Source organism: Balaenoptera ricei, chromosome 8 (genome assembly GCF_028023285.1).
Source record: "Balaenoptera ricei isolate mBalRic1 chromosome 8, mBalRic1.hap2, whole genome shotgun sequence".
Taxonomy (NCBI): Eukaryota; Metazoa; Chordata; class Mammalia; order Artiodactyla; family Balaenopteridae; genus Balaenoptera; species Balaenoptera ricei.
In genome coordinates, this window is record NC_082646.1 from 97,444,427 (window position 1) to 97,706,790 (window position 262,364).

At 44.8% G+C, this 262,364-nt stretch overlaps 4 protein-coding genes across 7 annotated transcripts; 3 read left to right on the forward strand and 1 right to left on the reverse strand.

The window, feature by feature from the left end:
- Positions 1-48,200: 48,200 nt before the first annotated feature.
- LOC132369946 (geranylgeranyl transferase type-2 subunit beta) lies at positions 48,201-49,355 on the reverse strand. Its single transcript, XM_059929661.1, has one exon. It carries the CDS (start codon positions 49,338-49,340, stop codon positions 48,345-48,347), a length of 996 nt encoding a protein of 331 aa, XP_059785644.1. The 5' UTR covers positions 49,341-49,355; the 3' UTR covers positions 48,201-48,344.
- Positions 49,356-70,121: 20,766 nt separating this feature from the next.
- Positions 70,122-77,659, forward strand: LOC132370208 (probable inactive 1-aminocyclopropane-1-carboxylate synthase-like protein 2). Its single transcript, XM_059929942.1, is given in 11 exon segments — positions 70,122-70,449; positions 72,359-72,429; positions 72,821-72,890; positions 73,110-73,176; positions 74,157-74,254; positions 74,511-74,588; positions 74,926-75,026; positions 76,089-76,178; positions 76,932-76,977; positions 77,078-77,219; positions 77,619-77,659. Coding segments are annotated over 11 exon segments (1,089 nt in total). The 5' UTR covers positions 70,122-70,164.
- A 5,808-nt stretch (positions 77,660-83,467) lies between these two features.
- Positions 83,468-100,390, forward strand: ACCS (1-aminocyclopropane-1-carboxylate synthase homolog (inactive)). Its single transcript, XM_059931424.1, has 15 exons — positions 83,468-83,827; positions 85,037-85,327; positions 87,355-87,414; positions 89,602-89,672; positions 90,888-90,957; positions 91,380-91,446; positions 93,418-93,515; positions 94,048-94,125; positions 94,876-94,976; positions 95,611-95,700; positions 97,442-97,487; positions 97,602-97,743; positions 99,371-99,513; positions 99,620-99,773; positions 99,913-100,390. Exons 2-15 carry the CDS (start codon positions 85,037-85,039, stop codon positions 99,978-99,980), a joined length of 1,479 nt encoding a protein of 492 aa, XP_059787407.1. The 5' UTR covers positions 83,468-83,827; the 3' UTR covers positions 99,981-100,390.
- An 8,427-nt stretch (positions 100,391-108,817) lies between these two features.
- Positions 108,818-243,130, forward strand: EXT2 (exostosin glycosyltransferase 2). 4 transcript variants are annotated; one of them, XM_059931425.1, is made up of 16 exons: positions 108,925-109,013; positions 111,300-111,395; positions 114,040-114,158; positions 118,423-118,988; positions 119,939-120,028; positions 124,821-124,937; positions 134,783-134,978; positions 136,800-136,939; positions 139,741-139,834; positions 174,086-174,217; positions 197,593-197,782; positions 205,339-205,505; positions 230,774-230,917; positions 232,525-232,653; positions 235,975-236,057; positions 242,404-243,130. In XM_059931425.1, the coding sequence occupies exons 3-16, from the start codon at positions 114,153-114,155 to the stop codon at positions 242,540-242,542; spliced, it is 2,193 nt and encodes a 730-aa protein (XP_059787408.1). In that variant the 5' UTR covers positions 108,925-109,013; positions 111,300-111,395; positions 114,040-114,152; the 3' UTR covers positions 242,543-243,130. The 4 variants fall into 4 exon arrangements, with proteins under 4 accessions (XP_059787411.1, XP_059787408.1, XP_059787410.1 ...); XM_059931427.1 differs by lacking the exon at positions 174,086-174,217; XM_059931426.1 differs by lacking the exon at positions 114,040-114,158.
- The last annotated feature ends 19,234 nt before the right edge of the window (positions 243,131-262,364 follow it).

Below are 262,364 nucleotides of genomic sequence, written 5' to 3' on the forward strand. Positions count from 1 at the left end.
ACTCATGAGGGGCTTTAAGGCATGCCGAGAGAAATAAGCTACCATTTCTTACCTAACACACTGGCAGAAATGAAACAGTTGGTGGCACATAGTACTGGCAAGGGTTTGGGAAAACAGGCACTTGCATTCACTATTCATTAGAGTTGAAATTGGTACAAACTTAGGGGAAGGCGATTTGATGATAATCCTTCAAAACGGGGATATGAGTGAGCCTTTGGCCCCAGCAGTTCTCCTGGTGGGAGCACAGCCTTCAGAAATCTACACTAGGCTGTGCAAAGGTGGAAGTGCAGGAACATCCATGGTGCGTGTTATTCATAATATCAAAAAACTAGAATCATTTGAAATATCCATGAAAGGGGGACTAGCCAGGTAAATTACAGGACAACCTTACACCAAGAAATTTGATAGCATTAAAAAAACTAAGTAGCTATTACACTTAATCTTAGCCAAAAGTCTGAGAAGCAATAGTGTCCGTAGTTAACAATATGGTATTGTGGACTTCAAAATTTGTTAAGAGGGTAGATCTCGTGTCAAGGAAACACACACACACATACACACACACAGACACAGGAGACTCTGGGAGGTGTTGGATATGTCTATTATCTTGATAGTTTTCATATGTCCAAACTCATCAAATTGTACACATTAAACATGTGCAGTTATTTACATATCAATTTTTCCTCAATAAAGCAATTTTTTAAAAAACAACTAAGTAGATCTACATGTACTGAAAGGTGCCCTTGGTCTACTGCTGAGTGAAAAAACAAGTTGCAAAAACAGCATTCATATCAAGATACAATTTCTATATTTGTCTTATAAGTATATGCTTTTTATTTGCTTGGTAGAAATAATTCTGAAAAATTTAACGAACTGAAGTGTCTAAGTATTTGTTAAGGTAATGATAGCTGGTGTAACTAAGTGCCAAAGCTGCCTGACATACACAGTGGAAGTTTATTTCTGGCTCATAAGGTCAGATACAGGTGTCCCAACCAGTGCACCTCTTTCCTCCAAGTGGTGATCCAGTTCTATCCCGAGGTCTGCCATTTTCCATACTTGGTGTCCCAGGAGGATGGCTATAGGAGGATTCCTGGGGCCAGGCTTGGAGGTGGTGGACTTCACTTCTGCTTGTTCCCATTGGCCAGAACATGTCATGTGGCAACACTGGACTGCAGGGGAGGCTGGGAAAAGAGGGCCAGCTGTGTGCCCAGTGAGAGCCAGGTTCTGGTGGACACATCATAGGGCCCCACAGTCACACACTTCTGTGACGCTTGCATATTTTCTGTGAGCAGATATCACTTTTATAATGGTAACCATAAGTAAGAATGGGTGAATAATCCTCATGCTGGGTCTTTCTGACCCCATCAGGACCAGGACAGGGGCCCTTCCCACTGTGATAAATCACTGATGTTCCTAGCCTACGAACTGGTTTCTTGGACATTTTGCTCAGGGTGAATCAGTTTCTCAAACCCCATGTGAAGGTGAGAACTAGACCCTGTGTTAGGCATATTAACTCCCTGCAGCTTCTGACTTGCCCCAAACACTGTTTTCCTTGCATCTGGAGGGAAGCCGCAGCCAGAGAAGCACAGATACTTGTATGAAGCTGCAAGTCAGGGTGTATGGGATGCGGGCAGGAGAAGAGTGGTCTGCCACAGTAGCCAAGTTTATCTTTTTCTTTTAAAAAAACAAGGTCATTTCTGATTATGTTTATACAATAAAGGCAAGTTCTTTTCTCCCAGTGTAACATTATATATGCCCTTCCCAATAGGAAGGAGCCAACAACTCCTTCCCATCAGCCCTCGTCCACGGCATTCCATGGGAAGGAATTCATCTTTCTTGCTCTTACTCCGGGTACGTTGCCTTCTGAGGTCCAGGAGGCCAGCCCAGCAGTTAAGCTCTAGGGACCCTTTGCTCACGATTCTCTCCTGGGATGTCTTGGCCAAATGCCCAGGCGGGGGCGGGTGCAGCCTTGGTGCCTGTGGCCGCCATCAGTTTGGGTCAAGATTTTGAGGGAGAGAAGCTGGCTTCCCTCTGCCCTAACCCCTCTCCCTGCGAGGACACCGTCACCATCTCCTCTTCTCTTTTCACCTCCAGTCAAAACATTCTCCCTGCAAAGGAGCTGAAAGAAGAGGGCCAGTCGCTGGGTCTTAGGTCTGTCTGTGTCTTTGAAGGTGTGGAGCAGCCAGAATCCATTTGCTGAGAAAGCTTTGGTTAACACTGGTGACATAGGCAGCTCACTGGAGCAGACGGGGTACCATCGGTGGGCCTGAGGGGCGCTCCAATACCCCCCCTTCCTAATTCACAGGGTGACAGAGCCTGAGCTCCGCCCATCGTGACGGAAGCCAGGGAGCTGTGGACGGGGGGGCGGCACGCTCGGCTGCCCCATCCTGTCCCTTCATCTCCCTCAGAGCGGCCTTCTCAGGACCACCCATCTCACCTGCCTCTCCCACCCCAACACCCTCTTGACCAGTTCCCCCGTTTCTAAACTTTTCTTTATACGACATATCACCACTGTATATTACTGGCTTGCTTTATTGGTGTGTGTGTGTGTGTGTGTGTGTGTGTGTGTGTGTGACTCTGGCATGGCAGAGGGAGTAGAGGTGCATCTTCGGAGCACACGTGTCCCCCACGCTCAGGCCTGGGCCTGGCGCGCAGTAGCCTGAACTCTGTAATGGGGGCCTGGGCGCTAGGGGTCCCGGGCTCTGGTCTGGACTCGGCCATGGGGTTGTCGGTGGACCTGGAAGTCTATCCTGTCGTGGTCAGGTCCCCCCGGTGCCAACTCTGAGAAGGAGATTTGTGTGCAGGGCCACAGTCAGGGACTGATTCAGGATCCACACTGCGGGACGGGAGGGAAGAAAGCAGGGAGTGGGCAGCAGAGCTGTGGGTACCACCCGCCCAGGTCACCCTGAAGATGGGTGGCCTTGTGGACTGAGGAGCAGGACTTTACCCCCTTGTGAGTCAGACTGTGGGTGCATCACCCAGGAAGGGGCAGGACGCTGGGAGGAGGCCCTCTTCAGCTGGGGCGCTCCCCAAAGAGGGCTGACCGTGAGGTTGGGGGGATCAGTCCCCCAGCCTGAAGGGGGATCTGGGGGGCAGTTTCCACCCACAACCCTCGTGCCCGGTTTGGCCCATCCTTCAATGGCGATGATTGTATCTCCTCTTCCCAAGCGCTCCAGGGACTCGAGAAGGCAACGAGGAGAAGAGCGTAGGTTAAAAGGTTTAGAAAAAAGGTGCTCCAGGGAAAATGCACTTACTGCTTGGAATTAATTAGAAATGGGAGCCCAAGTTTGAATTAGAGACAATTCTTTAAAAAAAAAAAAAAAAGGATTTCATTGCTTTCATTTAATTCATTCATCTAGAAATATCTATCGCACACCTTCTATGTCCCTGGAGCAGGAGGTATGGTCCTTGCCTGTGTGAATGTACATTTTAGTGGGGGAGACAGACAATCACCAAATCAGTGTACAAGATCCGTTTGGGTGTTGGTCACCGCTGTGAAGAACAGAGAAGGGAGTGACAGGGCTGGGGAGCTACTTCAGATGCTGGGGAGAGAGGCCTCTCTGAGGAGATCCGAGCAGAGGGCGGGAGGGAGGAGCCAGCAGTCGTGTGGGGAAGGGGCAGGTGCAGGAACAGGACGGAGCTCAGGGTCACCGGGCGGGAGGGCAGGCACAGGGAATGCTTTGCACTGAGATCACGAGGGGACACGAAGAGACACGAGTAACTTTTTAAGGAACACACGGAGCAGATAGAGGTGTTATGCCAGGGTCACTTGTAAATCACCCGTTAAATGTTGTTCTGAGAGATAATCATAAGGGGCCTGGTGGAGGGCAGGGAGAATCAGACCTGGCTTGGATACCAGCTTCTTAACCCACTAACTATGGCTCAAGGGATTCTGTAATCTGATGCAGCCTCAGTTTCCTCATCTGTGAAACTAAGAAGAAGAAAGAACACAAATGACCAGTATAAGGAATGAAAGGGTGGACATAACTAGAGACGCTACAGACATCAAACGGGGAAGGGAATATTATGAACAGCTTTATGCCAGTACACTGAAAGTGCAGATACAAAAAGTTCTGTGAAAGGCATAAATTGCAAAAAGGTATCCAAGAAGAAAAAGAAAATTTCAATGCCTTTAATGAATGAAAGAAATTTTTTAAAAAATCTGATTCCGAGCCCTGTTTCTGGCACATGGTAGTTGTCTAATACACACAGCCATTATCATGCACTTATTCCAAAGAATGATGCAAATATTTCATCATCGTCAGAAACACCTTACAGTATAAGAAAAAAATACTCTATATAGTTTCACCATTAAACTCTCTCCTATACCTACTTCTGCCCCTACTAGCCTCCAAAGACATTATCTGCTTTATTTATTATACTTGATACAAAAGACTTTCACTTGTTACTAAAAATATGCTATATACTTGCTTGTCTTGGGAGAGGATGCCCAGATAAATGTACTGCAGGCTTAGACCACCTCTCAGTACAAACAAGAGGTTCGGGTGTGCAGAAGCCAGAAAGGTAGGTTATGCGCTGCCCCTGCAACTCCACATGTACTCCGCAATGACCTAGCAAGGCTCTGTATTCAGGGATGCTGCCAGGACATGACGCTGTAGCCAGGGTCTGAATAAATTAGCAGTGACCCGGAGCTAGTGGCGCCCAAAGGACATGTGTCTGTCGACCTTGCCAAGATATTCACTTCAAAGAAGGCCCTGGCTCCTTCAGGCGGCCGTTCCCGTCGGTCACGTGCCTCCCCTCGCAGGACTGTGTTGCACAATTGGCTTTCCAAGCAGAGGTCAGGTCTTGTCCCTTTCCTGTCACAGCCTTGCCCAACTGAGGGAAATTGTTCCAAGCCTGGGCCATGGGACTTAGATGTGGAGAGCAGGTGGTGTGTGTCTGCTGGACTGAGCAGAGGTTGCTGGGAAATGGCAGGGGCTCCTGTGGTAGACTCAAAGAACTGCAGGGTTGCCAGGGACCTGCCCAGTTTCATCCACCTTCCCGTTTATCAGACGGGGAAACTGAGGCCCAGGGAGATGAAGAAGTCGGCCAAGGCAGCACAGTGGGTTCTTTCCAGCCTCCTCCCACAGATGGGGACAGATACTGCATGGGGCCTGGGCCACCTCCATGGTCTGCGAGGAAGCTCGGCTAAGAGGAAGGCAGAGCGAGCCTGGGAACGTGGGTGGCTCTATGGAAGAGGCTGGAAAGAACCTGCTGGTGGGAGCTGTCGTCAGGTAGAGTGTGAGCCTGGGTTGTGGAACACGGAACAACATAGAGGGAGGCTGGCTGTCCCACAGAGTCCGATTCAACGCGGGGAGGGGCTACGTGGAGAGGGTCCCTGTGCATGTCCCCAAGGGTGCTTTCCCCAGCCCTGCACTCCTTTTTGGCCAGATGTCACAAAGCCTGCCATACCACCACCCACACTCCTCTTTAGGGCCTTCTCTGCCTTTCTGTTTTAAATGCAACGTCCCAGGGGAACAGAACACTCCAGACTCTTTGAGAATTCTTGTTATGCCAACAACGCCCTAAATGCTTCTTCCCTCGTTTCCTGTGCGTAGCAGCGATCAGGTGGGCCCTGCCTCTGCCCACCTCCCAGGGTAGTTTGAAGGACCACTCAAGATAATGGCAGGCAAAGTGTTTTGAGGACCGAAGTGCAGTGCCTGCGCCGGCATAAGAGGTGGTTCTAGTGAATGATTTATGCCTGGGGGCTGTGTTTCCCGGCAGGAAGCTGGCAGAAGAGGAGACCAAAGTGAGAGACGGGAAAGCTGGAAGCCAGCGGCGGGTTTCCCAGGGGACCAACCTGGACAGTTTCCTCAACCAGTGTCTGTCACGGAGGCCTCGATTTCCAGCTCCATCTACACACCCAGCAGCCTCTCCCCGTTCAGTTTATTTCACAGAGATTTACTGAGCACTTCCCTACCTCCCTGCCCACCAGGCTCCAGCCCAGCACTGGCCTCAGTGCTGAGAACAGGGTTAAGAGCCAAGCCAGGCTCAGCTCCTGCCCTCGAGGGGCAAAGGGAACAGGAAACAGAAACACAAGTCATCATATATGAGCATCACAATTATTGTCACTGCTGTGACTATCCAACTGCCTCCTTCACATCTCCCCTTGGATGTCTAAAGGCATCTCTAACTTAGTCTGAAACCAAGCATTTCATTTCACTGTCCCCCAGTCTTATTAAATGCCATCCATCAGGTTACTAAAGCCAGAAGCCATTCTTGTTTCTCCCCCTCTCACAGTCATCAACTCCTCAGCAAGCCCTGTCACTTCTGTCACCCAAAGCTCTCTTCAGGCAGTCCGCTTCTTTTACCATCAACACTGCCACCCTTCAGGTGACAGCATCGTTCATCCTGATCATTGCACAGTCTCTTAACCAGCCTCCCTGCTGCTTCTCCCTCTCTCCCATCTCACCCCCATCGCCCTTTATTCAGAGTAAAATATGCTCTTAAAACTTAAATTGAATCCCATCAACCCTCCTGCTTATAACCTTTCCCTGGACCGCTGGTGCTTTCAGAATAAGACTCAAGCTTTACACCCTGGTCATGAAGCCCTGTGTGACCTGGCTCCAGCCACCCATTGTGGGCTTTTTTAATTTTGTGACAGTGCTGAGATCTTGCTGACCCCAGGGCAGTTGCACCTGCTATTTTCGCTGCCTGGAAAAGCCCTTTCTCTAGAGCTTCACCAGGCTGGTTCCTTCTCTTTCTGTGGGCTCAGCCTAAATGCTACCTCTTCAGAGAGGCGATGCAAACCCCTCCATACCCTCCTTTCCACCAAGTGCATCCCAACCCTGTTTACTTCCTCATTCCTTTGCTTGCTTGTTGGTTGGTTTTCTCTCCCACAAGTGCAGGGACCTTGTCTGGATGGTTTGCTGGGCAAATTCCCCAAATTAACTTTTGTTAACTGGATAAAGGAATGTGTTCCCTCACCACTCTCATCCCAGAAGAGGTGAGTAAATTCTAGCGATGCCCCCACTCCAAGAACTGGCATGGTGTGGGCACTGCAGGACCCCAGAGCCTCTTCCCTCTCTCTAGTGTCCTGATCCCCTAGATTCTTCTTTAAGAAGAGCAGTTTAATGGATTCTTGATTCCCCTGTCACTGTGGTAGGGGCACATGCATCAGGGTTTTCACACATTTATTCAGTCACGCATGCATTTCTTCTGAACTTCCTGAGAACCTGGAGTCAGAAGACCTGGGCCTAGATGTGGCCTCTGCCACCAACTCACTGTGTGTAGCTTTGGTCAGGTCTCTGCCGCATCCTGTGCTCAGTTTGTTTCTGTGACAAAAGGGAGACGATGGAGGCTGGACCTGATGGACAAACTCTTCAACTCCATCAGAAAGGGCGGCCCAGGTGGGACCAGGTGGGCTGCATGATCCCCGACTCCTAGCTGGAGAAAAACCTGAGTCTCAAGGCCTCACAGCAAGGAGACGACTGTTGGCTTCCTGCTGGCCTGTGGTCTGTGTCCAGCCCCAGCTGGTGTCTGGGAATGGAGGGAAGCGGGACCGGAAGTGCAATGTGGGTCACCAGCCCACCCAGCCTCCCCATTCCACCACCCACGTTCCCAGGCTCGCTCTGCCTCCCTCTGAGCCAAGCTTCCTCGCAGACCATGGAAGTGGCCCAGGCCCCGTGCAGCATCTGTCCCCATCTGTGGGAGGAGGGGGGAACACAGGGCAGGAGGCCTAGCCGACTTTCCCAGATAGGCCCACATCTCTTCCCAAGTGAACAGAATCCAGATAATCCAGCATTCTGAAGTTCAAGGCCAAGGCAGGGCGGAGGTCCCAGCAGAAGGGGGCCTGAGGCTGGGATATGGCAGGAACAATGATGTGCACTTGGCAGGCAGAGAAGATTTTTCCTTTCAGGCACTTTAGGCGGGTGCCTCTTCCCCTGCCCCCCACCCCAAAGCTCCTGCAGGGAATTTCCTTGGGCCAAGGACCAGCAGACCCTGGAAGAATCTGCGTGGAAACTGGTCTCCCTGGTTTCTGTCCCAGAGGTCAGATCTGCATCCTCGCTCAGATCCCAACAAAACAAAACAGGATGGATGAATTCCCCTGACGTTCTAGGCTCAGGCAAGAGTTTTCCATGGTGTGAACCTCTTTCTCCTACAGACTTGATCTCGCTAGAAACTTCCCTTCCCCCTTTCAAAGACAAGTGGTTTATGAAACTAATTCATACTAAGGTGTGAACAGCACCCTGCTGGCTTTCCCCCGCCCTGTGTATTTGACTATGAACTCCTAGAACACAGGGGCTGTTTTACTTCTCTTCGTAGCTCCAGTGCCAAGTACAAAGTTGGTGTTGCGTGGATAACCATAAAGATGACAGCAATGGCGATAATAAATAATAACAGCTAACAATTACTGAGTGTTTTCTAAATGCCACACAATCTGGTATGGGCTTTATGTGTGTTACCTTTTCTTCACCCCAAGTGGTAGGTACTATTCTTATTCCCATTATACAGAGGAGGAAACCGAGGCTCAGAGAGGTTAAATAACTTATCCAGAATCTAAAGCAATGGAAGTAGGGTTTAAATCAAGGGAATCTGACTCCCAAATGCACACTATTACCTAACAAGCTAAGTTCTAACCAAGGTTAATTAGGCTCGCTCTAAAGTTCTTCTTTTATAGCACTTAACACGCCCTCCCCCGCCCCCCCAGATGTGTCTCTAATGATGAATTTTAGGCTTCCATGAGTGTGGGGGAGTGTAGTTTCTTCCAGGAAGTCCCCAGATCCCCATCAGAGCGATTCGGGAAAGGACCGGAAAACGTCCCCGGATATGCTATCCTCTCTACCCTACCTCCTGCTCCCACCTGCCTGGTGAAAATACAGGAGCCCTTGGGATGCCCAGCTTCACGGCGGGCCTGGAAGAGGCTCAGGGAAGCCAAGCCTTTGCTGGAGGGCGGGGAGCCTCACTTTGGGTTTGCTCTAAGCCCCCGTTTTCCAGAGGTCCCCTGTTTTCGCTTCTCATGGCTCCGTGGTTTCTCTAGGCTCGCTCAGCACAGGCGTTCAATCAATCATGCCTTTACTAGTTCGTCTCCCTCACCAGACGTTGTGCCCCACAGTACCAGGCTCTGTCTGGTTCGCCAGAGGATCCCCAGGCAGGGGCACAGGGTCTGGTGCACAGTAGATCCTCAGAAAGTGGCAGCTATTTTGAGAACTAACCCTGGAGCCCAGCCTTCTCTCCCAATTCCAGCCCTCTCTGAGGCCCCAAAGCCGGGAAGAAGGTCATAACCCAAACAGTCTTCACCGAGACCTTTCATTGAAAGGGAAGCCCGCAGACACGCAGCCGCAGGGTGCGCGTACCTGCAGAGGCTGCCACCGGCCCCGAGCCACGGTCTCCATGTCCATCTCCATCACCTGGGTCCTGGTTCCCCTCCTCCAGGAACCCCTCCCTGATGAGCCCCACCCACATGCCCTGCTTTTGCAGCTCAGGTTCCAGGAATCTCGGGGCGGCCACACACACCCCATGGGGAGAAGACTGGAGAGAAAGACTCAGACTTCTTTAAGGTTCAGAAGTGGGCTTTCAGTTCAAGATCTCAGTTTCTGGCCTCCTCTCTCCTCTTTTTCTCACACAGAGGCTCTCCCATTCATCCTTCCTTTCCCCTCTCTTTTTCTTCCTTCTTTTCTCTTCTTGCCTCTTTCCCTTCTCCTTCCACCTCCCCCTCATTTCCTTCCTTTACTCCAGCTATGTTTCAGGGAAGGCCTGAAGCCACTGTTACCTTCAGCCCACCTCCAGACCGCTGGCTGTTCAGACTGGCCCGAAGTCTGCTCACAGGTATGCCAAGAGCAACGCCAGCCTTAGGTGCTGCTGGTACTTCCTCTGGGCTGAGGGTCGCGACAGGGCGACCTTGGGGGTAACACTCAGCCCCAGCGGCCCACACCCTACCACCCACCCTGCTGGGCCAGCACTGGAACCAAGGCGCCCCTCCTCCCACCCCCGGCAGGAGCGTGAAGGAATCCTGGGGCTGAGGAAAGAGCACTGGAGTAGGCGTCCCGAGACTGAATTCCCTGCACGCGTGGCCCCCATTTATATCCCTGGGCACAGCACGCAGCCAACAGATATTTGTGGAGTGACTGCGTGAAAGCCAGAGACTGAAGTCCCAGCTGGCTGCCTCATTTCAGATGCATCCCTTCACCTCTCTGAGCCTCAGGACCCTCGGTTAAAATGGGGAAGAATGGCCTGGCCCTTGTCCAGCAGGTGTGACGGTGCCTCCAGTTGTAAAGCCCAGGCCAGCAGGTTGTGTGGGTGACAGTGGGAGCAGGTGGGAGAGGGCTGGGCTGGGGCCCGGCTTTGGGGATGGAAGAGGATCAAACACTCTGTGCTGAATGATCCCAAGGAAACTACCGAGCGTGGAAGAAATGCAAGTTTCACGTTAGGGATCCCTCCTTCCACCCCAGCAGAACCCTTGCGGGGCCTGCCAGCAGCGCCCCAATCGCTCTTCCCTACCAAGCCTCCCATTGCCCCGGCCCTCCCAGGGCAGGCGGGCCAGTGCCACCGGGCTGGTCCTCGCTGGGCTATCCCTGGTGAGTCACGAACTCGACTTTCAGGGGGAGCTGGTCTAAGGTTAGATTTAGCCAGAAGGCAAAAGACTCCTAGCGGGTTCCGGGGTGGGCAGGCTGCAGACCCATCAGGCCTCGTGTCTCAGCCTGGGACTCAGGCCTACTCAGCTCTGCTGCTTGCCAGCTGTGTGGCCTCGGACAAGTCACTTTACCTCTCTGAGCCTCAGCTTCCTCATTTGCCACATGACAAGAATCCTTGCCTTGACAGCCATGCCGTGAGTGTCCACAGAAGATGAACAGAAAACCTGGCAGGGAGAGGCAACTGGGCGATGGTGGGTGTCTGCTTGGCTCGGGGGAGCCTATCCACACTCCGCTCTCCCCTCCCCCGCCTCTCTTCCGGCCCAGGCTCGGCCAGATGGTGGGAGCAGGGAAATGCAGGCGAGCTGCATGCTTCTGGTCTATTTTGAGACGCCTCCTGTTTCCTTTACTGCCTGGGGCCATGTGGTGGCTGCGGGTCTCTGCTCCCAGGATGGGCTCAGAGCTGGACCTTGTCCTTCCTCTGCCCTTGACCCCCCAGCCCTTCCCTTCCACGTGGCCTGGGCCCTCTGAGCCTCCACATCCTGGCTCCCAGCTCAGGCACCACAGCCTCAGCCAGTAGGTGCAAAGGTCAGGTGCCCAAAGGGGCTTTGGGGTGGCGGCTGCTCCTTGTCAGCAATATGGAGAAAGTGGGGAGCTGGAGCTGGCCCCTCATTGCGCTGGCAGCTCAGCCCCCGCTTCTGCAAGCCTGGGCCTCCACGGCTGTCAGCATTCTCGGTTGCCCGGTAGCAGTTATCACTGCTGGGGTTGAGCGTTGGGTGGAGTCATCTGTATTCCACACACAGCTCCCTTCAGAGCCACCTGGGGGGCCCACAGAGAAACACAGCACCCGGAACGCTGGCCCGGCCAGGAGGTCGGGCAGTCCCCTGGCTTGTGGCCTGGCTCGTCTGAATTCCAGGCCAGCGGGGAAGCCGAGGACCTACATCCCTCAGTCACCTTGCCAGAAACCTGGGAGCCACCCTTACCTCCTCTCCCACCCTTCCTCCTCCCTGCACAGAGCTCTGACCTCGGTGTGCCTGGCTTTGAGTCCCACATCCCTCACCTATTAGATCCATGACCTTTCACCTCTCTGTGCCTCAATTTACTCATCTGTGAAATGGAGCTAAGGGGAGTCCCTATTTCATGGGCCTGCAGGGAAAAGATATTGAGTTAATACTGGTAAAGTGCTTAGGACAGGGCCTGGCACATAGTAATTGCTCAGTAAATTGTAGCTCCTATTATCTGATTGATCAACAAAGTCTTCCCACTCCAGTTCTTTTACATCACTTCCGTCTTCTCTACTGCTATCCTAGTCCAACCTCTCCCGGGATGTTGAGAAACCTTCTGGCTGGCTTCGCCACCTCTGTTCTCCATCCCGCTAAAGCCAAGGGCATCTTTCGAAATAAAAAGTCTGATTAGCTCTGCAGGGTTTTGAAATTAGATTCATTCATTCACCCCCAAAATATTTGAGGGCCTACTATGTGCTACTGCAGTAACCTAAACAAAGTAGGACTCATATTCTACTGAGGTCAAGTCCCAGCTCTACAGCTGGGTGGTGTTGGGCAAGTTGCTAAACTCTTGGAGCCTCAATTTTGTCATCTGCAAAATGGGATCATAGAGAACCTGCCCCATGGGCTTGCTGTGAGGATTAAGTGTTAGCAGAGTACGCAGCTCTACAAACGTAGCATATGAAATATTTTCAAAGTGGTAGCTCTGGGATGAGGATGGTAAGGATGGTGTCATTCCATTCCTCATAACCTTCCAAGGTTCATGCTGGACTCAGGCATGGCATTCAAGGCTCTCCATGATCTGATCCCAATAGATGCCTCCCCCGTCCCCCACCAACCCTTTCTCTAACATGGTGCTCATGATACTGCTCCCATGATACTCGGATGCTTGGGCCACCCCAGCCTTCTCACCACTCCCGCAACAACTGGGCCCTTTCGCACCCCCTTGCCTTTTCATGAATCCTTCTCCTTTCTTGGAATTTCTCCCTCCCTCCCCTTGTTTTCTTTTCCACTCCCTCCTCTTTTCAAGGCAGCCCCAGTTACCTGCCACTGCTAGGTAACATCTTTCCAGCCTCTCAGACAGGACGAATCTGCCAAGATACCTCTGAGTATCAACCTCAGTTTAGCCAAGTGGAAGGTGGGATCAGTGTTAGAGATTCACACTCTACTGGAAGGGAAAGACCTTGACAAATGCCATCCCCACCGCCATCTGCAGCAGAGGTGACCTGAGAGTCTCTACATGCTGGTATAATGGGACGTGTTAGCGAGCATAGACCACAAAATGTCTGGTGGTGCACACACAATGGAAGTTTACCTCTCACTCACGTAAGGCTGAGAGGCATGTGGTCTGCATGTGGCTTCCTCCACACAGTCATCTGGGGATCCTGGCTCCCTCCACCTTGAGGCCCCACCATTATTTATGTCCTTGCTGTCATCTGCATCCAATGGGCAGAAGGAGAAAGTGAGAATGTGGAGGAGGTATACAGCTACTCTTAAAAGCCTCAGCTCAGAATTGGTACAGGTTGCTTCTACTCCTGTCCCATTGCCTAAAACCCCATCACGTGGCCACCCTGAGAGCAAGGGAGGTGGGAAACGGAGGCTAGTGTGTGCCCTGGAAGACGGGGAGGATGCGGATTTGGGTGAGCACTGACCATCTCTGCCAATGCAGCCACCAATCTAACTTCACTTTTCTAGGTCCTGTGTTTGTGTGGAGACCACAGGGCAAACCCTCAGGCCACAGTGGAGGGGGCCGGGCTACTAGCCTGCCGCACGTGCCAGACCGCGCTGGACTGGAATAGCTTGAGCAGTTCATGGGTCACAGCCCCTCCTGGTCCGTTGGGCAGTCGGAGACAGAGGCTGCGCATCAGTCAGGACGGGGCAGGGGGGCGGGGGTGGTGGTGCAGGGGTGGGTAGCTCAGGGAAGCCTGTCAGGGGCTGGAGGGTGTCTCTAGGTCCAGCACCCTTCCTGGGGCCCTGAGGGCTCTCTCGGGGGTTCTGGGACAGGGTTTTGCAGCTGCAGGAGTCCAGACCCCGGCAGCCTGCAGCTCTCCTTCCTCTGTGCAGTGGGCTGGGCTGAGTCCTGAGTAATGTCCCGGCCTCTCAGAGGGTCACAGCTGCTTAGAGGGCAAATCTCTGCGGCCCCAGCCACCAGCCAGTGAGCTGAGACCAGGCATGTTTCCACAACCAAGTGCACTCAGCTGCAGTTTGAAAGGCCCTTTGGAAGCTGAGCCTCCCTTTCCCACAACACTCGTAAGCCACGGGAAGCAGAAGGAGCCCCTGGCCAGCCCCTGCCGGGGCGAGCAGCATCGCTCGGCCAGGACATCCGGCGCCCGGCCGGCTCCGTGGCTTCCTGCCCTGCCTCCTGCTCCACTCCAACGCCTGTCCCCTTCTCAGCAGGTCCCACGCCAAGGTCGAGGATCTCAGGAAACCTGGGAAGAGAGGATTCCTATTGACCACCTAGCCCAGTGGTCTTTAGCAGGGATGTTCGGAACTTAGTGGGTACATTTTGGATGGCTACGGCGACGGTGTGGCGGGGGGGGCGGGGCACTGGCCAAGGACGCTCCGGATTCTGGGCTGGGTAAGAACTGTCCTGCGTCCCACACAGCCTCTCTGCACCCAGCTGCATGCTCCTGTAGGGCAGGGCTTCCCAAACTTGAACACGCAGGGCCTGAAAACACAGATCCCTGAGCTCCACCCCAGATTCCTGATTCATCAGTCTGCAGTGAACGTGTGTGTCTAACAGTTCCCAGGGGATGTTGACACTGCTAGCCCAGGGGCCACACTTTGAGAACCACTGTTGTCGCGGGAAATCTGTTTTTAAGCATCTGAACCTGGAAGGTAATTCTGTTTAACATCTAAATGCACTTTTTGCAAAGTACTTTTTGCATTTTTATATTCACTTAATTTTTCTGGATTGCAGCTACCATGTATATTAATCTTTTTTGTTCTGTTTACCAGAAAATGGAGTCCTCCCTGGCAATGCCACTGGAGGTATCTGAGTCGCTGATTTAACTCTCTGTGGTGGTCTGCAGTTGCAGCTGGGATGTTCGCAGTCATCTCTCAAATGTATGCCTTCATCATACCTTCAGTGTAGTCATACCATTGCTGAAATAGTTTTGAAATGGCCATGATTTTAGTATAAAATATTTTCCTTTTATTCTCCCTTATATTAGCGTTAGAGCAGTGTGTGTGTGTGTGTGTGTGTGTGTGTGTGTGTATTTCAGTTTAGTGAGTGGATAGTTTTTTGTTTCCAAGAATTTCATCTTGGGAGGTAAAGGGGATGTTACTAAATATTTACTATAAAAAGGGGGTATTGCGTCCATATGTCAGAATTGAGACCACTGCTTTAGTCCAACTCCCACACTGGACAGAGTAAAATACACCCCAGACAGAGGGAGAGATGTGGGCACGGTGGCACCGGAGCCCCCGCCCCTACCCTGACCCCTAGTGCTGTAGTCTTTCCAGGCAGAGGAGAATGAACCCCCTTGAGAGCTTGCCGGGCATAGCGCCGGGTGTTAGTGGGGAAGGGAGTGGGTGTCATTAAGCCCATTGTTCAGTGAGGACTCGTGCTCAGGAAGGTTAGGTGACCTGCCATGTCTGTTCTGTTGCGGCATTGGGATGCCAACCTGAGACTCTGATTCCACAGCCGCTAAGAAGGCTGCTGTGCCTCCCTATTGGAGGATAACATCTTCATGTCATATATGTGATACTCAACACACATTGAGGACATGCATGAGACCCTAGACAGTTCAACAGAACTGATTTCGTGCCTGTCCTCAGGGAGCTTACCTTCTAGTAGAGAAAACAGAGCATAAAGAGCTCGTTGCCATGTAGATGTCCTAAGAAGGTATAGAGGACAAGGAGAGCGTGTCCCAGGGAACATGACCTGACCTGGGAGTGAAGGCGTTGGGGCTGGGAGGGGATTGAGAGGGCCAGAAGCAGCTGGTAGGTGAGGAGGCGGGAAAGAGAGAGTTCTGCTCCCAAGGAGACAGTGGTAGGTGAGCTGAATTTAAGAGGGAGGAGGCCAGGGAGTTTGGAGCCCAGAGAGCAAGAGAGAGAATAAAGCAGGAGAGGTGGCTGGGCCAGACCTCAAAGGAACAGGACGGCCATGGGAAGAGGTTGGTCTTTATTCTAAAAACAATGAGAAGCTTGTTTAGGGTTGAATTGTGTCTCCACCTCCCCCCGCAAAAGATGCCAAAACCCTAACCCCTAGTACATGTGAATGTGATTTTATCGGAAGTAGGGTCTTTGCAGATGATTCAAGTTAAGATGAGGTCATTAGGGAGGGCCCTCATCCGATATGACTGATGTCCTTATAAAAAGGGGAAATTTGGGCATGGAGACAGACACAAGCATGGGAAAGACCTTGTAGAGACATGGGGAGAGCCATCTGCAAACCAACAGATGCCCAAGGCTCCCAGAAGCCTGAGGAGAGGAGAGGCGTGGAACAGATTCTCCCTCACAGCTCTCGGAGGGAACCAACCCTGCCCACACCTGGTCCCAACCATATGGCCAACAGAATGGTGAGACAATAGATATCTGTTGTGTAGGCCTCCCGGCTGTGGTTCTTTGTAATAGCAGCCTCAGGAAATGATACACCATGGGTGGCTTTTAGCAGAGGAACAGCATGACTAGCTTTGGTGTTTTGAGATGATCTTGCTTGGTGTGGACCATTCTCCATAGAGAATGGACCCGAGGGACGTAAGTGGCTGCAGGGAGACCTGTCAGGAGGAGACTGTCACATTCTACTGACAGTTGATGGTAGGTCGGCGTGACTGGGGCAGATGGAAATGACAGAGTGGACAGATGTGGCAGGCAGATGCTCAGAGATAGAGTTTATAGGGTACGTCAGGGATGAGTCCTAGGTTGCTAGCTTCTGCTAAGGAGTAGACAGCGGTGCCAGTCCCTGAGATGAGGGATAACAGGGCCAGCTTTGAGGGTAAGCATCATGAGTTCGTGTCGGATTTGAGGTGCTTTTTTTTTTTTTTTAATTAATTTATTTATTTATTTATTTTTGGCTGTGTTGGGTCTTCGTTTCTGTGCAAGGACTTTCTCCAGTTGCGGCGAACGGGGGCCACTCTTCATCGCGGTGCACGGGCCTCTCACTGTTGCGGCCTCTCGTTGCAGAGCACGGGCTCCAGACGCGCAGGCTCAGTAGTTGTGGCTCACGGGCTTAGTTGCTCTGCGGCATGTGGGATCTTCCCAGACCAGGGCTCGAACCCGTGTCCCCTGCATCGGCAGGCAGACTCTCAACGACTGCGCCACCAGGGAAGCCTTTGAGGTGCTTTTAAGGCATCCAGTGGAGCTACAGGTTCTGTCCCTCAGGAAAGTTTGGACTGGAGATAAAGTCTGGGCCCTCATTTCAGATGTTTCCAGAAGCCTCTGGCTTGGGGACTCAGCTAAGGCAGCTTTGATGGATCTCATTGGGGAGACTCATGTGCTCAATAGAAGTTCTCTGCCTTGGCTTCACAGTATACTCATGTGGGGAGATTTTAAAATCCCAGTGTCCAGGCCATATCCTGGACCATTAAACCGGAAGGAATCTCTGGGGGTGGGACCCAGGTGTCACGGTTTTGTTTTTTGTTTGTTTTACTTTTTAAGCTAAACAAAGGGTGTCACATTGCTGTTTCACTGTGGGCTGGTCTGGTTGAACTGTTTCTGGGAACCCCTGGTGTCAGTTTCTTTGGGTCTGTGGGAGTTCCAGAGAAGATTCTTCCAGGTTCCCTGCATCTTCTGCTAGGGTGGGGTCAGGTGGGAGGGGCAGGGTCGAAGGGAGGTTGCCCAACTGCTAGGAATGCGAAAGGGATCAAGGACTCCACCTGCTTTTCTACAAACTGTCAACAAATCCCTTTATTTCAGTCCACCTCTATCCTCAGCCCCACTCCCACTTCCAGAGACCCTGGGGGCTGGCAATTCCCCATCCTCTAGGGGATTCTGCAGTGCCAATCAGGTTAACTCTCTGCTTTTCCCCAAGTGCTGCCTTAGGATGCAGCTTTCTGGGGGGTCTGCTAAGTCAGCTGCAACCTGTTTGACTGCCTATCAGCTGCAGCCTTTTTCATGCCGTTTTTCCCTCTCCTATTCGCCCTATCCTTGTAGTTTTATGGCTAAAAAACATCCCTTGACTATCATTTCAGTGTGGTTTGGGGAAGAATGAAAAGTAGAGCGATGTGTTTAAACTTCACCCAGCCAAGAAACATGGGCGAACACCTTGAGGTACAGATCACCTGTTGCCAGTGGAGCATCAGGAAGCCTTCTGGCTGCGTGTACTCGGAACCCCAAGGAGCAATGGCTAAAACAAATGTGTTATCTCACACAAGAGGCTAGACTTTAGCAGCTGAAGACTTTGGTTCAGGGGCTCAGCTGTGCTGGTGGCTGCCGCTCTTGGCCTTGCCTTGTGCGGGGAGAATGTTTCCCTTCTCCATCACCTCTGGAGGAACAGGCAAGGGAGGAGGGGCCGGGATGTGCTGGGTTAGCCATCCAATGGCGTCTCTCTCTTGCTCACCAAATCGCCATCAGCATTGCATGGTGGTTAAAAGCATGGCATTTGGAGTTAGGCAAACCTTGGTTCGAATCCAGTTCTGCAGTTTCTTAACTGTTTTGAGCCTCAAATCCCGCACCTGTGAACTGGGGGTGACAGCAGGCCTCACTGAACAGGGGGTTGTGATGGTTGAATGAGACGAGGTATGTGAACAGTTCAGCCAGGAACTGTCCCATGGCAGGGGCTAAATAAATGCAGGTGCTCCACGTCCTCCTCACCAGCGTGTACAAACGTGAGCCTAGTTACAGTTGGATTGCCACAGCCATTTAATCCTCTACTCGACCCTGTGAAGGAAGTGCAGTCAGCCCTCCATATCCACGGATTCTGCATCCACAGATACGGGGGCCCACTGTACTACACCATTTTATATAAGGGACTTGAGCATCCTCGGATTTTGATATCTGCAGGGGCGGGGGTGGGGGAGACTGGACCCAGTTTCCCACGGATACCAAGGGATGATTGTACTATCAGCCCATTTCATAGATGAAGAGGCTGGGTCACAGGGAGTTTAAGAAAATCAAGCCTGGATTCAAACCCAGGCAAATGTGGTCCTGGAGCTTGTCCTTATAACCTTTACTTAAGCTGCCCCTTCAAGATATAGTTGTCATTATTATTGTTATTTAAACATTAACTAATCACCTGTTTTGTGCCAGGTCCTGTCCTGGTCATGGTGGTCACAGAGACATATGTATAAGATACAATCCCTACCGTCAAGGAGCTCCCAGTCTTGTAGGGGAGACAGAAACAGAAACAAACATAATACTGAGCCATGTGGAAACCAGGAACCATTTTACCAAGCAGAAAAATTGGTGAATAATACTCATTATTTGTATGCAAAATGAAATCACAACCAAGAATTGTACTTGCATCCAGGAACAAAGGAAGCTGCCCAGCCCTGGGTGGTGATTTGTTTCCAAGCTTCCCCATAGGTTTTTTCCAGCTGTTCAGTCTTGTGCTACCAACAGCAACAAGCATCCAAAGTTTAAAAAAAAAAATGGAGGAGAAATATCAAAATTATTAAAACTGGGAAATGTTATAAGATTCTGGGGTGAGGCTGTATGGAAAAGAATGGAAGTGGGAGCTTCGTCTGCTGTGACTTGCTGGTGGCAGAGTCTAGCCTCAGTTTGCTCGTCTGTTCAATGGGATTCATTCATGCATTCCTGTATTCATTCAAGAAAATAGGCGATCCTGCTCACCCAGCTCAGAACTGATTTATAAATCTAAACTGTAAGAGGACAGACAGGAGGAATTATAGAAATGGAGGCTTGGCCTCTGCCTTAGAATCATGGCTGGGGTGGGAAGGAGAGGGGTGGAGGTGAAGGGGTGAGCATGAGAGAGTGTATGTGTGTGTGTGTGTGTGTGTGTGTGTGTGTGTGTGTGTGTGTGTGTGTGTGTGTGTGTGTGTAAGGAGGCCAAGCCCTGCTTCCCCACAGTCTCCCTCCCCGAACCCCTGGGTGAAAGGGCCTAGGAGGCACCAAATCCCTTTTTCCCCAGCATCTCCTCACCCCACTACAACCTGGTGACAGATCCTCTCAGAGCCAGAATGGCTCTTCCCAATATTAATGGCTCAGGAAGGGGGCCTTGGTGGCAGCTGATCAGGGAGAAGGAAATGGGTTTGCAATTATAGGCTTTGTTTTTCTTTTATCTGCAGGCAAAGGAGGTGGGGAAAGTGTTTGTTCCTGCTTCTTTGTCCCTGCTCCTTGGTCCCTGCTCTTGGGCCAAGGTGACACAGACTCTCCTCCCTCCTGTGTCCTGTGGCCCCACACCACTTGGGGTACATTCCGGTGGGGGCAGAGATGGGGGCAGGGTGTGGGACTGAGCCTCCCCACACTGCTCTGGGTTGTGTTTGAACCTGGCCTTGAAGACTCATCCCTTCAGATTCCTCCCCAGACTATCCCCCACCCCCTCCACCCTTTGTCCTGCTTGCACCCAAGTAGAGTACATAGGACCCCTGGCAATGACTCACTCATAGGAAGAATTTGCATCCCCAGATGGTTTTCAAGCAAAGCTGATGGCATGAGGGTCTCTCTGGCTTCTGTTTATAACTAGTCCTGACACAGGAGGGCCAAAAGTCATCCCTGGGGCCAGTCCATGGTTTTACCACTCACTTCCCAAGAGACTGGGCCTTGGGAACTTCCAGTGACTTCGGAGGCTATAGTCAGGCGATCACTCCCCAAGGGCCACTGCCCCCTTACTCGGGTGGGAGGGGCTCTCCTAGGCCCTAACTGGCACCTGGAAAAGGGCGGTTTGGGAATCTACCTTCCATGAGTCTGAATGCTGTGTGACATCAGGCAGGCTATTCAACCTCTCTGAGCCTCAGAATCCTCACTGGTAAAAAGGGGATAGTCACCTTACCTGGAGTGATTTTTGTTGTGGAGACTAAATGAGGTAATATGCAAAAAACCCTGGCAAGGCCCCTGGTGGAGAAGCTACCCAATAAAAGGGAGTGGCTGCTATGGCCTTGCTGGGGGCTGGAGGGGTCCGCGTGGGGCACTGTGATGGTGGCCCGTCACCGTGTGGGATATAGCATGACGTTCCGGGTCTCAGCAGAGAAAGGCCCTGGAAAGAACTTCTCAGGCCTTTTCAGCCATTGCCAGCTTCTGCCCTCTGACTTTCCACCTGCCTTTCAAGTTCACGGCCTGGAGAGGCAGCCTGGGAAGTTTCCAGGGGCTCTGATCCTGCTGCTGCCCGTGGGCTGTGGGTCTGGGTTCTGCCGGGGGGCACCTGTCACCCACCAGGTGGTGAGTGTCTCACTCCGGAAGACTCTCACCCTGTAGGCAGCAGCCGCAGCAGGGAGCTCCTCCCTCCTGGAGAGACGAAGGTGAGGGCTCCTGGGAGAGGCTGGGGTCAGGGTCACCAGAACCAGACATCTGGGACCCTGAGCAGAGACTGCCTAGCTCCCTGCAACCTTTAGTTCTGACTGGTGCTGAGGACCAGGGATAGAGCTGAGCCTGCATGTAGGAGGGGGAAACTGAGGCGGGGGGCTCCCAGGAGTGAGTCAAGCGCAGGAGGGAAAGTGTCCCAGGCAGCTGGAAGCACGTGCACAGAGGCTTGGAGCCAAGAGAACTAAGCAGGTCAGTCAGGGGACGGGCATCGATCGGGCTGTCCTGGGCCAAACTCTTTTTCTTGGTGTCTGCCCATCCATGTGCCTCCCTTGGGGACCCCCAAACCACCCACAGACCCCAAGATTAAGAGGTGGGAGAAGTGGTTTCACCAGCCTGTTCTAAAATTTGAGCTCTGGCTGATCCCTACCCCCATCCAGGGCTTTCTGGGCCAAGCTGAGGTCCGGCCCCCTCCCCATAAATGTGGTTTTGCAGCTCCCAAGGGTGTGTTCACAGCTGTTTCCCATTCGTTCTCAGACCAGCCCTGGATGCAGGCATGATGTCCCTCTTTTCTGCGTTAGGATAATGAGGCTCTGGGAATTGAGGGGGCTTGCCCAGTGTCACAGAGCAGGAAAATGACCCCAGGGTCTTCCCCTCCCTTCGCCCACCACATCCCCAGAGATGTATTGAAACCTCTCTCCTCAAAGTGTGGTCCAAGTCAAGGGCACCGGCAGCATGTGGGAGCTGGTTAGAAATGCAGAATTTCAGGCCCCTCCCTGGACCCCCAAATCAGAATCTGCATTTTAGCAAGAACTCTGATAATTTGCAAGCACTTTACAGTTGGAGAAACACTGCTTTAGGGAAGTTCTTTCCCCTTAGGGTGATGCAGTTTCCTGTAGGCAGGAGAGGATACCTACCTACTTCAGCAGGGTCGACCCCTAACGCAGGACATTCGGACACTCGCAGGAGATCTATTTTACAGGAACACACTGGGGTGACGAGGGTGGCCTTGTCTTCAAAGACCCTTCCCTGCTCGCCCACCACTTCTCCCCTGTGCCAGCCTGCAAGTGCACCCCCAGCCCTTCATTGTACAGGACAACTGGAGAGGGGGTGAGAGGAGCCGTTTCAATAGTTGCCTCCCCAGGACTCCCAGTCTTTCCCTGCCCCCAGCTCCCTGCCTGGTGAGGCTGATTGTCCCATTCAGCACCCCTCCTCGCATTGGCTGATGGGCTTTCAAACCCCCTCGCTGCCTAATTACCGCTGATCAGGGGCTGCACGTGCAGGCTTCTGTGAATAAGTGATTCTGTGATTACTGCTTGCACCCACTCTGCCTCAGGCGGGGGTGGAGGGGAGGGTTCTGAGGACAAAGGGATTTCACTGCAGGGAGGGGGGACCTGAGGGCAGCACCGGGCTTTGTTCAGCTCCTGGGCTTGGGGGCTCGGGAGGCAGATCCCCTGTGATGAGGCCGGGCTGATGGAGGGAGCCACAGCTGAGGAGGGGCCGCTAATGCAAAAACAGCTTTTGTGCATTGAGTGTGTTCTCAGCCAGGGTCTGTGCTCCGTGATTTGCATACCAGATTTCACGCATGACCAACTCATCCCGATTGCCCGGGGACGTTCACAATATTAACGCATCCCCAGAACCCATCCACCTCTACCAGTTCCAGCAAACCTGGACAGATGCTCACACTACATCTAATTCTCTCAACAACTACAAGAGACAGCAGGCCTGTTAACCCCATTTTACAGATGGAGAAACCAAAGCTCAGAGAGGTTGAGGATTTTGATCAGGGCCAAACAGCTGCTAAGTGCCAGAAGCTGGACTTGGACCCAGGCTTATCTGATTCCAAAGATCCAGAGTGCAAGGAATCCGACCAAATGCCAAAGTGCAGAGGAGGGCGGGTCCTCGGGCCCAAGTTTGCAGTGTGTTGCAACTGCCCCATCTTTTCTCTGAACCCTGGCCTAGGCCTGTGGCCCCCACCCACCCTCCCCTGGCTGCCCATTAGAATTTCCAGCCTTTCTCTGTACAGACTGTCTGTCCTGGACCTAGGACTGGGCCAGACTCAGAAGGGGTGTACTGTGCAGAGCCAGGACCTGACTAGACCCTCGGGGACAAGGTGCTCAGGGCAAGGGGCAGAGCTCTGGCCTCAGAGTCTGGGTGACCTAGGCCTGCACCTACCACCAAAGTGCAGCACCAGAGGCCCAGGCTACTTTATGGGGAGGAGGGGTGGGCTTGAAGGCAGGCAGGCAGAGGCCCCTTCTAGGGCTGCGTGCCAGCTGGATGCAGCTCATCCGAGGGGCTGAGAGTCAGTGTGCCTGGCTTTGCAGCCCTAGCTGACTGTGTGACCTTGGGCAAGTTACCTAACTCCTACGTGCTCCCCAAAGAGGGGATAATGATGTCGCCTGCCTCTTTAAGGTCTGAAAGAGACAATGCATGGAAAATTCTTACTATGATGCCTGGCGGAAATAATAGCTAGTTGTTGCTATTATTGTTGTTATTATTTTTAGTGATCTCCTTCTCCCTGGGGTTGGGGACTCAAGCTAACATCTCCGCATCCCCACCCCCGAGCTGCAGCAGGGTCCTGGCAGGCCTGGCTGCTGTTTGAGCCAATGAGAGCTGAGGGGAGAGACCAACACTGCCCCAGGGACTAAAATAGAGACAAAGCCGTCTCCAAAGCCAGGCTTTCCGGGACAGTTTTGCCCATACAAGGCCAGACTCGGTGCCACCTGGCAGCCCCTTGGGGCAGGGAGCTGCAGGGCAGACTGCCTCAGGCCTGCTCTGGGTTTTGCCAGATCTGCCTGGGGCCACCCCAGTCACATGCTCCTTCTCCCTCAGATTGATGGCTCTCTGGGGGCTGAGTTTTATTGGAAGTCAGTTTGAGAGAAGCAGCCCCCGGCTCCAGGCCCCGCTCCCGGCCAGATATGCCAGAGCCTGGATGAGAAAGAGGCCCTAAGGCCCAAGATGCCCCTCTTGGATGTGGAATTTGCAGCCATTGCTTCTGGGAGTGTCTGGGCAAAAGCCGGGGCTTCAAAATCTCCCCTAGAAACAGACTTTCAGGCGGCTGTGCAATCATGGGCCGCCTAGGTCCTCTTAACCGCCTCCTTGATTTTTTAGAGACAAGGTCCTGGATTCAGTTCAAGAAGAGGCACTTGAGTGTAGTGGGAAAGACAGCATTTGAAACTTGCCTCTGCCATGCAGAAGCTGTGTGACCTTGGCCTAGGCACTCAACCTCTCTGAGCCTCAGGCTTGATTTCTGGCAAATGGGGATAATAATGCGTGCCTTGACAATTTGTGGTGAGGATTAAATGAGACAATGACAGGATGGAATGAACAAGCCCAGGGCTGGCATACAGTAGGACTTCTGCACATGCTCACCTTTCGTCACAAGACGGTATGGGCAGGAGTTTGGATGGTGTAGTGAGATTGGTCTCAATTCCTTGAAATAGTGCATAGGGTTCACCTCTCCCTCAAGGTAGGTCAGGCACTTGAGTGTAGGAAGAAGGTTCTCGCACAGACAGCATCCACCCAGCACTGTGTACGTACGTGGGACACTGGTCCAGCCTGGAGGGGGATATGGCAGCGGATTCTCCAGCCAGTTTCCAGGCTACTGTCTCACTGTCCCATCGAGCTGGACATGCCAATACTTCAGTGCCCAAAAGGCATCTCCCAGATGCTTCTCACACCCCAGGATGAGTCATCCTCTGTGGCTGCCACTTACTCCAGACCATAAGCAGATGCTCGGTGATTGCTCTTGGCCGTGGTAGTGGGGACCCTGAACACTGCAGGGATGAGACCCTTCTTCCCTGCAGAAAGCTAAGAGGTGGCACAGCAGCCATGGACAGCATGGCCGAGGAGCAGGGCCTGGAATGCTCTGGTCGGTGGGCAGCTTACCTCTCGGGGACCTCCTTCAGCTGTCAGGGCAGAGAGCAGTATCAGGGGACCTGATTAGCACCATGGGGACCATCCTTATTCTGTCACTGGGATGAGCAGGGCTCATCTGAGCCTTGTTTTTCTTATCTGTAAAAGGGGAGTTTGTCCAGACAGTGAGTGCAGGGGTTTAGAAGGTGGGCTTGGGGCCAGCCGCATGCGTTTTAAGTGTAGACCTCCCACATGTGACTTGTGTCCACCTGGGCGAGGTATTTAGCCTCTTTGGGCCACTGGGTGCGGCAGTGGTTAACACCTGTCTCCTAGATTTGCTGCTTTAAATGGTCTGAGGCACCTGGTAACACTGCTGACTACCCACCCTGGTGCCAGGCACTGCCCGAGCGAGTTACCTGTATCAGCAAGTTCCATCTTCCCAACAACCCCAGAAGTAGGTGCTAGTATCAGCCCCCATTTACAGATGAGGAAACTGCGGTCCAAGTTCACATAGCTAAAAAGTATCAGGACCAGGATTCAAAGCCAAAGAGTTTGGCTCCAGAGCCCACAGGCTTAACGAATAAATGTCAGCTTTCATTGTCATCGCTGTTGTGTTATTAAAATTAAGCACGATGCCTGCTGCTTCATAAATGCAAACTTCTGTTGTTAATGAACAAGACAAGCGTGACATGGTCTCAGTGGCCCCAGGCCTTTGCTTCCCCAGCTGCTGGAGAGGATTCCGACGTTTCTCCCCTTCCCCAAACACACAGGAGGGTCTACGAGTGCCTGGCCTGTTCCTTGGGTCTAGGCTAGGACTTGGATGGAGGAGAAGGATTAGGAGAGCCAGGAGAGGAATGTCAGAGAATATAGGTGTGAAACAAAATTGGGGGAAGACAAAACTGTACATGAAAAGTGACATGCAGAGCTTATGAGTTGGTTCCTCTGAAGCACCCTTTAAGAAATGTGAGTTTTAGGGACTTCCCTGGTGGTCCAGTGGTAAAGAAGCTGCCTTCCAACGCAGGAGACGTGGGTTCCACCCCTGGTGGGGGAACTAAGATCCCACATGCCGCAGTGCAACTAAGCCCGCACGCCACAACTACTGAGCTCGCGTGCCTCAACTAGAGAGCCTGTGTGCCGCAAACTACAGCACCCACGTGCTCTGGAGCCTACATGCCACAACTAAAGAAGAGAAAACCTGCACACCACAACTAGAGAGAAGCCCGCACACCACAACGAAGAGCCCACGCGCTGCAATGAAAGGTCCCACATGCCTCAACGAAGGTCCCACGTGTCGCAACTAACACCCAAAGCAGCCAAAAATGAAAAATAAAATAAATAAATAAATAATAAATCTTTTTTAAAAAATGTGAGTTTAAAAAAAAATCTATTAAATGAATTGTGAACCACTGAATTGTGCCATTTGAATCCAATACCACTTAGAGACTGACCATGTGGTCCCGCCATCAGCAGGGTCATACTTGATGTTGCGTGAAAATGTGTGCCCAGGCTTCAGGGGAAGCTTTGGATGCACAGGGAGATAGATGAAGGAAGAGGGCTGACCTTTGGTGCCTCCAAACCACCCTTGAGTCTTGACACTCTCATGAATACCTTCCCCCTTAGTGAGACTACACACTCCACCTTCCCTTGCTTTACAGCCTTCTGAGGTCTACGGGAGCTCAGGCCCCTCCTGGGGCCGGTACACATGAAGGGGTCTCAGCTGCATCCCAGTGAGTTCTGAAGCAGAGGCCCTCTCCAAGCAGCCTGTGGTGGGCAATGAGGGCTGGAGTCCAGGGCCGCTGGGGGGAGTGCAGCCCCATCAATGTCTGGGTCGAAGGCCCAAGGAGCCCTTGTTCTTAACACTCTGGTGCAATCAAGAGGGGACTGTGAAAGACAAGAGTCACTGGGCAAGTGCAGAGCCTAGGAGTGGTCAGGGGAGCAGACAACAGAGCTGACCACTAAGGCCAGCGTGCCTGCATCCCCAGTGGAGGGCCATGATGTCTTGTAGGGGTTGATGTGCTGAAATGGGGTGACTGGTGGCATAGTGTTTTAAAAGTGAATCTAGGGGCTTCCCTGGTGACGCAGTGGTTAAGAATCCGCCTGCCAATGCAGGAGACATGGGTTCGAGCCCTGGTCCTGGAAGATCCCACATGCCGCGGAGCAACTAAGCCCCTACGCCACAACTGCTGAGCCTGCGCTCTAGAGCCCACGAGCCACAGCTACTGAGGCCCGCGTGCCACAACTACTGAAGCCCGCATGCCTAGAGCCCGTGCTCCGCAACAAGAGAAGCCACCGCAGTGAGAAACCCACGCACCGCAACAAAGAGTAGCCCCCGCTCGCCGCAACTAGAGAAAGCCTGTGCGTAGCAACAGAGACCCAACACAGCCAAAAACAAACAAATAAATAAATTTATTTAAAAAAAAAAGTGAATCTACTATCTATTTCCATCAATTGTAAGATAAACCATTGACTTTATCCTAGTTCTTTGGGGGACTAAAAAAAAAATGCTGCCTTTTATATGTGCATATCAATTGGAAGGCCCAGTCAGATATCCAGACTATTAAAATGTGAACAAATCATGCATCTTGGAATCTGGGGACTCAGGCATCCCTGTTACTCTGAATAATCAGACCACTCTCACCGGTCCTCAGCTGTCTCCTCTCTCTGTCTTTCCTGGTCATAAAGGTCTTCTCTCAGTAAGTGATGCTAAGTGTGAGACCAGAGCTGCCTGCTCCCAACAACTGTTTGGTGATGGAAGAACCAGACCAAGGAAACTGGACCATCACCTCCTCACAGGAGCCCACAGGTCACCCAGAAGAAGACCTTGGCAAGATGCAGAGAGAAAAGGCTGTAAGGGAGACTCTTTCTCCTGCACCCTCACATAGCATCAGCACCAGGGGAGCGATTCCCTCACATCTGCACTCATTGCACAAATATTTAGTAGGTTTCTACTTAGTATAAGGCTCCAGGATTCTTGGTTGGATGTATTTGTATCTTAATAGGTAATGAGATAGAATCTTCGCTGTCTTCCTCTTGAATGAATGTTCATTCATTCAACAAATGTTTACTGAACACTTAACATGTGCAGGCACTGCTCTGGGAGCTAGAGATACAGGGATGGATGCCCCTGAAATAGGGTGGACCTATGGTCCAAGTTATCTTGAGTTTTCAGAGGGGACTTATTATATGACTGGCAAAGTTTAAATCACCCACTCTCATGTCTAAGTGGATAATGTGAGGGGAAGGATCTCCCTTCTCTCTCGAGCTCTCTTTGCTGAGTGGTTCTGCTGTGTTCACGTGTCACTCGCTGGCACGTTGCAGGCCACACAACTGATAGTGCCCTGAAGTCGTCAATTTCAGGGAGCTGAAACCGAAACAGAATCATACCAGGTATGGTGCTGAAAGCTAGGAGTGACGGATTTAATTTGTTATCTAAACCCAGAACCCTTTCCATGTCTTCTGAGAAGTTATCTGGTCTGGAAAATGGCAAGAGAAAACCGGAATATAGAAGAGGGAACAAGAGGTACGAACAAGAGGGAGGTTTTGCTGACATGAAAGCCCAGATTGAGGAGTTTGCACTATATTTTTAACAAGAATCTGTACACATATCCATGTATGTTACCTCTATCCTTAGTCTGTGAAATGGTGACTCAGGAGAATTGCGTGATGGAAAAGTTGGGAAATAAAAGTCCAAATAAGTTGAAATATCGTGTTGCCCTCAGGGCCTGTAATCTGGGGCTCTTCCAATCTCTCCACCCTTTGGAGAAAGAAACACAGGAATCCCCTACGCCTCCCTTGCCTGTGATTTGACTTCTTAAGTATCTCTCAGAGGGTTTCCCATCTCCCCATCTGCGCTGCGACCTATTTAGTCCCTGCTGCCTTCACCTCTTGCCTGGACATTTGTTCAACTGGCATCTTTGCCCTGACCTCCCCCTCGCAACCCCCGCATCAATTAGGCTAAATCCCCCGTTGCTGGCTCTGACACTGACACTTCTTCATAGCACTTATCGTGGTCCTAACTGTGGATTTATTGCTGAGCTTGTTTAAGTAATGGCTGCCTCCCTCCACTTCATCAGTGTCCTTGAGAGCAGGGACTACACCTGTTTTTGCTCATGATTCTGTCCCCTGCACTTAGCACAAAGCTAGGAAGGGGTTTGAAACGTGTTTTGACCAAGACTTTATAAACATGCCCATATAAGTTAGCTCTGTCCTTACACCTAGCCTCTATCTCTCCTTATCCGTAGCCATGGAAAGTGCTCAATAAATATTTGTGGAATGAATGGATAAATGAATAAACAAGCTTTAAGCATAAAAAAAGAGGTAAATAATTTTTTACATGTATAAAATCAGTTTTTCTCCTCCCCACAAAACAAATGCTGCAGAAATATTTCAAGACCGTCCATTTGGAAGACCTATTGGCCTGTTCAGAGCTCACATGTGGGTGGTGGAGACCCTCACAGACCGTGTGTGTGTGTGTGTGTGTGTGTGTGTGTGTGGTTGAGAGGCTAAAAGAGTATTCCCTGGGGAGTGTAAAAAAGAGGAAGACAGCGAAGATTCTATCTCATTACCTATTAAGATACAAATACACCCAACCAAGAATCCTGGAGCCTTATACTAAGTAGAAACCTACTAAATATTTGTGCAATGAGTGCAGATGTGAGGGAATCGCTCCCCTGGTGCTGATGCTATGTGAGGGTGCAGGAGAAAAGAGTCTCCCTTACAGCCTTTTCTCTCTCCATCTTGCCAAGGTCTTCTCCTGGGTGACCTGTGGGCTCCTGTGAGGAGGTGACGGCCCAGGCAGTGGTCAGTGGGACTGGTGTTTGGCTCTAGACATATCCCCTCTTTATACCCACTTTGTGCTCAGTCCTCCATAAAGACCTGGTGCTGGCTAAATGTGGCAAACAGGGTCTCCTATATACTCTTTTTGGGAGTATAAATTCGATCAACTTTTTTGTGGGACAATTTAACAATATCTGTCAAAAATTTAAAGACATATCCTTGATGGGGGCAAATTCCCTTCCAGGAATCTATTCCATAGTTATACTTGAACTTGTGTGCAGAGATGGATATATAAAGATGTCCATTGCAGTGTAAATTATGCTAGCAAAAAATCAGAACAATTAAATGTCTAACAATTGGGAAATGGCCTAATACATTGTGGTCCAGCCATACCGTGGAATATTATAAAGCTGCAAGATGGCTTTCTCCATGTCACACTCTCTTGGTTCTTCCCAACTTAAGAATGTTGCTTCTTAGTGTCTTCTTTTTGAGTTCACCTCCTTCCAAATGTCAATAGTGCTGAGGTTGAGAAACTTTAGGCTAGAACAGTGCCTGGAACAGAGGAAACAGTCACTACATATGTGATGAATGAACAGAGCCTGATATGTAGTAGGTGCTCAATAAATAATTGTTAAATGATTGAAGGAAAGAGAATGAGGTAGATCCATATGTGCCAATAAGAAAACGAGTTTAAGACACATTGTAAAAAAGCAAAGTTAAAAACAGTATGCATATTACTATCACTTTGGTGTTAAAAATAGACATAAACAAATGGATATGCTTGTCTATGCATAGGAAATTCATGTAAAAGAACATAAGTAAGTCTTCATAATGGTTATCTCTATGAGTGGGACAGTTTGGAGTGGAGAATAAGGGAAAACATTGGCTTTTCATTTCATAGTTTTTGAGCTGTTTAAATTTTCTATTATGAGCATATAGTGATTCTAGAACAACCACCACCACCACCAAACCCAGTTTAATTAAAAAAGCAAAAACAATACCACAGGACTGCTTGGTACACCTTGGTTGCAACAAGACCTAGATGTAAAAAGTGGCATTTGAGGCCTTGCGGAATGAGCCCTCTAGGTCAGTAACAGCTGGATGCGAGTTTTTGATAACCTGCAGCTGTTCAGAGCCTGTGACCCACCTCCGGCTCTGAACTCATCTCTGTAGGTCTTCATATCAACTCTAAGAAGAAAGCATCTCTGTCACCATTTTTACTGCTAAGGAAGCTGAGGTCCAAAGAATTTAGTACCTTGCTGAGGGGGAAACAGCAGAAAAGCACCCTTTTTGCTTTGACCCCATGGGTGCTGGTTGGGGAGGAGGCATGTATTAGTTAGCTAGTGCTGTGAAACAAAATATCCCCAAACTGTATCTTAAGATAACAAACATTTAATATCTCACAGTTTCTGAAGGTCAGGGTTTCAGGAGTAGCTTAGCAGGTGATTCTGTTTCAGGGTTTCTCAGGAGGCTGCCATCAAGCTGTGGGTAGGGGCTGCCATCATCTGAAGGCTAGACTGTTGTGGGGGGGGGGGCGGAAATCTACTTCCAGACTCACTGTACGGTCATGGGAGGCCTCGAATTCTCAATCGCTCTTAGCCAGAGACCCCAATTCCTTTCCACATGGGCCATAGGCTTCCTGAATGTCATTATGACATGTCACCTGGCTTCCCCCAAGGGGATGAGCTGAGAGAGAGCGAGAGAGAGAGAGAGAGAAAGAGAAACCCAAGACAAAAGCCACAGCCTTTCATAACCTAATCTCAGAAGTGACATGCCATCATTTCTGCCATATTCTACTGGTCACACGTACAGTGTGGGAGGGCACCACACAGGGCTGTGATTCCCAAGAAGTGGGATCATTGGGGGACATCTCGGAGGCTGGTGACCACAGGGCAGCTCCTGGCAGAGCCTTATGCTGAAAGTCTGGATTCCATCCTTAGGTGGCCCCTGGGGCAGGAGCCTAGGAGGACCCACCTGGATGAGTCCTCTGGTACAGTGGGAGGCACCATGGAGAGACACCTGGGAGGAAGGAAAGGTATGGGCCTAGGCCTCCAGAGCCCTTCCCCTACGTGGGCTCCTGCTCCAACCCCAAGAAATCACAGGCAAGTCATTGTACTTCTTGGGTCTCAGCACCCCCCACCCAGAGTCAGTGATGACTCAACTGCCTACTGCCTTCCCTCCTCTCGGGGATGTGGTGATACAAATGCAGGGGCACCCTGGAGCCAGTGGGCACTGTCAGTGCCATAATCACAGGCATGAGCGAACTGCTCTAGACACACAGTCTCACCACGCTGGCCGTGTGATAGGTGCTTGATAAGCACTTGGTAATGGACTAATGGCTCCTTTTGTAAACACATGTATTGAATGCTTACTGCATACCAGGTCCTTTCATAGGGCACAATGCATGCACTATATCAGTGTTTGTCCCCAACACACCCAATAAGGTTGGTAACCACAGTAGTCCCATTTTGTAGACAGGAAACTGAGGCTGGGAAGGTTAAGCACGTTGCCTGTACACAGGACTTGCACCCAGATCAGCCTGGCTCCAAAACCTCTGCTCTTGCCTCTGATGTGGCCCTTCCTCCCACCTACTCTCCTCTCATGGGAATCAGGGACTTCTGATAGAAAACATGAGCCTGGGACCTGTAAGGCACTTTATATAGGGCTCCAAGTCCTCTATTCCTCACTAAAGAGGAGGAGAAGGTGCAGTCCCCAGACAAGAAGCACCTTCCCTCCTTGAGTGGGGAGGAGAGCCCAGACCCAGAGCCTCCTAAGAGCCAGGCCAGTGGTCTTTCACTTCTGTCTGCAAGCCCAGACCTGATAGCAGATCATGCCTGGGTTCACTTTCAAGGTTGGAACTAATTCCCAGAAGGGCAGCATGCTAGAATGAGCCTGGGCTATGGCAAGAGGCAGACATTTGTTAAAATCCCACTCCTTTGTCCTTGGGCAAGTAGTTAATCTTTCTGAGCCTCAGTTTTCTTATCTGTACAATGGGGAAGTCACACTCATTTCTGAGTTCATTGTGAGGATTAAATGAAACATAAACAGTAAAAATACCTGGCATGTTGTAAGTACCAAATCATATTCATTTCTTTGTTTACTTTGGTCTTTTTTTGGCCATATTGTAGAAGCTCCAACTCTCCTTGCAATAAAAATGTTCTTTTTTTGGGTTGAAACAGGGGCCCTCAGTCTAGCCTGCTGTTTTTTTTCTGTGGGGTCCTAACATCCCCAAACACCTCTTCCAACTAGTGAAGACCTGTACAGCATTGATGGGAACTTTGTATTCTGTGCCTTGATTAAAGCCAGGCCTGAAGCCCCCAGGAAAATGGGGCCTTGATACAGCTGGCTTAGTTTCAGCCAACTGCCCCTCTGGTGGACCGGGTCAGGGGAGGTTCCTGCAGTATTTCTGGAGTGGAAAAACCCCAGGTTGCAGGCTGGTGCCTGTGACAGCACTGCTGGCCAGCTTAGTCACTGGGGGCAGGCCTGGGAGGTGGTTGGATTCCAGCAACAGAGGTCCCTTGGGGAGTCTCTGCTTCTGTCCTAGCAGAGCTGGGAGAGGGGCCACGGGAGAGCAGACATTCTAGAGGCACTCAGCTAGTCCCCAACGGCATTGGAAAGGATCCTAAATCCTCTCCTAGCGACTTTGACCTGAGGTTTTAGGGAAAATCAGGGTCCTGTACCGCTTGCTCGCTCACAGATGGTTGAGTTAATAGAACCAGAAAAGGATAGTTTCCATTCCTGTGGGAAGGCTGGCTCTGGGCAAAGGGCAGGGGGCAGCCCTCAGTAACCGAAGAGTGGCTGCACCAGGCCTTGAAGGTCCTTTCCAACCCTGAAAATACAAGGATTCGTGACGCGGGGCTTTCCTAGGGTGAAGCAGGCAAGCGTGGGCGTTCAGAGACAGACCTGCTGCAGCATTTCTGGGAGAGAAGCAGGGCCGAGAACCAAGACCCAGGGTGGTCAGTGGAAAAAGCACTGGACGGGGAGTCCGAGCTCTGACTGCCCTTGTGACTCAGGGCAAACCACTTCCCTCTCTGAACCTCAGTTTCCCCACTTATAAGATGGGGAGGGCGTGCTCTTTCAGAGAACCCCTCCAGCTCTGAAATCTCTGATTTGTTTCTGGGGTTTTTGCTTCATCCTTGGTAACCTGGAGACCTGCCAAGGCACAAATATTTATAGAACCCTTGGCATCTTGTCAGGTGAGGTGGGAGAAACAAGTAATTTCAAAGCCAGCCTCTGCCCTCCTGGAGCACTTCAAGGGCACTCAGATATATTCAGGCTCATCCACAGAAGTGGCTACCCAGTACCCAATGGACAGTACCTATCTTCTATAGGGGACCAGAGGAAAAGAGATCAAGGTGGCCTGGGCTGGTCCAGGAAGGCTGCTTGGAGGAGGGAGAATTTGAGCCAGGCCTTGTAAGATGGACAGAATTCACTGGGTTAAAAGAAGGAAGCAGGGTGTCCCATGCAAGGCTTGGTCAAAAGTCAGGGCTCACATATACATACAATTGTGTGGTATGTGCACTGCTCAACTCCTGGAGTCACCAGTCACATGTGGGCCACGTGACTAGCACTGCCTGTGTACAACCTATATGGCCTCACGAAGTCCCTGGAAAAATTGCTGGGATAGATGTCTTCCAGGGCCACAGGAGTGGGGAAGAGTCGCTGCCCATTTGCCCCTTGGCGTGTGAGGTGGTACTATTCTCCCAGCCTCGGGGATCAGCTCTGCTCACTCACTGAACAAGGCTCCAAGTGTCATGCAAAGAGTATATATAGAATGGATACACAACAAGGTCCTACTGTATAGCACAGGAAGCTATATTCAATATCCTGGGGTAAACCATAATGGAAAAGAATATAAAAAAGAACGTCTATATGTGTATAACTGAGTCACTTTTCTGTACAGCAGAAATGGACCCAACACTATAAATCAACTATACTTCAATGAAAAAACAAATTAAAAAAAAAAAAAGAGTACAGTCAAAGAGACCAGGTTCAGATATTTCCTCCGCTGCTTTGTGGGATCCTCAGTAAGTGACTACCTCTCCAGGACTCAGTTTCCTCCTTGAAAGCAGGCATCATAAGAGTCCTTCCTTACTGGGTTGTGGAGGAGATGAAAGCAGATCGTGTATGTGAAGTGTCCAGCCCTGGGCTTGATAAATGGTACACATTATGATGACTGACTTGGGGGACAGAGTGAGGGAGGATGGGTGGAGTGGTTTCTGGAAGCTGCTGGGTGCCTGGGAGGGACAGGGTGGGAGTGAGCAGCTCACGATTAGGCCGGGCATGAGCTATTGCCAAATAGCGATGATTTTGCCAGAACGTTTTAGATGGTTTCCAGGGCAGCATTAGGGTCTCCTGGGAGAAGGAAAAATGTTATGTGAAGAACCTTGGAGCCAGGGACCCAGGGGACCAGAATTCTTTTCCTCGCCCACCAGGGACCTTGGGCCACTCCCTGCATCTAGGCCCCTGTCTGTCCCCCACCCCTACTAGGGGAAGGACCCTCACAGTGGCTGGGCCCATTGGATTCCCTGAGCACTGCCCAACCCAGGTTTGGTTAAGGAGACTGAAGATGCAGGTACCTGGGAGAGGTGAGCTTCCCAGGGGTATCACGACTCCAGGCAGGCAGCTCCGCCAGCCTGGGGTGTGAACTCACAGCAGCGGGGTCTATAACAGGAGTGCTAGCTTCACCCCTGCTCACACCAGCTCTGAAGACACAGGGCTGAGGAGCGGGAGGCCCCAGCTCGCCCCAGCCCCACTCAGGTTTGCCGTCCTGATGCAGGAGACTATGGCAGTCAGCACAGAAGCTTCTCCCACGGGCTTGGATTCAGCCCAGGCTACACTTCCTCTTTCCTGGCCTGTGCAACCAGAGATTGAGGGCACTTCGCCTGGTGGGGGCCACCAGCACACTCGGTCCTTTGAGGCCCATTATAGAAGGGTTTCCAGGCTTGGGGACAGGATAATAATAGTAACTAATCATCTTTTAATAAAGCAGCTTTATTGAGATATAATACAGATCGCAAAATTTACCCTTTAAAAATATACAGGTCAGTGGTTTTAAGTATACCCACAAAGTTGTGCAACTGTCACCATGATTTAGTTACAGAACATTCTCTTCACTCTAAAAAGAAATTTGTAACTATTTTTAAATTAAAAAAAAATTTTTTTTTATTTTTTGGCTGCATCACGTGGCATGGGGGATCTTAGTTCCCCAACCAGGGATCGAACCCACGCCCCTTGCAGTGGAAGTGCGAGTCTTAGCCACTGAACCACCAGGGAAGTTCCAGAAATTTGTAACCATTCCTGCCTCCCTACTGCCCCTGGCAACCACTAATTTACTTTCTGTCTCTATGAATTTGATTATTCTGGGCATTTCACATGAATGGAATAATACAATATGTGGTATTTTATGACTGGTGTCTTTCACTCAGCATAGTGTTTTTAAGGTTCATCCACATTGTTGCATGTATCAGTACTTCATTCCTTTTTATTGTTGAGCAATATTCCATTGCATGGATATACCACATTTGTTTATCCATTCATCAGTTGAAGAATTGGATTGTTTACTCTTTTTGGCTATTATAAATAATACTGTTATGAACGTTTGTGTATAAGTTTTTGTCTTCACATATGTTTTAAATTCTCTAGGGCATATACCTAGAAGTGGAATTGTTGGGTCATATGATGACTCTAAGTAAACTTTTTGAGGAACTACCAAACTGTTTTCCAAAGTGGCTGCACCATTTTACAATCCAATCAGCAATGTATCAGGGTTCTAGTTTGTCCACATCCTCACCAACACTTGTTATTGTCTGTCTTTTTCATTCTATCCATCCTAGTGAGTATAAATTGGTATCTTGTGGTTTTGATTTGCATTTCCCTAATGACTAATGATGCTGAGCATTTTTTATGTGTTTATTGGTCATTTTTATATCTTCTTTGGAGAAATGTCTATTCAAGTCATTTGCCCACTTAAAAAACTGGGTTATTTTCCTTTTATGATTGAATTGTAAAAGTCTTTACATATTCTAAATACTAGAGTCTTATCAGGTGTATGATTTGCAAGTATTTTCTCCCATTCGGAAGATTGTTTTTCACTTTCTTGATAGTGTCCTTTGGTAGCACAGTTTTTAATTTTGACGAAGTCCAATAAAATTTTTTTCTTTTGTTACTTCTGTTTTTGGTGCTGTATATAAGATATTGTTACCTAACCCATGCCCATAAAGATTTATGTCTAAGTTTCCTTCTAAGAGTTTTATAGTTTTACCTCTTAGATTTTGGTCTCTGACCCATTTTAGGTTAATTTTTGCATATGGTATATAAGGTAGGGGTCCATTTTCACCCTTTTGCATGTATATATCCAGCTGTTCTGTATCATTTGTTGAAAAGACTATTCTTGTCTCATTGAAAAAAATCAATTGACCATAAATGCAAGGGTTTATTTTTGGACTCTGAATTCTACTCCATTGATCCATGTCTACCTTTATTCCAGTACCACACTGCCTTGATTACTGCAGCTTTCAGTAAATTTTGAAATTGGGAAGTATGAGTCCTCCATCTTTGTTTTCTTTTTAAAGATTGTTTTGGCTACGTGAGGTTCCTTGCATTCCCAAATGAGTTTTAGGATCAGCTTGTTAATTTCTGCCCAAAAAAGCGGGTGGGGGACAGCTGGGATTTTGATAAGGATTATGTTGAACCTGTAGTTCAGTTTGGGGCTTGTTGCCATCTTAACAATTTGTCTTCCAATCTGTGAACATGAAATGTCTTTTCATTTATTTAGGTCTTTTTACATTTCTTTCAGTGAGGTTTTGTAGCTTTCAGTGTATGAGTCTTATACTTCTTCTGTTAAATTTATTCCTAAGTATTTTATTCTTTTGTATTGCAAAAACAGTTGTGAATTTATTTTCTTAATGTCATTTTTGAATTGCTTATTGCTGGAGTGTAGAAATATAATTGATTTTTGTATGTTGATCTTGTAGCCTGCAACTTTGCTGAATTCATTTGTTAGTTTTAATAGTGTGTGCACATGTGCACACGCACGTGCATTTTCCTTAGATTTTCTATATATAAGATTATATCATCTGCAAATAGAGATAGTTTTGCTTCTTCTTCTTTTTTTAAATAATATAGGTGTCTTTTATTTCTTTTTCTTACTTAATTGTCCCGGCTAGAACCTCCAGTACAATGTTAACAAGAGATGGTGAGAACAGACATCCATTTCTTGTTCTTGATCTTAGGGGGAAAGCTTTCAGTCTTCACTATTAAGAATGATGTTTACTGTGGATTTTTCATAGATGCCCTTTATCAGGTTTAAAAAGTTCCCTTCTATTCCTAGTTTACTGAGTGTTTTTACCATGAAAGCGTTCTGTCAAATGCTTTTTCTGTTTCTATAAGACTATCATGTGGGCTTTGTCCTTTGTTCTATTAATATGGTGTATTACACGGATTGATTTTTCGATGTTAACACAAACCTGCATTTCTGGCATAAGTCCCACTTGGTCATGGTGCATAATTCTTTTTATATGTTGCTGGACTGAGTTTGCTAATATTTTGTTTAGGATTTTTCCATCGATATTCATAAAGCATATTGGTTTGTAGTTTTTTTTCTTGCACTGTGTCTGGTCTTGGTGTCATGGTAATACTGGACCCTTGGGATGAGTTAAGAAGTATTCCTACTCTTCTGTTTTTTGGGAGAGTTTGTGTTGATTCTTCTCTAAACGTTTAGTATAATTTATCAGTGAAGCCATCTGGGCCTGGGCTTTTTTCTTTGTGGGAAGTTTTTTGATTACTAATTCAATCTCTACTTATTATAGGTCTATTCAGATTTTCTATTTATTTCTGAGTCAATTTTAGTAGTTTGTGTCTTTCTAGGTATTTGTCCTTTTAGTTTAAGTTATCTAGCTTGTTGGCATACAATGTTCACAGTATTCTCTTATAATTTTGTTATCTTTTCAAAGAATCACCTTTTGGTTTTGTTGATTTTCTCCAGTGTTTTGCTATTCTCTGTTTCATTTATTTCTGCTCTATTTTTTATTATTGCTTTCCCCCTTCTGTGTTGGGTTTAGTTTGTTCTTCTTTTTCTAATTTCTTAAGGTGGAAAGTTAGGTTATTTATTTGACATCTTCTTTTTTAATATATGTGTTTACAGTGGTAAATTTCCCTCTAAACACTGCTTTAGCTGCATCTCATAAGTTTATGTATGTTGTGTATTCATTTTTATTTCTTTCAAAGCATTTCTAATTTTCCTTGTGATTTCTTCTTTAATCCATTGATTATTTAGAAGTGTGTTGTTTAATTTCCACATATTTGTGGATTTCCCAAATTTTCTTTTGTTATTGATTTCTATTGATTTTCATTGTGTTTAGAGAACATACCTTGTATGATTTCGATAATTCTAAATTTACTGAGACTTGTTTTATGGCCTAAAGTATGGTTTATCCTGGAGAATGTTCCGTGTGGGCTTGAGAAAAATGTGTGTTCTATTATTGTTGGGTGGAGAGTTCTGCAGATGTCTGTTAGACCTGGTTGGTTTATCGTGCTGTTCAAGTCTTCTATTCCATTGCTTATCATGTGCCTACTTGTTATATCCATCATTCAAAGCGGGTATCAAAATCTCCAACTATTATTGTTGAATTGTGTGTTTCTCCTTTCATTTCTCTCATTTTTTTGCTTCATGTAATTTGGGACTCTGCCGATAGGTACATATATGTGTGTAATCATTATGTCTTCATGATGGATTTATCCTTTTAATCATTATAAAATGCCCTTCTTTGTCTCCCATAACAATTTTGTGTTAAATTCTATTTTGTCTTATTTTAGTATAGCCACTCCAGCTTTCTTTTAGGTACTCCTTCTATCTTATATCTTCTTCCACGCTTTTACTTTCAACCTATTTATGTCTTTGAATCTAAAGTGTGTCTCTTATAGACAGCATAGAGTTGGATTATGTTTTTTTTATCCTTTTGAGTGTTTAGTTCATTTACATTATTTTAATTACCAATAAGATAGGGTTTATATCTGCCATTTTGCTATTTGTTCTCTATGTGTCTTATGTCTTTTTCTTTCTATATTCCTCCATTACTGCCTTCTTTTGTGTTAAATAAATGTTTTCTGGCATACAATTTTAATTTTCTTCTTGTTTCTTTTACTGTATATCTTAGTTACTTTCTTAGTGGTTGCACTGTGGATTATAATTAACACCTTAACCAATTTTAAAACAATCTAGTTTGGATTAATACCAACTTAATTTCAATAGTATATGAAACTTTGCACCAATATAGCTTCATTACCTTCCCCCTCCTTTCTACTATTATTGTCACATGACTTACATCTTTATACATAAGATCTTCAATAGTTTTGTAATTATTGCTTTATGCAGTGTCCTTTAAATCAGGTAGTTAAAGATAAGTTATAAATTAAAAGCAACCTTTATGTTGCTTTTATATTTACCTATGTAGTTGCTGGTGCCCTATATCTTCATGTGGATTTGAGTTACTGGCTAGTGCCCTTCCATTTCAGCCTAAAGTGTTCCCCTTAGTATTTCTTGTAGGGCAGGTCTGTTGGCAATGAATTCTGTTTTGTTTTCAATCTAGGGATGTATTAATTTCTCCTTCATTTATGAAGGAGGGTTTAGCTGGGTATAGAATTCATGTTCAACAGTCTTTTTCTTTTTTAAAAAAAATTTTATTTATTTATTTATTTATTTATGGCTGTGTTGGGTCTTTGTTTCTGTGCGAGGACTTTCTCTAGTTGTGGCAAGTGGGGGCCACTCTTCATCGTGGTGCGCAGGCCTCTCACTATCGCGGCCTCTCTTGTTGCGGAGCACAGACTCCAGACGCGCAGGCTCAGTAGTTGTGGCTCACGGGCCTAGTTGCTCTGCGGCATGTGGGATCTTCCCAGACCAGGGCTCGAACCCGTGTCCCCTGCATTGGCAGGCAGATTCTCAACCACTGCGCCAACAGGGAAGCCCAACAGTCTTTTTCTTTCAGCACTTTGAATATGTCATTCCCTTGCCTTCTGATCTCCATGGTTTTTGATGAGAAGTTAACTGTTAAATCTTATTGAGGACGCTTCGTATGTGAGGAGTTACTTTTCTCTTGTTTTTAAGATTCTTCCTTTATCTTTTGACCATTTGACTATGATGTGTCTAGGTGTGGAACTCTTTGAGTTTATCTTACTTTGAACTTGTTGAGCTTCTTGAATGTACAGATTAATGTTTTTCATCAAATCTGGGTATCTTTCAACTCTTATTTCTTCAAATATTCTTTTTGTCTCTTTCTCTTCTCTCCTCTTGGACACTCATTATGCATATATATTGGCATACTTTATGATGTTCCACAGGTCTCAGAGGCTCAGTTCAGTTGTCCTCATTCTTTTTTCTTTCTGCTAATCAGACTGGATAATCTCAATTGATCTGTTCTCAAGTTTGCTGATTATTTTGTCAGATCAAATCTACTGTTGAGCCCTTCTCATTTCAGTTATTGTGCTCTCTACTTCAGAATTCCTATTTGGTATATACACAATTTCTATCTCTTTATTGATAGTCTCTATTTGGTGAGACATTGTTCGTATACTTTCTTTTAATTCTTTATAGTTGGCCTCCTTTAGTTCTTTGACCATATTTATAATAGCTGATTTAAAGTCTTTTATCTAGTGCTATGGTCTGAATGTTTGCATCTTCCCAAAATTCATATGTTGAAATCCTAATGCCCACTTTGATGGTATTAGGAGGTGGAGCTGTTGGAAGGTGCTTAGGTCATGAGGTAGAGCCTTCATGAATGGGATTAGCACTCTTATAAAAGAGGCTTGACAGAATGCCCTAGCCACTTCTGCCATTTAAAGATACAGCAAAAAGTCTGCAACCTGGTAGAGGGCCACACCCAACCATGCTGGCACCCTGATCATGGACTTCCAGCCTCCAGAACTATGAGAAATAAATGTGTATTGTTTATAAGCCAGCCAATTTATGGTATTTTGTTATAGCAGTCTAAACAGACTAAGACATCTAATCCAACATCTGGGCTTCCTTAGGGATAGTTTTCGTTGACTGCCTTTTGTTCCTCTGTATAGGCCATACTTTCCTGTTTCCTAGTGTCTTATGATTTTTGTTGTTGTTGTTGAAATGTAAACATTTAAAATAATATAATATGACAACTCTGCAAATCAGATTCTGTCCCCTCACTAGGGTTTGTTATTGTTGCTGTTTGTTTCCTTAGTGACTTCCCTGGATCAATTCTTTAAAGTCTGTATTCTTTATCATGTGTGGGCCCTGAAGCTTCTGCTTTTTAGCCTACTGGTCAGCTAATAATTGGACAGAGATTTCCTTAAATGCTAGATCCAGTAAGTCTCTCAGCGTTTGCCATGGGGCTCTGCAAATTTGTACTGGAGCATGTGTTCAGTGCTCTGGCAGAGAGTTTACAGCTTGGCCTTAGCCTTCACTTCCTTCTTGTGCAGAGGCTCAAAGTCAGCTAAAGGAAAGAGGTTAGGGCCTCTTAGATCTTCCCTGGGTGAGCTAACAGCCCTATGCATGTGTGTGGATTTCTAGATTCCCAGGGATACATTGGCACTTTTCACAGTCCCCTATGGACACGCCATTCCTGTTTTTACTTTTAAGCTTCTGGCTCTGAGCGGGACTGGGGGAGGGGGAAAAAAGGGGGGAGGGAAAAGGAACTACATTTGATAAACACTTACTGTGTGCCGGGCTCACCTTTCATTATAAACCTCTTTACCTGATTTTTATACGGATTCAGTTGGTTCTTTATTGGAACATTTACTTTACAGATAAAAAACTAGGATTCAGAAAGGTGAAGAAATGTGCTTAAGGGCACATAGCTGGTTAAATGGTGAAGTCTTTTTCTGCTTCCAAAGCCCATGTCTCTCTACTAGTGTTTCTCAATCATGAGATGATTTGAGGTAACATATAGACAAGCATTCAACAACTGTAATTGCATGTTTGTGTGTATGTATAATTTGTACACCCAACCCATAACTTTGTGCTTAGGACGAGGCATAAATCAATATCTAACTTTTAAAAGTTAGTCATTCTAAAAACAATTATTAAGTAAGATATGGCTCATGTGGTATGTTGTCGGGGCAAAAGTTGGGAATGATGGAAATTGGCATGACGCCACATACTACCCATAAGCCCTCCACTCTGACATTGGGAGTTATGTTGGGGAGGGCAAGAAGGGTCGTCAGAATAGCACTGTCTGATAGAATTTTCTGTGATAATGGAAATGTTCTACTATCTGTGCTGTCCATTATGGCAGCCACCAACCACATCAAGCACTTGAAATGTGGCTAGTAAGACTGAAAAATTAAAATTTTTAAATTTATTGTATTTAAAAAATATTTTTGCAGTGTATTTTTTAATTAATTGTATTAATTTTAATTATTTTAATTTGAATTTAAACAGCCATGCATGGTTAGTTGCTACTGTACTGGCCAGTTCAGCCATAGACCAAATTCATCACAGCTGCTCCAAAAGTCATCCTTAATTGAACAGAGAGTGTGGCTCAAGGGGGTCTTGCCGGGGGGTGGGGGGCAGCGGACATGGCTTCTACCTCGAACTCCTGGATTGTGTGGTTGTACAGCCTTGCCTGAAGCACTTAGCCTTCCTGTGCCTCAGTTTCCTCATCTGTAAAAATTGGAATAATAATGCCTGCCCCACATATCTCATAGGCTTGTGATGAGGGCCATGTGGAATAATACAGGGAAGAATGTTTCATACTCTGTAAAGTAGTAGAGAAATGAAAGAATTTGTTTCAAGAATATTTTCAGAACGGATGAGTCCATTGGGACAAGTGTGTTCAGGCTGGGCCAGGGTGTGGAGATGTGGTATGAGTGAATTTGAGGTAGTGGAATGTAACATAGCCTTGACTTAGGCTGTTCCTGCCTGCCACACAGCCTGGGGCTGAACTCGGATGTGGGCTGTTCCAGACTAAATGCACCAGATGAGCAGGGAAGGCCTCAGGGAACCGATTCTGATCTGAGGCTGGATCCACACACACAGTCCTGATCTTCCCCTCAGATTTACTCCTTCCGTGGTTTCCTGGCTTCAATAAATGGCAAGCCTGTCTTGCCAGTTGCTCAGGCCAAGGCCCTGCGTCATCCTTGATGCCTTTCTTCCCCTCCCACCCCATGTCTGATCAAGCAGCAAATCCCGTGACCTTGACTTCTACCCAGCATCCAACCACTTCTCACCATCCTCACACCCTTAGCCATGTATCACCACCTCACCCTAGGGTTATTGCAGTGTCCTCCTATCTGGTCCCACCCTTGACCCTCTACAGCAGCATTTTTCCCACATGATAGAGGGATCCTTTTATATGCTAAATCAGATCAAGTCTTGCTCAAAACCCTGCAAAGGCTTCCTGCCACACTGGGGGGAAGTCAAGCTTCTTCCAGTGGCCTACAGAGCCCACCTGTTCCATCTCTGACCTCATCCCCAAATACTCCACTCCAGCCATCCAGCCTCTTGCTGGTCCTTGGACACACTAAGCCCCAGGGCCTTTGCACTCACTGTTCCCTCTGCCTGGAATGCTCTACTGGATATCCTCACGGCTCCCCCTTCACTGCCTCCAAGTCTCTGCTCAAATGTCACATTATCAGAGGGGTTTTCTGTGGTACACCCGGCATAAAGCAGTCATCTCCTACCTTGCGCACCCACTTACCCATGACAGTGCTTGGTGCATAACTGGTGCTCAGTCATACTTGTTGGACGAATGACATTCTGGGCAGAAGGGGTCACTGGCAGCTCTGCAGCACAGCAGTGTCAGGAGACTTGCTGTGTGACTTGGACAAGCTGCTTGTCTTCTTTGGACTTCAGATGCCTCAGCTGCACAATGAGGCCTAAATAAGGGACTTGACAATCTTGAAGATTCCTCTTACTTTCAAAGAGCCCATGATCCTAAGCTCCTTAGGCCCCCGCGATTCTACCTGCATGCTTGCCCTCTGGCTTGGCTAGCTGGCCCTCCAGAGGAGCGTTAGATCTTGGGCTCACCAAGGGACCACTTAGGAAGGAGGATGGAGTCTAAGCTGGGGCCACTGGGGCAGGGACGGAAAGGGCAAGGGGACAACTTCTGCGGAATGCGGGCCTCTTGGAAGTGGTTCCATTGGCCTGGATTCATTTCAGACACTCAAACCAGGGTCCCCTGGGCCTTGTTTCTGTTTCTGTTCTTTTCATTACTAAGGGGCTCCTCCCAGTCTTTCTTGCTTGGTGGCGGGCGCAGTGGCCTCTCTCCTCCTGGGCTAGCAAAGTCTAGCCCCGCCACTTCGTTTTCTTGCTCCCCAAGCAGTATTTCCTTAGGATTCTCTGGCTCCATGAATCTGGGGAGGCCTGACCCGACCATTTCTTCCTCCTCTTCACCAGGAAGCTCTTCTTCCCACCTCCCCTCGGACCCCAAATTGCACAGCCCCCCTCCTCCTCCTGTTTCTCAAGGACACAGGCGTTGGGGAGCCAAGGCCCCCTCTTTCCATCCCTCCCCTCCTCTTCTCCAAGCCCCAGAAGGGGCTGCCTGATGCTTAGCTATTTTTATCCCAGGAGCTTTCTCAGGGAGAAAGCAGCGTGGTCCCCGAGCCAAAGCACGCGGCTGTGTCCCTATGGAAAACCTCCCCTCATGGGGAAAGAATCCAGGGGATTTTTTTGGGTCCTGGCTGGAAGCCTTTGATTTTTGTTTGTCCCTCGCTCATTTATCAAGGTTTCAGTTTGTTGATGTGTTGTTTTATTATAGGAATGAAGTCAACACCACATCATGAATCAGGTCTGGATATCGACCCTTGTGCAACTGTGATCAGCCTGGGGTTTGGGTTTTTCAAAAAAGTGCTCATCTCATTTGTGTCAATAGCAGAATGGAAATAGCGTGGTGTAATGGAAAACTGGCTGGCCTAGAGGCAGGGGTGTGGGCGTAGGGGCAGAACTAATATGTATTGAACACCCACTAGCTCCAGATTCCATTCGTTATGCTTACAAGGTCTCTAGGAAAAAGGGATAATTAGTGTCCAAGTTTGGGGAAACTGTGACTCAGAGAGGTTAGGTAACTTGCTCAAGGTCTTCCTGGAACACATGAAGGAGCAGGGATTCGCACCCAGGATTTGGGAAGCACCTGACCACTCAGCTTCCCTCCACCTGGATTTAAGTCTCAGCCCTGCCACGTGGTAGCTGTGTGACTTGAGGCAAGTGGCTTCACCTCTCTGGGCCTCGTGTCTTCACTTGTAAAGTTAGGGTTGTAATACTGGCTTTATGGGCATTGGGGAGGGTGCAGTGAGATGCTGTGTGTAAAGGGCTTGGACAGAGACGAGAATAAATGCTACCTTGTCACCCCATCCCCCCTCCCTGTCGCCATCATTCCTTCTGTGGAGGCTCCCGGGTCACGTCAGTTCCTGAAGAGCCAGGTGTCTGTCTGCCTCCCCCAGGCATGTCTGTGGCGGTTCCTGCACCTTGTTTTCCTTGTCCTTGGAGTTTCCCTCTTCTGTGGCCTTAGAGCTTCTGAGGTCTGGAGGGTGGTGATCTTTGAAGATGCCTTTTCTTCCTGAGAGGAAAAGCGTCTGGACAGAAACAAAAGGAAGCATCGGACCGAGGTTCCATGCGTTCGAATCTCAACTTTCCAACGTGTTAGTTCACGTCCTCTGAGAAGCAGACGTCAAAATGGGATTCAAAACGCAATGTATTAATTGGAGGAAACACCTGTGAAGGATAAACGGAAGGGAGCAGGAGGAGGTGGGAGAGCCTTGAGACCGTGGTCCTGGTAGAGAAGAAAGAAGGAAGGGGGCCCGAGGAAGGAAGAGTCTTAGATCGCAACATGGTTCCCAGAAAAGCTCAGCCCCGCGATGGGGAGTCCTGGAGCCAAAGTAGGCTGAGGGGGGAATTCCACACCTCCTAGGACCAGGCCTGTGCCAGTCCGCCTGCCACGGCCCATCACAGGCTGGGCGCGGCCTGCGGGGAGCAGGAAGCCTGCCTCAGTGAGGATGCGATGGTGGGCCCGGGGGCACAGAGCTGGGCTGTGGTCCACTCGGCTCCCTCAGCGGGAGATCCAAGTGGTTCACATTTGCTTACTCAGTAGGCAAGCTTGGGAAACATACTCATGCTCTCCGAAGGTGAGATTCAGCATCTGTAAAATGCGGATGATAATAGTAGTATCTGGGCCTCGGGGTTTGTTTCAGTTTTCTACTCCTGTGTGACACATCATCCCCTGAACTTTGGGGCTTAAAACAACACTGATTTATTCTCTCTCACAATTCTGTGGGTCAGTGGGGCTCAGTCGGGGGGCTGGAACGTGCAAGATGGCATCTCACCCTCCAGGCGCTCTCTCCACAAGGCTCCTCATCACTCCACAGCCTGGCCTGAACTTCTGTGCAGCATGGCGGCTGGCTTCCAAGGGCAAGCGGTCCAAGAGGACAAGCCCCAGGGGCCAAGCACTTGTCAAGCCTCTGTTTGCATCATGTGGGCTAATGTCCCATTGGCTGACTCGTGACACATGGCCAAGCCCAGAGTCGGCACGGGGGGGCACTACACAAGGGCATTCATTGTGGTCACCGGTGTTACAGGCTGCCACAGGGCTACAGGGGTGGGGTTGGGGTGTGTGTGACAGGATAATGTTGCTAAGCGCTCAGCACAGTGTCTGGCAGGATGAAACCGCCCTCTGAAAGGCTCTGGGGTGAAGGTGTCCGCTCTGGCTCTGAGGAGAACTTAGCAGAGTGGGCTGATGAGAGAGGGGACACTTGGGTCTTGTCCCTGCCCAAGAATTCCTAGGAAGAAGGGAAGTGCTGGAGCCCAACTTTGTAGATTCTGGGTCTGGGGGAAGATGCAGGTCAACAGAAGCCCAATAAGTCAGAGCAGGCCTCCCAGGGGATGAGGAGAAGACTTCCTGCCAAGAAGATTCCCAGTGGGAAGGAACTCACAACTGTGGAGTAACTGGGAGAAAATGTCCTGTGAAAACTCTCAACCCATCATCTCTAGGTCTCCCAGGGGAGAGTGAGAGGAGTCAGCTCCTTCCAGAACATTCCGTGTAATGACTTCAGTCTTGGGAGACTGGAGGGCGCACAGTAGGCCTCAATAAACATGGACTGAAAGAATGAAAGTTGAGATGATCGGGGGAGGAATGGTGTGGTGGATGGCTGGGCAGAATTTGGCAGGGGGAGGCTCAAATTTATATTCATTATTTCACATAATGCTCTCCATCCCTCTTCCCTCACCTCTCTTCACAGATGAGAAATTGCTGCCCAGAGATGCTTAATAACTTACTTACAGCCACACAGTTTCTAAGTGGCTGAGCTGGGATTCGAACTTGTGACTTGACACCCAGACTCTTTTTTTTTTTTTTTTTTATTCCCAAATTTCAGCCATTTATTTTCATCTTTTAATTCCTATGGGGTTCATCAATTCTTTATCAGTTAACATTCTCATTGACAAAGACCAATTTATATTAACTATAGTTATATATAACATATCAAGGGAGTACATGGGAAAATCAGAACATAAGACTTCATCAGCTAAATAGAGTTCAACTCAGTTTGCTGTGATGGAGACAAACAAGATAAATACATTGAAGCATAAACAAAATATTACGCTCAGAATAACAGCATTCCAGAAGAAAACGGAAAGCTGAAGATACAATAAAGGTCTCTAATTTACAGTATGTATAATTATATAATTTATTAAAATCAACACAATTCATGTACAAAATATTAACATGGCAGCCATTACGTTTGTTAAGCACTTCAAATACTGAAATGTTAAAACAGTAAAACTACACTAAGCAACTTCTGCATCAAGGGATCTAATCTAGCTCACTAGTTCAGGCTGAACATTCACTCTCCGAAGTATTTCTTCAGGCATGCAAAAAACAGGGCTAACAGGTTTAATCTGTTCTTCTCCCAAAAGTGACAATCCAGCAATTCCAAATAGAGTATGAAAAGGATCTACCATATCTCCTGGCCTGTCCGCAAATCCTCCCGTTTCTTCATCTTGACATGCTAAAATGAAACTGCGCAGTTTCTCTCTGTCAATCCAATGAAGCCTTCCAATTATCTTTAGGGAAGCCAACACCCACCAAGAATAGCATACATCTGGTAACTTCTCGGGCCTTCCATTGAGTCCACCTGATGGAAGCTGTCGTTCACAAAGCCACCAACCAAGTAAATCAGAATTTACTCGATGCAACTGACTAGTAATAGCCAGGAATCCTGTGCAACAATAGATCTGCCCAGCATGGGATTCAGAACCTGGCCTGCAACCAAATCCACCATCAAAGTTCATACATGATAAAACAAATTCGATTGCCTTTTCCACATTAATAGCATCCAGCTTCCCCAATAGAGCCAAAGTTGCCACCGCACAAAAAGAGAATCTTGTATCAATTTCTCCCCAAATATCTCCAGCAAAAGAACCGTCTTCTTTCTGTAGACTCTGAACATATTCCACAACTTTATTTACATCAATAACATTAATACTATCATAGAGAGTAAGAATCTGGACAGCACTAAGAGTGTACAAAAGATGAGGATCATGTCCAATACTAGCACTTATTCCACCACACTCGTGTTGACAAGACTTAATAAATGTCAGAATTTCTTCTCTATTCATGCGATGTAGCTGTCCCATGAGATCCATAACAGTCAGACCCCAATAGATGCCACTCATTCTCAAATATTCAGACATACAGTATTCATAATCATCTTTCTTTGAGCCATAGGATGCTATATAATCTGCATGCTTCTCCACTAATAGGGTGTCGGGTGCATCTGACTTGATAATAACATCCTTCTGCGGTGTGCCCATGTCTGAGAGCGAAAAGAGCGACACCCAGACTCTTGACAACAGCTCCATATAGATCACACCACACTGCACCATACCTCACTCAGAGAAAGGGACATTTCAGGGGATCACAGCAAACAGCAAGGTCCAGACAACAAGCGGATGAGTTCAGAGCCTGCCAAAGCCAGACAGCACCTTCCCCCCGGGAAGCCAGGCCACCCAGTCACCCCACGGTTGCCATCTCCCGCCTGCTCTCCCCCAGCACCCCCAGGGCCGAGGACACTCAGTCTCCCTCCCAGGACCAGGGCTCCTGAAGGGGGCCCCTTGGCTTTGAAGTGTGGGTGACAGGAGTAGATAGTGGCCATGGATAATGTAACAAAACCCTTTTCTCTGTGCCCCGAGCGAGCAGTATCCTGGGTCTTGGGCAGAGGGAGAAGGGGGTGGCTGGGACAAACTCCTCTTTGACAGCTGAAGCAGAAAGACGCTGGGGAAAAGCAAACAGAAAGAGCCCAGAAAAGACAGACTTAACTGAGCCACAGCTCTGGTAAGGAGAACAGCTTATTCGTATTTGAAGAGGTATTGAATGCTGGCAGCATACTAAGTACTGGAAGGAAGGGAGACGCTGCCATCGAAATAGATCAAGGCAAAGTAATGAGATGGAGAAGCCAGAGGAAAAGGCATTGGCGGGAGGGGTAGCGGGGGCAGGAGGCTGGGGAGGGAAGGAACGGGAGGGTGAAGGGGGCAGTGGGCTGTAATCGTGCTTTCCCTCACAGACCTACTTTGTTTGCCTTAGAATATGATTCTTCATCTTTGGGGGATTCTGATGAAAGCCTGGTCCTTATCATTCCTTTAACACCAAATGTACTTGCAGAGAAAATTCGGTGTGGGATGAGAGGTCCCCTGGGGCCCATCCACAGCCCCTCTAAGACAGTGTTGTTGTTTTTCTCGGCCACGGCACACACGCGGGGTCTTAGTTCCCAGACCAGGGATCGAACCCGCGCCCTCTGCAGTGGAAGCATGGAGTCTTAACCACTGGACCGCCAGGGAAGTCCCAGACAGTGGGTTCTTTTTTTATTTTTTCAATATACCAAAATCGATTGTATTTCTATACATTTACAATGAACAATCTGAAAATGAAATTAAGAAAACAATTCCTTGGGCTTCCCTGGTGGCGCAGTGGTTGAGAATCTGCCTGCCAATGCGGGGGACACGGGTTCAAGCGCTGGTCTGGGAAGATCCCACATGCCGCGGAGCAGCTGGGCCCATAAGCCACAATTACTGAGCTTGCGCATCTGGAGCCTGTGCTCCGCAACAAGAGAGGCCGCGATAGTGAGAGGCCCGCGCACTGCAATGAAGAGTGGCCCCCGCTTGCCACAACTAGATAAAGTCCTCGCACAGAAACGAAGACCCAACACAGCCATAAATAAATAAATGAATAAATAAAAATTTTAAAAAAAGAAAACAATTCCACTCACAATAGCATCCAAAAGAATAAAATACATAAGAACAAAGTCAACAAAAGAAATGCAAAGTTTATCTCTGAAAGCTATAAAACATTGCTGAAGTAAACTAAAGATCTCAATAAGTGGAAAAACATCATGTATTCACGGGTAGACAATGGGTTCTTAACGAGTGGCATTCATGCCCATGGTCCACCCCAGAGTCTCTGGGTCGGTGAGGCAGAGGTGGAACTTGGCATTGGTTTGGGGAAAAGCTTCCCAGGGGACTCCGACGTGGACCCTGGTTGATAATATTGTCCTGGGGCTCCAGGAATCCCAGATGAAGACCTCAGGCTTTCAGGAAGCAAAGGTGTTCTATTCTAGCATTGAGAACAAGTGAATCCAAGCCAGGAATGTACCTCACACAGCCCCAGGTGTCCTGACGGGTTTGGGAGCCCCCAGCCAGCCCCACAAGGCAGCTAGTCACTCAGATACGAGCTCAAGAAGATCTGTACTGTCTTCCCATCGTGCTCAGAATAAACACCTAAGTCCTTATCAAGGTGCACAAAACCTTGTGAGATCCTTTCCTCAAATTCAGCAAATACAAGTTCTCACCTCAGGGCCTCTGCACTTGCTGTTCCCTTTGCCTGGAGCTATTCCCCCAGAGATCCATGTGGACTCTCAGTTCCTGAGGGTCTTTGCCTAACTACCCTGTCCAAATAGCATTCCCTCTTGCTCTTAATCCCCTGCCCAACTTGGATTTTCTTTATAGCACTTATCCAACTCTGTTGGTTTATATACGTTGTTCATTTTCTGTCACCTGCTTTAGAAGGTAAATTACAAGAGGGCTGCCCCTTTTTGTTGCCTTCTGTGACACCAGTGCCTAGAACAGTGTCTAGCACATGGCAGTGGCTCGTTAAGTATTTGTTGAATGAATGGTGATAATTCTTTCCTCTCTGTTGTCCCACAGGACACATGCCATTTTCGAATTCGGTTAAAAACTCCCCGGAAACATAGAGCTGCTTTTTAGAGCCATTTTCCCATGCAATCAGTAAATAAGAAAACAAAAAGCAGCTCCTTGACACCTACTGTATGCTCAGCCCCCATAGGCTAAAGGGAGGTACAAGCAAAGAGTTAGTCTCTCTCTTCAAGGTCTTTACAATCCAGTTGGGGATGAGTGCTCAGGTTGTAGAATGCCTAAGCGGACAACTGCTCAGAAACTTGAAGGATAGTCGTTGGAGCTCTGAGGGGCTGGAGTGGTCAGAGAGGCTTTCTGGAGGAGGGAACACCTGCAGTGCCCTTTGAAGAACAGGGCCTGCTGGGTAACTGGTTGGAAGAAGAATGTTCCCCAGAGGGCAACCAAGTGGCAACCTTCTTCAGGTCCTGATGGAGGAAGATGGGTTGAGCGGGTCACAGCCACCATATCCTGACATTATGGCATTCCTGCTCCTCAGGCTCTCCACTCCAGGTCACCTCATACGACCTGGAGACCAGGCCAGACCTTAATGGAATCAGGGTACTATTGCTGTGGCCCAGGGATCCAGGAAGAGAACACATTAGATGTAGATTCAGACACACCTGGAGTCAGGCCAACGCAAGCAGCGTGAACTTGCACAAGGCTGAGGAAAACTTGCTGGGCCTCAGTTTCCCCATCTATAAAATGGAACCAAGGACACTTTCCTCATTGGATTGTTGGGAGGCCCAGTATGTGGAACTCTGGATCCATGTCCTCAAAGAGAGCCCATCACTATAGACTCCCAGGTTCTGGCCACAAGTGTGCATGGGCCAGGGTTTTCTCAGGTCACCTCCTCTCTGGGCCTCAGTTTCACTGCTGTCTATCTCTGAGATGGCTCAGGGGACCCTTTGCAGTTTCCTCCCCTCTTGTCTTTACCTCTGTGCTTGCCAGGCTCCTCTTTCCCAAGTGAATTTGCATGTGGCCAGGTGGCTTTTAAAAGTCCAGGGAACTGACAGGCACTCTTGAGTCAACACTTGATGGAACTCAGGCTCTATGCTGCTTACATGTATAAATTACACGGTCAGCATTTAGGAGAATGTTTACTTCCTTTTGAGTAGTTTGTCTGCAAATAAGATAGGCTGCTACTGGCTCTAGAGAGAGACCTGACAAGATGTCCATCAGAAAAAAGAATAAGGACACTTATCGGGATTAACCAAGATGGCGGAGTAGAAGGACGTGCTCTCACTCCCTCTTGCGAGAGCACCAGAATCACAACTGGCTGCTGGACAATCATTGACAGGAAGACCCTGGACTTCACCAAGGAGGATACCCCACGTCCAAGGACAGAGGAGAAGCCACAGTGAGACGGTAGGAGGGGCGCAATCAGAGTAAAATCAAATCCCATAACTGCTGGGTGGGTGGCTCACAGACTGGCGAACACTTATACCACAGAAGTCCACCCACTGGAGTGAAGGTTCTGAGCCCCACGTCAGGCTTCCCAACCTGGGGGTCCGGCTACGGGAGGAGGAATTCCTAGAGAATCAGACTTTGAAGCCTAGTGGGAATTGATTGCAGGACTTTGACAGGACTGGGGGAAACAGAGACCCCACTCTTGGAGGGCACACACAAAGTAATGTGTGCATCGGGACCCAGGGGAAGGAGCAGTGACCCTGGGGGAGACTGAACCAGACCTACCTGCTGGTGTTGGGGGGTGCCCTGCAGAGGCGAGTGGTGGCTCTGTTTCACCGTGGGGATAAGGACACTGGCAGCGGAGGTTCTGGGAAGTTCTCCTTGGCGTGAGCCCTCCCAGAGTCTGCCATTAACCCCACCAAAGAGCACGGGTAGGCTCCAGTGTTGGGTTGCCTCCGGCAAAACAACCAACAGGGAGGGAACCCAGCCCCACCCATCAACAGTCAAGTGGATTAAGGTTCTACTGAGCTCTGACCGCCACAGCAACAGTCAGCTCTACCCACCACCAGAGCCTCCCATCAAGCCTCTTAGATAGCCTCAACCACCAGAGGGCAGACAACAGAAGCAAGAAAAACTACAATCCTGCAGCCTGTGGACCAAAAACCACAGTTACAGAAAGATAGAGAAGATGACAAGGCAGAGGGCTATGTACCAGATGAAGGAACAAGAAAAAACCCCAGAAAAACAACTAAATGAAGTGGAGATAGGCAATCTTCCAGAAAAAGAATTCAGAATAATGATAGTGAAGATGATCCAGGACCTCGGAATAAGAATGGAGGCAAAGATTGAGAAGATGCAAGAAATGATTAACAAAGACCTAGAAGAATTAAAGAACAAACAAACAGAGATGACCAATACAATAACTGAAATGAAAACTACACTAGAAGGAATCAATAGCAGAATAACTGAGGCAGAAGAACGGATAAGTGACCTGGAAGACAGAATGGTGGAATTCACTGCCACGGAACAGAATAAAGAAAAAAGAATGAAAAGAAATGAAGACAGCCTAAGAGACCTCTGGGACAACATTAAACGCAACAACATTCGCATTATAGGGGTCCCAGAAGGAGAAGAGAGAGAGAAAGGACCAGAGAAAATATTTGAAGAGATTATAGTCGAAAACTTCCCTAACATGGGAAAGGAAATAGCCACCCAAGTCCAGGAAGCGCAGAGAGTCCCATACAGAATAAACCAAAGGAGAAACACGCCGAGACACATAGTAATCAAAGTGGCAAAAATTAAAGACAAAGAAAAATTATTGAAAGCAGCAAGGGAAAAATGACAAATAACATACAAGGGAACTCCCATAAGGTTAACAGCTGATTTCTCAGCAGAAACTCTGCAAGCCAGAAGGGAGTGGCATGATATACTTAAAGTGATGAAAGGGAAGAACCTACAACCAAGATTACTCTACCTGGCAAGGATCTCATTTAGATTTGATGGAGAAATCAAAAGCTTTACAGACAAGCAAAAGCTAAGAGAATTCAGCACCACCAAACCAGCTCTACAACAAATGCTAAAGGAACTTCTCTAAGTGGGAAACACAAAAGAAGAAAAGGACCTACAAAAACAAACCCAAAACAATTAAGAAAATGGTCATAGGAACATACATATCGATAATTACCTTAAACGTGAATGGATTAAATGCCCCAACCAAAAGACATAGACTGGCTGAATGGATACAAAAACAAGACCCATATATATGCTGTCTACAAGAGACCCACTTTAGACCTAGGGACACATACAGACTGAAAGTGAGGGGATGGAAAAAGATATTCCATGCAAATGGAAATCAAAAGAAAGCTGGAGTAGCTATACTCATATCAGATAAAATAGACTTTAAAATAAAGAATGTTACAAGAGACAAGGAAGGACACTACATAATGATCCAGGGATCAATCCAAGAAGAAGATATAACAATTATAAATATATAAGCACCCAACATAGGAGCACCTCAATACATAAGGCAACTGCTAACAGCTATAAAAGAGGAAATCGACAGTAACACAGTAATAGTGGGGGACTTTAACACCTCACTTACACCAATGGACAGATCATCCAAAATGAAAATAAATAAGGAAACAGAAGCTTCAAATGACACAATAGACCAGATAGATTTAATTGATATTTATAGGACATTCCATCCAAAAACAGCAGATTACACGTTCTTCTCAAGTGCGCATGGAACATTCTCCAGGATAGATCACATCTTGGGTCACAAATCAAGCCTCAGTAAATTTAAGAAAATTGAAATCATATCAAGCATCTTTTCTGACCACAACGCTATGAGATTAGAAATGAATTACAGGGAAAAAAACGTAAAAAAGACAAACACATGGATGCTAAACAATACGTTACTAAATAACCAAGAGATCACTGAAGAAATCAAAGAGGAAATCAAAAAATACCTAGAGACAAATGACAATGAAAACACGACGACCCAAAACCTATGGGATGCAGCAAAAGCGGTTCTAAGAGGGAAGTTTATAGCTATACAAGCCTACCTAAAGAAACAAGAAAAATCTCAAGTAAACAATCTAACCTTACACCTAAAGAAACTAGAGAAAGAACAAACAAAACCCAAAGTTAGCAGAAGGAAAGAAATCATAAAGATCAGAGCAGAAATAAATGAAATAGAAACAAAGAAAACAATAGCAAAGATCAATAAAACTAAAAGTTGGTTCTTTGAGAAGATAAACAAAATTGATAAGCCATTAGCCAGACTCATCAAGAAAAAGAGGGAGAGGACTCAAATCAATAAAATCAGAAATGAAAAAGGAGAAGTTACAACAGACACTGCAGAAATACAAAGCATCCTAAGAGACTACTACAAGCAACTTTATGCCAATAAAATGGACAACCTGGAAGAAATGGACAAATTCTTAGAAAGGTATAAACTTCCAAGACTGAATCAGGAAGAAACAGAAAATATGAACAGACCAATCACAAGTAATGAAATTGAAACTGTGATTAAAAATCTTCCAACAAACAAAAGTCCAGGACCAGATGGCTTCACAGGTGAATTCTATCAAACATTTAGAGACGAGCTAACACCCATCCTTCTCAAACTCTTCCAAAAAATTGCAGAGGAAGGAACACTCCCAAACTCATTCTATGAGGCCACCATCACCCTGATACCAAAACCAGACAAAGACACTACAAAAAAAAGAAAATTACAGACCAATATCACTGATGAATATAGATGCAAAAATCCTCAACAAAATACTAGCAAACAGAATCCAACAATACATTAAAAGGATCATACACCACGATCAAGTGGGATTTATCCCAGGGATGCAAGGATTCTTCAATATATGCAAATCAATCAATGTGATACACCATATTAACAAATTGAAGAATAAAAACCATATGATCATCTCAATAGATGCAGAAAAAGCTTTTGACAAAATTCAACACCCATTTCTGATAAAAACTCTCCAGAAAGTGGGCATAGAGGGAACCTACCTCAACATAATAAAGGCCATATATGACAAACCCACAGCAAACATCATTCTCAATGGTGAAAAACTGAAAGCATTTCCTCTAAGATCAGGAACGAGACAAAGATGTCCACTCTCACCACTATTATTCAACATAGTTCTGGAAGTCCTAGCCACGGCAATCAGAGAAGAAAAAGAAATAAAAGGAATACAAATTGGAAAAGAAGAAGTAAAACTGTCACTGTTTGCGGATGACATGATACTATACGTAGAGAATCCTAAAACTGCCACCAGAAAACTGCTAGAGCTAATGAATGAATATGGTAAAGTTGCAGGATACAAAATTAATGCACAGAAATCTCTTGCATTCCTATACACTAATGATGAAAAATCTGAAAGAGAAATTATGGAAACACTCCCATTTACCATTGCAACAAAAAGAATAAAATACCTAGGAATAAACCTACCTAGGGAGACAAAAGACCTGTATGCAAAAAACTATAAGACACTGATGAAAGAAATTAAAGATGATACCAACAGATGGAGAGATATACCATGTTCTTGGATTGGAAGAATCAACATTGTGAAAATGAGTATACTACCCAAAGCAATCTACAGATTCAATGCAATCCCTATCAAATTACCAATGGCATTTTTTACGGAGCTAGAACAAATCATCTTAAAATTTGTATGGAGACACAAAAGACCCCGAATAGCCAAAGCAGTCTTGAGGCAAAAAAATGGAGCTGGAGGAATCAGACTCCCTGACTTCAGACTATACTACAAAGCTACAGTAATCAAGACAATATGGTACTGGCACAAAAACAGAAACATAGATCAATGGAACAAGATAGAAAGCCCAGAGATTAACCCATGCACCTATGGTCAACTAATCTATGACAAAGGAGGCAAAGATATACAATGGAGAAAAGACAGTCTCTTCAATAAGTGGTGCTGGGAAAACTGGACAGCTACATGTAAAAGAATGAAATTAGAATACTCCCTAACACCATACACAAAAATAAACTCAAAATGGATTAGAGACCTAAATATAAGACTGGACACTATAAAACTCTTAGAGGAAAACATAGGAAGAACACTCTTTGACATAAATCACAGCAAGATCTTTTTTGATCCACCTCCTAGAGTAATGGAAATAAAAACAAAAATAAACAAGTGGGACCTAATGAAACTTCAAAGCTTTTGCACAGCAAAGGAAACCATAAACAAGACGAAAAGACAACCCTCAGAATGGGAGAAAATATTTGCAAACGAATCAACGGACAAAGGATTAATCTCCAAAATATATAAACAGCTCATTCAGCTCAATATCAAAGAAACAAACACCCCAATCCAAAAATGGGCAGAAGACCTAAATAGACATTTCTCCAAAGAAGACATACAGACGGCCACGAAGCACATGAAAAGATGCTCAACATCACTAATTATTAGAGAAATGCAAATCAAAACTACAATGAGGTATCACCTCACTCCTGTTAGAATGGGCATCATCAGAAAATCTACAAACAACAAATGCTGGAGAGGGTGTGGAGAAAAGGGAAACCTCTTGCACTGTTGGTGGGAATGTAAATTGATACAGCCACTATGGAGAACAATAGGGAGGTTACTTAAAAAACTAAAAATAGAATTACCATATGACCCAGCAATCCCACTACTGGGCATATACCCAGAGAAAACCGTAATTCAAAAAGACACATGCACCCGAATGTTCATTGCAGCACTATTTACAGTAGCCAGGTCATGGAAGCAACCTAAATGCCCATCAACAGACGAATGGATAAAGAAGTTGTGGTACATATATACAATGGAATATTACTCAGCCATAAAAAGGAACGAAATTGAGTCATTTGTTGAGACGTGGATGGACCTAGAGAGTGTCATACAGAGTGAAGTAAGTCAGAAAGAGAAAAACAAATATCGTATATTAATGCATGTATGTGGAACCTAGAAAAATGGTACAGATGAGCCAGTTTGCAGGGCAGAAGTTGAGACACAGATGTAGAGAATGGACATATGGACACCAAGGGGGGAAAACTGCGGTGAGGTTGGGATGAGGGTGTGCTGAATTGGGCGATTGGGATCGACATGTATACACTGATGTGTATAAAATTGATGCCTAATAAGAACCTGCAGTATAAAAAAACAAACAAAACAACTAATACTAAACTTTCATTGGGTTATTTGTATGGAAATATGTTAATATAAATGTTTCAGACATTACATGAAATTTCTAAAAATCTTATATGTTCTGGTATAATGTTATAAGTAATAATCCTAGTTATTACTTTAAAATGTATATCTCAGAAATAACTAATTTTCTTGTCAACTGCATTATTATGAACTTTCATCAAATCTTTAACCGTGGTCATTTTTAAGTCTTTTGTCATTTACAGACAGTTCTGGGTGTACTCTGATGATTTTGCAAATATGTTCCTATAAAAGGGTTTCATCTTCAAGAAATTCATGGAAAAGAGTCTGACAAGTACAGGTTTCTGGTAACTGACTGTACTGCTGAACTGAATGAATAAGCATTTTCAGAACTCTAATGAAAAACTGATGAACTCATAAAAGTGCTAACAAAATATCAAGATGAAAAAAAAATGAATTACATGGGACTGAGGGAACTGATGAGGATGAGTATAATTTTTGTGACTTTCTGTCTGAATTAAAAAAAAAAAAATCCCACAAGGACTCAGAGGCAAAGAATATACAAATCAATTTTCACTGCAAGGTAAAGGAGCTGTTACAGTGGAGGATTACTGGACTGAATGTCAATATTATGACATAGTATGAGTGTGTTTCATGTTTGGTAATTGCAATCATTGTTGCTTTTGTTGTGGTCATCCATGTACAATGCTTGGTGTCAGTCTATTTATCTTTTGTAAAAATAAAATACAGTGTGTGTGTGTGAAAAAAAAAAAAAAAAAGAATAAAGAAAAAAAAAAAAAAAAAAAGAATAAAGAAAAAAAAAAAAAAAAAAAGTCCAGGGAACTGAAATCAAGGGAGCAAGGGTGATACAAACCAGAGTGGGAGTGAGGGAGGGCAGGAGCTGAGGGCAGCTGGGTCCACGTCCTTGGGGGGAGGAACTAAGTCTTTTCCCCACCTCCCAATGCCTACCTCCGTGCTTTCCCCACCAGGAAAGAGGACTCAAGGGCCTTCTAAATGAGGCCAAGCCAGACACTGGACTTGGAATCTTGCTCTGTTTTAGCCCGAAAGAGCTGGGGAGGAGTGGGGAGTGGAGAGAGGGAACAACAGCGTTCAGCAAGTCTGGATTCTAATCCTACCCCTGAGGTTTTCTAGTTGTGCGACATTGGCGAAGGCACCCAGCCTCTTTGAGCCTGGGGTCCTATCTGAAAAACAGATCCTAGGAGACCCTAAGAGCGCAGGGATCGCGCTGAGTTAGGTTGGGATTGTACTGCCGGGGCCCGCAGTCGGCGCGAGCTCGGTCCCAGCCTTCCGTGGGCGCGCGCCACGCTGCCGGGGCGCTGGCTGCTCTCGGAGGGGGTCGGGGCCTCCGCCCACCTTTCCTCCCATCCGCGCTTCCCCTGCGTTTGCAGAGGCCCCTGCCCTGAGTTTTCCGCGCCAGGAAGGAAAATAGGGGTTTAGCGACCCCTCTTGGCGAATGCATGTTACAGCTGTTGTGGCCGCAGGCGTCCCGCAGGCAGGTGGTGGGAAACGCAGGAGGTTGGGGGAAATGAGGGTTTTCCCTCTGGGCAAGTCTTCATTCCACCGTCAGCAGTCACCTGGTGACTGCAGTCCATTGGTTCCTTCATTCCCGCCCTCAGTCACTCATCGAATAGCTACCAATAGTAGTCAACAAACACTAACCGAGAACCACCTCTGTGCCTTGGAACCTAAGAAGGTAGTGCCCAGAATGGACCCAGACCTTAGATAATTGCATTATGGTACCCATTCGTTCTTTCATTCATTCGTTCCTTCCTTCATTAATTCACCCACTCGCTCATTCATTCATAAATGTGGTTGAACTCCCCTATGGGCCAAGCACCGTTCTTTACGTTTGAGAAGAAGTAAACAAAGCAAGCAAAGACCCTTGCTCTCATGAGCTTTATGTTTTAGAAGGGGGCACTGAAAATAGTGCACATAATAAATAAGTATCGAGTACATTTGAAGGAGAAAAGTGCTATAAAACATGAAAAGGGGAACGGGGGGCACTGCAGTGCGGCAGGGGTGGAAGCAGGTTGCAGAATGAGGTAGGTGGTCATAAGAAGCCTCCGAGAGAAGGTGATATTTATGCAAAGAGTCGTAGGAGATGAGGGAGTGAGCCGAGCAGGTGTCTGGGGGCAGAGCAGTCCAGGCATTGGAACCCAGCCAGAGCAAAGGCTTTGAGGCACCGCTGTGCTTTATACCATAGGCATGAGCAAAGAGCCTGGGGACATAGGCTGGGGCCCCTAAACCTGCCTAAGGAGTCAGGGAGGAAGTTTCCTTGGAGGAGGTGACATGCAGGCATAGACCTGAAGGAGAAGCAGGAGTCTGCCAAGTGGGTAGGTTTGTGAAAGGGCTCTCTGAGCGGAGGCAACGGCACATGCCAAGGCCTGGAGGAATGAGAGATGATGGTGTGCTGGGAGCGTTACAGGGGGTTCAGTGTTTTGGGGGTGTTGGTGGTGGGGGAAGAGATGTGCAAAGAATGAGACTAGGCAGAAACTTGTGATTGATTATTCTAGAGGTCTGGTGTGCCACATGAAAGAATTTGGATTCGGAGGTTGCAAGTTGATGGCTGAGGGCTGAAATCAACTGGTAAAACCATTTTGTTTGGCAGTGCTTGCCTTTTTTTTTTTTTTTTTTTAACTTGAAGGCATAGAGGAGGGATATGCAGGCTTCTGTTTGTGTCCTTGAAGGTATTTGGGTTTATAACCCCTGTAAGATGAAGGGGAGCCACTGAAGGATCTTGAGCAAAGATCAGACTTTTCCATTGGAAAATGTATTCTGGGACTCCTTGAAATCGGGGAAGTTTTCCTTCATTTTGATAGTCTCACGGTCTAACACAGTGCTTGGTACATAATAGGTGCCCAGTGAATTGTTTTTTTGAGTGGGGAATGAACAAGTAAATGACAGAAGAGATGGGTCGTCAGTGCAGGCCAGGCTGTGGAATATGTGAGGTCCTAACGCTCTCGGTAAAGTGCCTGCCCACTGCTCATGCGTCCTCTCAGTGTGGAGTCCACGAGGGCAGCGTCTCTCCAAGAGGAATCCAGAATCACCCACCATGTTTGTTTTAAAATGCAGACTCCTGAGCCCAATTATAGACCTACTGGATCGAAGTCCCTTAGTGGAGCCCAGGCACCTGCATTTTAAACAAGCACCCACTGAAGTTGGAGGACAGTCACAAGACAGGGTATTCTTGAACCACAAGCTGCTTTTGGCCTTGCTTCTGTTTGTCGACCCTCAGGGAAGGCAGACCAGGAGCTCCAAATGTGTGGAGCTCATTCACCTACGCCATTCCCATCACCCTTTGTGAGGTAGGTTTCATGACCTCCCCCTTTAACAAAGAGAAACTGAAGACCCGAAAGGCTGAGTGGGTTTGCCAAGGACACACAGTCAGGTAGGGCTAGGGGGATTGGGACCAGCCCTCCTGGCAATCACTCCAGTGCTTCCTCATCAAGATGCCCTTCCTGCCTGAGGTTAACCCACTGCAACCTGCTCTCAACTGTGACCCCCCCAGAAATGGGAAAGGTTAGTAGCTCATTTGTGCTTTAATTGAGATTCGCTTGCTCCAGTGGTTCTCAGACATTGCTAAGTATCCGAATCACCTGGTGGTCTCAAGATACTACTCAGGCCCAGGCCCTCGCCCACTTCCAAGAGCCTCCTGCTTTTTATGAGCCCTCCAGGTGATGCCAAGACCTTCAAAGTTTGAGAACCACGGCTCCAAAATGTGGTTCTCCCAGGTGTGGGCATTGCTGAGCCTCTCTCTGTAATGGTGCAAAGAAAAGTCCATTTTATTCTTAATTTTTTAATCTCCATACTGTTTTCCGTAATGGCTGCACTAATTTACATTTCCACTTCTGGGTATTTATCTAAAGAATACCAAGGCACTAATTTGAAAAGATACATGCACCCTTACGTTCATCACAGGATTATTTACAATAGTCAAGATATGGAAACAACCTAAGTCCCATCAATGGATGAATGGATAAAGAAGATGTGGTATATGTATACTATGCAATACTACTCAGCCAAAAAAAATGAAATCTTGCCATTTGTGATAACATGGATGGACCTTGAGGGTATGATGCAAAGTGAGGTAAGTCAGATAGAGAAAGACAAATACCGTATGATTTCACTCATAGGTGGAATATAAAAACAAACAAACAAAAAACGAAAATAAATGAACAAACCAAACTAAACAAACACAGAGAACAGAGTAATGGTTATTAGAGAGGAAGGGTGGAGGTGGGGTATGAGTAAAGGGGATCAGCTGTGTGATGACAGATGGAAACTAAACTTTTGGTGGTGAGCACACTGGAGTGTATACAGAGTTGAAATATAATGTTGTACACATGAAACATATAATGTTATAAACCAATGTTACCTCAGTTAAAAGTAAAGCAATAAATGAAAGAAATTTTTTTTAAAAAAGAAAGGCCGTTTTAGGTAATTGAGAGCAGCTGGGGGAGATCCCCTTGGAAAGGGCAAGGTGGATCTTGTTGCCCTTGAAATCATCTGTGCTTAAAAGCAGAGCATGCAGGCCCAAAGCAGTAAAAGCAAGCCTAGTGAGAGGAGGAGGTGGTGGAGAGGTCTCTGGGCCCCAAAGATTAAGAACAATTTCATCAGACATAAGGATTTTAGACCAGAGAAGAAATGAGTAAAAACAGGGACAGAGGTAAGTGCAGGGTGGCTGGGTCAGGAGCCGCGGCTGTGGAGTGAGAGGGGGCTTTAGGCCAAACATCGCCTGGGCTTTACCTGGGCCCCTGGACCCCCAGTGGGGTGGGGCAACGATGGGCTTAGGGGGCTTCTGGATCCCTGAAAGTGAAAGCCAAGCTTTGAGGGGATATGCACCCTTCCAGCAAAAGCCTCAGGGAGGGATAGTTAAGAGGGCAGTGGGGCCTGGGGTTCAAGCCTCCCTTTCCCATCCTATTTGTGTGAGCTTGTGTGATTCACCTCCTGCTTTTGAGCCTCTGTTTTCTCATCTGTAAAGTGAGGCTAATGGTGGTACCCTCCTAATAGAGTCACTGTGAGGATTAAATCAGGTGGTGCATACAAAGAATCCGGACCAGAGCCCGGCTCAAGGCAGTACCCAATCAGTATAAGTTGTTGTTGATAATGTTGGGGTTTCAGAGGGTCTGTGACCCCCAAAATAGCTTACACTGTTCATACTCATTCTGGGTATGTTGGGGGGCTGCATTAAATTCAACAGACTATTATTATGTCCTCATTCACCCCATCTGAAAGTTGGGGAGAGCACCTCTAGGATTAAAGGAAAATGAAGCTGCATGTGGTTGGGGGTTCCGGGCAGTGCTAGGCTCACTCATTAGGTGAGTGACCCCGGTTGAAAGTGCTGGTCTAGTGTTCGCTACCAAAGTCTGGTCAGCACATATATGCAACATGGGTGTAGCTGCATCCCAATAAAACTGTATTTACCAAAAGATGAATTGGGGCCCTAGCCTATAACTATACTAAATTCTCTTGTAGGGCATCTGTTAATTCTTTTGTGTCTTCCAGGTAGACAGTAGGAATCTGTAGATAGCAATAATCCAAATTCCCTATTTTTAACTCTAATTTCTTTCCTTGCTTAATATTTTTGGCTGAGACCTCTGGTACAATGTTAGATATTTCACAGTGATTATGGGCAGCCTTATCTCTTGTTCATGAATTCAAACCCTTCAGTTTCTAGATTGAGTAGGAGGCTGGCTTTTTGGCTGAGAGATGTCTTAGTTAAAGAGGTAGCCATTCATGGCATCAAGTTGTCTAACTCAAGAGTGGGTGTCTAATTCTGTCAGATGGCTCTATAGTATCTATAGATCAAGTGACTTTTATCCCCTTAGGATCTATTAATGAAAAGTTAATATAAATCATAGAATTGAACTGTTCTTCCATTCTCAGTATGACCCCACTTGGTGGTAAGGTTATTTTGTTATGCTGATGGATTCTGCTTGTTAAGTGCTATTTGGCTTTTAAGTATTAATAACCTAATCATAGGTGAGATTTGTCCATAGTTTTTCATATAAACATCATCAAATCTACATATCACTGTTTATTTGATTATGAAATGTGGATGCTTTTCCTTTTTTCTAGAACAGTTTAATAGCCCTGGAATAATATTCTCCTTTAAGTACATGGTAGAATTTCCTTATGAGACCCTCTGGGCCAGATACTTTTAAAGGGAGCTAGGCCTTTGATAACTTCTATGGAAACTGATTTGTTTAGATTTTATTTCTTATCTGGAATTAGGAATAATAAACTATAATACATTTTAAACTGAATTATCCATTTCTTCCAGACTTAGGCATATCCATTAGAATAGTTCAAAATACTCTTTAGTTCATCTTATTTCCATGCATGTGCTTTCTCCTATTTTTCTTGACTAAGTTAGCTTCTGCTTGCATCTCTCTCTCTCTCTCAAGAACTGTCTCTTCATTTTTTTCTACTGTAAATTAATTATGCAAATATCCCTCTGTATACTTGGGGCCTGTTCCCATACTGGTCTTTACACTTGAAGGGCTAGCATTGGAAATAAACTCATTTAGCTATTTATAGTCTGATAGAGCCTTAAATTAGCTACAGCTGCATTTTAAAAACCTACTTAAATATAGCAAAATTCATAAGTGTACACTTTGAGCTTTGACAAATGGCTATAGCCATGTAACCATCACCCTATCAAGATATAGGTCATGTCATCTCCCCAGAAAGTTCTCTGCACCCCATTACAGTCAGTTTCCCAATCTCCTGTCCAGGGAGCCACTGTTCTGATTTCTGTCACTACCGATTACTTTTGCCTGTTCTATGAGTAGAACTGTACCGTATGTACCTTGTCTGGTCTCTTTCACTCAGTTGGTTTTAGCTTTTAAAGGCAAACCTACTTGCTCTGATTAATAGTGTCCTCTGCAGTAAATCCAGCCCCTCTAGGGGGAGAAATTGGTACTACCTATTGAAATGTTGATCTTGTGATGGCTACAAGATTCTAGTTTGGTAGTTATTTCCTTTCAGTATACTGAAAATAGCATTTCACTATCTTCAGGTATCTGCTGTTGCTAACATCAGCTTTTGATCTATTATTCCTTTTAAGATAACTTTTTCTTTTTTTGCTTGGCTGCTTTTGAAGTGTTTGTCTTGTTTTTTTGTAGCTTCACCATGATTTTTTTTTTTTTTTTGTAGCTTCACCGTGATATATATATAGGTATAGATTTATTTATCCTAATTTGCATTTGTTGGGCTTCTTGAAGCCATGCTTTGGTGTCTGGTTATTTGGCACTGATAAAACATCTTATTCAAATTGCTTCTCTTCTGCCCCATTTTCTCTTCCTTTGGGACTCCAAGTGAATGTGTATATGTGTATGTATATTTTAGACTTTATATCTTTCGTCTTTCTTTTGTGTCTTCATGCCACGCTCTAGAAAGTTTCCTCAGCCTCTTTTTCCAGGTCACTAATTTTCTCTTTAGTTGTATCTAATATGCCATTAAAACCCTTCCACTGAGGTTTAAATTTTTTGATCATTGTATTTTAATAACAGGAGATCTAGAATCTCCTGTTTCCTTTAAATCTGTCATTTAAGTAACTTCTAATTTTTGTCAACTTTCAAGCTTGGGTTTTACCTCCTTGAACAGAAAAGCAATTATTTTACAATCTACTCCTAGTACCTCAAGTCCAGTTGCTCTTTGTTGTCTGTGCTGGTTTTCGCTCTTGCTGTTTATTCATGTGTCTGGATCTTCTGTGTGCTAGACGCTGTATTTGAAGAATTATCCTTTTTGAGAAATCTAAAATCTAAGGTATACTGCTTCCAGAGTATTTGTTTGCTTCTGCCCAGGGCCTTTGAGTCACCAACAGTACAGGATGACAGTATTGTTGGATGAAGTTAATCCAATGTCAAAACTCGAGACTTCTGGGGCATCATGTGATGTGAAGCCAGGCTGTAGTCTGTGTAAGTGCTGGTTTTCTGCCAGTTCACTCTTCTTCTAGGAGTTCTGGGCTTAAGTCAGAGGGCTTAGGTTTAAATCCTGGTTCTACTATGGGACACTAGAAGTTCCTTGTCTTCACTGAGCTTCAATTTTACCTCCAGTTGAGGTAAGTACCTTCTCATCTTGCATGAGTAACTGATGCCCAGACAGGGGAGATAATTCTTCCAACATCCTACAGTTGGTGAGTTGCAACTACAGAATAGAATCTGGGCTTCTCCAGGCTGCTTTTACCTGAGTTTTCAGTTTTGCAACTTGTATTTAGACATCTGTATCCCCAAACACCTTGCTTCCCATGCACATAAAGAAGACTCGACAATCTTTATCATAATTACTACATTGAAAAGGAAGAATCTTAATTAGGTTAGAGGACTGAGACACCAGGGGAGGCTGGTGCATGGCAAGGGGAAGGAAGGCCAAAGGGCAAGATAGAGCTAGAAGGGCTTGTAGGGCACTAAAAAAAGAGACAGAAGTATCCTGGTATAAATGGTATACCCGTGTACTGGCATCCCAAATGAACAGGAGACAAGCTTGTTCCTAGTTCACTTCCCATGTTCTTTCCCCATTCCCAGTTTCTACTGTTTAAGATCTTTCAGCTCTTATCAGAGGGCACCAGCTGGGCTGGTTCTGAGATGCTGCTTCTATAGACGGGCCCTGAGTGTGGTTTGGGAGGTAGATGGTTTAAGGATGAGAAATACTGAAACCAAGGATGTAGCCAAAAAGGCTTAGCCAGACAACTCAGGGCTGAGATTTAAGAACATTATGGCCTTTGTGGAACAACATCATTACAATAGACTTTTCCTGTGGAAAAGACAAGTTTTGGCAGAGGTCCATCTTCTAGGTTTTCCCCCTGGCCTTGCAGCATACTCACTTCCTTATCAGAAAAAACATTTACCAGGAAAATACACTTTTTGAAGTTCCTTGCCTTGGCCCCATTTTCTGCTCCATAAGCCTGCCTGGAGAGGTTCTCATTCCACCTTCTTTAAACAGCCTCCCTCCTCTAATGGCTTGTTGGGCCACCTGGCCTCCAGCTTCCCTGCCCCAACCTGATCCCTGTTTCCTGTGAACCTGGGGTCCCTGGCTGAGGGCTGGGTGGATGGGACAGAGTAGTGGGACCTTGGTAACAGCAAGGACTTCCAGGATAAGAAGTCCAAGAGACTCCCTAACCCAATTTGAACTGGAATAACTTAAATCCTGGGCCCATGTGCTGCTCTATGGAGCTGTCACATCTTTGATTTTGTTATTAAGGTAAAACAGAACAAACACACTCCATATGTGACAGCCCAGACCTGGGAGAAAGCAGAAGTGCCCTGGTGACAGCTTCTTGCCCATAGAAGGGAGGTCATCTCCACCATCTTGGCCCTTCCCACAGGCACTCATCAAGACCGATAAGGATAATGGGTACCACCTTTTGGAAGGCAAAAACAAAGGAACCTACTCACCCCCAGAGTTGAGAGCCCCATTGAAATGACCCTCCTACTTCTAGGGGATGGAGCTTGGGCCAGAGCAAAGCTTTTGCTTGTGAAACAAAGGGTGAGTCTGGGAATAAGAGCTTGTATTTATTCAATTTCTTTCTAAGCAGTATGTTTCTAAAGTGGTAAGTAAAGTTCTTTGTATCACTGTTGATAAAAGGTTGACATCCTAAGTCAAAACTTGGTACCCCTTTGTCCTATGGCTTCATCTGGCTGTTGCTCTGTCTTCCATAGCTTAAAGTCTTCAGTCATGGTTCATCTCTTCACTGACTCGGCCACATCCTTGTGGTTGTGCCTCTCCCACTAGTTACCTATGTGCCAGGCACTGTGCTAAGGATATGATGACAAAGTCTGACCTGGGCAGATACTGAACAAGTAACAAAATTAAGTGTCATTACAAAGAAATATAGGTTGCGATGGGAACATCACAGGCAGACCAAGGATGGTTTGGAGAGTTTGGGCAGGGTGTCCAGTACTTTGAAGTGCTGGTGCCACAAACCTGTAAAAGAAGTAACAAGGTTTTGTATATGTGGGGGGAATGTAAGGGATGTAACATAGAAAAAGAACTTAGAAGATGGCATTTGGTGGGAGATGTGTAAGTCTAGATTCTTAGAAAAAGAGGTCTCAGTGACTGGGGATATGAGGATTGTCTTATAATGAATTAGAGGCAGCTGTCAGCCTCAAGTTTTCTTACCTCCTGGCTTCTGAATACTTTCAGACAGAAGGTTGGTCTGAATAGTTAGAGGTTCGGAAAGTATAGTCCTAGGAACTTCGTTAGAACTGCAAATTCTCAGGCCTCACCCCAGACCTCCTGAAACAAAGTCCAGTGATGAGGACTAGCCATTTGTGTCCTCACAAACCTTCTAAGTGATTCTGGTGGACTTTAAAGTTCGAGAACCATGTATCTCGACCATGGTTACTGGTGATGGAAGTCCAAGGCAGCTGTCACCGTGAGCAGGTTGAAGGCATTTACAGGAAGTAACGCAAAGTAGGAGCTTTGAACATCTGGTATGGCCAACTTGGGAAAAATGGCAAAAAGAAGGGCTGACGTTCTAGAACAAGAGCTGGCAAATGTTTTCTGTAACAGACCAGATAGTAAATATATTAGTCCTTGTGAGCCATGTGGTCTGTGTCACAACTATTCAACTCTGCCATTAAAGTACAAAAGCAGCTATAGATAATATATAAACAAGCAAACACAACTGTGTTCCAATAAAACTTTATTTACAAAAACAAATGGAAGACTGGTTTGGCCCTTGGGTAGTAGTTTACTTACCCCTATTCCAGCAGAATGACTTATTCAGCGTTTTGGTTTGGTGTTTTTGTTTTTAGCAGCAGAATCCCTTTTCTTACTTAGAACTCTACAGAGCAGGAATTGCTCTGGTTGAAAAATCCACAGCCTACCTGTTCAGTTTCCCCTTTTTCTCGAAGTGGGCCCTAAGGCTCTTCCCCAGAACATATGTTAATGACATTTGAGTACAGTGCTCCAATATATGGGCTTGGGTCCACTTAGGCATTGCCCTTGAATGAGTAGGTGACTCTTCCTGAATTCATTTGGGCCTACAACCAAGGTGTGGAGGTAGGAGGAACTAGTGACCAGCCTGAGATCAGGCCCAGACCTTTGCTGCAGTGCATGGACTCTCTTTCTCTGCAGGTTCCAGCCAGCCTGCTGAGGCCAATAGGAATACCCAGAGTATGAGTGGTCCATCAGACATGCCCTCCGTGCCCTATGGCCAGATGAGGGACCAGGCCCTCAGAAACCGTAGCATCCACACCCAGCTGATGGAGATGGTGCTGTCCTTGCGGCAGACTGTGGAGGATCACATCGCACAGCTGATGACCAGGCACCAGCAGCAGGACCTGGCGCTGGAGAAGCAGAGGCACAATCAGGCCGTCAGGGACCAGGAGGCCTTCCTGGGTCACTTAATGTTCCAGATGCTCCACTACCTGCAGTCTGGGGCCCCAGGTGACTGGAGCTTCCAACCGCCTAACGCCTCCATGGACTCTAGGGTCGATGTCGGAGGTGGGCAGCAGGCCCAATCATCCAGGCAGACTCGCCAGACGTTTTACCAACGGAGTGATTTTGAAGATACATTTATCAGCTATGACCTGTCCAACCGTGGGATTGACATCTCTGCCTTATACCACTCCAGCTTCCAGGACTACAACACCTACCAAGGAAACAAATACCACAAGGACAAGAACACCCTGGTGAGGATGGGGGGACATACTCGAGGGCCCCCATCACTAGGATTTACTGAGTCCCGTGCCAAGTACTGTGCACTCTCACTGACTCTTCCAGCCCCATGAAGTAGGCACTATTGTCTTCTATAGGTAAGGGGATGGGCACAGAAGTAAGGTGATGTGGCCAAGAAAGTTTACAAGCTGGGTCTGGTTTTTCCCCTCCTGTCCCAGCTCGTACCCACTAGGAGTCACTCTGGTCACTGTGGTAAGTGAACCTACCCTCATGGAACTCAGTCTGATGATGGATATCGTCGGCCATTGGGGAAATGAATGTGAATAATGTCTGCAAGAGCGCTAAGGGAAGGCCTGCTTTGGGTGGTCAGGGAGGATGTTTTAAAGGTTGAATCAGCCAGCCATGTGGTGGGAGGCGGGGTGGGGGTCCTCCAGGCAAGAGGAACAGCATGTGTGAAAGCTTTAAGGTGGGAAGGGCTTGGGGTGATTGGACAAGGAGGCCCATGTGGCTTGAGTAGAGACAGTGAGCGCTGTGACAGAGGTATGGATGGGATCAGGCCATTGTGAGATGTCAGGATGTTATCCTAATGGTGGTGGGAGCAGGAAGAGGCTTCCAGCAAGGGAGGTTCACAACAGCTCTCCAGCCAGAGGGCGGAGGACCACACTAGCCACACCTTTCCTTCTGTTCCCATCTAAGTGACGTGTGGCTGATGGCCGTCTGCTTTGCTGGGGGCCAAGTGAGTCAGGTATCCCCACTGGCCCCTGAGGGGTCATACCTCTTCCAGTAAGTTGAAGGGCCCTTCCAAGGAAATAGCAGAGATGGATACACGCAGGGCCTGTGCTGGCTAAGGATCCAGGCTCTGGGGCCAGTCAGGTGGAATTCTGCCCATCACCAACGTCACATGGCTAGTAGTTTATTCAACCTTTCTGGGCTTCACGCTCTTTAAGCAGAGATCAGAATAGAACTTTTTTCTCAGGAGTTGTGAGAATTAAGGCAATTCACAGGAAGCACTTAGTCTAGTGTCTAGAACATAGGAGCTCAATGAATGATAGCTGGTACATAATATAACTATTATTATCTATTGGGCTGGCCAAAAAGTTCATTTGGTTTTAAGTAAAAATAAAAGACATTTTTCATTTTCACCAAGAATTTTACTGAACAACGTATTCATTAACCAAACAAACTTTTTGGCCAACCCAATAAATGGCTCGAAAGAGGGAAACTTGCACTGTGAGATTTTTAGGGTTTGTAGAAATTTATCTAATATTAAAGTTGTCAAACATGGATTGCATTGCCTCATGGAGCAGGGAGACCCCCATCTGGGCTCGTCCAGGATAAGTACTTGTGACCTGGTTAAAGGCGTCCATGTAGGGCAGGGCAAGGGGACTGACCTTAGATTCCTTCCATCTCCAGGGTTACATCAACCTTGGTACCAGTGAGAACAAGATCTGTATTGATCTGCTGGCTGAAAGGGTAAGCCACGTTCCGGCCTGTGCTGGGACCCACCTTCAGGCCCAGGCCCCCTAGAATGTTCTTTAGCATGTTGTAGATACAGGACAAGACTTAGAAGTTTGGGGAAGGGAGTGGGGAAATATCTTCTAGAATAGCACATCCAACTTCCTGGCTGGGCTGTGTTGGGAAGTGTTCTCTGGATGGGTATATGATGGGTAAGCTGCTAAGGGAGCCTCTGGATCAAATGTAGGGTTGGGGAAGTTGTCAGACACTTCCCAGTGGATAGCTATTTGTATAATCTTTGACAAGAAGATTGAAGCCTCCGTTCACCAGGGAACATGAAGCATATATGCCCATTTCCCTCTGGGAGGCCCTGTGTTGCAGGGCAAACACCCATATGCGTCCTAGGAGCAGGCTGAAACTTCTTGGGCATCCCTGGTCTGGCTGGGCTCATGCTGTATTTGTCAACAGTTGACTCGGACTGACATGCTGTACATTGATGAAGACCTACTGCAGTATCCTGATTGGAGAGGGCAACCATTGTAAGTAGCCCCTTACAGAGCTGGGGTCTCCTGGTCCACAGGCACCTGTCCTCATCCAGGGAAGGACTCAAGGTGCCAGATTCTCTGCTGGGTGCCTACCTATTTTGGGGGATAATGACTTCTAGAAAATGCCTAGCCCAGGATATCATAGGAGGCAGGCTGGTATCATAGAGATAGCACTGCCCTATAATTCAAAAGGCCCAAGTTCTTGTCCAGACTCTTGCAGTTAATATCTTTGTTGCCTGGGGAGTTGAGAGCCTCAGTCCCCTGTTACCCCTGTAAGGACCCTGAGGTTGGATGCTCTGCTCTTTCAAAAAGACCCAAGTCTAGACTGTGGGGAAAGCCCACGGGCAGGCCTGGGAACCACAGGTCTTTCTGGGTCTGTCCACAGCCTGTGGAAAGAAGTAGCCTGGTTCCTGACCTCCTACTGTAAGGCACCTGCCCGCCTTGACCCAGAAAATGTGCGTCTCTTTCCAGCCTTCCTGCCACCCTGGGGGAAGACCGTATTCTTGGGGGCTTCTCTGCCTTTCCAGCAGAGCCCCTCAGAGTCGGGGCAGAGTGAGGAGTCCTAGCTGAGGAGACTCCTCATGTCTGTCCTCCCAGGGGGAGGGAGACGAGGGAACTATCCCTCTTACGTGAGGATTGGTTTTCAACTCCTGCCTTCTGTGTATCTTCTTCAGGTGGTTGTTCTAAATGGCTGCTCCTCTGTCTTCTCCGCACTAGCCATGGTTCTGTGTGATCCAGGTGGTAAGTCAGTGGGCTCTGCGTTCCCTCGGGGAAATAGCAGCATGTGGGCATGAGTGCATGGGCACTGGGTCTTGGGGGAGAAGAGCAGCTTGACTGAAGGCCTTTCCCCTAAAGTACTGGGGTGCTTCCTGCACTGGTTAGAACGTCTTCCTACTATTTCTGCAGGAGCGAGGGATTTGGGTTCCCATTTAATATGGACATGTGACAGTCCTCAAGGAGGTCTGCCCCAGGGATGGTGACAATGGGAGCCAAGTCATTATTAGTTGGACTTTTGGTCTCAACTCCAATCCAGACAGCCCTAGTAAACTAGACAATATAGATGCTCTAGCTCCTCGAAAAACAAAAAAAAAACACCAAAATCAAAAACTGAGTTCTAGACCAAATAAAGCTTGAGAGATTTGTTCTCAGTCTCCTTCTTAACAATGCCTCTTAACAATCTGAAATAAGAATCTCAGATTTCTTGATGAACCTACTGCATGGGAGACTCTTTACCAAGACGGCCATTTCACTTGAAGGAGTGGGTCCTTGATTAGCCCATCAATGAGGCGGAAGGGATGGGAAGAAAAGAACACATGAGATCACCAGGGTCACATGACCTGAGCCATGTAGAGCGATGAGAGCCCTCCCTGTGGGTGGACCTCAGCCTCCAGTGTCGGTCCGGAGCTGCCAAGACTTGCTGATGACCCGTGTTCTACCTGCTAGCAAGCCTGGCTTGAGTCCCTGGATTGCAAGTCACTTATAGCAGTATTCTTTCCTTTCTCCTCTAGTGTACCCGCAAAGAGACTTGAGTTTTGTTTCCCCAAATAATGTTTAGAAGAGTGGATTACTTTTATAGAGGCTGTGCCCCAAAGCATTCATCCCTAAGTAGGAGGGTTTACCCAACGAACATTCTCTGAGGGTGGCGTTGCTGCTGGTCTGAGGGTCCTGGCACGTTCTGACTGGGAGACGCTGGGCTAACAGCTCTGTCTCTCTGCTTCCAGAGGCCTTTCTGGTCCCCACCCCATCCTATGGTGGCTTTATCTTTCGTACCCACCTGTATGCGAAAGTTGAGCTGGTTCCTGGCCACCTGGAGAGCCAGGTCAGTGTGGGGCCCCTTCCCCTGCTCAGCCTACCCAGGCAACGGAATGATCTTGGGGCATTTCCAAGGTGTAGGGGGATTCTTGCTTTTCTCCCATATAAGTTATGGGAGAAGGATGGAGAAATCGGGCAAAAAGGGTGTGTGGGACTAGTGCCCTGGGTACGAAGGTAAAGGATTGCTCATGGTTTATAGGAATGAGGAATCAAGGCTTGGAAGCTTCCAAATAGGTGGTTCTCAGGCCGTGTTTGTCTTCCAGGTCACTGAGGCGAACGCCTATCCATTCCAGCTCACTTTGGACAAGCTGGAGCAAGCCCTGCTCGGGGCTAAGATTGAGGTCAGGAGGGAACCAGGTCTTCAGGGTGGGCACTGCCACCCCGGAAAGGGACTGAGTATGGACACTCTGGTATAACTTGTTCACCGAGATGCTGTGGGCACCTTCTTCAAAACAGATAGTGTCCCAGGGCACGTCCCCCGAGGAGCCCTGGCTATGGCGGCCCCCAGAGCTCCTTCCTGATCCCCTCTGTGGGCAAAAATATGATAGTTGCTCCTCCGAGAGCCCACTGAGGTCTTGATTAGGTGCTCGATACTCGGTGCCCTGACCTGATCTTTGGCTGAACTTGATGTAGATGCGAAGGACTTGTGTTCACTTGGTTATGTTTGGTTCTTTTTAGGGGAAAAAGGTCAGAGGCCTTGTGCTAATCAACCCTCAGAATCCTCTGGGAGACGTCTACTCCTGAGACTCAGTGATGGAATATCTGGAATTTGCCAAGAAGTATGAGTTCTACCCCCTTGAGACTAGATGAAGTCCATAAGAAGGGTTCCAATCACTCATAGTCAAGGAGTCAGAACCAGAAATAATATACCCTAAATATTCTTACTGCGTGGTATAATTTGTGAAGTTATGGACAACTAACTGAGATTGAAATGAAGGAAAATGCACCCACCTGCTCACTACTTCAAACTGTGCCATTTCCTTTCTAGCCTTTGTCCATGTACACATACCTACATAACAGTCATCATATAGTTCTGTTGCTTTTCCACCTCTTGTAGCATAAGCACTTTCTTCCCGCATCCATTTCCCAAACTACTTGGCTTGAGGTGCCAAGGAAGACAGCCTCTCAGACCTTGTGGGGTGAAGATGAGTTCCTATAGAATTTTCATGTCTCATTTATAAGAACATGTTAACATCAGTTATCTCTGAAGTCTGGAAATAGCCCTCTCAGGGTAGATAATCTTCTTCTATCTAGAAGAAACCCTCATTCAGACTTCATAACGTATCCAGACCAATTAATGGCAGAGCAAGGGACAAGAGGAAGAATGCTGGGGGAGGTCTACATTCCAGCTCTAGCATCGGCTAACTGAGGGAATTAACTTTCTGTCTCAGAAACTTAGTTTCTTTCTGTGAAATAGAGGTAACAGTACTGCTTCAAAGGGCTGTTGGGAGAATAAAGGAGATGAAGCACATGAGCACTTAGCCTATAAACCTATTCGATTCAGATCTTGGGTGGCAGCTCCTGACTGTACCAGAAGAGACCTGTCTGGGGTGCCCAGTCCCTTCCCACTAGTCTCTGCTTGATGGTTGAAGCGTGAGGTCGAATGTTCTCATGCATGTCTTTTGGGTCCTCTTCCTTCCTAGTACCTGCAAGTCGGGTGAAAGGTCCTCTCAGGTGAAGGAGAGACCCTCTTCTACCTTGCCACACCTCTTGGAAGGGTTGCATGGGCTGCTAGGGCAGTAGGAGTGTCTGATCTGTGTCTAGAGAGGACCATCAAACGAAGCGAGCTAACAATTAGAGAGAACCTGGATATCATCCTCCCTCTTTCACCCAACCTGCAGGTACAACCTACATGTGATTATAGATGAGATTTACATGCTGTCTGTGTTTGATGAAGCCATCCCATTCCATAGTGTTCTGAACCTGGAGAGGTGAGTTGGTCTTGGCTGGAATTGGGAATGAGAACCATGAAGTTCCTACTTTGCAGGGTGAGTCCATGGGCCATCAACTTAATTGGCTGCATGCCAGGAACTGAGCTCAGAGCCACTGGGAGTGTGAAAGTGAGCAAAGCATCACCTTTCCTCCCAAGTGTCTTCTCTAAACGCCATTTTGTACATGAGATAACTTGAGGGAAAGGTAGCATATGCATTGTCAAAAGTCAAGTTGAAGCCCTCCAGAAGGTCAGGGTAGGAACTTCTTGAGAAGTAGGGCACAGGGAAAGAATAGAAATAGAGCAGAACTTTCTTAAGGGTAGTATTCGGGCCTAGGATAGGATCCAGCAGGCAAAGCAAGAGAAGAGCATGCCTGGAGGAAGGAAGAGCTTCACCAAACGTGGGGCAGTAAGAAATAGGTGAACACATATTAGAAATGGGGGGTGGCCTACTTGTGTGAGGAGCCAACTGCCAAGAAGGTGGCTTTGGACCAGCTGTAGGAAGACCATGAGCCAGGCTGAGGGCCCTGGACTTCATTCAGTGGGCACTTGAGAGCTGTCCCATCTGGTTCCATGAGGATACCTTTTGTTGACTTCCTGGCTTAACCGGGGCAGCTGTTTCTTGACTTTGGGTCCCATAGGCTCTTCTGTCTAGGAAGGCCCTCAAGGCCGCTTTCATCTTCCCTTCATAGACCCCAAGTCTTCATCCTTCAAATATTTCTCCATAATCTTGACTGTACTCTCTCCTCTCCAGTTTGCCTGACCCCAACAAGACCCATGTGATCTGGGGCACCAGTAAGGTGAGTCCCAGCTGCCTGTCCTTTGGGTAGGGAAGGAAGTGGAGCCAGGAACAGAAGGCAGACCAACTGGGTATTTCCTTCCCTACTTCTCTTCCTCTAGGATCTCGGCATCTCTGGCTTCCGCTTTGGCACCCTGTACACCTGCAACAGGGAGGTGGCCTCTGCCGTGAGCTCCTTTGGCTCCCTCCACAGCATCTCTGGCGTCACCCAGTACAAGCTGTGTCACCTGCTCCAGGACGGAGGTACTGAGCCCTGTTCAGGGCCAGACCTCGTGGCCACGGGGAATTCCTGGGTCTGCTTGGGCTTCTGACATGCCTTCAATACAGCGAGACCCTGTTCACTGTCTTGGGTTTAACAGTGGCAGGACAGGAAGCTTACAGGAGGGCAGGCTGTAGCTCAGACGATGCAGCCGGGTGTAGACAGAAGATGGAGGTGCTGGTCTAAAACACTGGCCATCTGGTAGCTCGTGCTCTGCTTGGAAAGGGGATCATCAACTGTACTCTAGGACTTAAAGGTGGGAACTTCAGAAATGAGTCTTTATGTGAAGGTCAATTTTCCCTCCCCCAAAGCTGGCTTGCTTCAGGCAAAGATTACAAAGGAACACCCTGATTCCTCGAATATGATTTAACTTCATCTTCCAGTGTGGCCAAAGGAGAGCTGCCGTTTGGGCAAGTTGGTGTAGCTACATCTATGGCACATGAATTCACCTTCCCCTTGGATCTTAAGTGAATGCTGGCTTCAGAGGGAATTTCTCCCCTTTTATGCCATGGCCCAAACTTAGATAAGGGCTCCTTTTTAAAATTCTCTGTAATAGAGCAGATGCCAGGCCCAAGGATTTAAATTAAAAGTGGGGATATAATGAAACAAACTAATGTAATCAGATAATCTGGTTTAGAAAATAATTTGCTTTCAGCTTTGGGTGGGGAAAGGGGTGGCTTTGGTCAGTCAATTGGGTTTGGGACCATTCTCCCTCTCTTGGGTAGGTTTGTAGCCTGATTCTTCAAGATTTTTTACACCAGAGAAGTTTTTTTAGAAATCGACTTGACTAGCAGACACAGAAAGGGAATTCATTGGATGCATGAGGGAGCTCATGGGACCAGAAGAGAGGGGGAAGATAGGAACCAGAGATGTTCTTGGCATCTCTGCTATGGGAGCTCATAGCCAGTCTCATCAGGGCGCTGTCCTGGGAGGAAGATATGATGCCTTCCATGGAGGCGATAGGCCATTGCTGTCTTCTCTTCCACTCAAGATTCAAATGGTTGACTGGGAAGAATTTAATTTTTTCCTATCCAGGAACACAGAATATCCCTCCATTTATTTAGGTCTTTAATTTCTCTCGGCAAGGTCTTTGTAGCTTTCAGTGTACAGGTCTTAGGCACATCTTATAAATTTATCACTGTATTATGCCTTTCATGTTATTTTCAATGTATAGATTATTAATTTCATTTTTAGTTGTTTGTTGCTAGTATATTGAGACAATTGATTTTGTATCTATCAAGAACTTTGAAGACTCTGAGGTTTTACCTTACTTGCAAAATAACAGGTTTCATGGATGCTGGCGGAAGGCATGAGAATCTTGGGTCAGAGACAAAGGACAACTTATTAACTCACAGCAATAGCGGTAATCAGTATTGGCTTTTGGTTCCCCAAACCCTGATTCCTATAGGGCAAAGTGAAGGGGACCAAGTGATGCCTGTACACGCAATGGGGTGTGTTGCAGGAGAGGATAACCCAAGCTTAAGGAACCTAATTCTTTTGTAATGAGCAGTAAACCTGCCTGAACTTTGGCCCTGAGGGAGAAATTATCTTTATTATACTTAGTAGTAAACAAACCTACCCTTTGCTCTGGAGGCAGACACTATCACTACCATCCAAGGTTGGTCACTGTACATATATGTACACATATACACACACACACACGTATGCACGTACATGTATGCATGTACATATATGCGTGTCCTTACACACACATATATATAATCCTATACAGCCCAGAACAAAGGCAGTCAGTGTCTCCGCTTGCAAGACAGGCAGAAACATGAGAGACCTGGGAAGAACCATCTCCTGACGGTATCTTGAGACCTTGCTAAATTCATTTATTAGTCCTAGTTGTTTTGGAGGGGGATTTCATTGAATTTTCAACGTACACAATCATGTTGCCTGCGAATAAAGATGATTTTCCTTCTTTCTTTTCAATATTTATGTCCCTTATTTTTCTGTTCGAATTGCATGGCCTAGAACCTCAAGTATAATATTGAATAAAAGAAGTAAGAGAGGACATTCTTGCCTTGTTCTCAATCTTAGCAGGATTGAGTTCTGTCTCTCATTCTTAAGTACTGGACGTATTTTTCACACTGCCTTTACCAGATAGAAGAATTTCCTTCAATTCCTAGTTTGCTGAGAGATTTACCATGAATGAGGTTCAATTTTTGTCAGATGTTTTTATCTGCACCTCTAGAGGCAATATAATTCTCTTTTAATTATTGTGATAAAATTACATTGATTAAACAAAATGTTAAACCAACAACATACTCCTGCAATAAGCCCCATATAGTCATGATGCATCATCCTTTTATATATTGTTGGATTTGGTTTGATATTAAGAATTTTACACCTATTTTCATGAAGGATATTGTGCTATAATTTTCCTTTTTATAATGCATTGTTGGTTTTGGCATCAAGGGTAATACTGACCTCATAAATGTTTCAGGAAGTGCTCCTTTCTCAATTTTCTGAAAGTTTATGTCAAATTGCTTTTTAAAAATTTTTAAATGTTTGGTAAAATTCACTAGTAAAGCCATCTGTACCTGGAGTTTTTCTTTGTCAGAAGGTTTTTACCTATGTTTCAATCTCTGTAACAGATATTGGGTTATTCACATTTTCTATTTCTTGTGTCACTTTTGGCTGTTTGTGTCTTTCAAGAAAATTTGTCCATTTCATCTAAGTTTAATTATTGACATAAAATTTTTTATAACATTCCTATATTATCCCTTTAATATCTGTAGGATCTATAGTGTTACCTCCGTTTTCTTTCCTGATACTGAAATGAATTTTTTGATCAGTTAATCTAAATGTTTATCGATTGCATTAATATTTTCAAAGACCCAACTTTTAGTTTCATTGATTTTTCCTTGTTTCTCTTCTGTTTCATTTCTACTTTTATCTTTATTTCCTTTTATTAACTTTGGGTTTAATTTGTTCTTTTTCTAGCTTTTTAATGTGGAAGATTAGACCAATGGTTTTTAAGCTTTTTTTTTTTTCAAATATAAGCATTTAAAGTTATTGATTTCTCTCCAAACATTGCTTTAGCTACATCCCATCAATTTTGATAAGTTGGTTTTTTTATGATCATTCAATTTTCTACTTTCCCTTGTGATTTCTTTTTTAGCTATAATTTATTTAGCAAATATTTAGTTTCCAAATATTTGGGGTTGTTCAGCTGTCTTTATTAATGACTTCTACTTTAGTTCCATTGTGACTAGAGAACATAAACTACAGTTTCAATCCTTTGAAATTGAGACCTTTTTAGGGCCAAGTACATGGTCTATTTTGGTCAATGTTTCATGTGCACTTGAAGTGTATTCTGCAGTTATTGGGTGTGGTGTTCTATACATGTGAATTAGGTTAAATTGTTTTATAATGTTTAAATGTTCTGACCCTTACTGTCACTTGATCTATCTATTACTAGAAGAGGGGTGCTAAATATTCTAACTATAATTATTGATTTGTCTGTTTCTCCCTTTCGTTCTGTCAGTTTCTGCTTCATGTATTTTGAAGTTTTGTTACTAGGCATATAATTTTAAATTGTTTGTCATTCTGAGGAATTGATCATTTTATCATTATGAAATGTCCTTTTAAATTACCGGTAATTCTTTTTGTTTTGAAGTCTGTGTCAGATATTATTATGAATGCTTCAGCTTTTTTATGATTCTTTTTTTGGGTGTTATGTGTCAAAATACACATAACATAAAATTTACCATCTTAACTATTGTTGAGTGTACAGTTAAGCAGCATTAAATACATTCACATTGTTGTGCAGCCATCACCACCATCCATCCCCATTACTCTTTTCATCTTGTAAAACTGAAAATCTATGCCTATTAAATAATGACTCCCCATTATCCCCTTCCCTAGCCCATGGCAGCAACCATTATACTGCCTGTCTCTATGATTTTGACTACTCTGAGAACCTCATATAAGTGGAATCAAACAGTATTTGTCTTTTTGTGACTGGCTTATTTCACTTAGCATAATGTCCTCAAGGTTCATCCATGTTGTAGCCTATGTCAGAATTCCTTCCTTTTTAAGGCTGAATAATATTTCATTATATGTATATGCAATGTTTTGCTTATCCATTCATATGTTGGATACTTGGGTTGCTTCCACATTTTAGCTAGAGTGAATAATGCTGCTCTGGACATGGGTGTACAAGTATCTCTTCAAGACCCTGCTTTCAATTCTTTTGGGAATATACCCAGAATTGCTGGTCATGTGGTAATTCTATTTTTAACTTTTTGAGGAACCTCCATATTGTTTTCCACAGTGGCTATACCATTTATATTCCCACCAACAGTACACAAGGGTTCCAATTTCTCCACATCCTGGCCAACACTTGTTTTCTGGTTTTTGGATATTAGCCATCCTCTTATGATTATTTGCATGGTATATTTTTCCCAGTTTTAGCAGTTTGTTTTTTCATTTAACATGTCTCTTGCAAACACCATATTCTTTTTTTTTTTTTTTTTTTTTAAATAGTAAGTGGTTGGTGGGTGATGGGAGCCAGGTTTCTCACTATTGTAGAGGGAAGTTACAGATAAGAAAGGAAGGTTAGAATGAACTCTGTGGTTCTTTCTTTTTTTTTTTTAATTTAATTTTATTTATTTATGGCTGTGTTGGGTCTTCGTTTCTGCGCGAGGGCTTTCTCCAGTTGCGGCAAGTGGGGGCCACTCTTCATCGCAGTGCGCGGGCCTCTCACCATCGCAGCGTCTCCTGTTGCAGAGCACAGGCTCCAGACGTGCAGGCTCAGCAATTGTGGCTCATGGGCCCAGCCGCTCCGTGGCACGTGGGATCCTCCCAGACCAGGGCCCGAACCCGTGTCCCCTGCATTGGCAGGCAGACTCTCAACCACTGCGCCACCAGGGAAGCCCGCAAACACCATATTCTTAATCTTACCATTTTATCCAGTCTGATGATCTTTTAACTGGTCTTTGGTCATTAATTTAAAGTAATCATTGATATGGTTGTATTTAAGTCAATTATCTTGCTATTTGTCTTCTATTTGTGCCATATGCTCTTTGTTCATTTTTTCCTTCCTGCATGCCTTTTGAATTAATCAGGCATTATTTAGTATCCCATTTATTCTTAGTTATACCTTTTGATTTTTTTTAAAAAAAGTGTTTGCTCTAGAGATTACAGTATATATCCATTGTCCTTAGTGAGAAGTTCACAGTCCTTATCAGGGTTTATTAAGATTCATGACCTGATCCCTGATCGTATCTCCAACCTTTCTCCTGAACCCTGCAAGCTCCGGTGGTCGGTATTAGGATTGTTGCAGTTCATCAATGTTCCACACTGAGTCTAACCTTCAAGGCTCTATCAAAGGCTTTCTTCTGCTTCCAACACCCCACACTCCAGCTAGCTAACTAGGACTCAAGCATCACTTCCTAAGTGTTCAGGGTGAATGAATGTGTATGTAAGGCTTCCTGTATGGGGCCAATGCGTGTGTGTGGGTGTGTCAGGGAAGGGGGCGGTGGTGTTAAATCTCCCTGCCGCATGCTTCCAAGGCACCCAGTAATCTTTCTTATTAGTTAGCACATTTGTATGTCTGCCTTCCCAGTCAACCATGCAGGCCCGCTGTTTGTTTTGCCATCACTGTATCCCAGCACTTTGCAGAGATCTTGCACAACACAGGCATTCAATAAGACTACTTACCTGAATTAAACAGAAAGATATGACTTAAATGGAGAGAACTGGCTTATTTTACATAACACGGAGGACCAAAAAGTCTTGAGAGCTGCTCAAGGTCACAATTTTAGTGGCAAGGCCAAAGCGAAGACAAGAAGTGGAGTGATCCGAAAACAGTCAAGTCTTCCCAGCCATATCTGTACTGATGGATCCTGCTTATTGCTTTTCATGGAGAAAAGGAAACTTTTCCTACCCAAAGGCTCGGCGCGGGCCTGGGACCTTGGTGGTCTAACTCATTGCCAAAGTCCCGGAATGTGCAGGGTCCCAGGCAGAGTCCACCAGATGTTCTGTAGAACGAAAGGAGGAGAAATTACAAACTCAGGTCAAAAGCTTTCATAGGGGAAGGATGTTTTCAGGATGCCCTTAATCGGAATTAATGGAACTCCGGAAAGCCTTTTCCATGGCCCGCAACCAGGCACACATTTGTCCAGTAACCTCGGTGATTCTGCCTTAAAATGGGGATACTAAGGCCGGGAGGCAGAGGGAGGCGCCCCCATGTGCCAGGGGCGGGGAGACCGGAGCGGGAAGGCGGCCAGGGCGCTGAGGCCGCAGAGCGCGGAGGTGGCAGCGGGCGGCCCTTCCCTTCCTGGCGGAGCTCTGGCCCTGGGCCCCCTCCCCTTCCGCGGCTTCCCCTCCCCGCCCCACGGCGCTGCAGCGTGTGCGCTCCCTGCGCGCAGGCCACACCCGGGCGTCCTGCGGCCTCGGGCGCGAGTTGACGAACTGCGCCCGGAACCTTCCGGGAAGCCCGACCCGGCGCGGACGGTCCCGAGTGCGAGTGCCTGGGCCCGGGAGCCCTGCGCACAGCGGCGGAGAGCGAGTCCGGGCGAGGATTCGGACACAGACTGCGCGTCCCTGAGTGCCGGCGCCGGCTCCTCCAGCTCCGCAAGTAGGTGCAATGCACGCTTTGCAGAACAGGGGGCCCGCGGGGTCTCCCTTGCCCGGGCTCGAGGCCTCGCTGCAGAAGCCCCGGCCCTTCCGTCTCGAAGCCCTCGGCCAGACTTAAACTTCCTCCTCCCGGAGACCGGGAGCCGGCGCCCGCGAGGCGCTCGCCGCTCGGCAGGGGTCTTGCGCTCTGCCTTCCGCCCTGTCCACCCTCTCGTGGATTTCCGTGGCCCTGCCGCGCGGGTTTCGGGCTCTGGACTCGCCGCCGTCCTGCTGGGCCCCCCGAGCCCGCGCTTCGCTCCCGCACGGCGCACGCGGAGCCGGGGCCCGGCCGGACCCCACCTCCACCCCGCCTCTGGGCCGCTGGTTGGTCTCCCATCATTTGGTGTTTGGGGCTTGTGCATCAGGACTGGGGAAAGCGGCGAGGAGTTATAATAACATATTTTACTGAAGTCTGGCCATGAGCCAGGATTTGTTCTAAGCCATTTACACTAACTCATATATTTATGTCCTCACTGCTACCCTATGAGGTAGTTAGGGCTACACCCACTGTGCCCACGAGGACACTGGCTTAGAAAGTGGAGGAGTTCACATCTGAGCGCAGGATCAGACCAGCCCCTCCCAGGGGCCACGCCTCCCCCACTTCGGGAGCGAGGGTGGGGCCTTGGGCTCTGCTCAGGGTCCGTGCACGTGCACTTGTGGGAACCCCACTTCCTTCTTCTCAGGCCCCACCCATCATCGCCTCCAAACAACCAGATAATCTCATTTTATCCTTTACTCCTATTCGCAACAGTCACCACAAGACCCCTGGACACCAGGCTCTTTCTGCTTTAAGTCAGAAAATTTTAACTTGGCTTTTTTTTTTTTGAAATTGACATTGGCAAGAATGGAAAAAGAAGCTGGTGACTCTTTAGGCTGCAGAATGAAAAACTTCCACAAAAGTAAAACAAGCTGAAGCAGCCATTTATTAAAGTTGTAGAAAAGTAGCAAGTACAGCCCCTGTCTGTAGATCCTTAGCAGAGTTGATGCCTTGAAGCGATTGTGCACATGGTTACAACTAGTAAGGGACACAGGAAGTGATGAGTATATAAACTTGAAGGAAGGGGCAGACAGAGAAGGGGGAGGGCCCCGTGACTCCCAGTTCATTTGTGTTGCTTGGTGCTATGAAAGCCCTTCATCAGATCAGGCACTGAGTGCTTTTGTCTTTCTGCAGATGTTCACACTCCCTCAGAAGGACTCCGGGACACCTACCACCTCTCTGGGTTCAGTCTCCCAACAGGGCCTGCACAGTAACCATGGGGATGGTCTGGAAGGAGAATGCTCCAGAAAACCAGACCAGAAGCCGCTGAAGCTCTATGGAGTGGGTGATCCCACCGCCATGTTCTCCTCCGACAGCCCCTACCTGTCCTCTAGAGGAAGCGTCATTAAATGGTTCTGGGATTCAGCAGAGGAGGGCTACAGGACCTACCACATGGATGAGTATGATGAGGATAAGAACCCCAGTGTGAGTGAAGCCCTCCTCCCCACTGGGATGCAAGAGAGCATGGGGGGGTGGGGGGCGGGTACCCCGGGGGGCGGGTACCCCACCTTGACCAACAGGGCAGCACCCAGCTTGCTATTGTCATGTTGGAGTTATGCCCCTCTGACTCCCAACGGGGTGTCTGATGTTGCTCAGAGAGGCCCCTGTATATTACCTGAATCAGAAAATGGCCCATTTATAATTAAGGGAACCTTGATTTGTGAGGGAGGAATTCAAGAACCATGGAGTGCAATTATATGGATTCTGATCCACAGCCCATCGACTATCCAACTTTAGATCTGGGACAGAACTAGGGTTCAGGTTGCCACTGTTTCACTTTCGGGTCGTGTATTCTTGAGCTAATTACTTAATGTCTTTGAACCTCAGTTCACCTCTATAATGGGATAGTAATACCTCCTCTATAGAACTGTCACAATTAAATGAGATCAGGTACGTAAGTTATTAGCACAGTGCTTCCACATAGAGCATTCAATAAATGGTAGTTGCTATTATTATTAATGTTACCTGCCCCAATTATTATAACTTATTACTAGTAATACCTTCAGAGGGTAGAGAGCTGTCATGAATAACCCTTTAATAATCTTTATTTGTTGAGCATGTACCAGGTGCTGGCACTGTTCTATATACCAGGGTTACAGCCGTGAACAAAAATAAATTCCTGCCCTCATGGAGTTTATCGTCTAGAATGGGAGACAGACATAAATATATATAATACGTTGGGATAAGTCTTGTAGGGGAAAATAAAGCAGGGTAATAGGATAGAGACTGGTGGGGTGGGCTGCGGATATTACTATTTTATGTGAGGTGGTCATAGAAGGTCACTTTAATATGGTGACATTGAAGCAGAGACCTTAAAAAAGTGAGGGATTGTATTAGTTATCTCTTGCTGTGTAACAAAGGATTTCAGGTCTTAGCAGCGTAAAACAAACAGTTCACAGTTTCTGGAATTCAGGAATCCAGGGTGGAATTCAGGGTGGTGCTTCAGGCTAAAGATCTCCTGGGAAGTTGCAGTGAAGCTGGGGCTGTGGTCTCATTTGAAAGCTTGGTGGGGTGGGGGGATGATCCACTTCCAAGCTCACTCACATGGTTGTTGGCAGGCCTTGGTTCCTCACCACGTGGTCTTCTCCATGGGGCTGACAGGGCCTCTTCTTGCGGTACATTCACCCTTGTTCCTGTTCCTGCCAGAGCACCAGTTTACTGTGTACATTCTTTCATCGTGTAAACTGAGGCTCTTGAGAGATACAGCGGTGTCTTGGGCATGTATCCAGCCTTCAGGGACTTCCCATCTAGTGGGGGAGATAAAGCCTGTACATCAGTCCCTGTGACCTGGGACAGAAACTGACCAGTGCTGTAAAGGGGGACAGATAAAGTGCTTTGGGATCCAGAAGAAGAAAAGATCCCTTGCAGGTGGGATTTTTTTTTTTTTAAAAGGGCGTGGGGTCAGGAGAGGCCTTTTTTTAAAAATTTTTATTTATTTATTTATTTATTCATGGCTGTGTTGGGTCTTCGTTTCTGTGCGAGGGCTCTCTCCAGTTGCGGCAAGCGGGAACCACTCTTCATCGCGGTGCGCGGGCCTCTCACTATCGCGGCCTCTCTTGTTGCGGAGCACAGGCTCCAGACGCGCAGGCTCAGTAATTGTGGCTCACGGGCCCAGCTGCTCTGCGGCATGTGGGATCTTCCCAGACCAGGGCTCGAACCCGTGTCCCCAGCATTGGCAGGCGGATTCTCAACCACTGCGCCACCAGGGAAGCCCCTGCAGGTGGGATTTTGAGGAAGGCTTCCTGGAGGAGATGGCATTTGCACAGAGCTTTCGAAATGGGAAGATAGGATCAGGGAGCCGTGTGGAGGGCATGGCTTGAACAAAAGCCAGGAGGGGTGGTGGGAAGGGTGGGATTGCAGAGAGCTTTGCTTTGCTGCCTTGGTGCGCCCCCCGGGGCCTTCTGATGGCACGCTCTGCTGTGCTCACATGGCTCTGTACCTCTCACCTCCAGGGCATCATTAACTTGGGCACCAGTGAGAACAAACTCTGCTTTGACCTGCTGTCCAGGCGGGTAAGTCCCGGTGCACCTCTGGGTGGCATCCCCAGCTCCAGGGGGCTGTCTTCTCTGGGATTCCTTGGAATGCTTCCCCCAGAGAGCCTGCTGCTTGCTTCAGCGGCCTCGGGGACCACTTTTTCTGCCATCTTGGGAGAGTCACTTCCCCACTGTGATCCTCCTTCTTCACTTCTTCTGGCTCTTTCCCTCCTCAGTTCCTCCTGCTGGCTGGGTCCCTGCTCTCAGGGGGAGATACTCGGTGATGTGTGGTCAGTATTTAACAACTGGCCCTGGGAGAAAGGGGACCCTGATCGGTAGCTTTTCTGATTCCCATAGTGTAAATGCCCCCACTGTGGCCGATATCAAGCGATTGCTGTGACATCACTGCACGCAGAGCTGGGAAGAGAGGTGCTGGGGCACCATCACGTGGTAGTCCCACCATGCAGACACCTGGATGGAAAGAACCTCCAGAGCACAGATGAGAGCAAAATGGAGTAACATAGACAGGAGCAATATTGTTTGAGTACTTTTTACCTTTGTTTTTACTGTAACTGACTTACATAATTTATATGTATAGTTTCTACAATTTAATTTTTGAAAATGGTACAGTTTGTAAAATTTCTGAAATCAGATTTCTCTTATTTTTTTAAATTGAAGTATAATTGCTGTACAGTATTATACAAGTTACAGGTATACAGTAGAGTGATTCGCAGTTTTTAAAGGTTATACTCCATTTATAGTTATTATAAAATATTGACTATATTCCCCATGTTGTACAGTATATCCTTGTAGCTTATTTTATACCTAATAGTTTGGACCTCTTAATCCCCTACCCTTATATTGCCCCTCCCCCTTCCCTCTGCCTGCCAACTCACAGGTAGAGAAAATAATCAGATTTCTTGAGCTGGTGTGAGCCATCTCTAGTAAACTGCTGGAACTATCTGATAAATGTGTCTCTCGAGGCCTAGGAGTTAGAGTTTGGAACTGTGGAGAGAGTGATACTTAACCCAAAGGAACATATTTCCAAAGGGAAACATCTAAGCTGCAAGGGGAGAGGGGTGTAGGGAGTGGGCTTGAAAAGCCTGTTCTACCCAAAGCCAGCTCCCCACTCTAAGGCAGCTCAGTGCCATCCAGTAGAAATAAACTGTGAGCCACATATATAATTAAAATTTTTCTATTAAATAAGTACAAAGAAACTGGTAAAATTCATTTTCATCATGTATTTTATTTAGCCCATTGTATCTAAAATATGGCTATTTCAACATGTAATCAATATAAAAATTATTAATGAGCTAGTTTACATACTTCTTTCATATAAGTCTTCAGAATCCAGTGTCTCAATTCAGGAGAGTCACACATAAGGGCCACATGTGGCCAGAGGCCTCTGTATCGGACAGTGCAGTGCTCAAGGACGAAGGAGAAATGGAAGAGGCTGGGGTTATAGACACGTGGCTCATTCCCTTTCTTCCTTTTGGTCCCTCCGCCCAAAGCTTCTGCCTTTCCTCGACATTGTGGGTGCGATGCCCTGGGAGTCACTAACCCAGCGCCCAGGCAGGGTGGGGATGGTCTGGAAATGGCCACATTTTCCAAAGTGTGAGGTTGAGCTGAGCCTGCAGGAAGACAGCGGCCTGAGTCCCTCCATGACTTAGAGCCAAGACCGAGGTAGGGCACCCAGTTCTGGGACCTTTTCTGTCACCCCGTTGGAGGAGCTGAGGAGCGCGGTCTCCTATCGCTGCCTCTGCAAATCCACCCCTCTGGTCTTGTTGGGCGGTGGTGTTGTATAAAGAGCCCTGGACTAGGAGTCAAAAATTCTGGTTTGTCTTAGCTTCGCCACTTGCCGGTGCTGTGACGTTGGCTGAGCCACCAGACTTTTTTTTTTTTTTTTTTTTGGTTGCGCTGTGCAGCTCGCGGGATCATAGTTCCCTGACCAGGGATTGAACCTGGGCCCCCTGCAGTGGAAGCGCACAGTCTTAACCACTGGACTGCCAAGGAAGTCCCACACCTGACATTTTTAAGCCTCAGTTTGCTCATCTGCAAAATGGGCATGAGAATGCTGTCCCTGGGCTGCCCCTGTCAGTTTCTCTGATAAGCAGACCAAGCCCATGGCTTTAGAAGCCCTGGTGCTGCGTGGATGCAGGTGGCAGGGCTGGCCCTCACCATGAGTGTGTGCGGCCCTCAGCCCTGCTCTCCCCTGTCTGTCCCCAGCTGAGTCAGAGCGACATGCTGCGGCTGGAGCCGTCCCTGCTGCAGTACCCTGACTGGAGGGGACATCTGTTGTAAGTAGCACCTGTAGGCCAGTGGTTCTCAACCCCAGGGCAGTTTCCTTCCCCAAATGTCTGGAGACATTTTTGGTTGTCATAACTGGGAAGGGGGGTGCTCCTGGCTTTTCTTGGGTAGAGGCAAGGGAAGCTGCTAAACCTCCTACAGTGCCTAGGACAGGCCCCTCCACAAGAAAGAATGATCTGGCCCGAAACATCAATAGTGGCGGGTTGAGAAAGCCTGCCCTAGGCTGAGGGCCTAGTCCTGGAGAGCTGGCAGTCATGGGGTCTCCTGGAGCATCTGCAGGGAACTGGTGCCTCCTGCCCATCCCACCCCCGCTCAGTGGCTCCCTGGCTTGGTTTCTCTTGAGTCTGAGGAGTGGAGAGGGCCTTCAGGCCAGGAGCCTTGTCTCCAATTTCTCAGTAGCTTTAGAGGAGCCAGAATCAGCTTAGGAGGAGATGGTTGGCGCCTTCTGCTGGTAAGATGGGCGATAGTAAGTAAAACTAATAAGAGTTTATATTTATTGAGCACTTGCTAGGGCCCAGATGCTGTCCTAAGGATTTAGTGCTGGAGCTGGACTTGATTCCAAGAGTAATTCCAAGCATGTGCTCTTATAATAATTAGGATGGTGGCCCTAGAGTCCGACCACTGGGCTTGAGTGTGGACTCTGTTACTTACCAGCACGTAACCTAATTCCTTCAAGCCTCAGTTTTTTTGTCTGTAAAATGGGAATAATAATAATAGTAGTTGTGTCATAGGGGTTTTATGAAGAGTAAATGAGGAATATTCTCTAAATAACACCTGCATAAGGTAAATGCTTGTAAATATTAGCAATAACTATGATAAGAGTTATTGTTATAATAATAATTATATTATCATACATTATATTATATATTATATATTTTATTATATTAATGTGTTATTATTTCTATTACTATTAGCTAGGTCTGTATAGAGAGTGTTACTTTTTGATATTCCTGCAGTCTGCTGATTAGGTGGGGTCAGGTGTCCTAGAACTACTGGAATGGAAGTTTCGACACATGTGGGTAGTGTTGGGACCGAGGAGGGAGGTGGGTACCAAGGAGTGGAGACAAATACTGATCGTATTCCCATCGTGGGAAGCAGAGGAGGGTAATGACAGCTGCCTGAAGATTCACCAGAGGAGCTTTGGGATGGACTTGGGGTCGGAGCCCCTCTGACAAGCACTGCCCATCTGTCTGTCTGATCTCCAGCCTCCGGGAGGAAGTGGCCAGGTTCCTGTCTTTCTACTGCAGGAGCCCCACACCCCTTAAACCAGAGAATGTGAGTAGCCCCCTCCCCTGCTCCTTCCTGCTCTTCTGCCCCCTCCCCAACTTTTGGCTGGCCAGGGGTAAGGTGGAGTCACTTAGTTTGATTTGGAATTAGGAAGGCCCCCTCCCTTCTTTCCCCTCATCCTAGATATTTAGGGTTTGGGTGTAATTTCTGCCCCGCTTTGTTCTGTGGCCCCTCTTTGCCTCCACACGTTCGGGCAGGACTCTCTGAGTGACCAGCTCCCTCTTCCTTGCTCAGTTGATCTAGAACAGGGTCCCCACGAATAAGCCACACAGATGGACTTGGCTGTTAGTCAGGAGGGGCCTGCGGGTATGACCTGGCCTTCCCTCTGTGCCCTCCTGGGTTAGAGGCTGCAGGCCCTTGCACCCTCCTGGGATAGATTAATCTTTGTCCCATGGATGTGTCACCCTCAGGTGGTGGTTCTGAATGGCTGTGCCTCTCTCTTCTCCGCTCTGGCCACGGTACTGTGTGAGGCGGGGGGTAAGTAGACTGCAGCCCATTCAGTACTGGGGGCTGCCCTGTGCCTGCAGTGTCCCTGGCTGCCTGTCCTCGAGGCCTGCTTCAGGGTGCTTTTGCCATAATAAACTGTTAGACCACAGGGGGCTTAACTAAGTGGCCTGGCAAGACACCAGGGGTAGTTCCAGGGGAAGTCAAGGTGATGCCAGGGTTCTGGGCCATTTCTCTGTGACGACCTCATGTGACAGCATGTCCTAAAGCAGGAAGAGAGGGAGGCTGTGCTGTGCCTGTCTCTTTTTTACTGGGAGGGAGGAAATGGGGCTACTCTTTACTGGAAGAGTCCCCGCAGAGCTCCCCTTGCATCTTTCTGGCCAGGACGGACTCACAAACCCATTCCCGAAGCAGTCCCTGGCGAAGGGGAAGAGAACACTGGTTGGCTTAAACCAAACTTGCCTCATCCCCCAGGGCTGGGGGAAGGTGCACCTTCCTTGGACTTATTGCTGGTCGTAGCTGAAAAATCTGGTGCTCTCTTAGCAAGGAAGAAAATTGGAATGGTTGTTGAGTAGCTAGCCAGCAGTGCCTGCTGCAAGAGCCATGGTCAAATCAAGGACATGTTGACCATAGTCATGGTCAGGGGCTGTTGCCAGGAACAGAGACCCACTCATTATTAGCTTAATTAATAATCATAATTTAGTAACATTTATTGACCACATACTACGGTTCATACGCTGGCCTAAGGCTATGCATAGTCTGTCATTTAATCCTCACTCTAACCCCGATGAGGTAGGTTCTATGCTTATTACCATTTAACAGATGAGGAGATTAAGGCCCAGGGGGTTAAGTTACTTGTTAAAATAACACAGAGAGACATAAAAACCAAGTTTTGAACCCTAAAAGGAAGATTCATCACAAGGATGTAATAGGCAATTTCCTACCCGTTCTAGAACCATCAAGAGTAGAATCAGCATCACACTCTGTCTCTCACTGGGGTGTGCAGTCCCCCTCCCCCGCTTCTTATGCCGGCCTCTCTCTGGACCTTCCTCAGCTCTGTTTGGCCCAGGTTGTTGGCTCAGCTCTGACTCCACATGACCTTCTCATTCAAGTGCATGTTCTCATCTCAACAAGGATCTGTGCTTCTTGGAGCAAAGTCCTGAGACAGAGAGAACGTGACGGGTGTCTGGCCAGCCAGTGCATTGGCTCCTGGGGTCATTTGTCTACCTCTGGCCCAATCCCTGTGGCCAGGGGAGGGAACATGTGGGGCAAAGTCTGCCCCTTCCAGAGATGCGAGGCGGGGGTGGGGTTGTGCTGAAGGGAAAGCTGGGAAGGGGGCAGCTTGACTGATGCACCCTCTTCAGAGCTGGAGGAGCACCTTTACCTCTGCCTTAGAGCGGACCTTGGGCGTCATCTCATCAGCCCCTGTGTCCACAGCGGGAGTCTTCTGCATGACACCCCCTCCCCACCGAGCGGTGTCAGCCTTCGGCTTCAGGGCCCCCAGCGGGGGAGCATTCACTCCTCCAGAAGCAGCACATTCAGTCTCTGGGCAGTTCTATGTATTGTCAAGTTTTCCCATGTGTCAAACCCAGATCATTACCCTGCAGCTTCGACTCGTGTTCCAAGTCTGAGCTTGCAGTGACCCAGCATGTCGTGTGCTTCCGAGGGATCTAAGCTTCAGTTTCCTCATCAGTAAAGTGAGGATAATAATAGGACTTACTCCACGGAGTGATTGTGAGGATCAAACGAGATTCAAAAATAAATATTTAGCACAGATCCCCACACATATTAAGTGCCCGATAAATGGCAGCTACTAATGATTCGAAAAGGGACTGATCTCAGTGGATCCCAGCTTTAGAAAGAGTTTTGGGAATTGAGAGAGGGAGCGTGTTCCCCAGATGTTCCCCAAGCACACTGACGGCTTGGAGAGGCGTGGGGTCAGTGGATGGGGGTCTGGGTGTTCCGGCCAGAGGGTGACGGGCGCTGGCCCACTCCTGCCCCCAGAGGCTTTCCTGATCCCTGCCCCTTACTACGGAGCCATCACGCAGCATGTGTATCTCTATGGCAACGTCCGACTGGTCTGTGTCTATCTGGACAGTGAGGTAAGAGTTCCTGGGACCCCAGGTTGGACCTGGGCCTTCCTGTAGGCCAAGATGTTCCTCTCTCTGAATTTGAGGGTAGACATGAGAGGATGCCCATGCCGAGGCCTCTGGGGTTATGGCTGAAAGGAGAGTGGAGCCTTCTGTTGGCCATGGCTGCCCTTGCCTGGGTGCCCTGGGGACACCCGATCTTCCACCTCTGAGATCCCTGGGGTTGATGCAAAAGCCAAGGGCAGCCCAGGGAGACCACACCGGAATGGTGGGGTGAGAACGGGGCAGAGCAGACCTCAACATGGAAACCCATGGACCCCAATCAGAGGGCCTCAGGGGGCTCTTCCCCAAACCTAACAGCCATGAGGGTGTCCCTGATGTGATGGGGTGGGTGGCAGTGAGAGGGGAGTGACCCCCCTGTGTTTTTCTGAGACTGTTCTAAGAGGAGGCTGGAGATGACAGGGGTAGGAGAGGCCCCAGAATCCAGGTCTGGGGGAGGAGGGTCACTGAATTTGGCTGGTGGCTTTTGTGGATCTTCTTCCAGGTCACTGGGCTGGAGACACGCCCCTTCCAGCTCACAGTGGAGAAGCTCGAGATGGCGCTGGAAGGAGCTAATTCTGAGGTCTGGGGATGAAATTAAACCCAAGGCTGGAAGTGGGTGTGCCTGAGCAGGGCATGGACCCCCTTCCTGTGGCTGATCTCCTGGGAGTAGTGGTGGCACTCCGTGATGGGGACGGGAGGTAGGGTGGTAGCATGGAACCGTTCTGGGGGCCAAGCATGAGCCTGCCCATGGAGGGCTTCCTCCTAGAGAAAGACTCTGAGACTCTCAGTGTACAAAGAATCAACTAGAGAGCTTGATTAAAAATACTACCCCCCACTTCTCCCGATTGTGACTCAGCAGGTCAAGCATGGAGCTTAGAAGTCTGCAGCTCAGCAGTCTCTCTGGTGATTTGAGGAGGTGGTCCCCCTCACTCTGAGGGGATCTGAGGCCTCCTGAAGAAAGGCGTAGACCAGCAGCCCTCCAGTGGTTCCTGTCTAGTCCGCTTTTCAGAAATCTATCTATCCGTTGTTTTTGTTTTTAACCTTGGTCATAAAATCCATATATGCCCACTGTGGGAATTTTAAAAGCACAAACCGCCACCCATAATTCTACCAACAAAGGCAACTTCTACTGGCGTTTGGGCATATTTCTCTCTGAGCTTTGTTCTCTGCATTTGTTCTCTTTTATAGCTGATACGACGCTGCAGATGTAATTCTTTGCCCTTATTCGTTTCGTGTTGGGTGGTGAACACATTTCCCTGGGATCCTGCCCAGTGGGTCCGTGTGGCCTTGGGGAGGAGCTGAGGGTCTCCTGTCCCACTGATGGTTTCAGGGTGTGAAGGTCAAAGGCCTCATCCTCATCAACCCCCAGAACCCTCTGGGTGACGTCTATTCCCCAGGAGAGCTGCAGGAGTACCTGGAGTTTGCCAAGAGGTGAGGCACCCCACGCTCACCCCGTAAAGCGTGTGACAGATCAGGGTTCTGATGTGAGCTTTGGTGCAGGTCCTGCTACCCTCTTTACCCAACTGTGGGTTTCTACCTGCTTTGGCCCTTCCTGGCAGTGGAGTCAGGGGGTAGGGGTTGGTGGGATGCTAGTTCTCTCTTTCTTTTTATAACAGCAGCTGCCATTTATTGCCCACTCTAGGGGCCAGGCCCCCTGCTAAACACCCTACATGCTCTAGCTCATGTAATCCTCCCAACGACCCTATTAGGTACAGATACTGTCATTATCCCATTTACTGAGGCTTAGAGTGAGGGATGGAGCCAGCCGTGAATCTGGGTCTGTCTGGCACTTAACTGTGGCCCTCGGTGGAGGTGCCCCAGGGCTCCGCCTCCCCCCTCCCCCCACAGTGCTTCAGAATCCCCACTATCATCTGCTTTGTGTGTGCATGGCTTCTTGTTTGTTTGAGAGAAATAGACAGAAGAAGGGTGTTCCTGGAAAAAACAAGTTTGGTAACCCTGGGCTAGACCGTGGTCCTTCTGGATTTCTGATTCACTGCCATCCCACCCTGGGGGATGCATTTGGCCTACCAGCCAAGCTCTCTCCTCCCCCTGACCTGCCCTCCAGGCACGAGCTGCACGTGATGGTGGATGAGGTCTACATGCTGTCCGTGTTTGAGGAGTCGGTTGGGTACCACAGTGTCCTGAGCCTGGAAAGGTGAGCGGACTCTGCCAGTCCCGTGCCCCTCCTCCCACCCAGGACAGTTCCTCTCCCTTCCAGCTAATCCTGCTGTCCTCAGGTCCCCTAACGAGAAGAAGCGAGGCTGGGCCAATCGGTGGTTTTCAGATTGTTCTGTCGTGGTTCTGAAAGCTCCAAGGAGTGGTCTTGGGATTCCTTGAGGGAAGGCTGGGAGGGTGGGAAATGGGCCTCCTCTGCTGTTTCCTTCATCTCCAGAGTGGCTTCATTTTCATTCATTCACTCATTCACTCATTCATTCAGCAAATACGTCTGGGGCCCCCTGCATGTGCCAAGCCCTTCCAGCTATCGGAGCTTTTTCATTAGATTTAGTTTGAGTCAAGAATGTGTGGCCAGAACACCTTTGGAAACAGTTGGATCGGATCATCTGGGAAATCTACACATCTGGCATTTAGGGATTCTGACAGTTCCTGATATTCGTTCAGATCTTTCAGCCCTGCTGAGTCCTTTTGTTACCGGAAGGGGGACCCCTTCCAGGGCCCGAGAGTGGGCTCTTGTCTAACACTCCGAAATGAATTGTCTGAGGAGACACACGTACTGACAAAGCAAGAGACTTTATTGGGAAGGGGCACCTGGGTGGAGAGCAGGAAGGTAAGGGAACCCTGAAGAACTGCTCTGCCACGTGGCTCGCAGTCTCAGGTTTTAAGGTAATGGGGTTAGCTTGCCAGGTTGTCTCTGGTCCATCATCTTGCTTGTGCCCATACTTGGTCCAATTCAAGGCCCTTCCTGGCGGTGCGCGCATCTCTCAGTCAAGATGGTTTCCCGTGCGAGGGTTTCTGGGAGGTTGGTAGAACGTATTATGGGCTGGCGTCTCCTCCCTCCTTTTGGCCCCTCCTAAACTCTTCCAGCTGGCGGTAGCTTGTCAGCTCCATATTCCTGATCAGGACCTCTTGTTGTGAGATAACTCATGTTGTGAGATAACTCCTGCCTGGCCAGGGTAGGTGGTTTCAGTCAGTGGTTCCCGAACACTTTCCTTTGCTCTGCTCAGCCAGTCCTCACAAAGCTCTGCCAGGTGGATGGCACGTAGGTTGTTCCTCCTCTTTGCTTATGGATTAGGAGAGTGAGACTCAGAGAAATAGGGATTTGTCACTTCCTGTGGGCCAGACACTATGCTGTGCTGCAGATACATCAGTGAACAAGAAAGACATAGACCCTTCTTATGCGGAACTTGTCTTTCTAGCTGGAAAAAAAAAAACAACAACAAAAATCCCCCAAAACTTTTAGCAACTAGATACACAGCTAATCATTTGATTATTGAAAAGCAGATGTCTGGAGAGCCAACAGAGGATCTGCTTGGGGTACCCAATTGGCCTGGTCTACTGGGAGGGGGTCAGAGAAGGTCTGCTTGAGGAAGTGATGCTTCAATTATGCTCTACGTCAGGGGCTGGCAAATATTTTTGGATCGGATGGCAAATATGTTAAGCTTTACAGGTCATATGGTCACTCACTCAGCTCTGCCATTGTAGCATAAAATCAGCCATGGGCAGTATGCAGGTGGGAGAGTGTGGCTGTGCCCCCATAGAGGTTCGTTTACAAGAACAGGCAGCAGGCTGTAGTTGGCTGACCCCTGCTCTGAAGGATGTATAGGAATTGATGATTCAAGAGATGAAACCAGATTCATCCGTCTCCTCATTTGTTCAACCAAACATGTGAACTCCCACGGGTCTGCGTTGCCTCTGTTGCCACCCTGTGCTCTCCGCAGGCTGCCTGACCCCCAGAGGACCCACGTGATGTGGGCGACCAGCAAGGTGGGTTCCTGGCTGGCCTTGGGGGTGTCGGGGGAGGTGAGAGGGCAGAGAGGTGGGTGGAACCGGCTTCCTCTGGGAGGGCTGGCCACCTCCCACAGTGCCTTTCTCCTGCAGGACTTCGGGATGTCTGGGCTCCGCTTTGGCACACTGTACACAGAAAACCAGGACGTGGCCACTGCGGTATCCTCCCTCTGCCGCTATCACGGCCTCAGTGGCTTGGTCCAGTATCAGATGGCACAGCTGCTCCGGGACCGTGGTGACTGCCTGGGCCTGGCCACCTGAGGATGGGGGAGGGTTGTAGTCAGACTGGGACTGGCCAGGGGTCATGGGTGCTTCTCCCATGAGATGAGTTTAGGGTGAATTTAGGGTGTTTGAGAGTGCCAGCTCTGAGCCCAAACTGCGTTCATATCCTACTCGGTCACGTCCCGGCTATGTGGTCTATTCCTTCACCTCCCTGAGCCTCAGTTTCCTCTTCTGCAAAACAGGGATCATAATGGTACCTGTCTTGTAGGGTTGGTGTAATTTGTCATTCAATTAGAATAGCACCTGGCATACAATAGGCACTTAATCAATATGAACTCATTATTATTAGCTGTGAGCCCGTGAAAAAGAGCAGAAGCTACTAAGGGAAGATTGTTATAATGGAAGTGTCTCCTTCTGTGCAGGTCTCTTCTGTTCCTGGGTTCAGATAGTGAGTTTAGATAGCAAAGGTTACCTGTAATTGCCACCATTCATTGAGCCCTGCAAGATGCTCTCAATCTCATTTGTCTTTCCGCAGAATCCGAGGAAGCAGGTGTTCCTGTATTTTCCCCATTATTTTATAGATGAGGAAAATCAGGACCGGGTACTACACACCTGCTATAATAGCTAAATTTAAAAAGATAGTGATAGTGTCATGTGTTCGTGAAGATGTGGAGCAGCTGGAACTCTCACACACTGCCAGTGGGAATGTTAAGATGGAACCGCCACTTTGGAAAACAACTGAGCAGTTGCTTATAAAATTCAACACACACTTACCAAATGGCCCAGAAATCCTACTCCTAGATATTTGCCCTTATGGTCACACAAAAACCTGTCCATGAATGTTCATAGCTGCTTTATGCATAATCACCCCAAACTGGAAACAACCCAAATGTCCTTCCACAGATGAATGGGGAAACAGACTGTGGTTCACCCACACACTGGAATACTACACTGCAATAAAATCCATGAGGACACAGACCCATCTCAAAGGCATTGTGCTGAGTGAAAGAAACCAGTCTCAAAAGATTACATTACTGTATGATTCTACTTATGTGACATTCTGGAAAAGGCAAAACTACAGTGACGGAGAACAGACCAGCGATTGCAGGGAAGGGGGTGTTGTGACTTCAAACGGATAGCACAAGGGTGTTCTTCGGGGCGAGGGAACCATTCAGTATCCTGCCTGTCATGGGGGTTACACAAATCTATGCATGTGTTAAAATTCATCGAACTGGACACTAAAAACAAAGGTCAGTTAAAACAATGGGGATCAAGGAGGTGAAGTTGCCCAAGGCCTCACATCTAGTCAGTGGCCACAATGGGATCTGAGCTTCCGCCTGGGTGACTCGGAAGTGTCACTATGTAAGCGGGTACACCTCTGTTGAGGGTCTGAGTCCCGAGGGACTTTGTGTCTGGGCTCCTGAGAATGGCATGCAGGCCCTGGAGCCCTCAGGGCCAAGTATCTGGATTTAAGGTGCTTTTCACTGAATAGTCCCATTGCCCCCAATCAACCAGCTACAGGAGGGGCTCACCCAGCTTTGGCAGCTCACGGCCTTTTTCTTTCCAGCATTTAGACTCTTGGGACAGAGCGGAGGGTTGATGGCGAGGTTTATCTTCTGGCTTCTCTTTCACCCAAACAGACTGGATCAACCAAGTGTACCTGCCGGAAAACCATGCCCGGCTCAAGGCTGCTCACATCTATGTCTCGGAAGAGCTCCGGGCCCTGGGGATCCCCTTCTTGAGCCGTGGGGCCGGCTTCTTCATCTGGGTCGACTTGAGGAAGGTAATGCAGGTGGAAATGCAGGTGGTGAGGGCAGTGTTAAAGCTCCCTCCAGCAGGCAAGGGCAGCGGGTCTCATTCTGCACCCTGAGCGCCTTTCACCCTCCCAGTACCTGCCCGCGGCCACCTTTGAGGAGGAGATGCTGCTCTGGCGCCGCTTTTTGGATAACAAGGTGCTGCTGTCCTTTGGCCAAGCCTTCGAGTGCAAAGAGCCTGGCTGGTTCCGCTTGGTTTTCTCTGACAAGACCCACCGGCTTCACCTGGGTGAGCGGCCTCACCTCCTAACTGCGTCCTTCATTCTGCCCTCCCTCTTCTGGCCTCACCTGTGGCCCCAGCAGCCTGAGCTTGCTCGTCCCCACCCACCCAGCATCAGTGCTGACTCTCACTTCTTCTCACATCCCAGGGATGCAGAGGGTCCGGCGGGTGCTTGAGGGCAAATCCCAGGTGGCAGAAGACGCACCTTCCTGCTAGACCTAGGAGCCGAGGGGTCCGCACAGGTGAGCCGGTCATTGCCTTGTGGCCACGGGGCCTGGCAGCCACTGTGAAGACTGATGGTGGATGAGCCGTTTGCCAGGCAGATACCCTTCTTGGCCTTGACCTTGAAGAAGAACTGCTCCTTGCTCTCCTGGTGGCAGCGAGACACGCCTTAAGTCATGGTCCATTCCCCTCCCCGGCTATTAAACAAAACTGGGAAAAAGTAGAAGCCTCAGCTGTGAGTCATTTACGGAACAGAGGAGGAGTCCTGACTGCTTCTCACCACAGCCCTCAGCCCCCCAGGACAGGAAAACAAACAACCTGTGCCTGCTTTTGTTGGTGCCTTCATTCTTCTGTCTTTGTTGCTAGGGAAACAAGTCAAAGGAGCAACACACGGAAGAGAGAGTTTGCCCCCAAAAGAAAAAAGAGTGATAATTTCTACAAGGAGAAAGGAATTAATTCTGTATGTTCAGATTACTGTCCCTGCACATAGGATGTGTGGGCCTACAGCACACCTGGGACCTGAGACCTGGGACATGGGAACAGCCCCCGCGTGGGATGAGGTGAACGGGTCCCTGGCGGGAGTCAGGAGGGGTGACTCAATCTCCGGGATGCTCTTCTTCCTGGGAAAGAGCTGCCTTTACTGCTGATTCCGAACCAGAGCGACCTAGCCGTGACTGTGCTGGGAGATGATGGGGCCCTGAACGGAGGCTGCAATGGGGACAAGCTCTGACCCAGGCTGGCCTTTCCACCTTAAGCATGAAAGGGCCGCTCACCCCGTCCCCAGGGGTGCTTTAGTTCAGAGCCCAAAGGAGCTTTCTGGACCAGCCTTAAAGCTGTGGGCTGAGGACCCTTCTCAGGCCCCGACACTCCTGTTTGGAAAAGCTATCTCTTTCCTCGTTCTTCTCTTTAGAGCATGTTGGTGAAACCAGCGTTTGCTTTCTATAAACCATGCTCGATGGGTTAGGATTTGTCTTCCTCTTTCCGCCTTTCATTCATTCCTCCTTCCTCCCTGTCTTTTCTTGAATACCTTGTACGTGCCGGACACTGTGCTGGGTAATTTACATGCATCATTTCTAACTCTAACCACCGTGGGAAGCTGGCATTGTTAGCCCTCATTTTAGAGATGAGGAAACTGAGTCTCAAACAGATGAAATGATGTTTCTGAAGTTACATAGCTAAAAAGTATCAGAGCCAGGATTCAAGTTCAGGTTGGTTTGGTTCACAATCTTTCCACTCCGCCAGAGTCCCAGAGGAGTCTTTGACTTTTCCAGTCCTGAGAACCAGGCTTCATGCTGTCATCGTTTCACCTTTCATTACTTTTCAATATCATTGGCTAAGTAGCACTCGTTTCTACTCCCACTTCCAGGATACGTTGATGCCAGGATTTGCTTTACTGGAATGCCTGCTGCTTTTCCGGAGGTCAGAACAGAATGGCCACGTTGAGGGCCCTACACGTCCTTTCCAGAGACCTCTGTCGTGACGCTGCCACTGTTGTTGAGGGTCCCCTGTGAAGGACCCATGTGATGAATTCCATTTAGAATTTTCAGAAGGATGACTCCTAGCTCTCCCTTAGAGGGAATCCAAGCAGGTTTCCTAGCAGAGGCTGACTGAACTAGGAATCTGGATCTGAACTGAGCTCATTGGTTTGAGTAGAGCTGGCTTTTGCTTTGCTGAATGGCCATGTTCCATATGTCTCCCTTTCTGGAGCATGGACTGGACATACCCTACACCCACCTCACATCTTCTCTGCTCACCTTTCTGCTCTGCCAGTTACTACAGCCATCAGATTTTGTGTTCCCTCCTTCTCTTTTCCTCTGTGTGGCTTCATTTTCAGACATGCTCCATTCAGATGGTGGCAAGATGGCTTCCAGGCAGCTCCAGGTTACATGGTCCTTGTAGCAGACACCTACAGGGTATTAGCAGGATAGACACCTTTTCCTCCTCAGCATTCATTTCTCTCCTGCCATAGGAGGCCAGCAGGCCTTACCTCAATCATCTGCCCATCCAGGGGAACCCAGGTTCTATTCATCTGTCCACTCTGCCGTCCTTAGTGGGTTGGCTTTTCCCCTTCAAGCTTATTTCCTCATTGTCTCAATATGGCTACAGAAGCTCCAGACATCACCTCCTCACCAACCACTTCCAGACACAGAAAAGAGAGTATGTTTTTCTGTTGCCTCCTTTTCATTTTATTTCATTCATTTAAAAAATATTTGTTTAAGCCTCAGATTTGTAGGAGTTCTTTATATATCTGGAAATGAGTATTTATTTTGCCAGATACTCTTCATTTATTAACATTCACTTTATCATTTTCTTTATTCTCCTCCTGAACATGGAAATGACCTTAGAACATTTAACTCTCAGTCCTTTATTTTCATCTCCTGCCATATTGTTGGCTAGTATTTTAGTTAATGCCTCTTTGTTGTTGTTGTAGTTGTTTTTTTCTTCCTCTGGAAATTGTGCTTTGGAAAGTCATGACAACCCCAGTTTGCTCTAAGACCTGGTCAATAGAACCTCCAGTTCTGATGTGAACATTTCTAACAACAGTTCTAAGGCTTCAAGACTCTCAACAGGATATTTAATGTTTGACACCATGTTTTCTCAGACTCCATCACCCTAAGTCAAAATTTAGGGCATTTGTTTTCCCATAAAGAGTCTGAAAAAGAGTTCAAAAGAAACTGAGAATAGTAGTTGCCTATGGGGTAGGGAAACTGGGAGGATGGGAAACAAGGACAGGAGTGAGAATTTTTACTCTTTCTTTCACTTTTTTGGTTCTCCTGGGTTTGTTTTAATGCTTTTTGTTTTTAAAACCACATGAAAGCTGTATACAGTAAAAAAGAAATAAATTTAAAAATTCTATTTAGGGCAAGTACCTAGGAGAGTCACAGATACCATCTAGGTCTAGTACTGGTCTCAGATGTCTTTTGAGCTTCTGCTAAAACATTGCATTCAATTAATTTTTAAAAACTGAAGTAAAGTTTACCTACAGTGAATTGGGCAGATCTTAATTGTAAGATTCAATGTCCTTGACATATATATATATACATCTGTATAACTAATATCCTATCCCCATCATGATGTGGAACAGTTCCATTCCTGCAGAAAGTTCCTTCAAGCTCTTATGTAAGTCTCCCAATCTCCTACAGGCAACCACCACTCTGAGTTCTAGCTCCATGCATAAAATTTCCCAAAGGAATCATATAGTTGTTCACTTTTGTGCCTGGGTTATTTTGCGCAGCTTCATGTTTTAGGGTTCATCTACATTTACATTTACATGTATCAGTACTACATTCTTTTGTTTTTTCTCTATGTAGTAATATACCCTTTTCACTCCTAATAGTGGTAACTTTTGCTCTCTCTACTTTTATTTTTGTCATGAACAGTCTTGTATTGGTTTTATCAATTTTACTAGTTTTTCACAATGAACTATTACTTTTGTTAATTCTTTCTATTGTACTTTTGTTTTCTAATTTGTTAATTTCTTTTTTTTTAGGTGTTTATATGAGTACATGGGACCTATAATTTTTGTATAAAGGGAAAATCATTATTTTTTGCTCCTTTCTTCTGCCATTACTTTTCCCCCCTCATCTGCCAAAGCTATTGTTATTCCCTAATTTAAAGAAAAAGTACAAAATATATGCACCTTATTGTACATAAATTTTATCTCATAAGAAAAAAGGAACTGCAAAATATTGATCTCTAGTTAATGATATGCATTCAATAAAATATTCAGATGTAACTGCTGATATCTGCAACTTATTTTGAAATGTAGCCAAAAAAATGATGGATCAGCAAATGGATAGACAGACATGTGACAAGTACTGTAAAATATTAATTGCATAATATAGACAGTAGATATATGGGTATTTGCTGCAAAATTCTTTCCTTTTTTTTTACCTTTCACCCCCTTCACCCATTTCTTCCACCTCTGGCAACTACCATTCTCTTCCCTGTGTCTATAAGCCAGGTTTTTTGTGTGTTTGTTTTGTTTTTTAGATTCCACATATAAGAAAGATCATATGGTATTTGTATTTCTCTTATTTCACTTAGCAAAATGCCCTCGAGGTCCACCCATGTTGTCACAAATGGCAGGATTTCCTTCTTTTCATGGCTGAATAATATTCCATTCATCTCTCCATAGATACTTAGGTTGTTTCCATATCTTTTTTTTTTTTAAACATCTTTATTGGAGTATAATTGCTTTACAATGGTGTGTTAGTTTCCAATTTATAACAAAGTGAATCAGTTATACATATACATATGTTCCCATATCTCTTCCTTCCTGTGTCTCCCTCCCTCCCACCCTCCCTATCCCACCCCTCTAGGTGGTCACAAAGCGTTTCCATATCTTGACTAGTGTGAATAATGCTGCAGTGAACATGGGGGTGATGCCTAGTTTTTTTTGTTTTTTTGTTTTTTAAAAAATTTATTTATTTATTTTTGGCTGTGTTGGGTCTTTGTTTCTGTGCGAGGGCTTTCTCTAGTTGCGGCGTTCGGGGGCCACTCTTCATCGCGGTGCGCGGGCCTCTCACTATTGCGGCCTCTCTTGTTGCGGAGCACAGGCTCCAGACGTGCAGGCTCAGTAGTTGTGGCTCACGGGCCCAGTTGCTCCGCGGCATGTGGGATCCTCCCAGACCAGGGCTCGAATCCGTGTCCCCTGCATTGGCAGGCAGATTCTCAACCACTGTGCCACCAGGGAAGCCCCAATGCCTAGTTTTTAATCTCCAAATTTGTTGTTTTTATTTTTATAGTTTTATACAGTCAGTATTTGTTTTGATTTACCTAGGAGTTTATCAATTTCATTACTTCTTTACTTCATCTCAGTACTTTCTTCTGGTTTTAATATTCTTTTTCCTGAAATACATCTCTTAAGAAATTCTGTTAGGGTTTACTGATGGTAAATTCTTTCTATCAGTGTTTGTCTGAAAATGTGTTTCTTTCTTTCGTATTCTTGAAGGATGATTTCACTAGGTATACAGTTGAAATTGACTGCTAGCTTCTTTTGGCACTTTTACCAGTATCTTATGACTTCTGTTTTTTGTTTTTGTTGAGAAGCCCACTGTTAGTCTTATTGTGCATCCATTACAGGTGATCATCTCTGTCCAATAATGGAAGATTCTTAGCGACTGTATCCTTGGAAACTGCTTCTACTGCATTTTCTCTGTTCCCTGCTTCTGGATACATCCTGGGTTTTCTTCCTTTATTCTCCCTCTCTTTCAACCTCCCTGTCCTATATTCCATCTCCTTGTTTTTTCTTGAATCTACATTCTGGGTAATTTATTCAGATCTATATCTCAGTTTATTAATTGTATCTAATCTATGGTTTAACTTATGCATTGAATTTTTAATCTCAATTTTTATATTTAGTACTTTTTCAATCTCTTCCATCTTTGGGGAAAAAAACCATCTTGTTTCTTTCTAATATTTACAGTTCCATCTTTTAAGTCTTTGAGCACCATAAACTTACTTATTTTATATCTATTTCTCATTATCCAGTTATCTGTAATTTCTGCATGTTAAATTTCTGCTGTTTGTAGTTTCTGCTGACTGGTTTATTCTTCATGTGCTGTGTAATTCCAGATTGTGAGCTTATGTTTGTCAGAATCCTGGGCAGCTTGCCTTGAGGGCATGACCCTCCAGAGGGGATTTATGTTTCCTTTGCTTCAAGTTACTCTTTAGGTGGGGAACTTCCTGGACCATGCTGGCAGTATCCATTCAAATCCCACCTTGTTGTGAAGCTTGAAATGAAAGATTCTCAGCAGAGACTCTTCTTTTTCCATTCTCTGGACAAGACAGACAAGTTTTTTTTTTGGTTTGTTACTGATGTTGAGCAAATTTTTCCAGTCTTCCATCTCAATAGCCTAGCTTTACATGGTTTTCTCCACATCTTCCCATCTTGTATGCCCAAATTGTACCTTCACTCAATTTTCTCACTTCACCTTCATTTTTGGCTCCCTGTATATTTTCTTTACTTCTTTTGTGAGCTCAGCATCCATTTGAGAGAGTGTTCATTATATTTGCTCTGGTGTTGGTAGGTGTTTTCTGGTCCACCAGGCTGCCTGCCAGTGTCGTATAAGCTGACCCAACGTGAAACACCACAGAACAGTTCTTTCACGGAGTCTTTCTTCTTGGGGAAGATACCTTTCTCCATACTTACAGACCGCTATCGTATAAAGGAAGTGGTAAAGCTGGCATTCATCTCCACACTAGCAATTGCTCCTCATTGTAAACTCACTTTCAAAAAAGTGGCTGATAATGCCACTTTCCTTGAAAACCACACCCTTTTTAATGCTCACTTGCACTTCTCCTGGCTCCCTGGGTACGCGGGACTCTGCACGGTCTTTGCTTTGTCCTGTACCTTCAGAGCAAGTAATGAAACGTCTTTCTACAGTCTCTCTTCTAACCATCGACCAGAAGGACTTTTCTACCTTCTGAGACTTCAGGTCCTGGCCCACAGTTTTCTTTCTCATTCTTCTCTGCAGTCTCTCTCAGCTGCTTTAGCGTCACGTAACTTCTAATATCACAGCTTCTATACTTTCTCACCTCCAATTCCTTGCATGGTTTCTACCCCTAGAAATGTAGCCCCACCGTTTGAATCATGCTGGTTTAAAAGACATCTGCTCTTTCTGACTGCTTCTCCTTCTTTCTCACATCTGTGCCTTTGCTCATGCTTTTTTTTTTCTCTGCTTGGAATGCCCTCTTCATCCTCTATTTGTCAAAATCCTAACTATTCTCCAGGACCAGCAAAAATGTCAACTCTTGCGTGAGGTCTTCCTACATCTTTCCAGTTGGATGTGATCGCTTTCTCTTTTGAACCCTGTAGCACAGCGGTCCCCAACCTTTTTGGCACTGGGACTGGGTTTGTGGAAGACAGTTTTTCTACGGACTAGTGGCAACCAGTACTGGCCCGGGGGTTGGGGACCCCTGCTGTAGCATTTTGTTTATATTTTCCTATGCCACTCTCCATCCTCTGCTTTGGTGAATCTTACTTGTGCATTTGTTTTCTTTCTATTGAGCTCCTCCCAGCGTCTGGGCACCCTTTATTCATTCAAAAACTACTCATTGAGGGCTTCCCTGGTGGAGCAGTGGTTAAGAATCCTCCTTCCAATGCAGGGGACACAGGTTCGAGCCCTGGTCCAGGAAGATCCCACATGCCACAGAGCAACTAGGCCCGTGCACCGCAACTACTGAGCCTGCGCTCTAGAGCCCGCGAGCCACAACTACTGAGGCCCGCATGCCTGGAGCCCATGCTCCGCAACAAGAGAAGCCACCTCAATGAGAAGCCCGTGCACTGCAACAAAGAGTAGCCCCCACTCGCTGCAACTAGAGAAAGCCTGTGCGCAGCAACAAAGACCCAGTGCAGCCAAAAATAATTAATTAATTAATTAATTATTTTAAAAAAAACAAAAAACAACTACTCATTGAGGCACTTTCTATGTGCCAGGCACTATGCATGTTTAGGGTTATAAAAAGTGAATAAGATAGGTTCTTCAAAGGCTATGCCTAATGGGTCTTTAACACAGAAAGTCCTCATTTAATGAAAAAATAATTCATTTAAATTGTTTGCAGGGAAAGACAAAGAAGAAAGTGAAAACGCTTTCCACTTATCCATTTCTCAAATGTGTATGTGTGCTAAAATTTCTTATTGTTTTTTTGGGTGGGGTGTGGATTTGAAGAGCAGAGCAAATGCCCTCTTAGATGTGGGGAAGCAGAATGTGTTTTCCTGTCTCCAGAATATTCTCGTCCCAATCCCTCTGGATCTGTGTTAAGCAGGCATTAACTCACAAGAATATTCTTGGAATCACTGTTGCTGCTGGAAGCCCCAGTGGGTCTCTAGACTCAGAATCATCCCTATGAATATTTAAGTTCTAAGTGACAACTTCCACCAGATGGTGCTGAGGTACAGCTGAGACCAGATGGATTTGGATTCTGCAGCCATTGTCTGTAAACTGCATAGGCTCAGTGGGGTCATTTCATCAACTTCTCAATAACATCACTCTGCATTTTGATTGAATTTTTTAGACTCCACTGATTGTCTTATGACAGGGGTTTTGCTGTGCATGTAGGAGGCTAGATCATGTAAATAATACAGAAACAAAATGAAAATGAAAGTTTTTCTCCCCCATTTCTACCGCCACAATTAATCCCTCTAAAACTGTTTATTGCTTCTTGAATTATTTCCAGAAAAAATGTTATATATAAATGCCTGAATCTAAGCATCTACATATATATTTTCTGTCTTCTGTTTCTGCATACATATATATGTATATTTTATTACATAAAAAGGATCATACTCGTCTACTGTTTTAAACCATGTTTTCATATTAACATGTCTTTGAGATTTTTTCCATACCAACATACATATGCATTCTCTCATTATTACATTCTAATAATTTATTTTGATTAATATCAAATTTTCCATAGTTTATTTTGGTTGTGTCCGGGTTTTCGCTATTATTAGAAACAGTACTGTAATGAATATTTTTGATAAACGTCGTTGAGAATATCCATAGGGTAAACTCCATACAGAGGGATTGTTGGGGAAAGTTACCGGCATTTTACGTGTAATGGATAATTGCCAAATTCCCTTTCAGGAATGTTGCACGCGCATGAATACCGATTATACTAAAACGTTTACATTTTTGTCAGTTTTATAACAGTTTTGTAAGTGAAGCATGGGGCCTCGTTTCGGTTTGCAGTTTCTTTAATTACGAACGAGGCTGCGTGTCTATGGATTTCACTGTGGAGCCTGAGCTTCGCCCGCCTTCCCGGGAGAAACCCTAAGCGGTGCCTTGACTCCTCCTGTCCAGCAGGGGGCGCGGGCACGGGCCGCTCCCGCATGCGCAGTGCGCTGGGTGTCAGGCCGCCGAGCCCAGCCGGCCCAGTGCTCCCAGCTCGCTCCCGCAGACCCGGCGCAGGCGTCGGCAACCGGCAGCTTCGCGCAATCCCACCCGGGCGGCTGTGGCCAGTGCCCCGCGGCATGAGCCGGTGACCGAACACGGGGCCGAGCGGGAGGCAGCCGTGGACGAGGTAAGCGCGGCGCGGAAGGGCCGGGCGGGACCCTGGTGAGGGCTCGGGCCTCCCCGGGCCGCGGCGGAGTCGGGGCCGAATCGCCGGGGAAGCGCGGGCCGCGCGGAGGTCCGAGGGCTGCAAGAGGCCGGCGCCACTCCCGGTGATTTCCCGCTTTGGGTGCGCTTTGATTTCCGCCCCGCCTTCTCCTTCGTCACCCGACCCGCCCCGCACGTTGGTTTCGCACCTGTTTCCTTGCCCACTTCTGTTCCCCGTCCGCACCTTTCCTTTTTCCCGGGATCCTGTGGCTTCCTTTTCCGAAGGCCCCACCCTCTGCCGTGACCTCTCTCCGCTGCCAGCTCCTTCCCGCGAGCCACAGGGATCTGCTTTCTCCCACTGGGATTTTTCAGCTCTGGGCTCTGCCTTGGCCAGTGGCGTCCCGTGCGGTACCAGATGCCCTGGGCAGGACTGGGTGCTCTGGTGAGGAGGGTGGCCAGCGGTGTCCGGGCTCTAGGCATCTACGTGAAGCTCAGAGGCACTTGAAGTTTTACTTACTGGCGGCGGGAACCAGATACGTGTATACAGTTTTGAGGTTAAAATTACTTGGTGTAATTTATTGGGAAGTGCTAATCTAGAAGGGTCCTTGATTTATCTGTCTGAAGATGTCTTGAAATAGAAATACATCCATTTAAATTCTTGTTCTAAGTCAATTGAGTGCCCTGAGGACTTAAGCTGGACTTAGTTTGTAAATTTCAGAGCTCAAAGGCTATTTACAGTAATAAAATACATGGCTCAATTTCTATCACTCCTCACTGCCGCTGACTTAAGCCATCTGGTTGCAAATGCTGGTGTAAATGGATAGATTTGCGTCTGTCAAATTACGCTGGTTAATTGAGGAATGAAAAAGGTGTATCTAATTCAGGATTTTAAGGGTAATTAGGGGAGGCAGCTTCACATGGGGGTTAATTAAAGAGCGCAGGCTCCAGAGCCAGATTGCCATTCTCCAAATCCTAGCATTGGCATTTTCTAGTTGTGTGACATTGGGCAAGTTGCTTAGCCTTCCTTGTTACACTTTCCCTGTCTGTAAAATGAGGATAATCATAGATTGTCACATGGCACTGTTAAGAAGACTAAGTTAACGCAGAATACTTAAAACAGATCCTGGCATGTAGTAGGTCTGCAGTAAAGTTTAGTTATTGTCAATAGTTCCTTAGTTATATGCACTGTGTTAATTATAGTATAATTCCCACAAAGGGGCACAGGTTTTTATTTTTTAAATTTGCTATCATTTTTAGGGGTGGTTAGCTATAACATAACTTTAATCGTAAAGGATCCTATCAGGTAAGGCAGTGAATTGCAGATTTTCCTGCTTCGGCCAATATTTGGTTCCTTTGTTTTCAGGAACAGGTGAATTAAGTTACAGGGTAGCAGCAGCCCCAAGAGTTCAGCTGTGAGGGCTTCTGTAAAAAGGTTAAGAAGATGAGAGATTGTGACTGAAAACTTTGGACTAGGTGGATTGGACATAGCCTGAAGCACTAAGGAAAGGTTATTCAGGCAAGATTTAGGAATAAGTAATTCCAGGAACAGAAAATGCATCTCATCTTGACAGTAGAGTGAGGTTGAAAGATTTTTCCAGTGATTCAGTGCCTGACATCTAGCCGGATGATTCCAGTGTTTTGTAGGGACAGATTTGATGTCCTTTGAGGAGGCTAAAGTTTGTAGGGCTTGTTGTGAAATTCTTATTTTGACACAGGTTGTGGTATTATATGGAAAAACATTCATTAATAGAAGATTCCTTTTGGTTTGTCCTCTTGGGGAAGCTCAGTGTTAGGAGAGAGGAGGGTGGTCAATGGTCGGTACAGAAAATTCCATCTGTGAAATTACCTGGCCATTTTCTCCCCCTTTGGAAACTCTAATTTAAGAAAGAAAATGATCAGAGTTCATCACCATATAATTACTCAAAACTTGGACCTTGAACAGTGTGTGTGCTGACGGAACTGGGAAATACAGAGACACTCCTTCATTCAACAAACATTTATGTTTACATGGAATGTGTTCTAGACATGATATTAGATGCTGGGAATACTGAGCAGAGATGAAAAACTCTGATTACAAGAAAATGACGACCAGTAGAAGAGAGACTTGCAATTACATAACCAATTACTACAATCTGGCAAGTGCCGTAATGAAGCCTGTGAAAGGTACAAGGACGTTCACCAAGAGTTCTCGGTCTCTAAAGCTCGACTTAGTTAGGGGCTGGTTTCTTTTTCACTTAAGGCTTTTCCCCTCATTTCTTTTTTTATTAAGAGTTTTTATGCCACCTCAAGTGCTCGCCATCTCTCTCAGCTGTTCAGCACAGACTTGTGGACGCTCGCTTATCCAGTGTAGGCAAACCTCAGAAACGTGAGTTTGTATCCCTGGGAACAGCCCTCAGGTGGGTGGGGGGTGAGCGGGCGCGGGATGGATAGGCTTCGGTGGATGAATGTCCTTGAAAGGGACAGTTCTCAGGTGCATTTTTCAGAGGGACCCTAGAAGGATTGAGCCCCATCTGCCCAGCTCAGTATGGCAGCCAGCTCAGTAATACACCCTCATGGCTTTCCGTTCTTCTCCAACTCCTCTCCTTACTCCCTCCCTCTGGCTTTCTGGATTCGTCTTCTGCAAGCTACTTGCACCCAAGCCGTTTTTAGTTTGGCAGAACATAAACTAAGGCGGTTGGTACTGGAGGTGGCTCTAGAAAGCAGGTCCTGAGAATAGCGTTGTGAGATTGGAATCGCTCACCCTCAGGTGGCAGCCAGGACCCCTTTGCTGGGGGTAGGTGAGGCGTTGATAACCCCTGGTGCCCTCTAGCGTCCCTGAATAGTCAGACTGACCAGTGGAGGGTTGGGATGAGGTTCAGGCAGAAAGGAAAGCATTGGCTGGCACAGGAACTCTAGCGCTCGAGCAGCGTGTGGACCATGGTCATGATGACGCTGGTGGAGTTGGTTGGCTCTTGTTATCTCATTAGAGGCCTTAGGTGCAATCAGGCTCAGATCAGCCAGATATCAACTCGGGACGCATTGTGAAAGATAGAACTCCATGGCAGCGTTTCCTGCAGCTGGAGGGCAGACTGTGTTGAAAATCAGGCCCAGAATTTCGTTGTAATTATGGCTGAACTGCAAAGGAAGCTGAGTGCACAGCCTTGACAGGCTGCTTCTGCTGAAGTCAGGGCCATGACAGGGAAGAAGTGGGACCCTGAGTCTTAGGATGGAGCTTTTGCGTGGAGGCCCTGAGGACTGAACTCCCAGATTTCCTAGATCCTCTGGGCCAGCAGAAGCATCTCTCTCCATTGCTGAGAAGAAGCGCTCCTTCCCTGACGCTACCTTGCAAGGTAGTGCTTCTCCTCCTCAACATTGCCCATCCCCTGCCCTCAGATCTCAGCATTGCCTACGTGGGGACGTACAGCCCCTGCTGCTGGGGTGATAGCTGTTGTACTGGAAGAGCTGCAGGACCTGGCTCGTGGGGACCAGCAGGAACCGGAGGAACACACGGGAGTGAATCTTGAGGGTGTCAGACCAAAAGTGGGGTAGCGGTGGACGTGAAGCCAGGTGGGAGTGACTCTTGGGAGGGTTCTCTCCTGAGTCAGGACTCCGTGGCCTCGCAGGGGCAAGCTGGTCCCGATGTGCTGCTTGGCAGCCGCCTGGAACCTTGGATGTGACCGTGATACCGTTGGTTCTCAACTGGGGGCCAGTTTGCCTCCCCAGGGGATATTTGGTGATGTCTGGGTGTATTTTTAGTTGTCACAACTAGGGGTTGCTTCTGGCTCCTCTGGATTAGAGTCCAGGGATGCTACTAAATGTTCTGCATTGTACAGAGCAGCTCCCCACAGAAAAGAATCATTTGGCCCAAAATGTCAATAGTTCTGAGCTTGAGAAACCCTAGTCTGGAGTAAATGAGGTAAAGGTGCCAGAGCTATGTTGGCAGAATATTACGGTAGGAGTCCGAAGGTTCAGGGAGGTGGAGATTTGAAATAGATTTATTACTTGAGGCCAGAGGTGCATCTCCTGCCTATGTTCCCAGGAGGGCGTTCTCCCTTCTCTCTGGTAATATGGAACCGCAGGGAGGGGACCAGCACGTTTGAGAAGCTCAATGTTGATTCTCCTCCATAGGCCAGGATTGACTTTATGAGATTTGACCATGGAACTGGGTTCCCAAGTATCAATGAGGATGATAGGATTCTGAAATGGCAGAAGCCAGGTGGTGGCACTAACCATCAGAGGCAAGGTAGACACAATATCCATAATAAGCAGTGAGGCTTGACTCAAAACCAGTGTGTCTGGACCCACTGTGATGCTAATAGAGCCTGGCATTCCTATAGACAGTATAGATGGGCAGCCAACTAGGGTATTGCTTCACTGTATAACCAGAAAAAAAAAAAATCAACAGATGGCAAGTAGAAGGCTGATGTCAGCTGCTGCAGTGGAAGAATCACTATCACCTAGTTTTCAGATGTATGCCAGCTCTCAGACCTGTATCCCATGGATTGAGGGGGAGGCTGGATCTCTTTGAAGAAGAACTTTGCAACATCCCTGAAAGTATAGACAGATGTTTCCCGAGTCCTTCCTCCAGGGAACTGTAGGTCTTTATCAGACTTGTGGTACATCGAGGAAAGGAGAATATCCAGACCTTCTGAGGGCTGTTAAGTACAGGGTCAGAGCTGATAATAATACCAGGCAACCTGCAAGCAATGGTGGATAGGAGTTTGCAGATAAATGACCTGGCCTGTCCTCCTTCTGAGGGACATGGTGTAGTCTGCCTGGTTCTTCAGAGGGTTCCTAAAGAGCCCCTGTTACCCAGCTTAATAACACACTCCTACTGGCTTTCCCCGGTTCCCTGTCTGTCTTCTTGCTCTGTTCTCTAGCTCCCACGTACAACTACCTGCACCCCCATCCTTGTCTCTGGTTCTTTTTTGGGGGGTTAATTACGGGGGGACTCAAACTGTGACAGGTAGGAAGCAAAATGTGATGCCTAGGAGTCTAACATAGTGGGTGTCAGCCTCTCTTCTTTCCAGCCCCCCCGATGCCCTCTTGGGACTGTGGAGCCAGGTCATGCTCCTGCTCTTGGAGTTCCTGTGGCTCCAGGTCACCACCAGCACTTGGTGGTGTTTGATGCCGACATTCTGCCATGCTGGTGGGTAGAAGATGTCTTGTTGTTTTACTGCCATACTTTTCCTGTCCATTAATTAGACTAAACATCTTGTCAGATGTTTACGTGCCATTTTGTTGCCACTTCTGTGACATTCTTGTTTAAGTCTTTAGTTCTCTGTTTTTTTGTCTGTTTTGGCTTTTTTGTTTGTTTCTTATTACTTTGTAGGAGCTCTTTATTCTGGTTGCTAGTTAGTCCTTATCGGTTACATGTATTGCGAATATCTTCTAGTTTATAGCTTGTCTTTTAACTTCCTTATGATGTCTTTTGATGAATAAAAATTCTTAATTGTAACACTGAATTTATTATTTTATCTTTTTGTGATTTGCATTTTTTGCATTTTATTTTGGAAATCATCCTCTGCCTGGAATTCACAGATATTCTCTTTTGTGTTCTAAATATCTTACAGTGTTGCCTGTTACATATAGCTCTTTAATCTGCCTTGAATAGATTTCCTCCCCTCTGGCTGCTTTTAATATTTTTCTTTGGCTTTCTTTTTAGTGGTTTTACTTTGACATATCTAGTTGGTTTTTGTCTTGTTTTTGGTTTTTTTTTGTATATATTGTACTTGGAGTTGAGCATCTTGAATCTGTGAAGTTGATATATTTCATTATGTTTGGAAAAACTTAACAGACAGCTGGATTTTTGTGTCTACTTCTGCCTTCAGTCTTTGCATTATCACACATCATGTAGCCTCTGGCAAATGAAGGTGAAAAAATAATGTCAGCGTTATTATAAAAAATAGTTCAGATCCTTTGAAAGGGTCTTGGGGACCCCCTGGAGCCCCCAGACTGTATTTTGAGAATCACTGGTCTAAGATTTTTGGTATTAGTGTTATACTAGCCTCCTAAAGTAGGTCAGGAAATGTTTCTTCTTTTTTCCGAACTTTGGGATAATTTGTGTAAAATTGGAATTATTGTTTCTTGACTATTTGGTAGAACTTGGAAAATCTTTTGGATCTGGAATTTTCTTTATAGGAAGATTTTTTAAACTTTCGATTCAGTTTCTTTAATGTTATAGAGCTTTCCAGGTTTGCTATTTCTCATTGAGACTGTTTTAATAAGGTATATTTTTAAAGAATTTCTCCATTTCATTTAATTTTCAAATATTTTGGCATAAGTTCATTGATACCATCTCATCTTTTAAATACATGTAGTATTTAGAGTTATGGGCCCCTTTTCATTCTAGGTATTTATTTGTTCTTTATTTTCTCTTTATCTTGATTAATCTTACCAGAATTATGTCAAGTGTCAATTTCTTTAGTCTTTTTTAAAAGAAGTTTAGTTTTGTTGATCCTATTTGGTTTTTAATTAATTAATTTCTGTGCTTTTATTTATTACTTAATTCCTTCTATTATCTTTGGATTTATTTTGTTGTGGTAATGTCTTTTTTCATAATCTGGAGCTCATGAAAATTGTAAAGCTCATATGTGGATACTACCTTTGTGGATTATTGCTCTAGTAGGTTATGGCCAGTATTTTAAAAAGCAATAGGCTAATAGAAGAACACAGTGTTCGTCACATGTTCTGTGGCTAATACTACGTACTAAGGTTAAACACTGTTTTGTGAAAACAGTGTTTTGTGAAATATTTGTTTTATTTCAGATATTATACATACACATCTATGTCTGTATTGGGTCATAATATAAAATGTTGTCTTATAGGTTTTAGTTTGAAAAAAAAAAAAAAAAGGTTTAAAAGCTACTGTGCCCTGGTGGCGCAGTGGTTAAGAATCCGCCTGCCAATGCAGGGACACGGGTTCGAGCCCTGGTCTGGGAAGATGGCACATGCTGTGGAGCAGCTAATCCCGTGTGCCACAGCTACTGAGCCTGCGTGCCACAACAACTGAAGCCCACACGCCTAGAGCCCGTGCTCTGCAACAAGAGAAGCCACCGCACTGCAATGAAGAGTAGCCCCTGCTCGCCGCAACTAGAGAAAGTCCGCGTGCAGCAACAAAGACCCAACACAGCCAAAAATAAATAAATAAAATAAATTAAAAAAGAAAAAAGCTACTGTGTTAAAAGGTAGTTTGTCTAACATTAGTGAAAATTTCAAACCTAGTTGCATAAAATAAACATGCAAGGAGCTTGCTAAATCGACAGATTCTGTGACCTTATTTTAGACCTACTAATACAACCCTCCAGTGCTGGGGCCAAAGACTCTGTGTTTTAACAAGCTCTCCCTGTGTGATTCTTAGCATTTGGGTGTTTGAGAACCACTGATTCAGGATATAGGTACACCTTGAGAGCCTGTTGGGCAGTTCTGACATGGGGTATATGAAGAGTGCAGTTCCTTGCGTGCATTTGTCCCAAGACCTCCTCTTTTCTAGCTCCAGGAGGGATACATGGAGGGAAGGAAAAGGATAGGGTGGACCTGGTGGTAAGTAGGGGTTGGGGGCAGGCTAGGAACATCCTGTTCATCGTTAGAATGACAGAAAAAGTGAAATAGCTCTTGTGCCTGCATTTCTGTCATGGAATCCATTAGTATATATTGAATGGCTAATGTATATACCCCAAAGATGATAATCTTTAAGCTTAAAATGTATGAACTTTCATACATTAGTCCATGACAAGCACATTTCTTGATATGTTCCAGATCATGGTCTCAGAGAGATACAAGTTGAAATCATTCATGACCATTCAGCACATTTTACCCCAAAAGCTGATAATGATTGCAACATTCAAGGCTTGACGAGACCCTGCTGGCTAGGAAGGAAGCAGTCTTACAGTGTGGGCATGACTGGGGAGAACTCCGTTTAGCCATAGTGAAAATGGTTGATAAACCTTAAGATGGTCTATGAGCTTTTCCGTTATTTCCCTTTATATTAATAGCTTTTCTGAATGAGGCCATTTTGAAGATTGGGATTTTGACATGTGGAATGCTGAAGTCCTAAAGTCTCTTGTTGCCGTAACATGTCTCTGCCAGATGATGCAGTCACACTCAAGGCTTTACCCTCCCCACATGGTAGCTAGGCATCAGGTGTCGGGGGCTTGTTCGGTAAGGATCTTAATTTGTGGTCTGCAGGGGAACTCTGCATTTTCAGCTGAGGACTAAGGATTTTCTGTATATCTGTCAATGATGCTTATTGGCTCTTTCATTTATCTATTGCTACATAACAAACCACCTCACAACTTACAAACAACCACAGCAACAGCAATCATGTATTTGCTCAGCATTCTGCCATCTCTACAGAGCTTGGTGGGGCTGGTTCATGTTTGCTCCACATAGTTTCCCCTGGGGTCTTCCTGAGGTTGCCCCAAGCTGGGAGCTCAGCTTCCTTATAACGTGGCAGCTGGCTTCCATCGGCTACAGAAGTCTCTTAAGTCTTGGACTCAGAAGCCCCAGAATCTCACTTCTGCCACGTTCTTTTGGTCAGACAAGTCACAGGGCTAGCCCGAATTCAGGGGGAAGGGAAAGAGATTCCACCTTTTGATTGGACAAGTGGCGTGCACCTTCACCAGTGGGAAGAATTGTTGGCATCAATCTTTAGAAATGGATCTACCCCATTGGCCTTTCTTTTCCTCCCTCCACCTCTCCTTTCCTCCTTCCCTGTTTCTTCATTTCTCTCTTCCATCTAAATGTGTCAACTATCCCTTTATTATAAAACATCAATATATATTTTATTTAAAGATTAATCTTCTCTAATACCCCTTGGCCTTTTCTTGATATTAGTGGTGTTTTTACATTCCACATTTTGTTACAGTTTTGTGTCTCATTAGCATATAAATTCCTCTAAGGTAGGTTTTCACTTTCTTCTTTGTTTAGGTCCTCTATGAGGGTTGAATGAATGAATGAATGAATGAAAACAGGCTTTAGTATAATGAACGAAACATCAGTTTGTCCAGATGAAGCATCAGTTTATGTTAGGCAATTATTTGAAAGCAAAATAAAACAACTGTCTTCAGCTATTCCACTTTTGATTTTTCTTGCTTGGTCAGTACCCCTCTTCCTAGGTCCCACGCATTTACCAGCTTATGCTTTCAGAGAATATATATTTATAGAATATAGTAATATTTCTACATTATGTTAACAGTATTTATATTAAGTATGTAATATTAAATATTAAATATATAGCATATTCTCATATGTACACATTTATTTATTTATTTATAGGACAGGTCAAAAATCCCTTTTCATTATTTCATCAGACCACTTAAGGGAAAGAGGTAGATTCAAAGTTGAACAGTCCTTTCAAGTGTCATCTGCCACCTTAAAAACTTCATTTTTCTCTCTTCTCCCCTGGTAACCAGGAGTGTGAGGAAGAGGCTCTCTGGGTCATTATGTGTGCCTCGGTCAAGTACAACATCCGGGGTCCTGCCCTCATCCCGAGAATGAAGACCAAGCACCGCATCTACTACATCACCCTCTTCTCCATCGTCCTGCTGGGCCTCATCGCCACGGGCATGTTTCAGTTCTGGCCGCACTCCATCGAGTCCTCGAGCGACTGGAGCGTGCAGAAGCGCAGCATCCGCGACGTGCCGGTGGTCCGGCTGCCGGCCGACAGCCCCGTCCCCGAGCGTGGCGACCTCAGCTGCAGAATGCACACATGTTTCGACGTCTACCGCTGTGGCTTCAACCCCAAGAACAAGATCAAGGTGTACATTTACTCTCTGAAAAAGTATGTGGATGATGCGGGTGTCCCAGTGAGCAGCACCATCTCCCAGGAGTACAACGAGCTGCTCACGGCCATCTCAGACAGCGACTACTACACCGAGGACATCACCCGGGCCTGCCTGTTCATCCCGTCCATCGACCTGCTCAACCAGAACGCGCTCCGCGTGAAGGAGACGGCGCAGGCGCTGGCCCAGCTCTCCAGGTATCATAGCAGGTCTTCCAGGAGCTAGAGGGAAGGAGGGGCAGAGCCAGTGGTTCTCTTGAGCTGGTGTCCGGCTGGCTGCTTGTCTCTTATCTCATATGGGGGTGAGTGGATGAGCGACTGACCCGTAGGAGGACCGGTGCTTTGGGCACCTGGCCTCCGTACCACCCTCCCGTGCCACTGCTGTGGGTTCCCAGCCTCTTAACGTTTAGAAGCTAAGGATGCTTCCCATGCTTTTCCTTTTAAATTTAAGCACTTTTTTCCCTTCTTTATTACTCACATAATATACATTCACTATAAGAAGTCTGAAAATACAGGTGAGCAAAAAGAAGAAAGTAAGGTTCATTCCATAAGCCTGCCTCTAAGAGATAATCATTAATATTTTGCTGTTACTTTTCAGTCATTTTTGTATAAAACATATACATAGGCATGTATGTATACATTTTTTTATAAAGTATATATACATATGCATGTGTATATAACATTTTTTGTCCAGAATGGGATCACACGGCAAAACACGTTCTCTTGCTGCCTTTTTCCCTTCATTTATCATGAATGTATTTCCAGATAATTTCATCTTCATCAGTCGGTTCTACATGATTTTAAGGGCTCTATAGTATTCCATTTTGCACATGTTCCCTAATGTATTTAACCGGCCTTCTGTATTTTATTTATTTTTTGTTTCTGTAACCCAATGGTGAACACTCGGGTAGCGTTCAGGTTTTCATTAGCATAAGCAGTTCTGTAGTGGACAAGCTTGGAGTGCACATCCCCCAGCTTTCCTTTGAAGGAGCCAGGCCAGTGCCTGATGCGCTGTTGGAATCTCCAGGCACTCCTGAGAAGAGGCCCTGTTATGGGCTGGGGAGACTACTTGTCGTCCAGAAACTGACTTGTCTTTGTTTCTTCATAGTTGATGTGTGAATTCTCCTACATGTGTAATTTCTTAATAGGTGGGATCGAGGAACCAATCACCTCCTGTTCAACATGTTGCCTGGAGGTCCCCCAGATTATAACACGGCCCTGGATGTCCCCAGAGACAGGTAGGTATATTTGGGGCTGTCCCCGTGATAGGGTTCTGAGGATTAAGTAAATGCAAGACCCTTTCGTTCATGTGAAATCATATTTCTAAGCCCACTGGGACATACTTTGTAACCAGAATTGTTTGTTAAAGTGGAGAATTGTCCTAGGCCTTTTCCTCCTCAAGACCTAGAAGCATCAGACCTGCCTAAGTCTGTTGGGGGAAACCAGTTGGAGCTTAGGTTCCAGCGGGGCATCTTAAAAGTTTGTCTTGTCTTCTTAGTCTGGGTTGTGCTCTCCTGAGCATAACTTCTCCTCCAACCCCCACAGGGCCTGGTTCATCACTGGCTTGTGTCAGCTTTCTCCGCATTTGGGAGCATTTGCCAGAAGTAGAGTCGCAGCTACTGAGGGGAGAGGGCGTGGATGTGTAATTGGAGCCTGTAACGTCGGGGAATGAGGGCACTCTGAGTACCATTTACTCTCTGTTGTTTCAATCAGTGGGCTTCTTTCCTTCTTTCCTAATAAAACTTCCAAACAGGCAGATGCGGTGTGGGGCGGCCATGACAGCACGATTGCAGTTGGAGCTCGCTTACTGTGTATTGGCCCTTTTGTGCATTGACTGCACCACTTCCTGGAAAACTCAGGAGGGAGGTGCCGCTTAAGGTTCCTCTCCTATCACTGGGTTCAAGGCTCTGAAGAGAGCAGAAAGTTTGGGCCCAACATGAGGGTCTGGGGCAATACTCAAGGTAGAGGATTATTGTAAGTTCATATATGAACTCATTTATAACCAACTTTATTACAGTTGATGTTTAACTCTTAAAAAATCATTGTTACTGAAAAAGGTGAGGCCAGCTGTGGGAGGCCAGCATTGTCACTTACGAAAATCTACACTTAGTACTGCTTTTCCCCAGAAGATTAAATCTAAGCCCTCTTTGCTTTAAGTGATTATCTAGAGTCAGTGTTGAGTTTCTGTCTGGAAATACAATTATCACTAGAAAAGACACACCCAAGGACCATTCCTCAACTTTGGTGTAGAAACCATTTTGGACGACAGAGGGCAGTCAGGCCACACAAATTCTGTAGAAACCAGCTAAGCACAAGGTGATCCCTGATTTGGCTCTCAGCCTCAGTGTTCCTGAGTGGGCTACTGTTTTATGCATTTGGTTGTTCTGGGTAAGTGAAATACTTTAGAGGATAGCGAAGGGAAGGGAAAGAGCTGTGAGGAGTGCGACGTCTTCACCTGCTGTTCTGGGTTTGTTTTGAGAAGGGCTTATTTCTGTTTGGGACATTTCACTTTTGCTGACATTTTGGTATATGTATCTGCATGGGAGAAGGATTTTATTTTTGTCAAGTGCACACGTTAAAAGGGGTTTCATTTCTCTGCAGCAAAGTGTCAAGTAATCAGGAGAGAGTTTAAGTTCTTGCTGGTACTTAGGTGTTAAGGATCAGGAAGGTTAAATCGTTTTCCCTGTGCATGTATTTTTTGTAAGTGATTATAGGCAATCCTGTAGCAAGTAACGAATCATCGTATAGTCCTCCTTTATCTTTCCATGTGGGAAATATCATTTTGAAGCCTAGGTGGTCTTCTGGTTGGGGTAAGGATAGTAGATTTGTTTGTTAATTTTTCTTATCCTTTGTCCTTGCTTCTGGATTCAGAGGGGGCAAGTACCAGGAGTGAAGAATGGTTTTAGCAGGAGCTGCACATCTGATTATTCAGAAATTAGAAAACAGACAGGCTAGATTAGACTGTTTCTAAGATCCCCCTGAAATCTAAAGTCCTAGGTGTGATTATTTAAGAATTACTTGACTCAGGGAAATGCAAGGACCAGGACTGAAGCAAATGTCAGCTCAGAAAATACATCTTTTATGCTGTTTGGATCTGTTTTTCTCTTTCAGATTTTAAAAATCCTGTGCATGACACACATATACCTTCTTGGTACAAGATTGGAACAATATGCAAGGGTACAAAGAGTAAAATGTAAAAGTATGCTTTCAAATCCTCCTCTCTTTTTACTGTCTTACTGAGAGGTAATCACTGTTATCAAGCATTGTGTGTTTTTCGAGTCTTTATTCAATGGATTTATAGTCAAACACACATATATATATTCACATACCCATTTTATTTTAACTCAAATGACAGCAAATTATACCTCTTCAATGTCTGACTTTACTGATCTTTGTTTTCTCAGACACATTCTGTAATTTTATTACTACCTTAGATTTTTGTTATCCTTTCTTTGCACGTATCTCTCACAAATTTCTGCTTTCGTATGGGTGTATATTTATTTAAACTTCTTACGGAAACTTTTAAACTTATATAAAAGAAGAGAAACTAGTTCAGTGAGCCCCACATACCCACTGTCCAGCTTTGATATTGTCAACTTGATTTATCTGTATTCCTACCTACTCCCCACTAGATTATCTAGAAGCAAATCCCAGATGTTATATCATTACATCTGTAAACATTTCATTTGAAGCTCTACATAAGAGCTTTTTAAAAAATATAACTACAGTACTATTATCATACCTAAAAAAATTAACAGTAGTTCTTTAATATCACCAGATATTCACCAAATATCTAGCCATTGCTCAAATGTACTTGTCTCGTAATTTTTTTTTTTTTTTTTTACAGTTTGCATCAGTAAACAAATAAGGATAATCAATAGAATTGGTCAGTTTCTTTTTTTGCAAAACCTAAAACGTGAAGCTTTATATTTGAGGAATTTGCAGGCCTGATTAAAAGGAAGCAAAAGATACACTTGCAGACGAACTGTGTTCAGGCTCTGTGAATACTCACATGGGAGGAGGCAAGCTGTGAGAGCGTCTGGGAAAGACCCAGGGTAGGGATGCTGAGTCCACGAGGCCAGGCTGAGAGGAGGAGGGTCGGTGATGTCCCCGAGTCAGGAAGTCCTGGAAAGTGCTGAAGATGCTGGTGACACTTCCAGTGACAGAACACCTGGCCTGGTGTGAGTGTGGTCATCATAGTAATGCTTTCTTAGCTGCACGGTTTGTATTCAGTCTCTTGCGGCTTTGGAACGGATCTCTGATTTGGGGATACATAATGGGAAAACAGAATGTGCTTCTCAGAAATTTACTTTTCAGTCAATGTAAAACACGTGTTCTGTAAAACAAGGGAGGCTTACAATTTTTTCTCCATTATAATGTTAGGGAAAGCTTGGCAGAAGAGGACGCAGTGACTTCGAGTTGAAGTCTTGTCAGCAGCAGGGCCGGTGTGAGGCTTGTTTGACTAATTGCAGTGGCGACTCTTCCTGAGATCACACACCAGATTGCACATGTGTGATCTGTGGCAGGAGACATGCTTCGGGTTGCATGCTTTCCTCCTACCAGTGCTTAACCCCCTCCCTTACCCCTGGGGCTCCAGCGACAGAATAACAGTAAAAGTTGGCGTCATGTACACCTGCTTCCTTTCTCACCACATACACATGCGCCTGTCCTCTGGGGTGTGGGTGTAATTACCTCATCACCCACTACCCTGGCTTACCTGGACTGCTTGGTGCCTGTGTGTTGGATCAGTGTTTGCTTCTCTGCACATAGGTTGTGGGGACCCATGCAGTCTGCTTGCCATCGTGGTCATGGAACCCACCCAAATTCACGTTGGACAGATTCATTGCTGAATGCCAGTCAAGAAAAATAAGACCGTATGTTGATACGAAGGCTAGTCATTGAGTCTTACATAGTGTATTGGCAGCTGGAGAGGTTTTTAGCCTGCACGTTACCTCCCTGACCAATTCTTGGTTTCCTAAAGCTTAAACAAACAGATTGGGATTTCCAGGGGTGGTTTGAAAATCTTTGAACTTAAACTGGTCACGTTAGAAGGGAACGTAGGCTGTCATCAGGGCAGGGAGGGGATTGGTAGCAATCAAGATGGCACAAAATGTGACTTTTCAGTTCATACACTTTGGCTCAGACTGTGCAGTGCATGGAACTGGCATCACTCTGCCCCAGTAAGTGATTTGATGGGTTTGCAGCCCCAGGGACAGAATAACCGTGAAAGTTGGTGTGATATACACCTGCTTCCTTTCTGATGAAGTGTCATTGTACTACTTGCTGGATCCAATTAAAACAGAGTCTTCTTGGCTTTCTAACTAAGGAGAATAAAAGCTCGTGCATACAGACTGCAAGAGAAGCACTAAAGGTCCAGTTCTGGATTCTGCTTCCTGTAGACGGAATTGGGTTAATAAGACTGAGTAGCTGAAATGGATGGTGAGAGCTGGTAGAGGTTACATGACGCACACCTAGCTCTGGGACGACAGTGGAAAGAACTGCTCGGGGCGGGAATTGGAGAGAGGCTGGGGTGTAGGAAGCATGAGATGTGATACTTTGCTGTCACCACTGCTTTCTTTGTCCATTGTCCCCTGAGATTCCAGTCAGTGGGGTTGGTAAGTGACTTCCCCAGCCAGTTGTCCTGTACAGACCTATTATTATTGCTGTTATTGTAAGTGTGTTTAAGACTTGGGTATGACTTTTGGGAGAGGTGAATGGGATCTGAATGAGGTGGCAGAGGGGCTGTTCAAAGGCAGTCCTCCTGGCTGTGATGTATTTTAAAACATGGAAAGTAGGGAAAGACTACTTAGGACCCCAGAGGAAGGGTGGTGACTCAGGAATAGGATGCAGCTAATGTCCAGGAGGTGTGATGGTACAACATTTAGCACAGTGTCTTTATAGAAAACGGACTTGGTAAACATTAGCTGTGGTTGATATTGTTATGAATATTCAATTACCCCTTTCCACAGAGCTTATCAGAATGAAGACCTTCTCTCTTTCTCATCATTTGACAAAATCCTTTGCTTTCAGGGCTCTGTTGGCTGGTGGTGGCTTTTCTACATGGACTTACCGGCAAGGCTACGATGTCAGCATTCCTGTCTATAGTCCGCTGTCAGCCGAGGTGGACCTTCCAGAGAAAGGACCAGGGTGAGGAGCATTCGGCACAACACGGTGTACTGGGAGATGCCGGCGAGAGCCAAAGCATCGATTACAGGCCAGGGTCTTTGAGTCTACCATTTCCCTGCCTCACCCCAACCTTACTGATCCTTCAGTTCTCTCTCTGTCTCAGTCAGTTTTCAGTGCTGTCTACCAGGCTTCCCAAATCAGAAATCTATGTGGTGTCGTCGATTCTTTCCTCTCCCTTACTTCCTGTATCAGAATAAGAAGTCCTATTGATTCTACATCCTAAGTATTCAATATTTTCTGGATCTGTCTACCTCTCCGTCTCTCTGCACCCACCCTACACCAGGTGACTGTCGTCCTTCCTTTGGATTGCTGAAACGGCTTCCTCTTTGGTCTTCTGCCTCTGGTCTCGCTGTTCTCCAGTTTGATTGTTGGCATCACATTGTTCTTGGGAAGCCCAGACTCCTTAAAATGTCTTTCAAGACCCTCGACTACATGACCACTGTCTCCATCTCTAGATTTTTTTTTTTTAGTTCTTAGAATAAGCTTTGCTCTCTCAGTTTTTCTGGACTGTAAACACTCTCCATTGTCTGGAAATCCTTTTCCTCATTTTCATCAGACTAATGACCTGCTTGTCCTGTAGGTTTCAACTTGAATACCACTTAGTCAGGGGGCACTTTCTGGCCCCTGGAATGGCACTCCTCCTAGTTACCCTCATTATGCCCTTGTAACGACTTGCTTAAACCTTATCTGTTTTGGATCTTTGGTTTTGTAAGCTTCAGCCAGGTCTTGTTTTGAACTGCCATGTCCCCCGTGCCTGGCACATAATTGGGTCATATTTCTGATATGTGAGGGAGGAAATGAGAAGGGCTAATGGTATGGATGTGCAGGGTATTTTATCTAATTCTTTTTTTTTTTTTTTTCCTGTAGCCTGTTTAAAAATTGTGCTAATTCATGATGAGCATATCAGTGAGCTTTAAACAAACAAGATGATAATAGTATCCTTTGCTTTTGTGACAAGTGCTCATGTATAATATGAAGGTGACTGATTTGTACATTGCCACACCAGAAATGTTATACGTGCTGGTTGAGATCTACAAACTCACACATAGCATTTGGTGTCAGAAATGAGTCTCAAGGAAATAGTTTGCTCACAGAACATTAGAACCATTATTGAAGCATCCCAAACTTCCCCTTAGAAGCCTTTATGGGTTCTTTGAGAAGTAAGGGAACTTTCCCAAAGAGAAGACATTTCACTCCTGTATATGTGTCCCCGTGTGACCCAGAACCAAATTCTGGAACTTCCTTTAGGCATAGCAACTTTTTATAGACAATGTATAAAGCCCAGGAGAGCTTGAAATATTTTTTTCTCTACCATTAGGCAAGTGCAAAAAAAAAGAATGAATGGTTCATGAACTTGCTGCTTAGATCATCTTTGTGGATTTTCCTCTGTTAGTAGACTCCCAGAGTTGACTTAATTTATTTTATTATTTTTCAATTGAGATATAATTCATATTCCATAAAAGTCACTCAAAGTGTACAATTCAGTGTTTTCTGGTATATTCACAAACTGGTACAACTGTCGTCTAATCACTGCTGTCTAATTCCAGAACGTTTACAGCATCCCCAAAATAAACCCACTGCCTTCCAGCAGTCACTCTATCCCTGCCCCCAAACTTCACGCCCCCTGTTCCTAGCAACAACCACCAATTCGCCTTCTGTCTCTATGGATTTGCCTATTCTGGACATTTTATATAAATGTAGTCATACAATATGTGACTTTTTGTGTATGCCTCCTTTCACTTAGCATAGTGATTTCAAGGTTTATCCATTTTGTAGAATAGAACCAATACTTCATTCCTTTTTTGACTTAATATTTCATCATATGGATATACCACATTTGTTTATCCATTCTTCAGTTGAGGGACATTTGGGTTATTTCCATTTTTTAGCCATTGTGAATAATACTGCTATGAACATTCATGTACAAGCTTTTATGTAAACGTATGTTTTCACTTCTCGGGTATATACTGAGGAGTGGAATTGCCGGGTCATATGTTCACTCTATGTTTAACTTTTTGAGGAGCTGCCAGAATGTTTTCTGAAGCAGCTGTACCATTTTACATTCCCACCAGCAAGGTATGAGGGAGGGTTCCAATATCTCCACAACCTTGCCAAGGCTTGTTATTACCTGTCTTTTCTTCTAGCCATCCCAGCAGATGTGAAGAGGTATCATTGTGGTTTTGATTTGCATTTCTCTAATTAATAATGCTGAGTACCTTTTCATGTTCTTATTGGCTATGAAAATTTATGTACTGTGTTTGGAGAAATGTCTATTCAAATGATTTGCCCATTTTCAAATTGGGTTGTGTTTTTATTGTTGAGTTGTAAGAATTCTTGTACATTTTGGATACTAGATCCTTATTAGATATATGATTTGCAGATGTTTTCTCCCATTCTGTAGGTTGTCTTTTCACTTTTTTGATAGTGTCCTTTGATACACAAAAGCTCCTAATTTGGATGAAGCTTCTATTTTTCCTTTGGTTGCTTGCATTTTTGGTGACATACTTGAGAAACCGTTGTCTAATCAAGGCCACAAAGATTTGCACCTGTGTTTTCTAGTAAGCATTTTATAGTTTTAGCTCTTACATTTTGGTTTTTGATCTATTTTGAGTTAATTTTTGTATATGGTATGAGGTAGGGGTCCACCCTCATTCTTTTCCTTGTGGATATCCAGTTGTCTTATCCATACTTGTTGAAAAGACTGTTCTTTTCCCATTGAATGATCTTGGCACCCTTGTTGAAAATCAGCTGGCTGTAGATATATGGGTTTATTTCTGAAGTCTCAATTGTATTCCATTGGTCTATATGTCTGTCCTAATGCCACTACCACACTGTCTTGATTGCTGCAGTTTTGTAGTAAGTGGTAAATGTAAGTCCTCCAACTTTGTTCTTCTTTTTCAGGGGTTTAATTTTTGTTTGTTTTTGGCTATTCAAGATCCCTTGCATTTTAATTGCTTTTTTAAGTAGGGCAACTTGAATAAGTACAAATAAAAAAAAAATCTAAGCTGCTTTGTACTTAGACAACTACAAAACTAAAACAAATTTACAAATTAAATACAGACAAATCTACAAAACTAATAACAGTCAGATTAACATAATGTCACAGCTGAGGCTTTTTCTTTAAAACTGAATTGCATCTCTCAAGGTGAATATGGTGTTAATTATGGGACTTCTGCATTTAGCATGCCTGTACTTTGCATGCTGGGTGATGATGTACTTCTTCCTGCCACTTTTTCTGTTTGAACCACTAGGAAGCTTCCCTTTATGTAGTATATTGTTATAATATACTGACGTTATTATCTTCATCTGGTACAGATGCATGATTTGTATTTTTTCCCCAAAATTTTTATGAAAATCTTCAAGCAGACAGCAAAGTTAAAAGAATTTTATGGTGAACACCTGTATACCCATCACTTAGATTTTACCCTTGTGTACTTGCTTTGCATTATTTACATTTTAAGTCTTCCTTCTCCTCTCATTAGCCCATCAAATACAAGCTTGGACATTGAAAATTTTTTAGTAGTATACATCATTAAATATGAGCAAAGATTTGCCTATACTAATTTTTTTGATCATCATCAAGATGAAAGCACAAAAATAAATCTATAGAGAATTTGTAGACTGGAGGAACTGATATAGTTCAATGCCGTGTTTTGAGGCTGGATTTCCATAAGTTGAGAAAGGGTGATCCGTGTGAGCCCAGCTGGTACCCTTTGGGGCAGTACAGGTTTCTCTCATGTACCTAGGATCTGAATTTGGCATATTTATGTAGCACTAGCTTTGAATAACTCTAATGAATAGAGAAAAGTCACTTGAAATTGAAGAAAGGCTTACTCCTCTGCTTGCTGCTTCTGTGAGCATTTACTTGAAATCAATTGTGTGATTTTAAACGTTTTTTCTTTTTAAAACCTTGTTTCTTTTCCCTTTTCTTTTCTTGTTGTTCTGGAGATTATTTAATTCAATTTAGTTCTGTTCACTTCAGTTCAAATCAAACTTTTATTGCAGGCCTATTTGGCCCAAGTGTGCCCAGGCTGGTGGTTCTCAGCAGGGGAGGGAGGTTGATTTTGCCCCTCCACGGGGACATTTGGCAATCTGTGGAGCCATTTTTGACTGTTGTGACTGAGGGGGTGTGTCAGTGGTCCCCAAGACCACCTCCAATTTTGATGATTTGCAGGAGGACCCACAGGACTCAGTGTGTAGTCATACTCGTGGCTCTGGTTTATTACAGCAAAGGGATGTAAATCACAGTCCCCAGAGAGCAAAGACACATGGGGTGAAGTCCAGGGAAACCAGGGGCAAGCTTCCAAGGGTGCTCTCCCCTCGGCATCACACAGGAGGGGCTTACTTCCCCCAGCACCAAGTTGTGACAACCATGTGAAATGCTGCCCACCAGCTAAGCTCGTTAGAGATTCAGTGCCCAGGGTTTTTTTGGGAACGAATCACATGGGCAGTCTCTGCGTGGCACGTGCTGTGCGTAATTCCAGGCTCCCAGAAGGAAAGCCGGTGTTCAGCATAAACCCTGTTGTTTGTACAGTTTGGGCCCAGTGAGCCATTCTTATAGTTCTCCCCCCAAATCGAAGTTCCATGCACCAGCCAAGGGCCAGCCTTTCGAAAAAGAGAGCCGTCAGGCTGTGTTAACTCTGTTCTGCACAAGGTGCTGCAGGCATCTAGCGGGTGGGGGCCGGTGATGCCGCTAAATCTCTACGATGCCCAGGGCAGCCCCTCACTACAAAGAATCATTGGGTCCAAATGTCGGCAGTGCTGCGGCCGAGAAAGCCTGGGCGAGACAGGGTGAGCAGGTGAGGAGCGAGTCTGGCAGGCCGGCTCAGCTGCCTCTGGGCCTCTTTCTTAAGACTGCTCGGACGGAACTCTCTTTATCATGTAATCTCTTGAGTATAATCTAGCTCTCTCTTTTTTTAAATAAATTTATTTATTTATTTATTTATTTTTGGCTGTGTTGGGTCTTCGTTGCCGCACACGGGCTTTCTCTAGTTGTGGTGAGCGGGGGCTACTGTTCGTTGTTGTGCGCGGGCTTCTCATTGTGGTGGCTTCTCTTGTTGCAGAGCACGGGCTCTAGGTGCGCGGGCTTCAGTAGTTGTGGCCCGTGGACTCACTAGTTGAGGCTTGCAGGCTCTAGAGCGCAGGCTCAGTAGTTGTGGCGCACGGGCTTAGTTGCTCCGTGGCATGTGGGATCTTCCCGGACCAGGGCTCGAACCCATGTCCCCTGCATTGGCAGGCGGATTCTTAACCACTGCGCTACCAGGGACGTCCCTAGCTCTCTTATATTGGTTTAGGACTGTCACTTCCCTTCAGACTTAATCCAGGGAAGAAAACATACCGAAAGGAAAAGATGCAGTGAAGATGAAACAAAGGAGAGCAAACCACTCTGAACAGTAATTACCTTCAAAGAGTAGTTTCAAAGATTTACAGGCTGTTCTCTCGGTGGTATTTTCTTGGTAACGTAATCTCTAATTTTTATGTATAGGCTGAAATTAAGATCTTTAGATGGCTTAAGGCTGCAGTTGATTTCTAAACTTCTGAGTTTCAGTAACTAGATAGAGTAGCGCTCTGTCTTCAAGGGCAGCAGAAGGACACTAAAGGCTGCGATGGGCGTGGTCCTCCCCCTGCTGGCCAAGGGGTGGATTTCTACGGCCGACTTGGACCCGCCCTCTCCATTTCCCCACCGGTTTTGCAGTCTGGCCCTGCAGTTGTGGTGTTTCTTTTACAAACAACACTCCTCTCCCTCTGAAAAAAAGGGGGAAAAAAGCAAAGCAAAGCAAAGACAGGCTCCAGACTCATCACACTTTCTAGGGACTTGGGAGGAGGCAGTGTGGGTGACCTCCCGGCAACATTTGGGATCTGTTGCTCTTTGTGAGAGTTGCTTTTTAAGGGAATTCCCACATCTCTTGAGGGCTGCATAGAGTAGTAAGAGCTTTGTTTTTATTTTAAATCTCTCTCAGTATTTTTCAATGGGAAGCTGAGGACTGCTGCTATTGATAGCTTCTTCTCACAGCTGTGTTGGCCTCAGCTGGAATTCTTGTCATTTTCTCTCTAAAAGGAACTAAATTGGGAGTTTACAACTGTTACTATTGAGGGAGACTTTGAGTTCTCAGCATGATTTTACTTAAGCTTCGATATCAGCACTGCTGGGAGGAAACATGAAAGTCATAGCTGGTAATTTTAGTCCTTGAAAGAAAAACAAATCCACCTTAAGATTTTGTTTGCTTAAAACTAAAATGGGCCTGCTCCATCACCCAGCCATCTGCCAGGTCAGGGAGAGCCAGCATGCAGGCAGGGGGAACATTTTTAGACTCTTGTTCACATCTGCACATTTATGTAGAAAATGGTAGTGGTAGGTGGGGACCCAGGGAGCCTGGTGGCTGAGTGTCTAAAAATAGAACTGTGTTCTTAACAGTGAAATCCAACCCAGAGTCTTTCTTTACTCAAGAGTTTCTTTGAGCACCACACGTTAGCATCTGTATTTATTTCTCTGTCTATATAGGTGGATCCCTCTCTCTCTCTCCCTCTCTCTCCCTCTCTCTCCCTCTCTCTCCCTCTCTCTCCCTCTCTCTCCCTCTCTCTCCCTCTCTCTCCCTCTCTCTCCCTCTCTCTCCCTCTCTCTCCCTCTCTCTCTCCCCCCCCCCCCCTGTGTCTACATGTATTGAAAACCATGCATTCATATCGGTATCTTCAATTCCATCCAACACCGCAGGGACATTCTGGTTTTCTCTCTTTCTGTATATATATATATTTTTTTTTTTTTTTTTCACTGCGCCTCTTGCGGGATCCTAGTTCCCCAACCAGGTATCAAACCTGGTCCGTCGGCAGTGAAAGCGCGGAGTCCTAACCACTGGACCGCCAGGGAATTCCCTCTCTTTACATATTTGTAATTCCCTTCTCTGACAGTGAGAAATCTGGCTCCCCTCATCCTCAGTATCTTATTTGATCAACCCTCTTGTATGTGACCAGAATTATGTCGCATTGTTGCCACTGCCCCCTCACTGCACGCCCACTCAGACTCTGACCCTCATGTAGTGGTCCTGCTCCCCCCCATCACCCCAGGACAGATATCCTCCTCACCCTTCTTGTGTCTGACCCGCCCCCTCCAACTGGAGTGATGCTACTCTTGCCATCACCCTCCCCCTCCCTTTCAGCCTGCCCGGCCTCTAACACTCTCCTGGGCTGCCCGGATGCCCTCCTAACCTCACCTGGTCTCAGCATCCCATGCTGGGAGGCCATAACTACCTCTACCCCTTCCCCTGTCACTCTTTTAGGGATCTCGTACTCTGTGCCAGGCCACCTCCCTGCTCTTCCCCCAAGTAGAAGCTCTCCCCGCACTAAGACTTCAGCATTCCCTGTGGGCGGGCCACCCCCACTGTGCAGAAGCACCCTCTTCCCTCCAGGACTCCAGCACTCTACATCCTCCTGCGTGGACACCCCCTTGGATACCAGCATGTCTATTCTTGTTCTTAGCAGCCCGGAGCTCCAGTTTTATGTAAATAGAGAATCTCCAGAAACATCCAGCAAGTCCCAGTGCTCCATGACATCCGCCGTAGAACCAGTGTCTTGGGAATTGGAAAGACCTTTAGAGGCCGTTCAGCTCTAACTTAATGTATACCTTTTGCTATTACTTCCTAATGAAAAGTTTTCTGATTTGTAATAAAAAGAACTCAGCACCTCACAAGACAGTTCATTTCATTTTCAAATGGCTTTAATTGTTAAGGTGGTTTCCATGCTTGTCTTGAGAGTTTGACTGTAAATCTTCCTCCTGTTTAAACGGACAAGTTTGATTACAGAAATACTTTGAATGGAGATGGTCTTCACTTTGAGATCATCTGAGAGTGCTCCCTGTATGTGATCTTCCCGTCATAAGTCATCCCTCTGAAAATTAATGCTTTTACAAAAGAAAAAAGATTGAGGCTCAGGGCTGGGAGTAGAATTCAAGAGTCTGCTTCAGTGGCTAGAAGGAATACTTTTGGCTGTAAATATACAGTGTATTGTTCAATAAAACGTAATTTAGGGGGAAGTTGCCCAGGATGAGAGAAACCAGTCGATAGAGCTGATCCGCACTGTCTCCCTGACGGGCTGCCGTTCCGCGTCTCTCTTAACCTCTGCCTGCCTCTACCCCGGGCTCTGGGTCTGCACTGCCGTCCAGGGCAGCTTTCTCAAACAGAACTGTCGGTGAGGAGATGATCTGTATTTGTGCTGTCAGGTGCCCACTGGCCACCTATGGCTGTTGAGCACTTGAAATGTGGCTAATGTGACTGAGGAACTGGATTTTAAATTTTAATAGATTTAAATCGTCTCACGTGGCTAACAGCTGTTGGACGGCGAAGTTCTAGGGAATCTGCTTGTCCCTTTCTTTCCTCCCTGTGTGGTGTGGGCAGTACCCTCTGCTTTTAGTTCAGCTGTGGAAAGAAATGACCAGAAGAAATGGTTCTGCGGATTTGAGAGCCGTGCACAGCTGTGGTGAGTGCTGCTCTGTTGAGCTGAACCGCTGGCAGGGAGAGGGTTCACCTTCTCCATCACTGCTCTGTGTCTTCTGGGCATGAAGCTTAGTGCTTGGGAAGGTGACACCTTCTCCGTTAGAGAATGATTATTCTTTTTGGCCATGGGTGGATGCATACGGTGTTCTTCAGCTGGACCCTCCAGATAAGCCTGAGAAACAATGGAAAAATAAAACGATCACCCTTTCTTTCTCCCAAAGCAAGAAGAAAAGCGGTGGGGTGGGGAGTGGGGTTCAGACTGTAGCCTTTGGGTCGTTCCTTATGCATCACTTCCTGTTATCTTGCCTGGTGGCAGTACCCAGAGAGGTGTATCTTCAGTATTTTCCCTGGTCTGTACCAGTTTGAGGTAGATTTAAGTGAGTCCTGCTTCTAGGTCTGATGGGGGTTTCATTTCCTCTGGAACCTGCTTTATATTCTTCCTTTCTTCTACAGTGATCCCTGCTGGTCCCTCAGCCCATGTCGTGTTTATGCTCTGTAACCTGTCTGCCTGCGGGAGGGAATTACTTACCATCTGGTCTCCCCAGGGTCTTCCCCCCAACTCCTGGCTTACTCACTTTGTGCTCACGTTTTGTCTCTCGTGGAGATTTAAATGGCGCTGGATTCTTGGAAATCCTTCTTTCACTCCATTTTCTTGTAAGCATCCTCGCTATCCAGATGTTAAGACTGGTTCCATCCCTTGGTGAAGATGGTTTTTTCCACTTGTTCTCAATGACCAATTTGGTCTTCCTGAGTCCATGTGGCCTTGAGGATGGGGATGTTGAGTGGCATAGGGTGCCACTCAACAGCTGGAAGCAGTCTTTCACCTCTTCTGCTTTCACAGCCACTGCTGTCCATTAAGGCCCCTTGTTTTCCTGTTTGAAGGATGCAGCCCGCTCTCAGTTCCTTTTCAGAGCAGATAACTCATATAGAACTAATGATAACATTTGATATTCTTCCAAATAACCAACGAGTCAGTCAGTTTCTGTCTTTACACATATACATACACACACAGGTGAAGCATGTTCCCTTAGCTCAGCATATTATAAGCATTTCCTCAAAACATTAAGAACTTTTCCCAAATGAAATCTTTAATGACGGCATGATGCTTCAGCATGTAAATGAGTCATAGATTGCTTTCTTAGATTGTATAATATTTTAAATACTCATCAATGCCCCAGAGTATAATTTCCCAAAAAGTCAAGGATGTGAATAAAGAAGGGTGAGAAAATGCTTGTTGCCGCAAGTTTAATATCAAAGTAGGTCTCACCTTGACTCGCACAGTGGCTGCAAGGTCCCAGTCCCTCGTTTTGTCCTTCGTAGGCCACGGCGGTACTTCCTCCTGTCGTCCCAGATGGCTCTGCATCCCGAGTACAGAGAGGAACTGGCCGCCCTCCAGGCCAGACACGGAGAAGCGGCGTTGGTCCTGGACAAGTGCACCAACCTCTCCGAGGGCATCCCCGCCGCCCGAAAGCGCTGCCACAAGCACCAGGTCTTCGATTACCCGCAGGTGCTGCAGGTGAGTGCCGCCCGGCACCTCTCTCGGGGCTCGGCACAGGTCACATCCGCGAGGTGAAACTGACCCCAGCAGACAGGTGTTCCGCACGTTCAGCCAGCAGAGCTCCCCAAGGGGAGAGGAAGGCACAGCTGCTCTTCGCTGCAGCCGTGGACCCTCCAGGAGCTTCGGCGTCTGTGTGCTGTTTGTGCAAAGCTGCTTGGCCTATGAGCGTTCCTGCTCCTTCCAAATATTCGTCTTACTGCAAAAGCACAAATCCCATAGATTTACAAAAAGCCACGTAGACAAAGCAGGCATATGTATTTTGCTTTTATCACTGTATTCATAATCCAGCCCAGAGAAACTTCCTTCTCTAAGGTGCAGCTTGTATCCTCTGACTGTGCCAGCCCACAAGGCCATGGTCAGCTTTTCCTGAGTGGGAGGTTTTTATTTTTTGTTACCGTTTTGTCTCGTGGTGTTTTTGCCTCCCTTAGCATGTCCTACTGGTATTGTGGAAGTGGCAGGTCTTCCATAACCAGAAGCAGAGTAGTCCTTTTGGGGATGTTTTATAAGCAGGATATTTCACACTCCAAGGGCCTGGAGGCTAGGAAAGGAGATATTGAGTTTTGTTCACTTAAATATTTAAAATACAGACAGGTTAGTTCAAGGAGAAATATCAAGGAGCTGGTGTGATTTTTTTTTTTTTTTTTTTTTTTTTTTTTTATCTCCAAAGAGAACTGGCCCATGCTGAGATTGTTAAAATACTTTCTCTCAAAAAGTGCTGCATCTCCTCTGGAATGTCTGACTGATAACAGTGGTGATGTGAGCAGGAGTATTTATAGTAACCTTTGTCTAGACAGGAAAAATGGTTATCAGCACGTGTGTCCACATCTGGACACCGACTCTTTGGGGCCAGCTGAGCTGTCCACCTGCACCTCCACCATGACTGATGCCCTTTTTCCACTCTTGCTGTTTTCTGGTTTATCCCCGGAGGAATTTGGCATGTTGAGTTTCTTCTTATTTTTTCTGAACTTTCCTTTTCTCTAGCTTTAAAGCTTAAACAGTGTTTTTGTTTTTTAACTTTTTTTCCTCCTGAAGAGGCAAAAACTGGGAGAAACTGAGTATTAGAGATGGGGTCTTTTCTTATTTTGGTTGACTTATTGCAGCTGTTTCTTCTTCTGTACATCTCTCACTTTCCCAAACGTGTCCCACATCGAGTACAAGTTTGAGGGAGTGAACGAGGAAGAAATTTTTTGAGATGTTGCTTTTTGTTCGATGGATTGTTTCTAAATAGAACATATCTGTCTTAATATGTTTTCTAAGGCATTGCATTCATGAAATGAATGTCTTCTGTATGCAAAGCACACTGCTAGATGCCATGGGGAGTAGAAAGATAAAAGGAGATTTGGTACTTTCTATTTAGGGGGTCCTCTAGGGAGACTGATAGGCCCAGACCAAATAATTCTATAACAAGGTAGGCGGAGTAAGTATTCTGAGCGCTGTGCAGCCACTGTGCCACAGTGTGTGTACACAGCACACTAGGACTGAAAGAATCCAGCCCTTGCAAAGTCACGTTGTTGAGTGTCCAGAGGAAGACCTAGACGTGGGTTGTGAACATTTTCAGAATGCCCGCAGTGGAGGCATTGCGCTGACACCAAAGAGTGGAAAACCGGAACATCGCAGCCACTTAAGCTTTTCAGTCTTCCTGGTGTGACCTGTTACCTTTTAGCATTTTTGGTGTTGCTTGGCTTCAGCCCTTGAGAGAACTTGGTGGTCTGCGGGGATCAGAGTAAGTAGATCAGCGAAACTGGTATGTAATCCCTCCCTCTGCCTGTATTCCTGCAGGAGGCTACTTTTTGTGTGGTCCTTCGAGGAGCTCGGCTGGGCCAGGCGGTGTTGAGTGACGTATTGCGGGCCGGCTGTGTCCCAGTTATCATTGCAGACTCCTACATTTTGCCTTTCTCTGAAGTTCTTGACTGGAAGAGGTGGGTGTTACCTTCTGATAAACTTTGCACCAGGAGTCCTGCATGGATTGGATTTTAAAAGTCCCCCCCAGCAATTGTAACGCATAGCTAGGTTGGAGAACTACTGAAGGAGAACTACTCCTTCAGACTGTTTTTGCTATATTTTCCATAAGGAGAGTTAGTCCGTTGGCCTGGAGCCGAGGTTGGCCAACAGGCCTTTGGGCCAAATATGGCAGGCTGCCAGTGTTTGTAAATAAAGTTTTATTGAATCACAGCATACCCATTCATTTACACATGATCTTTGGCTGTTTTTGAGTGACAGTGGCAGAGTTGAGTACTGTAGTTTAAAATGACAAGAGATTACATGGCCTGCAAAACCTACAATATTTACCATCTGGCTGTTTACCCTTGACCTAGAACAGTGGTTCTCAGCTGTGACTGTAGAGTGTACTCACCTGAAGAACTTTTAAACACATACCTGGGCCTTGTCCTCAGGACTTTTGAAGCTCCATGGGCCATTCTGATTTGTAGCCACAGTTGAGAACCACTGCTCTAGAGTCTGTTGAATTTGCATAAAGTACTGGCTGGAGGCGGAGCGCCTGCACATGGGTGAAAGCTTAGAAACACTCCCAGTGGACAGATGGACACACGTGGGTCCTGCCTGGATATGACTGTCAGTGCTGTGCTTCCTGGAATAGTCTGCTCGTCTCTTGTTGTTTCATTTCCCCAGGACTTTGGAGGTTAAAGGTTTTTGAAAACGAGTTCCGTTTGTACATATCTCTCAGGCTTGTCTTTGCCTCAAATGCTTAATTGCTTTCTCCTCTCCCACCTTTTTTGATATCATGTTCAAGCCTGGTCACCACAGGTATTTGAACAATTTAAGTAGCATTCATTCATGTGTACCTTGATTTATCTCACATTTACTGGAAAGCCTACCGTGAATAATACAGGCTCTGCTCTTAAGGAGGTGAGAATCCAGTGGGGAAGACAAACCAACAATTATAATATTGTATGATAAACGCTGTAACAGATGCATGCAGGGGGGCTATGGAAACCCAGAACAGGGAGGGAGCCCAGTTCAGCCTGGAGGAGGAGGGTGTGTGATTCTCTGTGTCCTGGAGAAGTGATGAGCCACTTCCAGTCACTTATTCATCTGTGGAAATACGTATTGAGCACCCTCTCTTTGCCAGGTACTGTGTTGGGTATGGGGATACAAAGATGATCAAGATCAGGTCTTGCCTCTGAGAAGCTCTTAGTCCAGTGGTGGGAGATAGACAAGTAAGCCAGTGATTACCAGATGCAGAGCTGAGATGCAGCCCTGGCTGGATGGGATGCTTGGAGAGGGAGGAAGAGACACATACCCTTGCTGGCTCTGGGGTTGGGTAGGGCTTCTCAGAGGCAGTGACTCTGAGCTGAGTCTGAGAAGATATTCATTCCTACGAGGATCTAGATGTGCTTGGGTAGTTGTAATTATGGATAAGTGGTGGAAGGGCTCTGGATTTGAAGCCAAAAGGCTGGGGTTCAGATAACCAGCTCTACTACTGGCTAGCTTTGTGATCTTGCCAGTCATTTAATCTTTTTGAGCCTCAGTTTTCCCATCTGTATGGTAGAAATCATTTACTTATTTAACAAGTATTTGTTAAGTGCAGTTGTGCTAGGCAATATACCAGGTGCTTGGGATATGCTGGTGAGTGGGACCAGACGTGGTTCCATCCTAATGGACTAGGCTAGTGGGCGGAGGGGGTTTCAGATTTTAATAAATTAACTTAGACAAATATAATGACCAACTCTGCTGAATCCATGAAGGGTAAGTTGTCATCGAGCCCTTTCTCCCTTATGCACCATCTCTAATCTGGCGGCACGTCCTGCTGGCTCCGCTCCCTCGTCACTTTCATCACCTCCTCCCTCTTAGCATCCCTTGCCTGGACCATGCAGTGGGCCCCAGCTGTTCTCCCTGCTTCCGCTCCTGCTTTCTGTAGTTTGTTCTAACACTTCAGGCAGAATGATCCTGTTGGAACATAACCAGATCATGCCGTGCTTTCCTGACACCTTCTGTGGTTTTCTATCTCAATGAAAGCGTAAGTCCTTAAACGGCCAGGGAGACCCCAGAGGCTTTGCTGTGACCCTCCCTCCCTTGTTTCTCTTCATCGCCTGGTATTCTCCACCTTCTTTACTGTGCTCCTGCCACACTGGCCTCCTTGCTGTTGCTGGAACATTCCCGACACCCTGCTTCCTCGGGGCCTTTTGCTTATTGTTCCTTCTGGAATGCTCTCCCTCCGGTATTCCCCTGGTCCTCTCACTCCCTGGCCTTCCTTGCATGTCTGATTTGTTCACTGCTGTATTGCCAGGACCTAGCACATCGTAGGGGTTCCATAAATATATGCTGAATAAATGAATGGATTGGGGAATATAGCTAAAGGAGAAGAGTCATTGTTAATTCAGAGCGGGCAGTGAAGAGTGAAGAAGAGTACCAGGTAGGCAGAATTGGACACGCAAAGCCCTTGTGATTAGGCAGAGTGTGGTATGTTCAGGAGACTGAGAGGGTACCTGTGCGGCTGAAGCACAGTGGGGAGTGGACGGAGGAGGGGAGATGAATGGAGTGGTGATGGGGAGCCGAGAGGTGGAGCTGGTGGGAGCTCCTCCGAGCTGGCCGGCCCTGAGAAAGGGGCAAGGAAGAGGGACTACTCACTGCAAGGACTGTGGGGCTGAGGGTAGTTTGAGGTGTTGTTGCTTCTGCTTGTGAGAATTAAACAAGAAATGTACGTAGCAGCGCTTTGTGGACAGGGCTGCGCGCCCATCAGTTGTTTTGCTCTTGTCTCTAGAGCATCGGTGGCTGTGCCAGAAGAAAAGATGCCACATGTGTACAGTATTCTGCAGAGCATCCCCCAAAGACAGATTGAAGAAATGCAGAGACAGGTAAGGGGCCAGGCAGCCCTGTTGGGGCGGGGACGTGGGTGACGTGAAAGGGTGGCCTTGGCTGCTTGGGTACAGAGCGACGGCTGCTGAATGGGGGAGTGGGATTTATTTCCTCCACTGCGTTGACCAACCAAACTTAAAAGAGGAAAGCAGTGTTAGGGAGTTGCATCAGGTAAGGTTTGGAATAATAACTATCAGAGATTCAGAAACGCTCCTGAGGTAATAAGCCTGCTGTGACGCTAGGGTCACACCTCAGCGGTATGTTCAGGACGCAGAGCTGCCCCTCTCTGGAAGGTGGTTTACACGGCAGGTGAGGGTTCTGGTGACTGAGACGGCTGTGGAAGCCAGCACGTTTCAGGGTGGTGCTTCTGAGGAGCTTTGCCCTCGAGAGTGTCTTGGTGTCACAGCTGGCCTGGATCCCCCTTCGGCGGCCCTCGTGACTCAGAGGTGCCCTCCTCTCCCCAGAACACGTATGCCCTCCCTCTTCCCCCGCCAGGTCTCTCGTCCGCCTTCCGATGGCCCTTCCCCTGGGCTGCTCTCCACTGTCTAACGCATCCACCACGTGTCCTGTCTAGTCCTGCTGCCCTTTCTCTCTCCCAAAAGAAGTTTAGTTGGGCTTAAATGTGAAACAAGTTAAAAACTGAAAAAAGACTATCCCGGTATTGGTACTGTGCATGTTGTTTCTGTTTCTTTTTTTCCTTTTTTTTTTTTTTTCAAATTTTTATTGGCGCATAGTTGATTTACAATGTTGTGTTAGTTTCTACTGTACAGTGAATCAGTTATACATATACCTATATCCACTCTATTTTATTTAATTAATTTATTTTTTTGGCTGTGCCGTGTGGCACGCAGCGCAGCATGTGGGATATTAGTTCCTTAACCAGGGACTGAACGCGCCCTGCGTTGGAAGCACAGAGTCTTAACCACTGGACCGCCCGCGAAGTCCCTCTGTTTCTGTTTTGTAAATAAGTTCATTTGTACCATTCTTTTAGATTCCACATATAAGTGATATCATATGATATTTGTCTTTCTCCGTCTGACTTACTTCACTTAGTATGATCATCTCTGGGTCCATCCATGTTGCTGCAAATGGCATTACTTCATTCTTTTTCATGGCTGAGTAATATTCCATTGTACATATGCACCACATCTTCTTTATCCGTTCATCTGTTGATGGACATTTAGGTTACTTCCGTGTCTTGGCTATTGTAAACAGAGCCGCAGTGAATATTGGGGTGCATGTATCCTTTCAGATTATGGTTTTCTCCAATTCTTTTTTTTTTTTTAATGGATTTTAACAAGTTTTTATTTCTATCAAAATTATCTGTGTAGGTGCTGAGCTGGAGAAGAGGTTTGGAGGGCTCTCAGCGTTGAGGATGTAACTGCCCCATGCCCCCCTGTGTCTAACCTTGTCCCAGGAACGAGCCTCAGGCCTCTGTCTGGGCGAAGGCAGGGCAGTCACCCAGCTGTGTGGAATGGGGAGGAATTCTGGGCTTCTAACTGCTTCCTAAATGCATTTTCCATCTGTCCTCCTGCTCTGAGCACTGCCTTTTCCCCTGAGTTTCTGCAGCGGAACTCAAGATTTTTCTCAGCTGATCTAGGATGTGCTCTCTTGGGCCTATAGCGTCAGCTACCACCTTTCCGTCTGCTTTTCCGCTTCCACATTTTGTTGCTGTTATCTCCTCCCCCGTTCTCTTTATCTTTCAGTGATTATGCCTTAATTTTTAGAAATTCCCCTTAATTGTCATTTTAGGGTTTTAAGAGGGAGTTAGTGAATGTGGTCAGTCCACCTCTTTATTTTGGTACCGAGCTTCTTAAACCACAGAGATGGCACATCACACAGTAATTGAGTCTGTAGGTTCTTAGCCCAGACCGCCTGTGTTGAATGCCAGCTTGCCCAGTTACTAACTCTGTGCCCTTGGCCAAGGATCTGCCTTCTCTGGACCTCAGTAGCCTCACCTGTAAAACATTTCGGTGTTCTGATTTGAAAACAAATCACAGGTTGAGTTTAGCCTCCCTGAAGTTTTTTCATAGCACACCCGTGTTCGTTTTAAGTTTCTGGGCTTCCCTGTTTGTTACCTAATTCCTGACCTCATCTGAGTTTTAGTGAATTAGAAAATCAGTCTAGAGATCTCTACATTCTTGATCTAAACCTGTGATTCTTACAACTCATGTAGAAGAAAATGCTCCTTGAAGGGCGCTGGTGTTTATGCTCTTTGTGTTTCTTTTTATGGCATCTTGATTTGTTAACATAATTAAATAGAGAATCATCTGCTAAATCAGATATCATCTTTTTCTAGATTTAGTCTAAAAGGCTAAGAAAACACTGGGTAGGTAAAAGTGAGCCAAGTTCTGTCCAGTTACCTTCTCCCCCCGGCCACCTTCGTGTTGGAAAGAGAATCACTTAGTTCCCAAGCAGAGCGCCCACTGTCAGCTCACAGAACGCCCTTGTTTTCCGGGAGCTTGGTTTGGGAACCACAGGTCTGAGACGAGCCTGGCCGGCGTTTTCGGTGACAGGCTCGGAATCATAGAACCGTTGAGATGGAATGACTAAAGGTTACTTAAAACAGTGTGCTTTTAGGTTATTTTGGTTTAAAGAGACACACTTGGAGTCAAAAGACTCGCGTTTGAGCCCTGGGTCTGTCCCTATTAATTATACAACCGTGACAAGTTACCAAAGCTCCTTGGACTTTCCTTTCCTCATTTATGAAATCAAGGCATTGGCTAGATCATCTCTCATGTTCCATTCAGCTGTTAAAAAACGCTGTGAAACTCTTGTCCTTGACAACATTAATAATTAAGTGGTCATCTCTTTCCCATGACCACCTCCTGTCATGAGGGCCAGTTACTGTCTCTGGTGGTGAATAACCTACATTATGTCAACTTGCAGAATAAAGGCAGTCTTGGTACTTTCCTGCCTCCCGTTCTAAATCTCCCTTCTGCTTGCTGATGCCTCTTTTCTCTGTGCTATTTTCAGACCTTCTGACACACTCTGCTGCCATGCCCCGTTTAGTCCTGCTCCCCTTTCTCTGAATATTCTACATCCCCAAAATGACCTCTTTTCTTCTCCCAACCTCACATTTCTAGACTGGACTGACCTCAACTAGAGGTGAGATTATCTGGTTGAAGCAATTCCCAGATAGTTACAAAGGATGAATAAGTTCAGCTGCCAGATGCCAACAGTACACCTGTCTCCCAAATTGTGACAACCGGCAATGTCTCTAGACGTTGCCAAATGCCCCCCTAGGAGCAAAATTTCTGTGATTGGGAACCACTTTTCTATTGATAGTTAATCATCTCTCTAAGATTAGAGACAGTTCTTTTGTTCTTTCCAGAATATGCTTGTCATTTTGCCTTCTGTATACCCTCCATTGATGTAATCTGACCTTGGCAGGAGTAACTGAAAAAATAGCACACACTTGGTTCTGGAAAGTTTTTACACCTTAGTGAATTCTCTTTAGGGAGGTCAAATTTGAGTCTTCTTGTAAGACAGGCATAAACTTTTAGGGGAAAACCTGTTGCATCAGTAGCTGATACCTTGGAACCCCTGGTTGATCATGTTAGAATGAGCTGAGACCGAGGAACAGAGGGTCTGATTTTCTTGCTCAGCAGCTCAGAACCGGCTCAAGGGCCTGCGTGGACAGTCGTAGCCAGCAGAGGGCTCCATCCACTTTTAAGTGACTCATTTTTCCTTTTGAGTATTTGTTTCCAAGAAATCCTAAGTGCTGTGAGCTACATTGATATTGTCCTCAGAGCCGCTCTCTCGAGACCCGCTCCTTCCTGCACTTAGCACAGGGTTCTGCTCTCCTGTGATGGAATAGAGCCAGAGTTTCTGAATTGACCCCAGAGATGTGGGGTGGGATCTTGGTGACGAAGGTACTGCAGTAACCTGTTGCAGCTTAGAGTTCAGGGGCTATAATCTGATCACTGAATACATGGTGAAAATCCTTAACATGACTCGGGAGTTAGGATGTACCAAGAGAGAAAGATATTCTGCCTGACAAGGAAACCTAATTAAGTTTTCCACCTGACCTTAGATGCGCTAGTGAAGCAGCCATAACGTTAAATGCAGGGCTAGACCCTGAAGTAAGAGCTGGGGTCAAGGTAAGATTTTTGAAGTACAACCTGCATCTGTGTTGTCTACCCCTAAAGGCAAACAGCCAGCAGTACTGGCATATGTGGCATTGAAAGAGCTGGGGTGGCTTACGGGGTTTTTTGTGGTTAAGTTAAAAACCAGTTCCTTCAATTAGAGGTTAATAGTTGCAGCAGTATAAAGCCAACTTATCAGTCAGCCTTTTATTGTCCTATGAGCTAAATTAACTAGTTAATTAATTCAGTGCAGCCCTAATTATGTTTTTTTCCCAAGGGGAGATGATGGGAGATGATCAGCAACCTGTGATCCCCACCCACAGAGGCCTAACAGCCATCTTGGGGATATGTGGGTATAAGCCCGAAGAAAGCTGAGAAGATGGTGCAGGTTTTCCAAAGGATGTTAGGGGTCTGAAATGGGAGGAAGTACGGGTCAAAGCTGTTAGGGACAGCTTTACTGGGGAGGTAGCATTTGATGTAAGCCTTAAAGATGGGGAGTCCTGTCAACCATCTTTCTCACATTGGAAACCAGGAAGAAGTATGCAACCAAGTATTTTTCTATAGTCAAATGGAACATTCACATCCCCAGTCTCCCTTTGAATCACAGTGGAAAGGAAAGCAATCTGGGATATTGGAGGGCTGAATAGACACTGGACTGTATAGTTAGAAGTGTTTGTGTGGATAGGGAGGAAGGCGTAAACGGATCCCCAGTTTATCTGTTGCACGGAGTTTCCAAACGTTCTTTTATTGGTCAGTGGCTCCACCAGCAGTGACCTCTAACCTCAGCCACACTAGGAGGTGGAAGTCAGGAGCCTGCCTTGCCTTTGAACTCTTCTTTGTACTCAAATGACTAGGAGCCTTTGAGGTGGCAGAAACATTCAGCATCTTCTTTGCCCTATCTCTCCTTTAACGCTTGGCTAAGTTAAAATATCCGTTTCTTTTCAATCTATTACACTGACCCATCTCAGTCTGCCTTCATATTTTCCTACTAAGCCTACCAAATATTTGTGCTATGTAGGAGTACTTGAAGGTATAATGGGCTGATTAGGAAAAAGAACACTTCCAATGAAGAAACTGTGGTACCCTCACCTAGCAGGACTGTAGTTAGGTGTAGCTGTGCGGGAGGAGAGAGCAGAAGAGACCACAGGACAGTAAGTGTGTGTGCGTCCACCAGAGCTCATGCATTTTATTCTGGGGAGAACCCCGACAGGAGGCTGCGATTTTATCCTGTTTACACGCAATTTCAGCACATTGAATTATCCGCTTTCCATAGCCATAGTAGTTTAAAAGTGACAAATTTGAAAGAGAGAAAGACTACACCTGAGGGTCTGTGAGATGGGTCATCTGCCAGTCAGGCATGAATAGAGAAGACGGAAAAACTATTTTAAAAATAGAACTCTCAGCACTTTGGATATATGCAGACTGCTGTGTGCACTTCACGATATGGGTGTGTCATTGTAAGATGGCGGAATTCCTCGGTTCAAAGAAGTATGTGTGTGTGTGTGTTTGTTTTTCATATTTTGGATTCTGGCATCCAAATGAGTCTTACCATCACTTTGAACATTGAATATAGTTTCTATTTCATCCCCTTGAAGATGTCATTGATGGGGCATCTTAAAACTGATGTCATTGATGGGGCATCTTAAAACTGAGGAAAGGGACTTCCCTGGTGGCACAGTGGTTAAGAATCCGCCTGCCAATGCAGAGGACATGGGTTCGAGCCCTAGTCCGGGAAGATCCCACATGCCGCGGAGCAACTAAGCCTGCGTGCCACAGCTACTGAGCCTGCGCTCTAGAGCCCGTGAGCCACAACTACTGAGCCCAGGTGCCGCAACTACTGAAGCCTGTGCGCGCCTAGAGCCTGTGCTCCGCAACAAGAGAAGCCACCGCAGTGAGAAGCGCGCTCACCGCAACGAAGAGTAGCCCCCGCTCGCCGCAACTAGAGAAAGCCTGCACGCATCAATGAAGACCCAACGCAGCCAAAATAAAATAAAATAAAATAAATAAATTTATTAAAAAAAAAAAAACAACAAAAAAAAATGAGGAAATACAGAAATGGCTCTTCTTGGTGATGCCCTGCAGTCTTTAAGTGAAGGTTTAAATTTTGTTTAGTGTATATATATTTTTAAAATATTGGCTTTCATGTAAAATATTTTATAAAGTTTTCTATCTAAAATATTTGTTTTTATTTTTTAAAAAGGTTTTGTGATTCACTTAAAGGTGTAAACCCTCGGATATCTAGAAGCCTCAGCAGTCCAGAGGGATGTGTTCTCTGAGGGTTCCCTGTGCTGGTGGCTTGACTGTTGTGTCCATTGATAGCTACACAGCAGTCTGTGTCCCTTTCTCCCTCCCTCCCCCCCCCCCCCCCCGCCACACACACACAATTTACAAAGCAAACTCTGTAAACAGAGTAGTGAGATAGGCAGCAAGAGGAGTAATCCGAATTTTTTAATGTGAGGAAACTGAAGAAAAGAGACGTAAAGTGATCCTCCCGAGACCACACAATATGTAAGGGACAGACAGGGAACATACTCTTTTGCTGCCCACAACTTTATTCAAATTATAGAGCTTTGTGGCCTGGATCGAGGCTGAAAATGAGGATGCCCTTCCCAGTAATTCAAGCTAACTGCGTATTGGATAGTCTTCCCCAAAACGTGGTTGCTTGAGACATTTGGGACTGGACACATCCCTGGAAATATGTTATGAAGAATGTGGAAAAGATTTCACTTCTCATTTCCAGGATCAATATTATAATGTCTGTCACTCTTATCCCCCCCACTGTGAAATTGAAAAATTTTTAATATACATAAACTGAACTCTCAGGGCTTTTAAAAAATGCCAAGTGTTCCCTGCTTCCCTTCCTACCGCCCCCCCCACACGCCCCCACCCCCCCGCTCTCCAGTCCCAACATGCCACTCCAAGCTCTGTTTCCCCATCCCTGCTTTTGTACTTGCCCTAAAAAAAGCTACTGCATCACTTACCCTTCAACAAACACACTGACCTGATCCCTGGAGTTCTCCCTGTGAAACAGACAACCATGGTCTGATACAAAGTCAGGCTCTTTGGCCAGTGGGAGAGCCTTGGGGAAGAGTGTGATTACGGGATATTTTGAGTTTCATAATTTTGTTTCAGTAGCACTGTATACTCTGTTGGAGTTTTCCTGAATGTATAAATCCATATTGGGAAGGAGACCGGTCAATGTATGTTTAAAGTAGGATAAAATAAGGACTCATTTAATCGAAACTCTTAAGGAAGAGCATTTTTATGTGTTTAACTTTTCTTTTTTTCAACTTTAGTATTAAGAACCTTATTGGAAAAAGACTCTTGCCAAGTATCTGATGGGAAGCCAAGAAAAGCATTTTAATAGAACTGTCTCAAATTTATGGTGCACTAGGGCCTGTAAATAAATTTTCCTGTCTTTAAGGTATGGGCTGATTTGCAGTTATTTTGTATAGCTTCTGAGATTTAAATCCTCACAGTCCAGATGGAGAGACCATAAAGCTGCTTTCCTTGGCAACCTGGGCGTACCTTGTCCATGGCGAGCATCATGGGTAGTAGATGGAGCTCTGTCTGTAAATGCTCGCTTATTGTATTGTGATGCCAGTTTTAATTGGTTTGGCGACTTTTCCTGGAGCAGCCCACCTAAATATTCTCTAAATCTACGAGAATTAGAGTCCTTGATTTCATAATGCAAACCCGTCAAATAAATACGTATTGAGTACCTGCTTTGTTCCTAGAATTGTATAGGCACACTGAGGGAGATTTTTGAAAAGGGAGGGAGGGACACAGATCCTGTCTATAAGAAAGGCCATCAGGGTGCTGGGGAGAGTACTTTCAGTAGTATATGAATGAAGAGGCCAGAAGTGCTGTCACTCAGTCGTACTGTGGAGAGTCAGGAACGGATCAGGAGGTGAAGGGGGCTTCACGACTGGCTGGCCTCGAGTAGGGAGAGAGGATGCTTCGAGAGGTACTGACCTTCTCCCAGAGGTTGGCTTCTGTGGGAAAGACTCGGTAGGTCAGATGGAGCAGCCCGAGGGGGGGGACTTGGAATACCAGTAGCAGAGAACTTTGCAGGGAATTAGAAGGAAGGGAAGGACAGTGACAAGTGGAGAGTAATGAAAGGATGTGTGATGAGAGGGGAAAGCCGTATCAATTAAGGAGATTGAGGGAAAAAAATCAAAGAGCTGGAAGGGACCTTAGAAGTTATTCAACCCTTTTCTCCTATTTTATAAATGATGTATAAACCCTAGAGTTCAAGTGATCTTGAGAATGAATTGCTAGGGTCAGAGCTGAGCCTACCCTTGAACCCAGGTTTTCTGTTTCCAGCCGATGATTTTTTTGGGGAAAGGGGGACATTGGGTACTGCAGTATTTTCCAAACTGAGGGTCTCATGATTCATTAGTAGATCGTGAAGTCAATTCAGTGGGTCTTGACTGGCATTTTATTTTTTAAAAATGAAAGATAATAGAAAGATACTAGATTATTACATAGCAAGGGTAAGTATTTCCTGAAACCTTTGTTTCTTTTGTATGAATGCACGTGGTGAGTTGCAGTATAAAATGTATTTGTATGTTTCTTAGTGTGGGTCCCAGTCCAGAAAGTTTGAGAAATGTTGGTAGTGGAAACCACATGGGCTTTTGACTCGGAGAGACCTGAATTTGCATCCCAAGCTGTGGTGTCTGTCTATCAGCTTCGTGAGTGTAGGCAGATTACTTAACTTTGCCAAGCATCGATTTTCTTATCTCAGACCTGGGGGTAATAATACGATAGAGCAATTGTGTTGATTAAATGAAATCATTTACTTAAAGCATCTAGATTTGGGTCTGCCTGCTGGCCATCATCTGGGAGCGCTCTGCCTGGGTCTGTGTTTTTTGTTTTTTAATTTTATTTATTTATTTATTTATGGCTGTGTTGGGTCTTCGTTTCTGTGCGAGGGCTTTCTCCAGTTGCGGCAAGCGGGGGCCACTCTTCATTGCGGTGCGCTGGCCTCTCACTGTCGCGGCCTCTCTTGTTGCGGAGCACAGGCTCCAGACGCGCAGGCTCAGTAATTGTGGCTCACGGGCCTCGTTGCTCCGCGGCATGTGGGATCTTCCCAGACCAGGGCTCGAACCCGTGTCCCCTGCATTGGCAGGCAGATTCTCAACCATTGCGCCACCAGGGAAGCCCCTGGGTCTGTGTTTGAACACTGGCAGGAGCCTCCTGGTATGGAGCTTGGCCTTCAGGAACCACAGTGAGTTACCAATGTGGATGTATTATGCATTTGCTTCTGGGCTTGGAAACTTGAAACAGAACTTATTCCTGTGGGTCTGGTGTACTTTCTGCATCTTGGCATGGAGGCAGGTTCACCTCCTGTTTTTCTGTTAGGATCAGGATGGCTTATGAAAATCGGTGGTTCTCTAGCTGGCCTTAAAGAAAAAAAATTCATTGGCACATTTGGATAAAGTACTATTACTTTTTCCCCTTTCCAATGAGAAAAGTTTTTGTACTGAGTCTCCGCCCACCCTACCTCCCCCCCTTTTAGCATGTTCTCTGCTAGATCATTTATTCATTTTTTTGAACTAGAAGATTAAAAAATAAGCTTAAAGAGAAAAGTCAAAATCAGAATTGACATTTGGGTGGTGAACAGTTGAAGAACTAGAGTTTTACTAGGTATGTACTAAAAATAAAGGATATTTTTATGTGATTTTAAGAGGACCGGTCAGGTATCTCTTAGGAATAGCTGTTGTTCACCTCCTACTGAAAGGAGAATGAAAGAATATGGTTTTCCTTGTTCTCTGCTGCTTCCCCTCCCCTCTCCTCTCCTCCTCCTGCTGCCTCTGCCGCCCTTCCCCCATCCCTTTCCAGTCAGCTCCATCCCATATTTGAAATCCCGCTGGAGAGCGGAGACCAGCGCTTCATCCCCAGATGACTTGGGCCAGGGGCTAAAACACTGCCATAAATCTGCAGCTCATTTTAATGCCACGTTAAAACAGTGTGAGCGGCTGGTTTCCGTGGCCCCTGCCCTCTTTCTTTATGGGCTTCTTTGGCTCTTCTTTATAAAGAGGCCCTGCGGAGTCATTTTAAAGTTCTTATCAGTTTGCTGACAGGTATATGGGCCCTTTTGCCGAGTCCAGGAGCTCTGGCAGGCGTGTGAAACTCCTGATATTAAAATTGAAGAAAAATGCCAGGCAGAAGGGATTGGGTAGCACAGCGGTGATCTGGAGGTAAAAGACTAGCAAGATAATTAACCACTGCAGGTCCGGAACTTCGCCCTTGGCCGGATACCTTGCTCCTCCTGGTTGGTGGGGGCAGGGCAGCCAGGATTAGGCAAGGGAGGGTTTTCCAAGGGCTTTTATTTTTATCCCCTGATTAGAAATGCCGTTCTGCTGGCAGTTTGTGCTTTCAGGCTTCAGCAAGCGAGTTGGGCAGCCCTGAAGGGCTAAGGGAGCAAGCTTTAACCATGTAGCTTTTTTCCTAACGGCCACCTGACGGGCTAGACCTCTGCTCCCACGTCTCTGCCAGCTCCAGCGCGCTGCCTGTGTGCCCACAGCGTCACTGTTACCGAACTTAGACGGACTTTCATCAGTCTGCTTCACTGCCCCTTTTAGACCAGGTTGCCAGCGCCCAGTAATCCTCCCAGACTGCTTTGTGGAAGCGCCAGGCCCTCTGTAAGTGTCAGCCTGCAGTGCTTGGCCCTTTTTACCCTCTCAGTTGCAGAGAGGTGGGCTGGAAGCTGCTCCTCATTCTCTTCCACCACTTTTCCTTTCTCTCTTTGCTGGAGAACCCTAGCAGCGGACAGCTGAGGGCAAGGAAAAACCATTACCTGGGTCCAGGCCAGTGGCTTGATGGAGCCTCAAAATCTCTGGCATCTCCTGACCAGAATGTTTTTTCCAGGCATTTCAGAAAGTACATCCTCACCCTCCTTCTGCTTTCAGCTTTCCAGCCTTGATTCCAGACGGCTGGCTGGGTGCATTATGCCCCCATAATCTACTTTATATCTGTCTGCTCTTCTTCTCCTAACTGAAGCTTTTAGGAAGAGGGTAGTAGAGATAAGCAAAATCCAGTGGACATATATTTTTAACTGCTTGGCACCCTTTTGGCACAAACACATTATTTTTCCTTTTTCAAATAGTTTTGGACGTGAGTACTTTTGCAAGTGTGTTCAAGTTAAAATAGTCACTTAACTTGAGGTTGAGGCAAAAAGCAAGGAATTTTTGTAGTACGTTAGTCAAATTATATAGCTGTTGATCTAGGATTGATGATTTTCATTGAGCAAACAGTAAAAAATACTGGTTTGTTTTATTACTCATGTAGCTCCTGTGGGGAGAGTAATTAGGTATAAAAACCAAACGAGCAATAAAACAAAATAAAATGCCGCAAACTCCAAAGCAACAGAACTACTTTTTTGTACATTTCTGACAAATTGATATCCTATAATTAGTTAAGAAGTTTACTGAACTGGATGTTATTGCTTATGGTACAGTTTTAATAAACTTACTAAAAATATTTAACAAATAATAGATTGGAAATTCTCAGTAAATATATGATGATGAACAGTCTTCATCATACAGCCTTTGCAAGGGGTGTGGGTATGTGGAATGGTCAGTTTCCTCTTTGGGCGCCGGTTGGAGAGCTGTCTCTAGAGTTAACCATGGGTTGGTTAATCCCTTGTAATGAGTCCACGATATGGGGCATTGCTTCCGGAAATGGCCTCGCTAATAAAAGTGTTAAATATTAATTTGCAGCCTAAATAAGGATTGTCTGACTTTTGGGGGCTGGTTTCCTACAGGATGGGACTATTTGTGAAGCATTTCTGAGAAATAATTGCTCATTACAGGAAACATAGTGCAGGTTTGAATTCATTATATACCTACTTAGAAAAATATCCAAGTTTGTTTACAAAACAGTAACTTGTAAATTATCAAGTGTTGATACATTTGGTAAAGAATTCACTACTGTCAGGTCTTCAGTAAGGGTCAAACTGATCCATTAGATTTCTGTCTATATTTATAAATCTTAATATAGATTATTATATATTTTTATATCTCCCTCAGCATTGAAGAGGTTGAGAGAGTTTGGAGTTGCATGATTATTTTACAATAACACAATTAATCTTGTAATTCCATGCTACTGTTCTTCGGAATGTAAGACAACAATCATGTATATTTATTACATTCAATTTGACTTAAAGACCTTTAATACTGAATCAGACCAGGATTGGTACAGAAGTAGCTCCATATAAACCATTTCTGGCAATACAGTTCTCTCTCTCCTTGTAACTTAAAGGCTAATTTGTTGTATATAAATGTGCACTTATTTCCCGTTTTGATAAGGCTTTAATAGGAGGTGAGCAGGTCACTTATTATCTTTCAGAATCCAATACTTTTTATTAAATGGAGCAAGTGGTTTGTCTTCAAGTATCTGAAGTCCATGTATGTATTGAAGTATTTTTAATTTTCATGTTAATTTGGCCAGGTTTTGATGATCTTATATCATTTGTATTTTACAGGGATTTTTTTTTTTAACATCTTTATTGGAGTAAAATTGCTTTACAATGGTGTGTTAGTTTCTGCTTTATAACAAAGTGAATCAGTTATACATATACATATGTTTCCATATCTCTTCCCTCTTGCATCTCCCTCCCTCCCACCCTCCCTGTCCCACCCCTCTAGGTGGTCACAAAGCACAGAGGGATCTTTGAGTTTTTGTTTGAAGCCGCAGACTGAGGGTTGAGTTCTCTCAACCCTCTGGCTCCCACTCAGATTCTTAAATGTTTTCTGGGGTGGGGAATGGGGACATGAATTTCTCTTGAGAGTCCTTGCCATGATGAACCTCAGTTATTCTTACTCATAGGTGTATGTCATCGTCCAGGTAAGAAAGAGCAGGGGAAAAAAAGTGAGAACCACTGACATAGCAAGTGTAGCTATTTCAAACTTCTCCCTCTGTTCAAAGTCCCAATTTAGGGAACATACATTGGAGTTTCCACTCAGGATCAACAGGAGAGCTTGTCTTAATAACATGTAATCAGAAGAAGGAGCTTCCCAGACGCAAGCAGCTTATAGAGGGCCCACGTGCCTCTGGTCAGCTGGCACAGCGATAAGCGGCATTGGGCCCACCGTATTCTCAACTCCTCTTCCTCTGGGAATGTGTGGGGACAGTGGAAGGGCTCCCATGGGACCTGACTGCTGAGTTAGTTAGTATCCACAGCCAGAAAAAAAGAACCTGCCAAAAACTAGCTCCTCGGCCTTCTCTGGAATTGTTACTACATGGGAAGCAGATGGAAGAGGGAACATGGCCCTAATGTGGCATGACGTGGGATGAAACGAGCCTTCGAGTTCCGTCCTCAGTCCCTTCACACATTGTATTTGTGTGTGTGTCTTAATTAAAAGGGGTAGCCCTTTCAAGTGTGTCTGTTGCAGTGAGACTTGCTTTATATTTACCTTCTCTGATCAAACAAACTTATGCTTTCTCCTGATTTTAGCATAGCAAACACGGGAAATCTCACCCCAGGCAGATTCCTTTACAACTAGTTGACCCAAGTCGTGCTCTTATTTATTTATTTTTGATGACAGATCCTGATTAAAGGTTTCCAAAAAAAAAAAAAAAAAAAAAAAAAGGTTTCCAATCCACCTTTTAGCTAGTCCATGGACCCAACCAGGAGGCAGGGCTTGTCAGCTGCTAATCACTAAAGAAGATCCCTGATCTGACCTAGGGAACAGTGGGATTCAGAGGCATGGATAACTCCGAAACGGGGCACGGGAGAAATGAATCTCTAGTCTCTTTGCTGAGAAGGTTTGACCAAACACAGTTTTATTGGTCAGTGGCTCCTGCTTTAGTAACCTTTCACCCCCACGGCTCTTGGAGGTACAAGCCATTGGCCGGCCTTGCCTTTGAACTCCTCATGGCTCCTGCCACCTCAAAGGCTCCCAGTCAGAGGCTTGTGTTTTGCTTGGGATCTCTCCTCACAGCAGGGTGTCAGCAGTTGGGAAAACTGATCCACCCTTAGAACCCTGACATATTTGAAGGTGATACCCCTGAGACTTGAAACCTATGGCTTTCTATTTCAGGAGCTGCCTGTCACACGTCAAGAAACACAACTCAGGCTGCCCCCTTTTCCTCCCCTGTCCCTTCTTGCTTCCCATAGGACGGGAGATCATAACATTTGAGCACACCCTACAAGTATTCACGGAGTCCCTCCCTACTTTGAAGCTCTTTTACCCCTTTCTCTCCTGGCTTGCCCCAAGTAGCATCTATCTTTGAAAGAATTTTGCTTTCAAATAAGGCTAAAACATGCAAATTAAGCCATCTTTGGTGTCTGGGAGCTGAATCAATGGTGAAGATGGTCTAGGGAAAGTATCACAGGGCTTACATGTTCAGCTCCAGTGCTTCCAGGTTGGATGAGCCCTACTTTTAAGATAGCCCAGCTGCACTCTTCCCTGTCTTCTTGATCCGTTCTATCTTCTGGAAAAACTAGATCTTGCAAGAAGAGATAGAAGTAGCATGGATTGCTCTCCCACATCTGCTTGGCTTCCAGACTAAGGACCAAGAGTGAAAGCTTTAGTGTTGAGAGGCAAATCCAGGGACCTGTGAATATTAGATGACTTAAGTGTAGCTTCTTTGGCAAGAAATCAAACCTCTCATTCTAAGAATATTGAGTAGAAAATTCCTTCTACTTATGATGCCTTTAGCTTAGAAAAGGAGCAAATGATCTCCGTTGAGTTTTCCTCTGCTTTTCTAGAATTCAGATAGAACATTACTGATAATCCTTAGCAGAAAGGACACTCTGGCAGGGTCTTTTTCTGCTTCAGAGTAAAGGTTGAGTTTTTAGCAGGTACCCAGGTATCAGAAGAGACAGGCCTGGTTTTACTACTGTCTAGTTCTGTGGTCGTGAGTATGGTCGTGAGCTTACACTTTCCAGTTGACAAAGGGAAGGGGAGAATTAATATTTATGTTAACTGCTCTGTCTGGTACTGTGTTGGGAACTTCCTCATGAGAACCCGATGAGGTAGTTGTTATTCTCATTCTTATGAAGGGGGCAGTGAACCTTAGAGGCTAGTAGATGGCCTGTAGTCACAAAGCTTTAGTGGCAGGCTTGGGACTGGGAAGAATTTGTGGCATATGATTAAAAAGTTCACTTTTCTCACCTTTTCTCCAGGGGCATTTGCCTTTTACACTGAGATAAGTATGTCTTTCGGGACATTCCTGTATTGGTGATGGTTTATAGTTTGCTTCTCTTTGCCTCTATTTTCTATTTTCCACCTAATTGCAAATTTACTTCTCCCATTCTAAATCCTGTTGCATGACTTAGAGAGAGGAAGGAATTTGAAATCCCCATTCTTCACTTGCCTCTCTTTGTCCCATGTTCTAATTCTTTCTCTGTATCCTTCCTCTGATGGCAGCTCAGGTTTTTAAACTCTTTATAGGAATCAACCATATTACATGATGCCATGTGAGCTTATAAAGAACCTGTAAATATGTATTAGTCTTTGGGAAAAAACACCTTGTCTAATTAAAAACTGTTGTAGGGCTTCCCTGGTGGCGCAGTGGTTGAGAGTCTGCCTGCCAATGCAGGGGACACGGGTTCGAGCCCTGGTCTGGGAGGATCCCACATGCCACGGTGCGACTACGCCCGTGAGCCACAATGACTGAGCCTGCGCGTCTGGAGCCTGTGCTCCACAACAGGAGAGGCCGCGGTAGTGAGAGGCCCGCGCACCACGATGAAGAGTGGCCCCCGCTTGCCGCAAATAGAGAACCCTCGTACAGAAACGAAGACCCAACACAGCCAAAAGTAAAAATAAATAAATAAATAAATTTTAAAAAACACAAAAAACAAAAAACATTTAAAAAAAAAAAACAAAAAACTGTTGTGAACTCAACCGAGCACACTATCTTGCCATCAGAAAGCATTAATATTGTCCTGGGCCTCATCATTCAGACCTCCTCCTTACATTTTCTTGATTCTTAAGGATCAAAAAATGGCTGGAGCTATTTTCTCTGGTAACTACACATGGAACTAACTGCATGTTAATTCTTTAATCACTCCCCATAAATATAAATACTGAGGATGGAGATGAATAGAAGGAAATCTTTGCTTTGAAATGGATGACATGGGCCTACATATGGGCTTTGGGGAATTTTCCAGCCAGCTCTGTTTCAAAATAGGATTTGAGTACTGGTCCATGTACTTGCTTGTTTTCCTAACCTTTGAGTGACTCATGGTTTTAGATATAAGAATAAGGTCTAGAACTCCTAGAAATAAGCTGCACAAATGGAAGTTGTTACGTATTCAACTATTCCTACGGGGCTGGGGCTGCTGCTGGTGTTGGGAGGTCTTCAGCAGTTCTTGGGAGCATGCTGGGGGGACGTGGCCTGGAAGATTGTGTAAAGACCACTTCATCTCAGCGCCAGGAAAACGGGATTAAATTGGGGGAAGTTGAGAGATGGTTAACAAAAATGCTAGGAGTGGAGAAAGCTAGATTTAAAGGAGCGAGTACTCTACAGCCAGCCTAGGGGAAAGGCTGTGAGCAAGTTCTCAAAGTCCCGAGAAGGGTGAGAAGGAGAAGAAAGGGCCCATTTTGTGTGGCAGAGTTTTATAACTACAGTCGCAAGTATTAAGGTGATTTTATTTTTCTTTTCACCACCTATGTGCCAGCTGGGTAGAGACTATTTTAAACAAGACAAAACAACAACAAACCTACTGTGGATTCCAAATTCTAATATATTTTTAGAAGGCTGGGAATATGGGATAAGGTAAAAATAAAACTGAGATTAAATCCTAGGAGAGATGATTTCCTAGCAAGAATTATCGGGATCTGTGTGAGATCCTAGGAGAAGAGCAAAAATTTGTTCATTAGGTGTGACACATTGCATCTTGCACTGGGCAGTGGCTGCATTTAATGTTCAAAAAGGTTCTCAGCTGTTTCTCTGCAGCCACACAGCTGAAAATAGAGACCCTACTGGTTAAGCCAAGTCTAGTCCTGCTTTGTTGCTGCTGTTGGGTAAAATGAAACATTGAGGATGGCGATTTATCGCCTTAGTCTGTTCCAGTTTCCCAAGATAGTTGGGCCTTACGCTAGAGGAACTGCAGGATACCAGTGGAAAGAGGCGGTGAGAACCCGCAGAAACCCACTGCCCTAAATCTGTAGTATTTAGGGGCTGAGTTTTTGAATCCTTGCCCTTGAGTGGGGCCTGGTAAGTTTTGCTTTGTACTGTGGGCCATCAAAGAGTTTTTAATCTAGCTGGGAAGATGGGTTTTTTGCCCCCATGAGATAACAGTGGGGCAGAGAATAGATGCTAACTCTTGTGTAAAAATTGTCAGATGAATTTTAAAAAGGGCCTCAGTGTAATTTTGAGATAAAATGAAGTACAGGTAGGATTTTTTTTTTAATTACTAAATTTTATTTTTCAGAGCAGTTTTAGGTTCACAGCAAAATTAAGCAAAATGTAGAGAGAGTTCCCCTATACCCCCTGTTCCCACAGCCTCCCGCATAACAACGCACCACAGTGGTTCATTTGTTACAGTTGAACCTACACTGACACATCCTTATCTCTCAAAGTCCATAGTCTACATTAGGGTTCCCTCTTGGTGTTGTACATTCTATGGGTTTTAACAAATGTATAATGACTTATTTCCTCCATGTCACTATTTCTTTTTTTTTTAAATACATTTGTTTATTTATTTATTTTTGGCTGCATCGGGTCTTCGTTGCTGCATGCGGCTTTCTTTAGTTACGTCGAGCAGGGGCTGCTCTTCCTTGCGGTGCCCGGGCTTCTCATTGCAGTGGCTTCTCTTGTTGCGGAGCATGGGCTCTAGGCGTGCGGGCTTCAGTAGTTGTGGCGCGCAGGCTCAGTAGTTGTGGCTCGCGGGCTCTAGAGCACAGGCTCAGTAGTTGTGGCTCACGGGCTTAGTTGCTCCGCGGCATGTGGGATCTTCCCAGACCAGGGCTCGAACCCGTGTCCCCTGCATTGGCAGGCGGATTCTTAACCACTGCTCCACCAGGGAAGCCCCATGTCACTATTTCTAATTTAATTCCATTGTGGTCTGAGTGCAGACATCATATGATTTCTATTCTTTCACGTTTGTTCAAGTACGTTTTATGGCCCAGAATGAGGTCTGTCTTGGTGAATGTTACTTGTGAGCTTGAGAAGAATGTATAATCTGCTATTGTTGGATGAAATAGTCTATAGATGGCGATTATTTGGTGCTGTTAATAAGTTCAACTATGTCCTTACTGATTTTCTGCCTGCTGGATCTGTCCACTTCTGATAGATGGGTGTTGAAATCTCCAGCTCTAGTAGTGGATTCATCTCTTTCTCTTTGAGGTTCTGTCAGTTTTTTCCTCATGTATTTTGATGCTCTTTTGTTAGTTGCGTACACATTGAGGATTGTTATGTCTTCTTGGAGTATTGACCTTTTTATCATTATGTAATGCCACTCTTGATACCTTGTAATTTTCCTTGTTCTGAAGTCTGTTCTGTCTGAAATTAATATAGCTACTCCCACTGTCTTTGGATTAGTGTTAGCATGCTATATCTTTCTCCATCCCTTTACTTTTAGTTTATATGTGTCTTTGTATTTAAAGTGGGTTTCTTATAGACAACATACAGTTGGGTCTTGTTTTTTGATCCACTCTGACAAGCTTTTAATTGATGTACTTAGACCATTAACATTTAAGTGATTATTGATATAGTTGGATTAACATTGACCATATTTGTTACTATTTTCTATTTGTTGGTTTTGTTCTTTGTTCCTATTTTTGTCTTCGACACATTTTATGTCTTTTGTGGTTTTAATTGTGTGTTTTATATGATTCCATTTTCTCTACTTTCTTAGCATGTGAATTACACTTCTTTTTCAATACTTTTTTAGTGGTCGGCCTAGAGTTTGCACTATACATTTATATCAAATCCAAATCCATTTTCAAATATCCCTGCTTCAGGGATAGTGGAAGTACCTTCCTTATATTAGCAAAATAATCCTAATTCTTCCTCTTGTCCCTCGTATCACTGCTGTCATTCATTTCACGTATACATATATATATATAATCAAATAAATTTGTTGCTATTATTATTTTGAATAGATTGTTATCTGTTAGATCAATTAAGAATAAGAAAAGTGAAAGTTAATTTTACCTTCACTTATTCCCTTTCTGATGCTCTTCCTTTCTTTATGTGCATCTTTTTCTGACCCTCATCATTTTCCTTCTGTCTGAAGAACTTTTTTTTTTTTTTTTTTTAATTATTAGCACCTTTAATTATTTATTTATTTATTTATTTGGCTGTGTTGGGTCTTCGTTTCTGTGCGAGGGCTTCCTCTAGTTGCAGCGAGTGGGGGCCACTCTTCATCGCGGTGCGCGGGCCTCTCACTATCGCGGCCCTCTCACTATCGCGGCCTCTCTTGTTGCGGAGCACAGGCTCCAGACGCGCAGGCTCAGTAGTTGTGGCTCACGGGCCTAGTTGCTCCGCGGCATGTGGGATCTTCCCAGACCAGGGCTCGAACCCGTGTCCCCTGCATTAGCAGGCAGATTCTCAACCACTGCGCCACCAGGGAAGCCCTGAAGAACTTTTTTTAACATTTCTTGCAAGGCAGGACTACTGGCAACAAATTTTCTCAATTTTTGTTTGAGAAATTCTTCATTTCTCCTTCACTCTTGAAGGGTAATTTTCCAGGGTATAAAATTCTGTGTTGGTGGGTTTTTTCTCTTAACACTTTATACGTGTCACTTCACTCTCTTCTTGCTTGTGTGGTTTCTGAGAAGAAGTCAGCTGTAATTGTTACCTTTGCTACTCTATAGGTAAGGTGTTTTTTCCCTCTGGCTTCTTTCAGGAATTCTTTTAATATTTGATTTTCTGAAGTTTCAATATGATATGCATAGGTGTGGTGTTTTGGTATTTATCCTACTTGGTGTTCTCCGTGTTTCCTGGATCTGTGGTTTGGTATCTGACATTAATTTGAGGAAATTCTCAGTCATTACTGCTTCAAATATTGCTTCCCTTCCTTTCTTGTTTTTCTTCTTCTGGTATTTGTATGTGTATGTTGCCCCTTTTATAGCATGGTCCTTGGATATTTTGTTCTGTTTTTTTTTCCCCCCTGTCTTTTTTCTCTTTGCTTTGCAGTTTTGGAAGTTTCTGTTGTCATTATCATCAAGCTCAGAGATTCTTTCCTCAGCCATGTCCAGTCTACTAATGAGCCCATCAAAGGCATGCTTCATTTCTGTTACAGTGCTTTTGATCTATAGCATTTCTTTTTGATTCTTTCTTAGAATTTCTCTCCCTCTGCTCACATTATTCATCTGTTCTTGCATGTTGTCTTTTTTTTCCATTAGAACTCTTAGCCTATTAATCATAGTTTTAAATTTCTGGTCTGATAATTCCAGGATCCCTGCCATTGCCTTTAAGCATGTGTTGTATTTTTCTTGAGTTCTGGTCGTAATGTACTGAGTGAAAGGAACTCTGGTAAATAGGCTTTTAGTGGTGTGATGGTAAGGTGTAGGGGAAGCACAGGGAAGTGTTCTCTAGTCCTGTGATTAGGTCTCAGTCTAATCACAGGACTAGAGAACTAGTCTAGTGGTGAGCTTGTGCCCCTGAACTTTGAACTTCCCCCAGGGCTTCTCAGTTTTTTGTTTGTTTGCTTGTTCTTGTTTTGTTTTATCACCACCCACCCCACCTTTAGGTGGGACAGGATGGCTAGAGCGGGCTGGTGTTGGGTATTTCCCTTACCACAGATTGTGGAGGACCTTGAATGTCAGGCAGAGAAGATGAGTCTTGGAGTACTGGGAGACGTTCAGTTTTTGAGTTGAGGAGACAGACATCTGGCTGGAGAATCACTGAATTTCAAGTGTGGAAGAGTCCTTAAGACATGTAATCCTGTTTTAATTTTAAGGTATGAAGATTGAGATCCAGAAAGTTAAATGACTTGTCAACATTTATTTACTGTTTAATGGCAGAACCCAAAGTAGAAGCAGATCTGTCCTACTCTAGTGCTTTTTCTACTACATGTTTTAAAGTTGGTGTCACCAATAAGATTCTAAGTTGCCGGCCATCCTCCAGTTGATACTCACTTTGCTAATGATGCAGCGCAATTCCTGGTTTCCCTGGGAGACATCACATTCATACACTTCGGAATCATTTAATCATTGTTAAATATTTGAACATGTGGTATTATTAATGATACTGCCTTAGTGAGGTGTTTGTGAATCAAGTTCTGTTTAATGTTGTTCAGAGAAATCTGTGGTGGAGAAAAGCCTTAATAGGTTAAACCCAACCTGATTCAAAGCCTAGCTGCAGCTCTGGATTTATCCTTTAAGGCAGTTTGTGTTTTCATCAGTACCAAGATGAAAGGAACATGGACTTCAGAGCTAGACAAAATGGCTTTGTGTTCTGGATCTTCACTTATCAGCTTTGGGACCATGAGCAAGTTACTGTTAATCTTTCTGAGCCTGTTTTCTTGTCTGTAGGATTATCTCTTTTCATATAGGATTGTTGTGAGGGTCAAGTGAAAAAGTATATACCATGTTTAACTGATTCTCAGACCCTTATTTTTTCACACTTCAAAATCTCTGATGTCAGATTGTGTTAAAATTGATATTGTTTTAGCATTGTATCATATCTTGATTGGAAGCTTTTTTTTTCTTAGTGTTATATGAAATAATGGTGCATCTTATAATCATTTGTGTCAGGCAGCTATCCCACATTAATGTGACTGCATAAATCCTAAACAAAAAAATATAAGTTGAACATAGCAGTATATAAAAAGAGATATCTATCATAACTAAATGAGGTCAGGAATATAAGATTGGTTTAACATTAAAAATTTAATTAATGTACCTTCTCACATTAACAAAATGAAGGAGAAAAACCTACCTGATCATCTTAAAAATGTAGGAAAAAATCATTTGATACAATTCAGCAATCATTCTTGAGAAGAACTCTCAGCTAAATGAGGAATAGAAAGGAACTCCTGTAACATGATAAAGGATATTTATGAAAAACTTATAGCTAACATTATACTTACTGGTTAAGTACTGAACGCCTTCTCCTAAAATTGGGATCATGCCAAGGATGTCTACTCTCTCCACTTGTGCTCAGTATTATACTGAAGGTCCTAGACAGTGCAAAAGAAAAATAAATAAAAGGCATAAAAATTGGCAAAGAAAAAGGAAAACTGTCTTCATTTGGAGATGACATGATTGTGTATTCAGAAAAGCCAAAGGAATCTACAAACTACTAAACTAATAAGAGGTGTTATAGCAAGGTTAGAATACAAACTCTTTGGCTCTAAGGAAAATTTGAATTTTGGCTGAAACACTTTGTCTCGTTTTCTTGTCATGGGACATGTGGTGGTCTGGTGGTCTTTTGCGACCTTCTGTAACATAACTAGAGATGGAATTAAACTAATTTTATTATGTGTGTTTTGCAATTATCCACCTTCCTGGATTCTGTAATTAGTTCGCATATTTCTAGCTGATTCTCTTGAGTCTTCCAGATATAAAATCCTATCATCTGCAAATAATGATTGCTTTTGTGTTTAGGGAAATGAAGGCTATATTATGGTCTTCACATAAGAAGACAGTTTCAGGAGGATATGTAACTAAATATAGAAGAAAACTCCACTAACCATAGCTAAAGAAGTCAGGGTTTGTATGTCTCACATTAAAAGAAATCTGGAAGTAGGTAATCCATCCAGGGCAAGTGTAGTGATTCAGTGATGCCATCAGAGAAGCAGGCTTCTTTCTCTGTTTCTGCTCCATCACCATCAGCATGCTGGCTTTGTCTTTTCAGTTACAATACGTCTGCTTCAATTCCAGCCAATCATGTCTGCATTCCAGGCAAGCGGAGGGAGAAGGCCAAAGGAAAAAACCAAAAGGCTTACCCTTAAATGACTTCATCTTTTTAGTTAGGAAAACTCACATACCCAGGGGCTGTACCAGTACTGTGTCACACGGTCATCCATTGCTGCACAAGAGGGTGGAAAATTTAGTATTTTAAGCTGGTTTTGTTAGTAAAGATAAGGAAGGTAATGGATGCTGGGGAGGCAACTAACATCTGTCAGGAGGACTAATAGTAATCTGGACTGTGAGAAGTTGGGGTAGTGGGATGAACTTTGCCATTAGTGTGTGTGTGTGTGTGTGTGTGTGTGTGTGTGTGTGTGTGTGTGTGTGTACACAATCTCACTGGGTATTGCTGGGATATAAGAGTTTTGGTTTTTTGTTTTATTTATTTTAAACACTATTTTGTAGCTGGCCACTTTACTGAACTTCCTTATTTGCTCTGATAGGTTTTTAGTTGACTCTCTAGGATTTTCTTAATAGCCAATCAATGGAAAGCTCTTGGATTTCTTTTCAAATTCCTTTCTTTTTCTGTTTTCTTATTGCTTCTACTAGTTTCCTTATGGTTCTTTCATTCTTTTCCAAATTATCAAATTGGGTGCTTTATTTTTGGATGGTAATTCTGTGTATATATCAGAGTAAAGTTAAAATATGAGACTAGAAGCAATTGAAATTTAGAAATATTTGAGGTCTTAGTAGATTTCATCTCTTAAGATTTTTGTTGTTGTTGTTGTTTTTAATTTATTTTAGTTTTTTTTGGCTGCGTTTGGTCTTCGTTGCTGCGGTGGGCTTTCTCTAGTTGTCGTGAGCGGGGGCTACTCTTCGTTGCGGTGCGCGGGCTTCTCATTGTGGTGGCTTCTCGTTGTGGAGAATGGGCTCTAGGCGCGCGGGCTTCAGTAGTTGTGACACGCGGGCTCTAGAGCGCAGGCTCAGTAGTTTTGGTGCATGGGCTTAGTTGCTCTGCGGCATGTGGGATCTTCCTGGACCAGGGCTCGAACCCCTGTCCCCTGCATTGGCAGGCGGATTCTTAACCACTGCACCACGAGAGAAGCCCAGTCTCTTAAGATTTTTAATAAAAACTGGCTGTATGCTTTTCTCTTTTCAATAGACGAGATATGTTATCACTCTTCAACTTAACATTGAAGGCAAATGTCAGATTTTTTATTTAGTGAAATTATTGAGGAAAGAAAAGTTTTAATATTTCCATAAGCCACAAATCCCCATAGGCTTAAGGGTTTTAATAAAATCCTGTACTGTGTATACATAGAGCAGCTAACATATATATAATACTCGGTGAATAGAATTTCATAGTTTTTAATCCTTTTAAACAATGCTAAAAATGGTGTGCTAAATTCTTTGATACTCCCTCCTCCAGGAGGTGGAGCTTAATTATCCTCCCTTTGAATACAGTACGAATATAGTGACTTGCTTCTAACGCATAGATTATGAAATGGGGATGGTAACTTTACAGTGGAGAAACCTGGCAAACACCACCTTAACCAGGGGATCAAGGTGAACTTCCCCTGTAATAAGTCATGGTGATACCATGGGTCCCCCGATATGAGGTAAAGAGAAAAGCAAATCAGCTCCGTAGTATTCTCCAAAATCCATAACCCCAGTCTAATAAACCAACCCAGATTGAGGGACATTCTGCAAAATTCCTGACCACACTAGGCAAAAGTGTCAAGGTCATGAACTACAAGGAAAGATGGAGAAGCTGTCACAGATGGGAGGAAACTAAGGAAGCATGATAACCAAATGCAATGCAGTGTCCTGGATTAGATCCTGGAACAGGAAAGTGACCTTAGAAGAAAACTGGGAAAATCCAAAAAGAAAACAGAAGTCTGTAGCTGAGTTAATAGAATTAACTAAATGTTAACGTCTTAGTTTTGATCGTTGTACCGTGGTGATACAAGATGTTAACATTGGGAGAAGCTGGGTGAGGGTGTTCGGGAACTCTCTGTACTACCATTGCAACTGTTCTCTAAAATTATTTCAAAATGAAAAGTTAAAAAGAAAGCAACTACAAGTTTGCATGGTAAAGAAATAAAAAAATTTTACACCTACCCAAAAATTGTGGAATGAACTCTGCTACTGTTATGTGAACAGATGTTTCTGGCTTTGAGGAAAGTTCAGTGAGTTGTATATGTGGCTTCCTCAGGTGCTGTGATCAAGTAATTGAGATGATGGGCCTGGGAACACTGCGCTAGATGATGGAAAAGTGCCTGCAGGGGCATCAGGGACTTTTAGGTGGAAGATGCACGCGGAGAGGGCGAGTAAAGTAGCTTCATGAGTACGGGAATGAAAAAAAGCACTCTCATTTTTATGGAGTAAGGTATTTTAAATGTAATTAACAAAATAAATATTTTAAGTAAAGAAAAAAATGGAGTGCTGATAAATTCCTGATATATTAACCTTTTCTGCTTCAGAAATCTCTCTCTATTTTAAAGGTGGTAAATCCTTTTTATTAGTTTGTTGAATCATTGAGTAAAGGTATCAAATGTTAGTGAACTTCCTCTTCGCCTCTAGAAAAACGGACAACACAGGCCTAGTACATTTTTATAAAACCTTCAGTCCATGAGAAGTGCCCCTGAGGGGTTTTGTTGATATTTTTTTCCCCTAATTTTAAGTACGTTGTCTTGTAACTCTTATGTTTATAAAAATGGGGTAAGCAAAAGAATAAACAAAAAGCCAGTCTTGCAGTAGTTCTCAACTAGGAATCAGGATGCTCGGATTATCATTTGACCTCACCAGTGCGTGGCTTTGGCTGCCAGGTGGAGGTTGTTCGAGCCTGTCTCTGCTGCCTCCAGGCTGGTGTGAGGTTAGGCAAGAAGGGCACTGCGCTCCCTGCTCTTGCCCTCTCATCTGTACGGGAAGGTAGCGAGGAAGAGAGCCAGTGTAACCCTGCAGGGTTTGCTGCATAGGAGGCTTTGGAGCAATAGTAGGAATGCTCATTGGTTCCATTTGTCACAGCAAACAAATGAAAAGGAACTCATCAGCCTGTGGTGCATTGGTGCTTGGAAAGACTTAGAATCCCTTTGGAAGTTTTCAGATTCATCTTCAGACACAGCTTTGAAAAATTAATCCATGAGGCGTGGAAATATTTTCCAGCCCTCACCTGAGATATATGGTTCTGTCAGTGTAGTAAGCTGAGAGAAAATCTCCTGTACTCAGATCTCTTGAATCTCCCAGGTTGCTCAGAGGCAGAAGTGTTTTTGCATCTTTAACGATGCAGCTGTTTCTTAAACTTCCTGAGGGAGAAGGCGAATGCTTTATTTACTCTGTCTTGGTTCTCTGCACTTATTCAGTCTGTTTTATTGTTTTTCATTAATTTTAGAAAATTCTTAGCCATTATTTCTTTAGATGTATCTGTTGCCTTGTTTCCTACCCCTCTTCTGGAACTCCAGTTACAGCTACTGTACGAACATTAGATATGGTTCTACAGTTCTTGGGTGCTCTGTTCTGTTTTCTTATACTCTTTTTCTCTTTGCATTTTGGTTTGGATAATTTCTTTTTTATTTTCAAGTTCACTACAGTATTTCTTTCCTTTGCTATACCTACTGTGCTGATAAACCAATTGAAGAAATTCTATGATACTATGTTTTTTACTTCTAGCATTTTCATTTGGCTCTTTTTTTATAGTTTTCATCTCTCTACTGAATACTCCCATCTGCCATCTGTTCATGCAAGTGGTCTGCCTTTTTTACTAGTTCGTTCAACATATTAATTATAGTTGGTTTAAAGTCCCCATGTAGTAGTTCCAACATCTTGGTCATCTTTGGGTCTGGTTCTGCTGGTGGCTTTATGTTTTGACAGTGGATTGTTTTCTTTCGCATTTTGTTTCCGATAAATGTTGATTGAATGATGGACATTGTGTGTTAGAAAAACAGGAGACCTAAAGTGAATGTCGTGTCCAGAAATGGGCAGACCTCTTCTTCTGTGAGCCGTTAGCATGGGAGGTTGACTCAATCTAGCGTGTAATCAAGGTGGGTTTGGGTTTGTCCATTGCTAGACTTACCTCCAGCACCACACACTTCAGATGCTGCTGGTGGTCACCTTGTTCTTGTGTGGGGCACAAGGTACTAAGGTTTTTCTCAGAGTTCCAGCCTCACCCTCCACTTTCAGCAGGCCCTGCCCACCTGTGCCACACAGGAGGCCTTGCTTCCGTCGGTGGGTAGACTTCCCTTGCTTGTTGTGTGGTGCCGGGCTCGTGGTGGAGCAGTAGGGTTCTGTTCCCCTGGTCCAGCCGCAGTCTGGCAGGCTTGCTTGCTGGGGCCTTGGAGGTGGGGCTTTCTCAGCATTCCTGCTCCTCCCCCTGGGCAGTTAAAGTCTGCCCTCTGTCTGTGGGCGTCTGAGGTTGGAGGGAGTTTCCTGCCCCTCCCTTGGTGGTAGCTGACCTCTGCGCTATATCCGTGTAGGAGCCTGATCTGAGCGAGTTTACCTGGTTGTCCTTCCGGGGCAGATGGCTTTTGCTTCTGCCCCTGCTACCAGGGCAGTGTCCCTCTGAGTTGCTGGTGGGAGGGTGTCCTGCTTATGTCTAGAACTTCCAAACTGCCCTACTAGCCCACACTCAGTTTGAGGAATTTGTTAAAATTTTAGCTGTTTTTTGAGGCTGCTTTTACGGTAGCCACCCCTACCTCTGTGCTTTTCCAAAGCTGAAATAGTTAGAGTGTCCCATTGCTCCTGATGTCACTCTTTGGAATTTGGTTTCCCTGATTGCCTTATGACCATAGCTCTCCGATTGGCCCAAGACAAGTTATGGTGATAGTGGGGTATCTGGTGCCGTTTTCTCATTGTTATGGTGGATTCCATGTTCCCTTGTGGCTTTCTGCATCCTAAGCAGAAGCAGATCCTTTATGTTGTGACCAACCAGTGGGTGGGGGGGTGGGGAAATAGAGCAGAATTGGGGCACCTGCTGATCCACAGCTACATGTCGTTGTCGGGTGTTTGGACAGTGCTACCTCTTGGGATTTGGGACAGAGGCTTAGCTGGCTGGTTTATCATTTTGTTTTGTGGTTTTCATTAGGAAAGTCCTTTGATGTACTAAAATGAAGCCTGTTGACGTGGGTCACATTCAGGGGGTTCTGATGGAAAGGGCGTTGCACAGTTGGCTGCTGACTGAATGAAGGGCACTGGAAAGCCGTCACTGCTTTGGGAGGCAGATGCTCTTGGACCACTCGGGATCCTGGGGTTCTTGTCCTTCTGTATAGTCTTTGAATGGTTGGATAGCCTGTCCACTAGGAACAGACTGGCGTGGCATAGTTTTAACAACCGTTTCTCTCTCTCGTGGTCTTTACGTGCGTAATATAAGGGAAACTTATAATCCCATTGCTGCCTTGCTGTTTCACCCAGAAACAAATTTTCCTTTTTCCCCCTCAAATCCATTTCCCCCATCTTTTACCTTTTAAAATTCTGTATACAAGATGCGGTCATTATTATTAAATGATGGTCTTCCCCCTTTAAGGTCATGGGCTGGTACTTGGAAGATTTAGAAAGTCCCGTGAGATGCATGTGATGCCTGTGAGGGAGATGGATTTGTTCTTTCAACAAACGTTTGACTGCCCACTCCTTGACAGGCACTGTGCTAGGGGCTGCAAGACCAGTCGTGAGCAAAACCAGATGTGTTCCCACCCTCACAGTTTCCAGAGGAGTGCTGGCCTCTTCCTTGGAAGCTTAGAGATTCAGGTAGAAGGGGCATGTCATTAGTTGCTGTACTTTTCAGTATAAAGGTCTGTCACACTCGTACTTGATTTATTTTTATTATATCTAACTCTGTTCTGTGACCAGTTGGATTTCTTTACTGGCTTCAAGAATTGAGATGAATGGAGTGTAATGTTGAGATCCCATTCTGTCTCTCCTCTTCCCCTTCCTCCCTTTCCACCCCAAAACAGTGCTGAGTGTATTCTAACATAAGTGACACAGACCCTGAGGGGATAGGATGGATGCAAGTGTTGAGCAGAGAGCTAACACGTTCTGATTGTCTGTTCTGCACTGGCAGTGGGCAAGGGGCGTTACAACCCTCATCTCACTGGATCTTCAGCTCCACGAGAAAGGCGGTGTGGTCTCCATCTCACAGATGCAAAAAGCAGAGGGGTTAAGTCACTTAAAATTGTGCAAGGTACTCATCGCCGTGGCTCTTTCTACCATACTGTGCGGGCTTCCTTTAAACACTTGTTATTGCTAATCCTGTTGGCTTTATGTTACTGAAAATCAAAGAAATTAAACCAAAGTAACAGTTTCAATTTGAAGTATTTATTTGCTTAAGTTGGTTTTAAGTTGGCCCAATCCTTGCCCTTTGCTTTATGATTCTAATATTTGAAAGCATCATAGGAACTTTGTAGTTCTTATGCTTTGAAATATGCACGTTTTACAAAATTACCGTGGTATCTGTTTAATGAAGAAAAGCTAAATGCTTTGTCAAAGGTTATTGTTATGACCATTTCATATGTGACTTACATTTCAGTTGTGTAGATCCACAGTGTAGCGTGCCTAGGGAATTTGCAGAGCTGTGGAAGAATCCCTCATTTAAACTTTTCAGATAGAGATAAGTGTGGCCCCTGTTGTAGGGGGAAAAAAACCCTCAAAACATAATAAGCATTTGCATTTGCTCACTGGATGGGAACACTGGTGCTTTCATGTGTTGCCAGCATAGCTGAAAACTCCTTCCTCTCTGCCGAAAAGTGGCTGATGCTGAGTCCTGGCGGGGCTGTAAATTACGCCTTCTAAACACTTCAAGGTGTTAAAGAGGTCCTGCAGAAATAATTAAGCCTGCAAAGTTCACTTATCCTCAGGCTGAGACACTTGAACTATGATTATTGGCAAAGCTTGCTTCCTTTCTGAGAGAAATTGTAATTTGGTGGACAGGGCTAGATGATTTGAGACATCTTAAATCAGAAGCTCTGTCCTACACTTGTGCAGTTGGCTGGTATTCTAGGTGGATTTGTTACCAATCATTGTTTCCTATAAATCCCAAATGCTGCTGTCTCTGCTGTGATTCAGTGTGAACGTAAAGCTTTGGGATGCTTAAGTTTGAGTGTGGTGTGATTTAAAATAAAATAACCTACGATGATGGACCCATTTGGGTAGAAAAGGAGGTAAATATTTAAGCTGTGTGTGTTTATGTGTGGGCTCACGCTTCTCAGTGAATTTTTACTCTTTTCAGTTCCTTGGTAGAGGACCATTTCCTAAAACTTACTGTGTGCTGGTACTCTTAATACTCTAGAATGGGGTAGGAGAAGGTCTGACTTTAGAGTTAGGATTCATGAGGGGTGACACTGCCACTTAACAGCTTTGTGTCTCAGTTTCCTCACATATAAAGTGAGATTTGCATCTGCCCCAAATAAGTGACAAACTGGTAATAAAGAGCAAATGAGACCATGGGTACAAAAGTGCTTTGCAACAGGGAAAACATTCTAACATTTGCAGGGATACTAATAAAAGAATGCCAGTTTCCACACCAAAGGAATTCACAGTCTAGCTGGAGAGAGAAATGTGATCATCTGAAATAGCAGCAAATCAGTGATAGAACAGAATATAAGAGACCTGACATATAAGGTAAAGGCTGTAAATGCTGTGGTGTTTCACAGTAAGAGAAGATTGTTGATGTTGGGGGCGCTCAACCTCACTGAAGGTCTCACAGAGAAGATGGATTCTTTTAGGTCTCATGAACTGTAGATATTTTGGCTGGATGATGGGAGGGAAAGCAGCAAGATGACTGAGCAGGAAGGAGATTGGAGTGAGTGGAGTGTATCTAAGAAGCAGCAGCAGGCAGCCAGCAGGCCCCCAGGCTGTACCCAGATGGCAGACCACAGGACAGCTTAAGTCAGATGCCCTTGGAAGCTAAATCTGTTTCTGATTTTCTTTGAGTAGGAGAAATTCTCATTGGGATGCTTCGCCTTCTTCTTAATGTTAGTGGAAACAACAGTCATCCTATAACTCAGAAGTTATCCTTGGCTTTAACTAATGAATAGAGGACTTGCCCAGGAAACAGAACCAAAGTCAGTAAGTCTGGACTAGAAAGTGTCTCTTTCCTCCACCTATTTTGGTTACGCTTCCAGTTTCTCATGCTAAACTTGGAAATGTTCGCCCCCTTGCGTAAGTCCTAACAGTCTCTGATTTTGAGTGGACTCATAGGCCGAATGAAGCTGGAGAGGTCGTCTACACCAGCATCATGCTTTCATTAGGAACCGAGTTTAAACTCTGCTTGGATAAGAAACTGTCTTCTTTCAGAAGACTCTGACACAGTAGCTGGTTTGGGAGTAACCCTCCGGTCAATAAAAGAAAAAGAAGTATAAGAGCTTATTAAAGTAGATGAAACAACAGTTCAGAGAGCAGCCCATGCAGTCAGGACTTGAGGGACAATTCCTGAGAGATAGGAGCACACCGAGGGGAGCTACTTGTTCACTCTGGCTCCTTCCCCGAGGGTGCTTCCTAATTCACAGCCCAGGGTATGGAGGCTTTGCAGAAAGCAGCAGTCCCACAGGGCTGACAGGTTGGAGTTAGGGGCTTCCAAAGTATCTGGGATTTGAAGGACAAAATCCCAGGAGAAAGGGAACCACGGGGATATAGCAAAAAATGGGCATGCAGTCTTCCCTTAAGGTGTTTGCCAACTTCTGAGGTGCACATGATCAGAACAAGACTCTGAGAATCCCTGCAGAAAGAAACAACTAGGAGCCTAACAAGCTCTGTAGCTATTTCAGCAACCGTGCATACTACTGATGAGATAAAGATCAATGTTCAAGGCTGGGCAAGATGGAGGGATCCTGGTAAATACCCCAGGCTTTAATTGAAGGCCCAGAAGGCCACACCTTCAGAGTAAGGGCAAGCTGAAAAAAGATGGCCCTGACAAAACTTAAAACCAACCCCTGACGGGATTATAGTGATCTGACTGCATTCTCTGTGCCTGCCAGAAGAATATGTTACATTCTTAGGAGGAAGATAATCTGGATCATCCAGAACGTCTACAGTTTTTTAATACAGAATGTTGGCATCCAATAAAAAATTAAGATGCATGCTAGAAATTGAAACCAAATGACCAAAATGAAGAGTAAAAACAGATGATAGAAAGAGAGTTACAGGTTATTCAGATACTGGGGTTATCAGTCAGGAACGAACAATGTTCAATAATATAGAAGAAAAGAAGGAGGATTTCAACAAAGTTTTGAAATCTTCTTTTAAAAAGTCAAATGGAAATTCTGCAACTGAAAAATATAAGAAGGGAAAGTAAGAATTCAGTACATTGGTTTAATAGCAGTTTAGACACACACAAAAAAAGGATAAAGGATTATTGGACCAGAAGAAAAACTAGTAGAAAATACCCAGATTGAAGCACAGAGAGGAAAAATACAGAAAAGAGAGTAAGAGACATATGGGACATGGTGAAAACATTTTACGTACATGTGTATTTGGAGTCCTAGAAGAAGAGGAGTGTGACAGAACCAATATTTTAAAAAAATATTGACTGAGAGTTTTCTAAAAACAGGGAGAGACATCAAATCATAGATTGGAGAAGCTCTCCAATCCTAAGTGGGATAAATACAAAGGGCCACACTGAGGTATATCTGTGAACCTCGATGAAACAAATAGAATGAGCATACACTTAAACTCAGCCGTATCAGAAATTACATTAAGCGTAAATGGACTATATGTACAATTGGAAGCCAAAGATTTTTGAATAGGATAAAATATTAAAAGCCATTTATATCCTTTTTATAAGAGACAATCCTGAGACAAGCTTTGAGGGCACAAATTGGAAAGTAAAAGTTTTGGAAGTAAACACACGCACACACATGTACATGCACATGCACACAGGCAGAGAAAAATCAATAAAGATAAAGAATATTGAAACAGTACTTAAAATCAGCTTACTGTACTTGACAGTGGTGAAACATTACACTCATCAATGGCAAAATTCTCTTTTTTTAAAGTGCACATAGATCATTTACAAAAATAAGCTATGTACTGGGCCATAAATCAAGTTTAAATAAATTGCCAAGTTTTGAAATAACGTGTGTTTTCTGACTACAGTGCAAAGTAGAAATCAGTAACAGAAAGATAAATAGAAAATCCCAAAATGTTTGGAAATTAAACAGCATACTTCTAAATGACCCATGGATTAAAGAAACTATCACAATGGAAATTAAAAACATTTTTCACCTAAATTATAACGAAAATGATATATAAATGTGTGGGATGCATTTAAAATAGTGCATAGAAGTAAATTTATAGCTTTACATGTATGTATTAAAAAAGAAGAAAGATTGAAATATCTAAACTTCAACCTCAAGAAGCTAAATGCAGGATGAATTAAAGTCCCCCAAAACAGAAGAAAGTAAAAATAAGAGCAGAAAGGGACAAAATAGAAAAAAAATGTAAGGTAAAGAAAATCAGCAAAACCAAACATTGGTTTTTTGAAAAGATAATAAAATTGATAAACATCCAGTAAGACTGATCAAGTACAAAGAGAAAACACAGATTATCAATATCAGGAATGAAAGGAGATGTATTGCTACAGGTTCTATAGGCATTAAATAGGCATTGACACACATTTAGTCCAATAAATTTAACAATTTAGGTAAAGTGAACATATTCCTTGAAAAATACTACCTGCAAAACTGACATGAAAATGTGCATAATCTTATGGCTATGAAAGAAAATTAATCCATGATTTAAAACCTTTACACACCAAAAAAACACCTAGCCCAGATGGCTTTTTTGATGAATTCTCAGTCTTTCAAGGAAGAAGTAATGCCAACCTTGCATAAAATTTGTCAAGGAATAGAACTTTTTCAACTCCTTCTATGAGGCCAGCATAACTTGACACCAAAACCTGATTTTAGTATTAACAGTGTTGAGCAAAAGAGTAAATACTGTTCGATGCCATTAATATGAAATTCAGTAGTGGGCTAATAGAAATCAGAATAATGATTACTTTTGGAGGGGTGAGGTTCTGACTGGGGTGTGGAATGTTCTATATCTTTATCTGGGTAGTAGTTATAAGAGTACTGAAGGTAGACATTCATTGAGTTGTACCCTTAAGATCTGTGCACTTTATGTATGTTATATCAAAAAAGACTCTAAACTTGCTCTGGTTAAACACGCTGATATTTCGTCTTAAATATCATGTAGTTTCTCTTAAACCTAAATTGAACCCAGTGTGCGTGTCACGTGCTCACGTGCTATTTTGACTGCCTTGATGCCCACTCTGATGGAGCTGGCTTGAACAGCAGGGAGCCTTTGCCTTGGTCTCCCTCTTCTTCGGGAGTAAGGCAATTACCCAGACCCAGAGTTGGCTGTGACGGAGCATCTAGTTCTTCACTCTCTTTGCTCACTTCACACGGTGTGGTTTTCTTCACAGGCACGGTGGTTCTGGGAAGCGTACTTCCAGTCAATCAAAGCCATTGCCCTGGCCACCCTGCAGATCATCAATGACCGGATCTATCCATACGCCGCCATCTCCTATGAAGACTGGAATGACCCTCCCTCCGTGGTAAATGAATTCCGGGGCGAGCCACATCAGGCCTGGGCCAGCTATCAGGATGGGATGATGGAAAATGTACTGAATTTGTAAAGGTTATTTAAATTCGAGCTTTCTAAGATGGGAGTGTGCCGTAAGACTTGGGGACGATAGGACCAGCTGAATTTTGAAATGATGACAAAAGTAAGAAATACTGAAGCAGCAGCTTCCAGTTTATTTTAAATGTGCTTAGGAAGACAGTATGTTTATTTATTACAGAAATAAATGGGGAGGCCTGGGTCTTGTTGGAAATGGAAGACTTCTGATGACTTTTGCAGTTGTGGTGCTTTGAACTCTTGAAAGGATTCTGTAAGCAACTTAATAATAACAGCTTATATTTTGAGCACTTCCTCTTGTGCTTTATGCTAAGTGCTTTCCGTGGATTATGTCAGTTAACATTCAGACCCCTTGTGAGGAACATCATCAGCAAAAGTGATCGAGAGGCATTAGGGATTGCTCAGGACTTTGGCTGAGGCCCCTGGGTATTTCCAGCAGCGAGATGGTGTGGTTGGAAGCTGCTCACAGGGCTTCGTCCTTGCTTGCAGGAGTCACGAGGCACTTGTGGCCTTGCAGGGAGTGTGTCAGCGGCCACGGCTTCTTTCTCACTGAAAGTGCCTGAAGCTGGAGAACACCTGCCGTCTGGCTCACAGACCCCGAGGCCTCCACCTGAGAGCACTAGGGTCTTCTCCATGTCAGACTGAATTGTTGCTCTCTTTCCGGCTGGCCGTCCTTGTCTCCTGACTCTACCTTCTCTAGATAGTCCTGTGTGCTGCCACCTGGTTAATCTTCATGTGGGGCCCTCCTTCCCTCCCTCCCTCCTTCCTGCCTTCCTTCCTCCAGCCTTTATTAAGTGGTTCCTGTGTGCCAGGCACTCTGCCGTGTGCTGAGAAAGCAGAAAAGGAAAGCAGGCCCTGCCCTCAGAGGAACTCTCCACTAACTTGGGAAGCCAGCGAGGAAGGGTATTGTATGAGTAGTTCTGTACACCCTAGTGCACGGGGTGGGGCAGGCAGCGCTCCTGGATGGGGGTGGGCAGGACACTTCCCGAAGCGAGGGTGCCTGAGAGGAAGTAAAACGGTAAAAGCAAAACAACAGCAGACACCTTTCTGTCTTGCTTGAGGTAAAGTTTCCTTCTGTCTGTCTCTTCCCTTGAATCTGTTGCCAAAGGTAACCTTCCAGAATGTTTCTATTCCTATATACACCTAACTATATAATTTTAGAACACAAATGGGATCATACTATACATAGTATTCTGTACCTTGCCTTTTTTACTTTACTAATAGATCATGGGCTTATTTCCATTTCATTCTATATAGGTATACTTCAGGTTTAAGGATGGCTGTATACTATTCCATTGTTCAGGTGTATCTTATATGCAAATCTATTTTCTAACAGTAATACAAGGGACATCCTTTCATATTTGTTTGCACATAAATGTGTGAGTGTATCTACAGAATTAATTCCAGCTGAGAAATTGCTGAAAGAATAAACACATTTTGAATGTTGATAGATATTAACGAATGGCCCTTTCAAAATACTGTACCAGTTTATAGTTCTACCAGAAACATTTTGGTTATTCTGGTTCTCCATGCCTTCAGTAACCCTGAGTACTTGAATTTTTGCTCAAGTGGAGGTTGACATCTCTGTCAGTTTCTCCCAGAATACAAATATAAATCCTATCTGTATTTCGATTGGTCACATTGAATTTTTAGATAGTTTTAGGCATTTATTCATTAAGTGGGTACTTACTGAGTGCCTGATATGTTCCAGGCAGTGTTCTTGGGACTTGAAATATGTCAGTCAACAAAGCAGAGAAAAATCCATGCCTTGGGGATTTACATTGCAGTAGATCTTGCTATCTGGAAGCAAGATTTGTCTTTCTGGTAGAATTTTAAAGTTTTCTTTATATAGGTCCTTCACAAGTCCTGAACATTTTTTTCTTAGGTATTTTATCTTTCTTATACTCTGATAAAGGAATATGTACTCTCTGACATTGTAGTTTCTAACTTTTGTGTGAAGACATATTACTGGCTTTTGAACATAAATTTTGAAATACTCTTTTACTGAATTCTGTAATTGTTTCACTTTTTAGAAGTTGATTCTCTTGTGTCTTCTAGATATGCAATCATATTTACAAATGCTAATTTCGCTTCCTTTTTTCAATATTTGAACCTTTTATTATCTTTGATCTAATTACCTTGGCTAGTAGTTCCAGAACAATGGTAAATGATGATCTGAGTGTTAAAAGGAGAAGGGCAGGTGTTTCTAGTCAGGGAAAGGGGGGGAAGTTAGGTTCCATCCAGAAGGACCAGCAAATTCAGAAGTCAGAGGGACAAGAGAGCATGGCGGTTTCAGGAACTTCGAGGGGGTCAGTGTGGCAAGAGTGAAGGGGGCTTGTGAGGGAGAAGCAGAAGGTGGAGCCTGCAGAGGGCCCAGGACACCAAACACCTGGCATCTTTTTTTTTTAATTATTATTTTTTATTTATTATTTTTGGCTGCGTTGGGTCTTCGTTGCTGCGCGCGGGCTTTCTCTAGTTGTGGTGAGCAGGTGCTACTCTTTGTCGTGGTGCGTGGGCTTCTCATTGCGGTGGCTTCTCTTGTTGCGGAGCACGGGCTCTAGGCGTGCGGGCTTCAGTAGTTGTCACCCGGGCTCAGTAGTTGTGGCTCGTGAGCTCTAGAGTGCAGGCTCATTAGTTGTGACGCGCGGGCTTAGTTGCTCCGTGGCATGTGAGATCTTCCTGGACCAGGGCTCCAGCCCACGTCCCCTGCATTGGCAGGCAGATTCTTAACCACTGTGCCACCAGGGAAGCCCACACCTGGCATCTTATGGAAGGTTCTGGAATGTTATCTGTGGGTGATGGGAGATCACTGAAGTATTTACACAGGAATCATGTGGTGAGATTGCGTTTCGGGTCAGCCTGACAACAGTGTGGAGGATGGATCCGTTGTAGGAGGTTGAGACTAGAGGCAGGAGGCTGTTTCAGGAACCCAGGTGAGAATTAATGCAGGACAAATGTGAGTGATATTAGGGATCACTGAGTAACTGGCGGGGGGCAGTTCAGGGAGAGTGAGGAACATGGTGTCGTTTATCCAGATGTGGAGTGTGGACGCACGGGCGTCATGGGCAAGGGCGGTGTTGGCATCCAAACTCAGTCTGACTGCAGGGCCTTCCACAGTCCAGCTCCAGGCTGCCTTTCTAGCTTTATTTCCTTCTGTTGCCTTTCAGGGAGCACTAGATCTCTGGCAGCACAACTTTGTCCTTTCTGTGTTTGCTCCATGCTTTTCCTTCCCTGTGCCCTTGTGACTGTTAGTCCTTTCACTGAGATGCCTCTCTTCACCATTGTCTCTGGTCATCCACATTTTATCTGGATATCAGGGGCCTGCTTATATACCCCTTCCTCCATGAGGTTTTCCTGGACCCCTAACTAAGCACGAAGTAATCTTTCCTTCTTGTAACTCTTAAAGCATATTGTCTGTTTCTTTCCTATCACTTAACATGCATAGAAGTATAATTTCCTGTAAAGTTTTAAGCTTCTTAAGGGAATTTCTGAGTTATCTTGGTATTCCTCATAATACCTAGGATGATTTAATTCAGACAGGAAGCCCTTGATACATAAAGGAAGGAAGGAGGGAGGGAAGAAGGAAGATGGGGATCCCAGGACTTGAGCCATCCAAGGCTCACTCACATGCTGTTGTGACAGCCATTATTTTATTTGACCTTCACCCTGTTGGGAAGGTGGGGAAAGTGATAGATTCTTGTTCATCTCTAAAGGAGACACAATGAGGTTCACAGAGCCTGATGACTCGTCCAAGGTCATATAATGGGCAAGTTGTGTAAACAAGCAAGAACCCAGGTCTTCTACCTGCAGAGTATCTTGAGTTACTTATAGAGTTTTATGGGAGCCATTAAGCCTCCTCTGGGCTGAAACGTTTCCACTCTTGTGAGTATATGGTACAAGCTTGAGGCAAAGAATATCACATCTGTTCCTCTGTAGGAGAATTCATACAGATGGGATGGTCATGACGCAGCCAGAAAATGTGGAAACAGTAGGACTTTATTCTGTACTTTGAGCTAAAGGTCTAAGAAAAGTGTATAAGAATAAATGGTTGGGATTTTGGTCTCTGTCTTTCATAAGAATATAGACTAGGAGAAAATAGTATATGAAATTTTATAGTTTTGAAATAGATGTATTTTAATTTAGGACAAAACGATCAAAGTGCTGGACTCTAATTTGGGAAAGAACACAAGTATAAAAAGCATAGATCTGGATATGCAACTGGAAAATATATTCTTAATTTTTTCCTTTAACTCTCTCTTAAATAATCCTTTTTAGGGAAATTTAGTGTTTACCACATTTCTAGGAGTTCCGGTGTTGAGAGCCCTGATTTAAAGCTGTGGGTTGTACATTTCTGCGTCTTTAGTGAAAGCAACTGACAGGCAGCCTGAGTAACGTTGATTTATTTACAGTTAACTTTCCCCCTCCCTTTCAGAAATACTTAACCTACCCTACATGTGATAACTATGAGCCCAACCTTCAGGGGAGTCTCCCCTCTAGATTCCATCAAATTACAATATCAGACACCCCGAGGTGGGAGTAGGTGTGGATCTTGGTCAGTAAATCAAGGGACGGTCTGGTTCTTTCAAAGATCTGCTGTCAGGGCCTCCAGCCATGCGCTGAGCTTGCTCAGCTGGAGAGGAGGGGTGAGAGTAGAGAGCCCTGTTTTGGCCTGATGCCGCTGCCTTAGTTTAATGTAAAACAAAAGAAGGGCCTATGTGTGTGAATGATGGAGACAGCGAGGGGTAGCCTTGCAGAAACCAAGTGCTGGTGTCGGCAGATGCTTTGCCATTCTCTTCTGTAACCAGAGAGGGGGCCGATTACGTTATCCACGTTGCGCTACACTCTCAGAACTTGAAAAAGTTTGAGAAAGTAACTCTGGAGCACACCTTTAAAGTTGCATGGCTGTCAGGTCTGGAGAGATCAGCCCTTTGTTTTGAATCTTCTCTTTGGAAGGAATTTCTCACCAAATTAAGGTTCTTTATGAGGGATGACATGTTTGTTTTTATCGTTAATTTTCTTAGCTCCTCCTGTCAAGGATGCCTACATTTTACTATCTTTTTAGTCTCTCCATGCTTTCATTTTTCTCCCTTTTTTTTGCAAGTATCAGCAAAACTTTATCATCCCCCCAAATACTCCACACCTGTATTGCTTCTGAATGTCTGTGTCATTTCTGGTCTTGCCCCTTGGCAGGCCTGGTCCCTACATCTGGGCCTAGCCTGTGTGGCTGGGGATCTCCTCGGGCACCCTCCCCCACCTTACCTCTGGTTCTCTGCCAGATGTGAGCATGTCTGGAGGACAGAGACTGAAGCAAGTGAGCATTAAATGTGATGCGGGGATGGAGTGGGCCGAGAGCTGTGAATTTTTGGATTTCTGGCATGTGCCAACAAAACCGTATATCCTCTCAGTGTCAATTTTTAAAAACTAAACGTAAGGTAGTCCTAAAATCATGTTGTAGAGTGAAGTAGTTTCCCATGTTATTTTTCTACAGCGTGATTAGAAAGATTATACTCCACCTTATCAGCATGTCCTAATTTTATTTACCCAGTCCCTTTTGACAGACAGCTTTGTTCAAATTTGCTCTCATAGATAACACTAGTAAAGATACCACAGATTTTTTTTTTCTTTTCGGCATTGACCATCCCAGATCTAGAACAGGAAGGAGAGACAGCTGGGGTCCCATGGCTGTTGACAAAAATTGATGAGAAAAATGGGGAAGTAACTTAAAATGGATTGTCGAACCTCGCATAAGAATAAGGTTGAAAATAAGAGCTTGTTCCTATGAAATGTAGCCAGAACGGTGACTTAGCTGCAAACAAGGCCTCAGATGAGGATTATATACTTACCTAGACATCCTGTCAGCATCAGTCCAAGTCCAGCTTTCGGAGGCAGGCAGGGAAGGCTTGGTAAGTGGGAGGGTTGTGTATGAGCACTTACCTGACTGGCAGTCATCACCCATGAGGAGCAGGGGTCAGAGCTGTGGGCACAGTGCAGCAGAGCTTGCTGTAGCCCCTAGTTCTTGGGGAAGTGGTTCTCCAATATCAGTATGCATCAGAAGCTCCTGAAAGGCTCATGAAAACACAGATGGCTGCCACTCCACACCTAGTTTCCGAGTAAGTCTTGGTGAGGTCCTAGAATTTGCCTTTCTAGCAAGTTCCCAAGCAGTGTTGATGCTGCTGGTCCGGGGACTCTACATTGTTGTGGGGTTGATTCACAGGGTGTGTCCTGACTCACTGCCTGGAGAAAGCGCTCCCTCTCTCCCCATCCAGTCCCTCTTCTGTACCCCTGGGGCTTGGATTAGAAGCATCCAGGGCCTGGGTTAAGCCCACATCTGTCTCAGCTACATGAAGAACTCAGGGCTACCGGTACTTAGAAGTTCAGACAGCGGCCCTCATTCACAAAGGTTGTGGTTGTACAAGCCGCTGAAAATATCACTCAGCTGTAAATACTAACAAGCTATAAATCACTCTGCAGGCCGAAGAAGTGCCAGCTCAGATGCACGAAACAGAACTCTGAGTTGAAAAGATACCCGGTTAGCAGTCTGTTTAACTCAACTCCATGCCCTTTAACTTCCAGGTTGTGGAATGTTTCTCTGGAATTTGAATGTCTCTCCTGCCCCCCAGGAGGCCTTCTTGGCCTATTCTCCCCTTCTTCCTCCCACTGCCCAGATATGACTGAAGTATGTATGGAATTTAGAAATCTTAGCTTGAATTTTAAGTAAGTTTAAGCTTTCGGAGTCTTTTGTTTTTAGAGGCACCACATTTACAGGATCACAGTCGCACAAGCGGTCCACTCTACTGCCCTCAACTCCAAGCCTTTCCTTGAGCAGCCTTTGCCATTGAATTGTTGCGTATCTGTAGTTGCTTCTCTGGAAACAAGCTAGCAAGTCTCAGGTCATGGAGTAAAGAAAGCTGAGTTGGGTCTGTGAATGGAGAGATGCAGGAAGATCCCAAGAGCTGGACCCGGAACCCCAAGCCAAGAGCTTGGCGAGTTCTGATGGTCAGATAGAAAATGGAGAAGATGAGATCACAAGTCAGATCCAGGTGGGGAGGATAAGTAAGGCACGTGAAGAGACAAACTCGGGGGTGTTGCAGAGAGGATCGTGTCAATCAGAGCATCCTTCCTCGTAGAGGGAGACTAGTGTACCTGAGTAGCACACACCTGCACGGCGACTCCAGTCATGGCAGTGGGTGAGCCACACGCACGGTTTCCCTGGATGCAGGGCTACATCTGCGGTTTTTGTAGAGTTCACTTTTATGACTCTGGCTTTCGTGAGTCAACAACTGACTGCTTCCTTATGTCACATATAGGAGGGCAGCGAGTGGAGTAGTTTCTCGAAGTCTGTGGGAGCTTGATCTGGCAGTAGATGAATTGAGGACATATTGAGTGTTTTGGCAAAGTCATCCTTCATGCACCAGCTATCACTTACTAGCACACCAGATTCCCTTTCCCCTTGTTTCTGGGGCCACTTTCATTCTCCTGTGAGTCTGCTTAAGAGTTTACCAGGAAAATGAGTTGTTGCATATCACAACATCAGGATAATGAATTCTGTTTCCATTTCTAACATCCTATACTGTTTACATACCTATCAATTAATATTTGAGTGTAGTTTTCTAATAAATGGGTCATTATAGCTGCAGAGTAGAAAAATTTCCACATTACTCTAGCTGGAGGTTGATTCTTGATTTTTGGTTCTCTTTTGTATCTCAGCTATATCGCTTAATTTTGTAAATACTTTAAAAAAATAGTATGGCTTAACACATGTATGGTTTAAAAATTCAGATAGTAAAATAAAACATGTAACTAAAATTAAGGCCTGTTCCCAAGGGGCATCTTCTTTCAACTCTGTCAGCTTTCCTCTGGTATTTATTTTCCTATCTCCTCATAAAATGCTGATAGTGCTATTTTTGATTTCTCAATCACAGACATTATCTTTTTACTTCCTTAGAGTTAGTGCTTTGTTTCCTGTTCTTGCCTCTTCCTCTGCACATTCCTCTTCTTTCTCATCTTACCAGTGGGGTGGTATCATCATTTTTCATTACAGCAGTGTTTATTGTTGCATTATTAGGACTATATAAATGTTGCTGTCAACGGAACCAAGTAGTAAAACATGATTATGTATAACTTTTTATTTTCCAGGAAGTGAATACATAACTGCCTTTTTTTTTTTCCCCTCCTAGTTTTCCACGTTCCTATCACTGGTTGTTACTAAATTTTCCACCAAAAGAGTGAAATGATCAAGCACAAGTAAACTATAGGATTTCCTCCCTCCTTCCCCCTTTCTTTCCCTCCCTGCCTCCCTCCACCCTTCTCTCCCATAGCCCTGCACCTGCAGCTCCAGTGTGGATTGATTGCTCTCTAGGTCTCCTATACAGAGGTCAGCCTAAATTCTCTGTTCACCATGATGCTCGGAATTCCCTTCTTTTCTCTTCTTTGTTGGATTCTTTGTTTCCAAGTTCTAACATCTTTCTCTTTTTTGGGTTATTTTTTCCAGTAGTTTCCCCAGAAAGGGGACTATTGGGGGATAAATTTGCTGTCACCTTGCATGTCTGAAAGTGCATTTATTCTATTTCACATTGATTAATAGTTGAGCTAGTGTAAAATTCTGGTTGTGGTAGCTTTTCTTCAGAATTTTGAAGACATTGCTTCATTGTCCTCTAAGCTTCCCGTTTTAATCTCAAAAAACTGAGGTGTCATTCTAATTCCTGATCCTTTTATGTGAAATTTTTTATCTTCTTGGGAAATCCTGTGTTCTGAAACTTTATGATGGTGTGCCTTGGTATGAGTGGTTTTTTGTTCATTGGATACTGGTTTGGGCCCTTTATAAGGAAATTTTCATGTTGTATATCTTTGATTCTTTTTTTCCTCTGTTTTCGTTTTTTTCTTTATGGAACTTGGGTACCTAGATGATGAATATGCTAGATTGATACTTATTTTTCTTATCTTTGCTTTCCTGTTTATCATTTCTTTCTGTCTTAATGGACTTTTGTTTTAATTTCTTGGGCATTTTCTCAATTTTATCTTCTAACCTTTCTTTTGATTTTTAAAATTTTGTTCACTTTTAATTTCTTAGAGTTTTTTCTTGACTTCTAATTAATCTTTTTTTATATCTTCCTATTCTTGTTTTAAGGATACTGTACTTTCTCTCTCTGAAGATATTTGTGGTTTTGTTTTTATTTGTCTTTAGCTCCCTGTATTGTTTGTTTCCTTTGAACTCCTTTTTCAGGTCTTTATTTTCTATCTTTCATATTGGAAACTTTCTTCAAATACCTGATGGTTTTCAGCAGTCTACTCTTATTTAAGATAGAGGCACTGAAAGCTGATTGGAAGCTCTGCATACATGGATAGGCTTGTCACCTTATGGGCTTTACTGAGGTTATGAGGATGGGGACCTGATTGTTGGTATTCATGGGTTATTTCTGTTGGATTGGTTCACTGATCCAGAGAATAATCTTTCTGCCCTTGGGAGTAGGGAGAGGATGGATAAGTCTGGGCTGCATGCATGTGGGGAGCTGAGTGGGGGAAGGAGATGGGTTCTCATCCTTCATTTGATTGATGATCACTTAATCTGCTGTATTCAGTGTGGTGCCTTACCCTGCCTTCCGTGCCTCATGTCTCTGAGTATGGAATCTCTCTAATTCATTTTCCCCAGAGAATAAACATCCTTCTCCTGCTAAAGTGGCAGAGGGTAGGGAGGACAGGTAGGGGGTTGGCCTGCCTGTGCGTATAAGTTTAAGGGATTTTGGAACCAACTGTTTCTTATTCTTGTTTTTAGAGTCCCTCCTTCCTGGACACCTAGTACCTCCAATTTCTGAATCTTCTTATCATCATCCTTGGAAGGTTTAGCTTCTTATGTTTTGCTTGGTAGCTTATGTTCCCCTATCTGCCTTTTGTTTGTTTGCTTAAACAGACCTAAAATTCTCTATTTTTTTAACTTTTTATTGTGACATAATTTCAGACTTAAAATTCCCAAAATAGTACAGAGTTTCTGTGCACCCTTCACTCATATTCCTCAAATGTTAATATTTTACCACATTTCCTTTATTCTTTTATCTGTGTGTGTGTGTATTCATATTTATATATGTCTTTTCCTGAACCATTTGGAAGTTGCAGGTATGATGTACCTTTACCCCTAAATATTTCTCATGGAATCATAGTACGGTTACCAAAATCATTTGGAAATAAACAGTGATACAACATTATTATTTAATTTATAGACCTTATGTAGATTTTTGCCAGTTATCCTCATAACGTCCGTTATAGCAAAAGAAGATTCCAGACCATGCATTGCATTCAGTTGTCATGTCTCTTTAGCCTCCTTTGGAACAGCTTCTCAAGTCTTTTCTTTGTCTTGCATGGCATTGGCCTTTTCAAAGAGAACATGTCAGTTATTTTAGAATATGTCCCTTGATTTGGGTTTGTCTGATGCTTTTGTGTCAAATTATGCATCATGTTCCAAATTATAGAAATTTAAATTATGCATTTTTGACAGGAATATCACAAAAGTAACGTTGGTTCTCAGTGTATCACATTGGAGGACACATGATGTCAATTTGTCCCGTCAGTAGTGATGGTAACTTCGCTCACAGGTTTCTCCAATGGGAAGTTACCCCTTTCTTTTAACGTGTCTTGTGGGGAAATACTTTGAGACTGTGTAAATATCCTGTTACTCCTCAAACTTTCACCCACTAGTTTTAGCATCCACTGATGATTTCTTGCCTGAATCAGTTGGTATAATTGTTGCCAAATGGTGATTTTCTATTCCCATTCTCTATCTGCTTTTGAGAGTGAGTTTTCTTCTTTAACCTGGAGTTCAGGTCTTTAATCAGTGTTGGAAAATTGAGTCATTTTCTCTTTGAATATTACATATCTGTCATTCTCGCCAATCCTTCCTCTTGGAATCCTGTTAAGTGTATGTTAGACCTCTTTCATTCTGTTGTTTTGTCTCTCAGGTTTGTTTGTTTGTTTGTTTGTTTTTTCCCCTCATGTTTTACACATTTTTAACTCTTTGTGCTACATGCTGGAGAATTTTTTCACATCTATTTTGCTCTTTAGCTGTGTCCAATGAGTTTTTTTACCCATCCATTGAGATTTAAATTTCAATAGTTATTTCTAGAAGCTGTAATTATTTTTCAAATCTGTCTGATCTTTTTTTCATAGTATCTCTTTTTTTCCGCATATGTTTTCAGTTCACTCTTTTATACCTTAATTATTTGAGATACTCACTTTATATTCTCCAGTAATCCAATTTTAAAATTTCTTGTAAGGTCTAATCCTGTCATTTGTCTACTGCCTGTTGCTCTTGTTGCATTGTTTCCTTATATGTTTTATAATTTTGGAATGTGAGTTCATCTCTGGTAAGATTTTCTGTGGAAATCTTTGCCACCTGGGGTAAGGGAGTATTTCTCCAGAGAGTTGGTTTGTTCTTGTTTTTTTTTTTTGCTTCTGCCAGGTGTTCCAGAAGTATCGCAGAGATAAATCACTTTTTAACATTAATTTCTTGGTAAGAGGTTTCCATACTACACAGGGAGAGTCCATTTAAACCCCAAACCTACGTGAGGGCTAACCCCTGTGGAAAGCACCCACTGTGCCCAAACTCAGGTTGAAAAGGATAAATGTTTTTCTGTTGTCTCCACATACTAGGGGTGACTTTCTGGACTACCTTCTCACTGATTGTGCAGGCCTTTAAGGATTCTGGCTTGATGTGTAAGTCTCATTGCTAGTTTCCTTCCTTCCTGTGCCCAAAGCCATGTCCCTCTTCCGGTATGGGTGTGAAAACCCACACCCCTGCATTACTAAGCCCAGCAACAGCCCCTGCCCTCCCCAGGGTACCGTGGTGTTAACGAGCCCCTCTGCCTTCAGCTCTTATTCGTAGTTTTTCTTCATTTTAGGTTCCTGGCGATTTCCCATTTCCTGAATATTTAAAAAGACTTTTGTTATATTTTATTCTACATTTCTGTGTGTCATCTAGCAAGAGACTCCATCTGTTTCACCTCCCCAAATGTATTGAACTCCTGTCCACCGGTGTCTCCTTGCCTATTCTTTTCGCCCTGTGGGTTCATATGCCCTCCCCTGTCCCCCCAACCCGGCCCAGGAGGAAGCAGAGATAAAACATAGTAGACAAAACATGTACCTTATTGGAATTCCAGAGAAGTTAAGAATTAAGAAATGACTGCATTTTAGAGGTTGCTCTTCCCGCTTTGTATCAACTTTAATGGTGGTGTTACACTCCTGTCAGCTCAAAACTGTATGAAAGCTTTGGTTTCCTTGGTCTTAAGTGTGTGGGTGCTTTGAGCTCGGATGCCACAAGCTGTAACTTAATCTTTCCCAAGAGTTTCTGTTTACCAAGCTAGTGAAGTCTTCCTCCATACCATAGCTGACCTCTAAAATACAGTCAGTGGGCCGCCAGCAAACATTTTTATGCCCAGGCCAGAGAACGGGCCTCTCTTTCAAACTGTGACTGTTTCAGGTATGGGATGGTCAGATGAAACTGTAGATCTGTTTCACCTCTCATGAGAAGTAGTAGTTTGAGCCACCATTAGCATTCTTGAACACTTTGGATTATAGATTAGCCTTGTTGAGTTGAATCAGATACGTTTCTAGTTTTTTCACTGAAGTATTTCTTTTAAGTGTTTTCAGTGTACTTGTTAAGTAACAGATCCAGGGATGGGGAGAGTGTGTTTGAAGACTGTGTCTAAGAATAATCCACATTTTTTGCTATCAAGCAGCTGAACCGTTATTTTTAACATATAAGATTATGAACCAGTAAAATCAATGATGTGTTGTATTTGTGCCTACTTTATTATATTCACCCATTTAATTGATTTGACAGTATCTTAAACCATCTTACCATAGATATGTTTAGTGAAATTTATTACTTGCAGACTGATATAACTCATGAATTATTAAAAGCATCAACATATGGAATCCACTCTTTCCTCATTCCAGCTTCTTTCAATATGGCTTAGGCTGAGCCATTTAACTGGCTTCTGTCCATCCCACTGATGGAAGCCACAGCCAGACGAGGGTTCTTATAAATGATTGGCTTCCTTTCCAAGCAAGAGGAGGATGAAATGTCAACTTTTCCTCTACCACCTGAAAAGCAATCAGGGGCAACCCTTCCTGCTCTTCTTGACAGTAGTTTGGCTTTATAGAAGAAGGGTGGGCACTGGGCCAAATGTGAATTTCAGTGCTATATAAAGAAAAAAGTTAAGAAGCTAGAACTCAGATAGTAACTGGAATTTTCAGAGAGGCATTCAGATGGGTTTAACCTGTGAGCCTTCAGAAAACTAACTCTAGCTCAGAATTCCTGAACTGCAAGTTTTAATCCCTTCTTTCCTGGTGATGATCCGAGTAAATTGAGGTTACTTACCGAATCTCTCTTTGCAGCAATTTCCTCATCTGTAGGACTGGGTTTAGGGATATTAATAGCTTCAAAAGAATAGTGTAGCAGTTAGTGACTGATTACCAATTACTAATCAGGGTCATTGAAAAGGACATTTTGGAATCAACCTGAGTTCAAGACCATTTATTAGCTTAACATTGTGCTTTCTTATCTCTTTGAAATTTGTTATCCTTATCTGTAAAATGGGATATTACTTATTTCACAGGATTATTATGAGATATTAATGAAATAATATATGTGGAAGCATTTTGTAAGTGGCATTAATGTAATGCTGCTAGTGTAATGCTTTATCACATGGAAACATACATTCTAGAATTGGATGGGACTTTGGAGGGGAAAATTGAAATTTACAGAGGGTGTTTTTTTGTACCCAGATAGGCTCTATTGTGTGCTTTCTGTCGTTTAATCCTTACAACCCAAAAGTAGCATTCTGTTGGCTCCATTCTTACAGATGAAGAAAGTGAGTCTTATTTATTTTTAAGATCTATGTCCCCATCATCCCATTTTATAAATGAGGAAATGGAGGTCTGAAGAAGTGTGGTGACTTGCCTGATGCAGAGATTCTCAGTCCATCATTCCATCTATTATAATACACTGCCATGGTTTCACAATAATTTTTTTTATCTTGCACACAGACTTGGCCCTCAAATTAAACAGGAAACACAATAGCACCTAATTAGATTATTAGTGTAAATATAGAAGGACTTCTGTCACTGGCTTCATGGTGGATTAGATATGCTAAATGACCTTCCCAACTGAAAAACGAAAATACTGAATGAAGTATGATAAAGCCTGTTGCTAAGCTGGTATAAAAGTAAGATATTTGTAGACCCTAAACAAAGTGAAATTAGGTGTCCTGGGAGGTGAGTGGGGGCCAAAGCTGGCTTTTGCTGCAGAGATTTTGCAGAGTTTGATGACCTGGAGCTCCCTGCCTGGTAACTGTCTGAAGTAGGGGATAAGGGAGCAGGGTTGAAAGCCTGTGGCCTGTGCAAGTTGGAGAATCTGTCAAGAGCTTCCTGGATGAAGCCAGGAAACTAAAAGAGCCTCTTCAGTGTAAGGGTAAAGAAGAATAAGTCTGTATTGACCCTGGTGTTGAGCACTGCATTCAGAAGCCACCTTCACATGGTTTGTGGTCCAAGTTCATACTACAAGTGTGGTCCGAATAAACCTTAAGAGGAGAATTTCATTGAAGGTGGCCCTGAGTTGATAGGGACCAGCAGAAGTAGACACAGATCCTCTCTGGAGGAGCTCATCTTCAATCCAGGTCTCAAATAATTCTTAAAAATAAAGTGTCTATGGAAAATGAGCAGCTCGCAGTAAAAAACCATAGTTTTTTACTACATCAGAGTGAGAACCAGCAGAAACACAGCTGCAAGAACTTCAGATTATTAGATTAGATTAGATTATTAGATTCAAAGAAATTGTTCAGAATGCAGCCCAAAGAGATGGAAAATATGAAAGAGTAGTGACGTGGAGAACAGAGGAACAAGGTACAACATACGTCTAATCAGAGTTCCAGAAGGAGGAGAGAGAGCGAATGGAAACAGGCACTTTTGAAAGAATAATAGCTAAGAATTTTCCAGAACTGTTGAGTGATACCAGACCTCAGATCGAAGAAGACCAACAAACCACAAGCAGGAAAGTCACAATGAAACTGCAATGCACCAAAGAAAAAGAAGATCTTAAACACATCTAGAGGAAAAAGAGACTAACAGTAAAAAAAAGATTTGGCTTGCTTCTGTGACCCTGAGTTAGTCTCTGTGGCTCAGTTTCTTTGGATGTTAGAGGGTCACCATACCTGTTACTCCATTCCACCCAGATGTGGTTAGATGCATTTCAGTGCCACCATATAGAAAACTTATTTACGAGTACATTACTGTAAATAAATTGTAGGAATCCTAAGTTTTTAATTCACTGTCTCCCTTGGTTGTGTCTACAGCACTAAGGGGATTTCTAGCCTTTGATTTTCTTCATCTTTCCTGTGTCTGTTTAATGTAAAGTCAGTGAGATTTAGCCATCAGTGTTCTCCTTGTTTTTCGGAACAATCAGTTATTTTTTATGGGTGGGATGAATCAAAGACACAGTGCAGCAAGTAGACTTCAGGCTTGTCCCCAAATCTTTTCTCTCGCAATGTAAGAGAGCCTGCTGGAAGACATCCTTAGGTCTCTGTATTTCTCCAGCTTCCCAAGTCAGCGCACGCCCAGTGGAGTGCTGTGCTGCAGAGTGGAGCTGGAGAGGTTTAATGGTTAAGGCAACTTGGGCCACGTTACTGATTGCCCCTTTCAGATCTCCCAGCACCCATTAACATAAATATCATCTCACCGTTTTGGACAGGGGACACCACCCTTATGCACGTTAGTAATATGATGCTAATGCTTAACCCTTTCATTGCTCTCTCTGCTTCAAAGGCCTTGCCCTAATCCATTGATAGGGAATCTGTTTGAACCTAGAGGAGAAATGAACGGGTTAACTCCTTTTGGTTTTGCCCTTTGACCACTTCAGGATGAGAGGCATGATGAAATACTTTTCAAAGTCTTCAGTGGAAACACATCATGCATAATTGGAGCAAAAAAGAATAAATCAAAGCTTCCCCCCCCCCCTTTTAGTCTGGTAATTCATAATTGAAACCACATTGAGGTAAGAGTTGATAACTTCAAAACAACCAAGAAAACTGCCCTTTCTATCAAGGTAGGGATAGGTAAGGCTACTCATAACCAGGGGCTCGAAAGCTTCTGTGTAACAAGCCTGTCCTCTCCTCTTTTCCTTTCTCCTCTGACTTCTCACTTTTCTGCTCTGGCATTATACCTTCATTTAAATCAAATATGGGTTGACTCAAATATCTGCTTAATTCTCTTCTTGTCACATGAAGTTATACATAGTGACATTTTAAAAATGTCTGCTATGGTGAGTAATAGGGATTAAATTTTGGATTATGCTGCTTTGAGCTTGATTCCTCCTGTCTGGAATTTGGTTGGTTTAGGTTGAAAGAGTCCTTTTGTTGGTATTAGAATGTGGTCTTCCTCAGTCTTGATTGTATGATCTTCCAGTAGTTCCAGCAAGAACATTTCAGAATGGTTAGCAATGTGCTCACCAGCTTCCTCCACTTTCTGTATGGTAGGTAACCTTGGCTGGAATGGTTTTGGTTAGGCTCAAATATGACTCCCATGGCCTTTCTACTAAGGAAGCAAAACAGGATTGCAGGAAGGGCCCAGACAGCTTCCTCTGTGTGAGATTGCCAAAGGCACTCCTAGTTAGTTGAGATTGAATCCCTTTCTTGAAGGAGAAGACCCCTTTGAACTGGTAGTTGACTTTAAGCCTGGTCTCCCAAGGCTTCTCTTTCAGGGGATCCTGACACCTGAACCCACATCTCCGTCTTGCTGGTTTGTCTGTTCACTACTACTTCATTCACCAGGGCTTTCCAGAATAAGTGATGTGATAGGAGAGAACTTCTCGAAAGCGGGCATGGTGGCGTGACAGTTGTCGTGGCTCTCGTGGATTACGTTAACAGTCTGGATCTCTCAGCTTCCATGATGAGTATTTGTTGTAAGAGTGAGGAGTGAAGCGGGGAAGGGGGGGCGTGAGATGACGGAGGTATTTGGGCTCAATGCCAGTGCTCTGTCAGAATGACACACACTTCTCCTCTTGGTATCTCCTCTCACCTTGGAGTGAACAGTTTCACTGAGCGTATCTGAGAACCAGGATTCCGAGGTACAGCTGCGGTAGCTGGGCTTTGCCTTTTCCTCTGGTCTCTATTGCCGGGTGCCTGGTTTCATGCCCCATCTTGCCATGATGGAGATTTAATCAGGCAACAGAGTTAATTGCCAGCATCGTTTGCTTTTTCCCTGGCAGAAGTCAGAGTCTTGAGTAAATTATGGAGGTTTAAATTTGCTTGATTTCCTGCAGAAAGTGGGGTCAGGAGGTCCCAGACTGTAGACACTCTCTGTGGTCAGCCAGCAGGGGGTCAGTTCTTAAAGGTATTTCAGAGGTGACTAAATGCTGTTTTTGAAATGTCCTTCTCCAGTATGTTGTTTTTTTTTTTTTTTTCTGGGGGTTGGTTTGTTGACCTTACCCCAGCGGAGTGGAGTGTCTGCGTGAAGGCGTGCACCCCAATTAAAGCTGCCTTTCTCCACGCTGTCCCTGGGCTCCAAAGGCAAACGGGATTATGTTTGGGGAGGGAGAAGCACCCGGCACAGAAGCCCAGCTGCAGATCAGCCTTTCCTATTTCTGACCTTTTGAGATAGAACATGAAGGTAGCTGTGTTAATTTATCAGTAAAACAATACTCAGGAAAAAGAAAGTTTCAAAAGAAATCAACAGAAGGCCAATCATGAGACTTAAAAAGAAACTTCTGTCATATGGTCTTTTCATGATGTGGCTTTAGCCTGCCTGACTCTGAGGTCTCTCGTCTCTGCTGTCCTTCCTTCCTCCTCCCAGCCCTGGCCCTGGTGGAATCTGTCCCGGTCTTGGAAGCAGGTCTTAGGACGTGCTGCTCAGTTTGCGCTTTGGCTTCTTTGGCCAGCACCCTCCTACTTGGTCCCCTCCTCACCTCCTCCAGGGAGATGGAGGTGACGGTATGGACCTTCGTGTGCCCACGGGACTTTAGGACCTTGTTTTAGTACTTGTTATTTGCATTATAATTTGTCTTTTTACCTAGCTGTCTTCCCTACCAGATGATGAACTTTTTGAGGGGAAGGAGTTTGTTCATCTTTGCATCTTTAATACTATTCTAGGCTTATAGTTTGTGCTCAGGAAATGTTGACTGAATGAGTGAGCACCAGAAACCATATTGGTGGGAATGATTGCTGAGCTGCTAATACCATTGTTTTAGCAGACAAGAATATGAATTGGAGCGAGCTAGAAGTTTTTTGTGTTTGCTTTCAACTACCATTCACGGATTTCTGTGTTGAGCCCTCCGCTGAGTGCTTATGTGCATAATCTCATTTAATCGTTATCACCTTAAGAGGCAGGTACTGTCATGCTCTCCATTTTACAGGTGAGGAAACTAATACTCACAGGAGAGGCTTTACACAGCACAGTAAATGGCAGCATCCAGATTCAAACTCTCTATTAAATATCCTAATCCTACACTTCTTCAGAATACTTAGCACAATAAGATGGTTGGTGAGTATTTTTAAATGCATGAACTAAGTTGGAAATCATTTCAGAGCTCGTGATGTCACTCATTTGAATGTACATTAACTGTTCACACCCATACACAAAGAGGACAGAAAGAACACAACCCAGATCATTTGGGCTTAACTTAATCATTTTTAAACAAGTTTTTCTTCAGTTGCACCAAGCACCGTGCTAGATGCTGGGTGTTAATAACAGTTATGGCTCCTTTTTTTCATGGAGCTTTCAAGATAGTTAAAATATAATGAATAGGAAGGAAAAGAGAAAATTGTGAAAATAAGAACAGTATATTTGGAAAGGAAGAAGTAGAGGTAGAGAATCCAAGTAAACCAGGACCCCAAAGCATGGTAAGGTAAAGGTAGAGAGGAAGAAGGGTTTCGTTTAAAAATCTTGGTGCTGGAAGATACCTCATGATCACTTAGCCTACCCCCACCCCTCTTCTGAAACTTGCAAAAAATAAATCCCAGAGAAATTGCTATTCCCACAAGATCATCTATTGGCTACCTTTATCAAATGTTTGTATGTGTCAGGTACTTTACATTTATTACCTATTTACTTTCATTAACAACCTCTAGATTGTTAAGAAATAATAAAGACATGTTAATAAGTAATTATTGTGTTAAGTAATACTACCTAGAAAAGTAGTATTATTATCATGATCTTACAGATTCAGAAACTGAGGTGCAAGAGAGGTTAAGTAATTTAGCCAGGTCACACAGCTGGTAAGTGAAAGAACCTGGGTTCAGATTAAGGACGTGTGATTCTGAAACTGACCCCAAACGTGCTGATTCACTTTTGAAGTCTTCTGCGTCAACCTTGGTGGCATATCCTGCAGTAAAGTGTCAAGCTTGTAACATAGTAAATGTGTGCTCAGCAGCTTCTGTGTTGCCTCCATGTTCATCTCAAAGCCTGTATTTTATGGGAAAGTGTTGGCAAGATTTCAAAACTTGTTATGTTCCTTTACATGCCCTGTCTCCCAGTATGCTGCCTTTTCTGCTTCTCCAGTCTTCAAGCCCTGTTCGGTGTGCAAGTGAGTGGTGTGGAAAAATTGAGCACCGAAGACGAGCTACTGTCTATTTCCCACCCACCCGTTCCTTTGTCTCCTCCCCCAACCCATAACCATCCATTTCCCGAAGGGAGCTGGCATAAGGGATGAGACCAGATCTGTTGTCTTGCCAGAGACTCCGTTCCTTCTCCCTGGCAGCGCCGTGAAACCAGAGCTGTGATGCCTTTCAGCAGGGGTGCCTCAGTTTAAATTCCAAGAGATTCATTTTCTGAAACCAAGCTTTGCATCTCTCAGGGAATTTTCCTCTCCTTTTAATGTCATAGAGTCATGCAAGTGTGCTGGCATTCCCCACTTCTCCCAAAGAACAGACTTCATTTTGTTGGAGGTTTAATAGTTTTTCCTTCTGTGTAAGAGGTGTGTTTACCATTTTAAATTTATGTGTTCCCTTTGTGTCAGTGTTATATATTTGGTGTGTTTTTTTATTCCATGTACCCTGTGAAATCGTAGTGTTTGGGTGGGCCCTTACTTATTGGCCCAGATTTGATTATCAAGGATGAAGAAAACCTCCAGCATTTTTGTCTCAGAGAGAGCTGGAAGTAATAAACTCTGGAGTTTCCCACAGTTCCAGTTTCCAGAGTCTATAAATGGGGATGCTTACCCCAGACTCAGAGTTGGAGGGTGTGGGGAAGGGCCGAGAACCACCACATCCTGGTGTTCTGGAGTCAGACGGCCTGGGCTCTTTCCCACTTCTGTCACTAACAGGTTATGTAACCTTGAGCATCATTCACTATTTCTTCCTTCCTTTTTGGACTGGTAAAGCACATGATTAGACATCATTCACTATGTCTAATCCTACAGTTTCATCATCTGTAAAATGAGAATAATAGCTAGCTATCTTGGGATTGTTGTGAGGCTCAAATGAGATAATTTATGTAAAGCACAGTGCCTAACAGTTCAGTGCTCAGTAAATCTTGACTATTTCGACATCACACGTTAAATTATTGTACACGCTTCTTTAAAAAATCTTTTTTTTTTTCCTTTTCCATTTAAAATGGTGATTTTCAAGCATACGAGTATTATGTCGGGAGGAGTAGATGAGTGGGCTGGGATGGTGATGGCAGAGAGACCATGAACCTTGGGGAGTAATTGTGACTTAAGTAGCACAGGGCTACTTCCTGACCTCAGTTTCCATGCAAGTCAGGAAGCTTATGAAAAATAAGATAGGAGTATAAAATGAAAAGGTGTTCCTACAAAGGTAATTAGATGCAGGCTACAAACACTGAAATCCAGGCACCTTCCTAAGACTACAGCTTAATGCCAAAGCATGATGTCATGGAAACAAAAAGTCAGCATTGAGAAGATAGCCTTTCCTATTGTGTCTCTTGGTTGTGAAATCTAATTATGGCCTGTTGTGGACATTTTGGCTTTAATATCCTGATTACATTAGGACTCCAGGAATCCCGTTCAGTCTCCTTGAGTTCCCATCCATGTGTATTCCATGTGTTTGTGTACATTTCCTGTCCCACACTGTTACATCTGGCACACAGCTGTTGTCATATACGTGGTGATGGGTGTCCATCAGTGATATGGATGAGGTTAATGGGGGGACCTTGGGAATCCCAGAGTATGAAAGACTCTAGGGAGTGTAAGCAGCCAGAATAACGGATAGGTCATTTCATATTCAGCCTCCTCTTGGGGAAGATGAAGTAGGTCCTGGGCTTTTCACATATTAACATATGAATGTGAATGTAATTAATGCCACTGAATTGTACACTTAGAGATGGTTAGAATGGCAAATTTCATGTTATATTTTACCAGTTTTTAAAATTTAACAGTGTAATATACCAAAACCCATTGTATACTTAATTATATCTCAGTAAAGCAGATTGAAAATATAAGAATGCTTATCAGTCGTTCCCTATTATCAATACAAAAATATTTTTGTTTACATTGCTGCATTAAAAATGACAATATTTTAATGGTAGCAAAGAAATTGAATTTTATTCATTTTACTCATTACTTTTTAAACCTTATTTTGAAAAAAATTTAGACTTACAGATAAGTTGTGAGAATTGTACAGTGAACTCACATGCTCATCACCTAGATTCACACATTTCATTTACTCTGACTCTTTATTCCCAGTGTTCAGAAGTGATGTGCTTTGATATGGTTTTTGTTTCATTGGTTTTTTTAGTTGTTGTTGTTTTATCTTTTTATGTTTTTAAAATTCAGTGTACTCACTACTTATTTGGTCCTTTCAATCTGAAAATTTGCATCTCATATCTTCTGTTCTTAGAACTTAATTTCTTTGATAGTTTTGTTTCTTCCATATTCTGTGTTTTCTTTTTCAGGAGCCTCCTATTAGGTGGATGTTGGACCTCCTGGATTTTCTCATCTTTTCTGTCCTGTTTTTCATCTCTTTTTGTTCACCAGACTGCAATATGTCATCACCTTTATCTTTCAATACTGCCTTAAAAAAAAGATCAAGCTATCATATTTTTAATGTTCAAGGGTTCTTTCCTATCTTTGATAGATCTTTTAAAATAAAAATAGCAATTTATTCTTATTTCATGGATGAAAACATCTCTCTCAGAGGATATGATGTGTTGTTGATGTTGTTTAAATTTCCTTCTGCTGCTTCTATTGTCTCTGTTTCCTCTGAGTTCCTGTTTTTCTCTTTGTTCATTTGGTTTCTGTTGTTCATGCTGAAGATATTCTTGAAATGTCTGATTCTAGGATCTATCTGTTTGTGATTAAGAGGGAAGCACTAAAAACCCGATCAGAAGTTTTTTGTTTAAGGGAAGCTTGTTGCCCGAGGGCTTCACTGTAAGGTGATGGAGCTTCGCTGTAAGATAGTGGAGCTTCGCTGTAAGATCATGGAGTGGCAAGTAAACCACATGACCGCCATGAACTGGAGGAGGCAGAAGGCCATAGAGCTCATCATTCTAAATATAGGCTTTAATTGCATTTTCCTCTCATCTGTGCCTGTGTTTCCATGTCTAGAGCTTCAGTTTCCTCAGAGAATAAACCTCCCTTCTCTAGCTCGGGCAGGGAAGAAGAGTAGTTTTCTGGCTGAGTGGGTAGGTGATGGGGAGGCTTATGCCCTGGGTCCGTCGCTGCTCCTTACACATATTTTAATTAGTCCTCCTGTTTTCAACCCCCTCCTCTTACTCACAAGGGCCCTCTGAGCATAAGCCCTGAGCCTTTGTGGGGCTACAGTTGGGGCTCGCTTGCCTTGTTGCTCCCCCCGCCCACCTTTTGGTACTTGGGTTTCAGCTCTCACTCTCCTGCGCTGTCCTCACTTCTCCAGCCCCTTTCAGTCTTTCAGAAACATGTTCATGCTGCTCATCAGCTGCTGTCTCTGCTCCCATTTCATTGTCTGGGTAGATTTATATCTATTAGCTGCACTTTTATATTTATATCTATATATATCTATTAACCCACTTTAGTGGGTTTGGGGAGGGAATGAAGATAAATGCATGTGTTTAATCTGCCATGTTTGACTAGAAATCTCTTCCCAGCTGCAAAAATTCTCTGCTCCTTGTTCAGGGGTATCAGAGCCAAACTTAATTAAAGAGCATCAGCACACATGTTGAGGAGGGAGAGACTTTGAACAGTTGCTTGGCTCTTGGGTTGGTCATGTAAAGGCCGTCACGTCTCCCATGGTCAGGTTTATTGGTGACGTTGGGAAAGAGATCAGCCTCACTGTTCCTAGATCCCTCTGTGACCCACATTAATCTGTTCTCTTGCAGAAGTGGGGCAGTGTGAGCAACCCGCTCTTCCTCCCGCTGATCCCCCCACAGTCTCAAGGTTTCACGGCCATCGTCCTCACCTACGACCGAGTGGAGAGCCTCTTCCGGGTCATCACCGAAGTGTCCAAGGTGCCCAGTTTATCCAAGCTGCTGGTCGTCTGGAACAATCAGAATAAAAACCCCCCAGAAGGTAAGAAGGGAGGAGAGACAGTGCATTCAGGAGAGGCCTGGTTTGGGCGTTAGCGAACCCCTCAGCTGGGTCGATATTTGGATGGCCAAATGATTTGCATCCTTTGGTTTAAAATGAATTTTCCTGCTCTGTCAACAGTAATGCCATTTCTGAGACAGCATGACCCCAGTTTTCTCAGTCATCTCATTCTTGTTCTAGGGTGGCCCGTTTAACTCTAAGCCCATGGCATGCTCTGTAGCTGCAAGTGTTTGAGGGCTTAGGAATCAATAGGATCAAAGGCCATCAGCCTTGGGAAAACAGATCTCAGCTTCCCTCAGCCATCTCAGCTGATTTGTTTACATGAAAACTCAGTTTAAAAGGCATTAGTTTTCTCCTTCCTTATCTGGGCTCTGATACTGTGCTCTTCTTCAAAAAGGACGGCCTCACCTCCAGTGGGGAAAGTTAGCAAGGCATGCCCTCCCAGGCTGGAATCAGTTCCTTAAAGTGAGCCCTCTCTGGAAGTGCCCACCCGCTTATCCTTAATGGCTCTGTTGCTTGCCTTGGCCACCCCCATAATCTGGCAGCTAGGGTTGAGGGCTGTTTGATTCATTGGATTTGTTTTTAATTCAGGACGCATAGAGTACGTTCCACCTGCATTTTGTTTCTCATTCAGTCCGTCTATTACTGATCCTAATCCCAGAGACTTCAAAGCTCCTGCCCTTTATAGCCTATTAAAGCCAGGAAGTTTCTGATGGATTAGAGCAAGGAATGAGTTTGAAGTTTGTAATGTGCGCCACTATCACCGATAAGGTCTAGTTTATTGCGTGACAGTAGTATCTGCACTTTTTATGGCTGTTCTTGTTTAATTGGTTATACTGAAGTCAGGATAGTCAACCCTGGAAACTCCCGGTAGCAGATCCATAGTCTAGGCTGGGAGAAGAACGTACGTCTGTCTGTGAGGCAAATCAGGATTTAAATGTCCTCCTGAGACATTTAAAAATTTTTACTCGGTGGGACTTTTGTTCTCTGAGAGAATCAATACTTACTTTTTATATTCAGAGAGCCACAGTTTAGTGAACAAAGTAGCTATTTTAAATGAATAGTATGCCCGTGGTATGCCCTGAAGCACATGCCGTTTGTATTATTATTATTAACTATCTTTTTTGCCAAGTTTTTTTCCTCCCAACATTTCTGGATTTTTTTATTTTTATTTTTGACTCTCAATAAAGGAGGAAGAAAGGGGTAGAAGAAAAAGGAAGGTGTTGGCACCAGGTGCCATCTAAGAGGGAGGAAGGGAGGAGGACGGGACAAAAGGAGCAGCGCAGGGATGGTTGTGGGAGACCCTGGTCCACCAGAGTGAGGGGGATCGGAGGTCCTGCGTTGCTGATTCGTCTCTTCATTTACAAAGGAGAGGTCGTGTTTTCACAAGGAAGGCTGCGTGTCCCTCGTGGGACGCGGAACAACTCCGTGTCCTGCTGCAGTCACGCTCCTGCACACGGAGGCCACCAGCTTTCAGAGGGCCTCCACCCCCACCCCGCCCTCCTGCCCAGATAGGCAGTTCTGGGGCTAAATGCAAAAGAGGCTTCTCCTTAGAAACCTTCGTTAGCCACTTTGGGCTTAAGGTGAATCATTTATTGTAAATCTGAGTCACTTCTTTGGGGCAAGTATCGTTACAAATTACGAGAAAGGAGAAATCTTTTTCTTCCTTCTTGGTCTAAGCCCCTACGTTGGCATAACTAAAAGCAAGAGCACAAACCTAGGTTTTGGAGCTGGGTGTTAGGTTTTAATTTTTGGTACACCCTACTAAAGTGTAGTGGTTAATTCTATGACCAAGAGTTTAGTTTATTTTTGAAATATTTTGGCTCTAGAGAGGAAAGAGAGCCCTCAACTGATGAGGCCCTAATTTTGACACGGTTAGGGACTGGACCAGCTTTTTTCTAACAGTGGCTTTTAGGTCAGGGCTCCGGCTCTGGTGACGTGGTTGTCTGGGGAGAACATGAACCATGTTTAATCTTCTGTGGGGTGTTGGTTCAGTTGGTGAACGCGGCTGTCAGCTCTGGCCCTCGTGCCAGCAGAGGCATCTGATTTTTCATGTACAGCATTAGTAACATATATATTTTTTAAAAAGCAAGTCCAAGGCTTTGAAATATTAGAGGCAAAAGTGATGTTTTCCGCTCTCTCTACATTTACTAGAATAAATATTGTGGCTAACATGCCTGCTGCTGGGAGGGTTAGTGTAGGCAGAAATTGCCCCCCCCCCCACCTTTTTTTTTTTCACTCTCCAACCCAACCAAATACTTTTTTCTTTTTGGTTACATTTAAGTCTAAATTGCTGGATTTGAAGTTTAAGTAAATACTTAGACTAGGCAATAGAAATTTCCAGCGAGCTTTTGTCACGTTGGTTTTGAGCTCTGTCAGAAGAAAAGGCAAGCCACTGCCTTCCTTCTCCCCTGCTCTTTAGTTTCCAGGCTTGATGGATATAAAGGTTGTTAGGCTTGGCCCCTTGCCCCAGTCTAAAGAAAGCTGTTACATTGTACATTTCAGATAGGTTTAACTCAGCCTTCTGTTTTAATTGATTTCAGTTTTAAATTTGAGTTGATCTCAAGGAATCCCCCCATCCTGACCCCAGCTTCAGATTGGGACTTTCATAGTTCTTAATAGGCAGGATGGGATTGGCTGAGCATTTCAGGATGGTCACCTCGGAAGAGGCAAGCGAGAAGTAGAAGCAGCAGCTCTCTTCCTTCAAGCTGAATTCTGGGACCTGGGGAGTGAGGGTTATGGGGACCAGCTGTACACCAGGCAGCTCCAGCACTCCTGGAGGGGGCTCAAGATTTGTATGGAGATAATCTGATCGTTTATTTTGTGGATCTGTGGTTGTGTTTGTGACAGTGATTGCCAGGATGGGCTTTGGGTCATCGTCAGGCAACCTGAACCTTGTGTAGTGCCTTTGCAGAGTTGGAGAATTCTTGCTCACGTGGCTCTTGTCATTCAACTTGGAGAAAACTGTTAATCGGTACTCTCATTTTTAAAAAATCCTTAACACGAGGAGTTCTTTTTCTCCTTCAAGCTGGACTAAAGCTCAAAACTAAAGTTATCAGGTCAGCTGGCTCAGCGGTTTGTTTTTCATAAATTTGGCAATGTTTTTGAGAAATCTTATTTTTCAGACTACTTTGTGTGAATAGAAGGTGACATTTCTGTTTGCCAGCTACAGATTCACAGGATGAGACACAAGCTATAATTCATGTGGTTCCATTTAGAATTTTAAGACGTAAAGAAAAAGAGCCCATCTGGGATAAGCAGTGGAGCAAGAGCCTGAAGGTTTCTAGCTGTGACACTGTTTCCTTCTGCACCCTAAGGAGTCACCCCATATTCTTCTGTCTACACCTCTTCCAAGTTGTCAGAGGGGAGGTGAAGTTCATAGACTTTACAAGAATCCATTTGTGAAGATGAGAATGATGCAGCGTTATTATAACCACGTATTGAGTACCTTTTATATCCAAGGAATAGGAACTGTGCTAAGTGCTTCACACGTATTATCTCTACTCCTTATGACAGACCTGCAAGGAAGCTGTTATTCTTCCCATTTTACAAAAGTGAAACTTAGATTAGTTGAGTAATTTGCCTCAATCACAGAGCTGCAGAATGGCAGAGCCAGACATGAAGACAGGTCTCTCTGGATCCAAAGCTCATGCGCTGTGCACTAGGCCCCACTGTATCTATTCAGATTGCCAATTAGCGCTCAGAAAATCATCATGCTTTGTCAGTTCTCTAATTTGGGATTATGCAGATGAACCAGGTCCTTATCAGGGGCTCAAGGAGAGGCAGAAGAGTAAATCTATTCTTTTGAAAATACTAACGGAAAGAAAGAAAAAAAAACCAAAACAAACCTCTATTCTTTCTCACCTATATTTTTCTTTCCTACCTCATGCTCCTGTCCTATTTTTTAATTAATTAATTTATTTATTGGCTGCATTGGGTCTTCGTTGCGATGTGCAGGCTTTCTCTAGTTGCGACGAGCGGGGGCTACTCTTTGTTGCGGTGCGCGGGCTTCTCTTGTTGCGGAGCATGGGCTCTAGGCGCGCAGGGTTCAGTAGTTGTGGCACGGGGGCTCAGTAGTTGTGGCTTGCGGACTCTAGAGCGCAGGCTCAGTAGTTGTGGCACATGGGCTTAGTTGCTCTGCGGCATGTGGGATCTTCCTGGACCAGGGCTCGAACCCATGTCCCCTGCATTGGCAGGCAGATTCTTAGCCACTGCACCACCAGGGAAGTCCTCCTATTTTTTTAAACGGAATCAAAATCCCATATCAAAATTATCTGCTTTAGGGCAGGGAGTAATTATAATGCTTATTCTTTGATTGCTGCCCTCTTATCCCTGTATTCCACAGAAGGGATGCTAAAGCCCGAGAGAAAGGTAGTTCCCTTTCTTAGAGGCCTATTTTATTTGAAAATGTGAAAACAAGAAACTGGGAATTCTACTTGAAGTCCTGTCTTATAGTAACGATGGTTCATAGACAGCTGGACCGTTGAGATGGAGACTCCTTTTGCCAAAGCTGCTTTTGGCTATCCAGGCCCAACTCAGAACAGGAAGAGGTAATCGCATTTCCAAAAAAGCCATGATTCATTCTGCATTCCCATCTGCACCCCGTATCATCCTCTTTGGGCTTCATCACCCTCTAAAACTTCCCCATCAAAGTTTTTCTAGAGGCAGGTTAGTTCTTTACGGACATTGTCTCAAGTAATTTTAGGATATATGCAGGCGAAGAATGTGGAAAGCTGTCAAACATGCTGTGCACACTCCCCAAGTGCAAGTCCCGATGTCATCCAGGGTGGAGAAACGTCTACACTTAACCCAAGCAGCTAGCCTGTTTTCTATACGTATTGCAGAAAGAGGGGCTGTTTGTTGCCTTGTGAAATTAACATGGCAAAAGTTCCATGTTCTTGGGCTTCCCTGGTGGCGCAGTGGTTGAGAATCTGCCTGCCAATGCAGGGGACACGGGTTCGAGCCCTGGTCTGGGAAGATCCCACATGCCGCAGAGCACCTAGGCCTGTGAGCCACAATTACTGAGCCTGTGCGTCTGGAGCCTGTGCTCCGCAACAAGAGAGGCCGCGGTAGTGAAAGGCCCGCGCACCGCGATGAAGAGTGACCCCCACTTGCTGCAACTAGAGAAAGCTCTCGCACAGAAACAAAGACCCTACACAGCCAAAAATAAATAAAATAAATAAATTAAAATAAAACAAAACAAAACAAAAGTTCCACGTTCTTTTGTTCTGCTAGTGTGTTAGGTTTTCTCAGTTCCAGAGGATTAATGGCAGGGATTCTGTTCATCTCAAAGTAGACATTGAAGATACGTGCTGAGGACACGCCCCTGGATTGTCGGAGTAATATACCAGATCTGACGTGTACCACTTTGCCACCACTACCTAAGGTTCAAAAAAATCCTTTGGTCTGTAAACAGACTCAGACTTTCAAGGGAAAGCACAGCTGGCACTTAGTGGATGTCTGCCGGGTGCCGGGCACCGTGCTGCTAAACGCGTTACTGTGCATCCTCACACCTTCTCGTGTGTGAAGACGGTGCTCCTGTTCCATCTTCATAGTCAGAGAAACAGGTAGAAAGTGACTGACTTGTTCAAGATCACAGAGCTGGTAAGGGATACACCTGAGATTCGAAGCTCTTTCCAGAGACTGTGCTTTCTGTGAACTGTTACTGTCCATACAGTCCTAGGACCTCAGAGGCATCTTGTTTGGTCTCTAAAGTGAGTACATTTCAAATAAAAGTGCACATTGTGTTGCTGAAGGCATTTCATTGCATCAGAAAATTCTTACCTATTTAGAGTTTAAATCAATCTCCCTGTAACTTCCACCCAGCCATTGGTCATGGTTCTAACTTCAGAGGCCATAGAAAACAATTCCCCTTTCATCTGATAATCCTTCTGATATCCCCAGTGTGTTAGTCAAGGTCCAGGTGGGAGACAGAAACCACACAGTAACTTGAACAGGAAAAGTTTAATATAAAGAATTACTAACTAGGAATAGGAGATTGGTGACTAAACGGTAAAAAAGAGCTCTCTAAGGATTACAGGAAATAAACTTGGGAGGGCCTCTTCCCCAGCTAGGTCTGGGATTCAGGCCTGGTTGGAGACAGTGTGGCTGCAGCCCAGTGCATGGTGAAGGTTCTCAGGTGCCACAGGCCAAGACTGGCAAACAAGAAACCAGCAGCCCCCTTGGGTACCCATGGAATTCAACGGGAAGTCGTCCAGGGGGTGTTATCAGGCCAGCCGGGGTACTGTCGAGGGCTTCAGTTCACTGAGTTGCTGTTGAAGGTATCTGCAGAACTTGCTGGAAAGCTGCCTGCAGAGGAGCTGTCGGCCTCACTGGGAAGTATGTTGGGGTGTCTACCGAACCTGCTGGGAAGCTGCCCTTGGGGGTGCCTCTTCTAAGACCCTTGGAGCACCCCAGCGTGTTACATGGATGTATTGTAAATTATGCGTAAGAGATTTTACCTGCAGTCAGTTAAGACAGGTTTTTTCCCTCCTGATTTTCCCTCTGTCACACTTCTCCTTCAGTATGGTGACTTTGGAGTGGCCACAGGCATTTTGGGGCTTCAAGACTCAACAAAAACTAGACCTTCCCACAATTACGTGTTGGGTTTTTGGAAGCAGTATGATACCTTTTCTGTTCTCATTTGATAAATGTTGCGTGAAGAACAAACTGCCCTCTGTAAAGAACACTGAGGTCTGTGGACGTGGGTCCTGTACTGAAGAAGTATTAATTTCATGCTATGCTAAACACAACACTTTAAAATAAGGAACCTGAGGTTAAATTGCTTCAGTCATTTCAAAGTAGAATGGGAAAAATGTAAGGCAAGTCATGAGTTTGTGTTTCTTCAGTATGCCAGAAAATCCCATGTAATTGGACCTAGATATTCGATATTTACTCTGTAAATTGGTCATGATGAGAAACCAAACCCAGTGAGTCAGGAGAGCAGGGCTGTCGAGGCGGTAAGGTGCTAAGTTAGGAAAGCTGAACTCATTCAGGGCCACAGTTCTGTGAGGGTGGATTTGGCAGCCTTGGGAGCTGTTGGTGATGGCGTGGCGGGGGCAGGCGCTTTTGTCTTCAGCACGTGTATTTCCCAGCAGAGCTGCAGGCAGGTTTTGAGCTAGGGTGTACCTACCTGGAAGGATTGTGCAGAGGTGGTAGAGTCCTGGTGTTCAAACCACGGGCCTGAGAATGAGGCGGTCCAGAGCCCATTCGTCCTCTCATCACCATGACCTTCATCAAGTCATTTTGCTCCTCTGTCTCTCAATTGTGAGTTGAAGCCGCTTTGTGGATCCTGGTTAAGACAACATTGAGAATCAGAGTGTTGTAAGGATGTAGAGAGGATAGAAATATTTACAATGTAAGATATTATAAAAACGCACCTATAAGAGTTTCTCCTTGCACAGCTGTGCGTGTGGATTTCATGAGAGTCCTGGGTGTGAGTTGATTCTTCCATCTCATTTGTGATGCGATGCTTTCACCAGTTTATCTCCTCACAGAAGTTAGGAGAGTAATAAATACCTTGGTTTTTCTTTTTCCAGATTCTCTGTGGCCCAAAATCCGGGTTCCATTAAAAGTTGTAAGAACTGCTGAAAACAAGTTGAGTAACCGTTTCTTCCCTTACGATGAAATCGAGACGGAGGCCGTTCTGGCTATTGACGACGATATCATTATGCTGACCTCTGATGAGCTGCAGTTCGGTTATGAGGTAAGGAGGTTTCAAACAGTGCATTTACAATTTTGATATTTGTTGCCCATTATTGCTTGTCTTTCCTAATAAAGAGTGTTATATTTCATTCTGTAAAGTCATAATTTCTAAATTCTAGTAGCGTCCAAAAGCTGTGCGTAGGAGTGTAGGTTATGAAGCTGTTCTTTAGAACTTTGGGGAAACCCTATTCCAAAATGACAACTGTGCCATCCACCAGTTTTGGGAACTCCCAGGGAGAGTCCCAGGGGACATTTTCAAAAGAGCGTCTATGGCGTTTAACAAGCACTTTAATTGATGTCTCCTTGAATACCACTTCCCCGACTCAAGCAGCTGGGCACAGCAACAATAAAAACATCAGTAAGCGAAGAAGCTGGCGACACTGACAAACAGAAAGCAGACCCTGTTGATGGCTTTCTTTCTGAGTTTTAAGTGGAGAGGCTGGCTGCCTGTCTTTGGGGAGAAACATTCTCTATCACCATTCATTCGATGTGGCTGATGGATTAGACTGGGTTCAGGGGTTAAGTATGGAGACCAGTAAAGGTCTCCCCAGGGGAAAGTGCCAGAGCTGAGGCCTGGTGAAAAGCAGTAGGAATTGATGAGTCCTGTCAGGGAGGATGTACGCGAGATGCGTGATGGCGACAGGCTGAGGCCTGCGGCTGCGGGGGTGTAATGGTGGTATCAGACCCAAGCAAAACAGAGTGTACAAATCAATTAGCTACAGCTGGCACAGGGGAGAGCGGGCAAGTTTATCGCCTGTAGTCGTCCTGTCTTTGGGAGAGAGGTAACCATTTTTAGGATTTGTTAAGTTTGAGGTTCTAAGAAATCATGAAATTTTATCTAATGAAGCAATGTGTGGTACATATATTTATTATAGAAATTTACTTTCTAAGCCTTAAATCGGAAGTGGATTTTAAGGGGAAGAAATAGGAATCCCCCTACCACTGCCACCACCAAAAATTAAAAGCTCAAGTTTTCCCAGGTTTTTACTATATATATAAAATATATTTATATATCCATTGCGTATAAAAGAAATTGTGAAATAGGCTGGTGTGTGATACCTTGGTCGATGTCATTACTGGCCCGTGAAAGGCATGAGACTAGCTAGTAAAACATACACTCATCTTTCTGGATTTATTTCTATTCATATTGGTCTCTTTCTTTCGTATCATCACGTCTAGGGTGTTGGATGATTTTTCATACACTGTCATTCCCATTTTTTAAAAAAGCAAATTACCTACTTACTCCTCTAAGTAATAAGTAGGCAACTCATGGCAAAACCAGTTTTTCTGCCAGTGTTTTCTCTCTCCATTGCATGTAATGGCTTCAAACTATACCCATGTGTTTATTTTTGTGGTAGAAGGAAAGTTGAAAAAGGGAACATTCCAGATGATGTAGCCAAGATGGACAGAGTGCTACCTCTTTGATATTTCAATTGGTCTACATGAAGTCTAATAAAAGGAAGATAGACTAGATGAATTCCTTTCAACCTTGAGTTGAAATCTTGGGATCTCATGAATATTGAAACCTGGGATCTCTTTCAACCTTGAGTTCGTTTCAAGCAGCAAAAAATGTGTTGATGAGAGGAAGTGCAAAACCGGGAGGGACTGAGCTTGAATCTTCACCTATTTCCTCTGATGCCCTGTGTTTACTCCACATTACCTCTAAAGAAGTAATGTGTATCAGAGGAGTAGGGGGCAGGGAAACCCCTCATCTCCAGTAATTGGGATCTTCTCCAGATGCTATGAAAGGAACAACTTTCCTAACTACTATCTATATACAACTTACTATGTTCCTGTCAATTTACTGGGTGTTTACATACATTAATGATCTTTTCCCAAACCTGCAAGGCAGTTATTGTTTTTCTCCTTCTTTACTGAGACTAAGCAAGGTTAAGATAACTTGCCTACAGTCACGCAGCTAAATAAGTGGAAGAGTTGGGGTTTAAATTCAAGTTTGTGTGACACTATACTGTCTTCCCTGAGGATTTTTACCATGTCAGAGACTACTGGTCCTCAAAAGTAGTCCTCAGAACCATCAGCGTATCACTTGTCCATCACTAAATTACCTTGCCGCTAAGGAAAACTAATATATTTTTCAGGCATCCCTACCACTAGTGCTTTAGGGTAACTTTGTAAAGTTATTTCTTGTATAGTAATTAATATAATGAACAAAGTTAGGACAGTACTGGGCCCAAGTTTCTACTCTGTCACCATGGACAACTTATGTAATCTCTCTGGGTTGTAGTTTATTCTTATATAAAATGGCACTAACAGTATCTGCTTCATTGGGTTGTCACGTACATTAGATAAGATTGTGTAGCACCACCACATGGGCAGCGCTCAGGAAGTGCCTGTTCTGGGTGGTGGGCAATATACTCTTATGCTCTTTATGAGATACCACATTAGCTGCTGCTACCACGACTGCTGCTGTCATTCTCATGATTCCGCTGATTCATGAGGAAAGTTGGTGGTTGTTTCCATCATTCAGAAGGGACAATTCTCTTCTGGAGAGGGTACCCAGTTTTGTGTTGAATCGGAAGACAGAAGAAGATGGTGCTCCTAAATCCTGTTTTTTTATGCCAAAGGCTAGGATTATTTTCAAGCAAGCTTGACGGATTAAGTGAATAAACAAATCAGTTAACAAAAATGTATGTCCTAGGAGAGTTATGTCGGAGCCCAGAACTACTTCTTTGTCACAGTTATCACAGTGTGTTAGGATTATATCTATCTTGTTGACTGCTATTCATCCTTCAGCACTCAGATCAAAAGAAGCTTTCAGAAAGTCTCCAGACTAGAGCATTCTACCTCTTTGTAAGCAAATAATTGTGAAGTGTGTTGTTTAGTGTCTGCTTTTCTTCTGGAATGTAAGCCCCATAGGGACAGAACCATGGCTGTCTTGTTCATTGCTGTATCCTCTTTGCCTAACCCAGTTCAATCCATTCATCAGTTACTCAGTAATATTTGATGAATGAATAAATCTTCATTACCAGCATGCATATGAAAGATAGGAGACAGATTATTCTGGCCTCCATGCCTTTGCACTTCACTGTGATCCATAATCTGGATACGGTCATTTTAGAAAGCAGCTTGGAGTTTAAAATGTTAAACATATATCTACCATGTGACCCCGCCATTCTTCTCACAGAGATTCACCCTAGAGAAATAAGAGCATATGTATACACAAATACTTGTACGCTAATACAGGTATTAGTATTTGTACTTGCAGCTTTTATTTGTAAAAGCCAAAAACTGGAGGGAAAAAAACAAAACAAAACCCAAAGTCTATCAAAAGTTGAATGAATAAACTAATTGTTGTATATCCATACAATAGAATACTACTCAGTAATAAATTGGTGAGCTATTGATACATACAACAACATGGATGTATTTAAAAATAATTATGCCGAGTGAGTGAAGCAAGACGAAAAAGAGAACGTATTTTATGATTTCATTTATAGAAAATACAAACTAATCTTTAGTGATCAAAAGATCGGTGGCTGCCTGGAGAAGGGGTAGGGAGGGTCAGCTTGAAAAATGTATTAAAAGGGGGGCCACATAGGTTCAGTGCAAACCACAAAACATTGCTGAGAGAAATCGAACAACTTCACAAACAGAAAGATGTATCATACGTCTGAATCCAAAGACTCACTATTATTAAGGTGTAAGTTCTCCCCAAACTGATTTATAGATTCAAAGCAAGCCCAGTCAAAATCCCAGAAGGCTTTTTAAAAAGTTAAAATTGACAAGCTAGTTCTAAAATTGAAATGGAAACACAATGGGCCTGAAAAAGCCAAAGCAATTTTAAGAAAGAAGGACAAAATTGCAGGACTACCTTATTTTAAGACTTCTATAAAGCTACAGTAATCAGGACTCTGTGGTACTGGTGTAAACTTAGACGTGTAGATCAATGAAATAGAATAGAGTCCAGAAATAGACCACACGTGTCATCAATCAGTTTTCAGCAAAAGACCCAAGTCAGTTCAATAGCGGTGGGACAGGCTTTTCACTAAATGGTGCTGGAGTAATTTGATATCCATATGTCAGTTCAGAATGGATCCTAGCCCTAAATGCAGGAACTAAAATTATAAAGCTTCTTAAAGAAAACAGTGGAAAAAGTTCTAGTGTACCTGAGCTAAGCAATGTTTTTTATTTTTTTAAGTAAGAGACAAATAGCACGGTTTATAAAAGAAACCAAATTGGACTTCATCAAAATTAACACTTAACAAGACACTTCTAAGAAAATAAAAAGGCAAGTCATAGACTGGGAAAAGTATTTTCAAAATATATAAAGAACTCTCATACCTCTATAATAAGAAAACAAGTCAGTTAAAAATGGGCAGAAGATTTGAACAGTTACTTCCTAAAAGAAGATATAGAGATGTAAACTAACATACGAAAAAACTCTCCACCTCATAGTCATTAGGGCAATTCTAAAGTAAAAGCACAATGAGTTACCACTATATACCCACTAGAATGATGAAATAAAATTTAAAATACTGATAGTGCCACATGTTGGTTAGACTGTGGAGCAACTTAGAACTCTCATACGTATTGGTAAAAATGCTTAAATGGTACAGCCAGGTTGGAAAAATGTTTAGCAGGTTCTCATAAAGTTAAAAAAATGTTATACTTTTCATATGACCCAGCTTCCAAAAGAAATAAAAACATATGTGTATGGACTTATATATACTACCAAATGTAAAATAGATAGCTAGTGGGAAGCAGCCGCATAGCACAGGGAGATCAGCTGGGTGCTTTGTGACCACCTAGAGGGGTAGGATAGAGAGGGTGGGAGGGAGACGCAAGAGGGAGGAGATATGGGGATATATGTATATGTATAGCTGATACACTTTGTTATAAAGCAGAAACTAACACACCACTGTAAAGCAATTATACTCCAATAAAGATGTTAAAAAAAATTAAAAAACAAAACAAACAACAAAAAAAACCCCCACAAATTATCACTATCAGGAATGAAAAGGGATTAAGGAAGTGTTGTCACTATAGATCCTACAGGCATTAAAAGAATATTATGAAAATTTATATGAAATGTAAAAATTCTTTGAAAATTACAACTTACATAAAATTAAACAGAATATGTACCCTCTATTAAAGAAATTGAAGTTGTTATCAAAATCTTCCTACGAGGAAAAATCCAGGCCCGGATGGTTTTACTGGTGATTTCTTGAAAATAAAGTGATAGTTTCAGGTTGGAGATACACTTAGAGATAATCTAGTTTGCTCACTTTTAATTATAGATAAGGCCCATCCATAAACTATATGAAGCCCATAAATGACTTATCCAATATCACCCAGTTAGTAAGTGGCACTTAATAAGGGCATATAACTCATTTTGGTGCTATTTTCCCCATACCATGCCACCTGGGACGATTTCATTATGTAACTGTCCTATTTTTGCCTCTGTGCCATTCAAACCCATTTGTTTGAAACATCTCTTTGGTGAAGGTAAAAACACCTGAACATTTTGTTTCATATTCTAATATTAACAAATAAGAATCCATATCAGTCAGGAAAACAGAATCTATACTAATTGTTTCAACAGAATGGATTTAGTATATGAAATTTTCTAATAGAGGTATTAGAGAGCTGAGAGGGCAAAAAGGGGCTACTGAAAGTATAAAGAGAGAATAACTCCAGGGAGCGTCCACTGCTTCTAGGATGGGAGGAACAAAGGAAGAAAGGTAAGAGGCTGGGTTTATTAGAACCTAGAAGCTTGGAAGAGACACCCCCCCACCCCACCCCGTCACCCACAGGGCTGGGCCTTAAACCTCTGAGGAGGGGCCACTGGCTGGCTATTGCTAGAACTTCTGAGGGGTCAGGGTAAGGCTGGCTCTGCCGGAAGAGGCTAGAACCACATTCTGCTGCTGGGGTGAAATGCCACACTGTCGGGAAAAGCAGGCAAAACAGGAAGTAATTCCCTTCTCCTTTTCTCTAGTTTTCCAGTCTCTCTCTAGTGCACCCTGTTGGTAGACCACCTATAACAAAGGTGAGATGTTTGCAGAGTCTCAGCCCTAGCATCACAAGGCAGAATTTAGAAGCAGGGCTTTTGGGGCTACAAGTCAGCAGCTTTATAACCAGTGCAGTCTACCCCTTTGGCTACTCCAAAGCATCCATACAGACCCTTCTACACATATTTGAACTTCCAAGCAGCAACAGTAACAACTGCATTCTTTTCACTAAGAAGGATGCAGCAGCTGTCCTTTATACAGGTAAAGGCCTTGCGTTCCCTCCCCTAGAAGGTGAGACACAGAGTCCCAGTAGTCATAATATCAGTCTCTGGTTAATTATTTATTCTTTCTTTAATTTTGTCACAATTCTACTTAATATTCTGTAACTTAATGAATAAATTATAGGCTTCCAATTCTGGACAAGATTGAGCAAGCACGTTCCACCCTATTCCTAGAAAAAGAAGACAGACTGGCTAGGGTCCTCAGGACTTAAGGGATACTCCAGCAGTGAGTTCCCTTGGATTTTTTTTTTCCTTCCTGCCTCCCTCCTTCCCTCCCTCCTGTATACCCCAGCCTCAGTGCTGCAGAAGGCCATGACACTCATAGGCACAGATAACGAGCATACAAACGAAAAAACAAAAAAACAAAGAAAAACCCACTTTCTCTTGTAAGGACTGGGAAGAGGGCAGCCCTGCTGATGGAACCCTTTTGACTATACCTACTCTACACCAGGCAAACACCATGAAAGAAGCCATATGTACCCCTGCCAACTAGATGCTGTGACTGTGGGGATTGTCGTTCAGAGCCCTGCTGGCCATTCCCACCCTGCACTACCAGGAGACAGGAGCAGAGACGGCAACCCTCCCCTGTCCCCTCTCCACTCTGGAGACTGGGGGGTGGAACCCAGTTGACCTTCCATGTCCTCCATGAAGTGAATGTTAGGGAAGACGCAGCTGCAGAGACCAGGGGCTGGGGGGCGGTGTCCTGTCCACCATCCCCAGCCTGCACCAAGCAACAGACAGCAAAGAGACAGCACCTCATCCCTTCCCAACTCGAGAGTGGAGGGAAGGTTATGGAAAGGAGGGATTCCTCCTGGGCACACTGTCACCCCTCTCCCTTCAAATCAGCCCATGCATGAAACTGACTAGAATCAACACAGCAAAAGCTTTGAGAAAGAAACTACAGGGTAGAATACTGCCCAGGTTTCAAATTAGCCTCTGGGTAGCACACAAATTAGGCAGACCAGAATAGCACGATACAGTCTTTGAAAATTAAATTGATATTCAATCCACAGCCCACGAAAGTGGATCCGGACATGCACTCTGAACCTAAACTCCCTGCTAAACTAGAAAATGTGAAAGGCAGCAGCATCTCATAGTGACACTCAGCATGTTCAGGGAACAATCCAAAATTACTCCTCATACCAAGAACCAGGAAAATTGCAACTTTAATGAGAAAAGGTAATCAACAGTTGCCAACACCGAAATGACACAGATGTCGGAATTATCGACCAGGATATTAAAACTGCTATCATAAAAAATCCTCTAATAAGTAATTATGAGCACCGTTGAAACAAATGCAAAAATAGAAAGTCTCAGCAAAGAAACAGAAGATATAAAGAAGAACCAGATGGAAATTTCAGTACTGAAAATTGCAGTAACCAAAATTTAAAACTCACTGGGTGGGCTCAATAGGTGAATGGAGATAACAGGAAAGAATTGGTGAACTTGAGGATAAATCAATAGGAATTATCCAATCTAAACAGCACGGAGAAAATAGATTGGAAAAAAAAAAAAAAAATGAACAGAGCCTCAGGGACCTGTGGGACAATCACAAAAGATATAACATTCGTGTCATCAGAGTCCCAGAAGGAGAAGAGAAAGAATGTGGGGCAGAAAAAAATATTTAAAGAAATAGCTGAAAGCTTCCAAAATTTGCCAAAGGTCATTAAACGTATAGACTCAGGAGGCTGAGGAAACTACAGACATCTGAAGAATAAGTTATATAAACTATATACATTGTGTATACAGAATATATCATAGCTATAATTCTTATCTCAAATTGGAAAAGAAGAGACAAATAAATTGGTGTGTATATGGTAAGGAATCGAGAAAACTGCATAGCTGCTACATTCTTGCTTCTGCAGCTTGCTCATGAGCCATAGTTGATATTTATGACTTTCTTACACTGCTCATCCCACATCCTTTTATCCTCAGCCAGCACTCTAGTATGTTTATTACAGACCCAGTTTCTTTAATGACCCTAGTACTATTCAGGCTTTCTATCTCTTCTTGTGTTAGTTTTGATAAGCTGTGTGTTTTTTTCGTTTTTTGTTTTGTTTTTTAAGATGGTGAGTTCCATATTTTTTTAAATTAATTTATTTATTTATTTTTGGCTGTGTTGGGTCTTCGCCTCTGTGAGGGCTTTCTCTAGTTGCGGCAAGTGGGGGCCACTCTTCATCGAGATGCGCGGGCCTCTCACTATCGCGGCCTCTCTTGTTGCGGAGCACAGGCTCCAGACGCACAGGCTCAGTAGTTGTGGCCCACGGGCCCAGTTGCTCCGCGGCATGTGGGATCCTCCCAGACCAGGGCTTGAACCCGTGTCCCCCGCATTAGCAGGCAGATTCTCAACCACTGCGCCACCAGGGAAGCCCATAAGCTGTGTTTTTCAAGGACTCTGTTCATCTAATTTAAATTGTGAAATGCATTGCTATAAAATCATCCATAATATTATCTTGTTATTGTTTAAAGTTTATAAGATTTGGATTAGTGTGCTCTTTTTCATTCCTGATATTGATAACTTTTGTTTTCTCTCCTTTTCTTTATCAGTCTTGTTAGAGGTATATCAGTGTCATATTCTTTGCAAAGAATCAACTTTTGATTTTGTTGATTTTTCTTTAGTGTGTATTTGTTTTGTATTTCATTAACTACTCTTTTCTTGATTAATCTCTTCCTCTAATTTCATGAGTTTAAGTTGTTGTTATTTTTCTAACCTTTTGACTTGATAGCTTAGATCAGTGATTTCAGTATTTATTTTTCTAATATGTGCATTTAAAGCTGTACATTTCTCCTTAATTACTGCGTTAGGTACCTTCCCAAGTTTTGATTTGTCATATTTTCATTATCCTTAAGTTTAAAATATTTTCTAATTTCTTTTGTAATATCTTCTTTGACCCATAGTTATATAAAAGTATATTGTTTACTTTTGTCAGTTTTTAAAGTTACCTTTTTCTTATTGAGTTCTGATTTGATTCTACTGTGGTCAGAAAATATGCTCCATATGATTTCATCATTTTGAAATGTGTTGAGACTATATGGCTCAGTAAAAGGTCTATTTTGGTTAATGTTCTGTGTGCCCCTAAAAAGAGTCTACATTCTGCAGTTGTAGATTTAATGATCTTACTAGGTCAATTAGGTAAGCTTAGGTACATTGACACTTTTAGTACAACCAAAATATTCCCCTGCTTATTCTTCTCTAAAATAGGCATCTTCGTTTCTTCTGGTTTGGCTTTGTGTGTGTGTGTGTGTGTGTGTGTGTGTGTGTGTGTGTGTCTGTCTATAGCCTTTATTAGTTTTGTAGTAGTTAAATTCATTATCCTAGTTTAAATAAAAAATAGTTTAAACATAGTATTTAATATGTGAGAATCAAAGACAAACCATGCAGCAGACCTTTCTCACTGTGGCTCGAAAGCATTTTTAGAGAAATCTGGAGAGACAGAGGCGTCTCCCCATTTGGGAATTTTTCAGGAAGGGGCAGCCAGCGGTCCTCCAGTGTCTAAGGTGGTTTTACTAGTCCTTCCTGGAGCTGAAGAATAGACCAGATGACTTCCTAAAATCCCTCAGGTATAATGAATCTAAGGGATCAGAAGTACAGGCAAATGTATAAGGTATGGGTGCATGTGGAAAAGAATCCAACTTGTATGCGTAAAAAGTGTCAAACTCCTTTGCTTTCCTGTGAAACCCAGAGAGATTGCTTGTGTGAGGATCCAGGGGGTATTTGGAGGCAATGCCAACAGCTTTTTAGGAGTGAAAGGGAGAGCACAGCCGTTGCCTTAGCGGAGGAGAGCGTGGTGACCCGGGGTCTGTTTTGATGGTGTTTCTGCTGACGCCTCTTCTGGGGCCTGACATATGTTTCTCACAACGAGAGGGCATTTTAAAGCAGAGCTTTTGTTAGAGGGTTGGAAGCATCACTTTACAGAAACCATTTTAAAGCAGCAGGCTCCACAGCTTGCTGAAGGGACACGGAGCAGAGTCTGAAGGCAGCTCGCAGATGGCACCCTCCCCGAGCTATGAGAGAGAAAGGTGGCCTCCCCTCAGAGCCCAGAGATGAAAGAGGAATGATGGGGGAAGGTCTACCTGGGCTGTTAGCTTGAAACCCGTCACGACCTCCGGAATCCCTTTCCCGGAGGAAGTTGCTGGAGCCACAGTTGTGCTCAGCCAGCTTCTGCGAAACCACAGCACACGTAGGGAACGTTAGCACTGTACTGGGGTCCACGGACAAGGCAGAAAGCTCTGTTTTTAAAGAAACCCGGCATCAGAATGGGAAGGGACCTTGGAGACCATCCTGTCACTTCATGCTTTATTGCTGAGAAAACTGAGGTGCGAAGAGGTTAAGTTACTTCTGTAAGGTGTTAAATGTACGTTGAATATAACCCTTTAAGGGACGCCCTAGCAAGTTCTTGGGAATGAAAGGCCAGAGCCTGTAGGAAAGGCCTTTTTTCTTCCAGTGTCTGTGACTTGAGGACACAGACATGTGGATTCAAGACCTAATGCCTGGGTATCATTATTTATTTAATTGGAAGAAAACATAGGGGTCATTTGCCTGTTTAAATGGGTCATATTCCCTGTTGGAAGGCAAAGAGCTTTGGGAAATGTTACATTCCCTCGCCAGCCCCGAAATCAGGAGCGAAAGAATGATCTTCTCTGGCCCTGCGTGTTTCTGACTTGTTTGACAAGCTCTAGTGAGCTACCAGATGTGGAGATTCTTTTCAGCCTGGGATAATTTATTTATCTGTTTATGTATTTTACCAGGAAAGTATCTATTGAGTTCTTGATACTCATTTGCAAGGAGCTCCTGGGGGAACAGTAGCAGTGTATAGTGTTACTTGAATGTTTGATTTTTTTCCCCCCAAGTCTGTCTGCTTTTATTTCAGACCTAAAGAGCTGGGAAATAAAATGCAACTTGTTCCTCCTCCCCTCCCCCGCCTTTAAGAGAGGCCGTTTAAAACATGTGGCAGAAAATGAGCCATGCAGACTTGGCTGGATGTATGAACCCGGGAATTTATTTTTCCTTTCGTACTTTGATCCTCATTTCCAACCATAAAAAATTATTAGTAGCACTTAAGTGTTGAACATTTTTCACCTGAGAGATGTGAAACACTCTTGGCTAATAATACTGGTTATAAAATCAGTCCTTCATGTGGGGATGGGAATTGACTAAGAGCAACTGTATGTTGTTAGGTGCACAAAATGCTGATGCCTTTCTTTTACTGCCTGTGCGTCGCCTAGGTGGTAGCGGCTGGTGAAACCTCTTGGGTGCTAATAAATAATGATAATTTATTTGTTTTATTTTGTTCACAACTCCCCAAGGTAATGGCAAGTAAAGAATCATGAGAAGACAGCAAAATAGCCTGGAATGCCCTACTTTTTTTCATGAGAGCGTGAAACCACCTCTGAGTGGGTTTTCCTGCTATAGGAAGCACCAAGATGAAAGGCAACCTAAGTTAGAACGAGCTGGGTACGTGTGGTCGCACGGGGGAGTCACAGGCCAGTTGATGTGATGAAGGCGGAACTTGTGTTTGGGTTGACGTTGGAAGCTAACTAAGTTGGTTCAGCCACATAGCGCCAGCTGATGGATGGGCTAAGAGGTCAGCTGAAAAGTCGAAGGCAGTGAAGAGGTGTTGTAGGTTTGCAAAGAGGTATATGGTCCAGACAGTCGGATCACAGGATGAATTAGAGATGACAGACTGAAGACAGGGAAAGCCAGTTAGATAATGGTAGTGGAAAACCTGTAGGCTTAATGTTCATCTGGATTGAAGAACCAAGAAGGGAAGGGTGGGCTCAGTCATAGCTCAGATTTGATTGGTAATGAGGGAGCTTGGCTAACTGGAGAATTCCAGAGCTGAGACTCTATATAACAGTTACATTTTAAGCAGAATTAGTAAAATTTAGAGCTAAATGTATTCATCCAGGGAGAGGGGGAGAGGTGATGTATTCTGTGATTCTAAATAAACTATCCCACTTTCTCTGTTCTCACTAGACGAGCAGAAAGATGGAAACACCTATGTTAGAATTAGACTTAATAATAACCTTTTTAAAAAAGCTAGTGGGTAACTTTTAAAAAAGAAAATAGGTTGTCTCTGTCCTTCTGTTTGTGCCTCTCTGAGCCGTCTGCCAGTGAAAGTGCCGCAGATACCGGGGCTTGGACCGGGTCTCAAGATCGTTTCTCACAGACATTTTGGTTATGATCCTTCTGATAGGGAATTGGCTGCTTTCCTCTCTAGATTTAAGTCCCAGAGTCCTAGATCTGAAATTGTGCTCAGGGTTGTTGGGAATCCAGGGCGGGTTTTCTTTACGGTACGTGGAACCACCTGTCTCATCCTGCCATGGGCCCTACGACAGGCTTAACACTCTTTGGTGTCACCTAGAGCACCGAGAGACTGGGTTCTCATAGCCAACACTGATAAAAATGAAACGTCCCTAAGGGAGGCACCAAATGCAAGGGGCATCCCTGCAGCAGATAACCTAACCATTGGAAGTGCCTTGGCCTTCAGTGGGAACCAGCGCCATAGATTTCCATTCCTTGGCCTCTCAGCTGGCTCAGATCCTTGAGCCGTCACGCGGCCTGACCCAGGGGCTGCCTGGCAAGACCGGGAATCCAGGTGTCTCTGTCTCCTCTCTGGAGGGTGGACCGTGGAGCTAGCACAGGTGTCGGTCCACGTGGCTGCAGGCACCGGCTGTCCCAAGGAGCCGGGCCTGCTTTGGGCATACGCAAAATCAAACCTTGTCAGAGCTGTTCGGGGTCAGCATTTGTGCTGGGTCCACGCTGAAGCTTTACAGTAGCTAGAACCATTTTGTCAAAGCTGAGCTTTTTGAACACTAAAAATTGTCTAGGACTTGCGGTGCCGTCTTCGTTTAGGATCTGAAGAAGCTGATGGCTGGGAGCTCTCTTTGAGCCTTGTGTATTACATCTGAGTGAGTGACAGTTCCCCTCTTGAGTCTCTTTCCTGGGCCTGGCCATCATACAGGTCAGTAGTGTGGACTCTTGAAAGGACATCTGTCTCTCTTTACTTCCATTCTTCTCACTTTTCTTAAGTACATGAAGAGTTGCCTTTATAGTGACTGCTGTTTTGAGAAGAGGGAGCAGGCCGAACGGCTCGTTCTGTGAGGGTCCTTGCCCACGAGGTACAGTCAGAGCTTCTCTCACAGGAGGCATGAGGAAGACTGTGGTCAGAGGGGAGTCATTCTTCCTAGAGAATTACCTCCCTGGGGTCTTCTCCACATCGCTTCAGGCTCCCTGTTTCCAGCCTGTGGGAGACCTGAACCCTCTGATAGGTCTGTCCTATCTCCAGCTTGCACTGATTTACACCGCCCAGACTCGAGGGGCCTGGAGGGAGAACAGTTCATGTGTGCCGCTCTGAGCACGAGCTGCTGAAAGCGGACCCCGCGTGGCAGGCCGGGGCCCACGGAGGTGCTGAGAGAAGCTGCAGTGAGGTTTGACCTCTCGGAGCTTTTCTAAAGCACCCAGTCCCCATCGGAGGGTAAGTCAAACAAATATTAAGGAAAGGAAATCGAATATGTCTGCTGAACATTGAAATAACATCTGATGGTTTAAAAAAGCACCCAGTTGGGAATTACAATAGAGTGACACTTTTTCCTTCCCCACTGAGCAAATTAAAACAGCAAGCTCAGAATTTGTTTGCCTAGCCATTAATGCAACATCAAATGCAGGACTCGGGCTCCTTATCCCAAAGAGGAGGGGGCCTGCTGCCCGCTGGCACATCAGGTGTCCCCTTGAAAGGGTGTCTCCTCCTCACAGATTCCCATCCCACGGAAGTCAGGTGAGTTGGATTTGCAGTTTTCCATAAGCGCTTATTTTGTCAGGCGGTGCTGGTGAGGAAAGAGCTCTCCTGACCTTCCCACTCCCCGCCCTGTGTGCCCCCCGCCACACCTCGCCATCTTTCTTGTCCACAGCACTGGCAGGCCCACCTGGGCTCGGAGTTCTGTGCCTCAAGAATGAATGCTTGTAATGTGGGATAGTTATTTTAAAGAGGTGTTGGTACACTCATGGTTTAAAGAATGCATACTTTCCCTCCCGCATTCAAAAGGAGATAACTGCCATGATATTCCAGCCCTGAGAGGATCCATATGTTTACGGGTTATTGTTCCAAAACCTGCCTGTTGTCTCTTTGGGATTGATTACAGGCTTTGGCCGCTCCAGGAATCCAGAGCTTCAGGATTTGGTTTATGATTTGGGAATAGGGGGAATTTGTCTTGCATGGGCTGCTTATCTGCCTTGATTTTCATAGGGATGCTTAAAGGAGGCGTGTGGGCAGGACTTGGCATGGGACCAGGGGAAATGAAAGCCATCCTGGCAGCATCCAGGCCCTGAACTCCCCCTGCAGCTCTCTCAGGAGGGCAGAGCCTGCAGCTTTTGGAGCAGAATTCTGTGGTGTGGTGCCCAAGTGTGAAGCCACACCGTTCATTGCCACTTGTAAAATTGCTTGCAAAAATTGTGAGTTTAAGACAGTGGTTGGTGGTTGCTATTGCATTAGACATAGCAATTCCCTGTTTTGGAAGAATAGAAAGAAAGAAAACTTTAAAGGAACGGAGTAGTCCCCAAACCTTAAAAATGTCACACCTGGGAGAACGAATCTCAAGAAAACAAGGTGAGCTAGTCAGTGTGATATTTAAAATACTCACCTCTTAGGTCAGATTTATTTCTTGCTGCTCCAAAATTGGTGCATAGGGTTAATCGTGATTGCAGTATATTTGCTACTACCTGTTGGCTGCTTTAGATCAAAACTTGTCAACCTTTAAAAGCAAAATTTCTAGGTTCCCATCCAGCCTCTGGAGTCGGGGCTGAAGACTTGAGGGATGGAGCAGAGGTCCTGATCACATGTTGACACTCTGCCCCTGGAAGGGGCAGGAAGGGGCTAACTTCTTATAACCGAGGCCACTAATTACATTCGTGGCGTAGATCTGGGGCTGGATTGACAAACCTCCCTTTTTAGCTTGGTCCATTCAGACAGGATTGTGTTTGCCTGGTTTACCACTCTGTGCCTAGTGCTTGACACATAGTGGGTGCTCAGTAAATATTTATTGATTGAGTGAACTTAATGTGATTGGACATGGAATTTTTTAATATATAATTTCTATGAGTTAAATTATAAGGAGTTTTCCAAAGTTTAAATGATTCTGTATTTTGTACTCAGAGGGAGAACTCTGGTTTTCTCCTTACTGGCCTGCTTAAACAGAGAGGAAAGAGTAAAATTTTGTACTAGTTATTTACCTGGTTGGGGGCAATAGGGATCTCAGCCCTAACTTTGTAATTTAACTTCCTTTTCCTTTATCCTCTTAAAATGAAATCCATGAAGCTTTTTCCTTATTCCCTGCTTTCCCACCCCCGACTTAACTCTTTTTTTTGGACTTTTTCCTGCATCCTTGCTTTCTTTCATCTCTAGCTTTTTATGCATATGTCATTAGATTTTCTCAGTGGTAAGCTCCTTAGTAACAAGTTATATCCTTTATTTTTGTATTCACTCTTTGAAGTGTAAGACAGTCCCTAAAAAATAGTTGGGGGCAACTGATTTTTGACCAGAGGTGCAAATGCAATACAGTGGAGGAAAGACAGCTCTGTTAATGAATGGTTCTAGACAAATTGGACATCCAGAGGCAAAAATTTAACCTTGACCTAAACCTCACACCTTACAGAAAAATTAACTGGAAGTGAATCATGGACTTAAACATATAAAACATAAAACTATGAAACTTTCAGGAAAAAAACTTAAGGAGAAAAATCTTCAGGATCTAGGGCTAGACAAAGAGAAGCATGATTCATAAAAGGAAAAGTTGATAAATTGGACCTCATCCACATTTAAAACTTATGCTTTGTGAAAGGCCTTGTGAAGAGGATTAAAAGACAAGCTGCAGACTGAGAGAAAATATTTGCAAACAACATATCCAACAAAGGAGTAGCATCTAGGATATATAACTCTCAAAACTCAACAGCAAAAGACAAACAATCCAATTAGAAAATGCGCAAAGGACAGGAGCAGTTATTTCACTGAAGAGTATATACAGATGGCAAAAAGCATGTGAAAAGATGTTTGACATCATTAACCACTAAAGATTAAAACCGGAATTATATACACCTATCAGAATGGCTAAAATTTTTTTAAAAATAGTCACAACACCAAATGCTGGTGAAGATGCAGAGAAACTGGATCTCTCCATACATTACTGGTAGGAATGTAAAATGGTACAGCCACTCTGGAAAAACAGTTTTGGCCATTTCTTATAAAACTAAGCATGCAACTACCACGTGACACAGCAGTTGCACTTGGGCACTTATTCCAGAGGCAGTAAAATTTACACCCACACAAAAACCTGGATGCGAATGTTCGTAGCAGCTTTGTTTGTAGTGCCAAAAAATGAATTAGCCCAGATATCCTTTAGAGGGTGAATGGTTAAACAAACTGGTCCATCCACACCATGGAATACTACTCAGCAATGAAGAGGACCAAACTATTGATATACAAGAGCAATTTAGATGAATCTCTGGGGAATTATGCTGTGTGAAAAAAAGCTAATCCCGAAAGGTTACGTATTGTATGATTCCATTGATACATAGCCTTCTTGAAATTACGAAATTGTAGAAATAGAGAACAGATTAGCAGTTGTCAGAGGGTACCTGGATGGGGGGGGGTCTATAAGAGGGCAACAGGAGGGACCCTCATGCTGATGGAAATGCTCTGAATCTTGACTGTGTCAGTGTTAATATCATGTTGTTATGTCACACTATAGTTTTGCAAGATGTTACCACTGGGAGGAACTGGGTAAAGAGTACACAGGCTCCCTCTGCGTTATTTCTTACAACTACTTTTGAATCTACAGTTATCTCAAAATAAAATGTTTAGTTAAAAAATAGTGGGAGCTCAGAAAGTATCTAAGAGTTGAATGTGTAAATGAATTAATAAATAGGAACACTCAAATCTCTCCATCCCTAGACTGTGACTTCAGCTTGCTGTTGGGTTGCCTTTCTAGAACTTGATAGCAGGATTAATATTTTTTAAATAAATAAATAAATTTATTTATTTATTTATTTATTTATTTATTTATGGCTGTGTTGGGTCTTCATTGCTGCGTGCGGGCCTTCTCTAGTTGCAGTGAGCGGGGGCTGCTCTTCCTTGCAGTGCATGGGCTTCTCATTGTGGTGGCTTCTCTTGTTGCGGAGCACGGGCTCTAGGCACACGGGCTTCAGTAGTTGTGGCCCCCCAGCTCTAGAGCACAGGCTCAGCAGTTGTGGCGCGTGGGCTTAGTTGCTCTGCGGCATGTGGGATCTTCCCGGATTGGGCCTCGAACCCGTGTCCCCTGCATTAGCAGGCGGATTCTTAACCACTGTGCCACCAGGGAAGTCCAGGATTAATATTTTTAAGATAGGTGGAATCTCTGGATATTTAAAGAAATGTTATTGAGGGCATCATCTGTTTTGATAGTTTGGACTTTATTCTAGTTTTTGCCTTTTGTTGTAGGCCATCCCAAATCTTTTTTTTTTGAAGTAGATGGGGTACAAATAAATAAGTAGTTTAAAAAGAGTTCCTCTGCTTCTTGATTTTCCACCAAGAGATTATGGAGTTTAAGCACACATATAGGGCATTCTGATTAATTAACTCATTAAAGAATCGTTTTGGAACCACATTTATGCTTCAGAGTCAGCCAGGATTGCAGTTTGTGGTCAATGCCATTTCCTCCCTTTGCACAGTAAGAAAACAAACTTGGCCAGTTCTGCAGTAGCATCTGTGAGTGATAGGGCAGAGCAGTGACGTGAAGTAAGGAGAGTTACTTCCTCCCTGCTGGACAGAGCTGATATCTTTGGTCTCCAGTCAGTCAAATCAAGCCTCACCAAGATCAAGTTGAAATTTTGAAGGCTCAGTAATGGTTATTTATAAAAGCTGAAGTCCCTGTTTCTACCTCGTGCAGGATTTAAAGGGAATAGCCATTTGGCTTATGATCACTATTCTTCTTTTAACTTCATTAAACAATCCCCTGGGACCAGACTTAGAAACAGTATCACCCCCACTGGAGTTGAGGTTATGGAAATAAAAATGATTTCATGTTTAGTGGGTCTTAAGGAGCGCAAAATTAGAAAGCCCGTGACCTGATCCTGACCCATCTCTTCCTCCTCTCATCCCCTCAAACTCACGTCTCTCCTTCCCTTCTTTATTATCTCTCAGGAGATTCATTGCCTCATGAAAAATAGTAGTTGAGTTTAATCTTTTGTTCAGCTGCTTTTTGCTTGTCCTTCCTTCCCTGCCCCAGAGCCTCCCGGATTACAAGTTTCCAGTAGGCCCTCGGTGTCCTAAGTGGCGTCTCACTCGTTTGCCACACAGCTGATGGGACTTCCTTCTTTTAATGGTGTGAGCACGTGGCTTTCTCTGCTAAATGGAAACCACGTTCATGAAGAGCCTTCGGCTTTCAGAAGATGGATGCTGAGGGGAGCAAAAGGTTTTTTCGTTTTCCCCACTGCCTCTCGCTCCCCCATTCTATTCCCCACCTCGGTCATTCGCATGTGTGTAGGACCCTTAACCATCTCTGCCAGCAACTGCACACAGCTGAGAACACTGACACTGAGTGTGACTTTAAACCCTGTCCTCTGACCTCTTTGTTTGACAAGTGAGGTCCTGAGTGTGGGGAGAGGAAGTGCTTTCTAGAATCAGGAGAGCGGGAAATCGCAGGACTTCGTGAGCAGAGGCTGGACGGGGAGTTAGGCATGACCTAGCAGTGTGACCTCTGGACAGCGCTTCTTCTCCAGCCTTCAGTTTTCCCATCTGTCCAGTGAGGGGACTGGACCAAATGATCTCCACCTTCCAAGTGACCCCTGAGTCAGCGTGGGCAGCGGTTCGCAGCTCACACTGCCGGAGTGTGAGTCTCTTCTTACCATCCACCGAAGGCCTGTGGTTCTGCCGTCTGGTGAGATGGCAAATGTCTTAGAGCCACCTCTTCAGTGGTGTCTTCCTAACAGTGGTACCCGTGAAAGGTTAATAGCACATGCTCCTGTACCAGCTGTGGCCAATCCTGGTCTGTCTCCCTACCTTCATCACTGCCCCAGGCCTGAAGAGAGGACTTGAGAGGAGTGGCAGTCATGTGCCCCAGCGCCAGGGCACTAACCTCCAGCCAGACTGGGGCAAATAGGATTGCTGCCAAAACCCCAGGACCCTTCCCATGATGGGGCTTTTCCTGTTTGGCTAATTTTAAGCAGAACCCCGCCTTGGGTTGGGAAGGTCTCTGGAGCAGACTGAAGTGATCTAACAGGTAAATCTTAATCCATAATGCAGCGTGTACATGTATTTGTCAAAACCAATCAGCATTAGGGCACTCCAGATGACAACTTTGGGCTCCCTTGCTCTAGATGCCCAGCATTAGCATTTAATTGTGTCCCAGGCGTGGGTAAAAGCTCTTTGGCTTTTTGCAAAGCACCCCCTTGACAAAAACTACCAACCACCATTGTAATTAAAAGCATGAGCTGAAAATGAAGCCAATCAGTCCCTCCATTCCACTTCATTTCAGGAAATTCCAAATATAAAAGGTGAGCTTTGTTCCCAGAGGGCTGAGAGTGAATCCGATAACTGGCTCCTCTGTGGAAACCAGCTAGAAATTGGACCGCAGCCAGCTCCCCCTTTCCCATCTGGGCAGCACGCAAGACAGTCCTGACGGGAAGGACGGCCACTAATTCAAAGGCGTCTGCAAGCTGGGTTCCTTGCAACTCTGCCACGACTGACCCTCGCATGTGGCCGCAGGGCTTGGGCTGGGTCATAGCATTCTGTTCCACTTTGATGGTTAGGGATCAACAAAACCTAGGGGGCATGTGCAAGGACAGAAATGAACCCTGGCCTAGTCTGGGTACCTTGCGTCCACGTTCTGCCCCCTCTCCACCCCACCCACCCCCGTTTCCCTCACCACTTCTTAGTCCATCTCTTGATTCATGAATCCTGATACATGTGGCATCCCTCTCACCCAGTAGCAATATCCCTGTGGGAACTATGCCTTTGAAAGTGTGATGACTGTAGCAGCCACTTCAGAGAGTTCCTTTCCTCCTGGAGCTAGCCCGTGATCTCCTAATCGGACATCCCAGATGGGCGCCACCTGTTGTTTCACCTTCTCCCTCCCCCACCCCACCCCCAGTCTGTTTCCTGAATCTGACTGTGGTTAGCACACACCCTGAGTTTAATATGCACTCTCTAAGCTGGCTTAGAATATAGTGCATTATCCTCTTTTCAGGAACATTTATTGGGTACCCGTATGGGTGTGGCATTTTAAACAAAGTAAAATAATGCAGGCCAGCAACTGATCACAGTTGCTGAATTAGTTTCCTTGGAAATAGGTCAGTGAGGAAGAAGATATAAGAATTTAGGTCTAAAAGTTCATTAGAGGTCATTTAATCCAACCCCTCATTTTGCAGAGGGCAGAATGGAAGCAGGGCAACTTGAGTAGGTCTGGGGCACAAGTCATCAGTGGCAGAGCTAGGCCTGGATGTACGTTAACCTTGTCCCCGGTGTACTTTCTATAGGCAGTAATCAAGGCTGGCTGCTGTGCCTTTTAAGAAAAGGTAGAAGATCTTAGTTTCATCCTCTAGTAATGGGAAGCCACAAAAGACCTCAGGAAGCTTAAAAAAGAAAAAGAAAAAAAAAAAAAGGGTAGATAGTTACCTGAAAATAGACAAGTGAGCACAGCTGGGAGTCCAGAGAGGAGGATATTTCCATAATCCAGGTAAGAGGTGGTTGGGACCAAGATTATAAAAATTAGAATGGAAGGAAATAGTTAGGATGGTATTAGGTTATTACAATTTCTGTTTGAATAGTGATGTAGAATAGGCCCCAAATGTAAGGGCTATTCAAATTATTGCTAAGCCCCTACAAGGCATGGAGTTTGTTATAACAGACGTGGGCCTCCGTCTTAAAAGATGTGTGCAATTAAAAATAGATGACACTGTATATGGAAGACTTAAATAGAATAGGCAAACAATTGAGTGATGGCTTTGTGACTTGAACATAGCTCTGGGAGCACTATTGCTAGAACTATAGGGATATAACGTGAAGTTTCAAATTCCTGCACTACAATATATAAAGGCATCTGTTAGTAATGACAAAAGGCCGGCCCCGGAGCATTTCCCTGAAGTAAAAAAGAAAAGAGTTGAATTAGAGTGGGAGATGGGTAGCGAGGAGGGAAGGGGAGGGGTCGAAGTCGAGTTCTTGCTCTTCTGGCTGGGAAAATGCTTTACTATATACATAATCGACTTCGTACTACACCGGGGCTCCGTTAGAGAAGGCCCATCCCCTTCTGTTCCACTCCGTTTTGATCCTGCAGTCAGCTGCAGAGTTATAGATGAAGTGACAAGGATGGTATCTTGATTGCATCCAGCTGCCTGGAGTAAGTCAAGGGCAGAGAGGCCCCGCCTGAGGAACAGCTCTCACTGAAGGCTCCAAAGGCATCTGAGATTCGGGATACCTCTGATGCTTTCAGAGCAGCGTAGTTCAGCGTTCTGTGACCCAGTGTTACCAAATTAAGTGTCTCTGGAGAGGAGTCTGGTAAGTGGCTTCAGCTAACAGGAAGAGGACTGAAATCTCAACAGCCTCTGACCCTAAAACTGATCCAGTGTTATTATTATTGCTGCAGATGGGGGCTTGAAAAAGAACCCCTTGGGAAAGTGATTTGACCTTCCTTTGCACGGATTAGAGAGCTGTGTTGACTCGAATACAGGGAGGGGGAATGCAGCTTCCATCCAGCAGAGGTGCCAACTGAATGGATGCCCCCATCCGCCCCCCTCTCCTCCACCTTGCCCATCACTGGTGTTGAGTGTCGTTACTTGCGCTTGGAGCCCTTCAGAAATCTCTTTAATTCCATTGAGATGGATTGGTGATTGTGGTCCTGGTGTGACTTGAACAGGCAGGTGCTTGGTGCCAAGCAAAGGAACCTGGCTGTGCGCTTGGTGGGGTGTGTTCAGGCCCACAGGCCAGACAGAAGTTATGGCCCACAGCCTATGTTGTTGCTCTGGGCTCTATAAAACTGTAATAGTATCATATTATTTTAATCTGCTGAAACACAAACCCCAGAGTAGAGAACACAGCAGCAGCATTAAACATCTGAGGAAATGTTTGACATGGATTCATTTGTCTACAGCTATTATGATGATGCCTGTGGCCGATTAACTCTGTTGGTTACAACGTGGTGGTAACGAGGCCAAGGTTGTGGGTTGGAGAGGCCTGTTAGGTGAGCTGGTTCCGCACGAAGGAAGCCTCTTTTCACAGCTCCAGACCACGTTCAAGACCCTGGTCAGACGGCCCATAAAAGCATGTAGATGATCACAAGGACTGGGCAAGAGAGTGTAATGACTCAGCAAATGTCCCTTCACCCGCTGCTGGAAAAGCAATTTAAAACATGTGCTTTAGTGATGGTGAGTTATTACTGTGATCTTCTCGCACAAAGGCTATCACATTATTATGAATGGTAGCTGGTGATCAGTACTGTTGCAGATTTCCTTTCTGAATTAAGAAGTATACTAGCTCTGGCTGTGAAGAAGAGAGGAAGGATCTTTGGTTCCCTTCTTTCATACTCAGCTTTTCGCCTGCCGAGATTTTGCCCGCCCGTGCATTCAACAGGTGTGCGTGGAATGCTGTCATGTGTCGACACTGTGCTTTGTGCTTGGGAGGCCGCAGTGAGTAAGACAGGGTCTCTGCCTCATGGAGCTTAAACTCTATGGGAGGAAAAGAGATAGTGAGCAGACAGTAAATAACCAGTGCAGTTTCAAGAAATGAAAGTTTGGTGAAGAAAAGCATGGGGTGAGGGGGCGTGATGAAGAATGGCTCGTTGGGGGATGGCATTTATCTTGGATGGGAAGGTCTGGAAAGACCTCTCAGAGTAGGTGACATTTAAGCAGAGACCTGACTGATGAGCATGAGCCAGCCTTTTGAAGAGCTGGGGGAACATTCCATCGAAGAAATAGCAGGTGCAGAGGGCTTGAGGTCTAGTCTACTCACAGTTAAAGAACAAGGAAGCCAGTGAATTGTGGGAGAATGTGGTACGAGAGAGATTGGAGAGTAGGAAGGCCGTTTAGAACATGCTAAGGAGTTTCGTTATTATTCTTAGTCAATAGGAAGCCATTTTTTGTTTTTTAAAGATTTTTGTGGGAGGATGTTATGGATTGAACATATCTAAAACAGATATGTCGAAATCCTAACCCTTAGTAACCTTATTTGGAGATAGGGTCTTTTCAGAGGTAATTAAGTTAAAATGAGATCATTAGGGTAGGCCCTAATTCAGTTTGACTGGAATCTTTATAAAAAGGCAAAATTTGGGCACAGAGACACACACAGAGGGAAGAAGACTATGTGAAGACAGAGGTTTGGAGCGACGCATCTACAAGCCAAGGAATGCCAGAGGTTGACAGCCAACCCCCAGGTGCTGGGAAGAGGCAAGGAAGGCTCCTTCCCCTGGGTGCGATGGCCCTGCCAACACCTTGATTTTGGATTTCTAGATTTCTGTTGTTTTAAGCCACTCAGTTTGTGTTACTCTTTACAGTAGCCCTAGCAAACTAAAAAAGGGGGAGTACTAGTATACTGGCTCTGCCTTTGGGAAAGCAATGAAGCATCCTTCCTGGACTCAGTGACACTGGGGTGTTGGGTAAATATATAATGAAAAAATACATAATGAAAAAATATATAAATTAATAGGATGGAGCCCACTGATTGAATTACCCTGTATAGAATACCCTACTGTTCTTTTAAGAATGGACCTTTTAGTGATGCTCTGTAAATGATGGTTTGGAGGGGCAAGAGTGGAAGCAAAGAAGTAAGTTGGAAGTCTGTTACAGTAATCCAGTAACCTACAGTAATCTAGTAATGAGTAATGATGGTGGTTTGAGCTAGAGAGAGTGGTAGTAGAAATGGTAAGAGGACGTCAGAAGTAAAGCTAGTAAGACTTGGTAATGGACTGGATGTGGGGAAAGAGGGAGAGGAAGGAATAAAGGCTGACTCTTAGCTTTTGGCTTGAGCAGTTGGATTAGATGACTTACTGAGATGGAAAAGACTGAGAGAGAATGGCTTTTCTGAGGATATGGAATCAAGAGTTATGCTTTGGACATGTTAAGTTTGAGGTGCCTGTTGTTTATCCAGTTGAAGATATTAAGTAAGTAGTTGGTAGTCTCAGAAATGTTCCGGGCCAGACATACATTTAGAGGTCATCAGAGTAGAGACAGTATTTAGTGATTGAAAGTAGATGTTACTTAGGGGGGAGAGTTGAAAGAAGAGAATAGGGGCCAGGAGTAGGCCCTCTGGAACTCTGCTGTTTAGAGGTCTGGTCAAGGATGAGGATTCGTGGTGCTGAGAAGCGGCACCAGGACATCTGGTAAATTGTCAGTATTCACTAATGGTTAATGGTTTAAAGTTTAAACTAAATTATACGGAAGTACATGGGGAGAGGTATTGGAAGTACCCCACCCCTCATATACCAAATTCTGTTTAACAAAGCTATATCTAAGAACCTTTCCAAATGTGGAAATCAAGTTTTTGTTTTCAGTATGTTACAGATTATAGAATTAGACAAATTCTGTATACTTGAGGCTTCCAAAAGGACATTAAAATGTCTTTGTGCTCCAGATAGATTTTTTTTTTTTTTTTTTTTAGAAACAAGAGACTTTGTAAGCTTTCACAATTATCAATATTTATTATAAATCAGGGTTCCATTTAGTCTTCATTTGTGTGTTCATGAAGAGTGGAACCTGTTTCATTAATCACATGTTAAGAGATTACCTACCTTGGCCCAATTCAGGAAGCTATTATTCTACATTACTCGAAATTTCCAAGCAAGCACGGGGAAGTTTTGGAGGATATTAGAATCACATCTATCTTTGAATATTGGCAGAAGAACTAGCATCTGTTGGATCAAATATCTTCAGAAGCCCATTCTGCTCTTAGTATGTGAAGATTTGAACGTGGGGACTCTATCGATACTGTTTAGAGAACTGAGCACTGTGCTTGGTTGTTGTCTGAACTGGGAGTTGATTGCTGATGTGTTTCTGTCCTCAGGTCTGGCGAGAATTTCCTGACCGGTTGGTGGGTTACCCGGGTCGCCTGCATCTCTGGGACCATGAGATGAGTAAGTGGAAGTATGAGTCTGAGTGGACCAATGAGGTGTCCATGGTGCTCACGGGGGCAGCTTTTTATCACAAGGTAAGTCGGGGGCAGGCTTGGGGCAAGTGGGGCTGAGTTGACAAATCAAGAGTATGATGCTCGTTTTATTTGGCCCAACTTAATCTTCACGAGTTTTGGAAAAATGTTCTACTTTAGACGTTTTTTCCAGTTTGCCTCTTTTATTTACTAATTCACACGTACAGACAGTTGTAAATATTCTCATTAGCTTGCTTTTTGCATGCATTATATTGTGAGTTTTTTTCTTATATCATTAACATTTCTTCATAAACAACTTCTTAACATAATTGCTAATATACCATTATATTAATATTCCATAAATCATGTATAACTGTTTCTCTATCATTGGGTATTTAGGTTGTATCTAATTTTTTTGCTAGATAATGCTTTATATCAAATGCTTAAATAATGATCAGTATCCATTTTCATACCCGTTTGTACTTAGGATCATTATGATAGATTCCTAGAAGAAGAATTATGAACATTTGGGAGAGGTTTTGATATATGTATTTGTTGGTTGTTTTCAATATAGTTTGTGCCAATTTACATTCTTACCAGCAAAATACAAAAGTATCTTACCATACCCTCCCTTGCATGAAAAACATTTTAAAAAAAATCAAACTTAGCTATTTTGCTAAGTGAAAGTGGATCTTATCGATTTCACTTTGATTTGATAACTATTGAGGTTGAAATTCCTTTTGTGTATATTTTAGCCTTTTGTATTTCTTCTCTTACAATTGTCACTATGTTTTTGACTCTTTTTTTTATTAAAGGGAGAGATTGAAGGGTATGCATTGGACTTTAGAATATTCTGTTTGATGGTGGAGTGCTCCCTGGAAGTGTGCAGCTTAATTAAACAGTAATAACTTGTCAATTGTCAGCAGTGGCATAAGGAACTGATGTCAGGAAAAAGATCTGTGCAGCTCAGCACAGTTAATTTGACTTCGCTGTATTTATATTGATTGCTTGTTGTTATCTCAGCAATGCTGCCCTCATATTTTTCAGGGCTCTAGATCCAGAAATGAGTTTTTGTTCTTAGCAAAGAATAAATAAATAATTAAGGTTTATAATTCTTGGGGTTTGTGGTAGACTGATAAATACCTTGTTTTAGCCCACAAATTTCTGTACTATTTCATACATATAGGTTATGTAGTTTCAGAATTGCCTCGTTTTGTTTTACTTTAAAAAGGACATGTCTGCAATGTCAATCCACCATTAATATATCTGTTTCTATCTGCAGTCTATAGAAAGAATGTGGAAAACAGGGTTGAACATTGTGACTCGGGGGAAGGATTTAGTGAAGATCAGTATGTAGTGTGTTTCTGAACAATATTTATTAAACATATGATATATTAATCAGTCCAAAGGGCCTACATCTTACAAGGGCTTCACACCATACACACCTCTGCTTACAATAAGTGATTTTTTAAAGAATGACAGTGTTAAAGATACTTGGTCACCTGACCAATAACCATTCTAATACTTCCTTTGCCCTTTCTATTGATCCAGGCTTGTGACTAATCTTATGAGAGAAAGCTTGTCCCCCTGCCATGGCTCAGTTGCCCTTTGTGTATCAATCACAGGGAACTGCTATTTGAATGTGTCTTCTTTTCTGTCTCATCTGGCAGTATTTTAATTACCTGTACACCTACAAGATGCCTGGGGACATCAAGAACTGGGTGGATGCTCATATGAACTGTGAAGATATTGCCATGAATTTCCTGGTGGCTAACGTCACAGGGAAAGCTGTTATCAAGGTAGGAGGCATCCTTGGCCAGCTCTGCCCCTAACTTACTTTGCGATCTGGGGCATGCTTCTGGTTCTCTGAGTCTCAGAAGTTTTCATAACTATAAATGAAGCCTTGGAATAGATGAACTTTAAGCTCCCTTTTAGCTTTAAGATTCTATGATTGATGCTGTCATACTGTGAAATTGAAGCTAGGCTTTGATGATTTAAACATTTTTTATACGTTTTTTTTTTTTTTCTTTTTGTTTTCACATCTTTACTGAAGTATAATTGCTTTAAAATGTTGTGTTAGTTTCTGCTGTACAACAAAGTGAATCAGCTATATGTATACATGTATCCCCATATCTCCTCCCTCTTGAGCCTCCCTCCCACCCTCCCTATCCCACCCCTCTAGGTGATCACAGAGCATCGAGCTGATCTCCCTGTGCTCTGCAGCAGCTTCCCACTAGCTATCTATTTTACATTTGGTAGTGTATATATGTCAATGCTACTCTCTCACTTCATCCCAGCTTCCCCTTCCCCCCTTGTGTCCTCAAGTCCGTTCTCTATGTCTGTGTCTTTATTCCTGCCCTGCTACTAGGTTCATCCATATCATTTTTTTTTAGATTCCATATATATGTGTTAGCATCCGGTATTTGTTTTTCTCTTTCTGACTTACTTCACTCTGTATGACAGACTGTAGGTCCATCCACCTCACTACAAATAACTCAGTTTCATTCCTTTCTATAGCTGAGTAATATTCCATTGTATATATGTGCCACATCTTCTTTATCCATTCATCTGTCAATGAACATTTAGGTTGCTTCCATGTCCTGGCTATTGAAAATAGTGCTGCAATGAACATTGTGGTACCTGTACCTTTTTGAATTATGATTTTCTCAGGGTATATGCCCAGTAGTGGGATTGCTGGGTCGTATGGTAGTTCTGTTTTCAGTTTTTTAAGGAACCTCCATACTGTTCTCCATAGTGGCTGTATCAATTTACATTCCCACCAACAGTGCAGGAGGGTTCCCTTTTCTCCACACCCTCTCCAGCATTTACTGTTTCTAGATCTTTTGATGATGGCCATTCTGACTGGCATGAGGTGATACCTCATTGTGGTTTTGATTTGCATTTCTCTAATGATTAGTGATGTTGAGCATCTTTTCATGTGTTTGTTGGCCGTCTGTATGTCTTCTTTGGAGAAATGTCTATTTGGTCTTCTGCCCATTTTTGGATTGGGTTGTTTGTTTTTTTGATATTGAGCTGCATGAACTGCTTGTATATTTTGGAGATTAATCCTTTGTCTGTTGCTTTGTTTGCAAATATTTTCTCCCATTCTGAGGGTTGTCTTTTCATCTTGTTTATGGTTTCCTTTGCTGTGCAAAAGCTTTTAAGTTTCATTAGGTCCCATTTGTTTATTTTTGTTTTTATTTCCATTTCTCTAGGAGGTGGGTCAAAAAGGATCTTGCTGTGATTTATGTCATAGAGTGTTCTGCCTATGTTTTCCTCTAAGAGTTTTATAGTGTCTGGCTTTACATTTAGGTCTTTAATCCATTTTGAGTTTATTTTTGTGTATGGTGTTAGGGAGTGTTCTAATTTCATTCTTTTACATGTAGCTGTCCAGTTTTCCCAGCACCACTCATTGAAGAGGATGTCTTTTCTCCATTGTATACTCTTGCCCTCTTTGTCAAAGATCATGTGACCATATGTGCGTGGGTTTGTCTCTGGGCTTTCTGTCCTGTTCCATTGATCTATATTTCTGTTTTTGTGCCAGTACCATACTGTCTTGATTACTGTAGCTTTGCAGTATAGTCTGAATATACAGTTTTTTTAGTTATAGTTTGTAACCTCCAGTATCAGAGATAAAGGCTGTGGCGGTCAATCTACAAATCGTGTTTTTTAAAAAATATAATTTTATTCTCAAACATGACTTGGAAACTAGTTCTTTTAGTTAAAGAATGCAGTTTACATCTTTCTTTTTCTTTTTTACTTTTTTTTTTTTTTACATCTTTCTTAAGGTAGCTGATTTTTTTTTAATAGATGCTGAGAAGATAGTACACTTTGTACAATTATAACTGTAGTTGTCCTAAACATTATTTTAAGATAGCGATTACCAGTTTGTAACAGTACCTTTCCTGTAACATATTAAAAGCTGAGATCACATGGGGATCTTTGTATGTGTAATAGATGTCTGTTCCTGAAATGTAGATCTTGCTCAAATCAGATCCCTAGAAATGCAGGGAGAGTACACTTCTGTATAACAGTGGAATCGTCTTGACCTTTCTTTCCTTCTGGATTCGAATTCCATATGTGAAAATGGGCAATGCTTCTAGGCCAGATTCCTGTACTGGAAGCTTATGTTGGACGCATGGTATGGCATCCCCAAATGATTCCTCATGCTATTAATTGATGAGACAAGCTAGATTAAACCAAAGTGACTAAGGAAAGAGGAAAAGTCACTATGTGTTCAGACTTGACCCAATCTTTACCCTACCCCCCAGCTCTCTAAATAACTCAATGAACAGCTCACTGCAGGGAAAATTAAAGAATGTAAATTGCAAAACTAGTTTTAAAGGAACTCCCCTTATTTCCAAATTTGCTTTTTGACATGCTTCAAGATGCTCTTAGCTGTGCCTGCTTACTCTGGACAGTAATTCCTCGGGTCTGTATGCTTCTTAGCCTGGTCTTAGTTATCTAGCTTTTTTCCCCCTCCCATCCCTCTGCTGGTTACTTATCTTCACTAGGTTAGGGTAGCAGCCTCCCCTGAGTTTGCTAAAAAAAAATTAGAAGTTTAATGTATGGGAGGGTGGTGGGGAGAGTCAGGGAAAAGGATTCAGAGGGCAAAGGACCATTGGATTCTTTTCCCTGACTCAACGGGATTGCAAAATAACCTGGCATTTTCAAGAGCATGGTGCTGCTCATAGCATTTGCCATTAGCTGGAAGAAGGAGAATGAGCGCCTATTGGAACTAAGGTTACGGTGAAAGTTATGGGAAGCTGTATTTCATCGCCCTTATGGCTGCAAGAACAAATGGTGTTTATACAAGGACCTTGGCAGTGAGAAAACAGTCATTAAACAGGAATTAAGGAGCTTGTCATCACCACTTCTTTCCAGTTACAGAAGGCAAAAGCCCTCCAAGCCTTTTTTATTGGGCCCTTGTGAGTTCTGCTGTTGGCCGAGCCAGACAGAACTGAATGGAGGAATAGTGAGGCATGTGTGTGTGCATGTGTGCATGGAGTGGGAGTGGGCATCTCAGCTTATAGAACAGAAGTGTGCAGAGTGGTGTCACAAACATGATTTTATTGTCCGTGGCACTGACAGCCAGGTATATTTTTGCGCTCTTCTGGCAGGTAACACCACGAAAGAAATTCAAGTGTCCTGAGTGCACGGCCATCGATGGGCTTTCGCTAGACCAGACGCACATGGTGGAGAGGTGAGTGAGCCTCTAACCAAAAGTCTGCCCTAGTCTCTGATCCCCATTTCCTGCCTTGGGCCTGTTTATGGGACTTTGTTGCAGATATAAGGACAGCAGCTGGTAGCCATAGTCACCTCCTTTTGCACGTGGGAATTGGGTTAGTTCAAGCCCAGGTCACCCAAAGAATTAATTTGGAATGCTACTCACTCAATTTGTAATGGCTGGAAGGGTCTTAAAAATATAGCCGGCCTTAAGCTCCAGAAGCCAGATTCTCCGCGTGGGCTAGGCAGTTAACTATCCACAGTCATTCGAGTGGAAGCGAGTTAATTCCAAAGAAATACTGGATTGTTTTCCAGGGTAATATCTCCACGTTACAGTGAAAGTTTGATTAGAAAGAATTAAACTAAACCCACTAGAGACAAATTACCTTTGCTGACACAACTGAAACACCTACCAAGAACAGAATTGAAAGCACAGCTCTTTACATTACAGAGAGAGAAGCAGGGCAGCTCTGAAATACTCCCTTTATATTGATTCAGTCAGTCAATAAGCACACCTTTGTGTGGATGTAATACAGGGCCTTGTAGGTGAGTATAAAAGAAGTGGGAGATGCCTGTCTTCCCTTAAGACCTTTATAATCTTAGAGTAGACCTAATAGTTCTCACTTGTATCCCAAAGGTCCCCAAGCTTCGAATCTCCTGAATCAAACCTAATTCTTCCACAAGGCAGCCCCTTACACAAGACAGCAAGATCTGACAGCCAGTAACACTATTGTCAAGGGACCAGAATGCATTCAGAGAATGTCATGAGAAAGACATTAGAAAGAGATATCTAGTTCAAGTTTCCACAGGTCTCATATGCATCTGCTTGCAGCATTCATTTCTGAAATCTGCCTCTGCTTGTGGCATTCATTTCTGAAATCTGTCAGCTATATCAAAGTCCTTCGAGCCTGGAGGATTTTTTTGTACAGCGAGTTGTTTCACTTGGCCTGGATTCTTCTATAATGCTTTACTCCTTCTTACTCTTACTTCTTACTCTTACTCTCTAAATAATCTCTTTATCTCTTTCGTATATAAATGTCTTACCCAAATGACATGACTTTTACCAACCATCAATATGAAATAACATATTATTGTGATTTTGGAAATATCTGTCACTGGTATCAAGTATCACCCAGTCGAGGACAGTGACATTAACTGTCATAGCTCATTTGGAAGAGACCCCGATTATAGTTCTATTAGAGCACATGAAGTTGTTACTTAAACCTACCCCCATTCTGTGCTGAGAAGAATTTCATAGCATTAAGCAATTAGTTATTGATTGGGCTGAGTTAAAATGGTGGGGTTATGGGGTCCAAGAAAGGAATTGTATGGAGAAAAGTTGACCTAATAATGACCTTAAAGTTCATGCTAAAGCTAAACAACTCCTCTGTAACACCACTGAGATCATAACAAATGCAGTGGGAAAGATTTAAGTTAGATATAATTATTATTAAACACTGAAGGAAGTAACTATGGGAAATGTGGAAGCTTCCTCGTGGGAAGAGGCTTTTGAAAATAGAATAGGCAACTGCCCAGATGTTGGTAGGCTTGATTTTATCAGAGTTTATAATTAACAATAACAGGTACACGTGTATGTATGTATACTTAATACGTGTGTGTGTGTGTGTGTGTGTGTGTGTAAAACTTAATCCAAAGCTATATGTGGTAAGTGTCATAAGGAAAGCTCAAAATGTTATACCTGATCGCAGGAAAGAGAAGTGACTTCTTGCTAGGTCAATTATTAGGAATAATTTTGTAAGAGGTGGCACTTGAAGTGAGCCTTCAAAGGTCACTAGGATTCCAACCGATGCAACTCTGGGCAAGAAGAGGAGATCCTCGGCAGGGAAACTGGATGGTCCAAGGTACATTTGGCAAGCAGTCAAGATATCCATTTTGGCAAGAGCATAGCATTCTGGCCCGTTAGTGCCAAACTGCAGAGAGCCCTGGATGCCCAATTAAGGAGTTGAGCTTTTTTCTCCAGGCTCTGGTAAGCCATAGAAAGTTTTTGAATAGGGAAGTAGCTTGATCAAAGTGTTGTTTTGAGGCTGATTTAGAAGTGGTGCATAGAACAGAATGAAGGTGAAGAGACAGAAGAAAGAAGAACGGTTAGAAGGCTTAAACTAAGTTAAGTGTGGAGAAGAAGGGATGAATTAAATTGCAAGGGATTTTTTTTCCCCCCAAAGGAAAAAAGCTGGCACTTGATTTCCAACTGAATAGGTATGGGGAGGTTATGGAGAAGCAGTTGATCAAGACAGTCAGGAAGAAAGGTAGTACCTTTAACAGTGTAAATATAATTAGGAGGGACACCAGTTAGGGGAGGGAAGGGGATGAATGTTGGACCTAACAGTATAATTAATGAGGCCAGGAGATGTAATCGTGTGTGAAGTTGGAGAGCAATCAGGCGGGTGAGTTTTGGGTCTTGCCCTCTGTATATGCAGGTGTAGATACAGGGCAAGCAGTTGGAAATATGGAACTAGAACTTTAGAAAAAAGATTAAAACAAAGATGGAGATCTGGAAGACATCTGTCCAGAGATGGCAGTTGATTGAAGAAAAGCCAAGGGCAGAATCTTGAGAAATTCGGACACTTAGGAGACAGAAAGAGTAACTGAAAAGAGAGAAGCAGCCACTGGTGAGGCCAGGAGAGAGCCAGGGTCTCCAGTGCTCGGCAGCAGGGAGAAGCGAGGAACATGCAGACTAGGAAACCGTCTTGGAATTAAATGGTCATTGGTGACTTCGGAAAAAATGATGTCATAGGCTGATGGGGCTAAAGAGTGTGAGCTGGTAGTGAGGAAGTAGAGTCAGTGAATGTAGGCTCCCCTTTTGAGACATGTGATAGGGAACAGAAGGAAATCAATCTTGAAATTAATTAGAAACTGAGAGCAAAACTATTCGGATGAATGACTGAATTACTAAATAAGGCACTTAGATTGGGAGGGAGGAAGACATGATTTAAGCCCTGTTGGGTAGACCAAGAGATGGAGTTACAACTGCAGAATTGTTCATTTGTTTTATTTTTTAAATAGTTGCCTTTGCAGAATCCACATTTTTGCACAAAACGGTGAAAGGAGTTAACCACTCTGCATGTTATGACCTTGTGTTGAGTTTTGTGGTTCAGTAAGCTTGTTTATCCTTATATTTGGGGTCTGGGATCAGAAATCTCAGTAGTGGAGGAGAATGGCTTTTACTACACAGCATCCATTTCCAGGACCTGCTGTTAGTTCTTTAAGAAGCAGAAGAATTTGTGACTGTTCGTTTTGGCCAATAGCTTTACCCAGGTCAAGACAGTACAGCAGACAGACGGTGTTGATTTAAGAAACAAACATTGTGTTTTGATTCAGGCCAGTCTTTGTTCAGATTATGAATTAGCCACTTATTGGCTGTCCAACTTAAGGAAATTGACTTACCTTATCCTGAATTTCCAATCTTTTCATTTCTTAAAATAGATATATCTATCATGTTGCATTCAGGGGTTCAACAAATATTTACTGAGCATCTTTGTACCAAACAGTGTGTTATATGCTGGGGATGAAAGGAGTAATAATACATGAAAACCTGTAGCACGGGGCCTGGCGAGGTTAGTTCGCTTTCCAATTTCCCCAGCACTGATCCTGAAGGCTCCTGGTTACTTTAGGTAATTGTATGTGTTTGAAAGGAAAACTGAAAACTTAGTTAGTTTTAGTTAGTTAGTCCTTTCTCCCCCAGACACTTCCAGCACTTTGGAGATAGACATTGGCAGTTCTTAGCCTGTCTGTACTTGATTAGAAAACCAACCCAGGGGAACAGTTACTGACATGGTAGCTGGACCCCTGACAGAACAACTCAGGTGGGCCACCAGCAATCAGCCAAACTCTTAATCTGCCCTAACCTGTTGCCCAACCCAGATCCCCTGCATGAAAAGAAAGTAGGAAACACAGTCAATACCTGTCAGGAGAGTTAAGGACCTTTACCGTTCAGCATGAGCAGCCACTTCTCCAGGGCAGGCTGTGTGGAGAGAAAGAAGGACTCACTAAACTGGGTTAGCCGGGGCAGCTGTCAACAAGTCAAGCTGGCCTGAGCCCCAGTGGCCTCTTGCCTGTGGCCCGGCCCTGTTGGCAGGTCTAGTTACAGAGGAGACATTGTCCTCAGTGCTCTCCAGGGGGCCCTAGAGCCCCTATCCTCTGCCAAGAACCATGATTCTTCTTTAATACATGCTCGCTGGCACCTCTGCTGGGCACGGCTGGGCTTTGCTGGCCAGCATCTACAAGCAGAATAACTGGAAACTAGAAGAATCGGTACATGTTTATAGGCAGAACAACTGTCAAAAGTAAGACCTTGGGGAAATTTGACTTAGTCTGCCACTGCCTTGACCTCATGATTTAAGGAGAGAAAAGCTGTTGTCCAGTGCTTGCTTCATACCATTTTGTTAAAACCCCTCGGTCTTTTCCCCAGTTTCCTGTCAATTTGGTACCTGGGACTATGACCTCCTGAGTCTCAAAAGACTGCCAACAGGAGGGAAACTCAGTGACCTGTGGGTTATTGTAGAGTCTGATAGAAAGAGCAAGGGCTCTATTGCCAGCACAAGACTGGGTTTGAAACCCAGCTCCACCACTTTCCAGCTCGGGGTCCTTGGGCAGTCCCTTAGCCTCTCTTAGCCTGAATTTCTCAAACCATAACAGGAAGCTACTATACACCAATCCTTGGCCATACGGAGGGGGATCCTTAAAGGAATCATTGGGATCATGTATGTAAATTAGCTGACACGTCATAGGTGCTCAGCGGTTGTTAATTTCCAGCTCCTCCCTTTAGACCCTAGAATTACGTTAATAAATAAATGTGTATCATCTCATAATGAAGACTTTAGCCTCAGCAGCCAGAATGCCTGGGTTTGGTTCTGCCTCTTACTAGTTATTTGGCCTTTGGTCCTGTCTCTTAGCCTCTCTGTGATGTGTCTCTGACTTCCCAGTGTACAGTGGGAAGGATAGTAGACCTGCCTCGTAGGGTTGTTGTGAGGGTGAATTGAGTTACTAATACATGTCAAGCACTTGTAACACAGCCTGGAGCATAGAATAAATGTTAATTGCTGTTGATTTGTGGTCATGGACACAGTGATCTTATTAGCTGGAAGAGCTCAAAATGAAATAGTAACACGTTTTGACCAAGAGAATAAGCAAGAGAAAAGAATTGATAGTAACTGGCTTCTTTGTTTATTGGTTTCTTGCTAAAGCTCAAAGGACTCAAATAAAAGCTATTGATTAAAATAAGTTGAAACAAGGCTTACAGTATCTCTGAGGACAGAAGAGCCTTCTGGTCTGTGTCTTGAAATTCAGCCCCTACCTGGTAACCCGTTCTCAGGTGCCGTGGGCCTGACTGAGGAGAGAGAAATACTGACCTCTCTGAAATCCATCCTTGAGGTCCCCTTAGCTTCGAAAGTGGTTTTTACGGGCTTGTTTTCCCCCTTGGGTCTGATGCCGAAGTGTCCTCATTAGCCGGCTGTCACACTCAGTTGGCCTGATTGACCAGAACCCTTTCCCGCCAGCGTGTCTGACTTGCTCCCCTCTGAGGGGGCTGCCCACCAGGCTGGGGGCGGTGCTGGGGGGGGGGGGGTGGCTGAACCGCCTCCTCCCCCAGCAGTGCTAAGTTGCTTGTTGCTTTCTTGCTGCCAGTTCTAACACAGGAGTGGCTAAAATTATGAAAGCTGTCCTATGTGAACTTCAGCTTTCATGGAAGAGCTTATGGAAGTTGACCCATAATTCCCAGAGATTGCCACTCACAGGCCCGCAGTAGATGTGGGTTGAATGACTGAAGTGTTTGTCCTTTGAAACTGAGGTTCAGTGCCCCATTGCCTCCTCCTGCCTTCCATCGCTCCATGTGTAAGATCTTCCCTTCTCCCTTTTAAACCTGAGTGGGCTGAAGCTCAGGTCCAAGTGCCTTTTGCCTTTCCACCCTTTGTCTTCTCTTTAGCTGGCAAGGATGGGGTTAAGGATTGTTGGCAGCTAATCCACCTTGGTTTGAGGCCCGCTTCCACGGAGCTGGAAGAATGACTGGAATTTGAGGGGGAGGGGAAAAGATATTCTGACCTCTGCAGGCCCCTGGCCTCCAAACAGCATCCCTGGCTCCCCTTCTCCCGCTGAACTAGTAGTTGAAGTGCCCCCAGATCACTTCCTGTATCCTCACCCTCCCACCCGTGTTAAGACCCTGGGAGCGTGCTGGGGATCCTTGCGTTGCTCTCGTAGATGTTGAAGACTGTGTGTTGATATTTTGCTCTCATCTCTCAGCAACGGTTTCTCTTTTCCCCACCCCCTGTCCCTCTCATCTGCTCCACTGCCCTCCCCAAACCCCACAGGTCTGAGTGCATCAACAAGTTTGCTTCTGTCTTTGGGACAATGCCTCTTAAGGTGGTGGAGCACCGAGCCGACCCCGTCCTGTACAAGGATGACTTTCCTGAGAAACTGAAGAGCTTCCCCAACATCGGCAGCTTATGAAATGTGCTGCTGGTGGAGGTCTGAACACTAATCCCGGGCGGAGGAAGAGAACACGTCCCCCCAGCACTCTGACGCCCAGATTTCAGAGTGGGAGATTGGCACATCCCTGCCCAACCTGCTTCCCCGAGAGCAAGAGCCCAGGGAGGACATCTGAGTGCCTCGTGCATCCTCTGATGCTCTCGATGGCTTCTCTCTGAAAACTCCAGATGGAAGCCTTGGGCAGGCTCCAGGGGTAAGGCCAGCTCAGGCGTCCTTTGTTTGTAGCTCAATACAAGGTCTAAGAGGAAACTTCACTGGCTGTAAGACAGCTGAGAAACCTCCAGCCCATTTCAGCTTTGGAGAATCATGTAAGAGCTACCTGTTTCTCACTTTTCGTTATTTCAAATCAGTGAGTTCTTCAGAGGAAAAGCCATGCCCAGAATTTGGTGCAAAATCCAAACATCTTAGTGACATTTGATGCCTTGGGACAACGGGGCACTGGCCTCATCCAGAGAAGAGCACCGGCTGCCGAGATGGGACCTATAAGTTCCATGAACTCTCTCTCTTTGGTTTGGCTTTTTGATATGATTAAAATTATTTTTTATTCCATTTCCTACTATGTCTTAAATATTGGTTATGGAACTCTCTTTCTTTTTGTGTGTATTTAACTCTATCTTCTGGCTTCAACTCCAGTCTCCTCCTCATGTCTGGGAAGATACGTAGCCAGGAGGAGTATCTGGTGCCATGTACATCCAGCAGAGGAAGAGCCCCAGACTACAAACACTCTTAGAGAAGTTGTGTCCCCAAACCTCCAAAGGAATCTGTATGCTTCCTGATTAGATCTAGATACTCTCCAGGAAAAACAGAAGGCCTCTCATAGCCATACACTGAGTCGCTCTGCTGGTACCATGTTGTAAAAGTTGAGGCAGTTGTGACCCTCACCCCAAGGGGATGCCAAAATTTCCCTCATTCTTTTGGTATAAACCTAACATTAGCCAGAGAGGTTCTGGCTAATGTTAAATGCTGCTATAACAACTGTTTTGCAATAGTTGCTGGTGTATTTAAGTCGTTACATTTCAGCATTTAGTAATACTGCACATGTGTGAATTATACCTCTTTAAGCCCAGTTGATGAACAAATCTACCCTGGCAAATGTTAGATGTTATGGATTCGAAACAGATTTATCTGGCTCTAATATTAAGATTAGCCACAGTTTGGGCTTTAGCCATAACATATGTCCCCAGAACACAAAATACATAATAATTTGCTTGGAATATGGGTATAATTACTGAAACCTAGTTGTGCGCCAGTCCAAGTCACTAAACCACCACGCATTGTTCTGTCGAGTGACACGAAGCTGAGCTGTTCTCATGCTGTAGTTTTCAGACTTGCAGTTTTAACAAGAGTCACTTCAGATGTGTTCTCATCGACTTTGAGAGGCCAAAGAAAACTTTCAGAAGTAGCAAAATTGAGAGCGGAAATCTTGAGAGTCTCATCTTTCATATTAAGGAGTGGTAGAATCACAGACTGTTATAGGTGGATGAGATAGCATCTCCAGGTCATTCATTTTGCAGATGCAAACACTGGAGTTGTGATTTATTCGTGTATTGCAGCTGCAAACACAGGTGCTTAATCAATACTAATGATTTGAATAATTAGATACTCGTCAGCAGGGGATATGGGAAGGCATTCTGGCCTCCTATTCGTAGTACTGGGGCTGGTATGATAGAAACCAAGAGGAAGGGTTTTCTCTTGTACACCCAAATACCGGTAGCTGACACAGTGAGTACCTCTGACCTTTGTAGGGGTTCTCTAGCTTGTTTTCCAAGATTTGGGGCAGGTGGAAGGGGAGGAAGCCTCACGTTTAAATCCCAGCTAAAAGCCGCAGCTGTGCTGACATTGCATATGTGTTATCTCACCCTCAATACATAGCACTCTGCTCTGTTCACACCACCGACTGCACTACCTTAGTGGCTGGTTTCTAATCCAGTTCTCCCTCTCAGAGGGTAAATTAATCCTCCCTCCCTCCCTCCCTCCCTCCCTCTTTATTTGCCCTTTGATTATGGAAGAGAAATGCTTCAATCTGAAGTCATTGGGAGCCCCAGGGGACTGAGTTAGTGGCCCTTTTTCACCTTCTTAGGAGTTATTGGACTTCTAAGGGCATTAAAACTCTATTTCAAGTACCTTACTACCCCCAGAAATATTGGGGGCTAGGTCTTGCAACATAGCAGAAAAGAATTTTTATTATAGAATGAGTATTACATCCTAGGCACTGGAAGCAAACCTCAAAGCTCCTATTCCTAGGAACAGACAGGGGGTGCAGGTCACCAGGGGAAATTCAGAAATTCAGGACAGGAATATAGGAAGTGATCGTGATTCATGGATTCAGACACTAGAGACTCAGCCCCTGTGTTGGTGGATTTCTGAACTGCTCACCAGCAAGCCTCACCTATACGCCGGGGCGGGGATCATCTGTCCTTGGGGTGCCACAGGGCCTGGTTTTAGAAGCGGAACAATAATGCTAATTAAAATTTCATGTTCTGACCTACAACAGACAACAGCTGGTTTTAGATTTAAGAAATCTTTTTTAAGGAATTGCATCCTACTGGCCTGTACAGACGATGAACCTGAGTTGGCCCTGGCCTTGGCCCAAATGTGTGCTCTAAGTCACTTGCCTTTGCCCCCAGGGATCTAATTAGGATGGGCTGGCCCACTTGGAATGCCAAGATTGGAAACACTTTTGTTGGTTAACATTAGATAGCTGTTAATATTCTTATCTCATGTATTTTATCAAGCCTCACACATGTTTAGGCAAAAACCTCCCTTTCTGGGAAAATTAAGGAGGAAAATATCAACTTTTGTTCTCAGAATCTCTGGTTCTTTCCTGCAAATGATGCTATCCTGTCTCCTCTTCTTACTCAGTGTCATGAAGGTCAGAACTCTGGCTTCTCTGCTGAAGCCTTATGTGCTTCCAGCTTGTGGTTTTTAGGAGTTTCTCTGCTGCCTCTGGAAAAAGTGACCATCATCCTGGCCTGTGCTGACCAGGACTGGGAGCTGGAAGAGGCCAGCAGCCTCCGTGCTCTCACTTGCTGAAGAGGTTCCTAATAGCTCTGTGATCCCGGCTTCCTCCTGGGACAGTCCTGACTGGAGGATCCTTGCCACTGAAAGGCAGCAGGCTTCTAGCCACGGAGTTCTAAAGGTCTGGTTGCTGGGTTCAAGTCCAAGACCCTTTGATGGTAGAATTAAGAAGTAGATGAAGCAGGGACTTCCCTGGTGGTCCAGTGGTAAAGAATCCGCCTTACATTGCAGGGGACGCGGGTTCGATCCCTGGTCAGGGAACTAAGATCCCGCATGCCGTGGGGCAACTAAGCCTGCACGCCACAACTACTGAGGTCGCACGCCACAACTAGAGAAGAGAAAACCCGCACGTCACAACTAGAAGCCCACGCCGCAACGAAAGATCCCGTGTGCCACAACTAAGACCCAAAGCAGCCAAAAATAAATAAAATAAATAAATAAATAATAAATCTTTTTTTAAAAAAAAAAAAAGAAGAAGTAGATGAAGCAGAGACGTGTTGGGAAGTGGTTCAGTTTGGGGGGGATTCTTCCTGGCTCTGCAGTCTCAGGATCCTGGGGGAACCCAGCCGAGAGGGTGGAGGTTTTGTGTGTTGGAGGTTCCCCATCATCCAGCCACCCTGAGCCTGGTGGGTTTCCTTTGCTTTGGGGACAGTAGCATCTCTGGGGGTAGGCTGCTTTTTCCATTTCTCTTGGTCGTCTTCTATTGCAGCAGCAGAAGCCACAGCAGGCCATTTCCTGAGCAGCCCTGGCTCAGAGAGGCAGAGGCAGAGAATGCCCACTGGCCCCTCGCCCCTTCAGCCACTTCCTGAGGAGCAGTCCTGGCAGGAGCGCCAGCCATGCTGGTAGGCGGCTGCCGTCCAGGAAGGCTTTGGAAGTGACTTGAGCTTTCCACTCAGGGCCCGGAGGCATATGAACCCTGGGGTCTGGCTGCTCATCTCACCCCAGAGCTCCGGCCCAAGCCCTGGGGCTCCTGTCCTAGGCTAGTGTTTGCTTCTGAGTAAAACTGGGGGCAGCTTTTGGCTCCAATTTGCCAAGTAGGCGTGGTGTGATGATCTGAACAGGCCTCATTGAGCTGCTCCTGGCAGAGGAAAGGTAGGCAGGCGGACTCCGCTCTCAGTTGTAAGGTTTTCCCCTCTTTAGGGTGGGAACATCCTAAGCTAAACTCACAGCCTCTCTTGCACCTCTATTAAATGGACTGTCGGGGGTCCCCCACGTCAGGCTTTGTGACGTCCAGGTTCCCAGGGAGGGGTTGTGTGGTCTGTCCAGGCAGTGTTGTGCCTCGACACAATGTCAGGCTCACCATTGCTGGCAACACAGGGAAGGTGGCTGGGCAGTTTGGTCCCCTCTCGCAGCTTTCCAGGCTTCTCTCCTTTTCAAGAAATTGTTGAGTCACCAGCATCTGTGTCTGGCATTTGGTTTCCTCAAATTTACGGCCTTTTCAGGGTAGAGTTTTTTCCTTTCTTCAGCTCCCAACTGGTTGGGCCCCTGGTTGCATTTCTTCCCAGTCCTCCTGACTGGCACAGAGCTGTCAGGCCAAGACGAAGAAAGGGTAGGATGTCTGGGTCACTCTTGAGAGGTACCAGGCAGCTGTGTCTGCTAGAGGTTTCCTCAGCAAAGCACCAGCTCGTCTCCAGCGTCTCAGGAGCTGCACATGGAATGACAGCTGCCAACAGAGCAGGGACCGAAATCCGTGGGTCTTGGACCCAAGCCTCCAGCCACTCCACCCACTCTGCAGAGCCTTCCCCTCACAGTGTATCTATTTGAGCTTTTATTTACAGCTGCCAACTTCTATCATTAACTACTATGCCTAAGAAGAAGCTCAAAGAATGTCTGGTTTTCTGGTAATCACAGCTGAAGAACAACCAACTAGTTACTGACCCAGGTAAGGTAGTATTCAGTCATTCAGTTTTCTGATTGTTTCATCAATTAGAAATTGATGAATCATTGATTCATCAAAATGTACTCTTTGCCAGCCCCTCTGCTGGGTCCAGGAGATAGAGTGGAATAAGACACAATCTTGATCTCTAGGAGCTCCAGTTCCAGCGGGAGTTCTTAGCTCTGTGAGATGGTGCAAGTCCATCAGTGGCCTAGGACTCCACAACATACATTTTAGTCCCAGCTGTAAATGAGGATTCCGTTTACACCATCTTCTGCGGTGCCTGGAGGATGCAAGCCTTGTTTTATTTCCTCGCCTCATAGCACCTTCCTCTGAGTTGAACCCTGGGCCTTCCTTGGCCTTGAGGGAGTCCACTCCTATGCCTTAGTTTCCTCAACCAGAAATTGGAGATGGCAAGAGCACTTAGACCTGGGTGGGTGAGATGCAATGATGTATCAGATCTCTTCCTCTCTCCTTACTCAGGGTCCTTGCCAGATTGTACCTGGTGATGCTGGCAGCCAGCCCTTTTCCGGCCCCTATTTCTGCTCACCCTGTTACCAGAGAGCTTGGGGGTCTGGATCCTATCTGGCCCCGTCAGGGTGGATTACTGAATGAGTGGTTCTTTTGCCCCAGTCCCTTTCCTGTGCTATAAATAAGCCCCATGTTTATTTTCTTATGTTATTGAAATGAGCACTTGGGATTTGGGCCTCTTGACAAGTCCGGAGCGCGTCCATCCGGTGCCTGGTGAGAGCCCTGCATGGCTGGCTGCTGTCTGAAGCTATTTGGAGTCCTCCCGCTGTGTTTTGGATGTGGCTTAATTTCAATAGTAAGGGCTGTATGCAGCCCTGTATCTGCTGACTTTCAGGTTTCAGCTTTCTGCCAGCCTCACTGCCTGCTTAGAAGTAAAGCTGTGTTTCTCATTCAGGGGATAACAGCCACAATTGAGGTAATTAACGAAAATTGTGTATTGGTGGCAGCAGCTCCTATAGGATTTCCAATAGTCTTTCTCTAGTAGATCCTGAGGGGCTTACCTTCATCTCCTCCCTTCTGCCTACCCTGTGCCCAATCTCTGTTCTTGTTTTCTGGATATAGGCCTAATAGTCCTAATAATTTCTCTCCTTACAGCCTTGTTCTTGTCACCAGATTGGTTTGATATATTGACAGCTTGACCAAATGAAGATTCCATTGACTCCATCTTCTCCAAAGCATGGAAGATGCAAGGATTTTTTTTCCTCTTCCCATAGTATCTCCCATTTGCCAGTTGTACCTTGGCCCTTCTTTAAAAGTTATAAGATGAATATCCATTAATAACAGATAGATGCTCCCTTTAGTACCATGGCTGCCCCATCTCAATGGAGAGGGTGACGTGGGACAATGCTGGGATAGAAAGGAAACATCTGGCAGCCCAGTGCAGCGTATTATATGCTGTGTGGACGTCTGGGAAATAGGAAGTGTTCTGAGTTAGGATTTCCTAAGGAGTGATTTCTGGCTCCTTCAGGCTTTGACAGTTCATCAAAAGTATCCAATGAGACTGAGCAGGACACAGCATTGTATATGAGAACTTGGGCTAAAGATCATTATCTACTTCTCAGGATGGATTAGCCCGGTAAGTCAGTCAGTAGAGGAATCTTTCTGTGGACTAACCAGAAGCTGTAGTCTATTAATGAAAAGAGTTATATCTAACAAACAGTTTTCAGACAAGGAACCAGGAGAAAGTAAATTTTCACTCATATGTTTTTAGTCTATTGACTCCTAAAGATTCTTTTATTTAAAAAAATAAAAAGCCTATTGTGATGGATTCATATTTATTGAACACTTACTATGTGCCAGATACTGTTCTTAATATGAAGATGTTGCATTGAACAAAGTGCCTACTCTTGTCAAAAGTACATTCTAAGAAGGAAGACAACCAAAATGAGTAAGTGAATAGAATTTCAAATGGTAAAAAATACTATGAAGAAAACAAAGCAGAGTAAGGGGGAGATGGATAGTGACTTGGGCATGAGGAGATATTTAAGATGAGTTGGTCAGAAGTGGCATTTAAACACAGATCTTAGTGTTGAGAAGGAGTGGACCATGGAGATACCAGGCAGAGGGAAGAGCTAGCATAAAGTCCCTCAGGCAGGAAAAAGCTCAGCTTGTTTTTAAGAACAGCAAGAACTCCTGTGTGACTGCAGTATATTGTGTGTGGAGAGCATGGTAGAGATGATGCCAGAAAAGTAGGCCAGCACCAAATTTTGTTGGCATCATGTTAGACAAAAGAGTTCTGGATTTTTATTGTGAGTGTAATGGGAAGACACTGGAAGGTTTTAAGCAGAGGAGTGGAGTCTGGATGGGATTTTTGTTCAAAGATCATTTCAGCTACTGTGTGGAGAAAAGGCAGTAGGGAACTATAATGGAAGAAAGGAAATCAGGAAGCTATTTTAAGGAGTGCAAGTGAGAGATGGTAGTGGCTTAGACTAGGATGGTAGCAACAGAGATGGTGAGGAGTTATACTGGGAGCAGAATCCATTGGACTTACTAATGAATTGGATATAGGAGATGAAGACAATAGAGGATTCACAGCTAACTACTAGGTTTTTGTTATAACTGAGTGATACTATTAACTGAAATATGGCAGTCTGGGCAGGGGTAAGGACAGAGAAGTATGAGAGGGAAAATCAAGAGCTCCACCTCAGATGCGTTAAGTTTGAGATGTTTTTGGACATCTAGGGGTAGTGTTACTTAAGCAGTTAGATATCTAGAGCTCAAGGGAAAAGTTAAGACTGAATATATAGCTGGGATTTAAAACCATAGGACTAGATGAGATTACCCAGAGAGTCAGAATTGGTAGAGAAGAGAAAAGGACTGTGGCCTGATTTACAGGTAGAGAAGATAAGGAAGAACCAGAAAAGGAGATTGAGGAGTTGCCAGTGAGTTAGGAAGAAAAACAGGAAGATATCTGTAAGATAGACTGATAAATTAGAGATACACATTGTAAACACTGGAGCAACAGCTAAAAACATTTTTAAAAGAGGCATAGCTAATAAGGCAATATTGGAGATGGAATACCATAAAAATATTCAATCAAAAAGGATTGACTTGATTGAGAAAAGAGTAAACAACAGATGGGAAACACAAAAAGCAAGACAGTAGACGTAAACCTCAACATGTCAATAATTACATTAAATGTAAATGGTCTAAACATTCTACTTAAAGGACAGAGATTATCATTCCAAATGCTATCTACGAGGAAAACACTGTGAAATACAGTTGAGGTAAAAGAAAAAATTATACTAGACAAATATGAATCACAAGATATTGGAAGTGATTTTATCAATAAAGGACAAAATAAACTTCAAAACAGGAACATTTCCAGGGAGAAAGAGGAATAATATATAATGATAAAGGAGTCAGTTCATCAAGAAGACAAAAAAGTAATACTAAGTATGTAGGAACTAAATAACAATGCTGCAAAATATATAAAGTAAAAACTGACAACTGAAAGTGAAATAGAAAATCCACAATTATATTTGGATATTTCAGCACTCCTCTCTTAGTAATTGATAGAACAAGTTGATAGAAAAATCAGAAAGCTATAGATGACCTGAATAACACTATCAACCACTTTGGCTTAATTGACAGTTATGGAACACTTCATCCACCAATAACTGAATACATATTCTTCTCAGGTGCACATACAATATTCACCACCAATGTGTTGCACCATAAAATAAATCTCAATAATTTTAGAGGAAAACATAAAAATGTATGTTCTCTAACCATAATTCAAAAAGACACATGCACCCCATTGTTCATTGCAGCACTAGTTACAATAGCCAGATCACGGAAGCAAGCTAAATGCCCATCGACAGACAAATGGATAAAGAAGATGTGGTACCTATGTACAATGGAATATTATTCAGCCATAAAAAGGAATGAAACTGGGTCATTTGTGGAGACGTGGATGGACCTAGAGACTGTCATACAGAGTGAAGTAAGTCAGAAAGAGAAAAACAAATATTGTCTATTAATGCATATATGTGGAATCTAGAAAAATGGCACAGATGAACTGGTTTGCAAGGCAGAAATAGAGACACAGATGTAGAGAACAAATGTATGGACACCAAGGGGGGAAAGCGGAGGTGGGGGGTGGTGGGATGAATTGGGAGATTGAGATTGACATGTAGACACTGATGTGTATAAAATAGATAACTAATAAGAACCTGCTGTATAAAAATAAATGAATAAAATTTTTAAAAAGAATATATACATATACAATAAAAATGGACATAAAAAAAGGTTCAGGATGAGAGGAGTGTGTGTGGAATTCCAACGAGTCCTAGATTAGAATAGAAGATTCCTTGATGAATGTGCTATGAGATAAAATGAGACTTTGAGAAGGTTTCCTGACAAGACAATGTTTAAAGCAAACAGTAAGTTTGGATGAAGTATAAACAGATGTATAATTCACGAACACTTGATGCTGGTTTAAAGATGGTGTGGTATACTAGAAAGAGGTCTGGCCTCAGAGGTTAGAGGCTTGTGCCTTTCACCGTAAGACCTGAGGCAAATGACTTAATCAATGGTATTTGTTTTTCTCATCTAAATAATTTTAAGAACCAAGGAGTTTGATTAGGCTTGTGTCTATCTTTGTAAGCTTTAATCTTTCATCAACAAAATGCCAATATACTCACACACACAAAAAGTATGTTCTCTGATCACAGTGGAATTAAGTCAATAACAGATATCTGGGGAAATCCCTAATAGTTAGAAATGAAATAACATATTTCTAAATGCACCAGTTAATAAAGAAAAAGAAAGAAATTAGAAAATATTTTTAGCTGAATGAAAATGAAAGCAATGTATCTAAATGTGTCAGGTGGAGTACTTGGAGATCTATACTTGAAGTGCTAATATTAGAAAAGAATAGGGACTTCCCTGGTGGTCCAGGGGTTAAGAATCTGCCTTCCAACGCAGGGGACATGAGTTCGATCCATGGTCGGGGAACTAAGATCCCCCATGCCACGGGGCAACTAAGCCCATGTGCTCTAGAGCCTGTGTGCCACAACTAGAGAGCCTTGTGCCACAACTATTGAGCCTGCATGCTCTGGAGCCCATGTGCCACAACTAGAGAGCTCCTGCATTACAATGAAAGATCCCATGTGCTGCAACTAAGATCCCGTGTGCCACAACTAAGACCCAATGCAGCCAAATAAATAAATAAATATTTTTTTAAAAAAAACTAAAATCAATTAAGTGACTACCTTAAGAAAATTGAAAAGAGCAAATTAAATACAAAGTGAGTAGAAGAAAGAATAAAGATAAGCTTGGAAATAAATAAAATAGAAAATGGACGAACAATGGAGAAAAATCAATTAAACAAAAGCTGATTCTTTAAAAAGATCAATAACTACTCTAGACTGTTCAAGGAAAAAAAGAAAGAATATATAAATTGCCAGTATCACAAATCAAACAGGGGCATTGGTACAGATTCTAAAAATATTAAGAGGGAAGTACATATGAAAACTTTATACTGTTAAATTCTACAACATAGATGAAATGGACACAAACTTTGAAAGACACAAAGGGATAAAAACTACCTCAAGAAGAAATAGAAAATCTAAATAGCCACATATCTGTTAAAGTAATCAAATTTGTAGTTTAAAACTTTCCACAAAGAAAAATCTAAGTCCACATAGTTTTACTGGCAAATTCTATCACATATTAAGAAATAATATTAATCTTACACAAGCTCTTTTCAGAAAATAGAAGATAGAAATATGTGCCAACTCATTTTTTGTGGCCATTATTACCCTGATACCAAAGCCAGACAAAAGCATTACAAGAAAAGAAAACTGCAGACCAATAGCCCTCCTGAGCATAGACACAAAATTCGTTTAAAAAAAATTAGTAAGCCAAATCAACATACAGAAAGGATGATACAACATGACTAAAGAATTCAAGGTTGGTCTAATATTTGAAAATCAATATAATTCACAATAGCAATAGAATAAAGGAGAATAACCATATGATTATCTCAATAGATATAGAAAAGATAATTTGACAAAATTCAACACCCATTCATCGATGTCTTTAAAAAAAAAACATAAAAAAAACAAAAAAGAACCTTCTGTATAGTGCAGGGAACGCTACTCAATACTCTGTAATGACGTATATGGGAATAGAATCTAGAAAAGAGTGGATATATGTATATGTATAACTGATTCACTTTGCTGTACAGCAGAAACTCACAACATTGTAAAGCAACTATACTCCAATAAAAATTAATTTTAAAAATATTTTAAGAATTCAGAGGAAGCCTTTGTGTGGAAAATAAACATAGAAGACCATTGTGTTAAAAAAAAAAAAAAAAGAACATGGAAAACATATTTCCACACAAAGACTTGTACACAGATGCTCAGGGCAGGTTTATTCATAATAGCCAAAACCTGGAAAAAACTCAAATGTTAAACAACAGATGAGTGCAAAGACAAATTGTGGTATATCCATACAATGGAATACATCTAAGCAATAAAAATAATGAACTACTGAGACGTGGATGCATTTCCAAAATAGGTGAGCAAATAAGCCAGACACAAAAATGTACACACTGTACATACATACTATACATACACACAAACATGCTCATGAATAAAAATACAATCCACTTATTAGAAGTTTTACAACAGGCAAAACTAATCTAGAGTGACAGAAAGTAGATCAACATCACCTGTTGCTGGGGATTGGCTGGGATGAGGCACGAGAGAACTTTTTGGGGTGAGGAGAATGTTCTATATTTTGATTGTGGTGATGGTCACATGTCCAGACTCATCCAACTCTACATGTAAGATTGGTGCATTTTATATAAGTAATACCTCGATAAAGATGATTATTTTTTCAATGGTCGTTAAAAACTGTCATCTTTCACAGTTTCTTGGCTTTGTCATGGACCAGCATCTTTTTCCCTCCGTTACCTGGACGTTGGCTTAGGCCTCAGGTCTAGGCTACCTCCAGTTCCATTGCCTCAGTTTAGTGTTTTCTGTTGTGTTCTTGATGTAGATGGCAGATTCGCCAGCCACCTGGCTGATATTTATTAAATGCTTGCTATAGTACTGTACCAGGTGTTACAGATAAATAGGTGAAGAAGATAGCTTTTCCGCCTTCGAGGAGTTTATAATCAAGTTAATACAGGAGATAAGACCCTTATAGTCCTGTCTACTGTATACAACTGAACGATTAAGGGTGAATTGCACACATTCCCTGCTGTGGTCACTTCTGACTTGGTGAAGAGGGTGAGACTTGAGGTGAGCGTTGGAGAATTAATAGGTGGAGATGGACACTATATGGATAAGGGTGTGCTGGGAGGTCAGGCAGGCACTCTGACCTGGGGGGAGTGAAAGGAAACAAGAAGATGAGGAAGTATACTGGATCTCCTAGGTTTGTAGGAGCACTGACTCCAGGTTGGGACAGTAGAAATGATGAGGCTGGAGAGTGGTTTAGGGCTAAACAAAAGAGCTAAAATGTCTGTGGGCAGTGTGAAGGCTTTTCAGATGATTGTTCTGGTTGGGGATGTGATCAGAGCTAGTCTTTGACACCACCGTGTTGGCACAAATGATGGAGTGGAACAGGGAAGGATCAGAAATGGGATGTAACTACTTAAGCAGTAGCCTAGGTAGTAAGTGACAAGGCACTGAGCCAAGTGGTTGCTGGACTCATTGGGGAACTTGCTGGGAAATGTTTAAATCCTTTGGGATATGGGGTTGAGAAGAGCAGCCACTTCACCCATATAACACATACCAGCCACACTGCTTTTTACGGATCAAATCGTATCTCCCCGCCCCACACTAAAATTCATATACTGAAGCCCTAACCCCCAGTGTGACTGGATTAGGAGATAGGGCCTCTAAGGAGGTAGTAAAGTTTAAGTGAGGTCATGGGGTGGGATCTTAATTCATTAGGACTGATACCCTCATAAGAAAAGGAAGAAACACCAGATCTTCCTTTCTGCGTGAGCAAAGGCCATGTAAGGACACAGTGAGAAGGTGGCCGTCTGCAAGCCGGGAAGAGAGGCCTCACTAGAAACCAAATCTGCAGGCATATTGATCATGGACTTCTAACTTCCTAGAACTGTGAGAAAATAAACATCTATGGTCTAAGCCACCCAATGTGTGCTATTTTGTTATGGCAGCCCAAGCAGACCAATACACCACTCACCACCAGATCGCTTACCACCCACGTTCCCAATCCCATAAATATAATATCGAGGATCTCAGTGCTTTATATTCTGGTGACACACCTTTGTGAAACAGTACCTTAGCCTTTGGCATCCTGCCCTTAGCCATTTGGATAGAAGTCAACCCTGTTAGCCCTTCCCAACCATCAGAGTGCATCATTCCTCCTGTCTCTGCAGCTCTTCACTATTTTCAAGTATTTTGACTCTTTTGGACTTCATAACTACTTATCTCACTTCCTATGAGATAAGCAGGAAAGAGTTGGTTGTCCCCATTTTACAGATGAAGAAATGGAAAATCAGAGGATTTTAATGGCTTGCCTAAGATAACCAAGCTAATAAGTTGAAAAGTCAGTTTTTAAATCCAGCTCTCCTGTCTCTCACTTCACCACACAGCTTCCTGGCCTGTGCTTTGCTATGCCCTCCTCTGGACAGACCTTTCTGTTCAAACCTATCTCAGAGAGGAGATGTGGGCTGCGTTTGGGCTTCATTCTTCTCTTCCTTCCCTTGTTCTCCCGACACACACACTTACTCATTCATTTATTTTCATTTTCTCTCTCTCTCTCTCCATAATGTAGCTTGGCCCCAATGTCATAACAACAGGGAGCTCTTCCCATTCCCCCAGAGCCTAAAAATGACAGAGCTCCATTGTGGGTAGAGGACAGAGCAGGGATGGGGTGGGGGGCTTGTGATGCAACCAAAAGAGAAATCTCAGGAGGCGTGGCGAGAACGCTGCAGCCCCTGGGTTATCTGAACTGCACCCTGACCAAGGCTCTGGGGGCATCTCATGTGGGCCCCACTGTGGGTTTACTCCCAGCTAGTTAAGGCAACACCTTAACACACGGTGTGCACAGGGTCATCGACTGAAGCTCCTTTTGGAAGTTTGCCCTTCCTAAAGCCTATTGGTCTGTGTGGAGCTAAAAAAACAAAATCTGTTTGGAATCACAGAATTCCTGGGAAAATGTGAACTCTCACACCCCATTGTCTCTGGAGCTGGCACGCATCTTCTCACTTCTGGGCCCTATTTTGAGGGATGGGTTGTTTGTGGAGGGCCTCTTGTTCCTGAGCAGCTGAGCACGCAAGTCTGAGCCTGTGTGAGGAGAAAGGCCACCACTGCTGCGTCACCCCGACCGGCCTACTCAAGGGTTTTTGCTGAATCACAGACCAGCCAGCTTGTGGTGCCCTGAGGTTGGCAGTTGTTCTTGTCGCAAGACCTGGGACCATGGGATTTGGTGAGAAGCTGACAGCAAGAGCAATTTCTCTGGAGGTTGGAAAGAAGCCATCTACAGACCGCCCCTGAGGTAGAGTGGAGGTGTGGAAGGCTTAGGGCCGTGAGGATTGTGGAAGGATGACTCTGGGGAGAGGAAGGGTTTGAGCCCAAGGGTAAGTGGAAAAGCTCTGAGATGAGCACGCTCGGACCCAAGACCTCTCAGGCCATCTTAGGGAGCTGGCCTTGTGCTGGCCCAACCCCGGGAACACTAAACAAAGATTCCAGTCCTGGCCTTGGCTCGTCGGGGATGCACATGACCCCTTGAGGAGCAGGGTGGGCAGGGTCCACGGCCAAGCAGAGGCTCTGAGTTCACTCCAGGCCCACCTCTAGCCTTCCTCTTCCCATCCTAAACCAAAACAGAGCCTCTCCTCGGCCCCGCCTGCCCATTCGTTCTCTCACTTACTCATTGTACTATTTTCTGAGGCATTCAGACGTGAACGGAATTGGCCCTTTTTTGGAGCTTTGTAGGCATGTGGGCTGGCTGGTCAGGCAGATACTTAGGTAAATCACACGGTGTTCTGTGCTGAGATACTATTATAAACAGTTCTGTGGGAGCAAAGAAGGAGCAACCACTGGCCTGGGGGTGGAAGTTGGGGTGAGGCATGGTGTTAAGAAAGATCTTCACAGAGGACATTATCATTTGGAGGAGGCCATAGAGGATGAACAGGAGTTCTCCCGGTAGAGAGGGCTGGCGGCGGGGCACAGGCATTCTAAGCAGACAGATGGCAAGTCCACTACTGTGGCCAAGTGAAAGGCCCCAGATGGTTTGGGGAGCAATGAGTGGTCCTGGCGGCCAGACAGGGAACGGCTGAGCTATAGTAGATATTCAAGGAAGCCCTGCTGGCCTGGTCCTCCCCGGAGACACTCCTTGGAGGCACAAGGCCCAGGGATGGGTTACGTGAGTCCCCAGGGAGGCCCAAATGACCCTGTCGAGCCATCCTGCCCTTTGGCAGTAGCACTCATCTGGACTCCAGGTTACTGGGCCTGCTACACAGGGGTGCAAGGCAGGCGGCTTCCCATGCACAAGGCCTTTCTCCCTCTGCTTCTGTTCCCACCCCGGGACTTGGCAGTGACTTGGTGTGGAGAGTCCAAGAGCTGCCATGACCCTAACAGATGAAAAGGGTCATTTTTAAAAACAAGTTCCCAGCTCAAGCCAACCTAAAACCATCTAGGTCCATATTGAACGAGAACTTACCCTACAGGTACTGAATCTGAAATGTGGCTCCAAGAAAGCAGCATTTAAATAGTTGGAAAGAGAAGATGAAAAGGAGTCTCCTGTCGGACTCAGAGCTGGTAGCCGGAGGGAGATGTTTTTCTCCCGGGAGTAATCGTGGTCCTTCATGTCACCATTGCCACATCAGCTTACAAAGTCCATGCATGTGTCATCTCCATTTAATCCTCCCCCCGCACTGGTGAACTGGGCAGGGACAGGCTTCTTCCCTTCCTTCAGATGTGAGAGCTGAGGGTCAGTCAGGTCATTTGGCGAACGAAGGTGCCTCCCCCTCGGCACGGGGAGGGGGGGCGGTCCCTTGGAGAGTAACTGCCTCTTCCTTGAGTCACCTTCAGGCTGGAAAGCAAGGAAGCATCTATTCCATAGCAGAACCTGGGCCCCCCCTCCCACCTGCTTCATAATTTGTATTTAGAGCTTTGCTTTAAAAATCACCCAGCCAAACCTCCTGCAAGTTCTCTCAGCCACTAAGTATAGAGCCAGGACGGGGACCTGCCTCTCCTGGAAGCCTGTCCTGCACTCTTTATGCCAAGCAGCCAGGTCTCCCCGCCCTGGACCTCCATGCCCTGGCTCGCCCCTTGCTTTCGGAACAGACCCTGGAAACACAGATGGTACCAGTGACATCGAGGGGCCATGATGAGCGCCCTGGAGACGCAGGGGCAGCCCCCGTTTCCCCCCTTCCCCCCTCTGCTGCTTGCCTGCTGTGCAAGCAGGTCCTCTGGGATGAGGGGGGTGGCGCTCCAGCCCCTCGCAGGCCACGCACCCCTCTTTGTGCAGGAGCCCTGGCCGGCCACCTGTTGTTAATCTAGCCCTGGTAATCCATTCTGTACTGTGTCAGCAGTTCAAAAGGGCACTGTTAGTATTTTTTGCCGACTTCAATTAACGTGAGATTTCAGAGGCCCCTCCGATCACATTTCATCTGTCACAAGTCAGGAACAAAACAGACAGGTTCCAGTTGAGAGGAGGAAGGAGAAGGAGTTTATTGCAAACAACAACCAAACAGACAGTTTGGGCTGTGCCCAGCCAAGGGTGCGCTGGGCGCGCGCAGTGGCATCAGTGCTCCATTTAGCCCCGTGCCTGGGCCCCTACGTCCTCTTCTCATCAACAGTCCTCCCCTCCCCCAAAGATGTAAGTGCAATAACTTACTTTAAAAGGCAAGAACGTTTCTTTTAATATTTTGCTATAATGTAGTTACATGGTGGTATAGGCAGTAAAACTTTATGGAACCGACCTCATTTTTTTATACATTTTTCTGAAGTTTTAATGTCTTTTTCATATATATTTTTAATATTCCACCCCAGGCCATCAAGCTAAAGGAAAAGTTGCATTTATACAGGGTTACGGTATCTTACAAGGAGAACAGTCAGTATTGATTGAGGTTCATGTTCCTTCCAGCACTCAGCTCTCTTTTCAACCACTGCACACCAAACAGACTATTAGACATTGAAAACTGTCCTTCAAAATCAGTAGTATAAAGGCCTAGCTCTATGTATGTAAGTGAAGGGGAAGAAGGGACCGGGCAAGGGCAGGTAATGTTTTGTTCACTGGAACACCCTTCCCTCCCTCCAGCATCCTCAGGGAAGTCGCGTGGGCTCCCTGTGACTTTGAGAAGTTGGGCGTTTGTTGTCTTCCCGTTTTTCTCTTTCATGATCACGGATTATTACCCTGGGGGCCTGTTTGCCAGCCATCCTCACTCCCGCTAGGCCTGTTTGCTTTTGCACCTGACAGGCCATCATGCAGACCCAAAGCCCCAGAGCGTCCAGCCCTGAGAGGGAACGACTGTGGAAGCAGGATTTGTGGTCGTTTTTCTGGAAGAGCTCCTCTTGCCCACCCAGCGGGAGTGAGGGCAGAGGGGACACTGTCACTGGGCCCAGCGTGGCTGCAGCCATGGGTGCTGGGAAACCACCTCACGATTGCCACCCACCCCCTTGCAGTGTCTTTGAACTAACTTGGCCACCATGCTTCCCCAAGCTGGAGGCATGGTGGTGAGAGCTGAGAATCAAGTATAGTTGAACGAATTCAAGGAAAGTTCCAAAGCCCATGTCTTCCAAGTGCCGTTGAAGACTTGGGGACAAGCCTCTCTGTGTGTCCCCAGAGCCCTCTCCTCCCACTCCCTGGGAGCAATGAGGGCATCTGAGGGTGGTAGCAGCAGCTTAGTAGTGTCAAGCCTTGGCTGCCGAGACTGGTTCCCAGCAGGGATCAGAAGCTGGCAGTGTGGGAAGGCTGCCCATGGGCCTGCCAGCCACCCATCACTTCCGGTTTGCGTGGCCATCTCTGTTGAGATCTTAGGCAAATAGCAAAGAAAACCCCACCTCTTTTAGCTTACTGGCTTAGCAGTGACCCCCAGAGAGGGTCCACTCTCCTCTGCACCTGCCTTCATGAAACCTCGCTCCTGAGGACGCCGCCAGCCTCAGAGTCGCCCAAGCTTGCTTAATCATCACGGGAGATGCTGCAGGGGCACCTCCCGCCCCAGCAGCTGACAAGGCAGAAGGCCTGGGCCCAGCCTCCTGACCAGGGGAGCTCCGCACAGCACCGGCCATCAGAGCCCCTCGCTCAGCTCTGCCTCAAGTGAAAGACGGCTCAGGGTGGTCACGTCCCCCCTGGGGGCCAGGGTCATCTCCACTGTGAAGGGATTGGGCTAACTAGAGGGTCTCTAATCCCTCCCCACTGGGCGATTCTGGGATTCTCGGAGTGTCAGGCAGGCCCTTGAGGGCTGGGACAAGGTGAGGACAGGCCTGGGGCTGGGAAGCTACCTGTGGGGAGATGCATAGGGACATTTTACACCAACATTTTAATCCTAAATACTTGACTGTGTTGGTGGGACAGGCAGCTAGAGCCACACAGCCTTCTTCTATCAGAAGCTTTTTCTTCTCAAGCTTTGGGTTGCCTGACTTAGGTCTGGCCCAGACAGAAAGCAGACACATAGAGGAATTGATTGCCAGGGGTCCCTTCCAGAAGGTTCCACTTAGGGCCCTCTTTCTCCCTTCCCTCCTCCTCTGCGGCTATCCTAGTTCTTTCTCTCTGTCTGATTCTCTCCCAGGGGAGAACGTACCTCTGGTGAAAGTTCCTCTCATGTCCTTCCCAACCAGTAGGGCATTTAAGGAGGAACTGAGGGATTGTCTCCAGCCTGAGGCCATTTCTTCCTTCCTCTTTCTAGATTCTGGGAGTTTGAGTTGTTTCCGCCAACCTCAGAACTGGAAAAGGCTTCCTAAGAGTCAGTCCAAGATCCTCAAACGTATGAAACACTAAGCCAAGCCTCCAAGAGCATTTAATTCAATATCCAAGACCCTTTTCACTTCTAGAAGGTCAACTTTAGAGCTACGGTTCCCAAAGAGGTCTGACTCTTGTTAAGGGAGGTCAAAGCCAGCTCCTTCCCCAGTCTTGTTTCTGGAGCACATGAGAAGGTGAGACAGAGGTGGAGACCACGATGTCCCCGAAAACCTAAGCAGCTCGAGGGGGAGGGTCTCACTCCTCCCTGCCCACCCAAGAGGCTGTCCTGTGTCCAGGCCCCTGGGCCTGGTGGACCTGGCCCTCCTCACTGACAGAATCGGCGTAGAAAGGAGAAAAGGCAGGCCCTTCTCCCCAGGGGCTGCCTGCCAGGGGGCTTCCCAGGGCTCTGAAAGGCCTGCTTTGGAGGACAGGTACCCTGTGCCCCGAGCTTAGGTGACGGCTGGGCCCTGGAGCCAAAACTCAAGCCGCAGGCCTCATATCAGGCAGAGGCGGCACCCCTGCAGAAGGAGGCCCCTCCCTGCAGGCAGAGAAATCTGCTTCCGGAGAGCATCCTGACCTCTGTGTCTGGAACAGAGCAAGTGACCCAGAGGAGCTCAGCCCCACGAGCCCTTCCGGAGGCCAGGGCGAGGGGCTGGGGTCTCCCATCCCCTAGGCCAGAAGTGCAAGGGCAGGCGCTCTCTGCCCTACGCCCAGAGGGACGCATGGCCCCCGCCTGAGTGGAAGGTTCTGGGCAGGGGTGGCGCTGGAGACTGCCGAAGGCCACCTAGGCCGCGTAGGGGCTGACCTGCTGCTTGGAGGCTGCGTGAGCGTGCGCTCATCCTCTGGCAGATCCTGCAGCTGCTCTTGACCCTCTGCCACCGGGCCCGCCGGCTCTCGCTGGTGTGTCTGAGGTGTAAGTCCTTCCACACCAGGACACTGCTCAGCAGCCCCAGTGAGTGACCAGAATGG

What these genes read in the sequence shown, in the direction of transcription:
- EXT2 (XM_059931425.1), top strand. An exon ending in ATTACCCGCAGGTGCTGCAG is followed by an intron (nt 134,979 to 136,799) that starts GTGAGTGCCGCC and finishes GTATTCCTGCAG; the next exon opens with GAGGCTACTTTTTGTGTGGT. An exon ending in GGAATGACCCTCCCTCCGTG is followed by an intron (nt 174,218 to 197,592) that starts GTAAATGAATTC and finishes GTTCTCTTGCAG; the next exon opens with AAGTGGGGCAGTGTGAGCAA.
- ACCS (XM_059931424.1), top strand. Translation starts at nt 85,037, where the DNA reads ATGTTCACACTCCCTCAGAAGGACTCCGGGACACCTACCACCTCTCTG. An exon ending in AGTGTCCTGAGCCTGGAAAG is followed by an intron (nt 95,701 to 97,441) that starts GTGAGCGGACTC and finishes TGCTCTCCGCAG; the next exon opens with GCTGCCTGACCCCCAGAGGA. An exon ending in ACAGCTGCTCCGGGACCGTG is followed by an intron (nt 97,744 to 99,370) that starts GTGACTGCCTGG and finishes TCACCCAAACAG; the next exon opens with ACTGGATCAACCAAGTGTAC.
- LOC132369946 (XM_059929661.1), bottom strand. Translation starts at nt 49,340, where the DNA reads ATGGGCACACCGCAGAAGGATGTTATTATCAAGTCAGATGCACCCGAC.